Genomic DNA, 209,673 nt, shown 5'->3' on the forward strand with positions numbered 1-209,673 from the left:
GGGTGAAAGATTGTGACTGAAAGATTGTGATGGGACTTAATAAATTTTTTTAGATAAAAAGTTGAAAATTGGATAACATACTCTTCATCATTTTCTCAAAGAATAAGCGAGATATTGCTGTAAAATACACGCGAGCAAAGCCGTGTGCAAAAGCTAGTACATAATAAATTGGTTCTATCTACTTAGGTAGTTGATGAACTGAAAGATTTGATTTGGTCTATCTAAGGTAGGTACGTAGGAAGGAAATGTTAATGAAAATAAAAATAAGTCTATTAACTAGGACAGTTTATATTTATTTAGGGACCTGCTTCTTACTTAAATACACATTGAAGCTTGGCAACGTGGCTACAAAATATTTTCGTTGTTATGTGACTAACTTACTTATCATTTATTCATAAATAATAAATGAAAAAGTTTACACACTTATAATAATAATATCTATGTACGTTGGGTACGTACAAATGATATTATTATTATAAGTGTTAGAAAAATGATTTAGGTATGCCGGCTTAAACCCAACTTAGTTATAATTTATGCACTGAATTTAGGTATGCCATATGTTTCGTGAGGTAAACCTTGACTAGTTGAAATTGTACCGCCGTTGTATTCGGAGCCTGTAACAGATTGGGCCCCACCCGTTGAGGTCAATATTCCACTGACCGTGCTGTACTCATTGCCATTCGATGCCGCGTTAGTAATAGAGCTGAACCCAGAGCCACCAGACTCACCACTCAATACTGCTCCACCAGCATTGGTAAGTCCATAGCTACTCGATGTACTTTGGAAACCAGTGTTAGATAATGCACCACTGAATCCTGTATTTTCAGAATCACCGTTGTAACCAGAGTTGATTGTGCCACCATTGAATTCGGTAACACTAGACGCACTGTTATAACCATCAACAAGCGTAGATGCCAATGTTCCGTCTGAAATTCCGGAGGTGCTAATACCTAAAGGTTTTGATTCATAACTGGATTGCGTATTCAAAGCACTAAAGCCAGAATCAGCTGAATTTTGTGCAGCCGAGGTCCCTCCACTAGCACTGTTGATTTGAGAACCTGCTGCACCAAAAGTTCCAGAGAGGACAGGGGATGGTGGTGCCACTCCCGTTGCAATATTTGTAAAACTAATAGACTGATCTTTATTGTAATCTTTAACAATATTATCGATAACAGCTTTAGATCCTTCTTTGTTATTGTATTTGATAAAGTAAACTTCAGGTTTTATTGGTGGCCTTTGTTCTACTTTGGGTACTACTACATTTTGAGTATCTTCCGGTTTGTTGACAAGGACGTAAACAATAGTTTTCTCTTCATTTTGTTGTGGTACTGGAACGATCTGTGGTGATCCAGCAAATTGTGTCGGCGCTTTAATAAAAATAATTTTATAATGTTTTTGTGGTGGTGGCAACACAATAGGTGTTCGCGGCTTTGGCGGTTCTTCATCTTCAGGGGCAGCATGAACATAAAAATGCTTAAATACTTGTGCCTGTTGAGATTGTACCTGATAGCTGGCTTTGTTTATTTCATTCAGATTTGCAACATTTGCACCCTGATAAGCAGCAGACTCTTTATATACATTACCGGTGTTGTAGACACCTTGAAATCTATTTTGGAATTCAGAGTTGCTACCAACAACGTCACCTTTTATGATGGCTGGTTTGAATCCCTGGTTTACACCATGATAAACAGTATTAGCAGTATTCTGGAAGCCGGCATTCAGTCCTGGGTAACCGTTGTTGTTGTAGTTGTACCCGTTGGCATTGTTATAACCGATATTATATTGACTGGAACTAGCGCTTTCTTGATATGATGGTCGTCTATAAGGTCCAAAATTTGTTTGAGGTTTGTAGTAATTATAACCAAGGCCAACATCTGCTGTTGCCAAGCCGACCGTCGATACAAGTACCTGAAAAACAGTAGATTGTGATTTATCTCATGTTAACTTGAAAGTGAGCAGGTACTTATGTGTAGATAGCTATCTCAGAGGTGCTGTGCAGTAACAAAGCCGTAGCGGCACCGGCGGCGGGCAAGAGCGTTGACCGTCAATACCACGAAATGTTGTAACGCCTGACGCGTTCCAGTAAAATTAGATCAATCGCTGTTAGTTATATGTGCATAACAAATGTCGCAATAACTAAAGGGATTTCATTAAGCAAATTGAGTAAATACAACTATTTACTATTTATTTATAAAATCTTCATAAAATAAATAAATATATAATAAGCCGGTTGCATGCCGTAGCTTCACTTCACAGCACAGACTATTTTCTTCACTCCCATTTCGGAAATCTGGATAGCTTATATACCTATATTTCGTGCAATATCTTACCATTCAATAAGTGTTCGGTAAAGTGGTTCGTGAAAGATGTAAATTCGAAGTTAACTCGAAGGTTTTAGTAAACTTAAAAACAAAAAAAATATCGATCCATTTGTGGGATTTTGCGTTCACTCGAACTTTTTGACGGCGATTTTTCGTAAATGCAGAAACAGTGCTCGTTTTTGCACGACTTAAAGAAAAGGAGACAACTGATGAAGTGAACTTCTACTGTTTTGAATTGACCATAAACAAATTCAAATTCATTTTTGCACTTGCTTGCATAAAATAAAATAAACTATTATTTTATTCCCATGCAATGAATAAATTGGACAATACTCGACTAGACAGAGGTATACAAAACATACGAACATTACAGCGTAACTACTTAGTGCCCAGTTCTAGTAATACTTGTAATCTTTGTAAATTACTTTACCAGTTTCTTACCCAGATCTGACATGAATAAAAAATATTGAATTAATCAATACTTAGTTGAAGTAAATCAAAGTCCTTTAAATGGATCTTGATCGAACTGAATCCTATCTTATCACTGAAATAATAAGTAATGAAAAGTATTGTGTTGTGATGCAATAGGTGTAAGAATAGAAAGTAAGGGCAAGGCCGACGCCCACACTGGTACGCCGGCAGACTTGTCCATTTCGGAAGACTGGCGCTTGCGTAAGTCTTTGCTGTGACTGTACGGGTTATTCTCTAAGGCCCCAAGCCTGACCAACTATGTGTGTGGTCAGATGGTTGAACCAAAAAGATATTTTAAGACAATCATACAGTAAATGACACTTATTCATTGGTCCGTTTTGACATGGAAAATACTTTCACATCTTAAATATTACTGAGGATGTACCTATTACCGCACTTACCGAGGAAAAAACATAACCCTTATTTTTATCTGTTTAGGAAAATGTGGTAAATGGAGTTTATGATAAATAAGTACAAAACAAATGACCTAAAATCGTTCAAACATTCAACATTACTTATGGTCACAGAGATAAGAACTTTTTTTATATATGTGCTTGTGTGTGTATAATGTTGAGTGGACCTCATAGAGAATAACCCACCAGCACTGTGTCAGCGGTATGAGTGCGATGAACTTGAACTGACTGCACTTCCGTACACAATTATGTTGAAATTTTACTAGTTGCCATAATATAAAGATTCGGATCATTATACCGATTTGGACATTGATGCAACATGCGTTTGGAGTAGGTATGCTCTGTACCGACGTCAAGAAAGTAATTACATCGAAATAATAAAGCAGATGTAAGTCGAAGCCCACCGGATGAGGGAGAAACAGGGAAAACACTCAGACGAAATATAAAGAAAATGCAATGTCTAGATGCAGGGAGGTGTACTAAACACTAACCCCTAAATCTAGGTACGAGTACGAATAAGACCAATATAAAAGATTACGTTCATGGCGAATTGTAGATGTATTACTGGAGTAAGTACAGGGATTACTGGAGGTCAAATAAAAATTATATATTTAAAAAAATCTAACTTTTTTTAAATTGTGTGGTGTGGTAACTTCACCGGTGTAATTAAATAGATAATGCAATGCAATTTTTTTTAATGTGTATCTGTGTAATGTCTACCTTATGGATCTTCAATAATATTTATTAACAGACAAAAAAGGATTAAAGAACTAAAATTATACTTGTTTGAGTCCCTAGATGTACTTATCTAAGGTATACGCAGTAGCTCATCTGATATAGGTACCTACCTATACGGCAAGTCTTTACTTATCCATAAATAGGTATAATGTGGTCGGAGTGGACCTGTGAATTCGACAGATAAATTAATTATGCGAATAAATCATAAATATAATATTTATCTTTATAGTCTTTACCAAATTTTTAATGTCTCATTATTATGTAAAAAACTTGTGACGATGGCCAACAACAATCCACAATAGGTCAGCGAGCCATACCCACCAAGTGTCAAGGCTATTCATTCATCAGTAGCGAAATCATACTAAAATAATATATTTTTAATACTATTTCTACCAATAAAGGATTAGGTACACAAAATACAAAACTAAATTAAAAATAAATATATTTACCCCGATTCTGGAGTGGTAGCAATTAAATTCTCTATGAAAAAAAAAAAAAGATTTTAGTTTCGCATTAGCTTAGTTAAATAAGAAGCTTTTTTGCTGATACATTTTAATTTTTAAATTAAACCATTTGATATTTTTATGTTAAGGTTCACAATAAAAAAAATCTTCAAATGTTGTGTAAAAAATTATCATGGCAATAATTTTTTGTTTGTCAACAAATATTTAGGCAAAGTAATTTACTTTATATTATTTATTAGTCACGATTTAATTGTTTTACCCCCCGACGATTATTGTGTTGTTATATATAAGTATGACGAGTTCGACTCATAACTTTATGAATATTTATTTAGTTAAAGTGGACGCAGCTTAATGTAGTTTTCAAACTATGCATCCGCATTATATTTTCGTAGGTTCAAGTTTATATTAATTAACATACGACAGTATTACTGTCATTCGCAAACCAAACATTAACAGTTTAATAATGATTAAGTATAATTAAGTATCATTCATTAAAGATGACTAAGTATAATTAAGTATTACTTAATTATTTTTGGTAGTCAACATTGAAGGGACATTAAAGAAAGTTTATAAATTAGGAGAGTACCTAGAATCTAAAATATTTTTCTGGATCAAAAATAGTAGGCATAGCATAGGTACTATAACAGTGGTTTATGGTCTTAGGAAAGACATATTTTGGTGTCATTTCATGTCTATTGCAATATTATGTTGAGCTACGTTTCTACGTAATGTTCAGTCTGCTAAAATAATTTTGGTAAATAGGTAAAAAACTATACAATAAAGTGGTAAAGATAGCTTGTTTGATAGAGTGGATGTAGGTGTATCTGTTTTACTAATATTAATTAGTAATTAATTAAATTATGGAAAAATTGTAGAAATTTATTTTAAGAAGTTCGCTGAGCTGAGTTGAAAACTATTCCTAAATAATTTCGTGGTTTAAATCGTAACAAAAATCCACTCAAAATTTGTCAAAGAAAGCTGAGAAAAAAAATGACAGGCGCTGACCAGATAGTAAAATTTGAGGAAAAAAAATGGAGTGTACATACCAGGAGCCTGTACATAATGGAGAGGTGTCTCCGTTTCCCCAGCAACCACAGAAACAAGCGATGCGGCAAGTGTCGCGCGGAACAGGTCTGTGGCCTTTTATACCGAATTGAGATGAGACGCGCTTTCTGGTTGATCCGCCCAGCTTCCACACAGAGCTAGACCAACAAGTTATAACTCGGAGCCATGAAGCTTCGGGGTTGAATGATGTTACCGCGGCTGTTTGAGGGAAACATGAGTAATATCTTATATATTGGTTGACTAGCAAATGTGAATTTTTAAATAGTTCTTGTGGAAGTCTGAAAGTCTTTTTTCCTGTAAGTATACATTCTAGTAGATGAGCGGTTGACAATTTTTCTTTTCGACCGTTGGGTACAATTTTACTAATTCATTATTTTACTCCAATAAAGCTAGGAATAAATAAGTTAATCATATATATATAACAAATTTGACAAAGTCACATACTAAACATGACATCAATCGATAGGGACAATCCGTTAATTAGTTTTTGAATAAAATTACATACGAAGAAAACCTACCAACGCGATGACAGGCCGGTCATAAAATCAAAGCCAAGTCTTCAAAATTTAAAGGTTTATTTTTGCGCACACACAGCACAATCATACTGACAACAGCCTCTTCACACACGAGGTAGACGACAGTCATGATGAATCTATAAGGGTTCCCTTTATTGCAGTTTGACATTTGACGTCAACATGTATGTAATTTTAGCGTCGACTTTGTAGTGAATTTATCAATGACTCGTGTATTATCTAAAAGAAATAACTCCTCACATTTTTGAGATTGACAAAATGACTTGCCGGGTGAGGAAGATATAACTATTACCTCATAGCATGTGTTCCGAGCAAAATAATAATAGTTTCCTGACCGGTTCCGAGATGCTCATATCTATGGGCTTTCATTTAATATATATAGTTATGGAACGGCGAAACGATATATATAGCAACACCTGTATTAATTGGTAATAACTGGTTTCCATGATTTTAAAAAATTTACAGATTATTGATGGCAAGATACAGCGTAGCGTCAATCTATCAGACGTATTTTATCGGGTGGGTAATTTTTTGCCTTTATGACAGGTTTACTTTTATTAATTAAGAATTATGTGTAAATTATGTTACGTGTAAACCCCGAAATGCGGCAACACCTAGCTAGGTAGAACAAGGCTTATATTTGGTTAGCCTTTCGTTTCAGCTAAATCTAAGTGCCGGTCTTCGGAGGTTACACCAGGGGCAGTCAGTCGCAGACGGTTAAATATAGATTTAAGATTTGTATAATTTATGTATGCTTATTAGAATTTACATGAATGCTACTAAATATGAATGCATACGATTTAAGACCATAATAACTTTTTATATTTTCTTTAATATTTACTTAATTTTAGTTAAATAGAGTCGAAAAAAGTGGGCTAAGATGGCAGTGTAAACTAGAATTAGAAATGGGAATGTAAGTTCAAAGGTACTACTTATTTGAATGTTTGTAAATACTACTTGTTTAAATTTTGCCAAACTTATCCTGATTTGGAACACTGGAAATTTCGATATATAAAGTAAATTATGATGTACCTACCTGTCTACTTTTTGCAAATATGATTCATACAGTCACACTAACTAGATAATAATACGTTGCACTATTTAATAATAACACGTTACTTTATCTACTGTCTATACAAGTACCTACTAGTTAATCATTGTTCGGTTCTATTATAATAATATTCTAAACACCAGTACTATCTCTATTTGGTCTTATGGTTGACTGGTAGAAAATGCCAGATGGCGTTAAGTCCACCAGTGGTACATTTTTTTTTTGTAATTTTGTACAATAAATAAAAAAACTGTATAAGCGGATAAGCAGGTTAAATATAGGCTAGCTTTTTAATGTCTAAATATTGTGGAAATGTACTCTGAAAGATGGGTCGGCAGTACGCGTCTCCTTGCGCTTGCCTTGAAGTGCGCACCGCCGATCTTCGTCAGCTTGACCCGGATCCCAAACTAGTTCTAGGAAACATTAGGAACGCCTAAAATAATACCTGTCTTCAAATTTTAATTAAGTATATATATTAAAAGATCTACTTATCAAGGTAAAAATAATAAAAAACACATCCACTCCATAACTAAAAAATGTAATATGATTTGGGTTTTTAATTATTTTTTATACAATATTTTGACTATGACCTGATAGGATGAATGATAAATAGATATATTATTTTTTTTAATTATTGAGTTATATTTAAGGTCATCTCAAAACTCTATAACTCACATAACAACACACTTACATACAACTTTAATATAAAGTTGGCCTAGGCAAGAAGCCCATCACGCAGGAAAAGATTAAAAAAAAAATGCTTTTAAAATAGACAAAAAAAGGAAAAAAAAAACGATAATTGGACATTAAAAATTAAGTATAGGTAAAGCGGAGTATATGCGATGAGGTTGCACGAGAAGATCCGACAAAAATACTTGACATCTTAAAACCGAGGATTTGAATTAGTTAAGTAAATAGCACCGATATATGTAAAAAATAATGGGGAAAGCGTGAAAAAAAAGGAGTGCGTGGGCCACTTACTGGAGACGTTGGGTTGTAAAGAAAAGGCCCATGAACATCTTGTTTACGGGCATCGTCTGCGACATCGTCGGTAAAAGTTAAAAAAATTAACTGATATTTTACAATAATAATTCAAAAATTGTTGAAGGCGACGAGAAACTTAGCTTAGAAAGTACTTGAAACAGCATGAAATAGACGACGATCTATTAGATTACAGAATAATCTATAGATTGTTTACAATATTCCATGGTTTCTATACTGATATAAGCGTCGATAGAATATGATACTCGAATCTGATACGAATAAGTATAACAAATATGCACACTTCGGCGAGGACCAAGTCCTGAAATCAGAGTGGAACACTCGCCATACAACGAGGAACAGCGGGAGCAGGTAGTAAGAAACGTACTTATTAATTTGCGAGAAACAATTTTGTATTTTATTTAATTATTTCATTAATAATTATTTATTTCATAACAATAATTAAATTATGGAAATTAATTAATTATCACCATTTTACATCATCAAAATATTCACTTCAGTTCTAGTTCCAAACCGGATTTTGAGACCTACTGTGCCACTGGGAAATCCACAATTGATTACTTTTATACTTTATAATGTGAACTGGTATTTAACTTATTTGTCTATATTTTTAACTCTCTCTCTCTCTCTCTCTTATTCCAGCGTGTTCCTTAGCATTCGCGGCTGTAAAACACCCCAAGGGTTTGTGCATAAAATAAATTTATAAAGATTTATGTCTACTTAGCGGTGTGCCTACCTATAATGCCTATCAGCTATCAAGGCTTCTTTCTTTGCTATGGAGTCTGTTATTAACACTGGTGACTAGCCTAATGCATCTGACATGATTTTATCTACTGTTTACCATATCTAGCGGCGATAGATAGGTACTAGTGATACTAAACTGAATATTATACTTACTAATGAAATGTCAAAAAAATAAAACTATATGAATGTATATAATCCACAAATGCAGGCGCATTTGTGGACTTCTTTTAAAGCAACCCCCAAAGATTGGACAAGGGGTTTGAAATTAGGATAAAATACATTCATATAGTTTTATTTTTTTGTAGGTACTTTACTTCTGAGTAATTATGACGTTTTATATGACGGATTTTTACAAGTTGTTTTTATTTAGTTTCACCTACCCCATTTATAGTTATTTCTATGCACAAATATTACATCTGTACCTAATAAAATTTTGCAAGTTTATCCTAAAATAAATCAGGTTGTCCTACAGATTTAAAATTTTCCACATCGCTTCAGTTTCCATGACAATACATAATATGATAAGCATGACCAGCACGACTTGATGGAGCACCCAGGATCGGGTCCAACGAGGGCACTCAGCGGTCGGCTCGTTGACTCGTCGTTGACTGTACGTACATGATATTTTAGTTACGCGTTTAACGCAATAAAATCTCTCTGACACTTCAGGCAACAATAAAAGCTTGTGTCAGAAAGATAATTAGTAGGTTCTTGTCTGGATTTAAAATAATAAATGCATTCAATAATGAAACATGACATCGAATGTTATTTCAGTTGATCAATTTTATTTATAGTAAGTTTTTGTATATTATTTATAGGTAAGTATGATTAACACGTTTTTTGCCTCCAAGATTTATGTCGTCACGCATAGAATTACTAATTCGTAACGTCACTTGTTGATTTGACTTAATGGCATAGTTGCCATCAATTAAGCAAAGTTAAGTTTAAGTTTGAAATACCAGGGTATGTCATTATCATTATATATACAAATTAGTGTAAAACATTTAATTGCTTTAGTTAATGGTGACAGTATTCGGACAAAAACTGTATCAAGATTCAAAGAAAGTGTTGTTATTTATCTTGTCACAGAAAATTAATACTCCAGATAATACGAGTGAGTTCATCTTTATCATAAGTTTAAACTTGGCCTGTTGATGATAATACTAACGACAGACATGTACGTTTTATTTATAAGTAAATAATATTCATCAAAATTTTGGTGAAGACCTTTCCATGGGCATATTTCGAGAAGATATTAATTTATTAAGTAGTAAGCCAGTAACACAAATTTTCATACGGTTTTCACCAATAGATAGAGTGATTCCTGAGGAAAGTGTATAATTTAATAGGTTTTACCCGTTAATAAATAGTTTAAGACCCATATTTTAAACATTCTGATTTTCCCCAATAGTGGGTATTTACATAAAAGATTTGATTTTTGAAAGTAGATTAAAGATTAACTAGATTTGGCAACTAATTATTAACATTTAGAAATAAACCATTGATGAAAATTTGTACACAGTTGAAAAAGAGGGGTTTGCTATAAACATAACATAAAAGACGAAACAGATTTTTGTATATCCTCCCGGCGCTCCGCTTCTATTGAATTTTCGTGATAAAAGTACCAGGATACCAGGTATCTAGTTTATTCTGCTCTGAAAAATTGTTCGGCCACGCTAACTTAGTCGCAGACATCTGCTAGTTGTAAATATATACCTAAATATTGGCGAATTAATATCTGTAGATATAGTATTATAGTAATTTCCAATGACGTTATTATTTAACGTATGTTGTAAGATTATTATTATGCATAGATAGGCAGTAGATACAAAAGTAAGAGAATAAAATGCGTCATCGATGTAGTGTATTTATATATTGTTTACGCAATATGACTTGTGTTAATGCTTTTTACTGATTAAAACTGAAGTAGAGTGCATGTGTCACATCTGATCAGAACACAAAATGTAAGAAATTCGGGCGCTCTCGCTAGTTGAGGGTGGTGCGCGCGCGCCAGCCGACGGGGCTCGAGGCCGGCTGGAGTGTCTCCGCGCGCCAGTAGCGCGATCAGCCCCGCACGGCTCACACGATGGTCGCGCACATGCACGCGCTCGCCGCCGCGCTCCTATGTGCATTGGCCGGTCAGCTGGGAGCTGGAGCCAGTCTCCATTGTGCGATGCGCAGAGAAATCTCCCCGTGCACCTGCAGGAGAGAGGAAACCGGCACTGGCGCCATTTTAGTGGTTTGCCAAAGAATCACTGCCTATGAAGAAATTGCCCGAGCTCTCACTAATAAGTTTAGTCCTGAGACGAAAATCGGTCTGGATATCTCTTACTCGAAACTCCCGGACTTCGAAGATCACAGCTTTCGCGAGCTCGGTCTTTCGATCACAAGACTCAAACTTAATTTCGACAACCTAAGGCAAGTCTCTAAGAAGTAGTTTATGTTCAGATGGATTTGGGTTTCTGTTTCGCGATGTGCAGTTTTTCTGTTGTGTGTATATGAGAACCGGCCCGAATTTTACCAGTGGACATTTCACGTGACTAAAACATGTTGCAAAACATTTTAAATTGTGATCATATACATTAAAGTATGTATACGTCAAACAATGTGTAAGTTGAATGAGAAAACAACAGGTCTGTGATAAGAGCTACTGCGATGAGGATAGGCCTCTTATCGAAGCAGTGGGCGGCTCCCTCACCAGGGCTGATTGTTGTCCTCTAAATTCTGCGACGCCAAAAAGTGCGCCTCTCCGGACTGGGACAAAGCGGAACTATATAGATAGCTGTCCGCAATTATCACTAACCAGTAATTAAACTTTATCGGTAGGCGATCACAACCGTTGCTCAGTAAATTTCCCTTCGGAATGGGTTTATTATTGAAATATTTCTTATCAGCGTCATAACTACAATTAATATGAATGCAAACATGAAGAATGTGGACAAACGGTCCACGTTCTGTCTGTTTGCTAAGGCACTAACGATGTCTACTAGAGAATCATATTCCGATGATTTTGGGCATCGTCATATCCAACAATTAACTTGCCCCTGACCTGTGTGCTCGACCTTTATAGTCTATTCAATTGGTCCTCAGAGATTTTTAGTCAAGAGCTCATTTATTGTTGCGAATATATGATATAATTATTTAATTCAAACAGAACCTAAAAGTCTCAGAAAAAAATCACAATAAGCAAATTGCGATTGTAATTACGAACTAGAGTTTTACTGACGACGTCGTACTGACGACGGGGCTATAAATTCTAGATGATTATATTCACGACTAATCATAGTATCTTATTATTTACAATATCTTCGTAATTTCCATTCTTTCGTTTCATTAGAATGGCACGAGTAAAAAATTAGAAAGTTATATACAGTTTAAAACTATCAAGTAATTAGACCATTCACGTACTATGAACTCCGGCAATCGTTACAAAGATTGGGCCTCTGCGGGGCTGATGGTGTGCAATGCAAAGACATCGGTTCTAGTTCTAGCATTTTGTTTGTTCGTGTTGTGAGCAAGTGAGCATGGCATCTAGGAGACGTCGTTCAATAGTTCGTCCGGGTTATCGCAGGTCGCTTCTAATCTTAAGCAGTATAAAATTGAATGATATCATATTGGTTGTGTCGTATTCACTGTATTTACCCATTAATGGTGTGCCAACAAATTATATGGTTCCTAATATATTATCGTGATCATTTCTATGCTCATTATCATCTAGGTCACTTGAAATTGAAACAGGTTTAAATTGACTGCAATGATCACGTAGTGATCATATGTCAAAATGTGTTTTTCCTGGACAATTTTTGTAGGTAGGTAAACTTACCTTTATGTATGCATGTATACGCAGTACCTGTGATGTCCTCCTTTCTATCCCGAACGACTATCCCGAAGGAGTAACTTTTCCTTCACGACGCGTCTCCATATGTTCCGTGGACGTGAAAATGCAACGTATCCAGAACAGCGCTTATTTGGTCAGACCATTTAATAGGGCTCCGGCCTGGCATCCGTTTGCCGTCAACATTGCTAGTGACCATTACTTGCTCCAGATTATGTCCGTCTTTCCGAGCGATGTGGCCGAAAAACTCAAGCATCTTCCGCAGGCAGGTGGTAGAAAGCCCGGTTTTGATGTTGAGTTCATCAAGAATGGACTTGTTTGTGCAAAAAGCAGTCCATGGTATCTGCAGCGTCTTCTTCCAGCACCAAGTTTCAAAAACATCAATGCGAACGTGGTCGGTTACCTTTAGGTTCCAGGTTTCAGAACCGTAGCTAAATATAGAGAATACCACCTTCTCGCAAGAGCCGGTGTTGCTTATGTTAGCGCCCAGGTATACAAAATCATCGACCCTTTCCAGGGATAAGGCACCCGATGCGGTCATCGAATTGATGCGATCCACCACCTGTGATGTGGACCTACAAAAAATACAATATTAACTACGACGTTAAATGATTTAATGTATAATAATGGATATCTACTAAAAATAAAATATCATTTGTCATTTGGAATAGGCCCAACCTGAGTTTAGTTAATTTTCTAAGTACCTACTAAGAGACAGTACTCGTAAGTAGTTATTTATTCACTGCACATATTTTTTTATAATTTGCTCAGTGCATCGAGTACAAACACATTGAAAGAACAATTTCGACTTTTCATAATATCAGCCAAGGAACAAACATTACTTTATTCATTGGCATATATTTCTTTGAAAACAAACCCAGTTTCATTATCTAAATGTGTTTTATACATTATGAATTAACTGAAAAATTTATATTTGTCCGGCTTTTCGCGTTCTTGAACATAAATTGATAAACTGGCCTAAAAAATAAATAACTAAAATATAATATAAATACTATAAGAAATATAAAATACTGGAAAAATATAAATAAATTCGCACCTCGGTGCGCGATTCTATTTCGCAAATGAATTGTTTTTTTTTTTTAAGAAATATCTGTAAAATATCATTTATGATCAGATTTAGTCCTAATATCGATTTATGATCAGATTTAGTCCTATCTACCTATCTAATAAATTATTCAAATCCCATTAGGTACATAACGTCTACTTTACCAAAATTACTCATGCTTCAAATGTCTACTATTCCATTAGGACCACTTTGTCAAAATGACTAGGTACCTAGGTACTTTCGCATCATTTGGATATATGAAACTGAAATCTAAGTAATAGGTCAAAAACAAATTGCTTAAACAATTTTTTTTAAGCCCCGACGCAAATAGAGGGGTATTATAGTTTGACCGTTTTGAATAAACAAAAAATCGGAATACCACACGGTTGGTTGGTTGCGGATTTTGCGCATTAAATATAATGATATTGTTTGCTGATGGTCAACATTCCATCAGTAAAGTGATTGCTGAGTCATCTCGTTTTCGAACAACTGTAGCTGTGGATATTAAAAATGGGTGAACGGGTGCTAATTTTTATATGGTTGTCCTTAGATATGTTTGATCAAAATCGGTTCAGCCGTTCAAAAGTTGTTTTGAAAGTCGATGGGTTTTTTAATTTATCTAATAACTAAAAACATGCTTTTTGTGAAAAATGAGATAACAATATCTGGATTCTGCTCAGTGGTTGGCAGGCAAAAGCGTCGACATTTTGCTCCGTTCCAGATTTTTTTCTCTCTTCTCATTATTATTATTACTTTTGACATTTTACACATATTCTTTTTATTTGTAAGTTGATGTACCTATTAGTATTGAGAAGCTTATAAAAAGTAACCTATACATAACCATCTAGTAGAGTCAAAGGTATAAGGCAGTATGAATGTAAATTGTACATCAATATGCAAGTAGGCTATAGATTTAATTAACCAAGCGACTCCCGATTGTACGGTTGAAATTTCTACCCAGGTAATTTATTTTTAGATATATATTTAAGTACTCACCTAATTATTAATATTAGGTTGTAACAGCTTGTTAGGTGTAAAAGCTAATACACGAATCAGATACACGATAAGCCGTTGGACCGGGCTGTAAAGTAACATCTTTATCACAAACTTAGATTAATAAAAAGCTAACAACCACTAAGGCCAAGATTAGTCGCAGGCGACCGCGAGCGTTGAAATCTAAATGAAAATCGATATTATTATAATTATAGATAGTTTCACTGCCTTTTCAGAATTTTCAAAGTGAGTTGTCGAAACAATATTGTTTTTCCGCCGCGTCACAAAAGTGTCTTTTGTGCATATAAAACAAATTATTTTAATTGGTTTGTATATCTATAGTTTTAACAAATTATTAACAAAATTAGGTTCTATCACAGCTCATAAATTGTTATAAGTTTAGAGAATTTGTTAAAAAATGCTTGATACGAATGCATAAGCGAAATAAATGGTAACGAGAAGTTCATGAAGTTCTTTTTTCTTGATTAGAAATTATTCATATATATGTACATAATGCCGTGAATTAAAAAATCAATATTATTGTTTAATCTCCACGCAATCGAAGTGAAAAGCAAAGTACTTGTACATATATACCTACCTCATAATCGGCTTTACGCCTCACCGATTGGCGATTTTATGCATAATCTACTATTTCAGACTTTACGTACATTTTTATTTTAAAATGAAATTTACGTTTTAATTAAATGTACTTTATGACTGTTAATAGTGGACAGACGTGCTTAAGTTCGAGCCGAGCCTAGTGCTTCGTTAATTTTATTTGCTGGTCCCGTTTTGTAATTTAATTACCCTTTGGCCTAAGCGTCAATTATGAATCGGTCGGATCCTCGAGCTCGAGCGGCGAACTCTGCTTACTCATACGACATACAAGCCTGCCACCACGGATTCGCATATGTTTCTTGTACTTTATTTTATTTTCAGAAAATTAAGAGCATCATAATACATAAACAAAACAACTGCAAAAGGTATATTTTTAGTAGTATATTTTTTTATCGCGTACTCTGTAAGACTCACCTAGTGCTTACCTACATGACAAATTTCAGCTTTCCGCCCAGCAGTTTCGGGTGTATGTTGTCTGTCAGTCAGTCAGTCAGTCAGTCACTCAGTAACAGAAGAGTTTTACACTGATATATTGATACATACTGCGCCCATTATATCTATATCAGACTCGAACAATTTGTTTATATTCTGTTTACAACTTCCTACAAAATTTTAAAGTAAATCGGCACCGTGGATTGTTATTTTAATTTCCCTACAGGACCCTTCTCATTTTCAGGGATGAAATGTCTATAAGATATTAACCTGGGATTCTGAGGCATTTTTGATTCAAATTAGTTTTTCAATTATCCTACGGGAACCTGACCATTTACCAGGATGAAATGTATCTAAGTAAGATGACCCGGTATATAAGGTACCTACATACCAAATTTCAAGCAAATCAGTTCAGTAGATTTCGAGAGATGCGCGTTTAGACAGACAGACAAAAATTTCCAAAACTATATTTTCGTCATCTATATCAGTAACTAAGTATATTCCGTGAAGAATTTAAAAAATATATCCAATGTACAAATTTGGTCTTTCTTCAATTTTATTATATGTATTGATATGTCGCAGGCATCTGCTTAAATGAACTATCAGATAGAAATGATAGCCCGTTCATTAAACGTTGCTATTTAATTAAATGACTAAAGATCAATCAAATTCATTATCCCTTATAACTATTTATTACGTGTTCGAGAGCTGTGCAAAGGCCTCCCCTTTTGTCTTCCAAAAGTATATCCTGAGACATTTGTCGCCAACCACGCCGAAACCTGTCTAAATTATCCCCCCAACTTGTTCGTGGTCTACCTAGACGCCTGCGCCCTGGTGTTAAAAAATAAATAACATAAAAGTGTTTATTGATATATATATATATACTTTTAGATTTGCTCAATTGCAGTATTTATCTTCAGATTTTATTTTATTCGCACTTTGAATATTGTAAATGACTCCAAGGATAATTAGCAAATATTTGCATTGCAATAAATCACTTATGCATTAACTCATTAGGTGGTGTGTACACGAATAGATAAAGACACATCGTGTCGCTTCTAATATCTGCTTTGCAATGAACTCTATTATATGAACCTTAACAGCACTCGCCATTGCTGATATTTCCCTTTCTTTCTCTTATACGTGCGTGTTCCCAGTTTCTTCCTGAGCCACAAAGCATAGTATCCGCTTTTATAGATTTTCTTCTTCACTGTGCACGATGACTATGATATTATTACGTGACAGTTCGCGCCGCAGCAGAGACTTCGTCTTGGAAATATCAAAGGAATCAATATTTAAAGTACATTACTTGTTTCGTTTGATATCTGTGCAAATCACAACTTTAGGAGCAGCTCTCCTAAAGTCTATCGTAGGTTCTTATCGTATGATCTTCGCCACGTGGTTGAGCAATGTGATTCATTTCCTTTCCTTAGATCCACTGTCTGAGGATACCTTTTTCTCCTCATTCCACTAGTCTCTAGTTACACACACGTGTAGATAGACTTTCCTATCAAATCCACTGGTAATTGGGGGTGATGTGGGGTGCAGCACGGCATGGCCCGCTGCCCCGGCGACCGCGACCGTTAGGCGCCAGTTGCTGATAACCCCGGATCGTTGACCTGCTCACATTAGTGTTTACTAAACTTGTGGCACTCGCATGCACTACGACTCGATTGATACGTGTGCATTGCAGTCTATGGCGTACTGGCGTTTTTACTTTTACTGAAAGAAGGTGGGCCAGCCGCCCCTTATTGTACTTCTTTTACTATGTACCTATATGTATTAACATACTTTGTAGATCAAGGCAAAAGAAGGTCTACTTTCTCTAAGAGCAGTACTTGTGCTTCTCTTAGTGAAAGTAAAAAAAATTCATTCACATTATCGGAACAAGTCAAACTAAATAAAATCTTAAAATTATTACTTACATTTCTGCTTTTTACAATCGACTAAATAAAATTAAAGGTACATATAGTCTAGAACGTTCGCCTGAAAAATTTTTTCGTCAGACCGTTAAATTGACAAGGTAGTTTATGGTTTTTTAAGGCTAAAATTATTTCACGCGTTGTTAAGTTTTCCAGCTACGCCGTTCGTAGCGACGTCGTAGCCTGACCTACGAAGAGTTATGCCGCAGACAACCCACCGTGATTAGTTGACCGAGCGAGCGAAGCGAGCGAGGTCTAACATTTTACTTGTGGCAAAAATACATTTTCTGTATGTATGTATACATGTATGTATGTAACGCGATAATATTCGAACCGTTGGTCCAATTTTGATGAAATTTAAAAGTATGTAGGATCTGCTAATTGAATTTTTAAGTTCGTGGGGCAACAAAAACGGTTCAGTCGTTTTTGAAATATTCACAATTTTGTAAACGTATATATAGTGTTTGTGAGGTCTACGTTCGCAGCTAACAACCGGTTATGTAATTGTGGAATTGTTTAAATAAGTGAACCCTTATACTTATGACAAAGGAGTGTGTCAATCACTAATAACAGTCTAGTCCTATAGCATCGAAATAAAGGACGTAAATCCTTACAGATAATATAACCGGCCTCAGGATATTGTTTATGTAACACTATAGTCTAATTCAAATAACATGAAATTTTAAATAAATTGTTATTTTGTTAAACATCGGAAACTAATAATTCAAAATTGAATTTGTTTCAATTCCATTTATATTTAAAGACGGCTTTACTTATATTTTATATTTAGCTTATTGAATCGTAAAATAGGGTTTACAATAAAGATGCGAATAGGTATTACGGAATCCTAAGCGCGATTCCAACTAGCTCAAGAAAAAATATATGGTTAGTTGTATGTAACATACCTTATTATTTAACCGAGAATTTTCAGCATCGTTCGTATCATTTAATAGTAAGAATAATAAAAACTTATTTTATCTCAAGAACAGTAAATACTTATATATTGATAATTATTATTATTATTAAGTACAGTTTCTACTGATATAAAACAGAAGTGTCATCAATTAATCTGAAAAAGTTACACATCATACTGTCAAAAGCACCACAATTGTCATTACGTGCAAGGTGATATGAAAATAATTACAACCAATACCTAATTACAACCAATTTCATTTCGTGAAATATTTTATGTATTCAAGTCGTTGTCAAGTCATGCATCGACTTCACGACGAAATGTTGATCCTGTTTTTCTTTGTTTCAGCGATCTGAAAGAAAGTGTATTCACGAAGCTGGACCTTGTGGACTACTTCAGCCTCGCTGACAACTCCTTGCTGGAGATGCCTCGACACGTGCTTCGACATCTGCCTCACGTCAAGACCCTCGACATGTGTAGGAACAAAATCACAAAACTCACAGTGGAGGATTTCAAGGTTAAAATAACTTACATTAACATTGATTTAAGTCATTATCTAGAAGTTCACGCAAATAGCAAGTTATTGACGTGTCAAAGTCATAGAATATCAAATTTTATCTTCAATATTTTTACTTAAGTCATTCTTCATATATACCGACCTTCATATATATCATAACGAATAAAATAATTTAGTCAGAAATTAGAACTCAACATGCGCTTTTTTACATCATATTCTAAATTAAATATTATTTACCAAAGCCACTAAGTCACTAATGTATGAAGTACAGCTTGCATTTTTACAAATAAAAAGAAAATAAACATTTAAAAATATTCCGAGGATGTCAAGTATGTTGATTCTAAAAACAATAGATTATAATTTTTATATTGTTTCGAATATGTTTCAGGACATACAGGAAGTGGAGCATTTACTAGTAGCTGATAACCAAATAGCAAAAATTGAAAGAGACGCCGTTCCCAAAGCTCTGCGGCATGTTCATTTTGGTATTAACAAATTGAGTACTCTAAATGGGGCCCTGCGAGATTTGGATGATTTAGAATGGATTTTCATTAACGCTAACAACTTAAAAACAATTGATAACGAACTGCCAATTGTAAGTACTTTACGAGACATTATAGGGTAACATAAAAGGAGGTATTAAGGTTTACTTATTGATTTATTTGTTATAGAAAGCCAAAAAGATTACACTCATTCATGCAGCCCACAACGAGTTACAAAACTTGCCCCAAGATATCAAACAAATGCCATCGTTAGAATCGCTCTATTTCTATGATAATAATATTAAATCATTAGAAAGAGCTCTGCAAAAATCAAGAAGACTGATGAGAGTCAGCCTTTCATTTAATAAAATCGAAAGTGTAAGTATCATTCGTAAAATATTATTATGTGTATCATTGTAATCTTCGATAGCAGTCTCGTGGTCAACGAATTTAATGTGCAATATGATAAGTAGTAGACTAACGCTTTTGCCAGCTGAACTCCCAGCAAACTTACTACTAAAAAAACTAACACTTTTATCATTATTACAGCTAGCTGAGGATGAATTTGCTGATGCAGAGAAATTATTAGATTTGGATATAGCCTATAACCACCTTAAAAATCTGAATGGTTCACTAAGAAGTCTAAAATCTCTAAGATATTTAAATCTTACACATAATTCCTTAACTGAATTTTCGTTGCAAGAAATTAAAGGCTTGAAAAGGTTATCGGTAATTGATCTCTCACATAATAAAATAAGTCACATCACAGGGAAAATGGAGGTAAAATCTTTTTTAATAATACTTATAAATCAGAATTTGAATATAGTGGCATGCATAATACCTATAACCAAATTTGTTTACTTTCAGAATCTTGTACATGTCGAGACCCGTGTTTTAGAATTACGTCTAGATCATAATCACCTGATAAATCTAGGTGGGGCTCTGATGGGATTACACGGTCTATTAAGATTAAATTTGAGTAATAATCAAATTCAACAAATATCACCCGATGATTTAATAGGTCTAGAGGATCTAAAACTCTTGGATGTTTCATACAATCATATCACATCTTTGGAAGAAACTTCAAAGGTTTGTCACTTTAAGTCTAAAAATGTGTCTGGATTCAACTTTATTTTCATAAAAATTAAGCCACGCGAACTTACGCTGTTCACATTTACCATTCCATTGCATGAGCGAAATTGATCCTATCGCCTATCTTGAAATATCTATAACATTTTGTAGATATATTAGATTTTCGTATCTTCTATGTGATTCTACTTTGGTGACGATAGTTGATATCAAAAATACTACGTACTTGGTTCCTATAATAAGTATGGTATGGTGATTGAAAACTACGTACTTGGTTCCTATAATAAGTATGGTATGGTGATTGAAAACTACGTACTTGGTTCCTATAATAAGTATGGTATGGTGATTGAAAACTACGTACTTGGTTCCTACAATAAGTATGGTATGGTGATTGAAAACTACGTACTTGGTTCCTACAATAAGTATGGTATGGTGATTGAAAACTACGTACTTGGTTCCTACAATAAGTATGGTATGGTGATTGAAAACGGTGCCAAAAATCTGTTAATATTTCAAGCAATACCGAGAGAAAGACGAATATATTATTTACTAGGCAACTGGCTTTGCATCGAATGGGTGTTCTCCAAAGAACTTGAAATACTTAGGTACCTATGTGTCCTAAAAACCCAATCAAAAATTAAAAAAATGAATGATTTAACTGAAATGTAACTCATTCAATTCCAAAAATAGGAAAGACCTATACAGTAGTAAAGTTTTTAAATGAAATAATCTTTTACTTCATTAAAAATATATATTAATCAAAACACGCTTCTTCAATATATAAATCAATGTATAATAATAAATCCGCCCCACACACGACACAGAAATATAGGAAAAATACCTAATAGGTAGTTAATTAAATACCTTCAAAATCGAAGGAAATTCTGCTTTTGTGATTTTATATTTATCCTTAGGTACCGATATTGACTGATATTTAGGAAATGGATTGAAAAAATAAATGAACATTTTCATTTACAGACATTTTTGCCAGCGCTAGAGGAACTGATCGCACACCATAACAACATCACCATCCTGGACAAAGATTTCCATGGATTACCAGCGCTCTGTTTAGCTGATTTATCATATAACTACATTCAATCCATGAACTATGATCTAGTGACAAAATCCCGGTGTACCATCAACGGCGTTCCTAGTATTTTAAAGATATACCTTCAAGGTACGTTTATATATTTGCCTACAAGAACTTGAGTTACCCTATTTTATTTAATACTATTTATACTTCTAAGAAACCTGCTATTTGCGTTAAGTCTGCTATGCGAAACTTTAGGGTATAAGAATAAATATGCAATTGCGAGTTGTCTTTTCACAGGTGTTTCACAGGCTTAAGTACATTTTGCGAATTCAAACTGATATCTTATAAATTATAGCGATACCTATCTCTTTTATATGAGTCAGAAAGTATAGAAAGTGTTGAGTATAAGTAAGTTAGTGGACAGCCACCACATTTAAAGGTTATATTCTATTATAATATATTGTTTATGGTTATCTCATAGAATTGTCATTCTATGAGATAACCTATGATATGAGATTGTTGTTGTGAAAAATGGTTTGAATTTGTAAGACGTTAAAATGTAGCAGATAGAAATAGAAGAGAAATAAAATGATTTAATATAAAGGAACTTTAATTAATTGAGGCATTCAGATCTTCAAAGCCAATAGAAAGTATAAGGCCTTGGAAATGGTATCTACATATCCTGTCACGAGAGATACATTGAAAAGATCTAAATTGATTTTAAATACAAATTACTACTGCCAGCTAGACTTTATGTGATAATACATTTACTTATACATATAAGAAGGTATTCCTAATAGGAAATAGTTATCGAGTGATGTTCTAATAAATTAAAAAGAACATATTGTTATAACAGTATTCTCTTACAGATAACCCAGTACTGTGCAGCGAAGGCTTGTTTGACTTGGTGAAGGAACTAGAGAATTTGAACGCTCGCGTAAGTGGGCAGTCGACTTGCGTGGCCACGCAGACGAACCCGCCAGTGCTGAACATGCGGGCGCTGAACGACATAGTGCCACAGCAGGAGCAGCCGCTCATCGTGGTGGCGCAGGTGGGCGCCGGCCTGCAACCGCTGCCCGACGCCGCCGAGCTCGTGCCGCCGGACTCGCCGCTCGTGTACCGGCGCGTCGGCGCTATCATGGGACACTTACTGCCAGAGGACGGACTCCCCATCCTCGTAGATCCTCCCGTGACGCTACCCCCGGAGAACACCAACGTAGTCGTAAAATGGCCTGACGAAAAAATCAAAGAGCAATCTCATCCCCTCGCAGACCACCTGCGTTTGAGAGATTTAAACGCATCACCACAGTGAAAAAATTTTCCCGTCGGACACGACGACATCATAGACTGAGTGCTTACCTTAGAAAATAAACTGCCCATTTAGACTATAGGGCGGAGTGTCTTCGCATTGGTTGGGTGCATCAATTTATTTTTGCATATTCAACTTCTTAGTAGGTATATTTATGCTCTGTAAATAGGTAAGAGTCTCACCAACAATGCCTGGAATGCACCCTAGAAATTTAGAAATTTGTGCGATGAATACCTACCTAAATAGATATTGCAAATAATTTTGCAATGAACAAGTATTGACTAATGAAGTGATTGTACGTGGCTTTTTCAAAAACGATAGAGTGGTAGAGTTTGAAATTAAGTTCGTTCGCTTAAATAGTGTACACTCGAATAAAATTTCAATTGTAACGCCTCAAAAATCATAAATTCCAATATAATGCTACCAATAAATAATTATTTTTGGAAGAATACATCTGACGTTTAGGCGACGCATTGAGGGGCGCTTTATGTAAGATAGAGCTTACAAAATTTGAGCGAAAGAACTTTAGAAATATACGTTAGTAAGCAAATACTTTAATTAACAAAATGTGTGTAAAAACGATATTTTAATTTAGGAGATAGATATTATATTTTATTATGGTTTAAATAAGAAAGGTTCATCTCTGCAACTACATGAAACAATATATCGTTTATTGAAATGCAGAAAATATTATTTTTATAAGCTTTAAGACGAATAAAATGATGCCAAATCAATTATTTATATATTATATTACTGGAGACGCCTATATTTTCTGGACTTTTATTATTAGTTTGCATTGTATAGTCAATTTATACCCGACGACCTATACCTGTAGAGATCGTTGTTTGTAGCTATAGTTGACACTGTAAGTACACGTAACAATGTAGTTGTTGTTTCTAATAAATATTATTTTATGATGGTTTGTTTTAAATTTGTTACTTATAAGTGAGTAAGTATAATGCAGCGGATCAAGAGCTCCAACGCGGCGTCTTGCGGCTGGAAGCGGAAGAAATGGAGCACCGCCGATGGTGTACAACAGGCTTCTCAAATGGTTTATCAGATGATGACTGTACATTGTGAGATTGAGTGTGAGATTTTTTACCGCAAGGAAAAAACTAGTAATGTACCGCACTTGAATTTTTCTCTGCATAGAACTCTAATATAACAGCAATAGCGGCGAATTTTCAATGGATAGCTTAAATCTTTCAAAGATCGGCGATCCCGATTGTATACGACATACGACCGGAATTATACTTACAAACAACACTATACCTACAGAGTCCTGCGTTTTTGCCCGCGATACACTCAAAAATCATACAGCTCTCTCCGCGTCTAATATAACAACGCATTCAGGGTGCTGATGGGGTTGCCTAGATTCTGTCAGGCATTAGGGGTGTTCGCAAAGTAGATTGCTTCTACGCTACTATAGAAGCGGAAGCGGTGTGCATCCCGAGAAGGGATTTACGTGATTTGTGCTATAAGTATGTGATGATAGTGGGCTAGATTTCTGGTTTATGGAGTGAGTGCGGACATCTACCTTAAAATTACTCACTAAAACTTTACGTGGTAGATGGTGGCTTTTTGGCTGTATGTGCCTATGGGCCCCCTCAATAAGCCATCCAGTCTGCAGACTGCAAGGGCGCAACACAATGAAGCAGCTGAGGGTGTCAAGAGGTGCGGACCATCACGGGGCTTATCCCCGAGAGCGGGTTTCCCCGGTGTTACGCCATTACGCGCAATACACTTCCACCCTGGAGCGAATGTTCTGCTCTTGCTACTCCACACTGACCGGCCGGCTAAGGCAAGACAGAGGCGGGGACGTGTTACTGTGTGTGTATGTGTGTGTAGGTGCTGTGTGTTTGGTCCCCTGGATATCGGGGATTGTATCTCTCAAGCGTTTCACAGCCCGTAGCCCGGTCCTTTGAGGCTTACATGGGGACATGGGTCCAACATGTAGAGGCCTTGTGAGATGTTTGATCTAAAATGGAGTGGGGCACAATCCAAAGCATGGTCGCAAGCACACCACAGAGATGTACTTGCGAAAAATTTTTTTAAAGTGTAGTTCTATTACTGTATATGTGACCACTTCCCATCAGGATGTGATACCTATCACATCCATCGTTTTCCGTTAGATAATGTAGGGATAGACATTAGCGTCGTTAAGAATAGACATGACATAGGTACGCAATAAATTTTCCATGTTAAGTCTCATTTTTTTTAATTATATATCCAGAAATCCAGCGGGCGATGGGGTTGTCACAATCCTACGCACTTATTATTATTATATATTGTGCTCTATTTAAATTCGGATCTGCTGTAAGATACCCTGAACCGACAAAAACAGCAAAGTAATATGTCATGTAATGTCAGTTTGAAAGCACAGCGCAAAAGCCATCCGCAAACATACAGATGAACAGCAACGTCGTATTGGTGCAGCCTCAACAGTTGGCGAAAACTAGTTGTGTTAAAAATACCAATGAGGCTGTGTATGTAAGTAGGTACTAACATTATGCCAGATATGGGATCTAGCCAGATTGATATTTTATCTCCGTAATCACCTATAATTCAAATTTCAACGAAATCCTTAGCGCCGTTTTCGAAATCGCGATCACAACCTCACCTTTTATTATGTAAACATTCGTTTGTGAAAATATACAACACTGTAGCATATTCGGGTGCCGAAATATTGGGAAAAATCGTTTTCCGTTAGTTAAAAAACTTCGAAAACTATGGAATACGCCTCACGCTGTAAAATTTTCGAGTCAGTAAACGTTCGAACAGAAGCTCGGAACACTTCACACGTGAAGACTTATACAGGTAAGATCTTCAGTCAAAATCAAGTTTATATCAATTTATGACCACAGTTGACCAAATAATGCGTAACATAACCTAAAATAGTGTTATTATTTTCAGGACAATCCACTAAATCCTTCTTTTTTCCTTTAAACTCGCACCGCGATTACATAGAAGGTATTGTTGGTGTGGTCAATATTGAAAATTGCCGCTTTTTGCCTCCATTGGCAATGTCTGTGTACTTTAGTTGTACATCATCACTGAGCTTTGCGCAATATATTGTCAGTTCGGGAAAATAATAAAATGGATGCTTGTCTAGTTGAGTCTGTAGTCTATGGATATTTTTCTAGAATGTTGAGAATGTTGAGGTACTTTATCTAAATAATTATATCCCTGTTTCGGAACGAAATTACTCTGGTTTCTGAACGAAACAAAACGCAACAAACATATATTTACCACCACTGTGGCGCTACTGTCTTGATGCCACGAAAATTATCGATCAAATATAGTAATCCTACTCTTGTTTAATAGAATATATATAATTGTGACCTCTTCATCTATAAATTAAGTACCTATACCATAAATAATTCGAGTTGCTTGCCTTGTTGCGTTGTGCTTTGCGATTTGGTTTACACGACCTGCGGAAAGTCGTCATCAATTCAATCAGTATCATTGAATTACGTGAGTTTTTCTGATATAATTGATATTTAAAATGCTCGAAAGAAAACTTTCCAAGCTGCACAGTGCTGAAACAGTTTTATCGTGAACGTGAAAATAAGGACTTACGGAAATGGTGTCATTGAAAGCCTTTCTATTTTCTACATTTTGAACGTATATGTATAAGTGCCTACTAGTGCGCTAATCAGCATGATGACTGACCAGGAAGTATTTTCATTGTACGACAGCAGTCCAGATTCCTTGTTCGATTTATGTATGGCTTACATCGTTGAAAATTTGAACACAATTACAAAGTTGGATCCCCCCAACAAATATCGAAAACTTAAAGACGATGTCGTGCTACCAGCTGAAATCTGCGATAAATTCCTGAAGACCTATCAGAAGAACAGTCGCGTCAGTGATAGTACAGCAAATCTGTTCAGAGATCGTACGCGAACGCGATTGGATTCCGTAAGGTTGCGGAATTCTCGTATTACAGATGAGGGTCTCCTTTATTTTATGTCTCACAAACCCTATGAGGTGGACTTAGTGCAGTGTGAGTATCTGTCAACTGCCTCCTTAGATATCATAAATAGCAACAGTGAAAATCTAGTCTCTCTGAAGTTTGGGCCTTCAACATCTGTCATACCTCAAGATGAAAGTTTATTTAGACAAAGGGGATATGTTATCAATGCTCCCAATTTAAGACGGTTGACGATTCAACGGCGAGGGGCTGCTATATTTCCCTTATTGCTTCTAAAGCCTCTCACCCACTTGACACATCTTGATTTGTCAGAGTGTGCATCGGCTGCTTCCATATGGGCACTAACAGAATTAAAAAACTTAAAATCTCTCGTACTACACAGTGTCCATTGGTCTAAAGCTATTGTGATAGATTGGATATCAAGTTTAAGTTCTCTGCGACACTTGGACATATCTCAGTCTAATGACAGACATGGCAAATATTTCTACCCCAATGATGTGTTGTCCAAACTGGTCACAAGCTTGCCTCTACTGGAGTCCTTGGACATTTCTGGTACCAATTTAGCTGGATCAGGAGCAGCTGCAGTTGTGGCTGCAGCTAAGAACAGTGCACTAAATATCCAGGAACGTTGTGATATTCCTGGGCTAGTGAGTCGAGTCAACAGGCCTTTAGAGTTCCTTGGACTCTATGGAACTCTTCATGGTGCGTGCAAAAGACATGACATACCAGCCAAAGTGGTAAGTATTGATTATAACAACACTTGCTTCCTATTTATTGCTACAAATACAAAAGATTTCATGTTTATTTATATTTGTTTTAAGTTTTTGTTTGAAAATCTTTAGAGCTTATTAATTAATATTTTTTGTAGGTACTTAAAAAAGTTTAACTTTAACCTTCATAAGACATAAGATAGGCACTCAGTACCTGGTATGCGATTTTCTGGCATATGTAAAAAGTTAAATAGTATGCCAACATTTGGCAGATTCCCAGCACTCCACAAATCCATTGTTTTCAAAAAATACTGCTCTCATACAACTATTGCCAGAAGGCTCCACTCCAAAAGTTAAGTTTTTACAGCTCCATGAGTTTTTTTAAGTAGAGTTGTCTATAGTTATTCTATGTATTTATGCAAATTTAAAAGGGTGTCAAAAATATAGCATTTTAAGGCGACAGGACCTCTCATAAAGGAGTGCAGTTGAAAGAATAAATGTTTCAAATTTTTATTAAAATAAAAAAAATATGCTTATTATAAAAAATATTACACTTCACATTCTATTCACATTTTATTGAACATTCAACACTCGAAGAAAAATTAATGCAGATATTATTGATAGTGTATAATTGGGTAATGTACACCTGTGTTGTTTATGTAACAAGAATGGCTTACATAATAAGTAAATAAATTATCATTTTGAAACTAAAAGATATGTTCTGTTATTTATTTTTAAATATTTCTTGTGCTTAAACAATTCTTTTTTATGAGTAGTCTCAGTGACTGTATAAAAAAAATTAATAAAAAAGGACCACTGACTCATAGCTTACCATTTAGATCCCTCCATAGTTCTTGAATTGTTCAAGAATATATTGTTTAGAATTGTTGTACACATTTTTTTCTTTTTTACTTTAAGATATCAGGAGATGCAAATGAAGAACAAATCCTTACTGCGGCTGTTGCATACATGGATAGACCAATTATGTTGGCACGAGTACTCAATGATCTCTATTATTTATTTCGCTATGAAAACAATGCTTATGTTGGCAGAGCCTTAAGCGTTGTCTTGGATGCTATGGATCAACATGTCTTAGAGAAACATATCCAAATATCTGGAAGGTGAATATATATTCTTTAGTGTTGATTATTCACATTTATCACAAGATTAATATTTTTGATAAAATTCTGTATTTTGCACTTATTTGTACTTCTGATCATAAAATTTTTAGTAAAATTCTATTTCATTGTATTTGTAGTGCCACTTTATTCTATATAGTGAAAGGCAAGGAAAAAAATCGTATTGGAATCAAGTTGAAAAGACGAATTATCACTGCTCTTCTTGATGGCATGGAAGCACATCTTGGAGATGACACTATGATGAGAAACGGTTGTCTTACACTGTGCCAGTTCAAGATCCCAACTGATGTGGTAAGCTATTTGTTTGAAATTTTCCATATCATTTTTCCAGCAGCTCCATTTTATTTTACAACTCAATAAAATAAGTACAGTGGTTGACACATGTACATGTTGTTGACATGTCAAGTAACCCTGCATGAATCTATATGCTGCGGTAGCAAGATAAAATTGCGATAAATTTGTATCCCTGCTGACTGTACATAATTATGTCTATTAATGTAAGGGATTAATTAAGAAGACACTAAACTAGGCAATACTTAATAGGGTAGATGACAAGATCAGAAAAAGTAGATATATTTAAGACCAATAATTATAATCATTATCCTAAATATATATTTTACCTAGATTATACATATTATTTTTATAATTCTCTGACCTTGTCAACTACCCTATTCTAAATGCCTCTTCGTTTCGGTACTTGATTCTGAATTTTGTTTTTTAGACATGTTTTCTTTTAATGTCATGTCATGTCACTTAATTCCCCTTAATTTCATAGAAATTGTGAGGGCTGTTACGCCATTACGAAACCATTATGGCTTGGTAATCTTTCCGCTTAACGGCCTGCGGATCGAAACTTCGGGTTCGAATCCTAGTATGTCATCTACCCTATTGCCTTCTAAAATCTTTTATCAATGAGTTTGTATACCAATCAGACTCATGTATAGCCGTTTTCATCCACCACCTTCCGGTGAAAAAGACATCGTGAGGAAAGCAGCATACTGGTTCATTATTAACTTCTGGTGTGAAATGGAGAATGGCAAACCATTCCATTGATAATGCCAAGAAAATTGTTGTGATGTGTTTCATTCCAGGCAATGACCACAACGAGCCATTAGGAAATACGACGAATAAGAGAGAGAGGGAGTTTCTGAACAAAACATGCTATAATTGTGCCTTTATTTCTAATTTCACTTAATACGTTCATACAATTACAAATATTGTTTACATATTTCAGTTGTTTGAATATGAACGGGTCGTTCAGATCTTGCTGAGCGGAGTAGCCGATGTAAACCTTGAAGGGTTTGTACAGCGCATTGCTATATACCTGCTGAACTCACTAGCTTGCCAAGTTGATGGCAAGCAGAAGCGCTTCCTTGGCAACAATGGGGCTATAGGGGTAAGTTCATCTGAAACAATAAAAAAAAATCATGTGTAATGTTCCATCTTTATATTTTCAAATCTAATTAAAAGTGTGGTGCTAATGATGCTTGGTTTTTTTAATATGAATGATTTGTTATTGATTCTGACTTTACGTTCACACTGAGCTGATGATAAACGGCAAATAATATGCTTCTAATTATAATAATTTAGAGATAATATTTGGTATGTGGTTCCCGCCCTATAATAGAAACATTCCGTTGATGTCTTATGACTAAAAGATATAATGCCTTGATAGCTTATAGGCAACGACAGCAATTCCAAGGTTTCCGTCTTCAAAAGAAGTTTTTGACGCCGATCCGGGGCGTGACATTCGAGAATTCAATCGAGAACACGAGAAAATGAGAGCTTAGTAAACAAAAACAAACTAACTTGTGTATAATCTGGCTCAGTTTATTTTTAATAAAGATATGTACCTCCTTACTTTGGGGCTAGCTCAATCTATATGATTTGTCCTAATATATTTATTTATTTGTGGTAATATTAATTATTCTAAGTTTTATAATAATATTTAGGTTTAAAAGTTACTGCGAAGTAAATAAACTTTGATCTAGAGTTTGTGACGTTATTCTTGAATAGGTTATTTAATACCATATTACCGATAGCAATCTACCACAAACACATTGTTTAATCTGTAATATGAATATTCCTGAGAAGTTGATTAAACCAACTCGTTAATGGGCTAAATCTTTTATCAATACTTTAACATAGTTTTGCATGTGCGAATGTATTTTTCTTATGTAACGTCAAATATTCGTAAGTAATTTGAATATTTACATCGTACACATACATTTTTAAGAGAAATAAACGTTTTGAGTCCATTAAATCTCCAAGCAAATGATATTTGGTATGTTCCTTTGTAGACAGTGTCACCGGCCAATGTCTGTTTGTCAGCAATCTTTTATTATTAAACTTGTTTTTTTTTGTAAAGACTAATACTATATGTTCTGCTTTCATAATAAAATATATGGTATTGGCTGATTATTTTAGAGGTATTGATTTATATTACCGAATATCAATATAACCACGGAAGCGAAGACTGCTTCTGAATAACTACCAAGCTATTAAAAAAGATACTTATATACAATAATATTATACATTGCATAGTAGGTGTAATGCGGTCTAACATTGTTTTGTGCTATTGTTCTGCATTGTTTGGCGATGTTGTACGGCGCGAAGGTACATGCGCACGCCATGCCAGCTACACTATAGCCGAACTCAGACAGATGCCGAAGCGAATTAACGTACAATGCGTAGTTTATATTTTAGCTTTTTATAACCGCAAACAAAATATACTATTGTTTTGTAACTATATTAATGCGAAAGTTTGTATGTGTAAATGGCCTTTTTCAGTCACGATAAATCTACTGGACGAATTTTAAAATGTATTAATGAACCGTGCTATGCGAAATAATATATACTTATTGTTTCATTTGTGCAATGTATTGAGTTTTATGTATGTTCAGTTGATAAATGACTAAAGTTTTGCTTGCCATGTCAATCTTATTCTATTGTATACATTATAATTCTTTTTTTGTTTTAGATTTGTAGTAGATAGCATGCTCCTTATATTCGGTAAAACGTGACATCAATTTGTCTATTTGTACTAAAGCGCGTTAAATTTGAGGACAATGAATATTTTTATGTGTGAATATTTTGTGACATTACGAGTTCGTTGCAATATTATGTGAACTTGCTAAAGCGACGGTCTTATTTATATTTAACACGCGCAGTCGCGGGCCGCGGATTAAAATAGATATGAGGTTAGTGTCAGCAAAATAGAGATCGCATCAAAATCTCTTAAACGTTCGTACTTCTCTTGAATAGCTACATGGTCTTTTAAGAATATAAAATCTTTTGACTTACACTATTTTTTAATGTGAATCAGTCAACATTGAGAGTAGTTTTCGAAGACATCATATTTCTAGGATATATCATATCTATGGGGTCCAATAGATGTGATATATCATTCATCACGTGATGTTTGTATACATATAACTAAAATATGAACATGTTAATAATAATAATATCACATCACACTTACGCCGCATTTTAAAATCGTGCGTTTGACGAAAAAATAAATGCACGTAATATTTTACTACTAATTTCAAGCCGCACGTGACTAATGTACGACGTTTATGGAATATATCTGCAAACTGAACTGTATGTGTATTTAATAACTTGCTGTGGCGCGCAGCTCCACCCGCGGTTGTTTAACATTGGGTCATTAACTTTATCTATTCCACATTTCATCAAAATCTTAAAAGAAACCTATAATTTAAATACATCAACCTTACAAATTTTAGTTTTTATTGCGCTCTTAGCAAATTGTGCTACGTAGTTTTGAATACCAATAATTCCATATGATGAACTTATAATAAGTTCATAATATGGAAGTTTTGATTTGTGCATTTTTTATGACCTATATTTATTTCTGTAATATGTATCGTATAAATGCTACTTGCATAAACATTTGTCGATGGCTACCAACAACGTTTTTAATTGAGTGAGATTTGATTGTTTGTTTCATGTCATGAGGTTTGCTTTTACTAATATTGAGCCAAAGCGACAACCTTTTGTGTTCACTCAGGTGGTTCCAACCTCTTGAGCGAAATTGTATAAATTATTCAGGAATCACGTATTCAGGAACAGTTTAAGCAATTAGTCAGCAATTAGTTAAAAATAAATATATAGGTTGGCGATGTCATTAAAGTTGAAAGATATTTTTACTTTATTTATTGTATCAAAATACATAGATTAAGTAATTATACAATAAATACATGTACATCGGCGAATTTATTTCATGTAAGTAGGGATCTCACCACTCGATGAGAGTTTTGTCATAGTCCTGCAAAAATCGTTGAATTTTCTTTTGTATTAGCTGTTTTAAAGTGAAATGCTTTAAAAGGTGTGTTTGATATTGTTTTAGAAAATGTTGAATCTGATCTCTCACCGACTGGAGCGGCGCGTGTGCGACGACGTACTGGAGGTAGCCTGGTCCACAATGTGGAACGTCACCGACGAGACGCCGCAGAACTGCCAGCGCTTCCTCGACAACTTCGGCATGAAGTACTTCCTCGATTGTCTCGAGGTAAACTTTCTTATTACTCCCGTCCTGTTGTTTTGACGCCCGTCGACGGTTCAGCGCACAATTGTCTGGTGTTATGATATAAGTCGACGCACGTCTATGTAACAACCTATGGAAAACAAACGTGCTACGGCGACGCGAGCATGTTGGCAAGACATTTGCCAACACACTCGTCGGACACTCTTGGATAAGTAGCTGAAGAAATGACGGCGCGACATCTTCGAGCTACTTGTCCCTGTTTGGGTCACAGACTAAATTTCAACTCCTATCACTTTAGTAGTTTCGTAACAAACTAGATGTGAAGATATAGAAGGAAGGTGAAAATAAAACTAGTATGGGTATAGTGTAATCAAGGTACGGATAACCCTTTCCAAGCGAGTTCAATTTTCACTGGAACGGAATTTACTAACAATCTAATTTCTTTTACTTTTTACTCCAGAGATTCCCCGACAAGGAGGAATTATTGCGCAACATGATGGGGTTGTTGGGGAACGTGGCCGAGGTGGCCGCACTTCGTCCGCAACTAATGGACAAAGTCTTCCTCGGCGTCTTTTACGACCTCCTCGATTCCTCCAGCGACGGCATCGAGGTGATATATTCTTATTTTTTTATACTTCAAAACATATTGATTTATTACATACCACATTATGATTGGGTGTAAGCCGCCTAAAATTATAAGTTAGAGCATAGTGTAAAATCTTCGTCTATAATTTTATTTCAGATGAGCTTATTATTTCGTGTAATGTGTAAAGTAAAATACTGTAGATCATAAAAGTAAATTTTTGTCTTCAGTCATCAGCTTATAAATGCCCAGTAATTAAATAGGCCAAATTAAACAGGCGCGTACCTCCTGACTGCTGTTAATATTGTCAATTTCCTCTCAATTGAAATGTAAATGCAACACATCACATCAGTACAGCGTCATTTCACTCTCGTAGATACGCTTCGTCTGCGATGCGCTTGTTACTATTTGATAAAAAAACTTGTTCAGGTGAGTTACAACGCGGCGGGCGTGCTGGCTCACATGGCGTCTGACGGGCCTGAGGCGTGGACGGTGGAGGAGCCGGCGCGCGCGGCGGTGCTGGCCCGTGTGGCCGACGCCGTGCAACGCTGGGACCTGCGCGCCGAGCGCAACATCAACTACCGCTCCTTCGAGCCCATACTCAACCTCCTCCATGCGCATCACACGCCCCAGTGTCAGCATTGGGCCGTCTGGGCGTTGGCCAACCTGACTACTGTCTACCGTGAGTACTAATTTATACTATTGTATAATTACTCACTAATGTCATAACTCATCAACATACTTATTTTAAGAAATGTGATTTTTAAAATAACTAAGTTTTGCCCATGACTCTAACTCAATCTCTTGAATTCTTACATCCATTTGAGTTTTCAGGTATTTAAATTTTTCCCTGTTCTTTTATCCGGGATTTGCTGGATCGATTTTTTAATTTATTAAATACCGTGCATATACTAATTAATATAATAAAGCACGATTTTATTGTATTAGTTCATAGTGACTACCACTAAAATCTATTGCCAAATACTAACAATATTTATATTTTTTATTACAGCCGAAAAATATTGTAACCTTGTAGAGTCAGAAGGTGGGCTGAAACTGCTGCAAGAGTTGATCGAGCACCCGGCGCCCTACAAGCTGGTGAAGGATCTCGCGCACGTCGTCATCCACAACTGCTCGCTGTACGTTACCCCCGAGGGCTCTCCGCCGAACCCGCTCTCTCCGGACAACTAACTAATGGAGTTCTTTGGGGAAATTCTTCCTCATGTGGAGTAGCCGTCAGAGCATTGTCTGCTGCATGACGCCTAGCCTCGGCCGCCACGCCCCCTTAGTGTAACCGCTCTGACTACTCTGCAACTAATGACGTGGTAAACATTAAAATCCTGTGTCTGTGTTAGAATTAAACGTGAAAGACGTTAGTGAGTGACTCTTGAGTGTTAACCCTGGAATCTGAAACAGTCCCATGTGACATTGAACTGCTCTTAAAAGGCATTAGTTTTCAAACCTATGCTACATTTACTTGGATGAGCTTATTTTCATGATGTCTTAGGATATATTTAAAAATATGTAGGTAATAATGTTTACCTAAATGAGAAACTATGAATTTCAATCAATGTACTATATAGTACTTACGTTAAAAATACCTTTAACTACATAATTGATATAATTAATATATTGAATAGATCTATGGAGATATTTCTGTATACCTATTACTTTCTTACATGTTTGCATTAATTTATTATTGTGTTATTATACTCATAGCAGATAGTTTTATTTATAATGCTGATTTTACAAGTCCCATTATTTGGTCTACATCATGTTACATCACACAATATATTTATGAAAGTGTGAATGTCAGTTTAGACATCATCTCTCAGTCTGGTAGAGATTACTGTTACAATGCTAAGCATTGTGGCGTGTATGTTACCCTACCAAGAAAATGTCATTTAGAGTGGTATGAGTAAAATAATAATTAACCAATTATATTATTAGGTATATGATGTCTAGAAATGTATGAAATAATCTCAAATTAAGAGCTGCTGTATATTACTTCCACAAAATGTAGTTTTAGAGAAATATAATTCTGCAAAACGTTACCCCAGCAGGAAATGCAATATGTTGACTGGTACCATGAACGCGCACACATAATAAATTCGAAGACACATACTATCATAACTAGAAGTGCCCATGCACAATATTCTCTCCCTGATCATTAATTTAGATATTTCCAGCAGGAATGTTTTTTTTTAATACTACACAACACATCCAAATTTTTTTTCGTCGTGGATTCCCAGTATATTTGTCAATATTATGTTCTAGAGATCTCTTCAAAAGATACTCTCCTGCTGGGGTAACACTCTTTAGTAGCATTTGCGTTACATCAGTATTTGCATCTGTTATATGTTAGCTATTTACACTTTCACATTGATATATTGCCAAAATAAATTAATAAATTAATCACCATCAATGATAAATTAATTGATGATTATGATTAATGCTATTTTGATAGCATAATAGATAAAGTTAATATTCGAGTGCATTAAGCATGTGCTTTGATATCTATTATTTTATAAACCTTTAATTGTATAAAATCATTTTTCGGTCACTAAAGAAATATTTTAATTTAGGCTATTCTAAATTCTGGCTCGCATGAAATCAAGTGTATAAAAATGTATGTTGTCAAATCATTGTAATTTCAAAAATACACAAAATTATTGTAAATATCAATTCTGAGGAAGTAAATTGAATTTTTCAAATGTTCTTACAAGTAGTGGAATGTAATGCATGTCAATGAATAAAACTAAATATTTCATTTTTAGTGCATAGGGAAGTGATAGAGTGAAGAAAATACCAATAATATTCAAATGAATGCTTATTATACCCGATATTTATAAAGATTTGGGTAGAAGATGTAAATTCTTCCTCTTGGAGTGTTAACTGGCACTTATTTTTAAGTGAGTTGTGGGGGCCACGTGCTTTATTTATCTTTGATTAAGGTCTTCTAATTTCATGTCTCATAGCGCCGCTTCATTGAGGTCATCTATTTTACCAATTATTAAACTTCATATATAATCCATGCTTACTTCCGTAAATTGTAGTATTATTCGTACATAAATAACAGTTTATAAATGGTCATTAATCATATATTTGGTGTTTAGTACATAGTTTCAAACAGTTATATCTAATAGTTCGTATTAGCTTGGTAATACCGCCCAAGTTACGAAATACGTGGGACATGCTTGCATGATACATAGCATATATTTGTTTCCTGCCTAATTACGGTCCGTCCGTTATAACGTAAAGCTTTGAGGATTGTGGTAAAACTCGATTGGTTGATATAAAGTATATAATACAACACGGGTTGAGCAAAACAGGATGATGTGTAGTACTTATTGATCACAACTTAATAATGTAATATATATATATATTCAGATTATATATATATATATATATATATATATATATATATATATATATATATATATATATATATATATATATATATATATATATTCAGATTTCCGTGGTTTAGACGAAATACTCAGAATGCAGTTGGTTTTTCTTGCCACCTATCGGCCTACTCCTACGTCACCCGGCCAAAATTTATTAAAGTTCTAGGCTGTAGTATTTTGAATATAGAAATAATGATAAGAATCATTAATGTGACGGCATCGTAACTTGGGTTAATAGTACATTCAGAATATTCAATTACATAAACGTTAAATATTGGTGTGGCTTTCTATGTTACTAGATATAGTAATAGACGATAAGCTTCTTTCCGACTTTATGGGCAGTCAGTTATCGTCTCTATTCAGTTACCCTTAATGAGTTTAACTCACCTATTGGAACTATTAGTATATTGGTATGCGCTATTTTACTCCTCAACAGTTTTCACAATTTCTTCATTCGTCCATTTGATTCATCTCCACTATGAGCCGTTTGTAATGTTGAACTAATATTTATATTATGTTATGCGTTTTTGTTATATTTAAAACTTCACTTATTTACAAAAACTAAATGTTGATATAATATATTAATTCTATAAGTCTTACTGTCTTAAAAAGATAAATGTGTTTTAGAAATTAATATGTTATCAATAAATAAATAAGTAAATATAAGTGTTTCACTGCAACAATTCATATAGCCGGCGACATCACCCAGATAGTCCTAGCTTTTGTATACTTTATGAGTGTTCATTGTGTTAGGTACACGTTGATATAATTAAAAATCCATTGTTATGAATAAAATTACACTTTATTTTTTATAACATCTCTATATAAACATAACGTGCTCATAATATACAACTTTAAATATTATTTTGCTTAATTCATAAAATTAAAATGCTAAAAGTAAATATATATTGTAAATAACTACCTATATTTCGAGGCAATTCAAGTTATGCCTTACAAGTAGGTACTCAGATGGCTGGAATTATGTGCTTATTATTGAAAAGGCCATTACTTCACATGGGTGATAAATTTTTTCATACATCAAATTGTAACTCATTAGTGATCAATATTTGGTACTTATCGATATTATATATTATCCCCGAGGCTGACGCGGTGCCACCTCGGCTGTCACGTCGTATCGCATGAGAACGTTAAAATGATGATTTTACTTATTATTTAAATGAACTTGTTAGAAATAATGATATGTGACTAACCGTATCGATAAACAAACTATTCAACATCAAAATTAACGATTAATTTTAAATATCACATAATATTCGTAAAATTATTCTATTGTTATATAATATTTGTATAATATCTTATGTGGTCCGCTCTAATCCAAAACATGAGTCGGCTATTGCGTGCTTCATCCGTGCCACATTTTTATTTCATAAAACATTTGATCGTAAAAAGTAATTGTTCAGTGTCTACTTTTATAAGAACCCGTCGAAAAGGCAAAAATGTATAAAACTTGTAAATTATACTATGAGTGTATAAAGTGCTATAATACAGATATTACGAATAAAATTAATTAGACGGGTGTATGTATGTAAAGTATAATTGTTCTGGAATTACTTATTCTAGTTGTGGGCTGTGACTTTCAATGACAAATTGTAAAGAAGGATAGGATAAATTTATTTATAATTTATTTGTGCTAATATATGTGCTCTCAGGAAATTTTGTGAATTGAAGGCCACAACCCTTATAGGCACATGGAGCTGGTGTAGTAGGTGCGTGTTAACTGACACGTGACGAAGGCGCTGCTGTGGCTTCATTCTGTTATTCGTTGAGTATGCACGTGCGCATGAGTGCGTCGATAACGGAGTAGGGGTCGCAGTTGGAGGCCGGCCGTCGGTCCTCGAGGTAGCCCTTCTTCTCCTCGGCCACCGTGCGCGGGATCCGGATGCTGCTGCCGCGGTTTGCAACGCCTATTAACAACATAGTATTTTATATACATAGTTTACCTTGTAAAACAATAGCATGCTCTACCAAAACGTTGATTTATTTGATCGTTGCAGATAAGATTATATTCACTGCACCATTAGGAACGCACGTGTCTGTTCTGTCTGTATAAATTATATTGTTTTACGACTATCATTAATTTAATTGCAAATCTGTGTCCAATTTAAGTTACACGAAATCATTAAAGTGGTCCATTTCATATCATCTGAGTCTGTCCCTATACATATAAGGCAAGGTCTGAGATACCTCGTACATCATACGCAAAATATGGCCAAAATTTTAGTAGGCCAATAAAAGCAAGTCAATAGTTACCGGCGCTGAAGTCGTTAATACTGGCGGTCTCATGGAGCCCGGTGAGCCTGCGCTCGTTGTCCTTGCCTCCGCGCGGGTCGTATACCTTGATGTGCTTCATGTGCACCTTCGACAGCTTGTCGATGGCCTTCTCGATCTCACTGCGACAACATACCACATTGAGGGAAATAATAATATAATTTTAACTTATTTTTACTATATCTTTAGTCAGGCACATGTGCACAAAATGTATTTTTATTGATAGCAGCAAACGTGGTCAGACAGTAAGATAATATTATAGACAAAACTACGTTGATAGCAACGCACAGAACTGACTGTTGTGTTATAGAACTAGGTACCTATTCCAAATAATTTGATTTAAATAGTTGTCGCGTGGGAGTCGTTTTATTTACCTACATAATAACTTAGTATATTGCCTTGACTGGAATGGAAATGATCTAAGTTGGTTACTAGGTACATTGGCATTCAGATCTCTAATAATACCAAACAATAATATCTAATAATGCGCAAACAAAATAAATGTGTCCAATATCGAGTTTTATCTTTAGTAGGTAATTGTGTTGCAAGAGTTAATGACGTCATCAACAACAGTGAGATAATGAATAGGTAAACAGCTAACTACACACTAACTGCTTCCTTTATTAGACCGCAGCCTTGCCATTATAGTCATGCCAATGCTTTTCTATTCAATTACTGAGCGTGTACAAAAATGATGTACGATCCATATTGTCACCATTATGCATATACGTTATTCGTTGTCACTTAGAGGAATTAATGGGTATATGGCATATACCCATGTGTGAGAATTTATAGCTGAGGCTATATTCAGCTTGTAACTAAGGCGATCGTTTTGAAAAATTGACTATCAAATCTGGGTTATTTACCTAGAATAGTGTGTCTGCAGTACCAAACCGACAATTCTTGGATGGAGCTACGATGGCAAAAACCTAATTACTTAAATTATCTTACATTATGCCATTTTCATCTCTCATTTTCTTTGTAGAGAAATTGGTGTGCGCTCCGGATCCGTTCCAGTCCTGGACCGGCTTAGGGTCGAAAGTCACAATGACTCCGTACTCCTCAGCAAGTCTGTGCAGAATGTAGCGAGCGATCCACAAGTCGTCACCAGCAGTCACTCCGACCGATGGTCCGACTTGGAACTCCCACTGTGAAGGCATCACCTCGGCATTTGTGCCTGAAATGGGCACACCAGCGAACAGACAACACCTGTAAAACAAGGTAATACACATTGAAATCTACCTACCATTTAGATCACGTGCTTTAAAGGCGATCTTGCAGATGTTTGTCAATTTTTAAATAAATTACCTAGTGCCTATAAAGCTTTAATTCAAAAGAAAAAAGGATTTCGTGATAAACAAATTACCTGTAGTGAGCTTCAACGAGATCTCTAGCGAACACTTTGTTGGCACCAACTCCGCAGTAGTAGGGACCCTGCGGCGGGGGGAAGCCGCCCGGTGGCCAACCGAAGGGCCTCAGATCTGCGTCCAGGAGGATATACTCCTGCTCGATACCGAACCACGGCTCGTCGTCTTTGCACTTGTCGTAGGCTTCTTGGCATTTCAGACGATTGTTTGTCGCTGTTAACAAAAAGTAATAATTTAACAACCTTCTTTATCTGATGCCTGAAAAGCCACGAAAAAAGCCACAAAATAGTAACTGATAATAAGCCATTATTGATACTTACTTGTTGGCTCCATGTTATACTTGAATGTGTCGCACATGACTAAGATATGGTTTCCCCGGCGGAATGGGTCCTTGTAGATGGCTCGCGGCACCAGCCACGTGTCTGAGTTGTGGCCGTCCGCCTGTCCAGTAGAGCTGCCGTCGAAGTTCCACACTGGCAAATCTGGTAACATTGACATTCATCATAATTAGATACTTACTCATATTTCAAATGTAGTCTAAATGCTATTGATTGATACGTACGAATAGATATAACTAATTAATTGTATAGTTACTATCGGCATTTGGGACCCACATTTAATTTGTAGATACCCTTTATCAGAACAGGTAAGTAGGTCCCATATGTTACTTTCTCATTTATACTCATATTCTAATTAAATGTACTCATATAGGGCAATGTCTAAGTATTTACCTATTTATAATAAGAAATCCTTACTTCTTAGATACACAAGTCTACACAAAGTACATTTAATTTACTATGTTAGGTAGATATACTTGTGTACTATACTTGTGTAGTTACGTACTAAGTACATCACTACACAAGTTGTCGTATATGTTGTAACGGCCTTTAACAAGTAAGTAATCAAGTACCTAACTACTATTTAAAATGTAGTCCTCAATAAATAAAGCTACGCTAGATAACATTTCTAAGACTGCAGAGGACAATATTGGTCGGAAACCTTTCAAATTCTCATCAAAGCTATCCCCATTCTCCAGAGCGCGATGCCTGCATCGCGCGGCGAACTCACGCTCCAAGTCCCGAGGGTTGAAATAGGGCTCCGAGTACTTGTATGCATTAATCCAAGTCAAACTTTTGTTGAAAGTTTTGACGAATCTGTCATTTTTTTTAGTAATAATTTTTGATAGTTTATCTAAAACATCAAAGTCAATATTAATAAAATAAATTATTTTGGAAAATATCTTATACACTTTGATTTTAATTAATTTTGCATGATACCTACAACATTAAGTTATTGTTACAATTTTGTTTATTTATGTTAGACCTAATAAACCTATATTCAGTCAATACTAATTATTAATATAGTATCGTCTATCATTATTTTAATAGATACTTATAAATAACTTTGCTTACGTTTTTATTTATTACCAACATCTCATTCAGAATGAAGGTCGGCCCATTTACATAAACAATGCTAATTGTGTTGTTAATATAATTGTTAATGAGGATGTAATAAAACTACTTCGCCATCACCCAACCCGGTCGATTAGGTAATTGACATAAAATAGGGCGTAGTATGACCAGACCACCTCCCAATTAGTCCCTATGTGATGTGAGAAAATGTTACTAATACTACTGGTATTACGTTCTCATTTGGTGAATATTTTGGACAGGGAACGACAGCATTCTGATCTAATTTCGTAATCGATCTACCTAGTTATGTAGTTAATAACTGATATTTCCTAGATTTAGTTTAGGTTGACTCGATGAATTTTATATATTATAACTAGCTTTTGCCCACGTGAATTTCAGTTCTTAAAAGGAATCGAAGTAACATTTTATTTAACAAAATTTATTTATTACTATAATTCAAATTCGTATTTTTTGTGTCGATCCCGTAACGTGCCCCATCCCATTTCCCGTTACGTGTCCCAATTCTGCTGCCCGTACGTGTGCCGAATAATTCATTTCACCTCTCTTCGAAAATAATAGTTTCGCATAAATTTCCACCTCTACCAAAAATATCGATGCTTCATACAAACTTACAACCCCTATTTCATCCCTATAGGGATCAAAATCGATTTAATGCATTATTATTTACAAACTACAAATTGAAATTTTAAAAAATCATGTGTCTGACTTCCAAAATGACTACAAGTTTCTTACAAACTGGCAACCCATTTTACACCCTTAAGGATTATTCACCTCTTAGGGATGAAATTTCGAAATATCCTTTCTTAGCGGACGTCTTCTAGTCACAATCTATCTTCCTGTTAAATTTCATCTTCATGGGCTCAGTAGTTTTCGAGATTGTTTTTCGCTTTTATATATTACATAGATAAGATTACAAAATTAATCCGAATATGGTAATTTTAAGTAACCTAAAATCTAACTAGCAGAACGAGACCTACGTGGAGATTATGACGACGGTGGGACCGAATGGATTTCATTTTGAAAGATTATGGTCAAGAACATAGTTTGTATGAAAGCGATGTTACAGATCGTTAGTAGAAATAGGTACTATAGTTAAGTCATTATTATTTACCCTTTTTCCCTAGGCACAGTGAATAGCACATTTTTATTTTACACTACTGAGCAAGCAACCAGGCACGCAGCCCACCTAATGGGAAGTGGTCACCCAAACTGCAACGCCCGCATTATTTGGGTGTCACGCGCGTTTGGCCCATAATGACATAACTACTTTTCCATCTTTTGTTTACCTTTTGGGGTCTTTGGTATAAATTTGAGAGTGCGGTCTTTGCATCTGAGGTGTTCGCCAGTGCCGTCGATCCAAATGTAGGTCGCGAGGATGTCGTCTGCGGGCAGCGGCAGGTCGTTGTACCGGCCGAGGAGGGTCTTCGACAGGACCGCATTGGGCGAATTTGTTAATACTGGCCCCGATAATATTTTTGGGTTATCTGTAAATATGGTTACAATATTTAAAATAACAACTAAAGAATAAAATCTGTTGATTCGGTAAAATATATTTTTTTGATTTAAATATATATGCTTAAAGTATACTTATATAACCTACAGTTTCAGATTTTTTTCTTTATATGTAGTGTAAACCCTTATTTTAGGTCCACGAGAAGTATAGTAAAATTGCAAAGTTGTCATGTTTATTCATTTCATTAAAAAATATGAACTTTGGTATGCTGTATTAAAATTTAAAATATTGTTTTGATTATTTGATTATCAATTGTTATTTATTCATTGATGATTTTTAATACACTTAATTGAAATTTAATAATTGAATCTTTATTCGGTAAAAAGTCGATCAATTTCAACTCGAATTTATTCTAAATACCTCGTATGGGAATTTTGTACGGACAACTTAGGCACACAAATATTGCCAATGAAGGCAAAAAGCGCCAATTTTCAATTTTGTTGCAGATTTACGACCTTAATATACCTTCTACACAATCGTGGTGCGAGTTTAAAAGAAGAAAAGAAGGATTTAGTGGATTATCCTGAAAATAATAACACTATTTTAGGTTGCACATTAATGTTCTGCAATATTTAGTCAGTTGTGGTCATAAAGTGATTTAAAATTGTTTTTGACTGAATGTCTTACATGTATGAAGTCCATATTTTAATAGGTCTTCACGTGTGAAAACTTGTTAAAATATGGACAGACTCCGAGCTTGTTTCGACCGTTTACTGGCTCGAAAATTTTACAACGTGAGGCGTATCCCATAGTTTTCGAAATTTTTTATCTTATGGAAAACGATTTTACCCAATATTTCGGCATCCGAATATGCTTAACATAATGAAAGTATTAAGAAGTACTCTGAAATAAACGTTTTAATCGATATAGCAAAATGTGGCAAAGCTTTTGTGTCGTCATACAGTGTTGTATCTACTCTGGCGGGATAAATGTGTAGTAATACTCCCTTAGAGTATATTTAGTTTCTTTTTCTCTTATAAAGGATACCGTAGACCCGAATATTATAAATCTCAGCCTGGTATCCTAAGAACCCTTACCTGCGATACCCTAAACAATAAGAAAAAATATATAAATTGTTACGTACTGCGACGATCTTTAACTATTTCAGACTGAACTCGCATACTGAAAAAGTTAAGTTTCTTCTACTTGTTTTCTTTTTAGCCGATTGCGTTTGACACAATGACCGACATAGAGGTTTATCAACTTCACATGACATCACACATTTATAATTTAAAGCAAACAAAAGATTTCGTCTAATTTAATTTATGTAATATATATCACGATAACATTTTACAGCTGTTCAAGATGACATAAGTTTTTATTTTTTATTATGAAAAAGGTTTTCATGTATTGCTGATTCTTTTTTCAAATTTGTGACAATATAAATGTCACAAATTTGAAAAAAGAATCATAGTGATTTTGAAGAAAAGCTGAAATAATTTATATTGTGTGAACTAAATATCATGTATTTAAAATAAGTACTTCGCACATGGAGTACCTACTAATTCCATTCTAAATATAGAGCGTCCATAGATCAATAGGGAGTATTTTTGTATATTTATCCCGCCTGGAGTACAGCACTGTATGTTAGGTACACAAAAGCTTAGCCTCCTTTTGCTATGTCGCTTAAAACGTTTATAGAGTACTTTATTAATCCTTTCATTATGTAAGCATTCGTTTGTGAAAATATACAACATTACATATTCGGGTGACGAAATATTGGGAAAAATCGTTTTCCAAAAGATAGAAATACGCCTCACGCTGTAAAATTTTCGAGCCAGTAAACGGTCGAAAAGTAGCTCCGAACACTTCATACGTGAAGACTTATTAAAATATGGACTTCATACAGGTAAGATCTTCAGTCAAAATCAAGTTTATATCGGTTAATAACCACAGTTGACTAAATAATGCAGAACATAACCTAAAATAGTGTTACTATTCTCCATACCCACTAAATCCTTCCTTTTCCCTTTAAACTCGCTATACCATGATTGCGTAAAAATTTGCAAATTGCATTTTTGGTCGTAAATCTGCAACAATATTGAAAATTGGCGCTTTTTGCCTCCATTGGCAATGTCTATGTACCTTACTTGTACCAATAGCGCCATCTGCGCTGAGCTTTGTTTAATTATAGCTTTGCTATTAGAAAAAAAATGAGATCACCACAAAAAAGTTTGTTTCCGTCCTTACACATGGGAATTTTAATATCAGCATGGAATTTGTAGATAACGAAGTACTTCCTATATCCATAAATATGAGGTAAAAAACAATGTCAGAAAAAATAAAGGAAATAACAGAGGTCTTTAACAAGTTATTCGAATCACAACATTGACATCAGAATATATTCCGTCTCAATGGACAAAAAACACAATTATCATTTTACACAAACAAGACGATCGAGCAACTTAATCGAAAATAACAGTACCTTGTACATGTTTGACATGATAGTACTTTAAAAATTACGTCTGTATTGGTCTGATGAATCCAGCAATATGGCTAAATACGTGCACATAATATTATGTATTATGATAATTTAATTGCTTACCTTCGATTTTCCCATGGGCGGCGTCCGCCATATTTATGTTTTAGGTTTGCCTGTAACAACGGAATATACGGTGAGTGGTCTACATTATTTCTAAACAATTAAGTACCAACGTGGGCGTGTCTAGAACCGTTTACCATGGCTTTCATTCTGTACCTAATAATTTTACCGTTGTCAAGAACCACTCGGACCCCTCTTTTTATAGCATAAGTAAGCGGTTCTTATTTGAAGAACCCTTTTGGATTTTTTGAAATCTATAAGTAAGTATTTGGCGGAGCCCTAAATTAAAATTACAAACGTATTAGCTAACACTATTAGTAGGTAGGTAGCAATAAACTTCATTGTTTTAATTTTTTTTTAATAAAAATACTTTGCAAAAATATATCTTATATCTTATTGATAAAAGTAGATAATTTGTATCCGTACCTATATACAATACAATTTAAAAAATACAAAGGTTACTTTAGTAGTGTCGTGTAAACATAATAAATTATACACTTAAACCTTCACCTGGAATCACACTATTGGTGAAAACCATATGAAAATCCATGCATCAGTTTTTGAGTTTATTGCAAAAAGACAGACAGAAAGGCAGCAGTGGACTTTGTTTTATAATACATGTAAGGATAAGGATGATATCGTATCTATCTTTAATTGTTTTAGTATTTATTTGTATATGGGTAAACAAACAAAATTTTTTGTTTTAGGTACCTAACTAATATAGTAATCTGGATAAAATAATATGCTTACATTTTTACGATATAATTGGCGTACTAGTATATAGGTAATGCGACTTCCATATATGTATAGATAGATAACCTAGCTAATAATGCGTATTTTTAAATAGAATTTCCTTGACATTTTCAAACACATGAGATCTGCCTCTATTCTAGGCGGCTATCTAGGCGTAGCAAAATATTCATGAATGCAAGCAACCACGAAGGTCAAAGCCGCCTCGTGCGTGGCAACACTTGCACCGTATTCAGAGCGGAGAGATTCCAATACTAAAGACAAAACAAAAACTAAACATAACGAACTAGTGTACCCAAACGAGCTAGAAGATTGCTATATACCTAACTTCCTGCCTCATCTCATACAAAGTGGCAGGGTGGTCCCTGTAACTGGGATTATAGTCAAATTTGTCTCGTTTCTAATATCTACGAATTTTTCTTTCTCTTCAATAAGCATAACGAAAAATATGACGACGTCTATGATTTTTTCAGTCTAGTCTAGGTTCAATATACAGGGCACGTGAGCCCGCAACTGTACCCAAGATTCTTTAATTCACTTTGATGATCACATCACAAGCAGGCACTTTTATTTTTTGTTGATCTATGTCTATCAGGCAAAGATATCTAGATGTGAATATTTTCATGTTTGGTTTGTTTTCATTAAGTGTATGAAATTCTAGATGTATATTTTTTTATATATGACAAAATATACAGTACCTACGTAAATTGAATATATTTTAAAGAAAGGAGTCATCCTCAGCCAATAATGAAATCTTTTCTACTACGTAGATTAATTATATACTGAGGCATGTAGACTTGGCCCTTTACGAAGAACGAAGGTAATTTCGTAAAATCGATTGGCGTTATGCCCGTGGTCAGCCGGAACTCGCCTATCATGTCATAGATATGTATTGTGAACATCGTTTAAATATACATACTTACACGGGATGGATGAACGTCGATCGACTGACGACTCCTAATAAAAGCGGACTTCATAAAACAGAAACATAAACTCCCAGCGTGAAGCATAATCTATATCAATATATATAAAACTCTTCCGTTACTGACAATGTACAGCCGAAACTACTGGGCGTAGGAAGCTAAAATTTGATATAACATATCAAATTTCAACAAATTAATCAATACGTGTTTCAATATTTTTCTGAAAAACGCTCAATCCCTCAAACGAGGCATGAAATATTGTATGAAATTTAATATAAATTTCAAAATGAAAAGCTGAAAATTGGTAAACATACTATTCATATTTTTTCTTAAAGAATGGCCGAGAATTTACTATGAAAATCACCCGGGCGAAGCCACGGGCAAAAGCTAGTAAAGTATAAAATGGTTTGAAATAAGCAATTGTACTAGCGCAGCGCACATACCTAGTTTGGATTCTGTTTCTTCCCAATAAGTCGGATGTAAATTTAATTATGAGTAACGAAATATAGCTTTGAGACAGACTGTTTGAAAAATAACTGGCCATCTACTAGGCGTACAATACGTTACGCTAAATGCGTTACGCCGCCGACGCATCCTATTTCTCATACGAATAAATCTAATAAAGTCCTAGTTTACACTCGTAACATTATCACAGAACTAGTACTATGATAATGTTACGCGACGTGTGTGTGAATATAGATAGTATGAGATAGCTAAAAATAATTTGGGTTAAATTTAATTGAAGGTTTAGCTATTATTAGCAAACTTAGTTAATGATAGTTAGTTTTTATTATCTACTAGGCATAATAGTTTCAACCAGATATTTATTCGTAATTTATATATTATTATATTAGATTATTATATTAGATATATTATATTAGAGGCCCATCCCGGTTTCGCTCGGCTACAAGCATAATAAAAAGTAGCCCATGTCCATGTAGATGGTCTTGTCCGATTTTCTGTGTCTTTTATCATAATTGAGCCAGGTATTTTTGATAAATAAATAAACAAAAATAAATATATTACGATTCAAAATCACACAGATTGAGCTAGCCCCAAAGTAAGTTCGAGACTTGTGTTATGGGATTCTAACTCAACGATAATATTTTGATTTTGAGTTTCTTAATTACAAACAAAAATACAAATATTTTCGCTTCATTAGCAATATGGAAGCAATGATATGTAAATTATGGTACAAATGCTGTTACAAAAAATCATTATAAAATGAACAAAAATAAAATATTCCCACCTTAAAATTGGTTCGTCGGGAATTAAAAATATATAGGTATTAGCTCCAGTTTTTTATTTATTGCCCGACATTCCGTCATTAATGTCTCTTCAAACCAGGATTTCCAGTCCGACCTGCAACGTTTGGAAATCCTGATTTGGAGAACATTAATGAGCAATAAAATAATAATCTATAAATATATATAAAAGCTAAAAACACTCACTCACGTATCACGAAATCTCGAAAACTACTGAGCCCATGAAGATGAAATTTGGCAGGAAGGTAGATTGTGACTAGAAGACAAGTTTCGGAACGAGACACGTAGCGGAAATCGTAGCGGGAAATGGGGAATTGAACTAAAGATGACAAAAATATGAATTTGAATAAATAAGTTTTACCAGTCTTAGAATATGCGATAAAAGAGTAAGTGAAATTTTACTTAGATTCCTTTTGAGAACTGAAAATCACGCGTGCGAAGCCGCGGGCAAATTCTAGTATATGTATAAGGACATAAATTTCATATCTTTAAGTAGGTAGGTATAACAATGTCCGATACGGCTGTCATATATATTATCTATATAGGTTAACGGTCTGCCAGAGCCGATGCCCAAAGTCCGTTTAAAATTGTACAAACAATCGACGGAATGCGTAGGCAAATAAGATGAAAACAATTAATAACTTCACCATATTCTTTGATTCGATAAGAACCTACTAGATTTTTTCTTTTGTTTTATAGATAAGAAAGATCTGGGTAGCATAATTGTTATCCTAGTCCTACAGTTTTCGGTCGGAGTCTGTAGTTTATTGAGTGAGAATTTTCAGAAGAGATTATTTGTCGCAATAATCTCTTCTTTAATTCCTCTATTTTCAGGGAATTTGGGGAATTTGCACTGACAAAAACGTAATATACCTTGCTACCTATAAGCTTGTGTTGACTAGGTATATTTTCCTTGGTACCTATTAGAGTAAATAACTGATCAGTCAAATTACACTTTGTGAATACATCTATTTTACATAACTAGGTAACTGGTATATATTATGCAAATTGCTCGCGTGTTGGTCTGATCATTGCATATGTACGACTTATGTATGAATGCAACCATTTATTTAGTTCATTTGCATTCTATGAATCATTTAATAGTAATCGCAGCGGTTCGTAGTAAATAGTTTAGTTATTCTACAAGCTTGTATATAACTTGTAATGCTTCTATGTCTCGAATGAAATTTGGTACTTAACTCAATTTTGAAGCAGAAATCTTTGACCGATTGAGCTCACATTTTGTACACACGTTTAGTTTGGATGACAATGAATTATTATGATAAGGAAAACCTGGTGGTGCCCGGGAAACGACTCCAGACGTGGAGTTTCCTCAACGGTTTACTGAACAGACATGGCATTTTTGTCAGTGACATGGTTGTAAAAAACTTATTTCTCGTCCGTCAACAAACAAACAAGATCCAGGATGTGACAACAGTGACAAGGCGGCAGTGCAGGCGCCAAGCTTCTTTCAAACACAAAAGTTCAGTGTCTTCTTTGTTCAATCGCTCTCAACAGTCAACAAACTGCTATCTAAATAAAGAAATCACATTAAAATAACACTTCCACCTCAAGCAAGGCTAGTACACTTGTTTGTTTAACTTTTCAAAATTATGTACTTATATCAATAAAAGGTACTTAGTAATACATACAGTCTCATTAGTTATGGCGTTACCTTTAGCAAGACCATTTGCCTCAGGATCGGTCTACTTTTCCGTTAGGTCTGATTTTTAACTAAGTTGGTCAGTTTTCCCAAACTGTACATTTTTTCCAATCCGGCATACATTTGTTTTATTAATCTTAGCCTTATTTCAAAACCGTCGGATATTTGCATTGAGTCTAAATTTGTCCATCACAGACTCTCAGTTATAAGAATCGTACATATTTTTCCGGAAATCTTTGGTGTCTGTAAACTAGGTCTCAAATTCGTTAATTAGGTAGGTACATTCCTGTAATACTTATTTGCAACAGTTGTTTATAGTATCCTAACTAGGATTGTATGAAACGTACCTACCGGTACAAATGATATTGTTCGCTTAAACGCTTAAGAATAGGTTTAGTAAATAAAAACAAATGAATCTGTTAATTAGGTATTTTGTTATTAACGTCAATTACGTTAATAAATGACTGTGACAATTAATTCATTGTTCTCACACTCGTTAATTACCCTACAAAGATACTAGAATGTAATTATATGGACTAATCAGTTGTTGTAGTTGTACCTAGTTTCATTGTTCAATACGCGATCTGTGAAATACTTAGGTACTTTACATCTTTTCAATACCCACGTAGGTACGTTTGTCCAAATGTATAATTACTTTTTTGTTGATCTATGGAAATAATCGATACCTATAGTATTTTTTCCTTTGAAATGAAGTTACTAGAATTATTAGAGAGCATTTATTTTTAACTCAAAGATATTTCTAGTTACTCTCTTTATGCTTGATAAGCGGCTCGTCCCAGCTACGCTCGGGTAAAACCATAATACTTAGGTACATTGTACGCCTCAACATTTTCATGAATTATAGGTACATCACGATCACACCTATTTATTAAAAAACCACATCAAAATTCGATGCGTAGTTTTAAATATCCAAGTATACATAGAAGAAAACAGCGGGTAGTGATCTTTTACTAAGTATATGAAAGTAGTAGGTATCTAATAGTAATAGTGATAGAAAAGATATAACATTATGATACTACTAATGTCACCATTAGGGACCGCAGCTCGCAGTCGGCCCCTCCACCAGCAAGTTGTTTCGTAAACTTTCGCATATATAGGTATTTACGTTAGTCGATTACCTAACCATAATCAACCTTCATGAACTCGCCCTAGTTGATTTGTTTATGTTCAGATAGCTTATCACGATAAAGTGCACTAAACACTCCACATGTTTGCCGTCCACTATAAACTTGTTTCAAGCGCAATTTGAAACAAAATATTATAAAATTTAATCTTTTGTTATGTCTTTGTCACAGCATTGTACCTAATCAGTTTAATTTCAATACAGTAACAAGACACACTAAAAAAGCGGTATTTTATCAATGTACGTTTCCGTCTTGTCAAAAATCATAAGTTAAACCGGTAGGGCAGCTTTATGGGATGGATTTAAAGAATATAAATTTATTAAACTGGTAGACCACTATTGAACCATGTTATGCAACAGCAATGGTTACGGAAAAGTTCAGGCGATCAAGTCGAAGAAAAAAATCAAACTTGATATTCCAGTCTGAATCTTGATTGTAATAGGTATTTTTAAGGTCTATTTATATCTAATTCTAAAATACTTAGCAATAGTATGAAAATAAATTAACAAAATGAAAAATTATCTCTTAAGTAAGTAGGTACACTCAGATATAATAAATTAGGTTGATAGGGATTGGGTAAGAACCGTCGCAGAAAGAAGATCTATAAATAGCGAGTGAGTTTGGATTTTGTAGAAGTTTGTGGCCATGAGAGCAGTGCGTGCACAGTGGGGATTACAGTACAAGCTCTAAAAATAAAAAAGATATAGATGTAACCGAAAAAAACGTAATGGAGAAAGCCCACTTGCAGTGTCGACCCTACATAACAATTGAAAGCTGTACTTCATTTGAACTAAAATAAAGTATACTTGCATTGTTTTGTCTTTATGCTAGCATTCAATGTGTATGGTGTATTTTCCGTTCTCTGTATATTTTGAGCCAGAGCTAACAAATGTAAGTAGGTAGGTACGTGACCGAGTGACTGGCCGAGGCGACTGACTCACGAATTCACGAATATTCACAATGATATTATGTATTTTATATATTTATAAATTCAAACACCATTAATTTTTTATATTTTATTCTTTTGTTGTGATTATTTTTCTGATTTAAATATTGTTTTCTATTATGATTTGTACTTGCATATACCAGAGATGTCTCAATTTCGACAGTACACGCACTTTCTTTGTAAGTAGCGCATACCTACCACACTGTGCCATAATCCTACTACTTAATATTATAAATGCAGAAGTTTGTAAAGATGTATGTATATTTGTTACTCTTTCATGCAAAATATACTGGATAAATCGTTTTGAAATATGGTCGTGTACATATAATCTGAAATAACACATAGGTTACTTTCTATCCCGAAATACCCACGGGAGTGATGCCCCTGGGCGCAGCTTACCTAACAAAAGTATAAATCATTCAGGTTAGGTAGGTATGTCATTATTTGTCCTAGTTTATTCACAAATATATTTCTTATTACGTTTTGTTTTTACTGTGATAAACCGGCCTTTGTTTTTTTTTGTATTGACGTTTTCCAAACTAGAGCCAAGCATTGTTTGTGATGATAATAATTTACGCACGCATTTAGTTCGTGTTAAATGATGCAAGGTTATACTTGTTTTTATTGTTTTATAGATACGAGTGACCTGTCTTGTGGCTGAGTTAAGGGTTGATATGATAAAAATCAACACTTGCATTTAACCATAGAATAGCCTATACAAACAAACCTTGGAGAACTTGTAAGTCAAGTTCATGATGTCAAGTAAAAATTTAAGTAGGTAATCCGGCAAACTAAATACCATTCCAGCATTGAATATTTTGCAATTGGCTGTTTATTTTATTTATTAAAACTTTATGATATTATAAATGTGTTCACACTAAACCAATGGTATAAATACATCAATAAAAGTATTATGAGAATATTCTGTCAAATACATTAACTTTTGAAATCTAAACAAACTATTCACACAGCAGCCGTACAGCTCAGTTCTACAATACAATCATGTTATAAGTTGTTATGTAGATTTAATTACTTTCCCTCCCATTATGTTAAAAATAATAAATACCTAAGTTAAATTAAGACGTAAGGTTTTTATTGGGCTGGTTAGTAATACGCAAACATAAGTATATTTTAATTAGACAATTAAAATATATATTTATGTGTACGTATTACTAACCAGCCCAATAAAAACCTGTTGATCTAAGAATTGAGAATGATTAATACTTAAATGATTTTTATAAAATTTTGAGCAGAGTTTTGTTTATTGTTTGATTTGAAAAGGTAATCTCTTAAATATAATATAGGTTATTTCGCTTTGGAAATGTTATTGTTAACTGGCTTCATCCATTCATTTAAATTTAGTTACCTACGTACATAACTAAATTTTCATTCTTGTTTTTATGTATGTCCTGTTTGTGTAGTTATTTAGCTATCACAAAGTATTGCAAATTTAATGTAGGTATTTAACGATTGTCTAACATTGAACTAATTATAGTCTATTGGAACATAACTACCATTAAGACATTGTTAGTTGAACATGTTTGTTCCGAAACCTAAACGAATTAATTATTTGCTTTTGAAATCTAAACGAAGGAACATAAATATTGCTTGACCGATTTTAATGGAGTTTGGCACAGAGGTACACTAGAAATTTATCGTGAAAAAAATGTTGGCAATATTGCTTGCCAGCGAGGCAAAACCTGTTGATAAATTGAATATTTTGAAAAATTTGACTTTTCATGTCAAAACATGCCAACTTTATTGTAGTAGGTAGGTAAGTATGTACAATGGAATTAGTAGGTGTAAAATGTACCTAAGTAATGTTTATATTTTAATAAGTTCATCATTGTATTTTTTATTTTATTTTATGTAGTGTCTTTCTTTGTCTTGTCCAGTAAACTGGCACAGAGGTACATCAAGGAGTTTTCAATTTCAGTACATAAACCGCTAATAAAATATTTACATTTTATCAGCTTTACATAGGTACAATAACTTTGCACTACATTTAAAATGAGTATCTCAAATAAAACAATTTTAAACACACTATAAAATTTCACAGGGCAAGACGTATAGTTAGTAGTCGCTATTTTGTATTTTATTACTGAAATAAAACCTTGGAAAAATCCCGTTTGTGTGGAATGTTCCCGCTCTGAAATTTTCCACGGGGTTATTGCTCACAGAATCTGTATGGCTGAAGTCATATCCTCGCATACCAAGTATATAGATAGGTATTTTGTATATTTTATTTCTAACAGTATATTTAAATATAACAATCACGGCTAATACCTAGGTTCATTACTGTTTAAAGTAATAAAATTGACGTCCTTATATAAAAGCTACGTCAATTCATTATGTTTCAATGTCGTGTCGATTATTTGTTAAGGACAAGTAGGTCTGTAGGTACATAGGTACGTAATTTCCTTCGACATATTTTCGACTGATCAAGCCAGTTTTCTCTTGTCAAGTTTACTAATTTACTTACTACTTTTTATAATGTGTTTTTAAGCAGAATATAATACCGACCTACCTACGAGTATATTTTAACGTAACTTTATTCATTAAGACTAACTAAATTTAATTTTATATATTCTATAAAAATTGGATCTTATTTATAACAAAAACATTTAACTTTGTTACAAAGTCGATAAAACAAACAATGGAATCTCATTTCCCGCTGAAAAGAAAAAGGAAGTTTTTGTCACGGAAATTCGGTGTAAGGAATGTTGTAGTTCGCGTAGTTCGCAAAGCAGTGTTTCATGGAGATCATAATAATGAACACAGCTAACCATTTCGGAACTCTGATGCAATTCGCTTTGCAACGGGCTAGCCGCAGGCCGATAGTGCATGCTGCCCGCACGTGCTGAGGCCATCGCTCGCCGACTGCTGACTACCCCACCAAAACATTGCGCTCCACGGTTTGACCGCACTTTAATGAAAAATAGTACGTTCGTATTACATTAAATTTAAAAAATAAACTATACTTACTTTAAAAAATCCTTTGAAGTTCAAGATTTATCGCGCGCGAAGCTACGTGTATATGAACGAATACGATGGACTCGATAGAGTTCGATCGTTACGATAAGCGCTCCACGGATTGACTGGTAGTCGGGCTGACTGTCGTTGAATATATGCGCGCGCATCTGATCGCGCGTGCGTGGTGGGAGCGCGACGTACGAGCTACGTAGCAACTCTGTTGGCTCCAGCGTTGCTGGCACTTGGATTTTTGCCTTATATCGGGTAAATTTGTTTTAGGGCTAATAGTGAGTTAATCATGTCATGGTAGCAATATGAATAAGTAAAACTAAACAGTTTCTGCTTTATGCTTTTCCTAAGAATTCATATTCAAAAATAAATAATTAAAATATTTTTACAAATTGCATTATTTTTGAAATAATAAACTACCTACCTATATCGAGGAGATAATTTGCACTAAATAATATTGTGCAAATTCAAATATCCTTAATATTTACTTAACCACTTTCAGTATTACTTTTCGTATAAGTACTTATTTTTGTGTTAACTTATTTTTTATTTTATTTCACAATTGTTGGTGTATTGCATTTGCTGTGGGCAATACGGATGAGACCTACTCATTCACAAGGCACTCATTGCACCTGAGTTGGACCCCTCCCCCTGTTCACTCCCCATAGTTACAACGCGGAAAATGGCACTCAACGAAATAAAATAATAGACAGAAGAACGGTTCCAGCTCGTTGAGGAGCTAGCGATGATACCGAAATAACTTATTGGTATTATATTCTATGTCAGAGTGATAATTAAGCGCTTCAATATTACCTACCTACACTAAATCAATAGGTAATTTAAAAAGTATTGACCTTAGTTTAGTTTATACGAGGGCTGCTATTTATGTATCCGGAATAACAAAATTAAACAAACATATATTATTACATATGGTTTTATTGTTTCTCGAAGTATTCTCCGCGATGATCTATGCACTTCTGCATACGATGAAACCAATTTTCAAAGCACTTTTTCCATTCTGATTGAGGTATGTCCAAAACGTGTGTTTTGAACGCATCAACGGCCTCTTCGCGGCTCGAAAAACGTTGACCACGTAATTTATTTTTAATGTTTGGAAATAAATAAAAATCATTGGGTGCCAGGTCGGGGCTGTACGGCGGATGACCCGTCAATTCAATCTTTTGACCCTCCAAAAAATTATTTGTTTCAGCCGACTTGTGGCAGCTAGCATTGTCGTGATGAAGTATGATTCTGCGTTGTGGGTTGTTCTTTCGTATTTTTTCAAAGACTTCTGGCAAACAAATAGTGGTGTACCATTCAGAATTAACCGTCCTACTATTCTCTAGTGGCACTGTAGCTACATGTCCGTTGATACCAAAAAAACAAGCGACCATTTGCTTTAAAGTGCTTCTCGCACGAACAACTTTTGTTGGATTCGGTTCATCTTGAAAGACCCACACCGTTGACTGCTGTTTAGTTTCAGGGTCATAAGCATAGATCCAGGTTTCGTCACCTGTGTAGATATTATAAACAGCTTTTGACGTGCCACGGTTGTATTTTTTTATCATTTTCTTACACCAGTCGACACGAGCCTGTTTTTGATCTACGCTCAAGTTGTGCGGAATCCAACGCGAACAAATTTTTTTAACAATTAAATGTTCGTGTAATATCGCGTGTATACTCGTCATACTAATGCCCAGAGACGCCTCTATCTCGCGGTATGTAACATGACGATCTTGCATTACTAATTGTCGCACAGCATCAATATTTTGTTGTACCACTACCGATTTAGGACGACCCTCCTTAATTTCATCCGTGAGCATAGACCGTCCACGTTGAAATTCCTTAAACCAATAATACACAGTGGTTTTCGATGGTGCTTCATCTCCAAAAGTTAAAATCAGTTGTTCGATGCACTGTTTTTGAGTTAATCCACGCCGAAAATCATAATAAATCATCGCGCGAAAATGTTCACGAGTTAAATCCATGGCAATGAAGACAAGCTATTTTCAAAATTGGCGCCAATTGAAAAAAACAAATGACAGGGACATGAAAAATATTTATTCTCTAGCCGAAGAGTTCTATTTTCAAATGTTGTAATTACTTTTTAAATATTCTAGAATTATTGGCCAGTTCCGGATACATAAATAGCAGCCCTCGTATATTGATATCTGTCTTAGTTTATATATCGGTAACAAGATCAAGGCTTCACGTGTAAGGGGTTGTGTTTTTATTTAACTGACTACAATATAAATAATTTTAGTTTGTAAACTTTGTGTTAAAAAATATTGATATTGGGCAAGATCTTATTTAGATTTAGTACCGTTCGTAAACCAATTTTCGTTAAAATCATAACGTACATGAATAACGAAATTAGAAGAAAAAGTAGCACAACTAAGTTGGTTTTATAAGTTTTCGGTAATAGTCGACCACTTCTACATATAAACTTCGAACTATAGGTAGTATATACTAGCTGCTGCCCGCGACTTCGTTCGCTTGGCCGAACAATTTTTGGTAAGGGTCAAAATTATTAGAGAAATTTAACTATACAGACAAAGCGTAACGATACCTATATACAAAAAATGCCCATACGACTGAAATATATATTTCCTATAGTTTCTTTAGGTATTCCAGATCTTCAGTTTTTATACAACAACAGAAAATGATCATCAGGCTTAACAACTTTTGTAGTTTTTACATTTCCCATAGTTTAGCTGTACCATCATTGTTCTCCAGTGTTCCAGTTTTCAAAATAATTTATACCCTATATGTTGCCCAGGCTTAATAGCTATATAACAAAAAAGTTTCATTCAAAGTTCCGAAGATACAAACAGACAAACAAACAAATATATATTTTTTTCAAATTCTTACTCCGTTGCTGTGACTCTATCGCCTAAATATATTTTTATGTAAATGTACAGGAATATTTTTTCTACTGTTTTGTTATATGTGTTGATTAATTTAGTTCTTTCTAAATAATTACTTTGAAGAAATAAAATAAAATTAAAAAACAATATTCCCAGCGTATGTAGTGTTGAATTAGTTAGAAAATACTCAAGGAGCGACAAACTCACACACATGTAATGTGTAATTCATTTGTTACAGGTTATTTATATAAAAGAAAGAATACGTTTTTATGGATCTCAGTGTGCACTAATTATGCAAGCAAACGTCGGCGCTGACGTAGCTATCGTTAGCTGAACAATTAAGTCTTGCGTGTGACAGGCAGGCGGCTATATGTATAACTAGCTTATGCCCGCGGCTTCGCCCGCTTGAATTTCATAGCAAAATCTCAATAATTTTTTTATCGCGTACTCTGTAAGAGCACCAGCCGCTGCCATCACGCGCAGTACCAACGCCGAAAAGTGGGCGCCGAAATTCCATCTGCTACGATGGAATTTCGGCGCCCACTTTGCGATGACAGGACGATGCTTAGGTACCGCATCGTCCGCTTAATGGCGATCTGAACCCCGCCAACCGTCAAGCTGGATTCTGGCGGGGACCCCTCCGAGGGCCGTGGATGCACAAAGCCTCGGATTTTCGAAGAAAGATCCAGGCCCAGCTGGTGGATAGGACTGGCCTGCTCGAGTAGGGAAGACTATCCTCCTGTCTGAGAGGTACTCCAAGACGATCCGGCGCTGGTAGGACGGCACCCCGTGATAACGGAGTGCCTCCATAATGCAAAGCCAGGGGAGGCAGTTAAAGGCGTTGGCGATGTCCAGAGACACCACATCGATCACCTCACCAGGATACTGCGCCATGTACTTCACCCCCAGAACGGCGTGGACGGTTGACCTCCTCCGGCGGAAACCGTACTGGCAATCCGCGAAGTCAGGACCTATGCTCTCCAGGTACTCCACGAGGCGGTCAGCAGTGACTCTTTCTAGCAATTTGCCTGCCTCGTCGAGCACGACGACTGGACGAAAGCTAGACGGGGAATCCGCCGGTCGTCCCTCCTTCCGTAGTAGTACCAAACGTCCCGCTTTCCACGCCTTGGGAAACCTTCCCTGCACAAAACAGGCGTTAAAGAGGCCTAAGTCGCTCCCCCAGGAAGTCTAGGACGAAGACCAACGCTCGACCCGGAATAATAGTAATGGAATATTAGACTATTCCATTACTAAGGTGTTCCTTGAAATTCGAAACTGATAATCATAGACAAATTTCGAAACTGAAAATGAATGAAACTGCATGCCCTAGTCCCGACCCGTTTCCCACTACGTGTCTCCTTCCCATTTCCCGCTCCGACTCCCACTCCCGCCTCCACGTATTCATTAAGTTGTTGTAAATAACCAAAATCCAAATTTTCAAGTCAGTAACTTCAACGGTGTACAACTTTCATATTAACAGTTTTTGAACCCTTTTTCTTTCTACAAAATTTTAAAGTAATTTGGCTCCGTGGATGGTTATTTTAACTTTCCTACAGGACCATCCTCATTTTGCGGGATGAAATGTCTATAAGATGTTAACCCGGGATTCCGAGGTATTTTTGATTAGTTTTCAATTTATTCAATTATCCTACGGGAACCTGACCATTTAACGGGATGAAATGTATCTAAGATGTTAACCCGGTATATAAGGTACCTGCATACCAAATTTCAAACAAATCGGTCCAGTAGATTTCGAGTGATGCGCGTTCAGACAGACAGAGAGACAGACAGACAGATAGACAAAAATTTCCAAAACTATATTTTCGTCATCTATATCAGTAACTAAGTATATTCCATGAAGAATAAAAAAAAAATCCAATGTACAAAGTTGGCCTTTCTTCAATTTTATTATATGTATTATATTCCAACTAAGGACTTTGTTAATTTATAACTAACTTATTCTAGTGGGTTCGTCAAATCGTCAAAAATGGGGTATCGGCCTTGTTCGGCCAGAAATCAATCAAAAAAGATTTTTATAGCTTATGCAGGAATGTGGTGCGAGCGACGGTGCTCAGCGGTTGCCTGGAAAACAAACACCACATGGACACGTCCATGGACACCATCAACCGAATAGGAGTCACCGATGCAGTCAGCTACTTTGGAGAAAAAACAGCTTTTTTTAATTAATAATTTTTGAGCCTTTAATTTAAGTTTCTCTTCATGGAAAGCAAGTATAAAAAAATGCCAGTTTTTTCTTGACTTTACGATCCATAAATTGTAGCATTCGGCAAATACCTATGGACTCGAGGAGATCCTAATCGAGAACTGGAATAACGATTCCACAAAGTGGACACCTTGATTTGAATTGTGTTGGACTATTTATGTGCCACATTCCGAAACTCTGAAGAATCTATGACGTAATTTTGCTAAGACGCTCCTAGAGATCAAGGCATCACCTCACTACTGATCTCCTGGTTTCCATCCTAGAACACAGTTGTCCAAGTGCTTGAGCATGACCGGAATTCTCTAGATTCCAGATATTGTATTTTTCATAACCTATGAATAGTTTTGGTTTCGGCTGAAACTGAAACTGGAAGGAAACCGAAGGTTCGAATCATGTTCTGCTCGATCACGATGTTCGATTAATTTTGTACTAAAATTACAAATCTAGAAAAATAAATGTATTTCGTCTATAGTGTCTAACTAGGTGAATATCGTTTTTTTAATTAATAGCGAATAAAGTATATTCAGTGATTAAAATTCTAAATGTTGTTTGCCTGAATGCTTTGTTATTTTAAAATAATACTTTTTTATATAAATATCTGCGTCTCAGGGATCTCGTGGGAAATGTGGAATTAAAATTATAATTTCAGATTTCGTGTGATAAACAGACATAAAGGGATGAAAAAAACTAGCTATTACGGATCGGCTTACCTAAGCTGTGCCTCGCGTAGGTCTATCGACCTGTAACTATTTATATACTAAGTAGGATAAGTTCCCTAAATATTAATCACAACTTGTATATCGAAGAAACCGGTTTTTGATATTTATTGACCGTATGCTTCAATAATAAGAAGTTCATTACTTATACGAACTATAGATTATTTTGCTTTTACTACTACTTTTTGCACCTAACAATATTAGGTTATTTTGTGATAACATATTAAAACTAGATCTACATAATGCTGTTAGTCTAGATACTTCTGTTATACGGTGGCCTGACGGCCAGACAGTATGCCGGTATGTACCATAGATATTTAGTTTATGTTCGCTATTTTGTAGGTAGATCGATTGACAGCGGGATAATAGTTACCAAATGTGTTGTAGCCGCGGGACCCTGGTAATAGAGACTATTACTGCACATTTATCCCGCGAGAATACAGCGTGCACAAAAGCTTTGCCGCCTTTTGCTATGTCGATTAAAACGTAGAGTACTTTATTAATCCTTTCATTGTGTAAGCATTCGTTTGTGAAAATATACAACAATGTAGCAACAATTCGGGTGCCGAAAATCGTTGGGAAAAATCGTTTTCCATAAGATAAAAAACTTCGAAAACTATGGGATACGCCTCACGCTGTAAAATTTTCGAGCCAGTAAACGGTCGAAAAAAAGCTTGGAACACTTCGCACGTGAATACTTATTAAAATATGGACTGAATACAGTCAGTCAAGTCAATCAAGTTTATATCAGTTTATGACCACAGTTGACCAAATATGCAGAACTTATAGTTTATTATTTTCAGGACCAGTTAACCGCCCTTCAGTTTTCTCATGGTCTAAAACTGAAGTTTTAAAAGTGTACTCAAAAGCTTTTTTGTGTTTATATTTTTGATTTGAATAGTTTTTCGGTGGAAGTGAAGAAGTGGTGGATATCCCAACCCCACAATTAGTGCAATGTGATATCAATGGTGTTTAAAAATTATAATAAAGATGTTTTACAATGGACTACAATAATTTACAAAATTCGTCTTGTACTTAACACTATGTGTTTTGAAAGCCTATTCAATAATCCACTACATTCTTCCTTTTTCCTTTAAACTCGCACCACGATTGCGTAGAAGGTAATTTTGGTCATAAATCTGAAACAATATTGAAAATTGCGTCCATTGGCAATGTTTATGTACCTTAGTTGTACTTGTAGCGCCATCGGCGCTGAGCTTTGCCTAATATTATTAGGCCAGATGTAAAAAAACAATGAGATAATCGATTTGAGAACCTCATCAAGCTCTTGCCTCTCGTACTCGCTCCGCAATAAGCACATAGAACAGATGTGAATGAACTGAACGCAGTTGCACGAGGTCAAGTGATAACTAAGATAGTGCCTGCTGAGTCTCGCCATCTCGCCATTAATGCGTTTTACAGTTGAGTACTTATAATATTATCTAATTTATTTTTATTATGTAAAGGTATATTATATCTATTTTGCATAATATGTAAAAAAGTTTCCATATTATGTAAAATAGATAATATATAAATTATATCATTTTACATAAAAAGTATTTATAATAATTATACATTATCTTATTTAGATGCGAAAAGGGCAACATATCAATTAAGATTACTTTATTATTTTTGTTGTATTGTAATCCTATTAATCTTCTGTAGGTACATGTCTCTTGCTGATATAGAAATGCGTTTAATTCAAAATTCTAAATAGGTACCTACCAAGTACCAAGCTAGGTAATTCTATTTCAGAGCTTGCGTGCTGCTGTTCTCAATAGCTACTCCTACGATGTGACAATACAAAGATGTTTATGTTAGACACTAGCCACAAAATACCAATGAGAACCTATAAACCTGTTAGTTCTCCTTCATTCAAAGCGATGCCAATTCGAGGATACTGTAAGGTACCTTACCTTACTGTAAGGTACATTTCTGGTATACATTTTTGTATACTCTTTAGGCGTCACTAGGATACTGTAAGGTATCTGTACCCGAGGCTTAATAAACGTGTTAGTGACGCCTAATAAAGAGTTATATAAAAATGTATACTCATTAGCCGTCACTAACACCAGAAATGTAGCAATTAAGCCTCGGTACGTCAGTCGCAGTATTCTCGAATTGGCTTCGCTTTGAATGAAGGAGAACTATCATGTATATAGGTTCTCATTGGTATTTTGTGGCAAGTGTCTAATTTCATAATCAACACACTGATACAATTACATCCAAAGACCTTACTTTCTTAACTTAGACTTTACGTAATTACGTAATGAAAATAGAAATTCTGTGCGGAGCCTGGACCCTACGCAGTAATTCGTCGACCGCTAGTCATTAAGTAACCTTGCTTGGATCTGTATGTTACGGTAATACATTTTTGCTTGTATATTAAAGTATAAACACCTTTGAACAAAATTTATGACACCCCTTTCTAGTAACATTATTTAAATGAGTTCTTTGTGCTCTTAACTCATTTTGAATCAAGATGTGAAAATATTTAAGTATAGTTACATTTTCATCTCATAAAACACGGGAGTAGTTATGAATGTAATCCTATCCTACTAATAAGTACAGTATATATTGTGAAACTTTGTGAGGATGTATGTATGTGTGTAATTTGTTACTCCTTCACGCAAAATTTATTGAACGGATTGTTGTTAAGTGCACAGGTAGAATACAAGCTGGAATAACGCATAGGGAAATTTTTATCCCAATATTCCCACGGGAGTAAAGCCCCGGGGCGCAGCTAGTAATGTATGTAATAGTCCGTGACTGCGACACAAATTGGTAATTTCCATGTAACTTAGATGTAAAATACAATTAGCACTGAGTAAAAATACGAGTGGGTATAACTCGTGGGCACGCATTTGTAGCGTGATGCAGTGGACCAGCCACATTTCAAACATAACTACCTAGTTACGTACCTACCACAGTTTAATAAACTATCACTAGTCCAACGGCTCTGCATTGACGAGACAGCCGTCAGCCTTCAGACTGACACTGGCATTATCATCGATATCCTGTCTAATATAGTAGGCACGTTTGATTAAGAAAAAAGATAAAAGTCCATAAAACTGCTCCGATTTTGATAAATCTGTTTCAAAACCATCCATAAAATATTAATAATTATAATTATGATACTCGGTTTCAGATTCGGAACCCTAAAGATGATAGATGACGCACTCACAAAGACAAGTAAGTGCCTTTTTAGTGACCACATGTCTAGTTTCTAAGTAATGTTATGATTAGTTAATTACTACTAGACTACTTTAATAGTTCATTTAAACTTTACTAACTGTTGGTAAGGCTAAATATAAGTACGGTACGGTAAGTAAATACATACCATACGAACATTTTCTCTCAATGGGGTAACCAGTTTGCTAAATCTTGGACAGTTTCCAAAAAATCTGGTTTAATATTGACATGACAAAACGTCACGTAATTTTATAGATATCTTTGGCACTGCATCGGAGCGTTTTATTAGAAACAAAACATACGTAGGTACCTATGCTTTCTAAAAATTAAAATAACATACGGGTAACGAACTATAACCAGAGACGAGAGACTATATACTAATTGAAATCAAATTGTGGCATTCTTGCACAATACCCGTTAAAAGATTGGCAAAAAGTTAAGCAAAAAGTTTACTTAATTCAATTTTTTTAACGGATATTGAAATACTGGTTGTTTATTTTAAGAATAACATTTTATCTATACCGTTCAGTGTGTCACGGCCTCAAGGGTTGTACAGCTACGCGTGTACGCACATAAATATTTATTTTTTAAATATTATTGTCAACAAATTAAAGAAGTAATTGTACGTGATATTAAAAAGTTGATATACCTAAATAATCCGAATGATCTCCTCTGCATTGATAACTACCTAATTCATGTCGCTAAATGAGAAAATAAATAAATATTAGAATTAGAAATAAATGTACATACTTATACCTAAGTAATATCTACTTACATGTCTTAAGGATAGCATAGCTAAGAATATTCACAGTCATTAGCTATTTCACCACCGGTTTAAACGTGGACGTAATCATAACAGACAGATTAACTTTCGCATTTTAACTCTAGTTGGATAACAAAAAACGTCGTAGGTAAGGTTAAGAAGCCCCTTGAGCATAGTATCCCGGTGCACGACATTGACTGTCCTCCCACAGCTACGCCACTACAGACGGACTGCCTGTAATCACACTTATAATAAGTGAACTTGACAAACAAGACAGCTCCGGCTGAATGCGGTTCCCAACAGTGGTTCATGACTGTCTGATTTGATTATTGTTAAATATATTATAATTAAGAGCAAATAAGTGCAAAACCGCTTTGCTGCTTTTAGTTAGATCGCGAGAAGTCATAATGTCAGACATTTTGAACAAAGGCCTGACTTTTTGCTAAAACGTAGTAAATAATTTTAGTTGTTAAAAATAAGCAACAGTCAAATGCAAGTCAAGGACCCTAGATGCGACTTCAAATTGTAATTATCTAACATTACTATGTCTTATCATAAATATAACTCTTGAATGAAATTGATTATTGCTAAGTAGATATTCATTTAAGAGTATAATTAAGTGCCTGATTAAACTTTTTATATGTTTATTTTTAGTCTACTTATCTGTTTTTTGCGATAAACTCAAAAACTACCTAATGCACGGATTCTTATGCCATTTTCACCAATTAGTATGATTCCTCAGGAAAGTTTAGGTATACTTGTAATATGATTTTACCTGAGCGAAGACGGAACGGGTCGCTAGTAGATACATAAGTACACACAAAATTCATAAAACTTCCATACTTACAATTAGGATCATTAGACATCCAAACAGTATCACGACTTCATCGTTATATTTGTTGAGCTGTTTAGTTGAGAGGAGATAAAAATTCAAATAGAAAGACAAATTGACAAGACGGGGAACGTTTGAAGGTTGTTTTAATACTACATGTCATCCTATGGCTAATTTATGGTAGCAGAAAACAAGTGAAAGTTATAAATAACGTAACAATGATTTAGACGTATGGAATTAGTACTAATTCCATGTGTAGATGGGAGTGAAAGTGACAACGCTGTCAATATTGGTCAAACCCTGTCCGAGTTTTCATATTGTTTAAATTTTAGGGTTCCGTACCTCAAAAGGTAAAAACGGAACCCTTATAGGATCACTTCGTTGTCTGTCTGTCTGTCCGTCCGTCTGTCAAGACCCTTTTTCACATCGTGTTGAAATTTATACCAAATACCCAGGTCTACGGTCTCTTTCAGCTGGGAAAAAATCAAACTTATACCTACGTTAACGCGATCAAAAAATATGAGTACGTCACGTATTTTGCGACTTTTTGCGATTTCATAAGGGAATCAAAACCTATAGGGTACTTGCCTATGACCTATAATCATGAAATTTAGGAAAAGGCCTCTCGCCTCGAAATAAGGGCATACTATGCTAATTTAGGAAAAAATCGAAAAAAATGTAATTTATACTTACATCACACAAAAAAATATATATTTGTAATTATTTTCGCACAAAATAAGTGCATACGCCCGCCGATCTTCAAAATTTTGTACGGAGCCATCGGTGGGCGAGTCTAATTCGCACTTGACTGGTTTTTTCATTCTTATTTGACTTTGACCATAGTAAAAAAAGATTTCTGTGAATTGTGCGATCCAGAAACTTTTAACGCTTGGGCTACATGAACTCATTGTATGATTTTTCGATAGAACAATGATTCCTACGATTATTCGAAAGATAAAAATCTGACCTTCAATTTTCGCGAAAAAAAAATGAAACCGCGTCTATTATTAGTTATATATATTCTTGAAACATTGTCAAATGGCGTTGTAGGCTGGTTTGGTCGGTTTTTAAAAATAACTAATTTTTTGTAAATATCTAGTCATTTATAAACTTTATTATAAATTTTTATTAAGTTTTAGTTATTTTAATAGTTAATTTTTTTTTATGAAATGTTTACCCTTTATATGTATCGTAATTCGATCATTTGACAATTGCCTTAGTGTTACGGCGAAAGTCGTGATTAGGCGCTGGACTTTGTAGACTAGGTAAATAATTTTAATTATTTTAAAGATAAGACATTTTTGTAGGACAACGACGGCATTGACTCGCCCGCTGCCTGTTACCACGTGTCGACAGCCACGACCAGCTCGCGTGCACGGTACCCAATGCTTTTTGTGCTCGCCGATCGACGGATTACAATTTGATAATGACTTATGTAGTGTGTAATTATTCCCTCGAATAGGACTATTTTCATATATCCACCCTTAGATGGCGTACAAAGCTACTAAAACTGGGGAATATTTGCATTTGCAACAATAAATTCCCAAGTAGAGTTGACGTCAGACGGCTGGTTGTAAAATCACCAGGTGCGCGGCTCCAGCTCCATTCAGCACCCATGTGCACTTTGGCGCCGTAGGGCTCGTATGCGATCGGCTTTTAAGAGTCCCCGCTACCGGCGTCCGCATGCGCCGCACTCCCTGCACTATAGGAAAAGATTAAAATCACGGGTATATTTTTACGCTGACTACGGGCTTCGCGACATGGAACCAAAACTGAGTGAAGATGTTAGAGAGAATGAATTAGGTACATTACGAACAATTATGAAATTCGCTCCACCTTAACTATTTAGGCCTAATTAATAAATAATACAAAATATTAATAACCTACGAGTTAATAATATTTTAGATATTATAAAGATAAACAATTTTGTGCACATAACTACCTACTGATAATGGCCATGTTAGTCACTACTCATTGTTTACGTTGGATACCTTAGTGGAAAATTAATTTTATCAGTACAGTTTTACACCGATATTATAAACTAGCTGATGCCTGCGACTTCGTTCGCGTAGCCGAACAATTTTTGGTAAGAAGTCAAAATTGTTAGAGAAATTTAATCGTATACAAATGTCACGATACCTCTACATACAAGAAGATGCAAATCAGGCTGAAAAAGTATGTTCTCTGTAGTTTAGCTGAACTATTATTTCTCTACTTAAGGTGTTCCAGATCTTCGATTTTTATACCTCAACAGAAAATACTCATTAGACTGAACAATGTTTATCAGAGCGTCATTTCTATGTTTCCTATAGTTTAGCTGTACCATCATAGGTCTACATCATATGTGTTCAAGGTCTTCTATTTTTATACCTCTACAGAAAATGCTCATCAGACTGAACAATTTTTGTTAAGTCGTCATTTCTACATATATTTCCTACAGTTTAGCTGTACCGTCTACATCAGGTGTCCCAGATCTTCGATTTTTATATCTCAACAGTAAATGATCATCAGGCTGAATAACTTTTGTTAAGACTTCGTTTTGATATTTCCTATAGTTTAGCTGTATCATCATTGTTCTCCATCTGGTTCGGGTTTTCAAAATAATTTATACACTATATGTTGTCCAGGCTTAATAGCTATATAACAAAAAAGTTTCATTCAAATCCTTCCAGTAGTTACGAAGATTAGCGTGTAAAACAGACAGACATACAGACAGATGTTTTTTTTTTCAAATTCTTACTCTGTTGCTGTGACTATCGCCTAATTTTAATTTTATGTAAATTTATTCAATATACAGGATTTTTTTTCTACTGTTTTATTATATGTATTGATTGATAAATATAGTGTTGTCATGGCAAACACAGTTGTTGATAGCTAGCTGTTGGCAGGTAGGTACTTTATTGAATATTTAATTATTGTATTTATTTTATACACACTTCAAAGAAGTGGATCACTCCTTCGAAATACAGATAATATAAAACCCCGACACAAACATACTTACTTAGGTAAGTATAAGGTCAAATTTTATCTGTATATCCTCCTGATCCATCGTATGCCAAACGCATGAATTGATTTTATTTTGAAATTCTAACAAAATTTTAATTGGATTTTTATACTTTAACAGAAAATGCTCATCAGGCTGAACAACTTTTGTCAGGACGTCGTTTCTACATTTGCTATAGTTTAGCTGGACCATCGAGAGTCTACATCAGGTGTTCCAGATCTTCGATTTTTATACCTCAACAGAAAATGCTCATCAGGCCAAACAACTTTTGTTAAGGCGTCATTTCTATATTTCCTATACTTACTGTGTTTCAAAATCATTTATACCCTCTATATATAAAAAAAACACAGTCTGCAATACTAATGGTTCAATTTTATCCGTAGATCTGTAACTATAAATACATCCTTTTAATTAGTGTTATTAGTGAGCAGTGTAGTGTAGGCCGCCATTTGTGGAAAGTTTACAACTGAATATAATAACAGTCGTGTTTGCGTCACATTCAAACATTATCTCTTGTCGTTAACAGTTTGTACCCACCACTCAGGGCGCCCAATATGCCCATGCTGCAGACGCATGTTTTTGTTTTCAATAATTCAAAACCATTCAGTGAGCGATAAGCATTTTTTGCCGCAATTTAATCAGTTACATCATATTTAAAATGTCAAAGAATCAGCTTATGATAGCAAATTATAACCAAAGCTGGAAAATGTGTCTAAATTATAAGTACATAAGAACTATCAGAATCATAAATATGTGTTCACTTATTAAGAAATTTCAATATCGCAATAGGAAAACATCAGTAAAAACGTTCATTGTAGAGTACTCAATACTACGTCTAAGAAATGGGTGTCTAATTATTGTTGATTACTATTATGTAACCAAACATATAAGTACATATATGTATGGCGGTTTTCCAGTGACACGCGTTAATTCGTCGAGACCAACGAGATTATCATAAAGAATGAACTTCATAGAGTACATAGGTATAAATATATAGGTATAGGTATATAAGCGTCACTCAGTCTGCTTAACAAATAGATTACAGTTCGTTCACACGAGATATTAATAGAAGCAGTATCTAGATAATCAAAACTGAAAAAAGATATGAAAATCACTAGACAACGGGAAGAGTATATTTTGAACTTTGGGTTTTTTAGATAATAAATAAATAAATCTATTATCTACGACCATGTCTGGATGTTTGTTAGTGGAGTGGGTAATCATTGTCACTATTTCATTTATGTCCGTCCGAGGCATGGCGTCGTAGATCGTCATTTATTTTCTACCTTCTTTAGTCATTCCTTCTTAATTTGTAAATTTTATTGATTACGCTCCTTTCACAAGATTCTTTTTTTATTTATATTTTTGTCGATAATTAATAATTCTTATTTTAGAACACGGTAAGTGTTTGGCAGCTAGCATATACTTTAAACCCAAATAAGTAAGTTGCACAATTTGTAAGACGCTTTCAAACTGCACAAATGCACAACAATTCGTTGTCCGATTGGCCTTGAATTCTAAGTATACATATTTAGATAGCATTTCATAAACCCTTTAATAAAAAATGATATATAAGTATATAGCATGTACTCTTTCTTGTACAGGGTTACTGGTATCCACAGACCATTTTTAATTGATCTGTGCTGGTATCTAACGCATAACTTTCCAAAGGCACATATAGTAGGTACCTACATACATCTTTTGTTCTACGACTTTTGTCTAAACGTAATAAAAAAAACCTTTTTATAAGCTTTTAACTTGCAATGTATACCTTTTTTACAAGTTTGTTCGGGTAGAATCTTGCAAATTAATTTTGAAGCAGATATCTTCAACCGATTGAGCTGAAATTTTGTATACATGTTTAGTTTGAATGACAATATACGTATGTAATCATTCGAAATCCAATATGGCGGACTATCCAAGATGGCGGAATAGTTATTTTTAATGCATTTCTACAATATGTACCCATATTCTATGAAAGGGCTTGTTGAGAGTAAGTCGAAAAATAATGTGTCGTCATTCTAAATCCAATATGACGGAACATTCAAGATGGCGGAATTGTAATTTTTTATGCACTTTTGCACAATGCACATGCACAACCTGACGACAAGCTCTTATGATCATATAAATTGTGTATAGTGAGGTTATAAGTCGATAGTTAAAATTTGAAAAAAAAAGTTCTTTTTGGAGCATTTAATAAAAGGTTTTCTTAAGAAAAGTTTTTCTTTTAATTACTGTTGATGTAAGTTTTAGTTGGTCGAAGCCTACCAGTCAACTCGATTGCATGCTGCAACTCTACAAGATCCAGCAGTTGTGTGATAAATAAATTCATGCACTTGTTTGCTTAGTCTCGAAGGTCATTGTGATAAACGAATGATATGTATAATAAATCTTATTGTTTTGTATTTCCGCCGCATCCACACCCACGTGCTATGAATTTACATTAATATAAGGATTGTTTGAATCACGTATTTGTACAGCACTTAATAGAATCTTCATGGATTAATTATCCTGTATTTTTTTGAAATTATCTATATAATTTTAGATAACTAGAACCAAATATAAATATAGGTTAAAGTTCACTTTCATATATAGACATTCTCCACAACATGATACGCCGGATGGCCGGCCAATGTGACGACTATAAGTATATCTTCTACAAGTTGTATCTTCTACAAGACTAAATACTGAGTACGTAATCCGAGTCTACGTACTACGTAATCTGATCTGAACAAATAGTTACCTCTCAGATTAGAACATCTGGCATCATTATAGCTTACTAGCAACCCGTTCCGACTTCGCTCGGGTAAACACATAATAAATAGAGGTACCTACACCTAAACCGTCCTCAAGAATCACCGTGAAAAAGGCGCATGAAAATTCGTGCAATCGTTTTTGAGTTCATCGCGAACAGACAGACTGGTGACGCGAAAAAATACTTAATTTTATAATAATAAGAATACATTTAGCCAGCACTATCGTAAGTGGAAGACATCTATAATATAGCCATGAATAAAAATAAAAATAGGTCCAATTCTGCACTATAGCTTATAGTTGTGCATGTGCCGCTTGTGCCAATAATTCTAATAACTTTTACTTAACTTGCTTTTGCCCGCGTAAATTTCCTACGGGAACAGATATTTTTTCGGGACGAAAGGTCCTACGTTCTTCTCCATACTTCAAACTACATGTGTGCCAAATTTCAACAAGAATGGTTGAATAGATAAAGCATGAAGAGGTACAAACAATTTTACTTTCGCATTTATAATATTAGTTAGCATTGGGGTATATCTACATTATTGTTAAAAATTGCTTTATAATTACTAAAACTGAAGGTTATTCAGGTTGTAACATTTCGATCTAAAGGGATTGTATAATACTACAATACATATATTTCTTTATCTATGTATAATACTATACTATACTAAACGCCGCTTCTTTAGAAATAGAAATAAATTTATACATAGCATAATAATAATATACATCACAGAAAATGAACAAAATTGTAATATGAACAATATTCTTTAAATATCTCTGATAAAATGATGTTACTTTAATGGGCAATTAAAAAATAAGGATCATTATTAAGATGTGTAAAAGTGTAGCTGCTTAAATTTCGGAGTAAACAATACGCTATGTATTATTCCAGGTTACATAATAAATTGTTACCCGTGTTCCACATATAATAACAATCCGTTCAGTAGATTTAGCGTGAAAGAGTAAAAACATATACTACCTACCAGACACATAATAATGAATATTTGTGGGATGATCGCAATATTTAGCTTATATGACAGGACCTCATATCCGGGCCTTCGACCTCCGTTTGTGTCGTCTATTGATCGCACATCCTTTGACCATTGATTAAATAAATAAGGTACTAACTATAGAGAGCCTTTCCTGTTGATGTTGACATTACTCTCACGTTTCTAAGATAAACGACCATGATGGGTATTGTTTGGTTGTGTTGTCTTGGGTCTTTAGGTCTTTTGTTCCCATTGTAATAAATACACTTTTTGTATGATTGGTACAGTTATCTTTATTGACTTTGGTCTTCTAGTACACATTTAATTATTAATTATATCGTTCTGCCGACGCCATTTTCTAATATGTGACGCTCTTGATGGGCATGGAGGAATGCGGCTTGGGACAGCCACTGAACCAATGGTTCAGAGACTACCTTACTGGACGCTCTTATAGAGTGAAGGTCGGAGACACGCTCAGTGAAGAGAAATTGGTCGATTGCGGCGTCCCGCAGGGGTCGGGGTGTGGTCCTGTCTGTTACCTGATGCACGTTAACGGCCTCTGTGGAACGCTTCAGCACTGCTCCGCGTACATGTTCGCCGACGACCTGTGCACTCTGAGCGCAGGAACAGACCTCGCTGAGACGTGCCGTTTAGTCCAGCGTGACGTGGACGCGGTGGTGAAATGGTCACATGATAATGGCATCATTTTGAATACAGAAAAGACTAAATTGCTAATAATTCACTCACCTCATCTCCGTCCCGCCGAGCCTCCACCACCATTGATTGCTCACAGTTTTGAATGCTTCCATAATAATAACTTAGATTGTAAATGTACGCCTATTGAAAATGTTAGTTCTATAACTTACCTGGGTGTCAAAATTGATACTAAATTTTCCTGGGAATCCCATATAGATTACATATGTGATAAATTAAGAATACTACTCGGAAAATTTTATCACCTAAGTTTTAAAGTACCTACTCCAGTATTGAAATGTTTATACTTCGCCTTAGTCGATTCTATATTGGGTTACGCTCTTGATTGCTATGGACTAACTTTCAAAACTTACATCGATAGACTAGAAGCACTACAAATCAGATTTTTAAAACTATTAGTTAACAGAAAAACAAAAATTCAATGTAAAGGAGATTATACTAAACTATTTAAAATATGCAAAATCTTACCAGTTAGATTAAAACATAAATACCTTTTGGCAGTTAATAACCATGGCAACCAAGATCTTAGCTTATCGTTGATTCGACATGAGCGTGGCACTAGGTCGGTAACCACAGGTAAATATGAGGTTCCCAGAGTAAACAATTACTTTGGAGACAGATCTTTAAAAAAACGTTTGCCATATCTTCTTAATAGTTTACCTGAGAACATCAGACTGGAACCACGCTTGTGCCGATTCAAAAGTATGTTAAAAAAGTATTTGCTCGAATTGCTGTAGTTTTAATGATCTCATACATAACATTAATGTTTATTAATTAAGTACATATAATTAAGCTTATAAATGTTTAAAAGAGACTATTACCTGCAGTCAAACCGCGTAAGCAGTTTTGCAGGACATATTTAATTTGTGTTTACTGTAAAGTTTTAATAAATAAATAAATACAAATACAAATACTTCTAACATAGGGATGTGACATCTATCAACAGTTATCCACACCGTGCCGAAACGCCCGTGTACCTATGTATAAACCAAGTCTCAGAATCGAAGTAAACCCAAGAGATTCTAGGTAGGCACCTACCCCAATCCCACCCCAACCTTCCCATCATAAAGCCAATACTGCAACTGTAGAACAATGAGACGGTTACAAAAGACAGTTGTGTTCGACGTGATGAAGTGGTATAGTTTATCTGTTGTTGTTGGAAAATTACATTATGAAATTGACATTGCGTGTGGTAATCATGTTTAAAAGCAACATGGCGATAACAGGTCGTTGAAGGGCGGATATTGTCAACATTGCGGCCAAGAGCGCCTGTTAGCTCCCCCACTAAAGCCAATTAACTACTTTGTTGTGTTCCACGATCAGTTCTAGGTCCCCCTCCATTGACGTCAATGGCTACATCTATATTGTATTCAATAATGTCAGCATCTAGTTGTCAAAGAAATAGAAGAAGAAAGAAAATGAAAAGAATTTAAAATTTGTTACACATGTACAGTACAAACAAGCGTAAGAACACCATTCCAAAATTTCTTTCTTTCTATATGAATCGGTACGGCTCTTTGGGTAGATCCTCAAGTTTCAAGTTAATATTAGGTTCGCCAGTCGTGTCCCATTGTAACAAACACGAAAATCTTACGAGTAGGTAAGACGCTTTGAAAAGTGTTAATCTTAAAACTTCGCTCAAAGGATCAACCAAAGGTACCATGTGTTAGCAATTCGTATGTTAGGGATTTTGTAACAATTGTACAATTTCAGAAAAGATAAAAAGTAGGTAGTTTAGTTAGTAATGCAATTTGATACCTAAGTAAAAAATAAATATTTATCAAAATTAAATTACAGTCATGTAGTTGAAATCCCAATCACTTTGCCCTTGTGTTCTTTACCTTATTGTTCTTAACAAGCCATAATTAAAAAAATAGTAAGATTTTCCTATTATTTAATTATAATAAAAACGATTTGAAAGATTTTTCCCTATTATTTAATTTATTTTACGACCATTGAGAATTGAGTAAATCGTCTGGTCAAATACCTTAAGAAGATTTGAATGAAAACACTGACACTTGCAGTTAAAGAAGATCAAGTTCGTGTCTATTAATTTCGTAAAAACCTTTTACCAAGTTTGGAAACATTTATTTTTAACAGTACTTATTAGTAAGTACTTATTATTAATTAGCTGCAATGTGAGAGCTGAGCAGAATAAGAATTCTAAAATGGAAATGGGCCGGAGACTTATGTAGGCTAGGAAATGATAGATGGACAAAATAATGACAGAATGAAGACCGAGAGATGGAAAAACAAAGCGAGGTATACTAAAGGTAAGGTGGAGTGATGGTTTTAAAAAGGTATGTGGATCGACAAGCAAGGCATTGCATGAGGCAAGCAAGGCGTAGAGAAGAGTGGAAACAAACTGGGGAGGCCTGCGCCACAGAGGCGACTTCCAATTAAGGGTTCAATATAGTAAGTTAAAATGTATGTTATTTATATGTAGATACATAACCGGTATGGTATTTGGTAGAATAAAGGCTTTTTATTTTATTACTAGCCAGGCAAACTTAGACTCATCTGATGAAAAGTTGGGACCGAGCCTATGGTATGGACAAATACCAGCAGTGTCACACGGGAATTGCCCAGGTTGTAATTACATTGCCTCTCTGACCCGTCAAATATAACACTACAATGCAAAATAATAATACACTAAAAATAGATTTATTTGGAAACATAGAGAATCTCTATGATTCCAAAAAAGCCCTTCAAACCTTTACTTACCTTTAGTAATCTCTATTAGAGATTACTAATGGTAGGTTTGTAGGGCTGCTATTTATAATGAATGCAATAACTAGAAACAATTTGAAAATTACATCTCTAGGGCAACGATGCAGTGGGTAAAAGTTAGTAATACTTTTATTAATTACATATGATGTAACATTATGTGTATTATTGTATGTTATTTATATATTATATTACCTAACTTATCTATCTTATTTATTATCTAATTATTGCATTATTATATTTTACTAATCGAATCGGATCGGAAGTTTCATATAAATTTGCTTCCTCAGGGTTGAAATTTTCAAAATAAAATAAATGCATTATCATATTTTACTATTATAGATTACTAATTACAAATTTCAATCAAAAATTTCATGTGACTCACTTAAAATGACGATGATTCATACAAACTTGCAACACCTATTCAATTTTATAGGGAAGTAATTTTCAAAATCCAATTAATGCATTATTATTTTTTACCAAGTACTGATTTAAATTAAAAATTGTATGTATCTTACTTCAAAAACGGTAATGTTTCATACAAATTGGCAATCCCTATTTCATGCTTTTCAAAATGTCCTTTCTTAGCGGACATCTCCTAGACACAATCTACCTTCTTGACAAATTTCATCTTCATGGTCTAGTTTACGAGAATTGCGAGTCAAGTACGTCAACACTCACTCAAGTGAGTGTTTTTGCTTTTATACTCGTATATACATATATTATATATTCAGGATAAAATAAAACAACTACCTATTATTGTCAAATATAGTTTTATTGCTTTTCTGTTATATAGGTAAATTCGCCGTGGTGATCGATGCAGTTTTGAATTAGGTGAAACCAGTTTTCATGGCAGTTTTTCCAATAGAAAGGCGGTAATTAAACACGATTTTTGAAAGCAACACCGATTCTTTTAGGGTTCAAAATCGATGACTATAAGGCTATATGGAGGATGCGACCCGTAAAATAGCAGCCCTAGTAAAATAATAGTAGATTAGTAGCCAATGGCTGTAAGGCATCAATTGCAGCCCGAGATATTTAGTTGATGCTTACACCCGAGCTAACTACTCTGTTTTACATCTCGATTGTGAGGTACCTAAGTAGAAAAAAACCGGCATTACAGGAATTGTTTTTTAATAATTAGCACGTATTATAAAAAAATCCCAAAAACAAACAATAATTAAAGTAAAAGTTTTCTATTCCCGCCTTTTTTCATTAAAAAGAACCAAGTAAAGAACTTTTTAATTTTTTTTATAAAGAAGGAAATTTAGCTTCGTCGTTCGATACCTATTCAAAATTGATAATATTTATACGAAGACAAGGCTGAATAGCGAAGCGACCTCTTTGGTCATTGGGCTGAATGCATGGTCTATTGCTATGATTAGATGTACGCGTACTTTTTGACAGAGTGAAGAGGTTTTTTTTTAATTACTTACCGCCTTAGGGCTTTTCTAGCTACATTATTACCCTAGAGGACTTACCGAACATCAGAGATGTAAAAGTGATTTTTATGTTTTTTTTTTCAAGTAAATACATAGTTTTTTTTTTATTTTATCGAGAAACAACATACGATATACAAAATCCTTCTGCTTGTTCTGGTAAGAAATTCAGGGTTCTGTCTTTGTACTTGAGGTGTTCCCCTGTGCCGTCAATCCATATGTGGGTGGCGAGGATTCAGTCCATTAGGACGGGCAAATTGTGGTAGCGGCCCAGTAGTGTCATCGAAAGGACTTCTTCATAGTCTTATTCCTCATGGCTGAGGGTCGCGGTCATTACGTGGAATGAAACACAAACAACTTTCTTGTCATTACGGACGTGGACGACTAACAAAGGAGTTTCACCATCAGAAGCCTCAAAGCCGAATCATGTAATTTACATCACACCTTTTTAATTATATGTGCATAAATCATTACTAACGTTAGCAACAGCCCATCAAGCGAAGTGATATTATACAACCTTGATCTTTTCATTTGCAACAATATTTATAAATTGAATAAAAATAATCAGAAGATTGTTATTTACGTCAAATCCGATATATCATATCTTTTTGTTGTTCGTTATAGAATTAGAATAAGTGTTTAGAAAAACATGCTCATTACTCATTTATCAGAAGAAATTGGGCGTCGTGGGGCAGAGGCGCACGTTGTCTGTACTGTGGCGGATTTGCAGGTTTCCCTAGGCCACCCTTTTCTCAGTACATAATACATTATATATTTGCTTTATTTGCGGCCAGATATTAGGGGGTGGTTAAACGTAAGGTACCTTTGGCCGCCCCCTAATGTCTGGCCGCCCTAGGCCTGGTCCTACTACTGTTCAGAAAGCTTAGGAAACGGCCAAAGAAGGTGACCCTCGTGATAGGTACATACATTTCTCGTATAGCGAATTTCTACTGCAATTCAGTGCGGGGAGGCTGCTTGCGTGACAAAGCACCTTGCCTAGGGTGCCTTCCCTATTATACGAGTAGATAATGTGTAAGTCGTTTTATTATAATTTGTACTTAGTAGAGTTTATTATTATATTATGTTTGTAGATATTTAGTCATACTTACCTACTTAAATGTAGTAAAGTGGATTTAAATATATCTTGTACTTAGTGATAGTTAATTTATGATTGCCTAGAAATACCTACCTAAATAGATACCTAACTCCACAAATGTTAGCTCCGACTTGTAGTCGTAGCAATATTTCGTAAACTAAAAAATCGCAAGGCATATCTACTATAAGTACCTACTTAGATATAACAAGTTTTATTTCGGATTATTCCACTAGATGAGTGATGTAATTTGGGATCTCATTTTCCACATTTCTGTCCTGCTGCGGCCACATGGACGACGAAATTTACATAACAAAATACTGAAAATCTTGATTTTCGGTGGAGGAGAAATTTGAGTTAGTTATTATACTAGATGGTAGTGCGCTGATTTCAGGACAAAGAATAATACCTACCTACTTACTTGGAATTTTATATAATACGCTATGACATTCGCGTTAACCGATTCATTGCGATGCCTAATTTTGCAAACTTTTACTAATGGCGTTCAACAAAAACTATGTGACACGGCTGCCGGGTCAAGCGCCATACGATTACATGACACGCCTCCTGTGTCTTCAGCCATGTGGAAAAGAATACAGTATTTCAACCAGTTTTTACATGTTTTAGGCTTACATACTTTTAGTTGACATTCGAAATCTAACGCGAACATACAGAAACGTTGTTTCAAGTGATTATAAGTGGCATAACAAGTGTATTTTTGAAAATGGAAGGTAAGTGACATTTCTAATGAAGGTGTGCAAAACCTTTTGAACTTATTTTTAAGTCCTAATGGTTTGAATAGTTTTATAGGAATGTGGGCTTGACTAAATGAGGTTTTAAGTTAGTTCTGTAATTATGGAAAAATGGACCACGCAAAAATGGACCATATTGTACAAAACGTACTGGTCATTTTACATTGTTGGTACTTCGTAGGGACATGCAACTTGTTATCTCTCCGGCAGGGATCCTCCATTGTTTAGGACATGAAGTGTCGTGTGCAATAAGACTCATATTAGCCATATTGAACCGCACGTGGTATTTTTCCATAACTAATAGGCTACATGACAGGAGTAGAGTTTTGGAAATAATGTTTCATAATACATAAATTTTTACCTAACCGAAACTAATAATCACACTTTTAATTTTGTAACTACTAGCTGCTCGCCCCGGCTTCGCCCGAGGTACATACATTTTCTCGCCGTAAAAACCATCCTTGAGCTACGAAGAATATTAAAAAAAAAGAATTGGCCAAATTGGTCCAGGCGTTCTTGAGTTATGCGCTTACCAACACATTTAGCGATTTATTTTTATATTAAAGATTATTTGAAGTTAGTTGGGCAAGTCCATTTTAAAACTATAGAAAAAGCAAAAAATTGTATTATCATAAGGTAACTTATTAAAATCAAAGCAACTTTTATTATGAGGCCTATACCATAAACACAATATTTTACATAGTTATCATATAAAGTTCACGCACGTGTCCTACGAAATACATATTATTTAGAAGTGACGTCACACCTAGGTAGCCTTCTCTATGGAACGTTTTGGACTCGCCAAAAAAGTGTGACTTTATGTCAAAGAGTTCTTCAGTAATCATGGTATTTCTTTTACTAGTGGGCTTATTTTTAGAGGTGTTTCCATATTTAAACAAAACAAAATTGAGTCATGTAGCCTAGGTATTATTAAATTGCAATTTTAAGCATCTGAAAAGGTTGGTTACACCTGCTTTTAATAAAATCATACAATTACCAGAAACGAAGGCTACGACCTTGATTTAGATGAAAAATAGCGACAATTTTGTTCTGGGTAGATCTCCCTAAAACCTAATTTGAAGGAGTTATCATCGATTTAAAAATGACACGGCTCCCGCGCCCTACGCCACACGTAAAAGAAAGTAATGGCACGGCAGGCGTGCCATCCGCAATGAATCGGTTAATGCAGTGAGTCGCGACGCAAAATACGTACACAAATACGACGCAAAATAGTAGGTATAGTACTTACTTAGTGATTGCCCGCGGCTTCGCTCGCGAAATATTCTCTCGGGAACAGTTATTCTTCCGAGATAAGAGGTACTTTACTATATGTCCTTCTCCATGCTTCACTATATTTATGTAAAATTTCAAGATGATACAAGTATTATATGATATATATATCACATGTACATACCGGCAGTTCCAGAAGGTTCAAACCGAACTGTTTATACAATATTCCTAATATATTTATTATACTATATTGTATAATAAATATATTAGGTATATTGTAAACATAATAACGCAGACAATATTTTTACGAAAAATGTTGGAACAACTGTTCAGATCTTATCTACTTTAATGGGTAGGTACTCATCTTTATTTACACTTACCGTGTAAGTCTTACAAGAGTGACGAAGGCAGCGACGACGGTTTCTATGGACGATGCTGGCAGAATGATTTAATCTATTAGTAATTATAAGAAAATTAGTGAAAAATTGGTCAAATATATCTTCAAAATACAAAAAAACCGTCAAAAAATCGCGCTTGGCTGGTGGGTGGGCAAATTGCCGATAAATATATGCGCGCTTGCCTGCCACCTCTTGTGCGCAGTGGGAGAGCACGGAGATATTGCAGTTTGGTAGCGCGGATTTGCTTATTCGCAACACTAGATTAAAACGTTTATAGTGTTTAAATGTCCAATATAATTACATTGACAAGGTGATGATTTCCTCTGCTGATTATGATGCAAGTGGTGGTCGAAACTATTTAGGTACTACATATGAGTCAGATTCGTATAAAACCTCAAGTGGTACAAGCAGTATTCAAAGCTAAAACCTTTCGGTTCACAGGCCATTGTACCATATAACACACTACACTAACAACTTTTATGTTCAAAACTTGAATAAGTATACATTGTAAGATTCTATTTATGTACTTCCGTACCTATAAAGTTCATCACATTTTAAGATGAGTAAAACAGGAAAAATGTTACTAAAACGTAATATAATCGCCTTACAAGTATAGGTAATAAGTATATAAGTGTGATTGTGGTAGCATGCATATACAACAACAAACAACAATTGACACAATACACAACTATGTAGACACAACAGTCTCTCACTGATACACACACCTAATAGTAATACACACCTTGAAAAGGCAGCATGCGTTGAACATGTTTTACCACATTCTCTTTCTGTCCTTATAGGTATCAATGTTTACTAATAAATGAGTAAACATTGAATAATGGAAATAATTAAAATGAAACTATAAATAGAAATACATAAGAACGATATATATTTAATTGTTATTATATTGTTGATCATCAATTAACATTCGTCTACTAGTATCACAAATAATTCTAATGTAAATGTTTGATTGTGTTTTAATACAACAGGCTCATAAATATGAATATGTATCTAATTACATACAGTTGTAAAACATACTATGGTGCTGTTGCTAAACTGACAAATTTACGCATGTTTATTAGCAATCATATTTACAACTAAATAAAAAAATATTAATTTTTTGGATTTTATTAATAACAGGCAGTTGGATATTTTGAACCTAAAGAAATAATACGATGTTGGTTGACCAAAGCAGTAAGGTAAGAACGATGACTAAGTCCGAATTACACGCACGTGTAGAGCACTTATGGAAATAAAAAATATAAAATGCTTTTTGTTCCACAACAAACTAGACAAATCGACAACCGTATATTTACGCATCATTTAAAATAGTAGGGTAGTATTTTATTGTAACCTTTTAAACACACAAATCTTAGTTTAAATGTGACACATTCTATATCGTAACTTTCATCTGTCTCACATAAAAAAGAAAACAATTTATTTTGTTGAATTGATATTTTACATGACTTCATATTGAATATTATAATTCATAGTGTTTTAATTCATATTAAACTTAATTTATTTAAAATATTACTATGTACTGAATTGTAAATATAATAAATTTTATTTATACGAGATAAAAACGATAATATTCTTAAATCACACAAATAATTAAACAAATTACCTAATTTATTTTTGTGTTGATGTTTTGCTATTTCTAAACTAATTCTAATTCCGAATTAATCCGTTATCGAAAAATCTCCTGAGATGTATGAACATAATATATTCAAACCTTATTATAAATCATAATAACCATTGAGTGAGCTACAAAATATTTAATAATTATTATTTATTTATTCACTTCTCATTTGGTACAAGTACTCCATCATACTTATTATATAAATTCTTAAAATTATACTACTGTCATAAAAATCTTTCTCCTTCTCCAATATTCTTTTGTCATATGAAATTTTAGTACCTCATCTATAATGCCAAGCAAACGTTATCAATATTTAAACTTGAAAAACAAAAGGTTAATTTAGTAGTTTCATCACATCTATTATTTTTCGGTTTTATCTATAAATCACTATATTTTTTAACTTTATCAAACAAAGAACTACTTAATTAATACATATGACGTCGCACCCTCTGAAAAAATATTTTGTAACTCATTGTGTTAGTTTATGTTTTAAAATCATTAACTAGACGTTGCCCGGGGCTTCACTCCCGTGGGAATCAATTTTGAGATGAAGTATAGCCTATAGCAATTTTCAAATAATTTTTGAAATCGGTTCGGCAGTTTCAAAGATTACCCGCCTCAAATAAACAAAGTCACAAATGCTTACCTCTTTATAATAATTGTATAGATAACTAAAATTAAATATAGACATTTAAAAAAACCACAATATTAAATTAAAATTCCATCATTAAGTACTACATTAAGTAGTATTTAGCTTTGTAGTGAATGAAAAAATCTTGCTCAATCAAAATTCTACCAGAGTTATGACTTTCAATCTGATATAAAATATTTTTTTAAACATATCATTTTGAGATTTAAGAACGATATTTCGATTGAGGATTTTTAATATATAATTTAGAAATGTATATTTAAATCAATTTAATTCTAAAACAATTAAATTTAAAGTGACCATTAAAACAAAGGTAGCCTCTTAACCAACCCTAGTAAGATTCAGGTTTACTGTCCCATGTGATGTACAGTTATTTCCTACGAGTATTAACTACATACAAATATGATGTTTACTTAACTTTATCGACTTCTGAGATATTATGAATTAAAATAATACATATAGATTTCTATCAAATATTATGTTAATTAAAATAATACATAAATTACGCTTAAATAGAGAAACACCCAAATTGCGCCACTGCGCCACCGAGCAGGACAACCGTTCACACACAACCCGTCAAATATATATATTGTCTTACTAGCTCCAGGGTTACGCTACGTGGGAGTTTCGGGATAAAAAGTACCCTATGTTTTATTCAAAGTTATATTTTACCCGTGTACCAAATTTCATAACAACCCGTCTAGTAGATTCTGCGTGAAAGAGTAACAAACATACACACATATACCTACATACATCCTTAATTTATGATATTAGTAGAATTCATAAAGTTTTTAATCCGTGTACCCAGCACGGGCTAAAGTCGTGAGACGATTTTGGATGCACTATCGGGTGATTCGCAGTATTTCGACAGCTGCGGCAGGGCTGTCACTACGATTCGTCAATTTTCTTGCGGAAGGAACAATTTCCAAAATCAACCATTCATAAAATTGACATTACCACAGAACAGATTAGATATTATAAAGTCAGATAGTAGAACTAAATAAAATATAAAAAATGTGATGACAGCTCGATCGCAGCCGTCGAAAGGCTCTTAAGAACCACCTCATTAGGTTATGCATATCATAGTAAAATGCATTGTCATCCAAACTAGACGTGTTACATATTTCAGTTCAGTTGAAGATAGCTTCATAAATAAAATCTTATAATAAAATCATTTTACCACAATACAGTACCAATTGGGATACAGTGAATTACTTTAAAGTCAGATAGTAAAACTTTTGTCTTTGTTAAAATTTATAAAGTTGTAAAATTGACAGCACGGCCGAAACGCTCTGAGAAACATCGCTTCGGGTCGTGCGCACCCACTAGCAGCTATTTCAAAGCCACCTATAATCCACCTATTCTAAACAATTCGGATTGTACCATAGCATTATTATACAATACTATATTATACAGTCCCGACAGCGCGATGTTTTTTTATTACTATTTAACTATACGGATTTGTACATTTAGAAAAATATTATTTCTTAACCTGCAATTATTACTTATGGTATCTATTAAATAAATGTATGAATGTTAATGTAGAGTAAGTAAGAGGTAATCAATTTTGAGAATTCCAAAGTACCAATATACCTACACATCCAATAACCTATAAGGAAGCATACAACCGCACAATCAATGTGAACACGTATGATAATGGAATTCATAACCTTAATATTATATCAAATAACATAGTTTTTACACATCACACTCAACTATAGTCTAGTTCAAGGAAGTCGCCACGGACACCAAAACAAAGTTATCAAGTACATAACATAAAACCGCACTTTTGCTATCACACTAACACTTAAACGATAATACAAAACAGAAAGCCACTCCTTTTGCATCTTCCGGCTGCAAAACTGCGTTTTAATATTTGATTTAAGAATCAAAATTCTTGATAATATGAAATCATACTACAGCTTCGCCTTTACTCCGAGCTCGAACTGGAGCTGGAAGGCGTGTAGCTGTAGTAGTCATTCTGCTAGGCGGTGTTGATTTGCTCGACGTTCAAGTGTGTGATGAAACGAAGCCGCATCTGCAGAGCTGGCCGCAGCTTGCGGATCACACTCTCCACTTCGTTCTTCAATGTGTCGCCGACGAACATGTACTTTATGTGGTAACTGGAGAGAAGGTTAAGGATGTTGGAATTTCTATAATGTAGAAATTGAAAAAAACCTAAGCATAACTAGTAAGATTCAATGTGTCAGAATTGTGAGAAACAAACCGCACGGTAAAATATCACAGTATGGACATGACTTAAGCTAGCTGTAATATATGTGGTCGTCCAAATCAAACGGGGCCTTACGCTCGGTACTTACGCTATTATTACCGCTGTTTTGTATTGGAACAACGACAATAAAGACCTAAGTGCCTTATGATCCCTTTTGATTTGAACGTCCACATATATTCACTAAAAACCATCCTCACAGACTTCAAAATATTTTTTATAAAACTTGCGTCGTTGCACGGTTTCGCTCACGTCAATTTATTACAGCAATACATTATATTTATTGTCTCAGTACTGCATTCTGAAGGTGAAGTACTCAAAAGAACTTAGTGTATGAACACTAAGTTATTTTGAGTACTTCACCCATCCATTTGCTATTTAATGTTGAAGTATGATTATATAAAAATAATCCTTCACATAGCAAAATTCTAGCATAAGACGATTGTGTCCAATCTACCCTATCCAGATTCTGCGAACATCAAATTCTACGTTACACCGACGGAAGTAACAGCAAAAACATCTCGTTTTGTATAAGAGTTAAAACTGGTAACGCCGACAATAAAAAAAAGGATACAGCAAATCGCAGAGCGGGTCGATGTGTTGCATGTGCGGCTGCGTCTTGTCGATGTGCGCGAGCAGCTCGTATAGCGTCACGGTCAGGTCCATGACCGTGCGCGACATGTCCGAGTTGAAGCGCTGCAGGAACGGGCCCACCAGGTGGCACAGGAACAACAGCTGTGTTTCGCTGTGGATCTCAGACGATAGTTTCTCTTTCACGAATCTGTCAGAGAATGATAGCGTTTTTTATTAAGATTTATTTTTATCATTGACATATATAAAATCTGTGTCAATAGAGATAAACTGATGTGTTTATAGATCAACAGAAATAAAGAAAAATAAACATCTGGGGGAATGCGCATAGATAAATCTGGACAAGGATCGTAGATATGTTTATTTTTAAATACATCCTCCATATTTTACATTGTGTTTGGCGGATTTAAGTCTAGCTAGGGATCAGAGTCCACCTACTCGTAGTTATAGTACCAGTGCAGGCTTGATGACGCGTGAGTTTTGCTTTTGTTTAGCGGAGGGGTAATCCTCCCCATTCCAGCAGTCCTTAATATATATGTTATACGTTTATATAATACGTGTTTATATAATATACGGTATTATGTGCATGTTTGCACTTGCGTGTTTGCCTGTGTAGTAATATAACACTTCAAGAAAATCAGTCGACTACGAATCTCAACACCACAATATCCTACTAACCTACTGAATATATAGTAAGAGTAAATTTAAGAAATAAAAAGAAAAATATTCTCTTACACTGGCACTTGCATAATCTGTCCAGCGCCGGCGTGGTACCACACTGCATGCGCAAGCGCCAAGGCAAGACTGTACTTATTCTCCAGCATCGCGTCTTTCGTTGTCGACAAATTGAATAACTGGAACGGCGTATACGGGAACTGCCAGTCGGTCATGTCACTATGTGTCATCAACTCCAACAGCCTGTCATGCAACACGGTCCAATAGGGATCAGGGAGAGCGGCCATTATGAGCCCTATCGCGTTGATCCAAAGCTGAATTTTGGCTGCTGGTATGACCACAAATCCCTTGGTGACGACGTCGAGGAGGTTGTTCGCGACGACATTGGGCGCGAGCGGCAGCGAAATCAGTTCTACGCAAGTCACGTATAACGCATGCGCTGATGGGTTGGGATACTCGTTGAATCGCCAGTCTGTGTTTGGAAAGTGAGAATTGCCAGTCATGGCTGTAAATGTTGTTAAGGAAATATTTTATGAATTACTATGCTACATAAAACTTTTCAAGCCTGAGAAAGAGACAATAGGCGAGTGATTGTTAATTTGTCCCACCGGTTGTTTGATATCCAACCAACGAGACCGTCTCATTGCCGGCTACTATATTTTTGGGCATCATATGATATGTAGCAGTTCGTTTAAGTCACGAAGTTTATTCACAATAAAAAAAAATAACCTACAGGTTTCTTATCAAATTTTAAAAAGGATACTGTCAACCATTCTGTTGACAAGGCTCAGATAATAATTCAAATCCGGCGCCCAGGCCGTAGCGTCCGTGTCAGTTTTCGCCATGTAGGCCTGGAAAGCCTCCGTAGTGGCCCAGCCGGCGGGCCTCACATCCTTCAGAGAACCTAATACAGCATTCACCAACTTTCGCTTCAACAGCGGCTTGTCCCTGAGTTTAGACTCGTAGTAATGTAATGTATTGTAAAGGAATGTTACGGGACGGTCTGTAAGCAGAAAGTGAAAAATATAGGTAACGTTTTTTGAGTAAATAGAAATAAAACAAACACTTGAACTAATAGAGAATATAGCGCTTGAAGGAACTCATACTATCTAAATATTTTTACAAAAATAAGCGTTACAAAGCCTAGAGTATTTTTACATCGATAATGACAATACTTCCATAACCTGACAAAAGGCATTGTTTACTTGTGCACCATGGCTTGACTATGCATTTGCTGATATAACATATGTATTTTCTGTATTGGACGTTTTCAGTATTGCTTTGTACTGTATTTCTAATTTATGTTATTAGTATTGTAAATAAGCTTTGCGTAAAATACCGTATTGAGATTGAATGATTGATGCTAACATAAACCATGAGCACGGATCACCATAACTTAGTTTCCTGAAGGGCGCAAGCGTCGGGATAGACGTCAGACAAAATGGCGGAACGACCTAGAAAAATGGCCTAAAGGAGGCCTTTGCCCGACGGTGCGGTACATTTAAACTATATAGAAAAAAAGACATAAGAAAAGCACTCACCATGGAATTTGTAAAGATATCCCAGATGTTCCAAGAGCTGCTCCAGGTTTTTGCTGACCTGCGGGATCTCCAAATGGCGGTGCACTACGATGTCCAGCACTGGAATGAACCGCAGACACACGTTGCTGAGATACACGGGAATGGGGCCGCCGTACGCGTTGCCGCTACCTTCCTCCGGCGAGAACTTCTCTGGATACTTTCTATGAAATGCTAAATGTTTGTCGTACCTACAAATACATTAACGTATTGTATTTTTCAAGAAAAATCACAAAACGAATTTACTTGTTATAGATTTGTATGTTCAAGTATTTATAGGTAATAGTCTTAGAGAGAAATATTTAACCTATTCGATCGAACAGTCCTCTGCTAACAGTAACTGTAATGACATTTTAAAAAATATTAGGGGTCTTTAACCAGGGCAACCAGTCAGCAACCAACTTCTTAAATGTGCGTATGAGCACATTTCCAATCTCACGCTCACTCGGCAGCGGATGCCACGTCACCGACACTTAGCAGTGCCAACTATGTCAATATTACTACTAATGTTACAAATATTCGAGCCAATGTATTAATTTATACAAAATTAATCATGACTTGCCAATTATTCTGTTTCCAGTGCTCAGGCGAGTTTTCTTTTACAAAATCTTGTGCACGGTTCCTCAGTTCGGAGCCTTTCAGCAACAATAATTGGATGATGTAGAGACACACTTGACTCTCGTTGGCATCAGGGTTAGGACGAAGAACCTATAATGTTAACATTTACAATAAATAGTCTTTCAAAAAGGGCGTGTGCCGCCCTAGAATAGGTAATGTGTAACATCGGCACGCCCCTGGAGGCGAGCATGGAATAGCAGTGGTGATTTCGGAGGAGTTCAAGGACGGCATCTTAGCTAATAATAATTGCTGGTGACTTGAATATTGACAATTTGAAGGACACTAAAATACTAAAAACCCGTATTAAAACTAGACGATGATTTTATAACGGATCCGAACGAAATAGCTAATGCGTTTAATTATTATTTTATTGATAAAATATAACCGGAAAGCAGAAGTTACTCTAATAAAAACGTATCTAATATTACTTGTAGGCAGCATTCTATTTTCATGGCACCTTGTTTACCAGAAGATGTCTATAAAATTATAAAAGGTCTTGAAAATACTGAAAGTGTTGGTTATGACGGAATTTCAACTAAAATCCTCAAAGCTGTAAAGTAACCAATTTGTCATCATCTTAGTCATTTAATTAATATTAGTATTCAGACTATTACCACATGATACTAAAATTACCATAATTAAAACTTTAAGAAAATAAACAAGGAACTTATGCAATATTACAGACCGATAGGGTACTGTATAATGTACTGTCTTTAATTAAATCATATTTATCAGATCGTAGACAATTTACCGAAACATCTAAATTTAATTTTATTTATTTAAAACTGAACAACGTTATTTATCAAAAAAAACGTTCAGTAATATATGATGTTCCACAAGGTAGCGTTCTTGGTCCTCTTCTTTTTATAATTTATATACTTAAACGATCTTCCTAATACGACGAAGCATAATATGACAATATTTGCTGATGATAGTACAGTAACAATAAAATGCAATGATTAAATCTTTAGAAATTATAACATGGCTTGATGATAATAACTTGAAGATAAATCTTGATAAAACCAACATAATGTATTTTAGTCAAAGACCGCAAAATAGAGAAAGTTTTAAAGTCGAATATCAAGGTCAACTTTTGAATGAAGTTGCGCGACAAAATTTCTGGGGATAATAATAGATTCAAAACTAAACTGGAAAGATCATATGTAATGTACAAAAGACTGTAGTTCCGCGTATGTTTTATTTAAGTTATCAAATGGATTAAACACGAAATCCCTTCTTACGATATGCATATCACGGTTTAGTTGAATCACTTCTTAGATACGGAATAATTTTCTGGGGAAATTCTACCAACGAGGATTTAGCCTTCAAAATGCAAAAACGTTGTATTCGCGCAATGTTTGGTTTACAAAGTATTGATAGTTGCCAGCCGCTTTTTAAACAAAATAAAATTCTAACACTTCCTTCACTTTACATACTTGAGGTTGCAATATTTGTTAAATGTAATGCTCATTTATTCCCACGCCTTTGTGATGTTGTGTTACGAAATCATCGGGATAATTATAGACTATGTTTACACCCTTTTACAACAGCATTACTCAGTAAAAGTATTGTATGTATGGCAACAAAAATTTATAACAAAATTCCACAACAAGTTAAAGATCAGAATTTAAATTTATTTAAAAAGCACCATTTATCAATCAGCCATTATTCAGCAATTTTCAGCAATCAATTAACAGCAATCAACAATTAACTAAAATTAAAATTAACAAAATTAAAATAAAAAAAATTAAGTATGTTTTTGCAAATAAATAATCTTTGTCTTTACTTTTTTAGTAATAATATACATGGTCAAAAAATATATAAAAACTACTTACCAAGCACAAGACAAGTCGGTCAATGGTGACAATGTTGTACTTCCAAATGATGTCGTTGATGGCGTCGACGCACTTGTTGATGTGTCCACCGGCCGGATTGGTCACTTCGAACACGAGGTAGTCGCAGAACTTGCGCAAGTGTGCGGACAACGCGCGCGCTCCAATCCGCTCCAAGATCCTTTTATACATACACAATGCCATATCTCAAGATCGTAAAATTCGAATAAAAAATACTGCAGTGTCAGTCTTACAGAAAACAATACAGCGTCAACACTTCTCTTTATTTCGTTTAAAGTATGAAACATTCGACGATAAGACATGACCAAGACCACAGCCGAGTCATCAATAAAATTAAGTAAAAAATCTGTGTCTGCCAAAGCCCACTTCTATACATATAGACCTTTCCTTTTCAAACAAAAACATTATGTATAGATCACCTAATTGGGGGAAAATATTAAACTCTTTATGTAATGATGTTTATTACTCAAAATCCCGCAAACAAAATATAAATTTGTGTTTTCGATAAAATTCGATACACGGGTAAAATATAATCTGAAATAGCATACTAATTTGATCCCTAAGTCCCGGGCGCGGCTTGAATTAATATATAAAAGTTTACTTGAAAGCAATAGGATTGATCCTGTTTGTCTCGAAGATCATCTTCCACAGCAGGCAGAGAAACAGCGGCGTGCCGGGCACGGAGAAGTGCGATATAATGTCGTTGTCGTTCGCCATCGACGTCCACTTGCGATACTCTTCGTCCACCGACTTTTTCAGCAGCTGTTTGTTCTCTTTCGGGGCCGGATTCTGAAAACATTTTTCTCCCATCAGTCTATCCTAAGTTCAATAATAGAATGCATTTTTTTAAATAAAATTTTACATTAGCTTCATTAGTGTAACTCCTTTGAGAAATTTTTCCTTTGAATTTTTTGTGATCACCTGTGCGAAGAACTCGACGAGCACCGGGGGGAAGCATTGCAAGGTGTGCTGCGACCACATGTGCGGCGTATTCGTCATGATCGTCGACAGCAGCTCCTTCATCGCCACGTTGTCGCTACCTGCACCAATATTCTTTAAATTTAACTTTACATATTATAAAACAAAATGTCTGTTCTCGATAAACTCAAAAACTACATGTGGTTTTCACCAACGATAATATATAATTTATTACTAGTGAAGCCGGGACGGTCGGCTAATCTATATACAGAATGGCAGCACGTCCCAGCTTCGCTCGGGTAAAACCATAATAAAACTTTCACAGAAATCACCCTATAGATAATCAGATTTAATTCAAAATAATTAAAGTTCAGGATTCGAATCATTAACAGTAAGTAAGTGTCTACTCATATCTTTAATTAACGAAATTTTGAATGGGATTATTCGTTATTTCTTTTCAGCCTTATTCAACTACGCTAAAAACACATTTAAAAAACTGAAACACGATTTTATTTTTGTTGCATAGCATTTGTGCCAAATTTCAAGTAGATTTTAGTTATTTTTCATACAAACTTTACCCCAAATTTTTACCTCTTTATGGGTCGAATTTTGAAAATTCCTTTCTTATCTGAGCACTACGCAATAATCTAAAGATACTGCCCAAATTTCGCGTTTATAGCTTCAATGCTTTAGGCTGGACGTTGATTAGTAAAAAACGCTTGTTCTTTTATGTATATTTATTAATAATTTTACAACATTATTAATAATAACCACGTGATTTGGTAAATATTAATAATCAATTGAAATTAATTATTTTTATTAGTTATTATTAATAATTCGCTACACAGGTTGGTAAAAGTAATAAATAAAGTAAGACCCAATGTTTTAGTACAACAGGTTTAAAATTCAAATCGGATAGCAGTGAGCGCAGGGCGGCGCAGCACAAACCTAACTGTGTCGGTTAGGTTAGGTTAGTATTGTGACCAAACAAACTATTAAATTAATCCGTCAATACAAACAGTCGACGCGCGACGTGTGATTAAAACACCTTTTTATTTTATTTTTGTAATGTATGTTACCTAATTTTCTATAAAAATATATTTAGAAATAATGTTTTTGATGCCATAATAAATAAATGCACACGTTATACCTATGCAGACAGACAGTCTGAAAATTAAATATGAATTTAATTTGAAAAATGTTTGTAATTGAATATGAATGCACCACACTAAATGTGATGCACTCCAAAAAATGGTTAATGTTGAACGGATTGATATAACCGCTTATAAAACTGGAAATGTTATAAGGATTGACCAAAACCAAACCATAGCGCGTTTTAAGAGAAGCTCTAAAAAGTAAACGCCATCTAGAGAGTAGACAGGAAAATTATAATGTGTCGCCCGCTCCACCCCCGGTCATCCCCCTATCTCCGAATACTGGGAGGGTGGCAAGGTGAGCTTCATATCAGTGCAAATATTATGTCGCGGTTTTATTTTAAACAGGGTTACTGGTATCAAACGCAAAACCTCCTACAGACTACATGACATTTTGTGATTAGTAGTTTTTTTTTGTATAAAAAATACAATCTAATTTGCGATTCTACACATTTTAACTTTATGTAATAGCCAAGCAACACGACAGTACGTATAGTAGCGTTATGGAGCGGAATCGAACATTCGACATTGAACTTAAAAAAGGATTTTTTTATTACGTTTAGAGAAAAGTCGGAGAATAATGTTAGTCTCTATGTACCTTATGCGCCTTTGAAAGGTTATGCGTTAGATACCAGTAACAAGGGTTATTAAAAACGCAATTGTTATTTTTATGATTAAGGTCGCCTTATTATTATGCCTCGCTTATTCTAAAAATTATATCCTACAAATATTACAAATGCGAAAGTTTGTGAGGATGTGTGTATGTATGTTTGTTACTATTTCACGCAAAATCTACTGGACCGATTGTTATGAAATATGTAGTAGAATATAACTTGGATTAATACATTTACCTTTACCTTTTATCCCGAAATTCCCAAGGGAGCGAAGTCCCAGGGCGCAGCTAATAATGAATAATGTGAAAAATTGCTTTTTCAAAAACCGAGAAGGTTCTCAATAAATCACTTGTACAGGGAAAAAACACTAATCTTGTGTATATAGCATTAAAAAGCAACTTGCATTAAAAACTACATATTTTATATACTATTCCAAAATGTTTACTATTTTTAACAGAATGACACATTATGAAAAAACACAGAATGACACATTAGAAAACATTATTTTCTAAACACATGACAGTTTTGGGCATTTCTTCACAACAGTTTTCGTTCAGAAATGCAAATACTTTGTAGCTTTGATAAATAATAATTAACAAAAATGTCATGTGAAATTCCGAAATATATTGACTTTCGACTACGGTTAAAACTTACTCGAAAATAAAGAACTAAAGTATATTTGCTCTAAGTTTTGTTTACCTGCGCCTGTCATGTAGATTCCGCGGGCTAGAGTCAAGACAAGCACTCGGTTAAGCTCCTCGCTCTCAGCAGACACCAGTGATTTGGGCTCCGAAACCACTCTCGACATCTGGAGCTGTACGCCGGAACTCCCCAGGCTCGTGATCAGGCGAAGCGCTGTACTTTCGAAACTGTCCAAAAGTAAAGCACTGATTAAATGTTAAAAGATATAGAGAACAACAGATACGGTAGCCCTTTTTTTATTCTTATATGTAGTTTTTGAGCATGTACTTACTACTATATAACTACTTTAATATAATATAACAGTAAAAGTAATAAGCCAATAATAAATATGATATCTCTATTGTACCAGACAACTAACGGACACATTGCCTAAGATAGTAAAATCACAGCCGAATTTTCAAAAAATTTAAAGGGTATTATCGCTGGTCCCTTAAGGACTTCAAAACCTCAAACACAACCAGGATTGTTTTTTCCGGTACACTTTATTTTACCATGGTATCCTCACTTGTATCTCTGCAACTGAGTACACCATGGTAGAAAATCATTATATTATTATTTATTTATCATAGTTTAACTTACCAAAGCTGCAATTGTGTCTGATTTGCTTGTGGATAAGCTGCTAATGAATGTATATTGGATAACAGAGTCACCCTGTAATGCGGCTGAATGTGGTGGATCCGGTACGAGAACATGTCCAAAAGATTGTGTAGGATGCCCCATGCATGAGACTTGAACACAGTGGGCAACAGCTGATCTGAATAATTAATTCAGAAATTCTGAATTAAAATCCTGGTCGGAAGTAAGAAGTAAGTGGTCGAATGGCATGGATTGATAATAAATTTTAAGTTTATGACTACTTGAATGTATGACTTACGTATAAATCCTTTAATTCCTAGGGACTCAATTTCTGTATATACTAGTAAACGGCTGTATGTTTCCACTAATGCTGGCGTCATCATGGTACTGCCAGGCAAGTTGGTTTTATTTTGAGCCAGTTTAGCCACATGCGTCACAATAGAATGGATCAAGGACATCTTGCAGTGCAGAGTCAAACTGTCAAGTATACACATAGACAAAGGAACGGTCGGCAGTGGAGGCGTAGGATTCCCGTTCGGCAATGGCTTTTGTGGTCCAAATAGCGACTCTATAATGATTCCCATTGGCCTTGCAAAGTATTCATTATTAGTCGAATACGCATTACATAGCAAAGCAATGCGATAGTCGGATCCCATCAATGTAGGAGTAGTATTGGATGTCATCAGGTGCTGAAGAAACCTTCGAAAACAAACAATACAATGATTAAAAAATATACGCACTATAATATAACCCATACAAACATTATAAAGATATGAAAGTGCTTTTGTTAAGGACGACCTTATTTGGCACCAAATCATAGCATTGTGATAATGTGGTGTCTTCTGTGGAGAAAGCAGGAAGGAGAGTGATATAGGCTATTTTTTTTTGTGGGTAGAGGCGCGGCCCACCTCTATATATTTGCTTCATAATAATATAATCACAACTTACTCATACTGAACTTTCAAATTTGGAGGCATTGTCATAGTTTTATGTTCTGTTTCTGCTTTCCTAAGTAAATGCATCCATATGCATACAACTGCCATCTGATGTGTGCAGTGTGCTTTAGCACAATCTGGGACAGGCAAAGGGTCTTTTTCAGGGTACAATAGTTCGTGCAACTTGATTATAGGCAAGAAATTAGACAATGGATTCCTCTGTATACTGCCTGATATAAACTGAAGGAGAACCCACATTAAATGATCACGACCTTTTTTCATGTCATGTCCAATCAATTTGTTGTGCAGACCCATGACAATATTAGGAAACGAAGCGAAACCAATCAAAATAAGATATATCACTTGTGATGATAAATGAAGCCAACACCAGTGTGTTGAAGACATCTCATCTTCTTCATTTTCCTGTTCACTTCTTTCCATAGGCAAAATCATAAGCTCTACAAGTTGGTCTTCTAAAGCAATACATCGTTGCTTGTGCTGTTTTTGTAAACCCAGCATGGAACACATCATGTCTCTCGAATAAGGTTGCTGTAGAACATGCCTCAACAATGAAATCTGTGGCTTTAATAACTCATCATCATATGGCAAATTTCCTTTCAATGAAAATTTTAATGTGGTTGGGTCTAACCTCCATGGGTTAATTAAGTGATCTGCATAACCTGAGAATTCAACAACAGGAAGCATATGTGAATGTCCTATTATTGACACCATTTGAGCACAAGGCTTGAAACTTTCGACAAAGCTCGTCAACAACTTGGATAGTTGCCAATGTGGCCAGTGACTGTTGTCTGGATAATCTTTCTGAATTTCGGTCACTATGAAGTAGGCTGGCAGAAGTGATGCATTTCGATCAAAAATATACTCAATAACATTATACAATGCTTTGAGCTGTGGCATTGTGCTGGAATTCAACCTCAATGGTAATGTATGAGCTTTTTCTCGACAACCCTAAGAAGATAAAATATTTTCAGTAACAATAATCATCACAAAATAAATTATAGAAAATAAGAGAATGGATAAGTTTTGCAGCAAATGAATAAAGCATTCTGGTGGAGATGCTCCTATTCTAGGATTACTTTCCACAGCACCCCACTTAGCACAAAGAAAGCATAGTTAATATATACAATCTGTATTGACTTACTTTCATTATTTCCCTTACTCCTTTGTAATCAACCCCTCCAATTATTCTCCTTATTAAATTAAAACATTCTATCCAATAATCAGCATTTTGATAAATCAATTTATCATTTGTAAGAATGCAGTCACACAGCATTCTGTAATGTAATTATAGACACAATACTTTTACGCAGCTTGGCTCTGTTTTAGCATCACTAAATTCAAAGTAAAGTTACTTTGATATTAAATGTGGTAACTTTAGATTATTTTGTTTATTTTATAAAAATATATTTACCTTGCTTGTAAAATATTGGTATTCACCAGGTTTTCCAAAAGTATGAGCAGCTGTTTCATCTTATATCTATTGGTTAAAACAGCAGTCAAACTGAGGTACTGCTTGATAGCAGACTCTTGTAAATCTGCACTCAATGTTGTCATAACAGCACACAATTTTTTTTGGTACATGAAAAGTCTTTCATTTTCTTGGTCAGGCTTGTGAACCAAGAAGCAACTAAATGCCTCTTCTACTGCTTCTACTCTCTACAAACACATGATAATGTAGTGTAATTATTAACAAACCGGCAAAATATTGTCAACAAAGATGAGACATAAATATTATAAATTTATAGATAAATAAAATATAATAATTCAAGAAGAATTGGTTTTGGAAAACAATAGTTAAGCCAGTCTGAAAATGGGAGTTTACCAAAAGCGAAATTAGTTTTGTCTAGTTGAGTTTGTTAGTTACTCAGTGAGTTAAACAAAGTGAGCAACTATTACAATCTATTTTTGCTAACCCTTATTGTTCCACAGCTGGGGAAAGGTCTGCCTCCTATTTCTTTAGTTACAATATTTTTAAAATAAAAATGTATGTGTAACCATTCTCACCCTACTGTTCAGTCAATGGAAAATTAAATCAATAGGTACATCAGAATAAATTGGAAAATACTTACCAGTATTTCATTGACAATATTGGCTACCTGAGTATCAGCCATTTTACTTGTTGGATTGAAAGATTGCAGGTTTTTCAATTAAGTTATTGTTTTTTCTTGTTCATTGTTTCCTTGTTGAGTATCTAGTATTTAATAAAACAGTACACATTTATATTAGTAAAAATTATAAATTGTACCTATGCAACAATTTAGAGACAACTAATTTCAAGATAGACACGATGTAAAATGAAAAAAATATGAGAGAAACGAATAAAAGACATACTCGATTCACAGACACTCTTAATAATCGCAAATTAAAAATATTACCTTACATTTCTTCTATCAAAACTCTAAAATAGGTGGTAATAATAACCCAATTTGAATCACTATTTTGACAGGCCTCACAAGCAAGCTAAGAGTGAGACACAGGAGTGAGAAGAGGATAAAAACCAAATAACTTCTTAGATCAAAACATTACAATACTACTAGTACTATAAATCATAAAAACAGTATTTCATTATTTTTCATTTACAAAAAAATTATTCATTTCATTTCAAAGTAGAGGAGTTGAAATTTGTATGTAGCGAAAACGTAGAAATAGAAAATTTATTCCATTTCCATTCATTCATCAATCAAGTTTGAAATTCAAACGTGAACGAAACGAACGAATAAATATTCATATCAAAAGTCAAGAGCACGGAGGCACAGACTAGATAGAAGAACGAATGATGAAATGACTGACAGTTTGCTTGATTGATTGCATTGATTGTGTCCCATGGATTTAATAAGTACGTTGTACGGAGTACCTGTTAAAGCGCAGTTGGCGTTACTGGTACAACTAAGGTACACAAACATTGCCAATGGTGGCAAAAAGCGCCAATTTTCAATATTGTTTAAGGGAAAAAGGAAGGATTTAGTGGATCATCTAGAAAATAATAACACTATTTTAGGTTATGTTCTGCATTATTTGGTCAACTGTGGTCATAAACTGATATAATCTTGATTTTGGCTGAAGATCTTACCTGTATGAATTCCATATTTTCATAAGTCGTCACGTGTTAAGTGTTCGGAGCTACTTTTCGACCGTTTACTGCGTTTTAATATTTCGGCACCTACACCTGCTACATTGTTGTATATTTTTCAAACGAATGCTTACATAATAAAAGTATTAATAAAGTACTCTAAAAGAAACGTTTTAATCGACATAACAAAAGGCGGCAAAGCTTTTGTGTACCTAACATACAGAACTGTACTCTGGCGAGATAAATGTGCAGTAATACTTCCCAACGGAGTACTTCCATGGTGACTCCACGCCTCCGATGCTGCAAGATTGCTTTCATGTTTTACAACTTGATCAACAACTTGTTTATGAATAAAATATAAAAAAAACAAGTGTGATTAAATAAGATATACATAAAATTGTAAAAACATATAATAAACTAGCTTTTGCCCGCGGCATCGCACGCGTGAAGTTCAGTTCTTAAAGGGAATCGAAGTAAAATTTTCTGTTTTTCTTTTATCGGGTATTCTAAGACTATATATGACTATGATCAAATTCGTATTTTTTGTCATCTTTAGTACAATTCCCCGTAATCCGTTACGATTTCCGTTACGTGTATTCTTCCGAAACTTGTCCTGTCCCGTTTCCTTCAAAATGTCCCATATCGTTTCCGTTCGAATTAATGCATTATTATTTGTTACCAACTACAAATTAAAAATGTCTTACTTCAAAAATAACGAAGTTTCATACAAATTGGCAGCCCCTATTTCACCCTCTTAGGGATGGAATTTTGAAATATCCTTTCTTAGCGGTCGTCTTCTAGTCACAATCTACCTTCCTGCCAAATTCATCTTTATGGGCTCAGTAGTTTTCGAGATATCGTGAAACGTGTGTGAGTGAGTGTTTTTCTCTTTGATATATAGATAGATATATCGATTTATAAATAAAAATAAATATATAGATATAAATTTTGTTTGAGTGAAACCAAAGCGCATTTTAAAAGTCTTGGTGCGCCATCTATTATCTTTATGTTCAAAACTAAAATATAACAAAATTAAATTGATAATTGATACCTTCTAACTATACCTATATCCGACGTTCATCAATAAAAAAAATGTTTATATTCTGTTTATACCTTTCTACAAAATTTTACAGTAAATCGGCTCCGCAGATTGGTATTTTAATTTTCCACAGGACCTTCCACATACTCCGGGATGTCTATAAGATGTTAACCCGGGATTCCGAAGTATTTTTGATTAATTATTTTGGGTTATAAAAAATATATTGGGCCTTCTTCAATTTTAATTTAGTTTTTTTAATTATCCTATGGGATTCTGACCATTTACCGAGATGAAATGTATCTAAAATGTTAGCCCGGTATATAAGGTACCTACATACCCAATTTCAACCAAATTGGTCCAGTAGATTTCGAGTGATGCGCGGTCAGACAGACAGGCAGACAGACAGACAAAAAATTAAAAAAAATACAATGTATAAATTTGGCCTTTCTTCAGTTTTGTTATAATGTATTGAAATGTATTGAATGAATGAATTTAATACGTTATTATTTTGATTAATTATTTTAACATTTTTGGATAAATACTCCATGAGTAAAGCACAATGTAAAGCCATACCAATAATATACATCTTTATCGATTGTACCTTCTTAATCGATAAAAAAATTAAAATCGTGGAATTAGTAGGTACTCGAAGTACGTACTAAATCCATAATCTATCTATGATGAAATATAGACGCACAATTTTTCATTCATTCATTTGTACTCCCTCCTCTCTAGACTCTCCCTCACAGTGTGCTGTGCATGTCAACCAAAATCACCAATCAGCAATCAAAATCATTATTTCTTTGAACTATCATTGGTTCCCGACCCGAAATGTCATTTTCTTGAAATTACTTGGCTATGGCTAGATTTGATGTACCTACCTACTATACTATAGACGAAATTTATGATTTATAATAAAATAATTGCTGTTTTTTCTTGATTTCTTACAAAAACTAAGATTCATTACTTACCAATTTTATGTTCTCATCACAAATAATATTATTCCTGGGGTGATGGAGTCACCGCCTTCCTTTTCAACACATTCTGAGGCGCCTCCGTTAAGTGAAGATAGTGGATTACTGATTACAAGTGGTTCTTTTTCTAGTGATTCTGCAAGTGGATGGCATCACGTCACATCTGAAGTAAGCAATTTATTAGACCTAAATCATCCTCGTTATTTCGCTTGCTATGTTTTCCTCTAATATTGCTTATTGGTTGGATATTAGTCACTATTGACAAATATGAGATCTTAGATTGGTAGGTGTGTGTACTCTCAAAAATTATCTTTGACACAATGAAGCTAATTTGTTTATTTCGAGTCTTTTAAAACTTTGTATCAATATGTATGATATTATATTATTTATATTTCACTAGTTACATTACTACTAAAACTAGATGTGTGAGTGATGGTACATGTCTGGAGTTCTGATCCATTTTTTTTTGTTTATTTATGTAGGTACACCTACATAAATATCATTAAAAATGTTCAGCAATGGCTTGCTTTGCGAAATTATGTTAATGTTGTCAATACAGCAATAATAAATGAATATATTCCTAATATTCATAAATATAAAAGCTTTCTAATGCTTAGCTATAGATTGACCTGATGTAAAACTTGTCATATCATGGTATCACTTTAAGACAGGCTATAATTTGCTGATGTCCTTGATTTACAATTATCGTCAAATAGTAGTTTTACTCTACTGCAAAAGAATAGTATTGATTACCAATCTACTCTAAAAATATATATCATTCATTAAAGTAAATAGATAATCTAATAAAATTTCCTTCTGGTGCATAAGGTCCATAGTATCATAAAGTCTACAGTACATAGATTTTACTAATGGTTAATTTTTATAAAACATCTGCGAATTCTCAACATGCATGTGAATCATTATGGTCAAATGTACTATGAAAATTTATCTATTATTATTTCATATTGCCAGTCATCTCAAGGTTAATCATTTTATACAAACTATAAGGGAAGTTCTTAAGCTTAACTTGCTAATTTGTCATGGCAGAGATCTCATTTTAAATTTAGAAAAATGTTGCTAATTAAGCCGAAAGTGTTGCATACAGAAGGTTGATTGGTCACTGCCTATTTTTTCTCACTGTACTGAAATGATAGTCCTTATCCTTACATTATATAAAGTCCTCTACTGCATATGTCAGTCTAGTGCAGCTCTATGATTTAGTGAATGAACTAATTTCTGATTGAAATTTTTATCCTAATTTGCAATAGCTGCTGCTAATAATATATTTTTATATTTCTGCCACAATAAGCAAATGCCACTATCATATGTCTAGTACAAGAAAAAGGTGATTGGTTTTTAGGATTTATTGCCTGCCTATATGTATGTATCCATATTTTACACTAACCAACCACCAAATATCATAGATCATCGGAGCCCAGAGTCACATTTGCTTCACTATGTTGTATGAAACAAAGTCGATTCCCACTGTCTGTCTGTCCCTATGTATGCTTAGATCTTTAAAAGTATGCAACATATTCTGTTGCATGTTTTTTTGAACAATGTGATCCCTGAAGAATATATTATATAAAATGTATAATTTATTATGCTTTTTCCTGAGTAAAGCCGGTATGAAATATAACAAATTATATTGCAAATCTGCTGCGCGCCTTAGCTATTGTACCTGAACTTTGTTATAAGTCTTACTTGCATTTGTGATATAATTTACTGTAAATAACTTGATAATTGTGCGTCAACGCGATTTTTTATTAATTTTACTCTAAATTTTAATTTTGTTTATATATTATACAGCTATCAAAACTTAAAATTATGTTGATGGGATTATTAATTTACTTATAAAAAAATTGCTAATTTGTGTATGTTTGTCCTAGAAATCTCCATATTAAAAATAGGATTCTCTATATTAAAAGTGGGAAGAAATCTGGGAAATTGCCCAGAAACAAGAAGCAAGGCACTTGTCTCAAATTTTTGAATTTTTACTAGTTTCATATAAAATGTCAAAATTTTCCATTAGATTTGTAGTATAGGTACTATTAGAATAGACTGTTAGACAAATAAATTTAGCAACGGCATATACTTTTACTTTTTTTTGTGTTTGTGCAATAAAGTCAATTCAGTCAAAGATTTGTTTAAACAAATCAACCAATCATACATTAAGCAAAATGTTTATACAGTTGCAGGAAAGTGATTTTGATGAGAGGTCTCTGTCACTTTGTGAATCCACTGAAGCTTCTGAGCGTATGTGTGGTGACATTTTTTTTAATACTGTAAAGAAAGGCCCTGGAAAAGTTATACTCACTACTATTGAACCACCACCAGAGTTCCAAGTATGAATTTTTTTATTTATCTTATCTATAGTATTATTCTCATGGCTGAGGGTTGTTGTAATTACATGGAATGAAACACACTATTAATAGAGCTGTTTGTCATTGCCTGTTCTATTTTACACATGAGTTAATAATCAACCAGTTTGTAGGTTATTCCTCATGATGTTTTCTTTTACCGAAAGCAAGAGGTGTTCAATTAAAAGTAGTATATAGGAGTCAGATTGGTATACAAACTCATGTAGCACGAGTAGAATTCGAACCTGAGACCTTTCGGTCACACAGGCAGGCGCCTTAACTATTACACCATAACTGCTTTAATTTATTTCCACAATAGTGAATTGTATTAGCATACAAAACTGGAACAAACTTTTGCTTGAACAACTTTCTAGCAAAAGTTTGTTAATTCACGACATAGTTTTCTGTGCTGACTGATCCATATAAATACCTATGTAGTTTTTCGGTGATGTGTTTTCGGTCTAGAATAGACCACTCCAAATGAACGTTCGTAGCCACGATGTTTAAAATCACACTTGAATCTTCAAAATTGTATGGTTATTTCCACACCACAATAGCAGGCTTCGCGGCATCACAGCCCCGAACGAATGTATGTGCTTTTGTTTTACTGTTAAAACACTATAAACCTTTGCGTAGCTTCGCGCTGTCGGTCTGTCTCTATCTATATCTCTCTGGATTTTGATATTGGTTTTTTAATAGATAGTGTGTTTTGTGTATGAATTACATATATTATATGGTACTATATATATATATATATATATATATATATATATATATATATATATATATATATATATATATATATATATATATATATAATATGGTATTATATATATTATATATTATATGGTATTAACCGAGCGAAGCTGGGACGGGTTGCTAGTAATGTTATAAAAATTATTATGAAGCAAAGTAACAGTAGAAATCCATATCAAAATAAACTAATTATATGTATAATTGTATATAAACGAAAATAAATTTGACAGTTGTTAGTGATTTAATATAATTAAATATTATTGACCTGTAAGAAATTGCATTTTTTTTTCAGGATAACCTTGTTAATGTAGACAAATTGACGGCTGTGTATGTGCCTCCATCTATTGTTTATACCAATGAATCCTCCGAAAAATCAAAGTCGTCTGGCTTAGATATATCAATGACAGCAAGACATGCTTCGCCTTTGTATCCCAGGAAGCTAAAACCGGAATCCTTATATTATGAGCGACGGCAGTGCTTGAACCACAGATTTACGAGTCCGAGACTTTTACATTTGAGTCCTTGCCGAGCCAACAGACCCTCTTCGAGAAGTTCGCTGTCGTCTCGTTTGTCCAGTAGCCATAATTCTCTGGTCACTCAGTTCCAAACTGATGACTCTAGTTTTATTACTCAAGCTATATCACATGATACTTTATCAGCGAAGACGTCCGATATTACCGATATGTATAATGTTCCATTTGACAGCGATATTTACGCAGTCCCCATTGATATGATCCGACCTAATCATAGCAATGTCAGGAATAAAGGGAAAAGGCCGCCCAGAAGTAACAAAAAGCGGGGAAAGAGCACCCCACAGAATATTGGTATGAACCACACAGCGGTCGACAGAAATCATAAGCCAAAAGACATAGTGCGATATAAAGACGTCAAGACCAAGAGGCACAGTTTGCCAAGCTCTTCTTGTAAAAAAAATGCCACTGATTCAGATACTGACTCGTTGCATTTGACATTGCGAGAAATGAGAAAATATTTGCACACTCTTTATTCTAGTTCAAGTGATTCCGAATGTAGGAATACAATGAATAAAAAGAGTAATCCTATCAATGTTGGTATGCATAATAAACAAAGTAAAGACACGGCCACAGCGGTATTCTTAAAAGAAAGCAATGATGTATTCAAACCCGTCGAGACAAATAACAATCACAAGAAATCGAATAGGAATACATTTGGAATGAATGCTAAGAATAAGAAGCACAAAGAATCATCAAAGGATATTACAGAAGTAGAGAAAAATGACAAGCCCGTGAAGAAAATGTCATCAAATCAGAAACCTAAAATGTCGCCGGTGAGGATTCTATCGTTAAATTTACGACAGAGTTTTTGCAATTTGTTTCGTTGGCACAATGTATTTCGCCGGACTCAGAGCGAGAGCGCCGCTGAGGTGGAGAGAGTGGCCGGCAGCAAGGAGAGCCCTCCCCCCGCCGCGGTGAGACGCGCGTTGCCCCCGCTGCCGCCCGCCGCGAAGTCTCCGCACACCTCGCGGCGTCATGCCTCCGGTTCAGCCGAAGAGGAAACTGTTATGGATTTTGCAAAATCCATCCAAAGAGTCAAAGATGTGAGTATTTTGTACATCGAATCTTCAATGGTGTAAGCAAATCCAACAGATAGTCTATGAAATTATAATAATACATTATACATACATTGAATTATATTGTACATTATATGTACTATACATTGAAAACATACTAATCTTTATGCTAAACTATTGTGAGGTCCGATGGGCTGACGTATACACAATATGTCCCTATCTGATAAAAGTTGATTTCGATTCCATAGAATATTTATGAGTTGTGTATTTATTAGGAACATCAAACTTTGGTTTTTTCAATTCTTATAAACAGCAACATATAATTACTTAAACACGAATATTTCAGTATGGATGGTATTGGGGCCCTATTTCGGTGGAAGCTGCTGAAAAAATACTTTCGAATGAGCCCGACGGATCATTTATAGTGCGGGATAGCAACGATGACCATTATATTTTCACACTGACGTTCAAACTAAATGGACTGAGGCATGTTAGGATAGAACATGATCAGGGTGAGTAGTGTTTGACTAAATTTATCGCATTTCTATATAGGCTGTTTGGTAGATGAGTGCAAAAACTTTAAGCTGAACCTATTATTACAGACTACTTGGAACCATTTGAGCTTTCTTCTTGTATATTTTTTCATACTAAAAAGCAGACAAACAGACGTAGCACTTGTGTCTTTGTGGGAATCTGTTTAAAATCTATTATATAACAAATAACAATATTACTGATTCTTTGTGCATGAGTTCGATTTCCACATGAATGAGTGTCGATCTCGAGCACTCAATTAAATTAATGTAACCATGACAAACGAAATCATCTTTCACTGGTAACAAAAATGAAGGAGTATTTTTTTTATTGGAAAAGAAATGGACTGTACTTTTCCGTTCAAACCTTTTGAGCTATCTTTTAAGTTATCATAGAGAAGTAGATAAATTTACGTATAATTTTTAATATTTTGTCGTCTAGGTAACTTTTGCTTTGGCGGGTGTACGATGTTCAAAGCTCAAACAATAGTCGAGTTCATTGAGAATGCTGTAGAGACATCCCGTAGCGGTCGATACCTATTTTTCCTTAATTTGCGACCTGTATTGGGGCCAGTGCGGGTGCAACTACTGTATCCTGTCTCAAGATTTAAAAGGGTTCAGAGCTTACAGCATATGTGCAGGTAACAATGAGGAAAATTGTTGTTTGTTTATATATGTTATATATGTATGTCATGATTGACCTTTCTGTATATACTGGAAAATGTAAATATTTTTGAGTTAGTTAACAAATATTAACGATTCATCAACTTATATCGATGAATATATTCGTATAAGGCTGTTGGAATTATCTAATTTAGTTACTTTATTTTTTACAGATTTGTGATATTAAAATATGTTCGGCGAGATCTGATCAGCAGCCTACCTTTGCCGCGTCGCCTGGTCGACTATTTGAGCGCCACACATTACTATTCGGAGCTCCTTGCCGATATTTAGACTGGTATCGCTAACAGCGCTTATTTTTATACTTCTAATGGTGTATACATATTTTAGGAAGATTCGGTACGTATATTCAATTTTGAACGTTATAAACATATAATGCCAATCATTACCACAATTTTTAACACGAATAAACAAGACAAACTAAACGTCACAAAGTGAGCCATCGTTGGTTTGCTGGACGCTGGTCATGGTGCCTAAATAATCGGATAGTTTGTGACGAAAACACTGACGTGACCCGACTGAATCGACTTAGTCACAACTGTCCGGTGATTGGTCGTACCCTCATTTAATATCTGGTAATGCTTTATAAAAATAGTGTGATATAACGAGTGATTATTACAATTTTTTCCGCGGCTACTTAGACTAAGTGCAACCTAAGCAATCATAGGAAGTACAACATATTTAACCTTAAGTATTAGGGGCCATAAATAAGACAAATCGCCGTTTCGACACATTGTTTTTTGGTCACATAGATTATTAATGTATTTACATTATTTATTTTGCGGTTGTGTGGTTAGTGTTTAAATTTAGATTTTATACTTCTTTAAATTGCAATGTAAAATATATTAATGCGTATGTGATCGTTATAAAACATAGATTTATAAATGGAATGGCAAGAAATACTTATTCTATAGTTGATGAGACATGGTAGACATGGATTCTCATGGAGTCGACCATACGTACTTGTGACGAACTTTTGAGTGTATCTTAGGAATTTAATATAAAACTCAATGGCGTATTAATAATACGTTTATTTGTTCTTATTCCGCCCTGTGGCACATGTAAGTAAAAATAGGATCGCGGGGTTCGCTCTGCAATGTCTTAATTTGAATTATATTTGGCAAATACAAACTATTTCACCACATCGTCTATCAACGAAACAGTTTTTAAAACACAAGTCTGTTTGATTTTTAATCCCGTTTTAATCAACAAATGTATATTTTTACCAAAGATATTAATTTATGTCATTTCGGATAATTGTTTAAAACTTAATTATATTGTATTAGTTAATGTATAAGTAATGTGCTATCCTCATGTATATTTTGGTCTTATGGTAATGAGTAATAGATGTTAACAATAATTTTACTGTTTATCTGCAATTAAAGTTGGTGATTATTAAATTATAAATAAATTGCTCTACATATCACCGATTTTATCCAGATATCATTAATTTAATAATTTCGTAATGTATGATATTTAAATGATTTAATTATTAGACTAATAATGATTTCATATGTGTATGCTATATGAATCATTATCAGAATAATGATTCATATAGCATAATTTATATGCATATAAAATAGCCTTATATAATAATAATTATTAATATAGCCAATATTTTCGAAAACCTACTATATCAGTAGAAATATCTCGATATAATTCCGAAAACTATCATACATACATGCAACCTTACATTCATGCAAATGCCTATTAATTTATATTTACAAACATTAAACATTTTACAGCTGCATTTACATTGGCTGATTTCATATAAACTAAAAGCGAATTATTCTTCATTATAACGTAAGAAGGTCGTCAGTTCTGTAAAATAAGTGCTTGTACGAAGCAGTACGTCAAAATGACTATACATTTTTAATGAGACCAATGATAGGACATGTCTTGAGGCCACTTATCGCTCAAAAACCATATGAGATGTCTGCCATTTCGACTTGAAAAGAAAAATTTTACCTTTATGGTATGGATATTAATTTAATAGAAAAGGTTTACTTGAACACCAATTTAACATTAGTAAGTAGTAATGTTCGTCGCTATTAATTATAAGAAAATGATACGAAATAGACCAATAGAGACTTAATTCATTTAAAAGTTCAAATATCGAATTTAAGTACGGTCGTGTTTCACATCACTCCGTTGGTTGCGGGATATAGAATGAAGCATTATGGTCGTGCCGGCGTATTGGCCCAATGGATTAACTCGCTGTTGACCTAGGTTATTATTTATATCGCGATTATATTTCAGATAGGCAACAAAATAAATTTAATTAGCAATACACTTGTTACTAATAGAGAAACAAAAATTCATATGAAATTGATTTGGTTTGCTATTTATATAAGAAAGTTACATCTCGCCTTTGGTGAGTGCCAACTGTCGCAAATCAATCATATGATCACGTTATTTACATAAATGTTTGAAGTTTGTACAGTAAAGCAATTAGTATTTTTTTACTGTTAATCTTAAAGTCGATATACGACTATAAGACGCTATGAATACATTTCTGCTGACGCTGTGATATGCAAACATTAATATTAAAATATGTCCCTGATACTTTTTTTTGTCGATTTTACTTGTAATCCGATTTTTGTAGCTTTATTAATGCAAAATGTAAAGTGAATTTGGTCATAATAATCGTGTGTACTAGTGATATATAAACAATAATATAGATAATATCAGTATGTATGTTAGTACTATATTACACACATATCAAAATTTCGGTTCAAATACAATACAGAAGTTTTAATCCTAATTTTCAGGAATTGATTTCGTTATATTTGTTAAAAGGCATTGCTTTGTATCATTTTCAATGTTATCGACACACTATATAAGCACATGAGTACAAATAGAATTCTTGCCAATATAGCATATTTAATTATAACATAAAAGCTAGAATCGTGTATTAAACAGGCTTTTATACATCTTCAATAATGAAATGTTTACTATATTGTTGTCTAGCTGTATAACGTTAATGATAGCTTTGTCGTAGCATAATGTTCGTCATTCAACTCCATTGTTGGTCATCCAACAAGTGGATCAAAACTAAGGCTCGCTGTGACTAGTTATTCTCGCAGCCCAGGGTAAAATACCATTAACACGAGGAACTGTACAAATTTGACTATAAGGTATCTTAGAATTTTCACTTTTTAACAAGTGAATTAAGCGTTGTTGTCTAAGTCGGCTTAGTAGCAGCCTGTACTCTATGTTATTATATTGTCTTTGAACGGTAACAATATTTGGGCCCAGCATATGATGGCCGTATCCTGGGATAATGACGAAAGAAAACTATATATTGAGGCCACGAGTTCTTTAAACGTAGATTTTAGAATGATTTGGTCCACCGTGTGGCTGGAATTATTCATGTCTATACCAATAAGGCTGAAGAAATTGATGGTTAAGAAAGAGATTTATTGTTTGCGAGAGTAATCAATATTTGGATACTGAATGAATTAATTTTTTTCTTGTTTATTTTTTGGTTAACATAGGTCTATCTATTGTATACTGAGAGTACGGATATTAAATTAACGAACTTTAGCTATTTCTATTGCAAGCATTTTTCTATTGTGCCTGTTGCTGTTTCATAATTATTACATTAAAACTGTTTATCACAAGGTCTTTTTAAAATTATATTTTATTTCGCTTGTCAATAATTAATCATATGTACATGTTATGGGCTATCAATAAGTTTGTTAAACCGCAGACTACTGTCATATACTAGGTTCCAATCTAAACGATTTCTTTTATTTAACCAATCCTAGTGTTATATACATTTTATTTTATTAATTATCGCAGGACGAAATTATATAATTATATTGATTTATAAAAAAAATATATATATTCATAATTTGTTGTGAGTTACGGTAGTCTTTCCCATGAAGTTGGCGCATCAAATGGAGAATACAAAAAATTACCTATGGATGAACATCGCGGTTTGTAGCTTTGATATTATTTTTTTTTGTGGCAATAAAAAACATCTACATAAATTATTGTATTCTTTTGAATATAGTCATTCTCTATTATTTCTCATGCTGAATAAAAATCTATTATGTAGTCTTCATATACTGCGGTTAGCGTGCAGGATTGTTATGCATTTTCATGGTATGTAAGTTTAAAAATCTTTTTCCGACTTTGATTAAATCCACTAATATTATAATGAATGTAAATAAAAGTTATTGGGCCTGTTAGTGATACACCACTTACTGATAAATTTGAACGATGTCCGTTGTAGCTGCTAGGTGAAGAATGGGATTTTGAATTAATCGGCCAGATTAGTTAAAAATAATAGGTTTATTGACAACTGGAAAACAGGCCCTTAGGTTAAATAAGTTAAGTGCGCAATGTTTATTCTAAAATTTGGAGTTAACTCCACTTGACTGAAATTAACGTTATCGATATATCATACTATATGTAATATACATAGAACTATGCCGTTTGTTTACAATACCTTATTTGGGGTAAATTGGTTATTACCATTTCTTAAACACGATGTATATTACATTTAGTTCTACACATGCCTAGATTTACAGAAACATATTGTCAGAACTAATACGCTTTATATATTATACAAGCAATGTATATTTACACAACATTTTAAACATGAGATATCAGATTATTACAATACAATGTAGTCCATTGTGTATTTAGTTATGTTTAAAGACACTTAATGAATTAATTATAATTTTTTGTTGTTAGTAATAATTATGATTCTTGAAAACCATCGAAATACTTTAATTATTTAGAGATGGGCGACTGTCGATTACCTGTAAACAAATAAATGATGCATGCGCGCAATTAACGCCAGTATGTGGTTATATGTCAATTTACTTCAGCATTAGTATTAGAAATTGCGCGCTGGCAACATTGCGAGACTAGCACCTTCCTGGCGGCTGCCTGAGTCAGCATAGCCTTCTCTAAAAAGGTTTTCTTATTGCTGAAAAGGCGGCCTCCAAGTTTATTTTATGTTTTGTCATATGAAAAAGTGCAAAGAATGCGCATGAAATACATGCGCATTATATATATAATATTGATTGCAACTGACAAACATTCTCCCATCTCTAATACACTTAACAAATTTATTTTCGACACTTATTTGTATACCACCTACACTAGTTCCAACTTGTTGATTCAAATATTTTTTGCGTTCCTTTGACGATTCATTGAAATATTCTAGAGACGTTAAAACTCAATTAAAACATTAAGAAGAACCCTTCTGATGCTGCTGGCATCATCTCATCTGTTAGAAAAGAACGGCTGAACGCACATATCTAACTATGGAAGAAAAATTCAAATAAAAAATTCGATCAAAATCGATTTAGTTGATTGGCTGACAAACATACATATACACGGACACATAAACTCCTCTCCTGTCGTCGGGGTTTAAAAACCCAAGTCACTATTTTTTGTAAAGTGACAAACCTTTACAAAAAATAGTGTAGGTCTTTCGCATCAGAAATACTTATTCACCAATATTTCCGGTCTACTGGGGCGTCCAGCTTATATTTTGAAGCTGAGTTTTTGGCCACAAATTCGTCAATGCACAAAATATTTGACACAACCACCACGTATTCTTGAACCTTGCCCCACCTATATCTCCTACTATGGTGTGGAATTTCTTTCAAGTGCGTACTCTTTTACTCTAATAGCGCAGAGTTTCAGGGAAGCTCAAGGCGACCAGGGAAAGCCAGTAAAATCGCGATTCTCACACAAAACCAACCCATACATCTCTTTTCGGCGTCCATCTTTCCCTACAACCATCATACTTGCTGAAACTTTGGAAGGGATTTTTTTGAACATTAGTTATGGAAAAATTGTATTATTGTGTATGCTCCTCCGGCTCTAAGCTCAAGAAGGCTTTAGGCCGCGCCCTCTTTTTATGATCTGGCGAGCAACAAAGCAAATACATAGTTATCCATGTTCAGAATTTGTGTGGGTTTATATCATCGTGCCATTACACTATACATTTTCTATAGAGGAACAACAAAAATTGTAACGGGATAACCACATCCGTAGTAACTGGTGTAGTGTAGCTACGATATTTCTGAAAAAAAAAAAACAAAAATTATGGCGTTCGGAATAACTTACGTCCGCTCGCGTTTTTGTACGGCTTGAATTACGTACTCTCAGCTACGTTTAAACATACAATATTATGGTACTTTCCAAGCACTTGTCATAAATACTACAATTTGTATGATATAAGAGGAACGTCTACACGTCGAACCAGCAACACATTATTTGATCACATATTTTCCGATCTTAATGATTTTTAGTATGATACTGACATCATAAAATATTAGTTAATTCCTTTTTTCGAAATTCCCAACAGATTTAAATTTCATGACACCTGAAAGTCGTTTATGTGATTAAAACTTCGTCGAAGTCAACCGTTTGTATAATATAAACAAAGTGTTATTTCAAAAAAGGATAACCTATTATCATAGTATGTTAAAACGATTGGCACCAAATTCATAGAAATTTACCATGATTTAATTAGTGAAAAACGTTTTCTCCCTAATAACTAATTTGATAAAAAAATACCTAACAATCAAGCTCGAACTCTGGTGCTCTCTGTCGTTAACATAGACGATAGCGTGTGTTTTCCTAAATATTTTGCAAAAGTCGGATCGCTATAGTTACAAAAAATGCAATCATTTCGGATGAATTTAATCGAATAACAATTATATATAAAATAAATATGTATAAATTGCATACCACAATACAACTATCCCTAACCTATTCATACCTGCTTAAGGAGTCATGCTCGAAAGGCAGGAGACGAATCTCATAACATTTTATGACTTTCAGATTAAATTTTTTTCAGATCTGCAAGGAAGGATTCTTCCTTGCCAGATGAAAAAATTTGCTTAGGAAACCCGACGACATCAAAAAATGGTTTCTCTAATTTCTGAGCGATTGTATTATAAACATAGTGACAAATGGAGTCCTGAATACAGATTCTGCTACAGAGCAGGAGGGCACATACGTAAGGAAGAAAGATGTTTACGTATCCTGACCACATTAATTTTTTCTGTTTTTAAGTGACGTAAGAATATTAAAAAAAACCCTCTCTGAAGTTTGGCCATCTGTAATCTTATGTATCAATAATTTTAAGTGTAAATTAATTAATTAGCAATATTACATTACATGATATAATGTACTTGTATTTGTTTATGTCGTACTCTTTATGGGAATAAATTTTTACTGCATCGTTTGTTTGCGATCCTTGGTAGGTGATAAGTATATCAAGAAGAATTATTGTTATTTTTAATGTATAGAGTTTTTTCCAAAGCACATGTTAGTTTTGATTAAATGTTAAGCTTTGTAGATTTAACGTCTTAAGTATCAGTTTACTAACGTTGAGCAACTATTTGTTTATAAGATTGATATATTATGGTTAACATCTAATAAGGCATGTAATGCACTTTTGTGTAACATTAAAACTATCCGTTAGTTCATTTTGTTTATAAAAATGAGACTTTGGAATAAATAGATTCCTATCAATATATTTTATATTTTATTTGGCTAAAGCATATTACATACTGTTCTAATCTGTGTGTAAACAATAGAATAGAATTAAAAATCAACTTCAGGTAATATTTTCCCCCATATCCCAGACTGCTCCTAGAACTTTTTTCTGTTTCCAAATTTCGGTCATCTGATTCCATAGTAAGACCGACAACACCATTCCAATTCTGATTTTCTCCTAGATTTTTTGTATATGTTATGAACCAAATGATTTATTACATTATGACATTAATTATGCCCGACCACTTAGAATAAATAAATTGAACCATCTAATTCATAACCTGGACATTATGATTACTGTCATGTGGCAACTAAATAATTGCCACACGATAGTAACATATACAAAAAATCTAGAACTATAACTCAAATGAGTTATAATGAGAATTACCTCCGTTTATTTGGTTTATCGGGTTTTGTATTGAATACTATGAAACACATTTTTATTTTATGGTAATAAAGAAGTAATAATGTCACAGACAAAGCTTCTTTCACGGCTCCGGCGTTACGAGGCTGTGGTGACCCCCATTACCTGCTCTTCAGCTCGCGGGCCACCTCACCCCTACGTGCTTCGCGATTAGGAATAATACTCTAGGGTTAGGTGTGACAAGATTGATTCGTGGACTCTGTTTTACGCTCCAGGTTATGTCTCGTCAATATGATTATTTATATATTGGCATATGCCCTGTCATTTTGGGCATCATACAAGATGAGCAGGTATTTTTGATAACGCTCTATTAATCACTTGGTCCATAACATATGAGAATCCACTAAAGTTGGAATCCATTGCAATTGAATTCTCATATACAATGTAGCATTTGGGCAACCTAAATCTTCTTACTTCGACTCGGTTTCCCTAAAATCGTCTATATTTTCATAAATGTTTCTCTAAATTTGAAAAATATATGTTCAGTTAAAAAAAATACCGCGTTGCTACCAGAAAGCGCTACTCTAGTGCCAGGATTAAATTAAAATATGAAGGGCAGTTAGACTGTACCCATTATAATTTCTGGAAATATAAGTTATACAATGGCAACAAATGGCTTGCTGAATTAGTTATGAAAAGAACCCGTGGATGTGCACGCCTACCAAACGGGCCAATGAAGGGGCAGTTTTCTACAGGGTGGGTCCAGGCCCCGCCTTGCTAGCACCGCCACCCCCTCGCTGCACGGCCGCCCTTTCCAACCCCGATGACAGTTATACCATTTTTGTGTGTCAGTTGTGGTGTAAAGTGATTACCGTGATTTGTGCTGGAGGAAACTATTAAAGGTGAGCAATTAATATTTTATCATATTATAAAAATGTAAATTTCGTTTTTCAAAACAATCTTGATTTTTGACAAAATAAATCTGGCAAAATAATGCAAAAAATAAACCATGTAAAAGATAACTTAAATCCGATATTATGGTAATAGAAAACACCTAATCAAATTTATAATTAAAGTAAAATAAGTGCAAGTCAATAAGTAATTATATTTTTATGAAGTCGACTTTACTGAGATAAAGTAAATATGAAAAATAAAACTGATATGGAAATACTGTAACTAAGTACCTAGTCACTAAGAAAATAATATAATTCATAATCAATACGGTAGGTACTCCTTTTCCACTGCGTTATACCTTGAATATTTCGATACCTTAAATGTTTATGATTGAAATATCTACTATTTAGATATTCCAATGTTTACAATAAAAAAAGATATACCTGAATTACTTTTTCCTGATATACCTGAATTTTGGGCATTATGAAAATCAGCGTTGCTACAAAAACAGACTATATTTAAAAAATATAAAATATACATAGTTAACATTATGGCTAAGGGTCTCATTCCGTAACGTAACGTTCTACTAGACGTGATATGTAAAAGTCATTTCAGATGCTTTTAGGCGACTTTAAATCTGTCCTCAGTGTTAATGTTTGATAAGATCTACGATATATAGAAAAATCATTAATATTATTAGAAGTAGATCGACTCAAGGACTATCTTGGCAATATTAATGAAGTGGTTTGCCATTGCCTTCTATAGGTTATCGGTAAGTTACGAACTGTACATGTCCTGTCCAGTTGCTAGTCCGTCCACCCGAAAATCTGTTCATTTGCGAATCTGTCCACTTGCTATCCCTCCATAGCTCTGAATAACTTTTATTAAGGCGACATTTCCATTTCTCCAATGCTTTAGCCGAATTCTCATGGTTCTTCGTCATATAACTTCATCAGATCTTTTTTTTGTACACCATAAATCCCATCAAACTAAAGTTCTATTTCTTTGTGATCAGTGAGTATGTGATAGTGTCGTAGAGCAATCGTGAAACTTTACTTTCGCATAACTTCGGAAATATATGACCTACAAGTTTCAAGTTTTGAGGTTCTGCTGAATACTTATAACTATAGACCATAATTTCAATGTTCTAAATCTATACAGAGGTTCTTAAAATATGAACACGAATATCTATATAAGATAGGATGATATATAAGAAAAGATGTTAAAGCTCTGATAGAATATAAGGGGAACCCCTTGTAGTTCCAAGTTATTTACTTCGAAATTAAAAAATTATATTAGAAAAGTTTGTAAGCAACGTTTGTATTAAATTAGGCAGTTTCAGAGCATGCCCAAACTACATCTGTCTCATTCGTCAATCCATCATTCTTCAACCTTATTACTTATCTTTCATTGGGGCCCGAGCTCAAATAAATAGACCTTTAAAATAAATGATAAAGCCTGACGTTAACCTGTTGTTTTAAGTTACTAATAAACACGTTTGCCACACGCCTCATCCTCAGCTTAGTTTTGGTAAATAACAACTTACGACACTGTAATAAGATACTCTTAAAATAAGTAAGTTACGAATACACGTCTGTACAAAATTGTTTTTAAAAAAACAATTTATTTAGTTGGTATGAACTCCCAAACATCCTAATCATATCCTTATACTATAAATACTCTAGTAAATTTGTTACCTCGTGTGTGTTACTCCAGCTTTAAAGTATCTCCTACAGAAATATGAATAGCTATGTATGTGCCCGGCATAAAACATTTGTGTCCGTTGTATTTTTTTTTAATTAAAAAAAACAATTTCTACTGGCGTAACGTTGTTCTAGCAAGAATATATAAATAAATAAATATATTAGGACCAATCACACAGATTGAACTAGCCCCAAAGTAAGTTCGAGACTTGTGTTATGGGATACTAATTCAACGATACTATATTTTATAACAAGTACATATATAGATAAACATCCAAGACCCGGGCCAATCAGAAAAAGATCATTTTCTATCATGACCCGACCGGGGATCGAACCCGGGACCTCTCGGTTCAGTGGCAAGAATCTTACCACTGCGCCATCGAGGTCGTCATCATCAAATATTATACACTGACTTATTTTATTATATGCACCAACTTTTGGTTCGCATCCGCACGTTTTGGGTTGTTGTATGTTGACGTCAAACTAATGATAGCGCCGTTTAGACTTTTAGTACTACAATTCAATAACGCATGTACCTACATTTTTGAATCTTATGGATATATAAGGCATCAAGAAGAATCGAATACAGTTTTCAGTGGACTTGTGCGTTTACTCGTGTATATTTAGTCTACATGCGTACCTGAAATGGTTTAAGAGAAACATGATTTGCAAAACGTTACTCCAGCAAAAAACTCAGTATCTCCATAACCTAAACACGCACAAATTACATATTTTCGCGGCACATACTTCCACACACATAAACTACCTGACCATGAACAATATTTCGCTCTCCGATTATTAGTTTAAAATTTTCTTGCTAGAACAACGTTACTCCAGCAGAAATCGTTTTTCCATTTTAAAAAACTACGGCAGGCACAAATGTTTTATGCCGGGCACGTACATAGCTAATTAGGCACTAATTATGGGTTCTATTCATATTTCTGTAGGAGATACTTTCCAGCTGGAGTAACGCACACTGTTAACTCTGCACGCCATTTACCTAATCTTCTGTATAAAGTCCTTACTTCAACAAAAAATTGTCTTCTATTGCTGTTGTCCATTATCAAAAGAAAATGCAAAGAACCAGGAAATTGGTTAAGTATATTATATTCTTGGTTAAGTTATTATATACTAGCTTTTTTCCGCAGCTACGGGAGCAATTATTTTTCCGGGATAAAATTAATTTACTAATGAATTCATTTTTCTTTACTTTAAACTAATTGTATGCAAAACTACAATATTGTTGGAGAAGTTGATAAAGCGCGGAGAGCTTAGAAACATACCAGCCAATTTATTTTCGCATTTGGCTTTCCAACCATCTTCAAAAATCTTCGCGTGATCTAGTTGCATTACTACAATCTATGAATAGTGAATACCTTAAATATATCTATTTTATCTAGATTATACATATTATGTCGTCCGTCTCGGCTTCGCTCGAGTAAAACCATAATAAATTATATACCTACACTTTTCTCTTGAATGACACTATCTATGAGTGAAAACCGTACAAAATCCGTCTGGTAGTTAGGTAGGTTTATTTATAGCGCTCATTATATATAGACAATGCGATTTAACTTGGAAACTTGCAAATCAATGTTATTTTCAACCGATTGAGCTGAAATTTTGTACACGTTTAATTTGATCATCAATGCATTATTATGATAAGCATGACCTGATGGTGCACCTAGAAATGGCTACCGACGAGGGAACTCTTGAACGGTTTACTACACAGACTTTTTTTTTTGTCAATCATTCAACGCATATTTACATTAATATTATAATATGTAAGGATATATCTATAAAATCCGTCCTTAACAAAACAAATTACATTCATATTTATAATAATGTTTATGCAGTTTTAATACTTCACACCTACAGTAATTACTTTATAAGTACAAATCTGTGCCGCTGCCACCCGATTGGGCGATAGGGTGTTCGGTTCAAATGTCATGCCACTGGCTGCCCTCTGGCAAAAGCCACGCAACCCCCGGGGTGGCTTCATAATAACACCATTTAACTATGCAGTCAATATATTTACTTGTAAATATTCCACACAACCGCCGTTATCCCCAGCCCTACGTAGGACCTTTACGTTTGATAGATAGACGCAGTTTTGTATCTACCCAAACCAATGCGTCTTACATTACGTTTCGAACCCTTAACACTACCCGTTTTGTACAAGATTGCTAGATCAGAAGCCCATCAAAACTGGGTAGTAATATATGGATATAAAAAATAACGTTATTTGTTAGTTAAATTCGTTAGATTTTATAATTTTACATCGCGAAGTAAATCGCGGGTGCTAGCGTAAAGGCGCATTATTGCGCACCTTATGTCAAAATTTGTCCAACAATCGTTGCTGTTGGTGATGTCAGTTTTATAGTATGGGCCTCATAAAAAAGAAAATGGTGTTGTTTTATGTACGAGTATATGTATTTCAGTACATATATAAAAAGAATATTTCCTCAGTCATATCAAATTCCCTGATTTTAGAAACGAGAACAAGTAGTTACCTAAAATGCGGCGTTCTTTTCAAAACGGGACAGAATTACAAAATACATTTTATCTCATGACATATTGTGCTCAGAGTAAATCGGAGTTGTTTGTTATGTTGACTAGGTATCACACAATAATTTTAAACTAATTATTCGTTAGCTCAATTATTCTAAACATAATTTCATTGACTTATAGTACTATAATTAAAAGGTATGTCGTAACAGATATCCTAGCTAATTAGCGATTGGGCACCCTTGCCTTTAGCCGACAGCGCACATACGGTGTAATTGTATTACGCACCACGCCGCTATTACGGCAACATGTCCGCGTTTACCGACTGTCATTAATGATCGATACGATAACAATCGAGAATTGAAGGCGGTATGATACAAATGTGCCTTTTTTGTAAAGTATAAATGTTCTTTAGGCCAAGTCATGGATGGTTTAGAATTTCTGCCCGATATTATTGAGTGGAATGCTTAAATATATTTTACATCTCTCATATTCGGTTAGTAGGTCCTTATTAACCCCAAATGGGGCTTGTAGGTGACCAATTAGCGCTCTTAGGTCATAATGTAGCTAGAGAAACATCATACTGGGAATAGACATCATACATTCAGCCCAATGACCCAAGAGGTTTCGCTATTCAGCCCTGTCTTCGTATTCGAATAGTCATCAATTTTAAATACCTAGGTATCGAATGGCGAAGGTCAAATTCGTTCTAGAAAAAAAAACATAAAGTTCTTTATCTACCTACTTGGTTTTTTTAATGAAAAAAGGCGGGAGTAGGAAACTTATAAATTAATCTAGGTAACAAAATGTTTTATTCTTGTAATGCCGGGTTTTTTTTTCTACTTACCTCACAATCGAGATGTAAAGCAGAGTAGTTCGGGTGTAAGCATCAATTGCACCCTCGAACTATAGCTACTAACTAAATACTGCAATTGATGCCTTACAGCCCTTGGCTACAATCTACTATTATTCAATACCTATCCTATCTTTTTTGCTTATTTTTTACTCAGTCGAATTCCGAATCAGAACGCAGGGTTTATCTGGTTTTTTTTTCTTAAACGTCTTCGACATCCATAGTTGTCAGGTCCACAGGTCGGATTATTGTTCTATTATTATATTTTTGCTACATGAATTATTAATAATAATATTTACATGTATTTACAACTTGTACACATAACCGAATTACATGACATATGCGCGGTTTCGTGCAAATACCTACCATATATAAATAAGTTACGTTCACTAATAGCGACTTCAAGTGGTAGTCACCCCCAACATGAGTCCGTGGGAATCGCAACATCGGTTGCCGCAAAACAAAGAATGTCATTCCTACTGCTTTACAGGAGCGGTAAATTATAAAATCAGTAACTGCCTAGTTGTATCCTGAATCTATGATTATACCAGTCAATCGCAGTGTAAAATTGTAAGTTATGACAGAGAAATTACTGACTGATTGCCGCGATTGAATCAACTGATAACACAAACATTAATGCAATGCACACGGATTTATAGACGTAGCATTAATGATTTTATAGTTTTGTTTGGCGCGGTATCGTACTTAATAATTATAAATGACAAAATTATGGACATATGTAGGTATTTTATATTTATTATTAAAGCTAGTTTTTAGATTTTGCCCGTACTGAACAGATGATTAATATTACATGTATTATGTATCTGTCTATGTGGGTGAAGTACCCATTGACATATTTGTAGACCTACCTGCTAATAATCAAAGAATCAACTTCCTTTTCCTACATTTATGAAAATAAGCTATATTAATAAAATAACAAAGTCAAAATTAGAACATTAGTCACGCTAAATCAAATCCCCATCCACATGTCGACACGTGGCCACATATTATAAAACGGGCGCAGGAAGTCATTTTTCCATATTTTATACGTAAGAATTCGCGTCCTCGCCAATTTGAATAATCAATCGATTATTAATGCCACCGCCGATGACGCGACGATATCCTTTCAATTTCCACGTCAAGGGTGCTCGCGGCCCACGGATAAATTGATTGAGCCATTGTGCAAAAACATTCTCTATGCGCATATTTTTATACACAAACAACAAACAACCTTTAACAAGCCCATTATTTCATTATAGGTAATGAAGTGATTGCATGTTTCAGTGCACAATTTTTAGTTTACCATGAATTTGCCAAGAGTATGAAATACATGTTATGCCCAGGTCCAAACGATTAGGTAGGTTTGTATTAAGGTTTCTTTTCGCAAAATATTACATGATTTGAATACAAATACAATGACTTCAGTCACTTGCGCTCAACTACAATTGATAGATGCTTTTTCTTTAATTTTACGCATAACACAAATTTTAAATTCAATAATAGCTCTTGTCACGGCGGTGACTACCTACGTTCAGGAAACCCACTAGATGGTTTACCTAACTACTATGCTTTGTAAAAAAAAGTAAATTTTGAACGTCTGCCGATTCAAGGCTTCTTGATTTAGCATCAATTGAATTCCTATATTGAAATCGAAGTACATTACATACTTACCATATTTCTATATACTCCGAAAACGAGCTCATTAATTACTGATTAAAGACAAGAAGACAATGGAGGGCTGCGGGAGCAAGCCTGAGTCACTGTGCCGCGTGTGCGGAGACAAGGCCTCAGGCAAGCACTACGGGGTGCCGTCCTGCGACGGCTGCCGAGGTTTCTTCAAGAGGAGCATCCGCCGGTGAGTTACAATATCACATGGCTTTTGAAGTAAATTACCACCGCTCTGCACTAGTAGCAGAGGAAAGGCAAAGCTTCTAAGGATCGTGCAAAACCGTTACCTATTTTTGTTGGTCAGGCAAAGAAGTTTTCAATAAAATAATATTACTTACACTTTATTTCAGAAAAACATTTTTTTACCATGGTTTTTGACTATGTATTATGACAGCTGTTGCATACCCTCAGCTTGTCTACAAACCGAACACAAGGTGTAAACAAGTTATATCCAGTAGTGGCGCGTACGCAACACAGCGGCTAATATAATAGATACGCATACATTCGCTACAATTGTAATAGTGTACTTAAACGCAGTTGTATGAAGCTTTGCCTCTGATTTTCCGCTACTCCATGAATAAGAAAGTCGTAGATATTTCGTAGACAGATTACTACTTCGAGTAGCTAGCGTTACGATGCTACCCGCGCATATAATGAAACAATTCATTATATGTATCATTTCTGTGTTTTATTTTGTCAATGTATATATTTGTAATGAGTACCTATTTCTAGAGCCTAGAGAGTTTGTCAAAACGTACAGCAAGATACGTCAATAACGAACAAGAAGAAAAGACTAACAGTTTTTCGCAGCTCTGTCCGCGAAAAAATTTGTTAAATGCAATTGTCATGCTTTAACATTTCTAGTCTCTGGGGGTGAAATTAAAAAAGTAACCTAGGTTCAAACCTATGCGAATTAATCAAAATTTACACGCACAAAATGTAAGGCTGTTGTGTTACCCGCGATATATTTTTTTAAATCCTTACGTTTTATTTATATGTACTGTCGCGCGATCTACATTATACAACGCATTGACTTTTTGATCAAATCCTACGGGAATGGCGTACTTTCAAAGACAAAAGTTATTTAATTACAAAAACATGCGTTTGAGCGTGATGAAACTTTGATGGCATAAAAACAACATGAAAAAGCTAACAGTACCTACCTACACTCGAAACTTCAATTATGTTTCCCCATGGAATTAGTAGGTATTATACATACAATATGTGTATTTGTCACTTAACAATTTTTCACATCGACAGCAATTTGGACTATGTGTGTAAGGAAAGCGGCCGGTGTGTGGTGGACGTCACTCGTCGTAACCAGTGCCAGGCGTGCCGCTTCTCAAAGTGCTTGAGCGTTAACATGAAAAAAGACGGTAACTATTCTGTTCTTTGTCATATTATTTTCTTATTCTGTATAGACTTTGTATTATTTTTTTTAGGACAAATCACACAGCCCTAAAGTAAATTCGAGACTTGTGTTATGGCATAGTAACTCAACGTTACTATATTTTATAACAAATACATCAATCAATACATATAATAAAACCGTAGAAAAAAATCCTGTACATTGAATATATTTACATGAAAACAAAATTAGGCGATAGAGTCATAGTAACAGAGAAAGAATTTTAAAAAGATCTCTGTCTGTTTGTTTGTCTGTTTATTCGAACACGTAACTTCGGAACTACTGGTCGGATTTGAATGAAACTTTTTGTTATATAGCTATGAAGCCTGGACAAAATATATCGTATAAATGATTTTGAAAACCGGAAAACCTGAAGGAGAACAATGGTGGTAAAGGTAAACTGTAGGAAATATAGAAATGACGCCGTAACAAAATTTTTTATACATAAAAAGAATTTCCTGTTTATGTATAAAAATCAAAGATCTGAAACACCTGAAGGAGAGTTATAATGATCCAGCTAAATTATAGGAAATATATATTTCAGTCGTATGAATATCTTCTGTACAGGTATCATTACGAATTGTCTGTACAGATAAATTTCTCTATACAGATGTACATATATATTTTGACTCATGACTAAAAATTGTTCGGCCTCGCGAAGTCGCGAGCATCAGCTAGTATATAAATAAACACTCAAGACCCGGGCCAATCAGAAAAAGTTAATTTTCCATCATGACCCGACCGGGAATCGAACCCGGGACCTCTCGGTTCAGGGGGCAAGTACTTTACCGAGTTGGTCTTGTGGTCAGCGTCCACGAAGAAACTATGTCTTCCACTATGTTATTCACTTAATTATATTTAATTTTAATAAATATATGGATCATAGCATGAACAAATATATCACATAGATTGAGTTAGCGCGGCAAGTCAAGATGGAAAATGATCTTTTACGAATTAACCTGGGATTTGGATGTTCCCTTCCAGAAGTCGCCAAATCGATTGTGTGGTATATAAAATATAATGTATTAATTATGTTAACGAATATAGTAAGTTTCAGATTGGGTTATGGAGATCAATTCAAAGAAACCACATTTTATAACGTGTATGTATCTAGTTAGACATCCAAGCCCCAGGTCAAACTAAAAATATCATTTTCCATCGTGACCTGACCGGGGATCGAGCGGACCCGGGACCGGGTATTGAAATAAATTTATATATATATAAATTTATATAATATATTAGAAATGCTAAAATAAATTTATTTGTTACCTCCTCACACAATATCCAGATATCCATCCAAAAGTAATGCGGATAAGATAAATCCTACGTTCGCGATCTAACCCAAAAACTATTTATTAGTACTAAAATGATGAAATTTGATATTGGTATGGACATTAATCATAAAGTGGTCAAATAAAATCTTTTAAAAAACATACCTCTTCACGTGAAGAGAGATGTTTTTTCACTTTTCTCTACCAACGAAACGATTGTTGGTAGGAATTCACTCATATATAACGAAATTATAATGAAAACCGTGACATCTAATTTGGCTTTAGTTTACGAGTAATAATCGACCAACTCTTTAAAACCAACATATATTTACACTTCTAATTATCTTTTATATTACTATAGTTTTGTTTACTTTATTTATAACTTTGAATAAGTTTAAATTAAACTTACATTAACAAATAATAATAATATCTGTTTAACAAAAAAATACTTTAGTTATCTATATTCTATCTATATAAAAGCGAAAAACACTAATCACGTATGGGGTATCATTTGATACGTCTTTGAAATTGAATTATGTGTGTCCTAAAATATTTTTTTATTTCGTATTCTGTTTGTGGATTGTACGTTACTTTTAACTTGTTCAACATTCTTACTCGGTTGAGCACATGACTCGGGCAAAATTTGTAGAAATCGCAATAAAAATCGGAAGGGTTGAAGGGTGGACACGTAAAATAAATTGTATGAAATATAATGATTTTCATAATTCTATAAACTCATCATCACTGTAATGTAGACTTTACACAGTCGACTTTAAAAATCGATTTAAATTTTATTTCATATGTTGGTGTTATCCCGAATCATAGTCATAACGTCTTATTGATGTTATGACATCTTATTTCAACGTGGCCATGCTGTCAGCCTTTTGAGCACGCTACCTCAAAGTAACGAATTGCAGAGCTGGCATTTTTGTAAATATAGGTAAATCATTCTTTTTAAAATAATTTGTTTATATTAGTTTTAATTTCTTTAGTTGATTAATAAAAAAAATATATAGTTAGATTTGTTTGAAGGCAATAAAAGGTATGATTCGGTGAGGTGTGCATCTGAATCTAAAGTAAATATAAATCTCTATTAAATAGTGTATAAAAACATGTGCAGGTCTGCAGGACATACCTTAGGTACCCTGACACGCAATTGAAATTGTTATATCTATTTATGATTGTAAGTAAAAATAAACATACAAATTAAATGGTTATGTTTAATTTATTTATTCAATGACTGAATAAGATATCGTTTTGAAAAATGACAAGTCATGTGACAATGAAACCGCCATATTTATGAAAAATAGAATGTGCACGCCATGGCAATCAATCGCAACACGGCCGAGCACTTGTCTCAATAAAGTATTTATCCAGGCGTCCTCGTTCGCAGCATGTATTTTCCATTAGGAAACATCTCGAGTATTTGCGGTAGACAAGTGTCAGTAAGTGGTGAGTGAGAAAGAATGAGGGGGATGCTCGCGGGTATTGCCCCCTTGCCCCTCCCCCGCTGGCATACCCCGTATGCGGACTCAGGTCTTAAATCTCGCGAAAACTAAGGAACACACTTAATATTATGTTCTATAGTGAGGAGAAATTAAATAGAATGATTTATGGAAGTGAAAAGATCTATCCAAGTAGGTCTTCAATGAAAATTTCAATAAGATAACAATATGACGTACGTATACAACATATCTATTAATACACATAACTAAAACTTTATTTCATAAAATCTCTTTTTAGCTCGTTAGTATAGAAAATCACACGGTTGAAGTTACAAACTCGAGAGTTATTACAAAGTAAAAAATCTTGACTCTCAAAGTTAGGGTGCCAGCAAATAAACATTTGGGTAGTGCTGCTGTCAACGACACCCGGTGTTCGCACCCGACTTTATTTACATATCAAATTGATCGCGCCTCATCGCCCAGCCGACTCATACTTTTCTTTAAGTGATTGTGTCATCCTGAACACTTGTAATTTTAACCGACAGTCGACAACGTCGGTTAAAAAACTCACCACATCTAGATTCACATACATACGTCGGTCGGAATCTATATAAGCACTAGTATTTTGAATACCTTGTACAGTAAGCACAGTAAGCATCGAAATAATAATACTACAAATGACATTTTAAAACGGATATAAGTCATACTTTGATTTTTCATAAAATATTCATTTAGAACGAACTCTGTAGCCTGGTCTGGTCATCAAGCCGGACTCCTGCTCCCGGTGATCCCGGGTTCGAACCCAGATCAGGTCAAGATAGGACATTATATTTTTGATATTAACCTGAGTCTTAGATGTTTATCTAAAGGTATATCCTACTAATATTATAAATGCGAAAGTTTGTGAGGTATTTGTATGTTTGTCACTCTTTCACGATCTCCTACCATCAATTGAAAGCAAAACTATTTGAAGAAAATTTATACAGATGGTGTCTTCACACAAACACAAACTATTATTTAACCTAAGGTTAAACAACAACCGACAACTTTGCCACTCCACACATGATCTCCTAATTTTTATTTTACTGTTTTTTATTATTTTATTCATAATTTTGAATTTTGTTATAATAATTCGTATGGCATTTAAATTTTATTTGTAAAACATGTACGTGATTTGTGATCTTCAAGTGTCTGAATTATACTTCTATTTCGATGAATAAGAATTGTAATTATGAAGTCATGGGAATCGAGTGTGTCATGCTCACTCAAATGGTCAATCTGGTGGTGGCGTCGTGGGCCGGGTCGTGAGGTTCCCTCTATTATGGTTGAGCTACGCGATGGCTGTCCCATGCGTCAACTCGTGAACGGGTGCTGCCACAGGGAACTGGTCATCTCGTTTCTCATATATTTTCATGTAAGTTAATTGTGTTTCACATCGATATATATATATATATATATATATATATATATATATATATATATATATATATATTATAATCAGCACTCGGATCACAATCATAACCTGTTTTGATATACCTTTTGACTATGTACATTATGTACTTTTATATATTATTAGAAAGGAAAAAAAAATTGTAAGAAACAATAATGGTAAGCCGATCTGGCATGATAGGGACCAACACTGTTCAAATGAGTTTCTTTCGGCATTTCTTCTCAGCAGTGGTCGTTCCAAAATGCCAGTAGTTTCTAGCTTGTGAGAAATAACTATAACTTTAAAGATTGACGAGAAAAAGTGCCTGTGAAGGTCTAATTTCAGAATAAATGATTTGAATTTTGAATTAGAATTTGAGTTAAATAATAGTCTGTGTTTCTTACACAATTAATTTGATCATTCGTTTGCAGCGGTGCAGCACGAACGGGCACCACGACCCGTCATCGCTTCACATCATCAATTAGCGTTACAGAAACTAGGATACGGAGTCAATAGACAAAGCATCTTCCCACCATCAACTCACCTGCCTTTCCCAGCTTTTCATCCATTTTCTACTTATAATAATATGTCTTCTCATCACGAAACGTTTCAAACTTCACATGCGACTTTTCTACCAAGCTCTTATCAAGACCTTCCGTTGTCAAGACTTCCCGAAACGGTTCTAGAAATGCCACAACTTAACCCCATCCTAGGCTCTCAAATCGGATCTCTTAGTTCGCTCAACCCGTTCAAGATTCCGCTGTTTTCGACTTCCTTGCATTACCCCGCTCCGCATCTAAGCTATTTCCCGTCAAACATTTTCTATCCGCCTGCACCTGCAACGTCAAGCGAAAATTCCAATGCAAGTGCGGAACCAACGAGTAAGTAAATATCTTTGTTGGGACATGTTTATTTGGTAGAATTTTGATATTAATGAGATTTTTTTACCATTTTCAAGAACCAGTGCAAGATATAAAAATGCCCGTGTATTCGTTGACTCCCAATGAAAGATCAAACTCGCAGCCACCAGACAAAGTCAAAGAAGATGAGGTATCAAGTTCTGAAGAGGCTTTTAAGGCAGATCCTGTCGATCAGAATAATGAGGGTAATTTAGAATAATAAATAATAATTGCAATTTTATTTATATGAGACATTATGCCCAGCGAATTACATCATAGATATCCTAAAAACGCAAGCCTTTACACATCTTACAAAGCGGCTGTATCGCGAAATCATTAAATATTTGTTCGTTAAACTTTGCATATTGTTCTATTTTAGTTTTTATGCTTGTTTTAGATACGAGACGTTCTCCGAATAGTTTTGAACCTCCGATTCATATAGTATCAAGGAATGTACCTCTTCTGCACATATCTAATCAAAATGATGCTGCTTCAGAAAAAATACAAACTTATAATAAAATAATTCGGAATGCAGAAAGTACAAAGCTATGTGATGAGGTCGCACTTGAGTCGAGGTCGTGCAAATCTGTATGTGACAGCTGGATGATGCCCAGGGAGGAGTGCTACAACCCCGCGGCTAAAGTTTTAGTAACATCTATAAAATGGCTTCACAGCGTATCATCTTTTGCCAATTTGAAAAGTACGGAACAAAAGACTTTATTGCTAAATAATTGGAAAGAATTATTTATTCTTAGTGCTGCTCAGTGTTCATTTTGTTTTGAAGAAGGTAATTTTACATCGGTTTTTACGAGTGAGGTATTCACTTAAACATAATTATCTCGAAATATTTTGTGTTTTATGTTACAGATCACGTGCCATCACAAATTTGTTTGAACCGTCCGCAAATCAAAAAGGAAATCAAAACACTTAAACTCATTCTAGAACGAATATCGGCGTGTGGATTAGACAAATCTGAATATGATTGGTTGAAATCCACATTGTTGTTTCGAATAGGTACTTATTTGTGTTACATATTGTTGTAGATGAATTCACTGAATGCCCACAAATTTATAACGCACGCAAACCCTATTTATTTTCAAGGAGAATATTAACATTATGGTAGCTAAAGCAGGAAGCCAAATAAGTACCCACCAGTTGAAACAATTACCTAATTATTGTTCTGTGGTGTTCTTACAAACTATTGCTACAAGTAAATTGCAATATTACATTTATTTGCACAAACCGAACTAGTGTAGTAGGTAGTAGCTCTATTCACCGGACTTCCGATCAAATTATTTCTATAAGAGGTATTTCACTTAAATTTGATTTTTTTCGCAGACGTTGCGGACATTTCGCCACATATAGAAATGCTTCAAGACCAGGCGCTGCTGTCGCTTCAGAAACACTGCGCGGCCAAGGATCCCTCCCGAATGGGTCGGATCATGCTGCTGCTGATAAGCACCTGCTCCTCCATCAGCCAAGGGCTTCTAGAACACATCCTCTTCCCTTCGGCGTCCGTGGAAGAAATAAATACGATACTAAGCCGTATATTATCTTATACAAACACAGTGTAATCACGCGCTGCTAACTATAATAATTCAAGTCTTTAATCGTATTGTGTTTCTTTTACTTACTATAAAGCTTTACTTACGTTGTTATACGGACATTGATCTGATTTAATAAAGACTGCAAATTAAATTTAATCATAGCTTTAAGTAGGTACTTTTGGGGTTCTTTATTATTAGTAGGTACCTCCATCCAAGTAAGTATATCTGACCTAAGATTAAAATTGTATGTAGTTTAGTGTTTAGTTTCTCAAATACCTATTTGAAGTCTATAATCGTACAAAATTGATTTTCTAGTGTAACCACAGTGTTTCCTAAATGCTAGACTTCGCTAGTCACCTTTTTTGGTAAGGAGTCAAAACTATTAGATAAATTTAATGACATACAGAAGATGCTAATCAGAATGAAAAAGTATACTTTCTATATTTTAGCGGAACTGTTATGACTCTTCTTCAGGTGTTCCAGATCTTCGATTTTTATACCTCAACAGAAAATGCTCATTAGACTGAACAACTTTTATTAGAGCGTCATTTCTATGTTTCCTATAGTTTAGCCGTACCATAATTGTTCTCCATCAGGTGTTCCAGTTTTCAAAATCCCCTACCTTATATGTTGCCCAGGCTTGATAGCTATATAACAAAAAAGTTTCATTCTTAGTTCAGAAGATTAGCGTGTACAAACAGACAGACATACAAACAAACAATGTTTTTGACACCAGTGTTAGCTTTAGCAGTGCTCACTCGATACGGTGATGATTATAGAAAATTATATGATATCGATCTCAGTTTGAGAATTGTTTACAGAAAGAAAATATTCAACTCCCAACTAACATTATTTCTCTTCTGTCTATAAATACCTAGTTCAATAATTAACAAAATAATTTGTGGTTATTTAAATTATAATAATTTATCATTGTAGTAGTGGTATCTAGTTAGCTTATGTGTAGTTTATTTATATTTATTTTTAAAAACACTCTCCTGATGATTTTTCACTTAAAATAGCTTTATTTCGTGATAATATAGCTAGTTTCCTACGCTTTATTCACCAAACTAAATACTCCTACCTTAGTAAAGCAATACATAAAAAAAATACTTTGTATTAATTTTAATATTTGCTATATTTATGTGGTAATTTTAATTCTCGCTAAGTGATGTTATGTTACTTATTAAAATTGTGAGGTGGCGCTAATGCGCCGGAGTAATCGACAAAAGAATTCGCTAGTCGTACTTTTCTAAACTTAGTAACAATGCACTACTTTGGTGCTTCCTCCACCGTCTGCTATAATCATTATTGTTACGTAAGGATATGGAATACACGACTAGTCGAATTCTGGTATAATACAAAACAGCTGCAATTTAAATATTTACGATTCGTGAAAATGTCGCAAGCGCGATTTAGATGTTCATCAACTATTGTCAATACAGCAGTTTGTTTTTTATTTTTTATTGTATATATCATTAGAATACGCATAATGAAGCAAAAATGTCAATGAAAAATTAAAATATGTACAAAAATGAAAAAGTTATGGATCTTTTAAATTCCGCCTCGAATATACATTTCCGTTGCGTTTGTCGTCGCTTAATCATTCTGCTTCTACCGTAACTAGTTTGTAGATTATTGTGTGTTAGTAGATGGCGCCATTAATGAAACAAAGTACGAGTAGGTATGTAACTATACACTAAACTAAAGTTGAATATTCTAAACAAACAATTTAAAATAGCTCTGCTCGGATGAAAATATTGAAATTGATTTTTGAAATTAATAACTATTTGTAAATTGGACTAAACTACACACTACGTGTAGTTTTTATTAACCAACAAAATAGTTACCTATGAGATTTATAAGTAGATATTTTATAAATACACCACACGCCTTTTATTGCGTGTAGTGTGGATCAGCCTTAGAATAGGACCGCTCCACATCCTCCCGTTGATGTCGTACTAGATACAGCCTGCTGTTAAGCAACAATAGCATTTCCAAAGAGCTTATTTAGCTTGTAATGGAAATGGGTAACTTGACTTGCTGTTGACATTCTTCTATAGTACCCACACGAAGTGGTAACAGAAATGGTGAGATATCATAGTGTATTGATAACAGAATGGTGAGATTTGACAAATCTACCTAGGTACCTAGGTTATATTTCTGACAGAAAATATAAGCGTTGGGCCCATAGATAAAAGAAATAATATGGTTGAACCGTTGAAAGTTAGAACAAATGACAAACTGTGTAAATTGGTACTTTAAGATTTTATTGTTAGCTGTGCAATATAAATACAATACATTAAGTATTCTTAAAACAAAGTTTTATCTCTTATTTAACAAAAATCCTTGCCTTCAATACATGTAAATACAAAACAGTACATAACCTATGTAAGAAATTTTGTAGGTACTTATATAATTACATAATTAAAAAATGTATAAGTAGTATTATTTGTCTTAGGAGTTTTAATATATTTCAATAGGGTAAAGGTACATATTTTGTTTACGTAATACCCTAATACAGATGGTACTTACTATTGAGGAGTGATATTCTTGTCTTATCAATTTACACAATATTGAGATCAAATTCAAACTATTTTGATTACGACCGTATATATACTTTTTCTAAAACCATTAACAACGGGGAGCAACATTATGAAGATAAATAACCAGTAACATATATCCGCCAATAAAATTAAGGTACCTAATACGATCGCTTGAGATAAAAATGCTGATATCGCTATAGATAATATAAGAATTACATCTACAACAAAATAAACTAACATACCCCATAAATAAGTAATAATCTGTTCTTCAGTAAATGTGAAACTAGATACTAGTAGAACAACATGTAATATCAGTACATAAACACCAAGAACTAGGTACCCGGTTACTACTATATTTGCAACGGAACTATCTATACCCTGATCAGTTAAAAGTTTTTTTCCAAAGAAATATTGCAATACATATATAATGCTTACTCCTATACCTAGGAAAGAGATGACGATAGTACCTGCTCTTAATAATATACAGAAGCAACAGACTTTCGCAGCGGGAAATTTATTGAAGATAGTTCTTGTTATTTTCACTGGAACAAAAAGCTATTTTTTATCCTCTTGTTCCATCGATGTTATCTTGTTCTTTCGTGAATATTACTTAATCGTAATTAGTGGATTTTCTTTGTAGGTACTTCTATAACTAAATATAGGTAGTATAGTAGCATGAGAAACAGAACTCGATATTTATACAGCTAGTTAATCTGACTGTAATCCACTCTGGTGTTCCACGGGTCAGAAAGGAATACGTATGTTACCTACCAAGGTAACTATGACAGTAATGTATTCTTTTGATATATCACGAAAATGTAGGTACTTACCTTAAACATAACCATCGAATAGAACTAGCGTAATTATTTATTAGGTACAGTCAACAGCATGTCAACCTACCCAAATTCATTGCAAACTCACCGCAATCACCGCCGCCCTGCCTTAGACTCATGCAGGGTAACTTGGTGTGCTGTTGACTGTACATACTTTAATTAAAGATAATCCCTGAATGAAAAACCATTAGAACCTAAATACCTATTGTGAAAAAAATATCCAATTTGAAGGTTTAGTATTATTCGTAGGTATGCGAAAAATCTTTTTACTTTAAAAATTGAAAAAAACAATTTTCCTAGATATAGAGATTAGCTAGATCAATTGTAGGTCGAATTGAAATACTATATACAATGTTTGTGAGGATGTATATTTGTTACTCTTTCAGGTAAAAACTACTGGACGGATTGTTATGAAATTTGGTACACGGGTAAAATTTAACCTGATAATAACATATACATTAGGTAAGTACTTTTATCCCGAAATTCCCACGGGGTCGAAGCCCAAGGGCGCGGTTAGTAAGTAATAAAAGGTACTCGTATAAGTACCTATACTTACCTTTATTATGTACCTACTGCTATTCATAACAACGCACTATGTTTTATCTCTTACAGCCAATCGCAAATATTGTAAAATGTAATAATGACAAATTTTTTTTAGCATAAAACCTACATACCTATGCTTTAACTTTTTATGAACAACGGTTAATTTTCAACTTACTGTAATTTGTTACATGCGGTTGCGATTGCTCAGGCGGTTTCTGCAAAATAGGTATGGGGTTTTGATAACAAGAATCGAAGTTCTCGAAAATATGTATAGTACCTACGGAGAAGGGCATAGGCTATCCTTAATCCCAAAGAAAAAATGATTATACTGTTCCAGTAGTAATTACACTGAGGCAAGCCGCGGGCGGACGGAAGTTCCATAGTTACGATAAGTACATACAATATGCGATGCTACCTAATCGTAACCGGTAAAAGTTTGATTGATTAGACTATAGATTCTCTGATAATACGTTAGACTGCGAATGCGACGTAGTTGTGGCTAATGGTCATTAGTAGGTACATATACTTATGGTATACAGTATACACTACTGGAGGTTGTGAGTTCGATTCCTATTATATTTGACGTTCCCAGTACGAGTAAATATTTGTACCTACTTGTATTTGTTCCTGTTTCTCGATTAGCTAGCTAGGCAGATTGCTCATTAAGTAAAAGTTCGTTTCGCTTTGTTGGACGTTTTGCTACTTAGACTTTCTGATCGGGAGGGCTGTGTTTGTGTTCACCGGTCCCACGATACAATTTACATTATTTAGTGTTGGACCATTGAGTATTGTGTTTGTAAATGTAGGTATGTACCTAACAACGAATGACCTACTTACTACGGTGTTAAGTAGTGCTTAAAAATACGTACTTACTGTGGGGGCCATGTCGCAGGTATGTAGTTTTATATGAAAAAAATATTTACTCCTAATATGGAACTTTCATTCATCGGAAAGATCATTTAAAGATGGTAAAAACCACAGACTTATATGTACGTAGGAAAGACATTATCCCCAAAATGTTCTGGAACTAAGTACTATAGCTTCGTTAAACGTAATTTGAAGTTTACGAAATCAAATCACAAATAATAAATGTGAGTAAACACAAGCTAAAACGTTAGGTACTTATGCTTATTTTAATATATCAATGGCCATTGAATGAAATGAGATATTTTTCTTGAATATTTGTCAATCAGTTTGACACGAAACCATCGTCGCGTCGAAGGTCGAAAGTGTAGGTACACCACTATCAAGGATGTAAAGGTGACTTTGTATGTTTGAAGCGGGTAATCTCCTAAACTACCGAACCGATTTCAAAAATTCTTTCATAATTAGAAAGGTATATTTTCCAAGATTGCTATAGGCTATATTTTATCTCAAATTTCCCATGAGAGCGAAGCCCCGGGCAACATCTAGTACAAAATAAAACATTTTTTGGAAGCGGTACGGCGGCAGTGATCATGATCAACCAAGTAAACTAAACGTCAATGTCAAACGTCACCAAGTGTCAAGATAAGGAACTGGTAGGGATGTAGGCTGTCGATAATTTCATTATCGACTGCCTAGCATAGCCTTCGAAGCGATAGCCTTCGAAGCGGTGCTGGGGTGTAATGGTTTAGCCCGCGACCGAAAGTTCCAGGTTCGAAAAGTAATCATATCATATGATTATGACTTACGTACAGTATTTTTCATCAACTACCACTTACAAGGATATCATTGTGAGGATACCTGCACACTTGGTGATAATCAACGTGTAAAATTGAGAAGTTAATGGCCAACCACTTCATTAAATAGATACTAATTTTATTTACACACTAATATAATATGTATATGCATATACACGAATATGTATATACACGAAATAGGTATGCCAAACCATACGTATACTACGAAATGTCGCGTACCCTTTTATTTTTATAGCAAACAAAAGATATAGCAATGTACATCTCAGCAAGAATCTTGAATAATACTGTAAAAACACTTCACAAATTCGCCATAATCAAAATAAAGTAATCAGAGGTTATCATGAGGAAAGCCCAAAACCAATTAAAACAAGACTAATTTCATTACAAGCAATTAATTTTATCTATATATTTCTTTCTATCGATAAATTATTGATAATCGATAAAAATATTTGATGTAGTTGTACTGCCCTACTACAATATCTGTCTGTCAAATCAAATCAAACCTCACACACACACCGTAACCACACGTCAGAAAGCCTGGACCAATAAACCGAGCCGGCAATTCAGATTTTTGGTTAGATAGTACTAGGATTGAACGCGCGAAGTTGTTGATAATATTGTAAAGTGTAAATACGAGTTTAATCGCGCATTTATCTGTGGTTTATAAAAATCTATGCACTTTTAAGATTTTTGTAACAAGTTTGTAGCACGTGATAGCAGTGTCCATAACTGGAAATAAAGTTTACGTGTAGATATTCGAGAAGATATTTCTTAAGCAACAATAATGACTAAAATATTTACTTACCGCAGTTACGATCAGGTAAGAGATAAAGTACTCAATAAAACTGATATTACATCAGTTATTATGCAATGAATATGAACAAATTTTACAAGTCTTGTTAATTTCATTTCTAACAGTTTTATTACTGAAGTTATACTGCTTAATAGTTCAGTGTTTTACCTTTGTCATTACCTATGATTACTTGCTTGACCATAGTGTGTCACTATCACCAACAAGCTTTTAGTGTAAAATTGAAGTTTTCTATATTTTACTGTGTGTTTTTAATTTCATATACAGTATTTATATGATTGCTAAATTAAACTTGATTGGTTGATTTCTTTCTGATTGTTGTATTTACAGTTATCAAAAACAATTTCAAATATTTTAGCATAATCCCAGACACAAGCCATGGTACAAGTACATAACAGTGGAGCCTCCCATGTTTTTCTACATGATGGCTTTCATGATCACGTCAGTCATCGAACAAACATTTTATGTTTACAAAGCATGCACAGTAAATCATGGCTACAGCAGTGAAATATGTTACAATATTAGCAACTATGAGGATATAAATAATGAAGTTCAGGTAAACACAAAATCTAGAATATATTGTTTTGTTGTGTAACTGTAACTACAAATAAAATGGTGAGAAATAAAATATTTAGGTACCTATGTAACTACATGTTGTCTGTTTAAATTAATATTTATATATATTATATTACAAATTTTATTTGTACCCACTTTGTGCATCACAGCTAGTATGCAGTGGTTCACTAAGTGTGCTCTGCTAATCTCTAGAATAAAAAAATAAATACTCCACAAAGATAGTAATTGCCATTTAATATGATTGAATTAATCTTGAAAAGGCATAAGGTTAACACTACAAAATATGAACTTTTTTACCATACTAATGCTTTGTCAAAGGATTCTGTCTACAAAAAAGTTTGAGAACTGCAGCTTTTACATATTCTTGCTACTTAGTTTTCTCTCTCTCTGTCTGCATGTTCCCAGTTGTGTTAGGGTTTGTGAAGATGTGCAAGCCTTAAAATTTTGAATATGCAGCTATGATTTTACAATTGGTTACCTGTCTGATTTCATCCTTCCATGGGAATATTATTATTGCCTAGACCCTTAGTTGCTTCGTACACACTTGCCACATTTATCTATGTTCCTTTAATTGTACAAAATGTATGACTAATTATTAAATTTTACAGTTAACAATTTCGACATTCCACCAATGGAATGGAGTGGCTGGTCACATTGTGCCTGTGTTTCTTGCATTTTTCTTGGGTTCATACAGTGACAAACGGGGCCGGAAGTCTATACTGCTGGCAGGCTTGCTGGGAAAACTTTATTTCTCTGCTATGATTACCTTAAATACAATAAAAGGTAAGCAACCAACATTTATCAATACACAATTTAATAAGACAAAATAATTTTAAACAAAATAATTCATGGTGTAAAATAGACTAAAAGAAAAAGTGAAAGTCGGTTGATGCATTTTTTTCCACAGTACCAATTCCTCCTCATGATTCAGAATGTCTTTGATTCACTTGAATAAACATTTACTTACTTAGTTTTCCTGTTACCTGCTTTCTATTTGTACAGGTAATGCAGTGTTTCAGGCAATGAAATATGATTCTTTTTCCTCTTTTGTTCATTAAAACATAGCAAGTCTAAAATATTTCAGATTGGCCAGTAGAATATGTGATATATACAGCTGCATTCCCAAGTGCCATTACTGGAGCAGATTTGGCAATTTTCGCCGGCTGCTTCGCATACATTGCTGACGTTACGTCTGTGAAAAACAGGACGCTTAGGGTCGGCATACTAGATGTAGTTTACTTGAGTACCATGCCCACTGGTGTCGCTATAGGTGAGCTCTTTCTGATTTTCCTCTAGCCATTAGTCTACGCGGGGTTAATGCGGATTGGTAGTGTGTATACTCCGAAGCATGGCGGAGTTCGATACTGGGCCATTCATCCTGTGACCGACTATTGCTAAAGTTGTTTGACTATCACAGGCTGAGCTGTAACACTGAGCCATCTGTAGCTCTTCATTATCATGTTAAACACTTGATTGACTAAAACTGCGACAGATTGGCGTACAGCATTCAGCTCAGTCGGTTAAAGATATCTGCTTCAAACTTGAGTTGCAAGATTTCACCTGAGACATAGTGATATATACATAATTACATTACAATTCAAATAAAAGCTTGTAAAATGGAAACATTTGTTATGTTGTCATAAGATTATATAGGTATGTTATGGACCAGGTGATTAATAAGAACATTATTTGTAATGCCCGGGCTCTTTGAATATGGAGAAGCGATTTCGGTTTTAATGTGAGAGATAAGATGTATGTACCTATGTAATACCGATAACACTAGGGGTAGATGCGAGAAGACTATGTGGAGTCGGTTTTACAGCAATTGTTTCTGTCACTAACTGACACTTTTGTAGCGAATAATCACTATTATTAAATTGATACAATCTGCTTTATGTCCCTTTGTCATAGCCCAATAGATGACGAGTATAATAATAATCCCAGTCAAATGATTTTTTTAGCACATTGCTATCTCACATTGAGCATTATTCAAGCTGCAGGGGCATTTTTGACAACGTCTAAGTAATCACTTTTTCCATAACATATTACTGAAACATGATAAGGATTTTGATCTCCTCTCTAATTTATACAAACAAGTTAATAAAACAGCCTGATAACAGATGTTAACTCAGGAGTTATTTAATTTTCTCATTACCACATAATATACCAGAAATATAATTTTGCTAGCTTCGAAACTAAAAAGTACCATATATCCTATCCCATATTAAATTCTATTTATAACATACTAGAGAGATTGAGAGATTGTAAAGAAATAATTCATCTAAATCTCTCTAGTAGAATTAGATTAGCTTAATTGAGTAACAAAGATCTTCACTTTCTTGTCATGTGTATCAGGACAATGTACCTACGTAATAAAAATTGTTTTGTTTATTTTCAGGTAATGTTTTATACAAAAATGTCGTGAACAAGTCGTTCACCGCAATGTTTGCCATCAACACTTGCCTGATGGTACTGGCGACGCTGCATTGTCTCATATTCCTCGAATGGCAAACAAGGCCCGAACAAAAATCTCTCAGAGAAGCCAACGTGAAGAATCCCATTACTGATTTCTTTGATGTCAAAAATATAAAGCAGACATTAGTTACTTTGACCAAGAAGAGAAATAATAACAAAAGGATATTTTTATGGATATTACTTGTTTCAATGGCGTTTTACACGTTCCAAAGAGGTACGTTTATTGTTATATATGTCAAATATAAGGTACTTCTACTAGCTAGTACCTAGGTAGTTAACAGGTGATTCGATCAGATCAGTTGGTGAAATTTTTTATCATCTTCGCATGTTCCTGGTTGCATTTTGGGTTTATGACGCTGAAGTGTCAGTGTGAAAAATAAACGTTAAATTTTCGAAGATACCGCTGTGATTTTGTAGCCGGCCTCTAGTTGAGAATACTGTTGTTGCCAACAGACAATGCTACTAGGGTATGTCTTGACAGCTGGCAAGCTAGTAGCATTGTACGACATCGACCGTACGGTTTGGAGTGATCTTTTTTGTAGGCGAGACCAAACTAAGGTATAGTAGACATGTCCCCAATTTGTAAAATTTCTGTAAACAACTGTTTACTATTGCACTACTTAAAACATCAAACAATTTCAGTTGAAAACAATAAAATTAGTCATTTCTGTCATGTATTATACACTTGTATGTTTCAATTACAGATGAACGCCCTATGATGTATCTGTACACCACGAAAGTTTTCAAATGGGATGCATCAGATTTCAGTAATTTTAGAACATTTCTGAGCTCATCCTACGTCTTGGCCATGTTGTTTGGCATTCCGATTATGACCAAGCTATTCAAGTGGCGCGACACGGTATGTAATATTTTAAATTACAAAGCGTGAGTATCGGGCCCCTCATGACGTAGTATTTCTTGTATGGTATATAGTGTGTTGTATTTCTTTTGCAAAACTTATTTAAACAAATAACAGTACGTAACAGTACAGTACATATCAGTACCGTTCCTAACTAGACCACTTAAACTATATCTTATCTAATGATATCTTTAGAAAGTTTGTTGCAAATATATACATGTCTATAGGCACAACTTTTTTCTTCCTAATATTATGATTGATGTCTTTATCATTGTCAGCTTTTATCTCTCGAGTCAATCAGTAAACCCTTAGGTTATTTTTTCAAACGTGACATAAGATAATCATGACCGGGCTTATACAGAGTCATGGAAGAAATACCATAATCTTATAATGTAAGAATGATATGATAAATGAGAGATTACTTTTGACATATTGTGCAAGGGCAATAAGATGAGATACAAGAAGATAAATATGCATAAATATTTATACTTCCCCTACTTTTTCTTCTTTATCCATCACTCAATCTCTCAAATTCAATTTACTGGCTCGAAGTTATTACTAACAAAATTTTAGGGCATCTACTTTTAGAAATCAATGGTATATCTATTTGATATTTGACTTGGATGAGTATATAACGAGATAAACAAATAGCGTACAATAATAAAAACAATGGCCTTGTAAGGCTGTTGTGATGTAATTGTCATCTTCGTAGTATCTAACATGTAAAACTTATACATTATATTTATCGTTTAAGTTGATAGGTCAACTATACAGATTAACTGATAAAATCTCCACATACTCATGAAAACCAGATTTTTGTCTTCGTATATTTAGTTTATATGGTAAATATCTAGATGTTGCCAGAGGCTTTGCGAGCAAAGTGGGAATTTTAGGATAAAATAAAGGTTAGGTTAGTTAAGATTAAATAGGCTACTATCACTATCTTTATAATAGTGAAATAATTTATGGATTTGGTTCGGTAGTTTCGAGGATTACCAGCATCAAACATACAAACTCACAAATGATTACCTCTTTATAATAATGGTAGAGATTGCGGTCGTCAATTTATCGCGTGATGATGTATGGAAACGATATGTCTATATCTAATACTCGAATAGTTGCAATGAGTGACACTACTACATTGAGTTTTTTTCAGTGTTTTCGATTCTGTCAATGAACATAGCTAATAAAATGAATTACTGAAAAATAAACTAGGTATACTTAGTTATAGATATTACTTACTTAATTGTAGCGGCAATGCATTGTTTTGATAACACAATTCCGTCTAAGTACGTAAGATCAAATAATGCAAACTGAAACCACTAAGATCTTAATCCTTGATAATATTTGTAACTATAGCTAGTACAGTGTGGCCAAATAACAGGTTATAACACTTTAATTTTTTAATTTGATTCCATGAAATATAAAATAAATATCAAGTATTCCTTGTTAAATATTGTATTTAGGGACGGCAGTTAAACTTGGAAATAATGTCAAACAAATGTCCACCTCTAACACCACCGCAGATGTTTCATCACGTTTTTACACATTTCCCGCGTTATCCCCGTGACTGTGTCTCGAATATTTTGTTTTAATTGCTGAAGATTCATTGGCCTGCTAGCATAGACACGTCCTTTTAGATATCCCCACAAAAAAGTCAGGAGCTGCAGGCGATCTTGGGGGCCAACCAGTGTAACAGTTTCTGGAAATTAATCGACTGAGAAACATTCTTTTTAATGTTTCGTAAAACATTTTAATAATTAAATAATTAAAACACGTTGTTCCGTCGTAAAACGCTACATAATAAATTTGCCGTATCTACACTAATTTTAATGTTGTAATTTTCATGTAACAACTGTCATATTTACCGCCGAAACAAAATGGCGGCAAAACAAAGTTGTATACCTCCAAGTTGGCCATCCTGTATGTCTACTGTGGCCCGGGTTCTGACGGGGATATTTATCTATTGATAAACCTTCAGAAGTAAATTGTCTTAGTAACAACTAAAACGGTATCAAATACAAACAATGAGTCGAATCCGTCGTGGAGGAGGGCTTTGTGTTGTACTCTAATTATAATGTGATAATTTTAGCTCATAGTTATGATCGGCGCATCGGCACACATTGTCGGGCACTTCATATACGCACACGCAACCGTCGAAAAACTCTTGTATGTCGGCGGAGCGGCGGCGGCTTTGGGGCCATGTGTGGCGCCTCTGATTCGATCTATGATGTCCAAGGTGTTACCCACAGCTGAAAGAGGTCTGTATTTTTTATTATATTTATTTTTACGAACAACATACAACCCAAGAAATCTATGGAAAACTAGGGGAATATAAAAAAAAATCCTTTTTATGGTTTGGGCGAATAATAATGATTTACCTCAACCTAGCGTATTCTTAATGCTCTGAATCCATTTGAACGCATTCCAGATTGCGATATTTATGACTATGCGCACTTTCATGACGATAGCAATATTAGCAATGCACTGGTTCTTCAGTTCGCCCCGATTTCAGAATCAGGTGGAAGCGGCATAGCTAAACATTTGGTCCCTTATTAATTTTGTCATAAAACACATTGATTTATTTGACCTACCTATGATAAAAGTGGTACATCATACACAGGGCAAGACCAGGGAACGGACCGCTATCCCTTTCACGGGTTTTGAAGGGGTTTTGAAGGCGAAAGCCGTTCGGTTCTGTAACCCGTTCAATTTGCTTTGGTAAGAGCTATATCAACCACTACAAAACCCTTTCTTTGAGGTAAGTCATATGAAGGGGTTACCCGTTCAGATAGCAGGCTAATTTATGCTTTAAGCTCAGGCCATACGGTCTTAATTTGAATAAATTGCAATGCACAACAAATCTACTAAGCGCGTACGGTAAAGCGGTGCGTTATTATTTACACGATTCAATGTGTCGTTTCGTGTCTTTTAGGCTCTTCACACGGAGCTACGCAAATTTGCACAGGAGCGAGGTGTGATAAAAACTACACCCCTCTCCCCCCGCAGGTATTTAAGGGGAAAGCCGAACAGAGTAAGCGCTATAACGAACGGGTTACCCCTTCGAAAGAGTTAGCCATATCATATGGGAAATCCTTTGAAAGGGTGGCCTCACCATATGGGATAGTCATTGGATTGGGTTAGCCATAGAACACGTAAGACAAGAATATGGGAAAGCTTTTCAAAGGATTAAGCAAACGAACGGCTTGTCCGGACCCTGGGCAAGACACGCCCAGTGGTTTTCGAAACGGAATAATAAAAATGTTACTGTTCCAGGTGTTGCATATGCGTTCCTGTCGGTTATGGAGAATGCAGTAGCCATGTTCGCGTCCATCATATACTCTCAAGTGTACAAAGCTACATTCAATACGAATTACATTAACACCATATTCTATTTCACTATGTCAACGCAAACCGTCGTATTTCTGCTAACTTTGTAAGTTCACCTAGTTTTTACCAATATACCATTTTCAACATATGATAAAATTAGAGGTAATAGACTCGGTTGACACGTGATGAGGAGAGAAGAGAATCATTTACTGAGGAAAGCTTTAAGTAGGAAGGTACATGGATATAGAGGACGAGGAAGGCCTAGGAAGAGATGGATGGATTGTGTTAGGGAGGATTTGAGGTTGCTGGGGGTGGATCCAAATATAGCAAAAGATAGAGAATTGTGAACAAGGCAAGGCAAATGATGATGAGGCAGTCCTAACAACTATGTTTGTTACACATTTCCTGGTAATTAAATAAATATTTTCTTTTAACAATATGCAGTTTTCACCTCATCGCCACGTGACACAGTCTTTAAAATCCCTGCGTCGACTAAGTAGTTATAAGTGAGTCTAAGTAGAAAGAGAAGCAATATAGAAACAATGTTTAAACATACGTTCAACATTATATATGCTTAGTGACCGTTCATCCAGACGGACACTTTTAGCTTATCCTAGACCTCCGAGTCCCACATGCACCGATCGTTTCGAGGGGCCTTAAGCCATGCGATCATCTGATGAATTTTTATTTTCTCTTTTACGAAATAAAAAGACGGCAGATTTTAATAGCCTGTCTGTCATGCCACATGACATTACAAATCACTGTTAACGTCCGACGAAGGTGTTGTTTTTCCGTGGAAATAGGTTAATTTTCTGCATTCTAGAAAAATGACAATTACAAGCGTGAGAACTAAAAACTTTTTGTAACTTATATTTTTTGTTTTTCAGAACTATGGAGATAATGTTGAAGGGAAAACCATTAAACACACTTGTGGATCAGGAAGAAAATACTATAAGTAAAATTGAAAAAGAAAATGACGAGTCCTGACATTTTAACACATATTTTAATTGATTATATCTTATCCATGTAATATAACGAGTTACAATACGATAAAAGTATATAATACTATTTCGTTTAATTTCGTTTCTGGACTATGACGCTGTTGACAGCTCAAATAATATAATACGATTGTGATAAATATAATTGTGAATGAATATAATAGCAAACACTGCATTAATCTTCAATAGTAGTATTCTTAAGATCTAATTTATTTTACGAGATTGATTACTGTTCTTAGTACTAATGAAATTTGAGCATAATATCCCATTAAATGGGACGCAATACAAATATAAATTAATCAAATGCAATTATAAGTTCAATTTGAATTATATAAAATTGACGCAATCATTAATTTTAATTAAGATAAAAGAAAATTCAATAAATATAATTTTAAATATAAGATGTTACTTATTGTTAGCTTTATATATCTAAATTGACATCAAACATTAATACGTAATGTTATATACTATTGTAGTTAAAGTTAAACATTAATAAGTTGTATTGTAGTTACTAGATTACATTGGTAACTATATGTATCTAAATCGAAGAGAAACATCAATATGTAGTTACTGGTTTACATTGGTAACCACAATATATGTATCTAAAACGGCGACAAATATCAATAATTTGTGTATGTATTGTAGTTACTGGATTACATATTTAATTGGTTACATATTTATTACATTGTTGACATTCAGAATGACTAAGAACAATGTGGACATGGTATTCAGTGGCGCAGTCTTTCATTAATACGTTCTTGCTGGATCAGTCGTGCCAATATAGCATTTTGGAATGCCGTGGTACGGATCATGTATAACATTTTCGCGACGAAAAACACAAGGCCGAGCCATGTAACGATAAGCCTAAAAATTTGACGAGCCAGGAACCAGTGTACACAGTCAGTATTATCAAGATCATCTGGAGTTGCATGGGTAAAAACCTGGTGTAAGCAGGTGTACAGAGACAGTCAAGGGAGCTCGAGCCAGGAGTCTAGATGCTGCTCGATCTCGACACGGGCCTTCACCAACTCGCTAGGATCCTCGTCTCTCGAAGGGTACATATTGGCGCAATGCGCAGTTCCTATAATATATAAAACATAAATAAATAATTATAGTTTAATTTACAAATGAACGTTCAATCTTATACGAAATAAAGTAACCTTTGATAAATATAGCCGGTGCATCATTGTCTTTAGTTTTTATGATCCCCAAAGCATGCCAAGGGTCTACAGAACCATGTACATATACCACTCGACTGACTTCTATGTCCAAGCCACCATAGTTAGTATTCGTTGAGCTAACGGCTGCCTTCACAAAATCCTTATTGAATCTAAAAATAAAACGAAGAAGTGTTATGTACATTTCAAGCGACGGCAGACAGTGTAATTGCATACAAGTAAAATTATAACTCAAAAATTCTTGGATTGATCCACACACAACTACACACAAAAAGTTAATTTTAATATAATGTAAGTCATACACATACTTTTTACCAAATATATCCTCACACTGCTTAATAAAAAAATCAAGAGGAAATAGGTTTCCAAATACTTCAATTTCTCGGGATGAAGTTTGATAAAATCCAAACTCGGTACACGTTTGGTATGTCCATTGACGACCTAAAATGATAGTTCTGTTAATGTATATTTAAAAAATAATAGAGTAGGTACACTGTCAAAGTTACGAATTAGGTATCATTATTTGTCTCCTTTCTTCAAGGTAGCCTGGAACTCCTAGAGCCATAAGACCGCCTATTGTACCTCTCTAGTTCTTGTCATTGGTGCAATTAAGAGTTTATACTTACTTCGGTACTCACTATATCATAAAAATAGTAAGTACATATTTTTTTAACAATCTAACATCATACCCCCTTCTGATCCCCATGATACGTTGCGCAGTTCCTGAATCATATTTTTGTAGCTGTAGTCCATGCATGTCTGGTTATTCTTAGCCAACATAATTTTATTAAAGGTAGCAAGTTTCTTGTAAGCTGGTTTTGGTTTTGATCCACGGCTAGTTAACATATTGCACACCTAGAAAGCAATGACTATAAAGTACCTCACACAGACAATAAAAAAAACACAAATCAATAAAAAACAAGCGAGTTTGATTTGAGATAACATTTGAAGTATTACGTTATTTCATCAGAATCCATTCAGTACAATTATTTAAAGTCGATTACAATATTTCAATTTAAAATAACAATAAAACATAATGTTGAATTGTAAATCTGGCAACATTCTTTTTACTTTATTGTTTTAATTCTGAACTACAGGCCTATTATCTGAATTAAGAACATAAAACACAACATACACTCATCTTCCCTGGGTCTGTCCAAGTAATTAATTCTTTTTATTAGGCTTTCCTTTGTTCACCGCTTTCCTATGTTAGTAGACACTTTCGTCCCTTGTTAGTGAAATATTAACTAAAGCTTCAATAACTTACTGTATTTATCGTGAGGTTTTTAAAACGATTGTCGGCGCCAATTCTGTTATCCTCATTATATTGAACTAGATCGGCAAAATCGTCAGCGATGGAGTTGAAAAAATTCCTTATATCATCACTAGTTGCATTAGAGAAAGCCTGGCAGACCCTTGAGTAAAATTGCTTAATGTTATTAATTATTGTTCTTGCAAAAAATAACAAGAGCATGCTCAGCCTTTAAAGCTATATCGTGCAAAAAATTTTTGCAAAATAACGGGTCAATATTATTGTTTTGTATCTCTTAGCCGAAATATCATATTTAAAATAGCGTAAGTAAACCAGATGCATGTTGTGTTCGACTCGCACGCAAAGGTGTATTAATTAGATAACATACTTCAAGCTATTACACCAAGCCGAATCAAAACTTTTATCAATAAAGATACCTGAGCTAAGCAGATATCGAATTCGCGAACATTGAAAGCTAAAAGATATTCTATTAAACATAATAGAATAGAACTCACTTGAACTCCTTTTCAATTTCTTTGGGATACTTTTTCAACAGTGTCACAATCTGTTGGTGAGCAATCATCAACTCTGTGATACATTCGTCTCCTCCAGTTTTTTCACGTAATGCATTCAGAACCACTTGATAATACTCTGAAATAATATGTTCCCAAATATCAAACGTTATTCTGATTCGCTGACTCTTTTACACTAGACGCAGGTCATGTGATGTTATTTCGCTGTTAATAGTATACACATACCTACTTTTAATTATTCTTATAAATAATAGGCAGATCGGCAATATGTACTAGGTACGCGTTCATATTGCTGGGCCATAGATAAATGCTGGGCTGAGGTTTATAAAAAAAAATATAAGCGTGCAAAAGTTCATTATTAATTACGAGGCAGGATTTTCACGCGATGCAAAGCCGAGCACTAAACTTATCTGAATGTGTAATGATCAATAATAAATAATATAAATAATACGTATGCGTTTTTCAAGAGACTTGAAGTCATCAAGTAGGTAGATACCTACTAAGCAAATATACAATAAGACGATGCCCCAATTTTTCAAAAAGTGAAAGTGAATTTTGAAAGTGAACATTTGAAAAATATAACACATTTGAACAATACATTACCAGCTTTATGGTTTATCATTTCATAAAACTGGTTCGCTGTTGTTTATCAGCTGAATAAATGTTGTATCGCAATTCGCCACATACTATATGTGTAGGTAGGTAAAGTAATTCAACTATGTTAGGTACGTAACTTTATTTGAATAGATATTTATTTAGCACGAAGTTTCATGCTAAAAAAATATCACACGTGTACTATTAACAAAAATAACGAATGAGAAAAATAGGACAAAATCATACCCATAAAATCAACTTTGGCCAGAAGCGGTCCGCTGCTGGAGACAGCAGCATGCACTAAATGCGGATATTTCATTCTCAGCCAAGCAGCTAAAGAGCCGGGGTAGGAGCCCCCGAACGCTACCCATTTAACAGCATTCGGTAGTCTGTACTTGGCTCTCATGGCTGATATGAAATATGCTAAATCTGCTAGTGCTTGAACAGATGACAAATACTTTAAGTTTTTGGTACTTAAATCTCTGTAAGCAAACAAAACCACAATTAAAAAAGCAATGCATTAAAATAATGAAAAACTATTATTATACTACATATTGTCCATTGTTTTGCTATCTGGAAATTTAGTAAGCGTAGCAATAGCATTCCCATTATTCTTCTATTACCTACCTATTTAGGTATTTGTTAAAATTTGGTATAAAATCATGAGACTTAATAAAACTTTAACAAATAAACTTACTCAGTAGGGTGCGACTTTCCATAGTAGCGATGTTCTAAATTAAGACAAAGAGCTTTGAATTTCTTTGCATATTCTATCCATGCCCCTTTGACTAGCCACCTTGGATCTGCAGGGCCTTCCCCGCCAATCATCAAAAATACTGGCCCGGGCTTATTAAAGTCGAAAAAACTATCATTCATGTAATAAAGCTGAAATATGAAAAAATATGTATGAAACAAAAGGAATTCAGGACTGGCACAGTCGACAGCCGACAGAGCCTGTGGAAATTAGGGTAAACATCGTAGGTAGTTACATAAATAAGTCAAAGCATTTAATAAGTATGTAATGATTTTTTATAAAACGTTCCGCCGCGCATATAGGTACTTCATTTAATATTTGCCCCGTTTACCCGGCTGCTAAGCGTATTGACCCCACAGCAACTACGGCACGCTGCGCGCGCAACCTGTGCGCGGTAGGCTTGAATTTTATTCATCATTTTTGGCTTCTTACCATGGTACTGAACTGCTGCTTTATATAAGAATGACGTTTATCCTAACATCCTAAATATTATGAGTACTAAACCAGGTTTTTGAGAAAGTAGGTAGTACCTAATTAAGTAATGGAGAAATGCAAAATGCACATGGGCGAAGGTGCGGTAAAAAACTACTAACAATTAATAGATATTCACTAATTTGTTGGAGTGATAAATTAAAATAAACTACTACATGGCCCTAAATTTTTTAATATCTCAGTTTCTCAAATTTATAATATCATGATGATCTAAGTTAATAAGTACCTATCTGTAACTACATTCTATTTGAAAATGATTTTGCAATTTGTATTTTTAGTTTTCATTCAGCTTATCCAAGAGCTTGATTCCCTTGCACTATTCAGCTTGTATACTTTGTTTTTTGTTTTTGTTGTTGTTATACTTTTTTTTAATAAAAAAGTTAAAGCATAATTTAAATTAAAGTATATTTTATCTAATTTCAAATATTATTAAGTGTTGTTAGAATAGAAACAAAATATATTTTAGCTAAGTATTTTTTTATGAAATACTGCGACCCCAGATCCTTTACAATATTGCATATCCAACCCATTTACTGTGTACTACTTACACTACTCCTTATCCATATTCATAAAGTGGTCTGAGCTTCAGTATTGGGAATAAAAATAGCTGATGGTGATGTTTATTGAAATTAGATCATCTTCGCACCTAATAGTACCTACTGATGACAATCTGTATTGTAAAACCAAGATGGCCTCTCTACAAAATGGTGGATTACATATTTTTTACAACTATCTCAATGGGTATAAAAGAAAGGCCTAGACCAATAGAGTTCACATTGAAATTGAGTTAGTAAAATATCTATAAAGTGGGCTATAGACATTCCAATTCATTCCGAGTGCAGCTCAGTCGCCCTGGTACATGATACCAAGTACCTGGGTGAATTGTGCTGTATCACAAGCAACAACTTTTAAGTGTCATCAATGCCATAAAAGTGATTTAAAAAATGATGTGATAACTGGTACTTGAGATCAATCAAATTATTTTTGCTAGCTTTAGATAAAATGCCAAATTAATACTTAATCAGGTAAAATCATATAGTCTGAAACTCTGCTCTTAGCTCCAAAACACACTAAAATGGAATTGGATGGGATATGTTTGACACTTGAAGCCATCTGTACACATTTGACTCCTAGATACGGAAAGACAAAATGTGGTAGACCCAGGAAGCAATGGGTTGATAATTGGCGAAGTTTTATGAAGAAATGGTTGGCCAGAAGTAGGAAGAAACAGGCAAAAAATAAATAAATTGATTGCAATGATTTAAAAAATGTACTCACCTGTTCCCATGTTTGGTTGTTAGTTCGACTTGAATGGTCTAATTTTTGCGTAAACCAGCGAGGCTCTGGTAAATGTTCTACGTTGCTCCCTCCAGGTAAACCTAAATTGCCTCCTCTTCCTCTACCCAATCGGAAATGCTTGGACCCCCAAACATTAAAAATTACAAAAGTTAATAATATATAATACATATAATGGAAACGCATTTTTAAGTGTACAGATTGTTACAGTTAAATAAACGACCAATTTTCACATAAGGGCTATAAAGTGGGAACAAAGGAAATACGAATCTACTAAAGTACGAGTATCTATCTCTACCGCCCGGTCTACAATACAAAGAAAATTAGGTATACACTGCACTGCATAGACTGCACTTTTACGCATGCACGGGAAATATTGATTTCTTAGAGGTAGTTTTGATTTGATTTTTGACGTTTTTGCAGTTGCGGGACGAACAAACGGCGCGGCGCAATCGCTCGCAGCAGCTCTCCTCTCCTTGTTGTTATTGATTTTGTCGGTGAGCGACGTGCGACGTCTGATTATTATTAAAGCTTCATTATTTTTCTGCTCTTTAAGGATAATATTTCTAAATATCCTAAATTAAAATTGGACTAGTAGGTATCTCAATCAATTATGAAAAAAATGTAATCAATTTTATCAATCATGGGCAAAAATAAATTTTATCATAACTTACGATGCATTCTGTGGTAGTATTCCCATGCCTGATAAGATTTAAAAAGTGTCAGTTTGATACTGATGACTTTATTGCATGTCACTGTCATCCTTAACGTAAACGTCACATGAAGTCATTATACCTAGGTACCTATTTTGAGAATAGATTATATAGGAGTGTAACCACTATTATTGTCCCTAGATTTGGGGAATTTTTAGGGTTAAAAGCGATTTTCTAAAACGTGTTATCATTCTTATTTTTAAGTATTGAAAAAATAGTTCACTGCCGGGTCTGTCTGTTCGCGATAAACTCAATAACTACTGCACGGATATTCACGAGGTTTTCATCAATAGATAGATGAAGTAATTTCTGCGGAATCTTATAAAAATTTGAAAAAATATACACATATTATTATGTCTATATCTTTTAAAATTTTTGCATTGTAATGCTGGGACAGGTCGCTGACGTTTTACGTCATCAAAATAATTTTAACAACAATCTTTAGTGAAACTTTTTTATTTTTGACTAGCGGCCCATCCCGGCTCTCGTAAAAAATTAATATTTTCGTATAATAATAAATAATAAAACAAACTTTCCTCAGGAATCACACTATTTATTGGTGTTAATCGCATGAAAATCTGTGCAGTACTTTTTGAGTTTATCGTAAATAGTGGGAACACTTGTGCAACAGCCGAGCTAAAATCAGAGTAGATTTTGTTAAAATATAGAAAGCGCTGCATCTGGTATGACGTGACAAGGTTTTTATTCGGTTTTATTCGAGGAAACTTCCCAGACAATAGGTTTTTCCGTTAAAATGGAAGGAAAGGGTAAAGAAGAGCAATGAGGTTTTCAAATGCAGCTTACTAGTTTGTATTTAAGATTCAGAAAGCTAATGTGTGCGGCTGCACATTCATCCATCGAGAGAATCCATGGGTCGTGGTCGTCTATCACAGACCTTTATATAGGTACCTAATATTGTTTTCTTGGTCTCTGAGGCGAACATTATTTAACTGAGTTACTTTGATCCAATAGTTGGATCCAATGGCACTGGATTCCGAAATTCTTTTACATGAAACCAATGATCATTCTAAATAGGGAGTAATACGGCATATTTATTCGCTAGAGTACAACACTGTGTGTTAGATAAACAAAAGCTTCGCTGCCTTTTGCTATGTCGATTACAATGTTTCTTTTAGAGTACTTTATCAATGCTTTCATTAGGTATGTAAGCATTCTTTTGTGAAAATATACAACAATGTAACATATTCGTGCGGAAATATTGGGGAAAATCGTTTGCCAGATAAAAAACTTCGAAAACTCTGGGATACATCTCATGCTGTAAAATTTTCGAGCCAGTAAACGGTCGAAAAGAAGATCGGAATACTTCACACATGAAGACTTATTAAAATATGGACTTCATATAGGTAAGATCTTCAGTCAAAATATAGTTTATATCAGTTTATGACCACAGTTGAACAAATCACGCAGAACATAACTTAAAATAGTGTTATTATTTTCAGGATAATCCACTAAATCCTTCCTTTTCCCTTTCAACTCGCACCACGATTGCGTAGAAGGTTTTTTTGGTCGTAAATCCATTGGCAATGTTTGTGTCCCTTAGTTATACCAGTAGTGCTTATTGTTATATATACAGTAGTATTTATTGTTGTCACAATAAGTTTAAATAAAAATGAGTATATGGCGTCTTATTAAAAAGCAAAGCAATTGCTCGTTAATATATTGTTATACATTTAATTCAAATATGATGTAATAAGCAGTAAACTGCGACACCATACCTGATTTGACCTGATACCTGAGTTGCGGCTAGCACAATCAAGCCTTTTTTTTAACGTGTGGAAAGACCCTCGTCCCGTCCATCCAGCCACGGGAAGCCGGACAGGTGTGTGGCACTTGAACCCACTAAAACCACACGATGCCAACGCCAACCGCATTTGTGCCGGGACCATGTGCTACTCTCGCTCCACAGCCCCGGCGCGGCGGCCGCTACCACGGCGGCCTCGGCTCGGCCGCTCTCCTCGGAGCGGCCAGCGGGACGGCTCGTCAGCCTTCAGTTCTACCTGCTTGGGTAAAGGCGCGCTGGGCATGGGCGCGCCTTTCTACCCGGGGGCCGTTAAGCCGGGCGACGGGAAATCCCGTTTCCGCCACCCGACTGGCCCTATTGTGGGGGCAGCAGGTGCAGAGCGTATGCCCGCCTCCTGCGCCCTGTGCGCCGGCGGCGAATGGGGAAGTCGGTTGTATCCTCCCTCTCCCTTTTCGCCGCCTCTTTGCAGAGCATTACGCTCTCCGCAAAGGCCTGCGCCGCTGTCCACGACGTCTCGCTGTCGGCCATCTGTCTTACGACAGCCGGCAGGGAGAGGTCGTCCCCAACAACCGCGCGCAGCTGCGCGCGGTATTCGTCCCACGCTGGGCAGTCCTCCAAAGTGTGCTGGGCGTCCTCGTCAGCACATCCGTCGCAATGGTGGCAAACGGCAGACAGCTCACGCCCCGCTATTCGACACTAGCACAATCAAGCCTACCGCAACTTAGGTACAGGGTCATAGACAATCATAATAGTCTGCGAATTTGTACAGTCAACAGCTTATTAAGCTACTCAAATTAATTGCATACTCACCCCTATTTATGTAGCATTAAGATCCAGGCAGGATAAGCTGACTTGAGGTTAACTGTACAAACTTAATAATTTCTACAACTTTCTTTTGATATTATAAATTTTATGGTGCGGTGAGCAAACAAACACACGTGGTTAATATACGATACGCGCTAGCAAGGTATCGACTGCATTACAGTTACACCTTAGATTTAAACGCTTCTATTATCACTGGCACGGGATGCGACCAGTCCAGCCACTGGATCAATGTGAATCGAATTTAACGTTGCTAACAATAAATACACTTGGCTGACTTTGACATTTGGCCCGGAGTAATATGATGGCAACACTAATTTCAATCACTTTGGGATTGTGAACGAGTGATCGATCGCGTTCGCGGATCGCGGCTGGTTGACGACAGTTTGTGCGTGGTAGCGCTCGTTGGGCTAATTAATTATGGCACTTTTCAGGATTTCTTCGACCAGAGTATTGGAACTGCAGGTAAATATGTTTTATATAGTAAATTTATATTGTTATTCTTTTCATTAGTTACCTTAGTTTGTACATTTTATAACCTCTACGTTTTGCTTCATTTCGTAGTTATGTAATGTGATTAAAAAACTATTTCGAGTGTGAAAGTCTATTTAAAATTTCAAACAAATATACATTTGGGTCAGTGGTTAAATAATTGAATACTAAAAAATACCATTTGCCATTTGAAAATGCGTGCGTGTTGCAGACATTTATGTGGTGTCATGTACCGAGAAAATGGGGTATTATTTTAACTCTTTATTTTTGGGTTAGTTAATGGTACTAACTGGGACATAAAACATCCTACTCTCTTTGTTTTATTAAAGGAGCCATTGAAATAAAAGTATCTACAAAAATTGTGTAGGTTTTGTTAGGAATTATATCAAAACACAGCTGAAACATCTCCAATGAAAGAAGACTATATTCATAAGCAATGTTCGAGTATGTGGTTAACATTTAGTTTTAATTAGGTAGTTATATCAATCTTAAGTAATAAATGTTACAATGTATCCTACTGGAAGTAAAATTCCAACCAACAGGTTATATCTATTCAGCTCCATAAGTAATTGTAATTTAAGTATGTAATAACATTTCTATATTTCATTGAAATTACCCAAAAGACCATAATTTTATTTCTACAAATACATTCATTACCATATGAAATTCTCACATGATGAAATTAAAAATACAATATAAATTATAATTTAGAAATTAAATATAATACATACAATTTTTATCTTACTTTTGAGTTCAATGCGAAATCCTGCAATTTTTTTATATATCATTCATTAACTTCTTAAATTCTTTGACCATCTACAACAAGGCAGGAACTAATGACACACACTACACTAACTTATCAATAAACATTGGTGATTTAAGATAATACAAATTAGGCATTTGAAAAGTTAAAAATTTAATTGTTGTTTTCCAGTCTTTCTTATATATAGGTATAAATTGTAAATTCTGTTACAGACTTTATTAATAATGTGTAATTATTTTTAAGATACTTTAATAAATAAATAATGCAAATTCAGCAGGAAAAAGGCATAAATTATTAGATGTACTTGTGTGATGTAGTGAAAGTATATATTGAAAAAAGCCAAATTTATACATTCTGCTACGAATAGTTACTGTATAACTACAGTACTGTATAACTACCCTGGTAACCCAGGGAAATTTTGCGAAAGGGATATTATCAGAAACTAAAAAATAAATTTGTGATGAAGCAAGTGAAAACTGCCTCATTATCCTCTGGGTTTACTGTTTCTTTTAGCAGTCAAAAAATCAATCATGAGTAAAATCAACAAAAAAGCTAATTTTACGCAACCTTCGAAAAGAAAGTCTATCTTGCACTTAACAGTTTTTTATATGTATTATTTTTGTAGTGTACTGCAAATTTAAATACATAATGTAATCAAAGGACATTAACATAATAATGTATTAGCTGACACAAGAACTTCAGTAGTGAGATTCAGTTATGTAATTTTCAGGTATACAGCAATATATGTTCCTTCAACTTATTTCATACAAGATTTTAAAGAATTATATTACAATAATATTACTCAAGGGCAATTTGTTAATTTTTATAGATTAAATTATTTTCCTATATATTTGTATTCAAAATATTGTACAGAAATTTTGATTTTTAAATCAAAATTTCAGTAGCATAATATTTTTGAATTTTTGTGAAGAATAATACAAAATCTGAATAATAAAAAACAAAAATAAATTAACAAAATTCCTAATAAAACACACCATCTCCACCTCTACGCCTAGCTTCTTTTACGCCAATAAAATTATATACTTTAGTAACAGTACCAAATGATGTAAAGGGATTATGAAAAATATTTAAATGGCAGATTTGTAAATTACTAAAATAACTCTCAGTAACAGTGAATCTATTTTCGAAAATAGATTTTCATATCAAACACATAATAATGTGTTTGATATGAAAATTTAATATTCTTTTCCACACCCCTAATTTTTGTAATGTAATTTTGGTTTCATTGTCGTTGGGCATTATCTCAGTGGTTACTACTGTAGATAACATGACACAACAAGGCCAGTGGTAGAAGGTACCCTATGTTCCATCATACTCTTCTAAGATAATCAATTACAAATTTAGACATTTTGAAGTAAGTGTAATGTACAAAAATCAATTTTGTTCATTTTAATATTTTTACTTTTCGAACAAAAATGGTAGTTAAATATATTTAATATATTTTTTACTATAGTTTAGTACTATAGTTTGATTATTTAAACGTAAAAAGTAGGCTAACTAATATCTATTTCTAACTCTTATTCTACTACTACTCTTCAACTAATATATATTTATTGATGACGGTGGGTGGTATTCGAGTAGAGGATCGATTTGGTTATCATATAGTACCTTGTATAACGCAGAAATCCTCGCAATGACATTCACGAAGAGTGCCCTCTGCGCCCTGACTCTAAAGATAACCAGACGTAGGTCACAAGCGAAAGCGGGCACTCGCCCAATTCTAGTACGTGACTTGACGCAGCTGCCCACATATGCTGTATAAATGTACCATGCAGCATATTTTAGCATGCAGGTGATCAGAATTCAATGTAACGATAGAGACATAAGTTACATTGGAAATACATGTCATAACATTGTATTGTACTAAACCGTGACGTGCTCGTTCAGTCTAGTTCATAATGAGATAAAATACTGAGGTAGCTTGCTCATTTTACTATGGATGTCAAAAAGAATATGTATTATTGTTAAAGGTCTTAAAATCATGGGCTCTGTTAAAATTGTTACTATTTAGCGGTATTGCTGTGTACGGTGCAAACTTGTGAAATAATGAAAAAATAATAATTAGTGGTACTTACCTTTTGTAGCATACGAGTACATTTGTAAAATTATATCTTTTTCAGCAAACTACAATACCTATATTAACCTATATTTTAATACAGGTTGTATTAAAATATAGGTAGAAATCAAGAAAGGAATTTTTATCCCGAAATGCAAGTAGACAGGCGCAGTTTACAAAGAAAAATGTATTTGTCAAATTAATTGCATAATCAATGTACCTATATAATTCTATTACGCTGGGACTATTTATCAGCATGCTGAAGTCCTTTTTGTCTTTAGCTTTGCGAAGTAGCTCAGCCGAGCTTGTTATTCGGTCCATTCTTGGATGTTTCGTAGACAAGATTTTTTTCTTCCTCCGATCTTTTACTATAACATTCTTCTCGTCTACATTAAAATTCTGTATTTTTTATCGAGAGATAGATATTCGCGGTTGACGTATTGTTGCCAATCGGAATAGCTATTCAAGGTTACATACGTGATGTCGGAGTAGTATTTTGGCGCCGGGTTTTCTATATTAGGCCTGTGACATCATAAGCGTTTGAGCTACACTACGCTTGATGAGTAGGTTACCTTATCTTCAGATGGTTAAATTTTGTGTATGGAGTAGAAACTTATCAGAAAAAGTTTTACAATATTTTTTAAGATTACAAGAGCATTCATTAACAGATTTGTTTTTTATTATATGTATATTATCAAAATTTAAAATCAAACGACATAGATTTAATGTTTTAAATGTTTGTCATTTATTTCCGTGGGTGTGCTTGCGAGCTTCCTCTCGCCGATATTCCTGTACTTTTCGCTGCCTACACACTCTACACACACTATATATAAAATGTGTTTTAAAAATACATATGGAACTGAAATTCAAAATTCTTTAAAATCAACTTATGATGATATAATAATTTATTGATGATATAATAATTTAAGGCAATATATTATTATATCATCATAAGTTGCCCAGCTGGTACAGTATAGTCAAAAGGAGAAAGATGCCATGTCAGGATACTGTAAGTCATTCACTCGAGAAAATAGTAAAGACTAACATTCTACAAGCTCTATTAGTGGCTTCTTAAATTTGGCATAACGTGTCTATTTTCGTATTTTTGTTCTTATTGTTTTCTACATGTGTTTCTCTTAGGTCATATGGTTCTTGTAGTGTGTTCGTCTTTTATATTTATATTTTAATTATTATTATTATTTTTAATTTTCATTCCGAAATTAATTCATAATTAAATTTTGCTTTTCATGATTCCACTCCGATATGATGCGAACATTTCAAACGTGATTCCAAATTTTCCATACCACATCTGTTTAAAAAAGTTTTATTTAATTGTTGAAAAGCAAGTTAACGTGTAAATGATACGAACTTTGTAAAAAACAATCGCAGTTATTCCATTTTCCTTAGTGTTTCAAGTTTTGTAGGATTTGAGGAAAATGTTATGTTGTCTAGACAAGGCGAAGGTCTTGACATAATAGTGCATTTGACCTTATGTCCGCCGGCCTCGCTAGATATGTGCGATGCCTTTTTAGGCGTTTTAATTTTGAAAGTAACATCCAGGTATTTTTTGCGTTTTTGTTATGTTGTTAACGTGTAATAATTACAAAAAATAAATTATAAACTAAAAGCCATGAACCCATTCAGGGCTTCATTTTAAATTATGACGATTCACATAGCTTTGAAATAGTTTACAGGAGCACTCTTTTCTGAAGCAATTAATATGATTTATTATAAAACAATAACGCTTGAGCCTGAAACTAAGCATCTCTTGTTCACTGCTATTAGGTAACATGTCTTATCTACTACATATAACTTTGGACCTGAACTGTGGACCTGAGATCTTTTGCTAAATTACAAGTCTCCCGATAGTTACATAACTCCATGATATGAGGAACATGATAGATTGAACTTATTCGTCATCCGATTACGTATATGTTTTAACTAATACGGCAATAGGTTTGGATGTTATAAGACGTACACGATCACCTTGAAGGCCACGCTATTAATACATACAGGTTGAAGAATATGTAATGTTATACCTTTGTATTTTTAAGTTGTATTTACTACTTATAATATGAGTCAAGAACAACAGCTAATATTTTCCTATGCGTGGTTTCATGGAAAATATTTACTTTATCAATAATCGAAAGTTGTAGTAGATGTAACATATCATTAAGTTTGTCTTTTAATCCAACAGAAAGTATGCCCATCGGCGTCAATTCTACTGAGGGGTCTGAGCGCTGAGCAGACCAACCTCAAGGTTATCCTGCAGGATAAGATCCCCAAAGAACAAGAGAAGATCCGTGATTTCCGTAAGAAATATGGCAGCACCAAAGTGGGAGAAGTCACCATTGACATGGTAAGAATTTTTGCCGTAGTAGTAATTCAGAGTTCCCTTACTAAGATTTAACTAACGAGAGAAAATATTTTTAGTGCAATCCTTCTTGTATTATAAACTAGAAAGTTTGTGAGAATGTTTCGTTGATGTTTGTTATTTAGTTAGTTGGAAATCGGTATTTCGCAGCCTTTTGGTATACCGGTAGAATAAGAATACTCGAATAACACATAGGATACCTTTTCATTGCACGTTCTCAATATGAGTTGCCGATGACATCGTTTCATTATACTGTAATGTCAGCATAATGACTTGGCCTCTAACTTTACTACCTTTAAATGACCTTCGAATTAATGTATTAATTATTTCCATTACGAAGAAATACGGGCACTAAGAGGAAATTGCTTTTAATTTTTAATTAGGTTTGATAAATTGAGAAAATATGTGAATCGGGTTGTGAATTCAACCCGATCAGACGATGGGCTGCTTCGTCTTCTTTCCTTTTTCCTGTTTGTCTTTCTTTTTATCTAATGTTTATTTTGTTTAAATGTACATAACTATCTTATTTAATTATTTATATATGTATTATGTATGTTTATAATTATAACATATTGCACGCCCGCACTCTTCTGTCATCTCCGACTACTCAAAGGTTGGCTGGAAGAGATTTCTTGACATTAAACCCGCCATTTGTCTATATTTAACATTTTTTTCTTGGAATTATTATTATCTTTAAATGGGCAATAATATGTATATATTGTATTGCATGTACTACCTATCAATTGTATGTATCATTATATCCACTAATAAATATACAATAAAAGTTCTGGAATTGACTCATGACCTAGTAATTAGCATGAATGAGTTCCAATTTGCAATGCTGCACTTCGTCTGGAGCTGGACTGTATCTCTTGAACTTGAAAAGCATAAGTGGTCACGGCTGCAACAACCGGAGGTCGATGAACTCGTTTGAGTTTATATTGTACAGCACTTGTCATTTGTTTTTTATTTTTTGTTTGTTAGTACTTTTGCATATAATTCACTCTAGTAAATAATTTAAAACAACTCTATCACAGATGTACGGTGGAATGCGCGGTATCAAAGGTCTAGTATGGGAGACTTCAGTGTTGGACCCTGATGAGGGTATCAGGTTTCGTGGATTGTCCATTCCTGAGTGCCAAAAAGCGCTGCCCAAAGCTAAAGGTGGAGAAGAACCCCTACCAGAAGGTCTTTTCTGGCTTCTTGTCACCGGCGACGTCCCCACCGATGCCCAAGTCAAATCCCTTTCAAAGGAATGGGCACAGAGGTAAGGACATATAAATTTAAGAATATAACTTGAAATAAAAAGTGCCTCAGCCAAAGAGTAATTTCCATTTTGACAAATAACAGGAAACATTGGATCTGTGTTCTCAGAGAAAAAAGGTACTATGTATTTCCCCAAGTGCATATGTAAGACTTTACCAATCCGTCCACACTAAATTATTACGAAAATATTTTCCTCTTATGTAGGTATTTCTGTTCGAAACTTTCTGCAAGTCTTAAACGTAGTCTCCATATTACAACGACAATTCGTTATATATGATGATCGAAATTGAACCGAGCGCACGAGACTTTCTTTTTGCATGTCCACTTTATATACGATGACATTATTCCATTTGCTTTGGCAACTGACCAAAAATCTCGGATTGCACTACCGATGACTGCCGGGTTCAAAAACGGTCGTTACTATTAGAAGGTACAGAGATTTGATGTCACCATCCATATACCTACCGTCTATGAAAATAAAGACAAACCATCAATAAGTAGCAAAAAATACAGTATTAGAATATTACTTTGGAGCAAAATTTTTCAAGTATTTCATTATTTTTAGCTAGGTTATTTAAATTTTACATCATGACTCGTCGATGAACCAAAAAATACATAGCTATTACAACATATATTTTTTGTAAATGGTGCAATAAAGAGTTGAATCTGATATATTTGATACAAACATTAAAATGTTAATCTTTGATATTAATAGGTATATCCATTAAATTTTATTTTTTTGGGTTATTTATTAGTAATTGCATTTATAAGACATTTGGTCATCAATTAGTTGGCATCAGCAACTCGTGTGTTCCACATTGTCGGTTGGTCGAACAAATAATTTATTATTCGGATAACCTATTGCTGCCACTGTTGTCAATACACTCACATTGTTCTTACGATAATAAGTAATAATAATATGTTTACTATATGCTTGTCTTGTTAGTAATTTTCACGATAAGATTAACATAATTTATTATCCACCCTAGTGGTCTTCCCTATTTTTATATGGTTTTCAGTAAAAGGTGTATGATTAACTCAGCGACGTGTCTAAGATTTTATTATCTTTGCGTAAACTCAGGGCCGAGCTACCAGCACACGTGGTTACCATGCTGAACAACATGCCCAGCAAACTGCACCCCATGTCACAGTTTTCTGCCGCAGTCACCGCCCTCAACAGCGAGTCAAAGTTTGCGCAGGCCTACTCAGAGGGCGTACACAAATCCAAGTACTGGGAGGTTGGTGTTTTACTTGTAGTTGCACTCAGATTTACTGATTCAATATTTACTGCCAAAATAAGCCATAACGGCTTATTTTTATGAACTCGCCTTGTTAAAAGATCTGTATTTTATTAATTGCTGTGTCCGCTCAAGGTTTGAACCAATATAGTATGTATATGATTTCGTTTGTATATTATATAAAAGAGAAATAATCTAATTAAGTAATATTTCTTCAGTATGTGTACGAGGATTCCATGAACCTGATCGCGAAGCTGCCCGTGATTGCCGCAACGATTTACCGCAACACTTATCGTGATGGCAAGGGCATCGGTGCCATCGACGACAACAAAGATTGGTCTGCCAATTACTGCACCATGCTCGGCTTTGACGACCCCCAGTTCACAGAGCTGATGCGTCTCTACCTCACCATCCACAGGTAAGATAATGTTACTATACATTCATTTTGATCTTAAAAACCTACTTGACTTTTTACCCTGTTATCTTACATCGTCTCCTACTCGTAAAAGAAAAAGCGAACTGAGAACTTGGTATGTTGTGCAAAATCGGAAAAAATACAGGAAATAACTCTTTGTAGGAGAACTTGTTCACGTCTAAATGTCGTTTTAGATTTTCGTGATACACTCGTGTCTCTTCTCTACATGTATGACCTTATCCGCCATGTGATTGCGTGCGTACTGATATGATAGTAGCTTATCAGCGCAACTGCGAAATTTCGTGCGTGCCGTCTACATGCATGCGCGTGAATCTTTATAGGTATATATTACGTATCATATGTCTGCGCGAGTCAGCTTGCATGTGTCGGGTATGTGACTCTGCGTGTCAATGATTCTTCGTTAAATGTCAAATCTCGGGAAACGTTTTTATCTCTAGTCTGGTTATATAACATATAATAAACCACTTCCATGAAGATAAACTTTTATTGAATATTAATAATACTTCTATAGAAAAATAATTAATAAAACACCTATTGATAGTATTAAATATTAATAATCTATATTAATAATTTTTTCTATAGAAATTTTCAGAATATCACGGCACTAGAATTTTAATTCATCTTTTACGTCATACTTGTCGATTTCAAGTGTCTTTAAAATCAACGTTGTTTGCACGTGTGCTCTCGCGTGATACTCGGCTAAATCATGCTTCGCTTCCCGTCGATTAGTAGACAAAATTGTTTGATGTCAAAAATGAGGAAATTAGGAAAGACCGAGAAAGAGAAGGGGAATGATATCGATCGATATCGATACCTCGATAGACATTTATGGAAAAGGAATAGGCGAGCCTTTGGCCAGCAGTGGGAACTAATGTTAATAACTAGTAAAATAAAAACACATCGGAAACAATGATGTTATCAGAAAAAAGCTGATAGGTGGAATATTTATTTTCATGTGTCCGTCATTTGTGACCACACTTAACCATTCGTATGAGCGTGTTAGCAGGTATAGTTTTGTAATGCAAAACTGCGAATTAAATTAGCGACGATGTATTGTTATGTAACAGTTCGAGTTAAAGAGTCGAATGCCCACGAGTTAGAGTCGAATGCCCAAGCGAATGTATCTTTGATTTGCACGAGTTTTGCTGCATTGTGTTGTTCCTTTTTATTTCTCTGTATTGGACTCCAGACATAACATCCGCCGCTTTATGCCCAATAAGTGAGAGCTTTCAGTTGTGTTGTTCAATGATTGAAAATGCGATACTGTCTGTCTTTATCAACCAATTTCATTTAATTAATTTTTAGGTATATACGGTAAATGGATTGAAATTGAATTAAATTGATTAATATTTTGAAACTCACATATTTCATTTTTTAATAAGTTTATATTGTTAGTCGTATTGTAAATTGTAAATACATTGGTTACTCTTTCACCCAACAATCACTGGATGGATTTTGAATTTCACAAAATTTTTTTCCGATGTAGAATGATATGAAGTACTTTATAGCCTATGAAGAGAAGACATAAGAAAATACATTAACACGAGTTAAAATCGTGTAATCTTTCTTCTTCAAATATGATTTAAAAGTGAAATTAAAATACATATACATGTTTATTTTGTTATAGTAAAATATAGAATTGTTCTAGATAGGTGAGCATTTGCATTTGCTATTATATGACCAAATAGTAAAAAACTAACGACTTGAATACACAAAAAATGTCACTTGTGATTCTGTGAAACAAACATAAATTTGTTATGGTTTGCTTTGCGATTTTATACCTTTTTGCTGTATAGTTACTAATGTCCTTCACTCTATTCTGTTCACTGTAATGCCTGCAATCATAGTAACACTCAGTGCACACATACACGGAAAGGTGACGCATTCACAACTTTATAGATTTAAATTTAAAGATTAATACCAACTTAACCGTCCAAGTAAGTATTACATAACGCTTTTTTTTAGATTTTTGATAGCTCTAAATTGCGTTACGTTAATACTTGAACGTAACGGAATTATTGAAGATTTTGGGCCATCCCAAACACCCCAAATTGGGTTAGGTACGTAAGACTGGAACGGCCAATCAATACTCTTTAAAATAGTTTTTCCTCTTTATCGTCGAATGAAGAGAGCTCTCACCACTACACGAAATTTAGTGGTTGGTACCTATTATCACTATGGGCAGGGATATGATCACTAGCGGCGGGCATGTGTTTGGTCACTATTGGCAGGGGTATGGTCATTATAGGCAAGGTACAGTTCCTATGGGCAGAGTGTCATTATTTGCACTTGAGCTACAGGCATTCCCGTGATATTGATCCTCTAATTCTTTTGCTGTAATTCGTCGTTTTATAATGAACATAGTACTAGTACGTGCGTCATACAACGTTTGCCAGTTAACGTCAATGCCATATACGTACTTATATATCACTATACAATGTTAAATGTCAATATGTTCTCCACTATTTGAAAATGTTACATAAGTGCGTGCAACATATATATTTAAAAGAAGAAATTAATACAGCTTAACGTGGCTTTCTTAGTAGTTTGAAATAAGATCTCATTCTACGTCGTAAAGGATGAAGACATAATTTAGGTATTTATTTTATATTTTATTTATTTTAATCTTAAATTCTGCTTGACCTACCCTATGCCATTACACTCGAGAACATTAATATAATTTCTGTAAAAAAAAACAAAATAGCCGTAGTTTAAGTGTAATCATCTACTAAATTATTTCTAAGCAAAGCGAATGCACTGCATGATCTATGATTTAATGCTACCATATAAACACGGATAGTTTACATTCATAGTTCATTGATGAAATATGTTAATCTATTTCGTTAATTAATTATTACTTATTACAGCATTATTACTTAAGTGATAATATGGAAATAAATAAAATAGCCTTTGTTGACTATTAATTAATTTGACAATTAATTACACTAAATGATTTTGCATTACAAAATTTTATCGTAATAATGATGCTCGTTGCGCAGTGACCACGAAGGCGGCAACGTGTCTGCGCATACCACACATTTGGTCGGCTCAGCATTGAGCGACCCCTACCTGTCCTTCGCCGCTGGTCTGAACGGCCTGGCTGGACCCCTCCACGGACTCGCCAACCAAGAGGTAATTTTGATTTACTGAAACCGACCTAAAATTTATTCAAGCTACCCTACGAAGATACCCCTCTTTCTGCCGTATACCAAGGACCACGACATAATCACGCTCAACGAGGGGCGATTGGTGCATGTTTGCGCTAAAATGGTAATAATGTAACTAAGGTGGCAAAATAAACAAGTTAATATGTACGGAAACAGAAACAAACAACAGCAAACATTAGGTAGATAGGAGGGATAACACTAGATAGGAGACTACAAGTACGTACAAGTGTAGTGAAATAATGTTAATATGATGGGAGGTACGTAAATAGTAATAGTAATATAATATTTGAGTAATTTAACATATACTGACTTAGGATAAAATGTAAAAAGAGGAATAAAGATAAATTACATGGTAACTATGGAAAATATATATATATATATGATTATTTAATAAAGAAAAAATATGTATGATATTAGTACAAACCGACTAAACCGAATTAAGAGGTGTAAGATTACGTTAGATGTAAAGTATAACAACTATACAATATTCCATATCGATATAACTTAATAGTCTTAAATTAATTCAAGATTGAATTACTATTTGCTCTTACTGTTTCATTATCTTATTTCAAAGTCTTAATGATAAGGTTGCAGCGAAATGTTTCATAATCTTATACGATAACATGTTATCAGTGAAGTCTGCTATTTTCCTTCGTTCACTTAGTGGAATTTTTCACCTTAATGATAAATCGTCGTTACCCTAATTTATGAATGTCATGCCGGACTTTTACAACCCGGTTTTTAGGTTCTGGGTATGAACCTCATTTGATGAATATGGAAAAATATATTTTCCAGATTGACTACAAATATAGAATATCTAATAACAATTCTCGAACTCACTTTGAAGTTAATCTTTTTGGTTTGTCCCTTATAACTATTTATTCATTGACAAAGGTTTGTCCTTTATATTATTTATTTATGTCACTATGTATAAGTATAAATAGATTAAGATGTGTTACAGCACAGGACAGTTATGAGTATTTATTATAATACATTGTTATTTTACAATCTAAGTCACGTAAAACCAAATGCCTTATCTTTTGTAACAATTTATGATAAGACTGATAAGATTAATTCATTTCATTACGTCTAATCGCTAATTATGAGACAGTAGGTAGATAAATTGTCTGTATTTATATTATAAACTGGAACATGCCATGATTCTTGGGTCATTGCCTAGTAATGGCAACACCTATTCCAACCTGTTCCAGTATGTCTCGAAATGTATAATGACTATGAAAAGTTCCAAATTAACATCCAGATCTTTATCCATTCCAAAAATAAAAAAAAGTTTATTTTTGGAATGGATATATTTAAAAAAAAAGAAAATTAACAAGATCTACTTAACTGTTATAATATAGTGTAGAACTAACATTATGGAATTTTTTAGCGATAATGTATCGAATGTGTACTTCTAGGGACTCTGCTTACAGGTAGATTAGTAAAAAAATATTGGTATTATTAGGTGCTGGTCTGGTTAGAGAAGCTCCGAAAGCAAGTGGGCGACAACGTGACCGAGGACCAGTTGAAGGAGTTCATCTGGAAGACCCTCAAGTCCGGACAGGTGGTGCCAGGATACGGACACGCTGTACTTAGAAAGACTGACCCGAGGTACTACTTATTACTTTATTAGGGAGGTTGAATGACAATATTTTTTTATTCTCTAATCTGCGTTCCCTGCTACCTGTTTCTTCATTTTCTTAGTCTCTGCGAATCATATTAACCGTTTGTAATCAAGGATGAACATGTGCATATTCTAAATTGTTTATGGCTTTTAAGCTAAATTTCCCAAAGTATGTTTTGATTGATTTGCTATTAGAAAAAAATTATAATACGTTTTGTAACAGGTACACATGCCAACGCGAGTTTGCGCTGAAGCACTTGCCCAACGACCCTCTGTTCAAGCTGGTGGCGGCCGTATACAAGGTGGTGCCTCCCATCCTCACCGAGCTCGGCAAGGTTAAGAACCCCTGGCCCAATGTAGACTCGCACTCTGGAGTCCTCTTACAGGTAACATTTTTAAATAATGAACATATTATAAGGTGTAATGACTTGACAATCTCGGACTCTACAACAGATTGCAAAGCTTAGACGTTGCTTAATTTGTTTTCCGTGAATTGTATTTTATTGCTGCTGTGTGTAGACACAATAAAATCATATTCAACATCGTCTTTTTCCAGTATTATGGGTTGAAGGAGATGAACTACTACACGGTGATGTTCGGCGTGTCGCGCGCGTTGGGCGTGCTCGCGCAGCTCATCTGGTCGCGCGCGCTCGGGCTCCCCATCGAACGGCCCAAGTCCCTCAGCAGTGAATTGCTCATCAAACAATACAACAAGTAAACCGACGCCCTAAACAACTTCATTCTATAAGCCGGGTCCGGGAGCTAATCCCTTTTAGTACCCTCAATTTGTACCAACCACAGCTCGATTCACATGCAACACCGATGGTCAATTATTGCGTAATCTAAGAGTAGTATAAGGGGATCGTTCCAAATCTTAATTTATTATACCTGTTTTAATTTATTTACATTAGCGTTAAGTTGTAGCGGGTTTATTTTTATAAATATTTGTTAAATGTTATTTCGATACCTCTATGTACTTATTTCTGTGATCAAGCTTATTTAAATATTTGTACTAAGTATATTTTGTAAATGTTAATTGACGCTATATTTCTTAAATAAAATTAAATCATGCAGTAATATTGACTACTCTGGTGGTGTGACTCGACTGTCTTCACGTAGTGCAGCATTGTATTTGTTGGGTTATTTCGTAGGATTTACATAAAAAGATTGATTTAAACCAGTATGCTGTGCATACTGTTATTATAAATAAAAGAGCCAATACAGCCACAGATTTTAAACATTACGCCAGTATTTGTTCCATTGTTCGGCTCTTACTTCGGTAGATAGTAATGTGGCACTAAAATTATCCAAATGAATAAATCCTAGGTACTTAGGTGAGATTGGTTTTCTCAAGAAAACAAATGTTGTCATACTTCACAATACTTTCCGAAAAAGCTTATTATTTTTTTGTAATTAAATTCTCTTTGCGACGCTATTACTTCTATTGTAATTTATTAAAGTTATCCTCATTTGTGCACATGGAATATTTCCGATACTAATATTCTATGCTTGTGTCGCGAAGTGTTGCAAAATTATTTCTAGTAGCACGCGACTTAACGACAAAAATAAAATGTAGACAACGTATAATTGTGTCTTCTATAAACAATTGCGGTAATCGCGTGAAGATTTCAATCGTCAAGTAGCGTAGTGTCATTTCCATGTGTATAAAAGGGCTTAGGTACATGCCAAAGTATTTATATGTCTCTGATGTAAATAATAAAGTAATACATTTTATTTTTAAAAGGGTTACTGTGTCGATTAAAAGAAGTACCTACCAACCAGGAAAATTATACATTTGTGTATCATGCCTCATCATTTATCTTTTATCGTACGTCTACTCCCATGAATATTTATTGAAACATTATCATGTAGCAGGTATGGCATCTTTGATTTTGCTGTGTTGCGGGCCTAATCTAAATGAACGTGTAATGGTGCCACGACATACTATCGTTTTAGTGAAAATAAATTAGTAATTTGACAATACTAAAAATAAATTGGTACGGTGTATGTAGTACAATTTTGTTTTATTTGCCACCAAGTTTTTAGGGTACCGTATCCGTAAAAAAATTTCGTAACATAAATTCTTGTTACAAAATAATTAAAGCAAGTCAAAATAAACTTGGAAATAAAAATCTTCCAAAGAAGCAGACTACAAAAAAATTTCAAGAACTCTACTAAACAGGAAAAAAAATCCCGTTGTGTAGTAGTGTCCCACATTGCAACGATCTTCCTCCCGATGATACTGCTACCTAATGGCACTATAATATATTTCCGTTCAGTAATACGAAGATCAAAACAAGGAGTAAACATTTTGTATTTTATATGTTTAACAGAATAGGAAAATGTAATAAATACAGTAATAGTCGACAATGACATCCAGATATAATATTAATGGACAATAAAACATTGGTTTGAAGTGTGTATTACTGAACGGGAATACACTACGGGATATTTTCTCTCGATTGTGTAGCAGTGTTCCAAATCGCGGTGTAACTCAACAGGGAGAAACCAAGATTTTACTTTAAGCATTAGAGCACAACAATTAATGCAGCATGTTAATAAAAAGTAATAATAACTCAAGCACCATTAATTTATATTTGTATATTTATTTTACTCATATATTGTAAAATTGAGCAATGCTAATGTTACTGCTAAATTCCATTTATGGCTACACCCAGGGTTGCACTCTACTTCAATTATTTTGACTTACCTACTTATTAGCTAATGAATAATTTTTGCATACAGGGTTTCCAAAATGGAAGCTTTACGTGTTATAATTTTGATTACGAATAATTACAACACGGGGAAAGACATTCACATAAGAATTTAATTGTAATGTTAATTATATAATATACAATAGGAACTTTTAGCTTACGCACTGGCATTTTACATAAAATTATACAGGTCCTGCTAGGAATGCTAAAAGTAAATAATATTAGAGTCCCAAATTAATAGACTTGCACTACAACGCGAACCCCTTTCGAAACTAGTATATTTGGGGCATAAACATTTAGTTTGTATTTCTATCGCATAATGTCTACAATATATTATCGGCTTATTCATATTTCTTACATGTATTTAATCCTACTTTTATTTTATTAAGTAAACGCAAATGATTTTTTTCTTACAGGTTTGCAGTCTCACACAGTGTTAGGTACCTACCTAAATAGTGTATTAGTAATAGTTGTATTTTTGTACCAAGTCTTCCTAGACTTATTTTGCGAAACGGAACTAAACATATCGGCTATATTCGGTGATATAGCCTCTTGGGGCTAACACTAGCTATTTGTTACAGCACTTGTACAGAAGTACATGAGCGTACGTTAACTAAGTGTATGGTCTCGGTCTGAACATCGGACTAGGTGCACTGACAATTCTCTTTCATAAACGAATATTAGCAATCTGGTGTTATGCTCGTAGTATACAAAATAGTATTTTTTATAGCGGCCCAAAGCCGCGAGGGTTTCCGTATGCTGACCTCCAAACTTCAATTTGAAGATGGCACCCCATGATGATGATACAAAATTTTATACATTTTAAGTACAAAGTATGTCTCTCGCGAACTTTTAACCAATTTTGATTTTAACATTCAAAATCTTAAATCGTAGCAATGTCTTATTCTTATGGAAATGAATGTTGAAACTTATTTCGAATGTTATTAATAATGATTTCGTCTCTAAGTTCAACCAAACCTATTATTCCATACACTGACTTGTATCAAAATCTTCATAATTAGGTAATCGTTATTTAAAATCGCATATAGGAGATAAATCAGTCTACTTTCTTGGTTTGCGCGATTGTTGTCGGGTTCGCTTGCGTTGTAGTCGTTGCAGTTGCAGTTGCAGCATCTTTTACGCTGACAGTTTGACTTTTAATTGACGATTTTGAAGGAGTTCCCTCTAAAATTGTATTTGTTACCATTGATTTTGAATCAAAAGCTTTGAGTGATTTGGATTTGGACGATTCATGTGATCGTATTTTGAGTCCCGAGTCATCAGGTTCTACAGTAAATGTTTCTTTTTCACTACAGTGATCGTTTTCAAGATCACTAAGTATATCTCCAAATGGGATGATTCTGGAATTAGGAGTTATGATACCATTAATATCCTCTTCACTCTCCGGTGCAATCGGTTCCACAGGTTTTAGTTTACAGCCGACACGCCATTCGTCTACTAGAAGCAGATGTTTTGTAAGATCCCAACCTATTCGAAAAATAGATAATTCTTGAATTAATATTAGAGGTAAAGTGCAGCAGATTTTATTATAAGTTACCCCTAACGGGTGTATTATTATACAAAAACCAAAGTTTCGACAGGTTAAAAGAATACTAAACTACTACTACTACTACAGAATACTAACAAGCCTAACAACAAGGTAACATATAACCAAGTTTGGCCTATCAAAATCTTAATTGGGTATACTGCTTAGGTACCTTTATTAATAACATGATAACCGTTTTTCTCATTAAATGTATTTACTTACCAATTTTCACTAAGACATGCCGGATGTACTCCCATTCTTTTTGTACTATGTTGTCGACGTAGGCAGTGAGGTCATGGGAGGGTTCGTACTGGAAGCCGCTAACAGAATTGACAAAATCAGACGCTTCACGACTCCACTCTGCTGACTGCAATGTATGGCAGATTTGGGCAAATGGACGAATGTCCCCGGAATTCTGATACACGGCCTGTGAACAATTAAAGGTGAAATATGTAGTTTTATTCCTTATAATGTGTGACCATATTTTTAAGTACCTACCAGTTTTATCTGTTATTATAGTTTTATTATAGTTCTATCAGTCATATCAGTACAATTTACAGTTAGGGGAATTCAGAACAGTTTGAGGTGAGTATTTGTAATACGCAATTTTTTTCCGTTATTAAATCATATTTACTTGCGAGATAGGTAAATAATGGATGCAATGATTATTATTGTTTCTCCTCTTTTGGAATTCACGGCACTAAGTCCGGACCTTTGAAAGGCTTGTGTAAGGATAGATCTATATTATTATAGTGTAAATGCTTACCAGGGGACAATCGTTGATAGCACACGTGATAATTGCAAGTAAAACAGCGTGGAAATAAGCACATAGTATGTCCTCCGTACTAGCGTTCTCTCTGACAAGAACAAACATTTTTCTGTTGCTGATGTTTGGCACAAGTATGTAGTTTCTGTCCTTGTATACTTCGATGAGTCTTATCAAGAATGATGTTTTATTCACTTTAGACATCAATTTTTTTATCGATCTTCCCATTTTTATTTGAAATCCACATAGTTTTAAGTCTGTAATTTAGAAGTAATTTGTGTAAGGAACACATTTAAAGGAATTAAAATAAAAACTATATTAAAACTTTTATGGAAACCGCAACTGATTTAAAAATAGACCATGTATCATGTACTGGTATACATCTATCAATAAATATTTTGCAGTGTATATAGTGTTACTAATGTACTTCAGCTGAAACTTCAACCTGTCGCAACTTGGTTGTTATCAAGTGTTAGAGAAATTTTGATAAAAAAAGTGTGTGTGTGTGAAAAAGAAAACTTATTGTTTTGCAAAAAAAGATTACGTTTACCTAATAAATTTGGTCCCAATTGATAGAATATAATGGGCTCATTTCTATTGATCTCGCATGGTGCAGCGATGATTTCACGTCTCAAGTAGAGATCAATAAATTGAAGAAACCTGGGCTCATTCAACGTCCTTAAGCAAATAGCGCGCACCGCTAAGTAATTACAGGCTATGTGGAGAATAATCATGATTAAAAATATAACCAGCGAGTTCCTGAAATTAAAACACACAGTCACTTTCAAGCAAAAGTTAAATGTCAATTCAAATAATTTATAAAATTTTAAGCAGAAGAGGATATTCCTACCAGTTATTGTACACCAATTGCTTCTATTATCTGTATACCTGGTTCTTGGGAACTCTACTCCTGCCACATGAAATTATACCATTCTGACTAATGTATTCAATAACCACCCATTGTTTTTGGGTGAAGAAAAACATCGTGAGGACCTGCTACTGTTTAACAATTTAATAGTATCACTAGCTGTAAAACAGTAAAATGCCGTTAGGCCACTAAAATCAAATCTGACACCAGGGTTAGCCACACACACGAAAAGAGATACCCGGGGTGTTTATATACTAAGAAGGTAAACAAAGCTAATTTCTAAAGCGATCAATAGCAAAGGCAGGTGCATTGCATATAACTGAGCTAAGAAATGGTAATGAAAGAGGATGAAGTAATTACCCAAATATAGTAAGTATCATTATTGCAGTTATAGAGGCAATCAGATTAACAGCTGTTTCCTGAGCAGAGTCCTTAGCAGATACATCAGCCAAGTTTCCTCTGATTGCATGATGTTGGGTCATCGCTGCTCTTGTTGCTCCACCTGAAAATTATAATGCACTAGCTGCGACCCTGAGCTTTGCTCTTGTGGGAATATCGGGATAAAAAGTGTTATTCCATGTAATTTTCTACCTGTTTACCAAATATCATAACAATTGGTCCAGTTGTTCATGCGTAAAGACGTAACAAACAAACTTACTTTCATATTTATAATATTAGTTATAATTATTAATTACCTGCAACTCCAACTATTGCTTTCATTACAGTGCTGACACACAAAGCAAATGTTGTGTAGTTTTTAAAAAGTGGCAGAGCTATCTCAATGCACATAGCTGCATCATTCAATGTATCAGCATAAAGACGCCATTTCTTGCTGTAAGCATCTAAATATGTACTGAAAATAACAAAGATTTATACATAAATATATGTCTGTTATTGCTTGATGATCCAATCACAGTAATCCAACTGTTGTAAATGTATTTTTTATAATAGAGAAAGATTTCATCCTAGATTGAATTGAAAGGCATTTAATTTTACCATTGCTATATAATTAACTAGCTTTTACCCATGGCTTCACCTGCATGAATTTCATAGTAAAATCTTGTTCAAGTCAACTTAAGATGATGAGGAAGATGTATGTTATGTAATGTATAATTTAAGTGTAGCTTTTATTTTGAAATTTGTATTAAGTTCCATACAATCTTTCACCCCCCTTTTAAAGGGGTTGAGGATTAATTTTTATAATAATCAGAAACACTTTGTGAAACTATTAATTTTTTATAAACAATCAAAACCCAAATTTTCAACTCCAAAGGTAAAAGTTTTTCATATAAAAGTTCTTTCATATAAAAGTTTTTCACCCCTTTCACCCCCTTCTTGGTGGAATTTCTAAAAATTCTAAGTGCTCACCTACACTCTCCAGGGAAAATTCATGCCTAATTTCAGCTTCCCATGGCCAGTTTCGGCTGTATGTTGTCTGTCAGTCAGTCAGTCGCTCAGTAACAGAAGAGTTTTATATATATTGACAATACTGTATGATCTACATATCTAGATGTGTAAGCTATCACAAGTTGAGGTAAAATTACATTGAACAGATATCAATATAAAGATCAAGAGGTGTAAATAACTAATCATAATCTGGCATCTTAAAAATCATCCAAGCTTACCCATGGCTAAATGCAAATAAAATTTTGCCAAGATGGCCACATCCATCTTTGAACACCCAAGTTACAGTGGCAGATAGTGGTGTTGCACTTGTGTCCCCCACACCCACCCCTCTGAGAACCTCTTGAGTTGCCAGTATCCCTTAAATATAAAAGAAATTATTATAGAATATAACAGAATTTGAATAAAGTATCTTAGAAGCTGTATCTGAAAATAAGACATTATTTCTGAGCTGACAGAAAACACCTTTGAACCTCAAGTGGGCTTTCCCTCAGTATATCAAATTTATGTCAAATTGGATTGTAATAAATGAAACCATCCCAAGACCAGAAGTCTAGTCCACATAGACCAACCTCTGAAGTGATGAGCCACAGAGAAATACTGCACTTGCAGCTACACAAAACTAAACAATTGTTTTAATTTTTCTTATTTCATGTAAATGCAAGGTTTATAATTTAAATAAATGCTTTTTGTTTCGAAAGTACTTACCTGTAATTGTACTGCAGAAAGCCTGGGCTGTATCCCATATTTGGTATGCTAAGTAATCCTTGCTAACACTGTTAGGATATCCACTGGGTAGAAACACTCTGGCAAACCACCCAGACATATCACTAAACTTTTCACTGTCTAATACCATTACATTTGCTTGATCTGAGGAAACAGAACATTATTTCAGATTTTACACTGTTTGACACATAAATCGACATAGATCAAATGCTTAAGCATTTGATCATGCTCAAAGATAAAAATATATTTGATGATATTACCAGGCGGTTTTATATACAATCTTTCTAGGGAAGAAGAACCATACTTTTCTTTCAAAATAATTTCTCCCTCGTGGATTGTGAACATTTTTACGACGAATATATTTTAAATACCTATATATATATATATTTATTTAACTGTGTATTATTTCGAGGAAAAGAAAATGTCTAGCTTGCGATCCAGTCGATAATATCTAATAAGTGTATGATTTGGTTTTGAAATAAAATAAGAAATAAATTAAGCCTGATTCTTTCGAAAACAAATATAAGTCACTGTCAACTGTCAATAATATTTTTTATATTTAGACTATGTTGTTGACGAAGAGATCTTTTCGCCACATGTCACCTAACGTTATCGAATTATCAGTTGCATAAAAAAGGCCTATAAGCCTATTGATAGCTATTTTTGAGCAATATTATTGATAAAGAACACGTTCTGTAGTTCAGCAGAAGAAAATGCAAGTATAATAAGTAGTATCCCTTTCTACTAAAGAGTAGTGAATGATTCATAAGAAAAAAAGTAATGTAATGTCTAACTACCTATCATTTTCTCTATATCTATGCGACTTGCTTCCCCTTATGTCCCAAGACCTGTAAATATGCAATTTCTATTAACATTCGTTTTTTCCTATTTATAATTATATTAGCAAAATTTATACATAATAATAATATCTACTTATAATTTTTATTTACTCTTCCCTATATCCGTATGTATGTATAATATATTTATATACTCTTATTAGGTTGCACATTGAATCGTGTTTCAATATTGATATTATATTCCGTGTCTCAACCTTGACGTTGGTAATATCATCGTTTTGGCGAACGATGGAGCCATGAAATTAAAAAAATAAAAAAATAAAAAAAAACTACCAACTGAAAAAGGAGCGGGAATTTCGAAGCGACTGGCGGTCTTTTTTTTAAGTTTTAAATTGTGTAATATTTGTAAATATTAGTAAATAATTTTCCTTTTGTAAATAACAACTTAATTTATAATTTTGTATATAAATCTTGAGTTGCTGAACTCGGGGTAAGTTCTTCGAAAAAAGAAGGAGGAAGATTCCGAATCGCCTTCATTTGTACAGGGTTCTGATAACGACTCGGAATACTCACCACTCGTATCGCACTCACCGCTGGACAAGTACAAACTCTCACTAGTCGCTGACTATACCCGAAGTTATCCAGAGAACAGTCTAGGGCACGAGCATGTCGCCATTCAAATTCTGAAACCAGATAAAGCTCCTAATGATCCAGATTCTTATCGTCCTATTACTTCGACTTCATGTGTTGGCAAAAACTTTAAACAGTTATTAAAACAGCGTCTTGATAGTAATCATTTATTGCTTTATAATCAATTGGGATTTCGCTGAAAAGTCTGCGTCATTTAAATTTGGACATTCACGATGCCTTAGCTGTGATTGAGAGTAATCATTTATTGCTTTATAATCAATTGGGATTTCGAAGTCTGCGTCATTTAAATTTGGACATTCACGATGCCTAATCAAATAATAAAATTCTGGCTTCTTTGATGTTGCTGGCGGCTTTAATAATGTTAACTTGCATGTTCTTTCTGCCACTATAGCCAACTTGGGACTTTCTGAAAAAATGAATGCCTCTTTGAATGCATCAATTTTTGCTTGCAAGGAATTGTGTTAGTTGACCGCCTAATACAAATCTATAATTTTTCTGAAGCAATCCCGGGCTCACTTCAGGAACTCTTATCCAACCCTGTATGCTTTAAAACGGTACCTATATGAGTTTGTGACAAATACTTTTAGGGAAATTTGATTGGACTTTAAAAATATATATATTTTAATTTTGATTATTTACATGGATTTTACATATAATTTTTTTTATCACTAAAGACTAGGCCTCTTAGGCTTTAAGTGTTTTATATTCAATACAGTTGTCGCTTACGCCTTCTTTATTCTTCAGTGGATTATAGCCACCTTTATTACAAAAAATTTTTTACAAAACACTTGGCTGTATGGGATAGTACTCTTTGCCTCCTCAATGAAACGAAGAAATACACATAAAAAAAGTACCTACCAACTAGGTACATTTTCTACCTATGTATTTGTAGTCATGTCATGTCATGTCATGTCTTGTCATTATTTTGTTGCTTGTTATTGTCCTAAAAATAAATATTTTTTGACTATTTTCGTAGTACTAGGACTAGAAACCTACATAAATTCGAATATCAATCAGGAAAAGTGTGATGTGATCTCAGAGTGATTCCATAACTTCAAACTGAGGTTGTGAAATGTAAAACAATGACTGTTAAACCCATTTCTCCTATAGATGATAACTCTAAAGACCTAAGTTTGAAAGTAGGCGGAGACCTTGGTGATCTACAAATCAGTACACCAAGTGATTGTGAAGACGATGACACCGACCGAAATACTGAAATATGTTCAAGAAGTGTAGATAGTGTGTCCAATATTCCCTCCAGCTTACTGCATACTTCAAATGCTCCAATATTCGGTAACGTCGCAGTAGCTAACTCAAAAAATGTTCACTTAGGAAATAATACACATTTCCATGGGCCTGTTACCATAAAGCAAATTATCCATAGTAAATCTGGTGTAGACAATGCATCATACACAAAAACTGATGAGGATGCAACTCCACCTGAAGGACAAAAGCCTACAAGTAAAACTAAAGTCTCATGTAAGTTGTTTGGATAATGGAACATGAAATGAATTTGCCATTGCTTTCTTTGTTTTGCACAACCTACTTAATTTTAGATTGGATAGGCAACAGCACTCTCATTGGTTGAACCTATAAACTTTAAATACATCCACTTAAAATAAATTAAAAAAATAAGGTATAAACTATATAGACCCTGTGGACTGAACACAACACAACACGTAGAGTCACAACTCTATTGCCTAATTTTTTTATTTTATTTATTCAATGTACAGGATTTTTTTTACTATTTTGTTATATGTATTGATGTGTAATATTTTTTTAGCAACAAAGAAGTATCACATTCACCTATGGCACAAAGTTGTGATAATAGCTACATGTGTGATTGTAGTGGCTGTGGTCTTCACGCTTGTGTTTCTACAAAGTAAAACTAGCAAAAGTCACAATTCTTCTTCTAATCAAGAGTCAGACACTTCAAGTAAGTGTGATAGGAGTACCATCAGCATGCTTAATTACAACTTAAAATTTCTGCAAATAATTTGGTAATCTACTACTACTAAACATTTTATCAATGTGTTATCTGTATGCATGCATATGACGCGTGAGTATAGCTATGCGCGGCTGAGCTGGTGCAATAATAGCAAAGTATCTTTTATAATCTGTGGATTTTTTAATAATTTTATTGTCTGTTCTGAATGGCCAAATTAATGTTTCAGTAATTTTTAAGTGTTTATTATAATTGTATCTAGCTTCCAGTTTTGACAGTATACTAACTTTAAATTTACTGATCAGGACTTGGTAAATGTTGCATGAATATTTTCTTGTTTCACACAACAATACAATCAAGTATTATCAAGTAGATTAGGTAACTAGTGCATTTGACATAACATTAAATTGAAATTATGTAATTAGTATTAGAATCATTATAGTTAATTCATAAATATAATTATTAGTAAAAATCACATCGTAGAGGAATAATATGAATCACTTGTGTGTTCATGTGATGTATCACTATACATCACTCATGTGATGTGCTCATGCACACAAGTGCTGATAGTGATGTTGCCATGACAATCTGATTATGAAACTTATTAATGGTATACTAGCTTTTTCCCACAGCTCTGCTCACAACAACAACACTCAAAAGATTCTGGGAATTGACCTGAAAAAAAGCATGCCATAATATTCATCATCCATAACTAATTATTTCAGGCACAACGGTGGTGGGTCTATCGTATGACTACCTGGCATTGGTAACATTTTTCACAATTTTGATGGTTCTAACTATGCAGTTGATGATATACCCTTTACTAACTACACACACGAATAATGATGACGAGCAAAATAAACATGATACATCAAAGAACATCATTCCCGACACAAGTCAATATGTTGACAATCGAATGAGAGTTGTTCGAGAAGGTAATGATAGTACTGTAGTATAGTTAGTATCATCTAAACTAAGAAGGGTCTTGACAAACAAACATATAATTCCTATATATATAGTTGTCAAAATGAGGTATGAACGCTTAAATTTTAGATAATTTGTTGTAGAATAATAATCAGTAGAAATCACAGAATTCCATATTTTCACGCAAAACAAAAAAAATTAAAAAATATTTTTTGTAAAAAAATATTTTTTACAAAAACGCAAATAACTCTGAAACTAAATGCCGACCGGTACCCTTATGCACTAATGCCCTTAATGCCATAAATGGTTCTTGTGAATTCGGACACATCCTTAAACATCTCATTAGAAAGGTAAAATTAAAGCTGCCTTCTATGTATCATATTCATATCCTTTAAATTACCTAAGTGAAATTTAAACTTTACACAATAATTTATTTCAAAGATTTTATTTTGTATATATATAATAACATAATAGAATACTTCTTTACAACTGAATGACAACAATCTTTTTTTTGGGACACACTACACTGTACACGAGCAGACCTATTAAACCTCTCATAAAACATGACTGCATGGGACGCGGAGTATATTTAGCATGTACGTAGTGCTGTTATGCCTTTCTATATCAGTTTCAATTCAAATCTTTCTATATCAGATATTCAAATTTATTGTCTCTAAAGACTTATAGTTACTATTTTCGCCTAATATATTGATTTTATTACAATACATCTTAACTACATGGATAAAATCTTTTGTCAGAAATGTCTTCAAGCTATCCAACAGTAGCTCAGTATTTAACATAAAATATATTTATTAATCACTTATTCTCTTATCATTATTTCAAATAGACCTTGTTCCAATATTCGCGTCGTTATTATCATTTTCAACATTATCCCAGAATGTCCTACGATCACAAATTTATAGTGATATTGAATTTGTCATTTTTTTATAACCGAAATAAGCCAATAGGCTTAATATTTTTTGTAAGAAAAATATTTCTTATATAAATTGTGAACACGATTTATAGCTGTTGAAACCAAATTTGTAAATTATCGAATATTACATATATTGGTACTCAACTTACGTTGCCTTTTCCTATTTCTTGTATTTTGTACTTAAATTTTCCTCAGAATCATGTTTGAATCATGTAAATAATATAATAATAATAAAGCATGTAAATATTCACTTTACTGAGATGATCGATCCGAAATCGCTCTACTTATGCTAGGTTTGATCTTTTCAGCAACGAATACCTTGATTGCCCCAAATCATTTGAGGATAGTCTCTCGGACTGACTGGCTGGCTCAACCTCCCGACGACCCCAATTTGGATAAACTTCGCATGCCCGTACCCTGGGTCATAATAGCACATACTGCGACAGAGAATTGCTATTCACAGGTCCGTCGTCCCCTCCAAGTACTATATTAAGAAATAAGTAAAAAAAGTACTAATTCTTCTTTTATTATTTACATTGCTAACAAAGTAACCATTATATACATTTCAAATATTTTTGATAGTTTCAGTATATAGTTTTTTTTTCATTTATTATTTTATTTAGTGAGCTATGTTAGCACGCTTTCTTCTATGACTTAAGTAACGGCTACTTAGCATGTAAACTATAATAGTCAGTGTTGTTTTGATTCCAGACCGAATGCGTGCTAAGGGTCAGACTGATTCAAATGTTCCACATGGAGTCACGAAAGTGGGATGACATTGGATATAATTTCCTAGTCGGAGGAGACGGCTCAGCGTATTACGGCCGCGGGTGGGATATCCAGGGTGCCCACACGCTTGGCTACAACAAGTACAGTATAGGCATTGGTTTTGTTGGCACTTTTAATAATGTGTCTCCGTCTGACAAACAACTAGAAGCATGTAAAAAACTCCTTCAGTTAGGTGTCCAACTAGGGAAACTTTCGAAAGACTATAAGTTGCTCGCACACCGGCAGCTGCAGTCTACATTGAGCCCCGGGGACAAGCTTTACAACATTATAAAAACTTGGCCACATTTTGTTAACGATACGTCGGATTTGTCATCATTGATACCCCCTTACTGAGTGCCAAAAAAGTAAGTGAAAAATCACTATTTGCTTACATATTTACATAACACAAGTTTTCATGTGACAAATTGTCTGATTCCAAGATGGCTTATGTTTGTTGAAGAGGATTTTGTTGTGCCCCAAAGAAAAAAATATTGTAATTCCTTATAAAGATTCCTTGGATTTATTATGAAACTTATGGGATCCGTATATTTTGCAAGATAATAGCTACCTTATATTCTATTCTGCAGTCTTTAGTTGTCTTTGGTATATTCTTAAATGCTGAGTTACAAAAATTATTGGTCGAGGCTCTCTATCGGAATCATGCCTCTAGATTAGTAGTAGATCACACATCACGAATTTGGTCTCAATCTACACAGGAAAACTAATCAATACATATAATAAAACAGTAGAAAAATTTTTTTCTTTCTACTGTTTTATTAATATGTAATTTTATTTTTATGTCAATTTATTCAATGTACAGGACATTGAACAAATTTACATAAAAATAAAATTAGACGATAAAGCCACAGTCTGTATGTCTGTTTGTACATGCTAATCTTCGGAACTACTGGACAGATTTGAATGAAACTTTTTTGTTATATATATAGCTATTAAGCCTGGGCGACATATAGGGTATAAATTATTTTGAAAACTGGAACACCAGATGGAGTACAATGATAGTACAGCTAAACTATAGGAAATATTGAAATGACAATTTGTGACAAAAATATAGGTATCTATATTTTTGTCACAAATTGATTTGTAGTTTTCATAATTACGAACGAGTTGAAAAAATTCTTTCATTTTTGTTCGGGCCCTATTTGTATAATAGCCGCACGCTAGCTATCATAATCAAGGTAATTTTATTTATTTTTCTATAAGCAATAAAAATATGTTGGTGGCGCTAGCGTACGGCTAAAGTTAAGTTTACGTAACTGTTGTTTTAACAATAATTACAGTTTGTGTTGTTTTTGTTGTTGGTGTTTGTTTTGTTGTAACAAGTACATCTACTTTAACTTTGTGTACTTCTTCACTACTGGATATTTCAAAGAGTGTGATTATTATCATGAGAGCTGAATTAAGGATGTCAGCTTAATAAAAAAGTTCTCTATTAATCGTTGATTTGTATGTCTAGAAATAATAGTTTCTACAATGCACGTATAACCAGTTTGTCTATAGAGAGTAGGTAGAAAATAGCTTCCTGTTGCCTGGCGATACTGTTTTTTATCTTGTCAATTCTGTTTGGTGTTGCAGTGGAAAAAATGTAGTGTGTTAAAATCCATTATTTACCTACTCTTTATAGACTGACTGTATGTAAGTATAATAGGCATGGAATTAGTTGGTACTCCGTGTGCGAAGTACTTATTAAATTCATGATAATAGGTCGCATGACAATGTCCGATAATATAAAAAGTATTCATTATTGTCTAGATAAAATAGATATTTTTATGATCATTTTGAACAGTAATAGACTGAAACAATGTAACTGGATCAAATTAATGAAATAATGAAAATTGTGTCCTATCCTATCTAGCAAGTCCAAGTACGTTTTGAACGTTCGGGCGGTAAAGATTAGTTTTAGTTAGGAATTTATAATAATTATTTCAATATATTGTCATATCACAAATGTTTACCTTTTGTTATAATTATAGGTGATAATTTGCTCAATTTATATTATATATACATACAGATTGACTTACCGACCAAATGTCTTGGAATGTTGTGATTTTACGGAAACTTTTTACGTTAAAAATTCTCCTAGTTTTAATTTTAATTATTTTTGAATCCGACACATGTGCCTTATTATTATATGATAGATTATTTGTATATAATTGCTGTGTATTTATTTTTAAAGTCAGTTATGATTGCTGGATGAAGTTGGAATGTTTAAAATTTATAACTAAAATAAATTTAAGTTTTGGATTTCATTATGTGTGCTGTGCTTAATTTCTGGCTTCACTCGGGTGAACCCATAATTTAAAAATGTAGCCTAATTTACCAGTATCCATGTATCTAGTTATTTTTGGGTTGACTTATTGTAAGTCTTTATGATATTGGTATGGACAGATAGAATTTTTCTGAATTTAGTTTTTTTATTTGTCAATATTTTGATTGGATTCTGGTCATCATTTGAAATGATATGTAAATAAAACGAAAGGTGACGATCTGCATCCATAACGCTTAAAGTAACTAATAAAATATTTTGATAATTGCGAACAAAACTGTTAGTGAAATGTTGAAATATGTATTATATATGAAGTGTAAATATGTGTACTTATTGTATAATATAGATATATCACATGCTGCCAATCTTACCTTTTTTACTTCATGCACTACAGTGCATACTGTTGAATAAGGCAGACAAGCCAACACATCAAGCTACCCATCCCATATTCATCATTGAGAAATCGCCGCTATTACAAAGGCATATTCGTGCAACTTGACACGCGGTCCACAGTACCAAGTATCTAATCCTCAGTACACGCCGCGATGCTGCGTAATTAGTTGCAGCTTTAAGTTTTTAATTAAAGAGCCTATGTACGAAGAATACACAAATATGGAGATATTAACCATTTATGAGTGAAATTTCATGGCTTTTATTAGTGTGACGATATTTTATATTACCATTTTTTTTTCTTTTTAGTTTATCGTATTAGGAAATAACGAATCTGTTACAGCGTTTATTGTCTTCAACATTCATGTTAAATCCGCGTACCTACTCAAGTACTTAGTTTACTTTTGTTGCATTCAACGCAAGAGAGAATAGGTACGTAAAAATAAATGAGTACCGCTAATATCTGTAACTAATGGACGGATTTGTATGAAAGATTTTTTGGTATAAGTATATCTATAAAGCCATATTTTTGAGAACTGGAACAGCTTATGCCTTACTCTAACGAGCCATGGGACTATAAGAGATTTGACTATAAATGATGCCTTAGAAGAAATGGTTCAGACTAATATGCATTTTCTATTGAGGTTTGTATGGAATTCTAAAAATCTAGCTTCACTATAACCGCAAAAGTTGTTCAGTGTGGCAGTAATAGTTTATTTGGAATTATCAATTATTCTATTCTAATTTTCGATGATGATGGATATATGTAATTGAATTTGAATTGCCTAAACTGGCAAAACTTCCATAATTATATGGAATATGCCTTCAGGCTTATGTCAATGTTTTGTGTAGAAATATGATTGAAGCTTAAATTCTCACGGGGGGAATTTTATAACAACACTAGCACAAGGAGAAATACCTTGGTAAAATTAGATGTTACAAACAGGATCAAATGCCTCATTTTAATGCGGATTTATGAGAGGAACCGTTATTTCGATTTATGCGGTTCTAGTTAAGGTATATTACTAAAAATAACTTTAAGTACACAACTTACTACTGTAACACTTTGACCCTGACCAACATGAGTGTAGTCATTAATGTTTTATTAGTTATTTTTGAAAACTGGTCAAGTACGATATGGTTTTCGGGTTTCATAATAATTGGAGACTACATAAGCATGCCTACCTAATGTAATAAGGGGTTTTCAGGTGGCGCCTAGGAGAATAAAATATGAATAAATAAACATTAGGTACCTTTTTTGTTTCAATTGAAAATTTCAGTTCAATTTTATAAATCTTACGGACATTTTAGGGTACATATAAAAATATTTTTGTGCCATCTACATGGACACAATGTCGATATTGAAGTGACGATTAAGGTTTTAAAAATATCACTTTGTTGAAAAAAATAGTAATCTCTACCGTCCAAATTTCATAGGAAAGATTATATTAAGTATAAGTTATTTTATGCGGAACCCTAAAAACTACCCTTGATCGACTCATTCATAATTATTGACTTCTTGTTGTTTGCGTGTTCCCCACACAAAGTTCTCTATATAAATAATTGAACATTAGTGTTATCTTAACCATCTGTATCATAAATATTAAATTCTATGATTATATTTTAGAAATAATGTTTCAAAAAACTAGGTGTCATATTATATTACCAAATAAGTTTTCCTAATTTGATTAAACCTTCCGTTATTTTTTCTTCATTCATTTAAATTAAGTTACCTAATTAATATTAGTGCTGGCTGCAAGTGCACTAAAATTAAAAAGTATTTAGCGTGTAAGATTATATTATCTGTACTTGCATACCTGAACTATGTTAAACTTTATAATGTAAGTATATAAGATCCTCGATCTAACCACTAAATTTTGTGTATGTCATCGATGTAGCCATATAATACTTATTGCTTGTACTGTAGGTAACTAATGGCACTAGCTGGCTTTTTCATATCTGTACCAGATCTAACCTCTGTATAATTACTGTTTGGTGTGTTTAATTCGACCCATTTATCACTACACAGCTACATTTTTACCGAGCTGCATATACAATCCAGTATCAGAATTAAATTGAAATAAAATATGGTTCACTACAATCCCGACAGACCGTTGGGGCTGAAGCAAAATAAAAGGTTTTCCAGCGAAAGTGATTGGAATAAGCAAACCGAGAAGATTGGTTGGTTTTCCAATAAGTTTGCCGAGTTTTGTAAAAGAACAGATTTGCACGGATACAAGTATATTGTTATGGAAGAGCTTAGCCCCTTCGAAAGGTTTGTTTCATTTTAAACGTCACTGTAATCCATGTTAAATCAATAGATTATATTCCATTAAACAAACAGCGTAAACAGGTAGGTATAATAACTAGGTATTTACTTTATATTCTTATTCTAAGACCAAACACGAGGTTTCGAAGATTCTGTGGCACACATTTAAACATAGGTATGAAATGCAAAGAATAATACGTTTTATTTACTAAGGTAAAACAATATACTTATAAGTAAAAATAATGATTATATATGTACATAGAATGGTCTGTGGTACATAGTAAAATACCGCCAAGGAGGAAACATTAGTGTACTTATTTCGTCGTAATTATCTACTTATTTATTTAATTTAAATTTCTTTGTGGTGTTCTATTTAGAGGCTGCTGGGCATTTGCAGTTATCTTCAGTATCATTGTCGCAGTGTATTTTGTGGTCACGGCTTATAGGTGGTATGCACGGAATCCTATAGTCACCGTGAGTACGTAATTATGTTTAAGTATGTAACTACTTATACTACATTATATAAGTATATTAGCTGTTGCCCGCGGCTCTGCCTGCGGCGATAAGTAGCCAATGAAATATAGTATGAATGTCACAAATATTTGGTAGCGTATGTAGTAAAATCAATACTAACAGGACATTTAAAACTTTGAATACCTAGTTTAGATTGTATTTTCGCTACCATGGCGTTTCCTACTTTTTTGTTTGAACAGACAGACTTAGACCAAATGGATGATCAGATATGGATTTGAGTACCTAAGTACTTTTTTATGCATGAAGAGATTGACGAGAAATGAGGAAGCGAGTTAGAATTGTCAGTATCCGGATTTGATGTAGGTAACAAGTGGATATTTTCCCCAAGGACTACAGGCGTGATAATATGTACCTATCTATATTTTCATATTTTTTTGTTTGGAAAGTGACTTTCTCATTTCTTGTGTATCATACTCACAGGTGATAGAGAGTACGCAAGGTGCCATCTGGGACGTGCCATTCCCAGCGATCACCATTTGCGACCTCAATGCGATCTCACGCAAAGCTGCCAGACTTTTCGCCGATACTGTGTTTGTATTGTTTAATTTATTTATAACTAGCTTTTGCCCGCGGCTTCGCCAGCGTGAATTTCATAGCAAAATCTCAGTATTTTTTTATCGCGTACTCTGTAAGACTGGTAAACATTGATTTAAATTCACATTTTTTCTTATCTTTAGTTCTATTTCCAGTTTCCCGCTGCGTGTCTCGTGCCGCAAACTTGTCCTATCCCGCTTCCTGTTAAATAATGTAGATATCCGTTGCCTACATATTGTGCCATCATGTTATTCGCAAAGTGTCCCGTCCCGTTTCCCACACTACGGGTCTCCTTCCCATTTCCCGCTCCGACTCCCATTCCCGCTTTCAACAACGCGTGTCGGCCGTCCCATTTTCCATGACGTTTTACGTCCCAGTTTTTTATTAACCATAAACGTAAATTAAACATTTTTTTACTACAAAAGTGTGACAATTTTCAGCTTTTTATCTTGAAAATTCTATTAAGTCCCATACAATCTTTCACACCCCTTTTAGGTTGAGGGTTAATTTTCAGAAAAATCTGAAATACGTATTCATTAATTTGTTATAACAACCTAAATCCAAATTTTAAAGTCAGTAACTTCAACGGTGTAGAACTGTAACATTAAAAGCTTTCACCCCTTTTTCTTTCTACAAAATTTTAAAGTAAATCGACTCCGTTTATTGTTATTTTAATTTTTCTACAAGAGTCTCCTCATTTTCGGGGATGAAATGTCTATAAGATGTTATCCCGGGATTCCGAGGAATTCCGTTATTAATTTTTCAATTATCCTACGGGGACCTGACCATTTACCGGGATAGAAGATGTTAGCCCGGTATATACCTACCTACTTACCAAATTTCATGCAATTCGGTCCAGTAGATTTCGAGTGATGCGCGTTCAGACAGACAGATAGACAAACATTTCCAAAACTTTATTTTCGTCATCTATATCAGTAAGTATATTCCATTCCATGAAGAATAAAAAAATCCAATGTACAAGTTTGACCTTTCTTCAATTTTATTATATGTATTGATTTTTATTGAGTAGGTAGGTATAGATACTTGTAATACATATAGTTGACAAGATGAAAGGTCAATTGGTAAGCATTTCGTTGTTTGAAATCAAGCGATAGCTATACTGAATTAATGTACACTGTAACGTATTTACAGTGTCGAGAATTACGGAATACTAGCCAAGTTAACTTTAGGCTACAGCGCATTTCGATGGGTTCTTAGACAAGAGGTATATAGGAATAGATCCTTTTAAGTTAGGTTAATGGGCACACTGTAATCACCTCCTTCGTATTAATAAAATGGAAATTATATGAGCAAAATTGATTGATTTATTTCTTCATTTTTTCATACCTTATCAGGAGCCGTCCCTCCAATGTGAGTGCGGACCACGTGTTTGAAATCATCAGGTTTGCTCCGCTTCTGTTTTCCGCCATCAGCGCTACTAAGCAACAGAAAGACGATCTCCGTACTCTGCAAACAGTGTTAGATGTCAACAACGTTACTATTAAACAGTTTTTTCGACAGGTACGTATCCAAGGCCCAGAATGAGCTTTTGGGGTGGACTGGGGTTTCGATATTGCTCGTTTAAAATTAGTATATTTACGCAAACGTACGTACCTAAGTGCGTTTGACTCTCCTGCACCATTGATTGTGTTAACTGTGTCAACATACGGTACACCAGGGAAAAAACAATAAAACACGATTTCAACTGAAGGAATGTTATGACAATTAATTCTCCTCACGTTTTACTTGATTAACCAAGTTTGAAGCATGGGGAAGACATTTCATTTCGGAAAAATAAAATCATCGTGGAAGTAAATAAATAAATATCAGAAACGACACCCAGGCGTTTCACACCTAAAGTTTTTGGTTTATGAATTTTATCGAATATATTGTAACCTAAGTTTCATACAGCTTTCTCCGGCGAACTCCTGCAACCAAATCGTTCAGCGATGTATGTGGAAGAACACGATATATCGCTGTGACCAGCTGTTCAAGAACATCTTCACTGTTATCAGCCTCTGCTGCACTTTCAACTACTTCGCCGCTGAGGATATGGAAAAGAAAAACCCGTAATGGATTCATAGCTTAATTTCCTTGTCTTTATAAGTTTACATTAAAAAGAAGCAATGTACTGTGGCGCGATAAGGTGCATGCAATGCATTTACGGGTATGTACGACGAAGTACGGCGTCCTTCGAAGTACAGTGGCGTCCAACATATTCGACGGCAAATGTCACTAGGTACTGGTGCACGGTACACTAGGTAAGCCGTGTATCGCGCGATGTGTATTTCAGTTCCATCGCATATTCCTTATTACATTCAAACTCATTGAGCCGATTTTGCGCCTTTTAGTATCAAACATCTACGCTTCCATACTTTTATATAAGTATAGTATATTTTATGAATATGAATAGCTGCCTTCTGAAAAAATTAAATAATTAAATAATTCTCCTTTTTATATGATTTAAACAATGATCATAACACACTTGTTTGCCTTTTTCTTTTTGGGATTTTTTTTGGAACTGTCTTTTTTGTGCTTTCATTTCTTCCCTCAATCTCTTTCTTTCTTCTTTAGCAGTCTCTTCTTTTTGTTACTTTATCTTGCATTATTTCTAAGCAGTAGTTCGATGTTAATGCAAATGACATTTTGTCTGTTTGGCGCTTTCCTTTTCGTTTTGGTGAGCTCGACATAGATTTTCTTTTTAAATACTCCGAAATTCAAATATTTGAAATAATATTTATTTATTAGAATCTATTAGCATTTTGTTGCAGGTTTCCAGATTTACATCACAGGCTTTCTTAATTCGTTTTACGAGATAATTATCCTTCCTATTTCCTATAGTATTTTGGTCTATATTTTGTGTTGACTCACTACCTAAAGGGGTGTAAATATCATCTCTTAGTTCAATGGGATCGATGATTTGTGACAGGCTATTGTTATATTTGGTCTCGACAGTTCTCTATAGTCTTAGAATCATCAGTCTTTACCTCTCTCAAAGTAGATTCTAATTCATTTAGTAGAATTGAACATTTTTCAGTATTAACTTTATTTCCTTCATATTTTTCATTTGTAAAATTTTCTGTTTTTCCTTTGTCTTTTAAATCCACGTTTTTATTACTAATAAAATAACCAGTGCTTTTGTCAAGGACATTATCATATACATAGTTATCTTCTGACAGTATCAAGTCATAGTTATCTTCAGTTAAGGGTTGATCATCTTGTTGATAATTAGGTTTATCTTCCAAGTTCAAACATGGTATACCCTATGTAACAACAATGAAAACGAAAGTGTTGTTACATATGTCATTAAACTTTTGCCAAATCCTATAAAGCGCTTTGAAGCTGTCATCTGCATCTAACCAACTTTGGCTCGTGGTTGTCTCACATTTTGTAATCAACGTGATCCCCACAAGATTGCAAAAGTTTGAGTACGTTAGAACACGCAAACAGTCTTCGTCAAGGTCGCATTCTCTCCAGGATGTTTTATAGTGGCCAGACACTTGCTGAAGTCTACATTGTTTGGTTCGAAAGGATATAATCCAGATATATGGAATCCGTTAATTAACGTTTCTGGTTTAGCACAAGTATCAACAACAGTTTTTAATAATGGAGCGAAATTCTCTTTCGTCAGATTAGACTGGTACTTATTTTATGACTTTTTCCAACCAACCTTAATAGGCCGATATGCTGCTACATCAGCAGGCTGGATAATTCGTGTGTAATTGGGATACAAAGCTATCAGATGAATGTTCAGAGTTCGGCACAACTTAGCAACTTCTATTGTCATTTTGTTTTATGTCCGTCGACAAAAAATATAACAGGTAACTGAATGTTCTAATAAGTGGTTACAGAAACAGTAGGCGATGTAATCGTAAAAAACCGAAGCAGTCATCCAACCTGTATCACTTCGTCCTATTCCCCAGCCGGCTGGAACACTTAGGGTATATAATTAGAGGATTACAGACCGTTCAGAAAAAGTAATATTTTCCTTGGTACCTCCTTTCTCTGTTTTATACACATTTTTACAGCCTTTTCAGCTAAAACTTTGCCTGTTTTAGGGCAGATATTGAAGGCGGTTTCGTCAGCATTGAAAACAAGTGTGGGATTTTGGATAGCTCCATCAAGATCTTCCTCATCAAAATATTGTTTAATTTCTGCAAAACATTGCCTGATATATTTTTCAGATACACACGCGCTTGCATTCGTTACCCCTTCTGATGTTCGAATAGAGATGTTAGGATGACGCTTAAAGAATGCTTTGAACCAAACATTACCCGGCTTACCATCTCGAATTGGTCTTGGGATTTCCTCTAAAAATTTCTGAATGCAAAATTGAATACCTTCTTTTTTTCTCTTAGAATCAGGATTTTGAATTGTATGCTACTTCTTGGAACACCAAATTTCTTAGCTGCCTTTCGAATAGCACCACCTTCCTTTTGTATAAATTTTAAGGGTTTATCCATATTCCCTATCGCGTACTGTCTTTTTTTAGCAATTTTGTAATGATTTCTCTTAATATCTGTTGTTCAAAAACAAACTTTATTTTGATTTAATAACTGGCCAGTCATTTGGCCACCTATGCCAGTAACTGATTTCTATGAGATATTTTTTATCTAAATATTTTGACGGAATTCTTATCTTATGAACTAATTAAATACAGTTTGACAACCAAAAAATTTGACAAAAAATAAATGTTCTTTAATTTGTTAGTAACTGCCAACTAGGCTAGGAGGCTAGTTATAGAAAAACGAATAAATACAAATCAGTAACTAGCCAACCCACCTAATCTAGTATTAAGCAAATTTTATATAATAAATGCATTAAAAACATGTCACTTACTATTCGAACAACTCCACAATTGATCCCAGTATACCCATAAAGCTGGAAATGATAACAAATTTCAGTTTTTCAGAATCTTGTCGCTTACTAACTTAACAAATAATCTTACTTGTCGAGATCTGTTGACCAAATATAAAAAAAAAGCCGCGAAACTTGGCGCTATTGCCTATGGTGCTAAAAATATGAACTATTATCAAAGCCAGTTTTCCAAGTAATTATTGTAAAAGATCATAGAGGGCGTACTTTCCGTAGTTTTCTTATTTTTAACTAGGGAAGCAAATATTGCCTAGTTACTGAAAGCGGCTCATTACTCATTATATTTTGAAAAGGCCTGGCCTAAAAGATGACTGTTTTATGAGTAAGAGAGGTATTATAAAGATTGTTTTAATTTATTTAATCCGAATCTTGTAATGCATATTGCTATGTGTGACGCACATACATCATTGAGAAGCTAGAGCATTATTATTGTTAAGACTCATTAACAATGAAATTACTGTACCCAAAAAGTCAACGAGGCTAATTTCCTGCATTAATCATGGAAAATATTACAGAACTGAAAATCCAGGAGTACCTCGGCGCGTAGCTTCTTGTGGGTACCAAACTGCACTCACGGTCCTTCTGAATTCCGACCTTGATGACTACTACAGTGCGATGTTGGGATCCCAGAGTTTTATTGTAAGTTCTTATCTTTATATCTCTTGGGCTTACCCTTGGAACCCAACAAGGGTTTGGTAAATTATGCAAGATCCTACAATAACGAGATATAGGAATTTCGAGATTGGAAGCCCTAATCTCAATGCAAATGGGAGTTTATTTATTTCTATATTTCCTCTCCAACCCCTCTCTCTTGTCAACCAATCTTATTGAAATTTCGTACGGGGAGTGACAAAGGGATTCTCCGTTTTCCGTTTTTTTCCCTCGAAAACATATTTTTTGTCATGTGAAAGCTACCTTTTAAACGGCAAAAATACATTCCCGAGAAAAATTCACACGAGCAACGAGTATATATTATTGATTGGTGTATTACAGATCTTTAATGACGATTACTTTGGATTTGATTAAAATTATTTGTAATTATATAAAATAAAGTGACTCGTAGATATTGATACTGTACTGAAAACAGTGATTAAAAATATTAAAATATCAATTAATAATGTTTGGGGTTTTTCTTGTCTGTATTGATGACAGGTTTATTATTATTCAAAGCAGGTCAAACTTTTGGATCTTTTGTACTCACCCCATGCCTTGCTACTAAAAAACAGCAGTGACTGACTTTTCTTTGCATTTCAAGGTTTTTGTGGACGATGCTTACAATTACCCTGATCTGGATTCTCCAGCGCGCCTCATCAACCCGTCCACGGAGGTCCTTATTGCCTTGTCACCGGAGCGAACCTACGCAACACCTGGTATAAAGACATTTAGCCCTCAACATAGGCAGTGTTATTACTATAACGAGGTAAGCTTGGCTATTTCGTAAACCAAGGGCGCGCGTGTTTAAGAACAGAAAGCACAAATTGATCTAGCATCATGGTACCCTACATATTTCAGCTATATTGAGACAAATTCAAAAATTAAATTCTATTAAATAAATGAGCTCCGAACTCAAAATGTTTAAGAGTCCATCATCAATCAGGTTTTTAAGTTTATCGTTAACTGACAGACAGACGCGGTAGAGGACTTTGTTATATGTAAAATATATATAAGGATAAGTGTATATGAGAAATCGAATTTATTGTCATTATTGTGATATATATCACATCAATTTGATAAAACTTTGCAAGCATGTTGCTGTCGGATTACATATCATAATCATGACATTATATTAATTTAACAAATTTATATGTTATGCCAACCGTCGTGTTCCAATTAACAGAAAAAGTGTTCTTAGTTCCAATAAGAAAACTTTTTCTGTCGTAATAAAAAATTCAAAACCATATTATTTCATTTTATTATCTACTTACGATTTACATATTTTAGCAAAATCCAATCGCATGGACATTTCAAACGAAATGCTCCAAGTTATCAAGACGTTTTTCTCTCCAATTCCTTATTAATACTCTTGTCTTCTCATTTTCACATATAGATTGATAAAACTAACAGGTATCTAAGGATGTCAAATGTTGATGTTGTTTTCCCTCACTTATATTGTAATTTCTATAAATGTATTTATTTCTAAGTAAATATATTCGGCGGAAATGTAGGAAGGAAAATCACGTTTTCAGCATCAAAGTGCACCAAATTATAAAAATGCATAAATAACAATTTTGCCTATTTTATTTATTTATTTATTTATTTTTTTATTGAATTAGTTGGGTTGGGCAGTGGCATAAAACGATTTCATGCACATGGATTAAAATATATTTTTACAAAAATTGTTGCTTTAGAATTTATAAAACATTTTACTTAAAAGTATAGAATGCAAATATTTGGTTTCAGTTAGATAACTCCTGTTGCAGATAAATCTCAAACACTATTGACGTAAATACGAAGTAATTGATTCGATTACAGAGTTCTGTATCTAAGAATCAAGATATAATCGTTGATATAATTAACACTGAGGTGATAATGATTTGCGTCAGTTACTAGGTATTTATCTTTTAGTGGCATGTAGAATGGCTCCGGTTTTTACCACCGATGTCACTTGTTCAGGCAGTCATATAAGAATATGTCATATTTATAAAACAACTTCAATTACTACCATGGAATTAGTAGATACTTCGGTTGTACGGATCCATGATTAATACAAAATTCGGTGAGATTTTATAAAAGATCACACAGACGTCACGTGACCAGTTGTGACAAGGACGAGGTAGTCAAGTATCATGAAAATCATGTGATGTAATTTATGGATCGCCCTTAGTTATACATTCATTAGACTTTTCTAAACGCAGCATAATAAATTATTCTTCTTGTACCAGACATAAGTCTTATAATGTATTTGTGCATCAATATAGACTGCTATTAGCATAAACGCCAGGTATTGACCTCGGCAAGCGAGCGAGGAAAAAAAGAAAAAATGAGGTCGACTTTTTTTGTCATGTACTATTTATTACCCATACCTATATTTTCAAATTTGAATTAAATAGTTATAGACGTTTTCGAAAACACTACTACAAATATTACTAGTACAAGTATATTGTACACTATAGAAAGGTGTAGTTTGCAACAGGCCGTAAATTTATATAATCATTCGGAAATATACTATGGAATTGACATGACCGATGGCCGAGAAAGAAATAAAAGCTTTTTCTTAGCCATCAATGTATAACAACCAATATTAAACTGCGGTAGAACAACAAGCTATATGGCTTATGTTCATTGGTGCTTGTGGCTGATATAATTGAATGGCTTCTCGGAATAATAAAAATATATACACTGTAAATTCTGAATGATTATAGGGCTGGCGCGCATTGTACGATGTTTATTCTAACGTAATCTAGGGGTTGCTGGGCGACTGAGACCCCAATCTCGCTGAGATCGCAGTCTCAAACGCTAGGATTGTTTCCGAATGGGTAGCCCGGGACCATATTCTTTTGAGAGATGATTATGTAGTTTACGCATGCGCTATTATTACTTAGCCACCCGTTGCAAAAATAAATGTCAAAACTCTGTACTCTTTTACTTTTAAAATTAATATATTGTTTTACATACTTATACTTAGTAGTTAAAAAAATTGTGCGTCTCCTAAAGTAGGACTCCAAATCCTCTCATGGTTATCGTACGAGGTAACTAAAGGCGTAGGCCATGATAAAATTTCCAAAGTGGATTGAGGCTAATCAGGCGGCCGGTTGTAAAACACAGCCGAATTTTCAGAATTTAGAAGTTTATATTTGGTGCTTAAAATAATTCTGTTATAAATTAAAAGATTAGTACTATTTTTATCTGTGTTTTGTCACTCATTGTAGCTATGTAATCTAGATATATCCGTTTATGATAAAAATATACCATTATGCATTGATTCAATAATAATAAACCTGACAGAAAAATTACCCCGTGAGTTGTAATGAATGAAACTTATAAGATCACGTGGCGTTTGCCTCGCGCCCTAGTATTAGCACCATATCCTCCCGTGGATGTAATATAAGGTGACTAAGGGACACAAGCCTAGACAGCTGATTGGCAAAAATAGCATTCCATAGGAGGGTTGACGTCAAGCAGGCGGCCGGTTGTAAAATTACAGTCGAATCTTCAAAATTTATACGTTGAACTCACGATTCGCAACCCTGAACACAACCGAGAACATGCGAATGAGAGAAAACCAAGGAAAAAACCTATAAGATCACAAACATATTATGGGTAGCTCAGTTAAAACAGTGATTCATATAGTACGCAAATAGTAAAAGATATGTTCGATTTGTAAAATCTACCTATTTGTATCACTATCTATATAATATTGTACCTGCACGCTGAGGGATATGTATGACACCGATACTCTGTGTCGGCGGCCTCTTCTTGACAAATATGATTCACCGAGTCGACGAACTCATCTTGGAACATTGCAAAAAAGTTGTGTCGAAAGTAATCTGGAAAAAATTGTGACAACTTTTGTTTCTATATAATTCTATTCATTGTCCATGTATTAAATATTCTCAATTTATTTGACTGGAATTATTTTTGATATATAAATCATAGTCACCGGCGAGCATGGAGTTTCAAAAAAATATTATAACGAAATATATAAAATTAATGTTAACTTAGTGTTTTTGGAATATTATGACTTCCAAAGTGTTATTTGCTTTGTAGCTAAGGTACATTATACAATTAAATGAAATACTTCGATTTGAATTAAATTTTAGTATGGATGCATAAATTTTTAATTAGGTATGTTCGTTTTTGCAGGTCAAATTCGGCATCTTTCGCCATTATTCCTTTCATAACTGTATGGCTTACCAGAGGATGGAACTGGCCAAGAATGCCTGCAGTTGTGTACCTTTTTACTTTCCAGTCAGAGGTATTCTATTTTATTTATTGTTACACTATACACCAAGATGACTGATGATGATGAATTCCACAATTACAATCTAAAATTTCAAACGAATTAGAGTTTTTATTAATTTACACGTTGTTTTGATTTATTGAGTATAAAAAACTATGAAAAACTATGACTATAAAAAACTCAGTCACATTTATAGTTAATTGAACTAATTTTAAGTATTAAAAAATCGCAGGCGAAGCCGCGGGCATTTGCTAGTAATATTATAAAGGCAAACGTTTGTGTTGTACTCACAAACGTAGTAATAGTAGTTTAGTAATATAAACTTAATGAATTTATTATATTGGGATGGGATATCCATGACAAAACATCCTTTCTATTTTTAATCCCCGATGCCTAATGAGGGGTTTTATAAGTGTGACCGCTAGGTGTAAGTCTGTCTGTGTACGTGGCATCATAGCTCATTAACGGGTGAATCGATTTTGATGCGGTTTTTTTGTTTGATACCTAATTTTTATGCGGAGGTTCTTAGATATGTTTAATCAAAATCAGTTCAGCTGTTCAAAAGTTGTAGCGAAATGAATATAGAAAATAGTTTTTTTTTATTGGTCTAACAAATAAAATTGTTAAATCTTGTTCCAGGGTCATACCGATTGTGCAATTTTAATGATTTGGATTGTTTGGGAAACGTATTAAGTACGTATTTTTTCTTTTCTAAAATCTTTGAGAATGGAGTGTTTGTAATTACAAATACTTTGTTGAGTAGTTAATTAACTACTAAACATTTTGTTAATAAAAGTGAGCAACGAGTAAATACGATTATAAAATACTAGATGTGGCCCGGGGCTTCACTTCCGTGGGAATTTAAATAACATATAGCCTACACCAATATTCGATAATGTACCTTTCTAATGGTGAAAGAATTTTTGAAATCGGTTAAGTAGTTTCGGAGATTACCCGCCTCAAACATACAAATTCACAAAGTCATAAACTCCTTATAATAATAGTGTAGACTAGAACTTAAATATGTGCCTCAAACAGCCGGCGCACACGTACAGAGCTCGTTTGAACACGGTTTGTGTTCTTATTCAATGTAGGTATGTTTTATTTATTCTAGTCGCACTCCGCGCACTATTTGCAATATTGCTGTCTGCCACACTACACACTAAAACTTTCACAAACTGTATATCAACAGTTTAGGCAAATACGATACAAAGCGCCTTTATAACAGGGTGGATATTAGCCGAGTTGTAGATACACGCAGCTGGAAGTCTGCCAGCTTTTTCATCCCTTGATAAGATAGGGGCGTCTGTTTGTGTGATTATCTTGGCAAATAATGTGTGCAAATAAACAAATTGTGACATTGAATAATGTAGACAAATATACTCCTCTCCGCCACGGAAATCGGCGATGTACCAACAAAAAAAAAGATCAGTAATCGATTTAATTTTAATTCGAGACCCTGATAATTTTGCATTTCTTAGTCTAGTATTGGTGCGTGCTTTAAAATATTTTAGGAATTCGTTGTGGAATGAATACAGGAATTGTCGGCTTCCATGGGTATTTCACGAAAATATATACGCATATATTATTTATGTTTTCAGATCCTGTTCAAAATTTGTCGGCGAACGGAAATGTTGGGATGACTTTTCAGTGTCTACCCGAGTGCGAACATTTCGACTATCCGCTAGAAGTGGCTTTGGGAGTTCTGGCTCCGGGCTTAAAACACAATGGTTTACCATTCTTGTTAGTTTTTTTTGCTATATGTTTATCCGATGTGCGGAATCAGGTTACAAGATCGTGTTTTGAACACTGGTGGAGTAGAACGCTGGCATAATATTGACCACACGGGCAGATGACAACACAGGATTGATAAAGTTATCTTCTCTCGGTACTTTCTCTGTTGAGCATATCTGCAGTGGGCTCAGAGATGAGGTTGAGTTGATTTTCCATGAGATGTTTACATTTATTCAATTTTAAATATTTGGAATATTTCAGCAACGACGTGAAATTGGAGAATCGTTCTCTGCTAAACGTGTTTTTTAATGACTTAGTATCAACAAAATACCGTCGGGATGTTTATCTCAACTGGCAAAATATATTGGGTAAGTACATACGTATTTGTTACATTTTACGTAAACCACAGACATATGAATGGATAATGTTGAAAGATTCACCATTCACCGCACTAGAAATTACTTTTTCCCGATACACATATCATCCTGATCAGAGAATCTACTGTTATTGTAGTTATTTTATTACATTGAGGAAGTGTGAGTGCTTTGAGTTATATTTTTATAATAAACTAGGTTTTGACCACGGCTTCGCCCGCGTGAATTTCATAGGAAAATCTCAGTCATTATTTAAGAAAAATAATGATGAGTATGTTTACCAATTTTCAGCTTTTTATCTTTAAAATTGTATTACGTCCCATTCACCTCCCTTTTGATGGGGTTCAGGGTTATTTTTCAGAAAAATGTGAAACACGTTTTCATTACTTTGTTGTAAACAACCAAAATTAAAAATTTCAAGTCACTAACTTCAACGGTGTAGAACTTTCATATTTACAGTTTTTCACCCCCTTCGGAGTAGAATTTCCAAAAATACTCTCTTAGTGCTCACCTACACTCACGTACATGCCAAATTTCAACTTCCCGCCCAGCTGTGTTCAACAATTTGAAAGTATCTACCTACTTAAAATTCGGCGTACGTATTTTTTAATTTCACGATATTTCAGAATCTATTAATCCAATTTATGTGCTGTAAAGGACAAAATTTATTAAATTTAATACTTTTAATCATAAGGATTAATATGCTTGTGTAATAATAATTGTAAAAATGCACCATTGTAAAAATATCTTTTTATATATAAAATGCCCTATAGATTAATTTAATTATAAAAGATAGATTGTGTCGCGGACTTTTTTATGGATCTACTAAAAACCTATATACCTTTTTATAATATTAGTGTGGATTTGTGAGAGAGACACCATAGCGTGATTTAGTGATTTAAAAGTTTTGGTGGCGCCATCTAGTGATTTTTTTCGGAAGTGCAATAAATATAATATATATCATTTTGTCTGGATGAAATCATAGCACGTTTTAAAAGTCTTGGTGGCGTCATCAAAACTGAAAATATGTTCAAAACTGAAATATAACAAAATTAAATTTTAAATTGATATCTTCCAATTATATCTATATCAGACTTTCATCGATAAAAAAAATGTTTATATTCTGTTTACACCTTTCTACAAAATTTGAAAATAAATCGGCACCGTGGATTGTTATTTTAATTTTCCTACAGGACCCTCCTCATTTTCCGGGATGAAATGTCTATAAGATGTTAACCCGTGATTCCGAGGAATTTTTGATTCATAATTAGTTTTTCTATTATCCTACCGGGAACCTGACCATTTACCGGGATGAAATGTATCTAATTTTCCTAAAGGACCCTCCTAATTTTCCGGGATGAAATGTCTATAAGATGTTAACCCGGGATTCCGAGGAATTTTTGATTCATAATTAGTTTTTCTATTATCCTACGGGAACCTGACCATTTACCGGGATGAAATGTTTCTAATTTTCCTAAAGGACCCTCCTCATTTTCTGGGATGAAATGTCTATAAGATGTTAACTCGGGATTCTGAGGTATTTTTGATTCATAATTAGTTTTTCAATTATCCTACGGGAACCTGACCATTTACTGGGATGAATTGTATCTAAGATGTTAACCCGGTATATAAGATACCTACATACCAAATTTCAAGTAAATTGGTCCAGTAGATTTCGAGTGATGCGCGTTCAGACAGACAGACAAAAAATTCCAAAACTATATTTTCGTCATCTATATGTAACTAAGTATATTCCATGAAGAATTTAGAACAATATCCAATGTACAAATTTGGCCTTTATTCAATTTTATTATATTTATCGATGATATTATGTATTGATGTTGATAATAAAAATTGCAGTGTGTGTATAACAATGTAATATGAATTCGTTGTTGATATAACTTTTCTGACGGTAGTACCTATCGCACAAATCAGAGAAACAAACATTACAGAAGATTTTTTGAATTGAACTTGTATTTTATGTATATATTTGATTTACAGCTGCGTTCGGGGGTCTCCTGAGTCTCATGCTCGGCTTCACACTGATATCCGGATTTGACTTTCTGTTGTTTTTCGTGTTCCGAATGCCATTTGAAAATCTTTCTCGGAAGATTTTACCACATCCATCAACCTCATTGAACGTGATGAAACATAAATCGAATACTAAGCAAGTTTCGGGACCGCACAAAAGAAATGCGTGGATGGTAGAGTCTTTCAAAAATAGACATAATAGAAAATGGTAGATTATAGTAATGTTAAAAACATTGCTTCAATAAAGTATTTTTAAGCTTTGAAAAAGGATGTCTATAGTGACTAAGCGATTGTTTTATAGATAATCAAGGAGAGCAATGACATTTAATTTGAATAGAAAATTTATCTGCTTCGATGATATGTAGGTACCTCTTTTTACTAATTTTATTTGGTTGCGTGTTTTTCAATTTTAATTAGGATAGTACTAAGTTTTTATTGTTAACTTCACGATGAATATAATAATTTTAATTTGAATATTCAATGATCTGAACATTTGTAATATATGCTTGGTAATTATACTTTTTTTTTCAAAATCCTCTTCACCATCTTTATTTAATTATTTCTTTCATGTTTTTATGGTGAAATATTTTTTAAATAATTGACTTTTCAGTGAGAAGGTCTTCCATATCCAAAAACTAACTTTACTGACCCCGTGAGGTATTGAGATGATTAAAAAGCCCTTATCCCTCCCATAGAAGATATGAGGCCCAGGATACCGCTTATCTCCATGATGGTCTAGTATAAAGCCGAAACCCGCTTGAAAGAATATATTGGCGCCAAAAAAGAGTTGACCTCCCCTAACGTCGTCGTCGAAAGCAAAGAACAAGAACAGCAGTGAATTAAAGTGACACAACATTATAGCCAGACAAAGTCACAGTTAAAGACAACTGCGGAATGTTTAGCTTAACATTAATCATTTTACTACTTCGGTTATCTCCATAAAGATTATTTCTATTGCATTTGTTTCTGTTTTCAACTCGGAGCTAAAACATAAACACCGAAGACTTATACGTTTATAGACATGGCGATTGGCGATTTCTATAAATGTATAAGTCTTCGGTGTATCAGTTCAGTTATCTTTAACTGTGACTTTGGCTAATGTTGTGTCACTTTAATTCGCTGCTATTATTGTTCGTTGCTTTCGACGTCGATGTTAGGTGAGGTCAACTATTTTTTGGCGCCAAGATATTCTGGTCAATTTTGTTTGATAGTCAATTTTGATAGACTATTTAATTCAATAGTTTTTGCACTGCAGAAATTGCAATTGCACGCTACAGAAATTTCTTTATGTAATGCAAATGCAAATGAATTCAGTGAAATTCTAGTATTCAATGAAGCAAATACCTTACCTAGTTAATTCACTTACAAAATCAAGAGGAAATCCTACGCAGCGCAGACTGGTGTTTACATTAGTAAGTACGTTAGGTAAATAATAAAGTGAAACTTAAATTTTGCGATTGGGCTACAAATGGTATTTATATTAGCAGAAACAAGTTGTATGAACTTTATGGTCAAAAACAGTATAATTTTAATGCGGAATTTATATCATATGTTAAACGTTACTCTAAAACTTTTAAAAAGGTATGTTCAACAGCAAAATCTTTATATTTAACTTATAAAATAAAAAATTCTAATAACAAAATCAAAACAGCTTGGTCAATCATTAATAAAGAAACCGGCAAGTTTAACCCACGCGACAACAATATTTCTTTAAAAATTGGTGATAAAACCTTTAATTCAAATGACGAAGTGGCCAACGAATTCAATAACTTCTTTGCCAATATTTCTAAAAATATTACGGGCTCCCTTTCGTCTTGTCCCAGTGCTGCAGATGATTTATTAAAAAGAAATGCCTCAGATCCTAAATCTACCTTCCGATTTAGACATATTTCTCCTGAAGAGTTATTATCTGCTTACAAAGCACTCAACATGAAAAATACAGAGGATCTGTGGGGTATATCTGTCTCAGTGCTTAGCACTATTATTGATCTGATTGCTCCCCACTTAATTATTATATTCAATAATTGCATCTCAGATGGAGTTTTCCCTGACCTCATGAAAATTAGAAAAATTATACCTCTTTTCAAACAGGGCGCTAAAAACGATCCCACTAATTACAGACCCATTTCTATTCTACCTGCATTAAGTAAAATTTTTGAAAAGCTAATTTTAACTCAATTAGTTTCTTATTTTAACATAAACAAAATATTACACAATAGTCAATTCGGTTTCACTAAAGGTCGTTCCACTACTGATGCAGCAGCCACTCTAGTTGGATTTATCAATGATGCTTGGGAAGCCGGACAGGATGTTATAGGTGTATTTTGTGACCTTTCAAAAGCTTTTGACTGTGTCGACCACAACATACTGAAAAATAAACTTAAATTCTATGGTGTCACTGGAGCGGCCCTTGATGTACTATCTTCTTACTTAGACAATAGAACTCAGAAAGTAGAAATTAATAGAGCAGCCTCTAATAGCGCTCCTGTGCACATGGGCGTGCCTCAAGGCTCCATTATTGGTCCTTTTCTATTTCTAGTTTATATAAATGATCTTCCTTGTCTTGCCCAACAATTGTGTGATGTAATTTTATTTGCTGACGACACGTCACTACTGTTTAAAGTTGATAGAAAAAGTAGAAATTATAACAATGTAAGCAACATTATGTCACTTGTGCTTGAATGGTTTACAACTAATAACCTGGCTTTAAACACAGACAAGACCAAGTGTATTAAGTTCTCTCTTTCAAACGCACCCCAACTTGATATTCCTTTAGTAGTTAATGGTAAAGTATTAGAATGGGTACACAGTGCCAAGTTCTTGGGCATTACTGTGGATAGTAAGTTTAAGTGGGATAAACATATTGAAATCACGGCCAAAAAACTTAGTTCGGCAGCTTTTGCAGTGAGAAGGATCAGACAGTGTACAAACATCGAAACAGCTAGGCTCGTGTATTACAGCTACTTTCATAGCATAATGTCCTACGGATTATTGTTATGGGCTAATGCAGCTGACATAGGAAAAATTTTTGTTTTACAGAAACGAGCAATTCGTTTTATTTATGGGCTTAAGCCACGGGATTCCTTGCGAGAATTATTCAAATCGATAAATATTATGACTGTTGCATCTCAGTACATCTTCGACGTACTTATTTTTATTAAATCTAACTTACACCTGTATAAAACATTGAGCGATGTTAACAGTGTAGTCACTCGTAATAGGCATAAACTTTGTATGAACAGATTCCGACTTAAAAAGGTTAGGCGGTCTTTCGTGGGTCAAAGTGTAAAATTGTTCAATAAACTCCCTGTAGAGGCTATTAACTTGCCAATGCCAAAATTTAATGCTTATTACACGATTAGCGACTATTTAAATGATAAAATACCTTGGACCCTTCCTAAAACTTCCACCTCTCACACTTGATTTTAATTTTTTTATTATTATTTATATATTTTCTTGACATGTTTATTACATATATTTTGACATTTACTTGTAAAACATATACGTGATTTGTGATCTTCAAGTGTCTGAAAGTAACATAGGTATCTATTATGTTAGATTATGGAGATCGAGTATGTCTTGCACATTCAAATGGTCAAACCGGTAGCGGCGTCGTGGATCGGGTCGGGAGGTTCCCTCTATTGTGGTTGAGCTTCGCGATGGCTGACTCACGCGTCAACTCGTGAACGGGTGCTGCCGGGGGAATTGGTCAGCTCGATCTTTTATTAAAAGTTTTTTTTTGTTTGGTTAATTATGCATGTATATATATATATATATATATATATATATATATATATATATATATATATATATAAATATATATATATATATATATATATATATATATATATATATTATGATTGAGATCAAGTGCTGATGAAAGGAAAATATATATATATATATATATATATATATATATATATATATATATATATATATATATATATATATATATATATATATATATATATATATATTTTCCTTTCATCAGCACTTGATCTCAATCATAATATGTGTCAGTATACCTTTTGACCATGTACTTTATTGTGTACTTACATGTTACATTACTGATAAAAAATTATACATAAATTTATATTTAAAAAATAGTAAGCCCTTCTGGCATAATAGGGACCAACACTGTTTGAATGAGTTTCTTTCGGCATTTCTTCTCAGCAGTGGTCGTTCCGAAATGCTAGTAGTTTGTAGCTTTGGTAAACATCATTTAATTTAGAATATGACGTGAAAAAGTGCCTGTGAAGGCCTAATTTCTGAATAAATGATTTGATTTTGATTTTGATTTTTAACGATTTACTTTGAAACTTTTGTAAATTCTCAGAAGTAAAGGAGTTATGATTAATTTCTGGGTAAACATATCTTGATTTATACTTATAAATATTTCATATCAAATAATTCATCCAAATTAGGATTATGCAATCTGAAAAGTGCAAGACATAAGAGCGAAAATGGTGCTTAGCTATATTTTAATCAATCAATTTAGTGATAATAAAAAAATAAATATATAATCGGCTAGAGACTGAACTCGTTAATGCCGGATAAAGAAGAACTGGACGTAGTGACTGTGGGACCAACTGGGTAGTATACAGTTTCAAATAAATAATTTCAAATCGCCCCAGCAGCTTTGGCGTAATTGAGAATATGAAAACACTCGTTTAAGAATGAACAGAACAGACCTACTGACTGATAGTTATCATATTTATTATAAATCTTAATCAATCTTGTGGGTATTCCTACGTTTTTGGGGTTCCGTAGCCATATAACGGAACCCTTATAGATTCGTCATGTCTGTCCGTCCGTCCGTATATCACAATTTACCTATATTTATTTGCCAATTTACCCGGAACTATAACAACTATATCGTTGAAACTTGGTAAGTAGATGTATTCTGTGAACCGCAAGATTTTACTCAAAAATAGAAAAAAAAACTATAAATTTTGGGGGTCCCCATACTAGAACTGAAACTCATTTTTTTAAATAAAACCCATTCGTGTGTCTATCTATTATGCATAGGTCTTCAAAAATATTGTATGTTTCTAACATAATTTTTTTCAATGGTTTGCGCGAGTGACACTTCCAAAGTGGTAAAATGTGTCCCACCTCCTATAACTTATAAAATAAGAGAATGGTAAAACTTTTACTATGTAAACTTCCACCGAAAATTGGTTTGAACGAGATCTAGTAATTAGTTTTTTTATACGTCATAAATCTTAATCCACAATTTACCTTTCATTCAATCAACGCAAATATATCGCGAATGTGGGCAATTAACAAGAAATGTATGTTATGCAACTTGCTGCTACGGAACCCATTCATGGGCAAGTCCGACTCGCACATGGCAGCTTTATTTACATGTATTATTTATGACATACCTAAATCCAAATGTTGTTTGACACGTAAATTGTTTTCATGAAAAATATATTACCGCGGTAAAATAATCGGATCAACTTGACTTTATATTATTCAAGAAAACTCAAAGTTAAATGTTTGATGGTTATTAATAGAAATAAAAGTGCTATTAAATATCTATAATAGCAACGTGACTTTTTTTTCTGCCAGGTCCAACATCAGCATCTCTATGTCTTCTTAAATCTGTGGTGCGACGTCGGTAATCCAATGCTTTAGGTTTATCCAAGTTTATCTACTTATAGTGACTGTAAACCTGAATTTCTTAGACAGAAATAAGAAGACTCATACTGTGTAAATAAAGAGTTGTAATTTTTTCTTAGAACATGTCAACGAAGGGAACATTTTATAGAATATTTCTCGACAATTTCCTAATCATCACGACAATTTCCTAAGTTCACGCATAGCTCATAATTTCAGCATTATCCAAAACAATGATCTAGGATTCACACACAGCCACGTCTTTTGTGGATACTTTGCAGGGTTGAGTCAACATATATCCAATACCTAATATCCTCGCAACAAAAATGACTCGATGCCAGTCGAGGTAACCAAATGAAGTTGATGTTAGTTATTCTTTTTGAAGGCTCACTTCACTAGAGGCTCAATATGACAATACTTGCTGTTCGAGGTTACGTGATTGGGTGCGAGTTGAATGCAGTTGTCAATCTATACATAGAACTCTCGTATTACTGAGTGACTGACTGAATGACAACGTACAGCCGAAACTAGACACTTAGAAACTGGGCGAAGGAAGCTGAAATTGAATTGATGAAAATAATTTGTAATGTTAAGTAAGAGAAAGAAGAAGAAAATATAATAATGCATTAGAAGATTTATATGAAACTTCTTTTTTTTTAAGATACAGCTATAAAATGTTTGATTTATTTACGTTAGTGGTTATTAAAAAAAAACTTAGTGGGAGACTTAGCTGGGAATGGGATGGGATGGAGACCCGTAGTGGAAAATGGGCAACGTAAGTAATGGGAAGCGGGGCGACACATTGCGAAAAACGTGATGAGACAATGTAGGATGCCCGAAAGCAGGATTGGACAAGATGCGGGACGAGACACGTAAGGGAAACAAGAATTTTTACTAAAGATGAGAAAAAATACGAGTTTGAATCATATAATGTTTACCAGTCTTACAGAATATGCGATAAAAAAACGATCGAGATTTTTGACCGAGCGAGCAAAGCGAGCGAGGTCTCACATTCTACTTGGGACAGAAATTAATTTTTTGTATGTATGTATGTCAGTTTGTAATGCGATAACTTTCGAACCGTTGGACCGATTTTGATGAAATTGAAAAGGTATGTATGATTCAATGGAATGTTTAAATTCGCGGGACAACAAAATCGGCTAAGCCGTTTTTGAAATATTCACAATTTTGTAAAAAAATATTGTGTTCGCGCGGTGAGTTTGTATGTTTGAGGCGGGTGATCTCCGAAGCTACCAAACCGATTCCAACAATTCTTTCACCGTTAGAAAGCTACATTATCCGAAATTGCTATAGGCATATATTTGTTTTGAAATAAATTAGTTTTCAGCCATATCAATGAATTAGTAAAGTAAAAAAAAAACGAAAATCTTTTTGTGCGAGCGCTGGCCCTACTGTTGATTATACATGCATATAATGTACTGCAAAAATATAGGTTTTTAGTAGGTCCATAAAAAAGTCCGCGACACTATACATCTATCTTTTATAAGGTCTTTTATATCTCAAAAGATAATGTAAATTAAAAGGTACATTTTGGCAATCA

The 209,673-nt window shown here is 34.2% G+C and overlaps 13 protein-coding genes and 1 long non-coding RNA gene across 21 annotated transcripts; 8 read left to right on the forward strand and 6 right to left on the reverse strand.

Moving 5' to 3' along the window:
- Positions 1 to 272: 272 nt before the first annotated feature.
- LOC128683170 (uncharacterized) lies at positions 273 to 5,601 on the reverse strand. Its single transcript, XM_053768479.1, has 2 exons — positions 5,454 to 5,601; positions 273 to 1,908 (listed from the first exon to the last, which is right to left on the reverse strand). The coding sequence occupies exons 1-2, from the start codon at positions 5,466 to 5,468 to the stop codon at positions 532 to 534; spliced, it is 1,392 nt and encodes a 463-aa protein (XP_053624454.1). The 5' UTR covers positions 5,469 to 5,601; the 3' UTR covers positions 273 to 531.
- A 5,171-nt stretch (positions 5,602 to 10,772) lies between these two features.
- Positions 10,773 to 23,928, forward strand: LOC128683076 (leucine-rich repeat protein SHOC-2-like). The gene is made up of 8 exons (XM_053768299.2): positions 10,773 to 11,220; positions 18,930 to 19,098; positions 19,487 to 19,693; positions 19,770 to 19,958; positions 20,130 to 20,360; positions 20,448 to 20,669; positions 21,648 to 21,846; positions 22,572 to 23,928. Exons 1-8 carry the CDS (start codon positions 10,889 to 10,891, stop codon positions 23,012 to 23,014), a joined length of 1,992 nt encoding a protein of 663 aa, XP_053624274.1. The 5' UTR covers positions 10,773 to 10,888; the 3' UTR covers positions 23,015 to 23,928.
- Positions 23,929 to 26,316: 2,388 nt separating this feature from the next.
- LOC128683381 (uncharacterized protein) lies at positions 26,317 to 37,957 on the forward strand. The gene is made up of 8 exons (XM_053768975.2): positions 26,317 to 27,682; positions 28,574 to 28,776; positions 28,914 to 29,085; positions 30,029 to 30,190; positions 33,161 to 33,322; positions 33,759 to 33,908; positions 34,311 to 34,563; positions 34,894 to 37,957. The coding sequence occupies exons 1-8, from the start codon at positions 26,672 to 26,674 to the stop codon at positions 35,070 to 35,072; spliced, it is 2,292 nt and encodes a 763-aa protein (XP_053624950.1). The 5' UTR covers positions 26,317 to 26,671; the 3' UTR covers positions 35,073 to 37,957.
- Positions 37,958 to 38,071: 114 nt separating this feature from the next.
- Gs2 (Glutamine synthetase 2) lies at positions 38,072 to 56,269 on the reverse strand. Of its 2 annotated transcripts, XM_053768977.1 has the most exons (8): positions 56,113 to 56,269; positions 46,439 to 46,488; positions 43,667 to 43,864; positions 41,268 to 41,429; positions 40,947 to 41,160; positions 40,532 to 40,789; positions 39,563 to 39,702; positions 38,072 to 39,216 (listed from the first exon to the last, which is right to left on the reverse strand). In XM_053768977.1, exons 2-8 carry the CDS (start codon positions 46,467 to 46,469, stop codon positions 39,068 to 39,070), a joined length of 1,152 nt encoding a protein of 383 aa, XP_053624952.1. In that variant the 5' UTR covers positions 46,470 to 46,488; positions 56,113 to 56,269; the 3' UTR covers positions 38,072 to 39,067. The 2 variants fall into 2 exon arrangements, with proteins under 2 accessions (XP_053624952.1, XP_053624951.1); XM_053768976.1 differs by lacking the exons at positions 46,439 to 46,488; positions 56,113 to 56,269 and adding an exon at positions 44,978 to 45,029.
- Positions 56,270 to 82,678: 26,409 nt separating this feature from the next.
- MED23 (Mediator complex subunit 23) lies at positions 82,679 to 101,767 on the reverse strand. Of its 2 annotated transcripts, none has more exons than XM_053767627.1 (17): positions 101,639 to 101,767; positions 98,628 to 98,749; positions 97,970 to 98,214; positions 97,700 to 97,832; positions 96,551 to 97,506; positions 95,901 to 96,301; positions 95,606 to 95,780; positions 95,024 to 95,193; positions 92,560 to 92,678; positions 92,240 to 92,427; positions 91,621 to 91,798; positions 89,730 to 89,875; positions 89,132 to 89,358; positions 88,354 to 88,593; positions 87,651 to 88,095; positions 86,899 to 87,105; positions 82,679 to 86,217 (listed from the first exon to the last, which is right to left on the reverse strand). In XM_053767627.1, the coding sequence occupies exons 2-17, from the start codon at positions 98,667 to 98,669 to the stop codon at positions 86,079 to 86,081; spliced, it is 4,011 nt and encodes a 1,336-aa protein (XP_053623602.1). In that variant the 5' UTR covers positions 98,670 to 98,749; positions 101,639 to 101,767; the 3' UTR covers positions 82,679 to 86,078. The 2 variants fall into 2 exon arrangements, with proteins under 2 accessions (XP_053623602.1, XP_053623601.1); XM_053767626.2 differs by lacking the exon at positions 101,639 to 101,767 and adding an exon at positions 98,934 to 99,224.
- On the forward strand, positions 101,674 to 115,028 carry LOC128682784 (uncharacterized). The gene is made up of 6 exons (XM_053767628.1): positions 101,674 to 101,809; positions 103,834 to 103,986; positions 105,050 to 106,333; positions 106,653 to 106,818; positions 107,279 to 107,477; positions 107,673 to 115,028. Exons 1-6 carry the CDS (start codon positions 101,681 to 101,683, stop codon positions 107,788 to 107,790), a joined length of 2,049 nt encoding a protein of 682 aa, XP_053623603.1. The 5' UTR covers positions 101,674 to 101,680; the 3' UTR covers positions 107,791 to 115,028.
- Positions 115,029 to 116,263: 1,235 nt separating this feature from the next.
- LOC128683270 (nuclear receptor subfamily 2 group C member 1-like) lies at positions 116,264 to 133,067 on the forward strand. Its single transcript, XM_053768707.2, has 8 exons — positions 116,264 to 116,316; positions 123,092 to 123,227; positions 124,301 to 124,416; positions 129,025 to 129,474; positions 129,552 to 129,698; positions 129,890 to 130,279; positions 130,360 to 130,506; positions 130,831 to 133,067. Exons 2-8 carry the CDS (start codon positions 123,103 to 123,105, stop codon positions 131,064 to 131,066), a joined length of 1,611 nt encoding a protein of 536 aa, XP_053624682.1. The 5' UTR covers positions 116,264 to 116,316; positions 123,092 to 123,102; the 3' UTR covers positions 131,067 to 133,067.
- A 296-nt stretch (positions 133,068 to 133,363) lies between these two features.
- LOC135310058 (uncharacterized) lies at positions 133,364 to 136,581 on the reverse strand. Of its 2 annotated transcripts, none has more exons than XR_010370345.1 (3): positions 135,832 to 136,581; positions 135,134 to 135,173; positions 133,364 to 134,124 (listed from the first exon to the last, which is right to left on the reverse strand). It is a non-coding gene; the product is annotated as an uncharacterized LOC135310058 (long non-coding RNA). The 2 variants fall into 2 exon arrangements; XR_010370346.1 differs by having other exon boundaries at positions 135,828 to 136,581.
- Positions 136,582 to 137,136: 555 nt separating this feature from the next.
- LOC128682966 (uncharacterized protein) lies at positions 137,137 to 145,756 on the forward strand. 2 transcript variants are annotated; one of them, XM_053768060.2, is made up of 9 exons: positions 137,137 to 137,460; positions 137,782 to 138,007; positions 138,636 to 138,810; positions 139,112 to 139,297; positions 140,426 to 140,716; positions 141,207 to 141,361; positions 143,454 to 143,622; positions 144,638 to 144,797; positions 145,579 to 145,756. In XM_053768060.2, the coding sequence occupies exons 2-9, from the start codon at positions 137,861 to 137,863 to the stop codon at positions 145,676 to 145,678; spliced, it is 1,383 nt and encodes a 460-aa protein (XP_053624035.1). In that variant the 5' UTR covers positions 137,137 to 137,460; positions 137,782 to 137,860; the 3' UTR covers positions 145,679 to 145,756. The 2 variants fall into 2 exon arrangements, with proteins under 2 accessions (XP_053624035.1, XP_053624034.1); XM_053768059.2 differs by having other exon boundaries at positions 137,810 to 138,007.
- LOC128682965 (uncharacterized protein) lies at positions 145,676 to 152,272 on the reverse strand. The gene is made up of 9 exons (XM_053768058.2): positions 151,771 to 152,272; positions 149,944 to 150,131; positions 149,493 to 149,728; positions 148,635 to 148,770; positions 148,135 to 148,282; positions 147,557 to 147,722; positions 147,176 to 147,308; positions 146,850 to 147,019; positions 145,676 to 146,770 (listed from the first exon to the last, which is right to left on the reverse strand). Exons 1-9 carry the CDS (start codon positions 151,972 to 151,974, stop codon positions 146,658 to 146,660), a joined length of 1,494 nt encoding a protein of 497 aa, XP_053624033.1. The 5' UTR covers positions 151,975 to 152,272; the 3' UTR covers positions 145,676 to 146,657.
- A 3,100-nt stretch (positions 152,273 to 155,372) lies between these two features.
- Positions 155,373 to 170,539, forward strand: kdn (knockdown). Its single transcript, XM_053768715.1, has 9 exons — positions 155,373 to 155,550; positions 160,615 to 160,776; positions 161,829 to 162,058; positions 163,139 to 163,295; positions 163,514 to 163,713; positions 166,731 to 166,863; positions 168,364 to 168,509; positions 168,746 to 168,908; positions 169,079 to 170,539. The coding sequence occupies exons 1-9, from the start codon at positions 155,506 to 155,508 to the stop codon at positions 169,238 to 169,240; spliced, it is 1,398 nt and encodes a 465-aa protein (XP_053624690.1). The 5' UTR covers positions 155,373 to 155,505; the 3' UTR covers positions 169,241 to 170,539.
- Positions 170,530 to 177,072, reverse strand: LOC128683272 (uncharacterized protein). Its single transcript, XM_053768712.2, has 9 exons — positions 176,807 to 177,072; positions 176,529 to 176,690; positions 176,042 to 176,180; positions 175,112 to 175,269; positions 174,777 to 174,918; positions 174,099 to 174,307; positions 173,549 to 173,805; positions 173,005 to 173,209; positions 170,530 to 172,724 (listed from the first exon to the last, which is right to left on the reverse strand). The coding sequence occupies exons 1-9, from the start codon at positions 176,889 to 176,891 to the stop codon at positions 172,294 to 172,296; spliced, it is 1,788 nt and encodes a 595-aa protein (XP_053624687.1). The 5' UTR covers positions 176,892 to 177,072; the 3' UTR covers positions 170,530 to 172,293.
- A 1,804-nt stretch (positions 177,073 to 178,876) lies between these two features.
- Positions 178,877 to 185,214, forward strand: LOC128683275 (peptidoglycan-recognition protein LE-like). Of its 3 annotated transcripts, none has more exons than XM_053768717.1 (5): positions 178,877 to 179,287; positions 179,778 to 179,930; positions 180,665 to 180,874; positions 182,106 to 182,260; positions 182,509 to 185,214. In XM_053768717.1, the coding sequence occupies exons 1-5, from the start codon at positions 179,077 to 179,079 to the stop codon at positions 182,917 to 182,919; spliced, it is 1,140 nt and encodes a 379-aa protein (XP_053624692.1). In that variant the 5' UTR covers positions 178,877 to 179,076; the 3' UTR covers positions 182,920 to 185,214. The 3 variants fall into 3 exon arrangements, with proteins under 3 accessions (XP_053624692.1, XP_053624691.1, XP_053624693.1); XM_053768716.1 differs by having other exon boundaries at positions 178,878 to 179,473; XM_053768718.2 differs by lacking the exon at positions 180,665 to 180,874 and having other exon boundaries at positions 178,879 to 179,473.
- A 138-nt stretch (positions 185,215 to 185,352) lies between these two features.
- On the forward strand, positions 185,353 to 203,137 carry LOC128683273 (sodium channel protein Nach-like). 2 transcript variants are annotated; one of them, XM_053768714.1, is made up of 12 exons: positions 185,353 to 187,514; positions 187,886 to 187,982; positions 188,463 to 188,572; positions 189,932 to 190,097; positions 190,488 to 190,645; positions 193,967 to 194,090; positions 194,707 to 194,871; positions 198,255 to 198,366; positions 198,991 to 199,044; positions 199,953 to 200,094; positions 200,347 to 200,453; positions 202,461 to 203,137. In XM_053768714.1, the coding sequence occupies exons 1-12, from the start codon at positions 187,327 to 187,329 to the stop codon at positions 202,700 to 202,702; spliced, it is 1,665 nt and encodes a 554-aa protein (XP_053624689.1). In that variant the 5' UTR covers positions 185,353 to 187,326; the 3' UTR covers positions 202,703 to 203,137. The 2 variants fall into 2 exon arrangements, with proteins under 2 accessions (XP_053624689.1, XP_053624688.1); XM_053768713.1 differs by having other exon boundaries at positions 200,347 to 202,578.
- The last annotated feature ends 6,536 nt before the right edge of the window (positions 203,138 to 209,673 follow it).

This window comes from Plodia interpunctella, chromosome Z (assembly GCF_027563975.2).
Source record: "Plodia interpunctella isolate USDA-ARS_2022_Savannah chromosome Z, ilPloInte3.2, whole genome shotgun sequence".
Classification (NCBI taxonomy): domain Eukaryota; kingdom Metazoa; phylum Arthropoda; class Insecta; order Lepidoptera; family Pyralidae; genus Plodia; species Plodia interpunctella.

Coding starts and splice junctions, on each gene's coding strand:
- LOC128683076 (XM_053768299.2), top strand. CDS start 10,889: ATGGTCGCGCACATGCACGCGCTCGCCGCCGCGCTCCTATGTGCATTG. Junction 11,221..18,929: donor CTTAATTTCGACAACCTAAG/GCAAGTCTCTAA, acceptor TCTTTGTTTCAG/CGATCTGAAAGAAAGTGTAT. Junction 20,361..20,447: donor ACATCACAGGGAAAATGGAG/GTAAAATCTTTT, acceptor GTTTACTTTCAG/AATCTTGTACATGTCGAGAC.
- LOC128683381 (XM_053768975.2), top strand. CDS start 26,672: ATGATGACTGACCAGGAAGTATTTTCATTGTACGACAGCAGTCCAGAT. Junction 33,909..34,310: donor CCTCCAGCGACGGCATCGAG/GTGATATATTCT, acceptor AAACTTGTTCAG/GTGAGTTACAACGCGGCGGG. Junction 34,564..34,893: donor CAACCTGACTACTGTCTACC/GTGAGTACTAAT, acceptor TTTTTATTACAG/CCGAAAAATATTGTAACCTT.
- Gs2 (XM_053768976.1), bottom strand. CDS start 45,014: ATGCGAGTTCAGTCTGAAATAGTTAAAGATCGTCGCA. Junction 43,865..44,977: donor AATAGTTAAAGATCGTCGCA/GTACGTAACAAT, acceptor CCATATTTACAG/ATAACCCAAAAATATTATCG. Junction 40,790..40,946: donor CTCGTTGAAGCTCACTACAG/GTAATTTGTTTA, acceptor CTTGTTTTACAG/GTGTTGTCTGTTCGCTGGTG.
- MED23 (XM_053767627.1), bottom strand. CDS start 98,669: ATGGCTGATACTCAGGTAGCCAATATTGTCAATGAAATACTG. Junction 92,428..92,559: donor TCGTCGAGTTCTTCGCACAG/GTGATCACAAAA, acceptor AAATGTTTTCAG/AATCCGGCCCCGAAAGAGAA. Junction 86,218..86,898: donor GACCCGCTCTGCGATTTGCT/GTATCCTTTTTT, acceptor CCTTCTCTCCAG/TTACCACATAAAGTACATGT.
- LOC128682784 (XM_053767628.1), top strand. CDS start 101,681: ATGGAGTCACCGCCTTCCTTTTCAACACATTCTGAGGCGCCTCCGTTA. Junction 106,334..106,652: donor CCATCCAAAGAGTCAAAGAT/GTGAGTATTTTG, acceptor CGAATATTTCAG/TATGGATGGTATTGGGGCCC. Junction 106,819..107,278: donor TAGGATAGAACATGATCAGG/GTGAGTAGTGTT, acceptor TTTGTCGTCTAG/GTAACTTTTGCTTTGGCGGG.
- LOC128683270 (XM_053768707.2), top strand. CDS start 123,103: ATGGAGGGCTGCGGGAGCAAGCCTGAGTCACTGTGCCGCGTGTGCGGA. Junction 123,228..124,300: donor TTCAAGAGGAGCATCCGCCG/GTGAGTTACAAT, acceptor TCACATCGACAG/CAATTTGGACTATGTGTGTA. Junction 130,280..130,359: donor TTCATTTTGTTTTGAAGAAG/GTAATTTTACAT, acceptor TTTATGTTACAG/ATCACGTGCCATCACAAATT.
- LOC128682966 (XM_053768059.2), top strand. CDS start 137,425: ATGACTAAAATATTTACTTACCGCAGTTACGATCAG. Junction 137,461..137,809: donor CTTACCGCAGTTACGATCAG/GTAAGAGATAAA, acceptor CAAATATTTTAG/CATAATCCCAGACACAAGCC. Junction 140,717..141,206: donor GTTTTACACGTTCCAAAGAG/GTACGTTTATTG, acceptor TTTCAATTACAG/ATGAACGCCCTATGATGTAT.
- LOC128682965 (XM_053768058.2), bottom strand. CDS start 151,974: ATGCGTTTCCATTATATGTATTATATATTATTAACTTTTGTAATTTTT. Junction 147,723..148,134: donor AAAACCTCACGATAAATACA/GTAAGTTATTGA, acceptor ATTGCTTTCTAG/GTGTGCAATATGTTAACTAG. Junction 147,309..147,556: donor ATCATGGGGATCAGAAGGGG/GTATGATGTTAG, acceptor CTATCATTTTAG/GTCGTCAATGGACATACCAA.
- kdn (XM_053768715.1), top strand. CDS start 155,506: ATGGCACTTTTCAGGATTTCTTCGACCAGAGTATTGGAACTGCAG. Junction 160,777..161,828: donor GAGAAGTCACCATTGACATG/GTAAGAATTTTT, acceptor ACTCTATCACAG/ATGTACGGTGGAATGCGCGG. Junction 168,510..168,745: donor CTTAGAAAGACTGACCCGAG/GTACTACTTATT, acceptor GTTTTGTAACAG/GTACACATGCCAACGCGAGT.
- LOC128683272 (XM_053768712.2), bottom strand. CDS start 176,891: ATGTTCACAATCCACGAGGGAGAAATTATTTTGAAAGAAAAGTATGGT. Junction 175,270..176,041: donor TTATTTGCATTTAGCCATGG/GTAAGCTTGGAT, acceptor TGTTATTTTCAG/TACATATTTAGATGCTTACA. Junction 173,806..174,098: donor ATTGGGACCAAATTTATTAG/GTAAACGTAATC, acceptor TCTAAATTACAG/ACTTAAAACTATGTGGATTT.
- LOC128683275 (XM_053768716.1), top strand. CDS start 179,077: ATGACTGTTAAACCCATTTCTCCTATAGATGATAACTCTAAAGACCTA. Junction 179,474..179,777: donor AAGTAAAACTAAAGTCTCAT/GTAAGTTGTTTG, acceptor ATATTTTTTTAG/CAACAAAGAAGTATCACATT. Junction 179,931..180,664: donor TCAAGAGTCAGACACTTCAA/GTAAGTGTGATA, acceptor TAATTATTTCAG/GCACAACGGTGGTGGGTCTA.
- LOC128683273 (XM_053768713.1), top strand. CDS start 187,327: ATGGTTCACTACAATCCCGACAGACCGTTGGGGCTGAAGCAAAATAAA. Junction 190,646..193,966: donor GATATGGAAAAGAAAAACCC/GTAATGGATTCA, acceptor AAAATATTACAG/AACTGAAAATCCAGGAGTAC. Junction 200,095..200,346: donor CACAATGGTTTACCATTCTT/GTTAGTTTTTTT, acceptor GGAATATTTCAG/CAACGACGTGAAATTGGAGA.